Source organism: Manis pentadactyla, chromosome 1, assembly GCF_030020395.1.
Source record: "Manis pentadactyla isolate mManPen7 chromosome 1, mManPen7.hap1, whole genome shotgun sequence".
In the NCBI taxonomy this organism is placed as follows: domain Eukaryota; kingdom Metazoa; phylum Chordata; class Mammalia; order Pholidota; family Manidae; genus Manis; species Manis pentadactyla.
In genome coordinates, this window is record NC_080019.1 from 219,773,495 (window position 1) to 220,022,718 (window position 249,224).

At 38.0% G+C, this 249,224-nt stretch overlaps 1 protein-coding gene across 13 annotated transcripts; it reads right to left on the reverse strand.

Annotated features, from left to right (window-relative positions):
* Positions 1 to 39,950: 39,950 nt before the first annotated feature.
* MITF (melanocyte inducing transcription factor) lies at positions 39,951 to 242,390 on the reverse strand. Of its 13 annotated transcripts, XM_057507455.1 has the most exons (12): positions 242,242 to 242,389; positions 241,895 to 242,021; positions 118,485 to 118,734; positions 70,982 to 71,041; positions 70,814 to 70,906; positions 69,690 to 69,773; positions 67,528 to 67,623; positions 60,123 to 60,240; positions 57,285 to 57,359; positions 51,969 to 52,044; positions 48,508 to 48,655; positions 39,951 to 43,463 (listed from the first exon to the last, which is right to left on the reverse strand). In XM_057507455.1, the coding sequence occupies exons 1-12, from the start codon at positions 242,339 to 242,341 to the stop codon at positions 43,062 to 43,064; spliced, it is 1,629 nt and encodes a 542-aa protein (XP_057363438.1). In that variant the 5' UTR covers positions 242,342 to 242,389; the 3' UTR covers positions 39,951 to 43,061. The 13 variants fall into 13 exon arrangements, with proteins under 13 accessions (XP_057363438.1, XP_057363454.1, XP_057363442.1 ...); XM_057507471.1 differs by lacking the exon at positions 70,814 to 70,906 and having other exon boundaries at positions 57,285 to 57,341; XM_057507459.1 differs by lacking the exon at positions 70,814 to 70,906.
* Between the last annotated feature and the right edge of the window lie 6,834 nt (positions 242,391 to 249,224).

Consider the following 249,224-nt stretch of genomic DNA (forward strand, 5'->3'; position numbering starts at 1 on the left):
TCCAAAGGAGAGAGAGGAGATTAACGTCTAGTATCTTCAAGGGTATTAGAACAAAAATTGAGTCACAATTAATTAGTCCTTACCAAATTCTAGCTTTCTACATGGCTGATGATACATTTTTTCCAAAGCTCAGTTCTCCCATTCCCATTCTTCAAAGTCCTAAATGCTGTCCTCTCCATTACTCTGCCAAAATAGGATGCAAATATTTTAGCTAAGTACTGAAGTACATCATTATGAATTTCTCAAATTTAGAGTTTGAGAATTAATGAATAACCAAGCAATTTCTGGGCATGGTTGTGACATAACTCTGTGGCATACACAGGAATTTGCCATCCACCCACATACCTTTTGCCAGAACAAGAGACTCCCAGCCACAAATCCTGCCAGTTAGTCCATTCCCTCTGGCTGTAATCACAAGAACAACAGTCTTTTTCCTTAAAGAAAATTATGGCAAATTAAAATGTCTCCGTGGCCCAATTCATGGATGCTAGAGAAATCTGCAGGGCCACGGACTTCTCTGTTAAAATGGGTTCCCTGGGCCAATTTTACAAACTTCTCAGCACAGTTTGGGAACTGGCCGTAGTTTCCCATTTCAAACACAGGCTTCCATGAGTCAGTGCTGACATGATGCTCCAGTCCGACTTGCTACCCTACCTCATCATCCCATGGTGCTTCCTTAACCGCAGCTCACCAATATTCCTCAAGCTACGAGAGAAAGAAGATTGAGAGAAGAAAATGCCATGCATAGAGGATCCTGCAGGTAAGTGCAATTAGTGTATTTCCTCCAACTCTGTTGACAGGCTAACCAGTTCAGAATCTTAGTGTGGTGAACTCAGAAGAAAAACACTCTTTTTGCTCCATTCCCACCATATGAATCTCAGAAGAGATTTGCGCTCTCAGCATCTCTCAACCTACTAGAAGATCATCATTTTATCTGACCTTAACAAGCAAACTCCTTTCCTCCCACAGGATGTTGTGGAGGGAGAGAAAACCCTAGTCTAGACCACTTGTCTATGGTGACCGGAGACTTGATATGTTTTCAACACCCCTGCAGTTTGTCATCTTACAGTCTCTGCCAAAGCAATACCCTATGTTATTTGTTACAGATTCACTAAACCACCAAGAAATCTTGCTTTCAGTGGAAAAGAAACATAGAGGCAGAAAGAAATACAGACAAGTCAGAGGAACTGAGAGACAGAGAGGGGTAGAAGGAAGAAGGAATGAAAAAGGAATGGATAAAAGAAATAAATTGCTGAGCTTCAAACCGTTTTATATTTAATGAGTTGAAACTCTTAAGTCAGAAATTCTATTCTCCTAAATTAAAAGGCAACATATTCAGTTTATGGAGAAGAGTATCGAATATCATCTGCCAATGACATTATTTCCTTTCACAAAATACATAGAGAAACTTGGCAAAATAAAATATTTAATTAAGGAACATATTATTGTGTCACTGAATAATTTCCCAAAATTATTTCCTCCTTTTTCACTTTTGTGAATTATTAAACTTTCACTTCTTGTCGTTTCCATTACCCTAGTTTGCTCTGTTTCCTGTTTTCTCTTTTCACATTTCTGAGAATAGGATTTCTGATTTAAGGTGGTTGTTAGCTAATTAAATACAAAAACAACCGGAAGCTCAGTATTAACATAAAATCATTGTATTTATTCCGAGATACCTTTTCCTAGACTCTTTTCAACAAGGATGCCTGAAAACTTTACCACACCCCCAGCCCCCAGACAAAAGGAGGTTAGTGGGTTTTATTTTAAAATAACATGTCCTCCCCTTCTAGTTGGATGTTAGCCTGTGATTGTCTCTCTGGGAAGCTCGAAGCTTCTTCCAGCCCCTTCACCGCTTTCCCGAGAATGGGACAAGCCCACGACTACACAGGCTTCAGGCCGTGTTTCTCTCATCTCTCCCCGCATTTGACTAAATAGACCCAAGGAGTCAAATATTCTTGAATTTTCTGCCTCTCTTACTCCTTTTCCTCTGTGTCTGTCTTTCTTTGCCACCAAGGTTAAGACCCAAGATTTGCATGAGATAAAAGGAAATGGATTACTGGATTTAGGCTCTCATTGCAGGAAAATAAAGCAGCCTTCCATTAGGACCAGCCTAAATGGCAGAGTTCTGCGTTGAGGTGTGGAGTCAAAGAACCATCTGGCCAGCCAAGAACATTCTGATACTTTGCTTGGCCTCTTTCCCACATGGATCTCTCAGGGGCCTTGTGGAGAACAAAAGCTTAGGGCAAAGCAAAATGCAGCTGTGAGGCAGCAGAGTGTATGGCCTGACTGGTCCCCTGGCAGCAATGGCTTTGCTCTTCTCTAGACCAAGCATCTGACTTTCTCCATATGGCATAAGTAAGTTATTGCAAATATTTTATTTGATGGCATATGATAAGTTGTTGCAAATATCAGCTAATTTTACTATTATTCTTAGGATACTGCTCTAATATTGTCTACTAGGTCCGGCTCCAATCAGAAAGGATAGGCAAAGGAAAGTAAAAGTAAAATAAGGGAAAGAAAGTAAAGGGAAAGACAGAAAAAAATTAATTATTTTAAGATTCCTAGCCATGGAGACAGGAAATTATTTGGTAGTTTCCACTGAAAGTAATAATGCTTAAGGAGCCAGCTTCAGAAAAGACTATGCAATGAGTTGAGATTTTGCAGTTCTGACATCATGTTTTAGGATGCGATTGGATGCCACATTTAGAAGGAGTTTGGATTCAATTCCTCTAATCATTTTTTGAATTTAAGGGCAATCACATGAAGATATCAACCCAGGTTTTTCATCACAAGAAACATACTCAGGCAATCTTTTCTCCAGCTCTAGAATAAAAAATAAAACTAAACACTATTTTAAAATGACAGAAGCTATTTCATTTGAAAATGACGGCAGCAGATAGTTTGTTTCAAGGTGAGAAAGTTAAACCAAATTGAACTTAAGGAGTCGTATGAGCCCTTCAGTTGTACACCAAACTTGGACGAATCAGTGAATTCGTTATTGATATTCTTGAGCAACGACGTGGGAAGACAAACTGAAATGGTGAGATGCTTCAGTCTAAAGAGGCCTTGATTCATCTGATCAATTAGAGTTGACTTTGGAATTTATGATGCAAGCCAGAATCTGACACATATTTTGCAATAAGAATTGAAATTAGTCCCATAAATGTTCCCAAATGAAAGCCGAAAAGAACCAAAAAAGAAAACCAACCTCACACACAAGGACTATCAGAAATCCTCAGGTGTTTATTTTTTGTACCAGCTGTGTCACAACACAATTCCTTAATTAAATTAATGAGATCCATGAAAATTTTAAATTATGTACATTTAGGGACTAGTGGGGGACATCCCATTGTCATTTGAATCCTGTGAATTTCTGTAGAGAAGAAATTTTTAGAAATCTCCGTATATCTCAGTCTCAACTCAAGGACAACAGATTACTGGAGGAACAGAATCCTTAGGTTGGCAACAGAAGTCTTGTCTTGTTAATGGACTGCCTTCTGGCAAGTCTACTTCTCAGCAGGTGACATGAGACTGTCACCTACCATGGTGGCTAACCAGGTTTAGATCTTAAAGTCTTTCTTCTCCTTGATAGGGACAACTTCTTTAAAAACGTTGATGAAGATTTCACAGGTTTCTTTGAAAATTATTCTTAAAAAAGAAATGGCTCCCAGGCTTTATCTATGTACAGCAATCAGCCTCAGCTGCGAGCAAGTTTTTTAAGTCAAGATTTCTGCTTCCTAAAAACAGATTTGTATAAATCCATTTAAAAACCTTATTAATTGAAGCAGGCTACAGGCCAATTACTCCACTGGCTTGAAAACAATTCCAAAATAATAAAATGTATAATCGCCGACTTCTTCCCTTGTTAATAGCACCACAATCTGAGAAATCCTTTGAGATGTTGCACTAAAAATGATTTGTATATTTAATGACAATTCATTACAGAAGACTAAGGGGAGGTTTTAAAAAGTAAAAAATATATGATATACATATATATATATACACACACACACACACATATATATATGTTATAAAATCAGGTATAATAGATATACATTTGGTATTATTTAAACAAGCTATGTTTTCTTTGACTGCTCTTTTATCATTTTGCCATTTCCTTATTTTGCTGCAGATGTGTTATTTTGTAGGTGGGTGAACTTCATCATTTTCATAGACTAAAATTTTTTTTAATAGGGTGAATGATTATAAAAACAGCAGAAGGTTACAAGGCTGAACAATAGGCTATATGCCAACTTCTTTCTTAAAAAGTAAACATATCAAACAAAAGTTAAAGCAAATCTAAGAAGAAAAATTATGTACATTTTTAACTGAAAGTGGAAATTCATTTTATTAATTATAATGGCAGGAAATGTATTTTGGTAGCCTCTTACTAAGTTTCCTCACATGCTCCTTCCCTTCCCACTTCAAGTGCACACACACACATCCACACACATACAGGGAAGTCTTTCCATGAACTGATGATGTGGTGAAAAGAGAAAGATCTCTGAAGTCATTTACTATGAAAAATAAAATTATCCTGATACAAACATTGCAACTAAGAGGGTAAAGCATTTCACTCACCATTACCAACTTTTTCAAAACTTGGGTCTGCCATCACGTCGCTCTGCAGAACTGAGAAACTTGCCTAAACGTTCTAAATCTGATCCCTTCACTGGTAAATAACAGCGGGTGCTTGTACAACAATACACATTTCATACAGCTATTGGGGAGATAATGAAATGATGTCTGTAAAGGGCTTACCTTGCATCACGCCTCATGAATTGTATAGGATGCTAAACAACAGCAGCTGCTATGATAATTATTGTTTATTATTACTATTCCCATGAGCTAAGGGGGACAGAATAAGGCCCAACTCAGTTCAACTAGATCATCAGAAGGTGGAGAGAAATGGATGGATGGAAGCGTGGGGGATGGGCAGCTGGAAGGCTCTGCATCCCACGCAGCAGCCGGGAGGGGAACATGGGAGATAAGCACCACCTCCTTGACAAGTCTGCCTGCAGACAGGCCCCACTGTTGACATTTGCACTGCTGCACATGCCACGATCTCCAGATTGGTAGACAAGGGACTCAGTCTGCTTTGGGTGCTGTATCAAAGACATCAAACACCAAATGGCTTATAAGCAATAGAATTTATTTCTCACTGTCCTGGAGAGCAGGGAGCCCAAGACCAAGGTGCTGGACGATTCAGTGTCTGATGAGAACCCACTTCATGGTTCAAAGACAACCTTCTTCTAGACTTCTAGCTGTGTCTTTAAATGGTGGAACGGGCAAGGTTGCTCTCTGGGGTTTCTTATAAGGGCACTAAAGCCAGTCATGAGAGTTTCACCCTCATGGCCTAATCACCTCCTAAAGGCCCCACCTCCTAAAACTATCACCTTGAGAGTTAGGTTTAAACATATGAATTCTGGGAGGACATAGACATCAGTCTGTAGCAGCAGCAATGAGGAGACCTGTGCAGATACAGGGCATTTGGCTAATTTCAACTCCTTTTCCTATTTCCCATGAAATGTTCAAGTTGTACTCTTTCAGCAAGGGTGCTATTGAATCACCCTGTTCCTATTGGATTTTCACTTGCCTTTTTAACTTTTAGATCTTGAGTGGGAAGAAGAGTTGAGGGAAGAGAAATGAATAAAGGGAAGGATAAAAAGGCATAAAGATAGCTTTCAACCCCAAATTTATTATGCTTAATCTACATTTTTCTGAGATTCACCCAGGGATTGCCTAATCACAGACACAGTCATGAAGGGTACATTGCAGAAATGCCAGCTTTTGGCACAGATGTATGGTGTACTTTTTAACTCTTCCCTTAAAATCTTTGGAGACTCTTAGCCTATAATTGAGAAGCCAAGCAGGAGTTTTCTGAGCTTCCAGTTCCTGGACTTGAGGCAGCATTTCGTCACCGAGAGTGCCCAAGTATTAGTAGTTGTTACACAAGCTGTTCATCAGTGTTCATCAACAAAGCCAAACAGGGGACCTCATTGCAAGACTTCTGAGGGCCTTCAGCATGCTAATGTGAGACCTACATTCTCCAAAGAGGCACTTCCTTGATCATCCAAGACTTTTTTTCACAGAGCATTTCATGGGATCAGTGGTCTCCCAAACACAAGAAAATGCTTGGGGAAGTCCCAAGATGGTTTTTCACTTTGATTTAATATTTTTGTCTTAACTTACTTAGATATGGTAACCCAAGTCCATATTATCTACTTCAGGGAAGAACTTAGAAGCCTTGTAATCATTCTTAGTAATGCTGGTATGACATTCAAGGACAGAGATCTTTAACTGAATCCGCAAGTTTGAGAGAGAGATGTGAACAACCCATGAAAACCTCATGTTTGACTTTTATGAAAAAGCCTTTTTCTCAAACTCCAGTGGACACCCTTGAGAATTAAGGCCAGAGGTTACATTGGAGGTCGGAGGAAAGTCTGGGCAATTGAATCTGCCGCTGAACATATTCTCCGTAAGCGGTACCTTTTCAGAGTCTGGAGAAGGTAGTCACAGGCGGGTGCCTCTGATGAATGCTCATCCCCATTCCTGGCCCACAGAGCAGAACCAAAGCTTCTGGATTTGACTGGAATGTGTGGGCTTCAGAGAAAGGTAGTTACTTTGCCTAGCTTGTAGGCAAATATGTCCAAGGATAGAATGCATTTATGTCCCAAGGAATCAGGGAGCATAGTCCCCAAAGGCAAGCAATTTCTCTGAAGTCTCCTCATGGTGGACAAGGGTTAATTGTGTTTGCAATCTCTTCCTCTTTATTCAGTTACCAAATGTGTTTTATTTTCCTTTTAGGCACTTCCATATCTTGGGGGTATGACCAGGGAAGAGCCCAGGAATTCTAACGTCATCAGAAAGCAAGTTACTTTAGCCAATTAGCTTTCCTCTGTCCTATGGATAAAAACCTGTGTCACAGGCCAACGTGTGACACTCAGAGTGGGAAGCTCTCTCTCCCAGTAGAAATAGTAGAGGCCAAGGGTCATCAGCTTGGAGGAAAGACCATCATTGCCATGAGAGCAGAGATGGATTTCCTGAATGAAGCCAACACAGAGGAAAACAGACTAGAAAGTTGGGAAAGGAAAGATTGCTGATGAAGTTACCCGTTGGCACTTTATCTGAAATACAGCCCTCCAAAGTTTCAAATTACAGGAGCAGGAATGTCTTTTCTGCTTAAGCTAATTGAAGCTGGGTTCGTAAAGCCTCAATAAGAAAGTGGCTGAATAATCCACTTCTATTCTTAAAAATTCATGCAAAATTTGCATTCTCCTTCATAATACATCCAGGTTTGTTTTAAAAGAAAACTATGTTAAATTATTTACCTTTGAGTAAAGTTGACTTTCCAGGAAGATGTGCCATGTTTATATAGTGTCTTCTCAGCCCCTCGGCTCTGCTGAGGACCCCGTTTTGAGTTGCATGGTGGTAGCATAAGAATTACATAGTGCATTTCTCAGTCCTTTCAATCTTTCTATCCTGAAGTCAAGGCAAGGAAAAGCTAAAGAAGATCAAAAAGAACGACACCCCAAGTAGGCTTAGGCATCGACTCCTGGCCTCCTTTGCCTGGAGCCCTGCTAACTGCAATACAGCTAAAGTTTATTGACCACTTACTTTGCATCATATGCTTTATCTGTATGATCTCAGTTCTCATAATAGAATTTGAAGTGGTTACTATTATTAGCTTTAGTTAATAGATGAAAAAAACTGAAATTCACTCAGGTTTAAACTCATGGTACTCTAAGATTACAAACCTAAAAGAGAACCTAAATCAAAACTTAGACACTAATCATAATCATCATCATAATTATTGTGTTTCAAGCACTGTTCAAGTATTTTACATAAACAATTCATCAGATAGATATTATTAATTTTTACTCAAAAGTGGGAGGCCAACTTAAAAAATAACTGATTAGCCTAAAATCTCACAGACCATGTTTCAAAACCAGGTGGTCTTGCTCCAGAACCCGCAGACTTGGCCTATGTACTATCTTCTTTACTTGGCTTTTTAAGGTAGATGAAAAGGACAACAGTGATTGCTTCCAAGACAGAATAGGTCCTGGGACCCTTATACCATTCCATTCCCTGGAAGAAACCAGAATTTCTACGAAACCAAATAAATCCTGACTGCCTACTAAAAATTAAAGATAAGAAGCAGAAACTTGCTACACAAAATCACACCTTTCTCTACATCATACTCAAAGTTGCACCTTCTGAAGTGTGGCCTGATATGTGTCCTCTGATTTGACTGGGGCATACCAAGCCTCTTCTTGTGGGTAGAGTGGAAAGAGGCAGATAGGTATATTCATTTTCTATTGCTGCTGTAACAAGTTACCGCAAACTTAGAGTCTTAAAACAACACAAGTTTATTATCTTAAAGTTCTGGGGGTCTGACATCTAAAATGGGTCAGTAGGACTAGAGGACAATCTGTTTCCTTGCCTTTTCTGGCTTCTGGAAGCTGCCTTTGTCCCTTGGCTTGTGGCCTCTTCCCCCATCTTTAAAGCCAGCATTGTACTATCTTCAAATCTCTCTTACTCTGCCTCTCCTGCCTCTCTTTCGTCTATCAGGACCCTTGTGGCTACATTGGGATTACCCAACTAACCAGCACACCATCTCATGACCCTTAGTCACATCGGCAAAGTCCCTTTTGCCATATAAGGGAACATAGCCACAGGTTCCAGCTTTGAGGAGCCATTATTTGGCCTTCCACAGTAGGTAAAGCTTCCCCAAAGACCAAAAAAAATACTGCTTCTAGAAAAGAATTTCTAGCCTCATTGTCTCAGTGGTAAGTCACATCTCTCTACTCCAGGTCAGGATCTTGGAGTGGAAACAGCAGGGCCTCTGGCTCTGTCTGGGAGGAATATGAAGCAAAGGGGTAGAGACAGTTCACACAATTACCCGTGTCTTCTGGGCCAAAGCCCAATCGCCTTTTAACCCAGAGGACTGCCACTTTTGGCTGCCAGGATGCAGACACCTGACAGAATTAATTTCATCTGCTTCTTCCCACCTAAGTTTCCACAGGTATCTCTTTAGTAATTGTGCTTTAAAACATGATGTGAATAGTGACTATTTCCTTGTTTAGGCCTGAGATCACTGTGCTTTCCACGCTTCATAAGAGCAAGTGGTTTATTTGTCTTGTAGCTTACTTTCTTGGTTTCCTTCCCAGATCAGGTTTGAATGGGCATTATCAGATTTTCCCAATCTTTGTTTTCTTTGCTATTAGAGAAATAGTACTGAACACCCACATGTTTCTTTTCAGACACTTCTTAACCAATTGACTTCACGTCTGTAATAAAAAAAAATTAAGTCTATGTTCATTTCAATCTCACATGCAATCGTGAGATCTCTTTTCTCCCTTGAATTTTAGGTTTAATAAAAGCAGTCATGGCCAATGTAGGCTTTTGTTAAGATTATAGACAAATTATATATGACTAGTAGAAAAAACAAAATTCTCCCCACCGACATACAGGGAGAAGACAACTCCTCAGTTTAAGAATGTCATTGGTCAGACCCTAATTATAATTTCAAAGCTTTGGCCAAATCCTTAGGTATTCCAGGAAGACCCGGAATGGAGTTTAGAGGAACAGCAAGGGGGAAGTGAATTGTTCTATATAAGAAAATGAGACTCTTTTTCTTTTTCATTTCCTTAGACAGTAGTCATAGACAATCCATAAACAAACAAAAGTAACGACATTCTAGTATACTTTATGAAAATAGGCAATGGGCCAGATTTGGCCGTAGTTTGCTAACCCCAGGTCTAGTATTTGAAACCCATAAACTCACCGACTCATGACATGTTTTTCCTTTTTTGCTTGAGCTAAACTAAGTTGGGGTACTAAGTTAAACTGTATTTCAATAAAATTGGTCTCTTTCATACTTTACTGTACACATTTGGAAACATTAACCTGAGGACTCTTCGCCCTAGTACCAAGGGATCTGAGACACACAAAAGGAACCCCTGAGGAACTCCCCAAAGCATGAAAACCAGTGTTCTGTATTACATACACCAATCAGGAGCCAATTATTCCTGAGATATTGTATATGATGAAATTATGAATAGGTTATTAAAAGGAACTGAGGAGGTTTAACAGAAACCATAAGCAATGAGAATGGCATCCCTCCTCTCCTAGATGCTACGCTAAGAGCATCAGCAGCCAAGAGAACAGGACTGGCCCAGGCTGACACTGAGAGGTATTTCTAATGATAAGGTATGATTTCATTTCCTTTGATAGATAGCACCGGAGCAGGAAATCATAGGGACTTTATTAAGCACTAGTCCTGGGTTTGAATTCCACTTCCATCTCTCAGTTGCTGTGGGTCTTTAGACTACTACGTGCTTCATTCCTGAGTCTCAGTTTGTCAGACTTCATAGGGCCCATAAGAACACCAAGAGAAAGGACACAATGAAGAAAAGGCAGGTGCTCCACCCACATTCTCTTGCTCTTTCATTTGCTGTGGTTATTGGTTTCTTTTGGATGACTATTTAAAACAGGAGGGCGAAGCATTCCACAAATGTGTAGGAGCACAGCTACTCATTTAGCATTTCAGGTTTTTATTAAGCAAACTGATAAGATGTATATTCTGTAATCAGTACGTGTTCTTTTTTTTCCTAATGACACTAATCTGTTTTTATCTTAGAAATTTAACTGAGTTTCATGATTAGCACAGGCAAGATTTCAGGGATTTAAATAATTTGTTTGATGTTTTTGCTTTTAGGCATGTTTGATTATTTATTAAAATCGATAAAATCAGCTGTGTCAACTAGTTATTAAAACTATAATTCTTTTATTGGCTAATACCAGGAGGGTTGAAGCAAATGAAAAACTAAAACATTACATGAATTCTTGATTATAAAGCAAGCTTCTATAGGGGTGGCCTACATACTTTGCATTAACTGCAGCCTGTTTAGAACAAGTCTGTTCTATCTTTAGTCAATAAGGAAAGGACCAAGTGGGTAAGCATATGCGCGGCTCCTGTTCTAATTTATGCTTTAAAATAAATACAAGTTTGAAAGAAGCAATGTGTTCTGGTCTTCAGAAAAGAAATACGAAATACTTGCTAAGGGAGAGTGGTAAATAGTATCCAAAGATAGTTTCAGTCAATTCCTTCCCTCCCCACATATGTAAGTCACTCTAACCATCAAGAGGTAGATTCTATTCCTCAACCCCTGAATCTGAGCCTGTCCTGTGATCTGCTTTGACCAGTGAAATATGGTAGAAGTGACATTCTGTCAGCTCTGTTGAAGGTCTTCTAAAGGCCTTTAGGAGCCTCCACTTTCAATGTAGGAAGCCAGATGCTAAACTCTAAAAATGCTTAGGCCAGAATACTAAATGATGAGGCACCACATGGACAGAGAAAAGACACATGGAGAGGCACAGAGATGCAATGTTGTAGACAGGTAAGTACCATCTTCTTCTACTTCCAGCCCAGCCCAGCCCATATGGAAAAGAACTGCTCAGATGAACTCTACCAGAATTCCTGATGCAAATGTTATGAAAGATAATAAATCATAGTTGTTTTAAGCTCCTAAATTTTAGGGTGGTCTGTTACCCCAAAAAAGTAATGTAAGGGAATGACACAACTTTTCATGTAATTGCTCAAAATAAAATATCTGGTTGAATAAGTGAGCTTCTATTGGCCTATGATCATCTCTTCCCTTCAAAACAATGTCAAAAGAAAGAGCTCCGCTGGAGGGAGGAAAAGATGGCAGTGTGAGTAGGGTGGTGGAAATCTCCTCTCAAAACCATATATATTTTGAAAACACAGCAAATACAACTATTCCTAAAAGACTGACCAGAACATACAGTACAACAGCCAGGCTACATCTGTGAGAACCCAACATCTCACAGAAAAGGGTAAGATACAAAGCCATGACCCAGCAGGACCCAAGCAATCCCCCTACCCCAGCTCACTGGTGGGAGGAAAAACATCAGAGTGGGGAGGGAGTGAAAGCACAAAACTTCTAAATCACTAGCCCTAGTAATCTGCCCTGGGAGCACAGACACACATTGCACAGTGCTCTGGATATTAGAGGAGTGGAAAACCAAAATCTGAGACTAAGACTGCGAACAGATGCCCTCGAACAGAAGAAAAGCAAGTACTTTAAAAGTCTTAAAGGGACAAGGCTTAACAGGTGGACAAAATTTTCCTGGCACACTCAGCCCAGCAGGCTGGGAACTTTAAGGAACTTCAGGTGCCCTAACCCCTTGGTTGGCAATGCAGATCCAATGGCCCTCACTGCAATAAGCAGTCTGCCATTCCTTACCCCTGCCAGCACAGCAAGCGAACCGTTGACCCACCATTGCTGCTGACCAGCCAGGGAGCAGCCCCGCCTACAGCAACCACACACAGCTTAACACAGAGGCTTCTCCCTGTACACCGCTAACTGGCCCAGACCTAGAGGCTGCTCACTGCAGGCAGTTGACTGGCACAGACAGTGGAGATGGGCACAGAGTTCCAGAAGCACGAAGGGGCTCAGTCCTCATGGCAGAACACACGCCACTTGCCTGTGACCCTGCCAGCATCTCAGGCCATCCCGAGGGCCACCCTGCCCACAGCAGCCTAGGGGATTAACCCAGATGCTGCTCCCTGTGTGCAGCTACTCGGCATAGACAGTGGAGACAGGAAAGGCAACCAGCAAGCAGGAAGGGACTTTGTTCTCCCAGCTGACACATGTGCCACTCACCGACAACAACTCCCAACACCATGAAAAGGTAGAAGAACCTTGTTCAGTCCAAAAGCCCTCAAACAGCAGAGAGAGGGCTTGGTGAGACTGAAATCACCAATCTCCCTGAGAAAGAATTCAAAATAAAAGTCATAAGCATGCTGATGGAGCTACAGAGAAATATTCAAGAGCTAAGGGATGAATTCAGGAGGGAGATAACAGGAATGAAACAAATAATGGAAAGATTTAAGAGCAGACTGGATGAGGTAGAAGAGACTGTTAATGGAATAGAAATCAGGGAACAGGAATTCAGAGAAGCAGAGACAGAAAGAAATAAAACAATCTCTAGGAATGAAAGAATATTAAGAGAACTGTGTGACCAATCCAAGTGGAACAATATTCGCTTTATAGGGGTACCAGAAGAATAAGAGACAGAAAAGGGGATAGAAATTGTCTTTGAAGAAATAATTGCTGAAAACTTCCCCAAGCTGGGGAACAAAATTGTCTCTCAGACCATGGAAGTCCACAGATCTCGCAACACAAGGGACCCAAGGAGGACAACATCAAGACATACAATAATTAAAATGGAAAAGATCAAAGATAAGGACAGAGTGTTAAAAGCAGCCAGAAAGAGAAAAAAGATCATAAACAAAGGAAAGCCTATTAGGCTATCATTAGACTTCCCAGCAGAAACCTCACAGGCCAGAAGGGAATGGCATGATATATTCAATGCAATGAAACAGAAGGGCCCTGAACCAAGAATACTGTATCCAGCAAGATTATTATTTAAATTTGAAGGAGAGATTAAACAATTCCCAGATAAGCAAAAGTTGAAGTGATTTACCTTCCACAAACCATCTCTACAATGTATTTTAAAGGGACTGCTCCAGATGGAAGTATGCCTAAGGCTAAATAGCTGTCACCAGAGAAAATAAAACCACAGCAAAGAAAGTATACAACCAAATACTAACTAAATGCAAAATAAAATCAGCTATCCACAAAATTAGTCAAGGGAAACACAAAGAGTACAGAATAAAATACCTAACATATAAAGAGTGGAGGAGGAAGAAAAAGAAGAGAGAGAAATAAAGAATTATCAGACTGTGTTTATAATAGCATAATAAGTGAGTTAAATTAGACAGTTAGATGGCACAGAAGCAAACCTTGAACCTTTGGTAACCACAAATCTAAAGCCTGCAATGGCAATAAGTACATATCTTTCAATAATCACCCTAAATGTAAATGGACTGAATGCACCAATCAAAAGACCCAGAGTAATAGAATGGATAAAAAAGCAAGACCCATCTATGTTACCTACAAAAGACTCACTTTAAACTCAAAGACATACCCAGACTAAAAGTGAAGGGACGGAAAAATATATTTCAGGCAAACAATAGGGAGAAAAAAAAAAGGTTTTGCACTACTTGTACCAGACAAAATAGACTTCAAAACAAAGAAAGTAACAAGAGATAAAGAGGGACACTATATAATGATAAAGGACTCAGTCCAACAAGAGGATATAACTATTGTAAATATCTATGCATCCAATACAGGAGCATCTACATATGTGAAACAAATACTAACAGAATTAAAGGAGGAAATAGAATGCAATGCATTCATTATAGGACACTTCAACACACCACTCACTACAAAGGACAGACCCACCAGACAGAAAATAAGTAAGGACATAAAGGCACTGAACAACACACTAGAACAGATGGACCTAACAGACATCTACAGAACTCTACACCCAAAAGCAGCAGGATACACATTATTCTCAAGTGCATTTTTCCAGAATAGACCACATACTATGCCACAAAAAGAGCCTCAGTAAATTCAAAATGATTGAAATTCTACTAACCAACTTCTCAGATCACAAAGGTATTAAACTAAAAATAAATTGTACAAAGAAAACAAAAAGTCTCACAAACACATGGAGGCTTAACAACATGCTCCTAAATAATCAATGGATCAATGACCAAATTAAAACAGAGATCAAGTAATATATGGATACAAATGAAAACAACAGCATAATATCCCAACTTCTGTGGGACACAGTAAAGGCAGTTCTAAGAGGAAAGTATATAGCAATCCAGACCTATTTAAAGAAAGAAGAACAATCCCAAATGAATAGTCTAAATTCACAATCATTGAAACTGGAAAATGAAGAACAAATGAGACTCAAAGTCAGCAGAAGGAGGGACATAATAAAGATCAGAGAAGAAATAAATAAAATTGAGAAGAATAAAACAATAGAAAAAATTAATGAAACCAAGGGCTGGTTCATTGAGAAAAATAAACAAAATAGATAAACCTCTAGCCAGACTTATTAAGAAAAAAAGAGGGTCTACACACATAAAAAGAATCAGAAATGAGAAAGGAAAAATCACTATGGATACCATAGAAACACAAAAAATTATTAGAGAATACTATGAAAAACTATATGCTAACAAACTGGATAACCTACAAGAAATGGAAAACATTCTAGAAAAATACAACCTTCCAAGACTGATCCAGCAAGAAACAGAAAATCTAAACAGACCAATTACCAGCAATGAAAGTGAATCAGTAATCAAAAAACTACCCAAGAACAAAACACCTAGACCAGATGGATTCACCACTGAATTTTATCAGTCACTCACAGAAGACGTAATACCTACTTTCCTTATAGTTTTTTAAAAAATGGAAGAGGAGGGAATACTTCCAAACTCATTCTATGAAGCCAACATCACTCTAATACCAAAACCAGGCAAAGACCCCACCAAAAAAGAAAATTACAGACCAATATCCCTGATGAACATAGATGCAAAAATACTCAATAAAATATCAGCAAACCGAATTCAAAAATACATCAAGAGGATCATACACCATTATTAAGTGGGATTCATCCCAGGGATGCAACGATGGTACAACATTTGAAAATCCATCAATATCATCCACCACATCAACAAAAAGAAGGACAAAAACACATGATCATTTCCATAGATGCTGAAAAAGCATTCGACAAAATTCCATATCCATTCATGATAAAAACTCTTAACAAAATGGGTATAGAGGGCAAGTGCCTCAACATAATAAAGGCCATGTATGACAAACCCACAGCACATCATACTGAACAGAGAGAAGTTGAAAGTTTTTCCTCTAATATCAGGAACAAGACAAGGATGCCCACTCTTCCCACTTTTATTCAACATAGTACTGGAGGTCCTAGCCACGGCAGTCAGACAACACAAAGAAATAAAAGGCATCCAGATCGGTAAGGAAGAAGTCAAACTGTCACTGTTTGCAGATGACATGATATTGTATATAAAAAACCCTAAAGAATCCACTCCAAAACTTCTAGAACTAATAACTGAATTCATCAAAGTTGCAGGATACAAAATTAATACACAGAAATCTGTTGCATTCATATACATTAATGATGAATTAGCAGAAAGAGAAATCACAAAAACGATTCCATTCACAATTGCATCAAAAAGAATAAAATAAATAGGAATACACCTAACCAAGGAAGTGAAAGACCTATACCCTGAAAACTACAAGACACTCTTAAGAGAAATTAAAGAGGACACTAACAATTGGAAACTCATCCCATGCTCTTGGGTAGGAAGAATCAATATTGTCAAAATGCAATCTACAGATTCAATGCAATCCCTATCAAAACACCAACAACATTCTTCAATGAACTGGAACAAATAGTTTTAAAATTCATATGGAACCACAAAAGACCCCGAATAGCCAAAGTAATCCTGAGAAGGAAGAATAAAGCAGTAGGGAATCTCACTTCCCAACTTAAGGCTCTACTACAAAGCCACAGTAATCAAGACAATTTGGTACTGGCACAAGAACAGACCCATAGACCAATGGAAAAGAATAGAGAGCTCACATATTAACCAAAGAGTATATGGTCAGTTAATATATGCTAAAGAATCCATGGACATACAATGGGGAAATGACAGTCTCTTCAACAGATGGTGCTGGCAAAACAGGACAGCTACATGTAAGAGAATGAAACTGGATTACTGTCTAACTCCATACACAGAAGTAAACTCAAAATGGATCAAAGACCTGAAACCATAAAACTCTTACAAGAAAACATAGGCAAAACTCTCTTGAATATAAACATGAACAAGTTCATGAACATATCTCTAGGCAATGGAAAAAAAAGCAAAAATAAACAAGTGGGACTATATCAAGCCAAAAAGCTTCTGTACAGCAAAGGACACCATCAGTAGAACAAAAAGGCATCCTACAATATGGGAGAATATATTCATAAATGACAGATCCGATTAAGGATTGACATCCAAAATATATAAAGAGCTCACACGCCTCAACAAACAAAAAACAAATAAACCAATTAAAAAATGGGCAGAGGTTCTGAACAGATACTTCTTCAAAGAAGAAATTCAGATGGCCAACAGCACATGAAAAGATTCTCCACATCGCTAATCACCAGAGAAATACAAATTAAAACCGCAATGAGATATCAGCTCACACCAGTGAGGATGGCCACCAGTCAAAAGACAAACAACAACAAATGTTAGTGAGGATGTGGAGAAAGAGGAACCCTCCTACACTGCTTGGGGGGATATAAATTAGGTCAGCATTGTGAGAGCAATAAGGAGGTTCCTCGAAAAACTCAAAATAGAAATACCATTTGACCCAGGAATTCCACTCATAGGAATGTACCCTAGAATGCAGGGGCCCAGTTTCAAAAAGACATATGCACCCCTATGTTTATTGCAGCACTATTTATAATAGCCAAGAAATGGAAGCAACCTAAGTGTCCATCAGTAGATGAATGGATAAAGAAGATGTGGTACATATACACAATGGAATATTATTCAGCCATAAGAAGAAAACAAATCCTACCATTTGCAACAACATGGATGAAGCTAGAGGGTATTATGCTTAGTGAAATAAGCCAGGCAGAGAAAGACAAGTATCAAATGATTTCATTCATCTGTGGAGTATAGGAACAAGGCAAAAACTGAAGGACTAAAACAGCAGTAGACTCACAGAACCCAAGAATGGACTAACAGTTACCAAAGGGAAAGGGACTGGGGAGGATGGGTGGGAAGGGAGGGATAAGGGGAGTAAGAGGCATTATGATTAGCAGACATATGTAGTGGGGGGCATGGAGAAGGCAGTATAGCACAGAGAAAACAAGTAGTGACTCTATAGCATCTAACTACGCTGATGGACAGTGACTGTAATGGGCTATATGGTAGGGACTTGATAATGGGGGCAATCTAGTAATCACAATGTTGTTCATGTAATTGTATAAAAAAAAGAAAGAAAGAGCTCCTTTTCTGAAACATTGCAGGGGAGAGAAATGCCCAAAGTGTCTTACAGTGGAAGAACAGATGGTGGTCCAGGAGTTTGTCGTGTGAAATTAGAGAGATGTCAAGAATTGTTTGGAAGTCTTAGTGGCCCTAATAATGTGCTTGTTTATAAAGAGTTAACTTATTTAGCCATAGGCAGCTCTTAAACAAGTCCCTGCATGGACACAGCAGCACAATAAGCAGGTTAAGGCACCAAAAATATATATCATACTTAAACCTGAGTTGTGTCCACAGTTTAGCCTCTGCTCATCTCCTACACACACAGACACAAAAAAAGAAGTTGCTCTTAACTTGTGAGAAATTAAGTACCTAAGAGAAGAAAGAGAATAGGTAACAAATATATAAAACATATGCAAATTAAAGCAGTATAATACCATTATCACCTGTCAAGTGGCAAATTAAAAAAATTAATTCCCAATGAAGACAAAATAAAGACATTTTCATTTAAAAAGACTAAAAGAATTTGTCACCAGCAGATGTTCACTGAAGAATATATTAAAGAGGGTTCTTCAAACAGAAGAAAGGTTATCCCTGGTGAAAGAACATAGGTACAGAAAAGAGTGAAAAGCAACAAAAATGGTAAATAATGTGGATATGTCAAAATGGATATTAAATGTATATAAAACAATTACACCAATGTTTTATTTGCTTTTGCCATAGATAAAACTAAAGTGTATAGTATCATATTAATTATTAGGGGATAAATAGCATTAAACTGGCTAGCATTATCAATAAAGAAGTTAAAAGTACTGATGTTTGACTTTGATAAGTGAAAGAGAGATGTAATAACCATATAAATAACAAAAGACTATGAGTAAAACTTCTAAAATCCTAGAGAAAAATATGAGAAATTAAGAACTCTTCAATTCATCTATAATAATTCCAAAAAAAAAAAAACAGGGAAAAAGAGGGAACAGACTGGATAGAAGACATTCTGTATCAATCATTGATAATATATTAATCATATTATTTTCAGTGATAAAATATCAATTATTATATTAAATATAAATGTACTAAATGCTCCATTTAAATGACAAAGAATATTTGACTGGATTACAAAATAAAATAAAACAAAAGCCACTATAAGCTGTTTCAAGGGATAAGAAAAGTAGGGTGAAAGCCAAAGGTTTTAAGGAGACGAACAATTTATGACATACAAACTAAGAAAAAGGAAGCTGTAAAATAACACAAAATAGATTTTAAGTTAAAAGTACTACAAGAGATAAAGTGAGGTAATTTAAACAATAAATATTTAACTCACTAGAGAAACACAATAATTCTAAATCTGTATGCACCTAACAATTCAGCCTCAAAATATATGAAGGAAAAACAGACAGAATTATAAGAATAGGAAAATCCATAATCATAGTAGGAAATTTTAACATACCTCTCTCTTGTTACTAACAGACCAAGTAAACAAAATCAATAAGGATATAGAAAATTTGAATAACAATTAGCAAACCCAATAAAGCAGACACAGAGAATACTGCTCAAAAGCAGAGAAGACATTCTTCAAAGGCATGCCACAATTGACCATATAGTGGTCCATGAAGCAAATCTCAGCAAATTTCAAAGGGTTGAAATCATACAAAGGATGTTTTCTTACCACTAGCAATTAAATAAAAAATCCAAAACAAAAAGTGAAAAACCACATATACTTGGAATTTAAGTAAACTATATCTGGTGGCATCTACTTCTAGCTATGATGGAATTGCTTGTTGATAACAATCCTCTTTGAAAACATCTAAAAGCTGAATAAAAAAATAATTATGAGTGAATGTAATTCTATCACACTGAAGAGAATTATAAGTGATGGTAGTTGGCGTTCTTTGTGTTTACATTTATTTTTCCAGTTTCCTAAATTCAGTAGGAAATATTTTTTCTGAAGTCAATACAGTTTACCTTTTCACTTGGCAACCATAAAGAGTTATTACAAATAAAGTTCCATTAAATTTTTTCCATTATTATATATTCTCAATCAATAGTTACAATAGCAAAATTATTCTCACGTAAGAGCATTCAACACTGATGCAATTAAAATATACATATTCTTTGGTCCAGCGCTTTCACTTCTAGAGCGTTATCCCCCAAAATATATTCATACATATTCAAAAATGGATATACAAGAATATGTTCTCTATGGATGCACATTCTGAATTATTTGTTAGCACAACCCTAGGAACAACTAAAATGTCCACTAATAGGGGACAGTTAAATAACCATGATACAGTTATCTCCTACTTTTCATAAGTTCACATTATACCACTTCATTTTTATGGAAGATCTACGTCAGTACCTGTTTTCACTAACCAAAAGAAATCCGAAGAGGATTTTTGCTTTTATGAAAAAAAGGTGAAAATAGCGTTCAGCATTTGTTTTGCGACATGCCATTACAGAGGCAGCACGTACCCTGAGCAGCAGGGGTGGCCCCACCAAGCTCCTTCCCTGGGAACCCACTCAGCATCGCAGCATACAGCTGCCAGAGCTTTAACGTGTGTCTCTGAGCATCTGTGTTTTCTCTCGATTTTGCGCTTCCTTTAGCATGCTGTTTCCTAAGGTATCAGAAAAGTGAGAGGTTATATTTTGGGATTAAGAACTCTCAAAATTTTTTTCCATATAAATTAATGGTAATTGCTTCTTTATGCCATTTTGGCTTAGGTGAGATTTCATAGGAACACTCTAGTTTTTGGGAAGTGGGGAAAGCCTGGACAGCGATATGATGGAATACCCTTTTGGTATTAACAGAGAATAAGATTGGTCTCTATATGCTGATATAGTGTATGTCTTTGCTTAAACATAACTGAATACAAGCAGCAAAAACCCTATACTAGAGTACCTGAGCAAAAGTGAAAGGAATTGGAGCCATATGAGCTAGCCCACCAAATGGCCAGGAGGCTAGAGAGGAGAAAGGGTTCCATCATCTTGTCTGGACGCTGGCAGCACCCTTCAAACACTGTTTCAATCCTTGAGTCATTCTGAGATTCACTCCAAAAAAAGAGAAACTTTGGGTCACATACTGAACCTTTGGCTACCAGAGAACAAGGGAGATGATTTACATTCCCAGAAGAAGTATGCAAAGTGAGACAGATGTGATTCACCAAAGTAAAATCAGGGTGCTATCTGGAATATTTGGAAGGAAAAAAGAATGTTATACAGTTTAAAAATAAGTCCTCTATACACTACTACAGGAATAAAACAAAACACAAAGCATATGTATATCACCATTTGTGTGTTTAAAAATGGGAAAATACATATTACGTGGATACATATAGAAGGTATTCTTAAATAAAAAACAAAACACTGGAGACAACATGTGGATCCTCCATGAGACTGTCAGTACCACGAGGGCAAGAACTGTGTGTTTCCGATGACTAACACAGGAGGCTCACAATAACTACTTGCAGACTGAAGGCGAAAACGTAAGTCTAAGGAGGGCAGGGTGAACAAGGAAGACTCACTTTTCATGAATTGATTTTTTTATCAAGTGCCTGTAGTTCTCTGCCAAATAGAAAAGGAGTAAGTAGAATTAGTAAGTACAACTATAAGTATTTTGAAAATTCCCTACTCTAGGTAGTTTGGGAATCATTGTTCTGCCTCTGCCCCACTCCTCTGAACCATCTCAGTGTGATGTGCCCAGATAAATACAGGCAGAAGAGAACTCACTGTCCAATAGAATGAACCAGATTCACCAGGGGAAGCTGCCCCCCTGCACTGCACACACTGCAACTCAGCCACCCTGGGGCCTCGGGAAATAATGACTGTGAAAAGATAAACAATCAAGGGTTATTTGGTCATCACACTGGGGCTCCGGCTCTTTAGAAGTCTGCACGGATAGCAAAAACATTGCTGAGTGTCTAAATAATTTGAATGATATTAGTAGGGAGACCCTGGGAAGAGGGAAACAACAATGGCTTGATGACAGCAAGCTGACAATGGAACAGACTTTCGTGGGCTGTGATGATTGTAAAAGCAAACAATGGTGATATTGTCCTTCTGGTGTTATTGTGTAATGCTGTAATTTATGGATGAAGTGCAATTTCAAACAAAATAAACAGACTTGAATTTGTTAACTAATACAGCAAGCATAGAACATTCTGTTATGTGAAACAAAAAATGGGAATGTTTTATATGCCCCTGCTAAACAGAAATATGTTTATATTTGGCATAAAGGCTTGCTTTCCATTGTTTTCGCTAGCTCTTTCAGAATATCCGTTCTCATTTAATCTTGAAAACAGATAAAAAGTGGGTGAAAGAGGAATACTATCAATATATATGACTATACGATTATTGCTCTAGAAGTTTAAGGAGAGAGAGAATATTTCACCAGCCAGAGAAAACTCTTCTGTGAAAACGTCAATTAGTTTACTCTTCTATTTGACAATGTAATGCCTCTTGGAACCACAGATACCAACAGTGAGGGCACTCACTGCTTCTCTATCACAAGGAGTTTATGAGGACATGTGGAACAATTTAGTTTCGGCTACCCTTATAAAAGAGGAATCACTTCTATCTAAACTATAAAAAAAAGCATGTGTATATCTCAGTAAGCATTGTAATGACAAGTTACTACCATTTATGGAAATCTTGAATTAACCTTAGCGTACTGAACAGAGGGTGAATTACATATCTTGCCCCTCAGTGCTGGCCACCGTGCCTGGCATGTAGTAGGTCATCAGTAGCTATTTGGTGAATGAGGAAATATTTGATTTTTCTGTGGGTAAGACATTGTTCTAAGTTGGGGATACATCTGTCAAAGAGAAAACAGAGTCTGAGACAAGATTAACAAAGACTGTTCGTGCATAAACTTGCAAGGGAACCCAATGGCTGTCACTTTTGTTTCAGGAGGGATTCAAGGGTATTAGGGCAGTAAGTTTTATAGAGTGAAAGGAATGGTAAGACTGTCTCTGACTGGCCAGGGTTCTATTAAGGTGGGGTTTGGGGAAGTCAGAGTGACTTTCTACAGGTATATGTGGCAGTCCTGGATCGGCTATAAAGAGGCAAGCAAGTAATTTGGGTATATTGCTGAAATTAATCTTAGGGGCAAAGGGTTTTCTGTAGCCAGCCATTTCCTAGAACACATGGTATTCACTGGGGTACATTTTTCATATTCAGACTGCCACAATGGTCCTATATGAGAAGCTGCCTGCCACCTGGGTCCTCTTTCTTAAAAAAATGAAGAAAGAAATAAACAAAAAAAAAAAACCCAAATTCTGTCTCTAAAGTGGCAAAAAAAGCGCTCCTAGAAACTCTAAAAATAAGTAAAAAAAGATTTTAAATGAAAACTAAAAAATACCACTATTACCCCCAAATCCTAAATGCAGTAAAAATAAGAGAGTGATAGAACTTCAACTATTCATGAGACTTCAACTGAATAAATTCATTTTTATATTCATGTTTTATTTAATCATAGATATGGTCTCAGAGCAAAGATAAATAAGTTCAAAATTTTACTGAAATTTGGGTGGTATCAATGAAACATTTCCTGAAGAGCAGGACCTTGTTTGTTATAGGTGTTACTATGTTTACTGTGCAAAATAGCCACCTAAAAAAATAAACAAACAAACAAACAAAAAAAGCTTCTAAACATTATTTAGAAGTTAATTGCAAGGATCAACAACCTTTCTAAAGCCTTTGTCTTTATTAATTTATGAAACAGCCTTGGGTTGGGGGGCAGCGGGAGTATTAGAGACCATGGGAAGTTTTGAGAAATTAAATAGACCTTTGGCTTCACGCCCAGAAAAAAAATGTCAGCTCTGTGCAGAAAACCAGGCAAAAGATAAAAAAGATTCCATTATATCTATAACACAATCTTCTTATGGCTTTAGTACAAGTTTCTTCTCTGCTAACAGAAGTCTCTGCAGAAGGTTTAAACAATCTCAACAATTTCATTATGTGAGTGTAGCTAAATCCAATAATGTAAAAGGGCCTAGAGAGCTTTCCCATATGCTCAGTTCCATACCCTTTCCTTCTAGGGGAAGTCAAAGAACTTGGCTCTCTGGAAACTGATTCTTCTCCGATTGCCTGCGGCACAAATCTTGCTTTGTTGACATCAACGCAAGCTCTCCTGAGGACACACAAAGAGAAGACCCTATTAGAATTTCTTGTGACCCTGCCCTGAGCCAAATCCAGCCTCACTTAAATGAATGAAAATGCTTGTTATGTGGCCCAAGAAGCTACTTTGTCCATTTGAAAATTAATTAGACCGTAACAACCATAAGATGCTTTCCCAATGTTCTTAGATGGATGACCCTGGCTGAGTTCCCAATTTTAACAAGTTTACCCTAAAGCAAAGACATGACCTTTTGACTAAGCTAGAGCCTACAATTATACTACTTTCCTGAGTGGTAGCCGATTGCCAAGCACAACCCCATCAAAAAAGGAAGTTAGGAATAGAGTAGTTAAAACTTTTATTACATACAGTTGTAATGACAGATGTTCTTCAAGGAAATTTTTCTCTCAAGGAGCAGATTTAGTGACATAGTAGACTTGGAAAAAATGTTAAAATCTTGTATATGTCATGATCCACGCTAGGTTAAGATTCCTTGATGGTATAGATTCTGTTGCTCCTTGTTGTATTTACGCACAATGGGACTATGTGGTCGGTAGATTGACTAGAAAAATGAAACACAGACCCACATGTAAACCTGTTTTTGAAAGTGTCAGGCTGAGGGTGCTTGTATGACTGCTATGGATAAGAGAGCATATTTGAACATGTAAGGTTATGGGCTGCATAATCTTATACATGAAGACACTAATAGCTACTTTAAGAAGTAATCTGTTCATTGCTACATTGCTACATTAAGAAGGTCCTTCATAAATACTGGGTACAACAATATAAATGATGCTTAACCATCTGTAATGTGGAGATAAGGGCAGAGATAAAAGGACTTGGACCTTTTGTGTGGAAAAAAAAGTCCACAGGCTACCAAAAGTAGAGAAATTTTGGAAAACTTGCCCAACCCACAAGTCCTTTATTAATAAAAAGTCTTGGAAGTTGACTCTGTCCCCATGGTAGCTGATTGAGACAAGGATAGACATCTGACCCCCATGGAGCCAGTTCATTGACATCTTTCTCTCCATTGGGCTCTTTCAGTCTCTTCTGCACATGCTCTTTCTGGGCAGACAACAGAGAGCTTTAGGCACGATGACGAGGCAGAGAACCAACTGGCCTGTGGGAAGGAGAATAGTTCAGGTGTTGAGGGAAGGACAGAGACAAGAAAAGGTCATGTTAGCTTTAATTTCTTGATATGTAGGAAGATTATCAAAGCCTAAAAACAATGGAGGCCACCATAAACCCTCAAGAATTCTTTCCTCTTGCCCATCTCCCACCAGGAATTTATATAGTTTAAGTGCAGAGACATCAGCACATAAAGGAACTTCTTGGGTTTTCCTAATGTAGCTAATTATTTTAGGACAGGTCTTCCTGCCCTCCCTAACTCTAGGTCTTTTGTGTGTTCTTCTATGGCCTTAATAATTATGAATCATCATCCCTACCTACATTCCCCTGGAAATAAAGTTATATAGGTCTGGGCTCTGGAAGATCTAACAGGGTCAGAAATCTCTTGATGGTGTGGTGCCATTGGATGTCAAAGAATGGTGACCCTGAAAAAGATGGACATTAAATTCCTCTGCTCATACTGGACAAGGGAAAGGACTTGTGTTGATCCATGTAAGTCTGGTTGGACAGGTAATTCTCCCTGTAGAGTTAGAGAAGTCACATTGTTCTCTCCTGTGGAGTCACTTGGCTTCTCCAGGATGAAACATTTCTCAAGTCGCACAACAGGACTGGCCAGTTTCAGATTATCTGGACTCCACAGGAGGCCACCCTGCTAACAAGGAGAATAACTTGATTTCCTCAAGACAGCCTGGTTATTCTGGATGTGCTGAGGTGTTGCTCTATAATTCCAGCAAGCTTGCCTTTAATTAGGCTCATTGATGACAGATTTTTGTCACCATGCTTTTATGAATAATTTGGGTGTTTTCACCCTCTTCCCAAACAACTAAAACTTTCACAGAACATCCAAAAAGCATCCAAAACTATAGATGGTGTCAGAACCCTATCTGACAGAAGGGACCTTTTTCCCAGGTGGACTGAGCGAGAGAGGACTATGAAGAGGTGGCACAGAGACCCCCGGGCTAGCTAAGAAGTCCAATAACGAGCATGAAAGATTAAACAGAAAGACTTACCTGACAAATATGCAAACAAGACTCATCACAAATTAAAATGTTGAATATAAAAACACAAATCAATAATAACAGTAATAACAATTTGTATTTTCCACGATGCTTTACCATTTTCAAAGCACTTTCATATACCTTATCACAGATGAGCCTCACAACAAGGTTGAAAGAGACAGTTAAGGTATTATGCTGCCCAGATTGCAGATGTAGAAACTGAACCTATAGGAAGTTAAGACACTTTGCTAGAAGAGGCAGAATTGTGAGGAAGGGCACACACTGGAGAGTCATAGAGACCTGGATTGCCATTTGGGTTCCCACCTTTTAGTGGCCGGAAGGACTGGGACAAGTTGTTAATAATCTATCTGTGCCTCCACTTGTTTATCTATAAAATTTGACCAATACACAACAGCTAAGGACTGTTCTAAAAGCTACAAATGCATTAAATATTCTCCCAACAGCCCTTTAAGATAGGACCCCCATTTTACAGATAAGCAAAGATTAATTAACTTATTGAAGATTATACAACTAACTAGCAGCAGAGGTGGGAACCAGGCCCAGGCAGGGCATCTCATGCCCATGCACTACTGCAACAGATCCTCTAAACCTCATTTGTTAGCTGGTGCAAAGAGTAATGACATCACTAGTCTATACTGTGTCTGGCACAGTGAGAGTTCAGTGCACAGTAACCTAGAGCATAGACTAGTATGTGGCACAAAACAGGGATCAGAAATTATTCATCGGGTGAATGAATGAATGAATGAATAAGGCTCATATTCAGAAGTCTTCTGGTGAGTTGAGGGAGGAAGGGGTCAAAACAGAGCAAGAGTTATGCATTCTTACCAACTGTAAAGAAATACCATTAATATGAAAGTTAAGACTTTGATTAAAAAGGCATGGTTAGAAGCAGATTGAAAAACACAATTGAACCTTCAGGGTTCAGACTGTAAATCAGTTCAAAAGGTGGTAGAGGTCTGTTTGGAGTATGTACGCCCTTGTTCACCTACCGGTGCATCCTCCTCCTTCCTCTGACTCCAGCGTTGCCCACACCCCCAGCCCAGCCACTATCCCTCAGAGTTTAGAAACTGGTTCATCCTTGCAGACACCTAACCAGTTTGGGGGCTGAATGGAACATAAACCTCCTGACTCCTATCTCAATTTTCTATCATCCCTTGTGACCTTAAATGCTCCCAAAAGGATTCCAAAAATGGACTAGGATCCAAATGAAAGAACTAGATTGAACTTAGGCAGAAAAGTGAGAGTGTCCTTTAAATGCCAAACAGCGTTGCCTTTGGCTTAACAAAGGAGTTAAAACATAATTAAGATCTGAAGGCTGATTACAGGAATGTGTATGATTATTTTTATTATTTTTTCTCTTTCTATCTTTGTGATAGGATGTGATCAACCTCTGCCATGCTCCGTTGCTTAGTAGCAGACAGCCAGAGTTTTAATTATATACTAAAATAAGCTAAAGAAAAGAAAACTGCTTTATGTCTAATACGTATATATCAAGAAAGGCATGTGACAGCATCTAAATTGCTTTAGTGCCTGATAAAGAGTGCCTCCGGCAGGGCTGTCATCAAAAGATCACGGATGGAGTAGGAAGTATTATTAATAAAGCTGCTACTCTATTTATATGTCCTCCATTGTTTGTGATTCCTTGTTAGAAGCTAGAAATGAATTTTTATCTACCACTAATTTCATCAGGTCTTTTTTTTTTTGAGTCAGAGGGAAAAAAAAACTTTTGTCATTTGCACTGCCAACCCTAGTCCTCCAAATAGAATTCTTTTCACTCCTCCAGACTGGCAATTCCCAAAATATTATGTCTCACCATAAAAAATTAAAGAATTAGTTCATTCATTCTTTCTACATTGAACAAATTGATGTTCTAGCAGCAAACCCCAGAGGCATTTCTCTGCCCTCATAGAGATTAGATTTTAAGGGAAGGAAAAGATAAATAAGGAAAACAATGGAAAGATAATCTCTGACTATAACAAGGGTTATAAAAGAAATAAACTATATTATACTATTGGGATTAGTCTGAGCTGCAAAGACAGAAAACTCAAGACCATTTCACCTTAACCAAGGTTGTAATCCAGCCAGTATGTATTAGGGTAGCGTCAAACATTTTTGTTAACACTGACATCTATTCTGATTGATTAGGGTCCTCTTCTCTTTGGTTGGTTCAGATTAATATGCTGAGCAAATTGAATATATGTTGAATATTGATTTGGCTTAAAATGTTTATTTTTCTCTTTCTCTCACTTTAATTAAAGAAGGCTATTCAGAATGGATAAAGAAGCTTTATGAATTCACCAATTTCAACATATGGCTTCCACCTCATGGTCAAAGATGACTGTTTCCGTTCCAGTCATTAAACATGATGAACAAAGGTGAGAAGAGCGCCATACTCCTACCCTGGAGGATAACTGAGTCTTTCTCTCAATAGCCAGAATACAGCCCATGGCTGCAAGGCAAGCTGGAATGTGTAGCCTTCATCCTAAGTGGTCATCTGTCCACATGGAAAGCATGCAGTAATTCTATTCCTAAGGAAAAAGGAGAGCCGATAGACAGGTAGTGAACGCTGCCACACAGGATGATATGATAGAGACTAAATGATGCAGAGGGGGCTGCTTTATATAGGACAGTCAAGGCCTTCTCAAAAGGTAACAACTGAGCTGAGGCCAAAAGGATGCAAGTGGGCTTGCTATAGCATCTGGAGGAAGACACTAAGCAGAAAGAATGTCTTAACTTTAAAATTGATGGACTTCTGCTCACAGAATGATGTTGGCCTCATTTTAGAAATAATATTATGCAACTATGCAGTTTCCCTGGGCTGGATGATAATGTTTTAGTCCCTAATTCTTACTTCTCCAAATCTCAAAACATGTTACTTTATGGGAATTCTTGAGTTATTGAAAACAGTCAAACACTGTCACCCTATAATTTTGAATCTGGTAAGAAGATGGTAAAGAATACATTTAGTAGCAAAATAATATTTGATTCCTTATTTAGAGGTGTGTCTATTGGTGGGAGGAGGTAGCCAAGCCAAATAAATGATGCATCTGGCATGTTTTAGAAACCAGGAGTGGTGTAAATAATGCTGGGTTCAGACAAAACTACTCACAAATTAGGGTATTAAATCACAACTCACATTACAATAACATGATTTGGTTTGGTGCTCACTGGAATAGAACCTATCATATGGAACTAATGTGATGTTTTGTGTGACTGTCACATTAGTTATACATTTGTTACGTGACTTTCATGGGTGCTGGAATGTAATTCCCTGGAATAAACAGAAAAGACTAGTGGCATTAAAGGCTAAAGCAAGGGGAATTTGCCTTCATTAAGCCTTCCCATACTGTAATTAAGGTGACATTACATCCAGTGTATTTTCTTAATAAATACCTTACACTGTCATCCAACAAAAGAAGAAATCAGTAACACTATTTATTTCTGAAGATTTCACATGAACAAAGATCATTATGAAGTAGCTTTGGTCTAAATATCATGTAATGGCAACATGCCCTATTCCAATAATACAGAGATGGTGTGTGTGAATATGTATGTATGCACATGTGTGTCAAGCTTTCCTCTTGAGTCTGTTGACCAGATCACAGAAGACAGCTGCTACAGAGATCATTATCATAGGTTTAGAGGAAGAAGCCCTGAGAGTGGACTTTTCCTAAACTAGCCAGTTTCCCACGCACTTGTGCATGTCTAGCAATGAATGTAAGACCTAGGTTATGGGACAAAGAAACCACGTCTATTCTAAAGCTGTGAGAATGTAAGCTTCATTTTTTAGGGCAAAGACTATGTCCTTTTATACCTCTATAGCTCCAACACCTAAAATGATGTTTGACGTATAGATGCTCAGTAAGGTTTAATAAATGAATGGTTACTCTCGTTCACAACAATTTCCACTTACTGAATGCCTCTCTAAGTCCTATCCATGTATTTGACAGAAACCCAATATATAATGTCAAAACAGAAATCAGAATTGATTATAAAGAAACCAATGCATTTAGTATTCAGTTGTATACACCTACCTGTCTCTAGAAAATTACCTCAGTATAAAATGTTAAATATATGTCGTGAATGTGAATTGCGGTAAGTATATTTAGGTGTGCAAAGAAACAGAAATTGTTTTATCTTTCTAAAACTAGACTGGACTTCTAGTATGAGTCTACCACCTCTTACTAAGGGGAGGAAGGTTTATCTTTGTCATTTGGGAGTTCCCTTCTTTTTCCATGGGGCTTTGTCTAAGTTTCACGGGGATGTGTAGACAAGAGGCATTGGGGGAAGAAGGGCACCATGTCTTCCATGTCATTCTTTCTGGTCCTCGGCAATGGGCCATGTGGGTTACTGGGGAGCCTTTTCTCATCCTCCTCTGCAAGGGCCTTCGATGATCGGTTCCTTCCTTCTTTCATTCCAGGTCTTCCTAATGGGTGCTGTGTAAGGCCCCACCTTACCTAAATACTCCAGCCTTTCTCCTGCCTCTCTAGGAATTCATCTGGGGAGAACTTCATGTCTATTCTGTCAGACCTGTACAATTATTTGAGAATTTTGCCACTTCACAGGCTTTGGCCTAAGTCACAGAGCACAGGGCCCAGCTCCTCGGTACCCACCAAGACCTCTGCTCTCATTACTGACCTCCTCTTCACCCCTAACTGGGGAATCTTTCTGGAGTTGGTTAAGGGAATCTTTGTATCCACATATTTGTCCTACGCTGTGAGTTTTTTCTGTTTTCCTATAAACAGCCTTCTCTATTTTCCACTTTCTGAAGAAACATCCCTTTTCAGAGTCCCTGGGCCCAGAAAAATCAAGCTACGTGACACTGTACATAGATCAAGAAGGAAGTTGTTAAATTGAGGGGAATTTTGGTTAGTTTTACAAAGATATTATTCTACCAAATGGCACAGTTTGCTGGATCAAAAAAAAGGAGGGTTAGGTAGGTTTGGGGAGTGGGCAATAACGGGGGACACCGTCTAGGCTGTTGGAGGAGGTACTGAAGAATTACAGAGGGATGCTCTACAGTTCAAGTCCTGGGGGTTAGGAGTAGTCAAAGGTACACAGCAATCAAGGAAAACCAAGGACCAATAACCAGAAGAACCTGAGTGACAAGTCCTACAGGTGGAACAGAGAAAAATTACAGGAGGAATGTTTAAAACAACAAAAAAAGACCTGTAGTCTTTGACATGTTTCCCATTCACAGTGGTGTCTGTGCCCCTCCCCTGGAATCCGAGAGGGCTGGTGATTGCTCTGATCAGAAGCACAGCGGAAGTCACATCTTTTGACTTCCACGGCCAGGTCATAAAAACCACACAGTTTCTGTCTGGGGTTTTTGAAACACTTGCTCGTGGGTTGCTTCTTCTCAGAAACCAGCCACTATGCTGAAAAGCCCAAGCCACATGGAAAGGCCATGTGTGGGCACTTCAGTCAGTGGTCCCAAGTGAGTCAAGCCTTTTAGTCACTACAGCCCATGGGCCAAACATGAGTGACAGAACCTCCAAATGCTTCTATCCCTCAGCTACTGACCCACCACCCACTGCTGGCGTCTTTCTTCCCTGCTGAGGCCCCAGACATCACGGAGCAGAGCAAACACAAGCCACCCCAGCTATGTCCTGTCCAAATTCCTGACCCACAGAATCCGTGAACATAATAAAGTATCTTTTGTTTTATGCCATGATTTTGGGCTGGTCTGTCACGCAGAAATGGGTAAGTGGAGCAGCTGGGAAACAGAAATAAGAAAAACACCAGGAAAGCAATGGGCTGGCTGCCTTGCTAGATTGGAAGTCTAGTCCAAGAAAAAAAAAAAAATCAGCCTCTAATGGCACAGTAAGAGCTAATATTTATTTAATGTTAATCTGTGACAGGCACAAGTCCTTTGACATGTACTAATTCATTTTGCCTCACAACTGTCTGATGTAGAAATATTATTTACCAACATTTCACGTACAAGGAAGAAGAGGTATAGAAAGCTTAGTTATCTTGCTAAGTTTGTAAGGTTATAAATGGAGGGCATTGAATGCAAACCCAGTCTGCCACAGGCATCCACATTCTTGACCACAATATGGAGCCTGGTACAGCCCAGAATGTGTATGGGTCCTGCAGAAAAATCTGTAAACTTAGAGAAGGTCCTATCAGCCTTTTTAATTGAAAAAACAAAAAACAAAAAATGATCAACCCTTTCCTTCAAGGAAATCTATTTTAAATATAAGAAGAAAACTGAAGTTTGCATCTCGCACCATTTCAAGCACTAGGGTCAAAAGCAGTTCCGGCTTCATAGCCACTAAGATACGTTGGCTAGTAATAGAGTTATTGTTTTATAGAGAAAAGGTAACTATTGTTTGAAAGAAAACACTGTAGTATAAACACAACTGGAGAGAAAAAAACAACGGCCATCAAATGTTGCCATATATATGGGCAAAAGAGTTTTTTATATTTTCTTTCATTACTTTTTACACAAGCCTTTTGAGATGGGTAATTTTAACTCCATTTTCTAGTTGAGGAAACTGAGACTCAGAAAGCTAAAAGTATCTGTCCAAGAAGTTATTACATATCCCAAAGCCTTAAAAAATGATGAGAAAACATAGCCCTGTTTTTTTGCAGCAAACCACAACACAGACAATAGATTTGCTTTAGTTGCATTGTTTCTGCTATGATTTTTTATTTTGGGCAATGCCTATAACACTACACTCGGCAGTTCCTCATCTCGAACTAGATACGACTAAAGAAAAAGCTCAACTAACAAAAGAAATAAATATTCAGGGCTATTATCTAATTTTTTATAATAATCTCAATAAACAGATAAAATCTGCCTGCAGGTTTCACAGACCAAAATAAGATACACTACTCTAAGTTGTTATTGCTCTTATTTTTTACTCCTTCTATTATAAAAGAACAAGTACATCTCATTAGCTTTTTTTAGGAAATATACAAAAATCCTTAGATCGCTTTTGAATTCTACTTCAACTATTCTCATCCAAGCTATGAAGGGGAATATAATTTGTTTTTGCATACCTAGAAAAAAAAAGCTCATTGATCTAGATTATTTGACTAGTTAGGCTCATAGGAAATAGTGTTACTGAAGAAAAGAGGAAAAGGAAGAGCAAGAAAAAGAGAAAAAAGAAGAGGAGAAGGAAGAGGAGGAGACATTTCTTCCTTTTAATTGCAAAGCATATAGTATATTTGTGAGCATAGCTGAGCTGTAACAACAAAAGATCTCAAAATGTTGACATGCGCTTTTCACATGGCAGATGAGAGCTGAGAGGTCCTGGGCTGCTGGAGCAGCTCTGCCCTAGGCAACAGGGAGCATCTACCCCTGGGCCCCAGAATGCTGGCTGGTTCAGTTCTTTCCCTTCCCGGCCAGTAAGATGAAGAAAAGGAGAAACTACTTATATCCCATTAGCCAGAATGTAATCCCATGGTCCCACCTAGTTGCTTGGGAGGCTGGAAAAAAAAAAGGAATTCAGCAATGTAGCTATGAGCTGAGCTAAAATTCAGAGCATCCTATTACTGAAAGGAAGAAGAGAAAACAGCTGTTGGGAGACCCGTTATCCTATTATGCCATAGTCCAGGGGTTGAGAAACGATGGCCCAAATCTGGCCTGCCACCTGTTTCTGAATAGCCTGTGAGCTAAAATTGTCTTTTACTAATGAACATTTATAATTAATTTGCTAGAGAAAACTGACTCTGAGCCCCAACTCAGCAAAATGTTATTCTCTCCCCAAAAAGAATTATATTCTTCTCATGAGTGAACATGTCATAAAAAATTGTACTCAATTACTAATTATTTTACTTTGAATCTCATCAATGAAAATCTCACGGAAATTTGTTTTCTCTCTTGTTATACAAGTTCTAACATAATATCCTTGATTTGCCTCTCAGTCCACAAAGCCTATGGTATTTTATTTTCTGGTCCTTTATAGAAGTTTACTGACTCCTGTCATAATCTGAGCTGGACTAAATGAGTGTTTCTGCAAAGTATAGAAAGAGGGATGGCTTACAAGTGGCATAACAAAAATAGAACCCTATGACCCCAAGGGGTCTGTCCTGTGTTTGTAATCATAGTAAAACTTCTTCAACCAAGTCACAAATCCAGAAACTTCTATTAGCCAAGATCCAGTGGAAATAAAAGGAAAGTAGGGGAGAAAAAAGTTTATGCACAACCCAAATCACACCATGAAAGCTTATGCATTACACATAAGGACAATCCCCAGATCTGCACACAGGATGCATTTTCCTTGTGCAAGACACAATTCTGTTAACTGTTAATGACTTAACTGGATCAGCAGTTTGCCCAAACCCACAGCAGAGCTGTAGCAGTAAATTTGAAGGGTTTGGGCCCAAGAAGACAGAGTAAGAGTACTGTCTCTAGGGCTTCTTAATACAGGGACCACAACTCTATTCCACCCTGGAAGCCCTCGAGGTCACCACTACATTACAGCTCAGTGAAAGAATGATCTTAAAGATGACCCTGTGCCATCAAGCACAGGTAAAATTATATTCAAGAGGCAGAGAATAATACACTTGAGAAAGTCTATCATTAAAATAGTGAAGAGAACATTTTGACCATTTGAAGACATAAGTTATGTTATTTAATTCATACAGGACTTTTAGTCTCCCCAAAACTCCTGTAAATAAGATACAATGATGTGCTTGTAAACAGATTATTTCTACAGCCCTAGCAAACTGATTTTTTTAACCTAGTTCTTTTTTCCAATCTTCTTTATGCTTTATGTTTTTTAAAATAAGACTATAGTTTTATTGACAATATTATGGCAAAATGTGCCAGTCCTTGTCTACTGATCACAGGTATGACTACTGAATAAGCAATTGACAGGAAATCAGTTCAAATTAGTTTAAGAAAGGGGGGGGGTGAGGAGGAGGAGGACAAGAATCAACTGGCTATGAAAGAAATGAACATGGTGTGTCACAAACATACATGTGGAGCTTCCTTTCCAAAAGGTGATCAGTGAGTGCCCTCTTCTCTAAGGAGGCAAAAATCTAAAACCTAAATAGAAAAGAGAGAAAACAAATGATTTATGGAGCTGTCCTTGGAGTATCTGAGGTCACCATTCTTAGTTTCAGCCCTGGAGATTTTTGTTTTGTGAACCAGTAAACCCTACTTTGCAGTTAAAGCCAAATGGGAGTTTGGTTTCTGTCCTGGGCTACTGAAAAAATCCTGACAATCCAGTGGGCTATGGACATGACCTAAGTAAGAGTCCATGTGTATTCGGAGAAACTTGTGCTTAGCGAGTCTTCTGAACATTTTATCAAAAAGCTTGGGTCCTTAGTTTTCCACCTGGTAGAGGACTGAGTAGGGGACTAAGGGCCAGAGAACTGTTTATGAAAAGCTAGCCATGAAAGGTGGGAAGGGTGAGACAGCTACAGGGATCAAATACCTTCTTCCCCTCCCTTTGCATCATCCTGCATCAAAGGTAGAGGAAAAAAGAATTCCCGATGGATGCATCTGGGAGCAGCGAGAGATTGGCAAAGGTAGAGCCTGCCCAATCTTCTGGAAAAATCTTCAATGAGTAATAAGTATCTGTTGTTTGGCCTACCCAGAATCTTTTCCCCATTTTAGGGGCAGCATGCCCCTTTGGAGTCTGAACAAATCCCACCTTCCTTTCTCTTGGTCCACATGGTTGAGGAGCTGCTGAGTGAAATTTACTGGAGTGAACCTTGTGGCGAGACCTGACCAGGTAGCGCGTTCCATTCTTCCAGTCATGGTGATTAGACTCAAGTAGGCCTGACTGCAACTCATTCAGGGGCTTTGCCATAGAAATGGGAAAGAGGTTCTGGCTTAAAACTGGACTGCTTATGGGTTCCTCACAGAGGAGACTTGGCTGCAGGGAGGAAATTAGAGACAAAAATTAGAGACAGGAAGATTGTGTGCCTTGTTTGAGCCCTTAAATTCAGGCACACATAAAGTTACATTTGCCATTTGGACTTTGTGGCAATATGAGCCAATAAATTCCTCCATTTCACTGGAGTGAAATTCTTTTGTGTGCCATTTATTCCCAGGCAAAGAGAGAGCCTGAAAATACATATATATTTAAAAAAAGACACTGAAGGAAAGAAATCTGTGATCCTATTTGTAAGTAGTGAGAAGATTGCCAATATGTTTTCCCTCAGACTTTGTAATATAGGGTAGTTCAATTCTAGAACAATCTTAGGACTGTAATATACTTCAGGTACATGATGATCAACATAATTTTTTTGGGTTAGCCTACAACCAATAACTGAACCTATGAGATATGACCTAGTCTATCTGTTAGGATTTGCCTGTATTAAAAAAGGAATCACTGACAAGACTATGTAAATTCTGGAAATTATACAATTCTTCTTAACTTCCTTTCACCAAAAAATAATGAGCAGGACCTAAAATTATAAACCAATTCTAATGTACCAAGGTCTCCACCCTACTTCCCGAACATCAGGTGACTATTTAAAGGGTTAGGAGACATGCAATATAAAAGCTTTTTTTTTCACTCACAGAAAAAGTACACTGAATATGAGCATAAGAAAGCTTGTATTTTCATTGAAAATGAGAACAAATTACTTTTTGAAGTCAGGAATACTAATATTTTAATGGCAATAGTTTCCATAACCAGAATTTTATATTTTCATTGGAAATGAAAACCTAATCCATTCAGGATAATAATATTTTAGTGACAGTTGTTTCTATTTCTATTTACAGAATAATAAACAAATGCAAGCACACTTACCTTAGGAATCAGAAGACATTCTCCTTATCAACTCCATATAATTTCTGTACAAGCTCTGGAATTTCCCAAACTATGTCTTTTGGAACCATTAACAGGTGTTTTACACACACAGACACACAGACACACATACACACACACACACACTACCTTGTAGTCAAATAAGATTGGGAAACATGATATATTATTCCCAATCCTGAAAACTTTCAACACACATTAGCCTATTTTAGCAGGTGAGAAGTCTTGCAGTAGAGGTGACAGCTCAAATTTGTTTAACACAGCACTTCCCAAAGTTAACTTCCTGAAAATTAACCATAGTATTTTGCTTCCTACCCCTACCTCCAACCCCAGTTCCCAAAGCAAATTTTGGAACAGTTTGTACAACTAGTTCTATAGAGCACAGTTTGGGAAACACTAGTTTAGTGGTTTCTGTTTACACAGATTTTACTGTCTGAATAATATGTAAGGAATTTTGAGTGACACTTGCTCCCATTTGCATATAACTTCAACTGACTCCATAATTAGAAATTTTAAATGCAAATTTTTCGAAAGCAAACTGCTTTACCATTTAGAAATTTTGCGGAGATTTATTTGGATTTGGATACAATTATATTGCTTTCCAGTATATCTGACATAGGTAATAGGCTCCAAAGACCTATAAATATCAGACACAAACAAGATCAGCCATATCTTAGATTTATGTATAAACAAAGGCTTTATGGTGCTAATATGGCAAATGTACTCTGTGCTTATTTTTATTTTTTGATACATGCCTCTTGGGAAAACTGGGAATGGGATGGAAACTTCATTTATATTCTGCATAGGATGTATATTACAAATTCATGCTAGTGTGGGCGAGGACATGAAGAAGCCATTGCTCTTGAGCCTCAGATGTGGCAGCAAAGAATTAAGAGATCATCACCATCTCTTTCTAAATATAATGGAAATCTAACTTTACAACACTCCTCTTAAGCTTTCCTCAGCTACTTGGCTATGCATTAAATCTTGGCATACACAAAAAAATAAAAACAGGGTAGTTCTAAAGGTTCACTTATGTTGGCTGGATTATGAAGATTAACTCCTCAGATGGTGTTCCAAAGAAGACATCAAATGTAAGTATAATTGAAAATAAAACCTGAAAAAAACATTTAAATATTGATAGGAAAGTGAGCAGATAGGATATAGTCAAGACATCACTCCTTAGATACATAACATCACTGTATATCATAAGGAATTAAAAAGTATAATTCTCTAGGAAATATAATAGAGATTTCAGCTTTAAGGCATATTTTCTGGAAGTAATATAGTATAATTCTCATGGCAGAGGCACATGCACAGAGTATATACAGATTTAGTACAATTTAAATTTCAGGTCATTTGTGAAGATGTTTTTAAAAAATGTGATAAATTGGGTTTGTTATTAATTCTCTCATAGATTCTAATTTAGAGACAGCAAGGTCTTCTCTAAAGTGGCCTGTGGCTTCTGACACCTTACCAATTCACACAAATAGTAGTTCTATGCTAAAATGCAGCATTTCTCATAGTATTTGCTTTATTTTACATGCACTGTTGACACACATGATGATTTCAGGTGGTCCAGGGAGTCAATTCTATTTTAATAATGAGCGTGAATATGATGATAATTCAGCTACCATTTATCAATCATTTACTATGTGCTGCCAAACAAAAATTCTAGTGTATTAATTTGGTTAGACTTTATAAGAACACCATGTAGTAGCTAGCCACTATTATTATCTCCAATGAACAAAATGGAAAATTGAGGCACACAGAGGTTTAGTAACTTGCTCAATCACACTGCTGGAAATGGGCAGAAATAAAATCCAAACTTAGGAAATTTAGCTGAGAATCCATACTTCATCATTTCATGGATATATTTGTCTTTAAAGTGAGTTTGCTTAATAATAAATTTAAGAAATAAAAGTCTCTGGATATGAAATAGTCATATAAGTTGTAAGTAAATGTTGATGTTCAAGTAACAATACTATAACATAATTATGTGGGGAATTTGAGGCACAGGTAGGGAAGCTAGAGGTCAAGTATCCTTATGGATTGTGAAGTGAATGTTAATAGGTAAGCCTGACAGGTCAGAAATTTGGGTTCAAGACCTGATGCAGGTCTCTCAAGATGAACAGCTCCAACTTCCAACTTACCTGCTTTCAATGTAGCTCAAGAAAATTCTTTTGTTCAGATAGGAAATCTTCCTACTTTTACATATTTTTAAGACATCACATAATCACATTTCTATGGGAAATATAAATAATTCAAACAACTCTGAAAAAGAAAGAGCTCAGTTATTGTATACTGCAATTTAAGAAATAAAAAAAACCAGACTAAAGAAAAAGCTGACAATCACATCAGAAGCATTACAGGAAGTTTCTTACTCATTTTCTCCAGAGGTTAAACCAGAGTATTTTTTTAAGAGGGCAGAAGTTTAAGGTCTAGCTAGGGAATAAAGACATGTTTTGTCTGACACTTCCCAAGTCAAATCCAACATTTATCAAATGATTCTTAAGTGCTATATTTAAAAAAAGAAGAAGAAGAAAAAAAAAAACAGCCAGGAGCTGGCAACCTGGGTATATTAAGCTTTCATTATTATAAAGTTATATTTTTAAAAATCCAATATCCTTTTTGTAAATATGCAAGGGTTTTTCTGCCAATTTGTCTTTTTTGTAAAGCCACCTCTCACTGGAACATTTTAAATAAAACTCCAGTATCTAAAATGAATTCTTGGCATTTGGAAGTTTAAAATCTCCCCAAATTCAGAGGGGGTAAAAGTGCATAATGATAGTTCATCTGAGTGGAAGTCACAAAGTAATAAAACACACTTAAAACCAAGAAGCAGTATCTTAGAATGGCATTTTAAACAAATAAAAAGTACTTACTGGCATCTTTAAATTTTTCATGCAATTTGTTATTCATTAAATCAGAAGACAATATGTGCTACCAAGTTTGATAAGGCAAACAATATTCAAAATTGGCATTAACTGAACACAACTGGCCACCACTATGTGAAAAACCAAATGCTTTAATGAGGCTCTCAAGAACAACAGTTCAGTTATTTCATTGGATACATTAATATCAATCCATAATATACAGTGCTATGGACCATACAGAAATTATTGCTGCATCCAACAGCAGGTGACTATTTAACATTACAGTACCAAGTGTCCGCAAGAGACAGTCATTTGTCATTTTTTTTCAAGAAATAGGGTTTTTTAATATACTGTTATCAACATTAACTTTCCCCCAGTGCATTAAAAAAAAATATTAGTAAGTGCATTCCTTTGTGCTTTATTTTATGTCTTTTAACTTCCTATGTATTTTATTTGTTCTTATTGCTTTATTATTTAAAAACAACCAGAAAGAACTTTGTCATCCTATATATGACCAGGTTGGTTGTATGGTTTTTGGCAAAGTCAGAAGGTTTGGTATTTCCATTGCCTTACCCAGAGGCAGGTGGACAAGTTTGGCATTTTGGTTACTCCATATAGAGACCCAACCCTAAGTCACAATTCTGCACCCAGGGATGGGGGGAGTGGTGTGGATCATTCTGTCATTGTCACAAAATGGTGAATCCAAACCACTACCTCTTGGCTTAACTAGTCCCTAAAGTGAATCCACACTCTATTTGGCAAACAAGAAATAAATAAAACCACCCCCGAGGCTGCAGCATTCTCCTGGGCTTTCTCACCTGCCACTCCCAGAAATTGTCTCTTAAGAAGGGGACGGAGAAGCAGGCAATGGTAAGCTCAGGAGTTGTGGGTCAGGTCAGGGCAGTGGTACAAGATGCCATGCTTTCTCTCAACAAAGCTTTCTATCAGGTTGCTTAACCTGGCCACATTCCCTGGACCATGAGTTAGTCAACCTCACTCTATTTTTAAGAACCCTTGAAATCAGCTAAAGAAAACTAGCATCATACCATCATGATTTTCCACTTTTGCACCCAGCTCCCCCCCCCCATATAAATATGAAGAGAAAAATAGACAATGCTATGATTGTATCAATGAACACTATGGTACACTTTGCTGCTCATGCAGATTTGTATCACTATTCTAGGAAAAGAGCTATACAATTAAGTGGGTTGAAAGAATGGGAACTAATTTTCCCTACCCCCTTAACTAATAAAGCTATAAAACTGATAGCATCATCAATGTTTCCAAGGATTCTCACTGCCCAACATGCATAGGAACGATGCAGTTGATTATATTCACGTAAGCCATCCATTCATACATCTGACAATCACTCCTCTCTGAATCCTCCAACACCCATCACCAGTTCACATTTGACATTTAAACTTGTTTTCTTTTTTAAAAAAAAACCCTCCTGAATAAGGTTTCCTGATGAAAGAAGTTGGCACTGTCACTAAAATATATTTAATATTAAAAATATCTGAAGGAAACTGGAAGCTCTTTACATAGGCACCATGCTACATGTTCCCCTTGACTATGGATACCTTCTTGAAACTTTCTCCTATATTACAGTTCAGTCAGTGCTAGTCCAAAAAAGACTACTGTTATATTTAAGGCACTTCATTCTGAATGGATATGCTTTATGCCACTTCCTATTCAACTGTAGGCTGCTACTGAGAAATTCCATTCCACAGCCTGGCTCTTAACACCACATGTCATCTGCATGAAACATCGAGGCCTGACAGAATACATGTAACACTACTGTTATTGCATAGGACTACATAAGTAGATAATGCACTGAATCTAACTTTACAGAGTTGCTGCTTGTGAAAACATTGTTATCAAGTAACAGTAATTTGCCAATACAGTATTTCTTTCTTTAAAAAACTTCAGCAAGTTTGCTGAAATAAACCCCAATTTAGATGACCATAATGGGCATGTTAACACTATGGTTATCAGTCTCCAAGACTATTGCCACATTTCTATCACTAAAAATAAATATGTAAGTTTATTATTTCTAGGAAACTGATTTTAACCTGTTAATACTACACCTTACATGTGTGGAAAAACAGTTCTGGTGAGACTGGAATATACAAAATATTCACAAAGCTCTCTTGAAACACAAGACCTTGCATGAAAGTTTTCTTTCACGCGTGTGTACAAAGAATGCGGGAAACCACCAGTGAGATGTAAAAATAGTGAAAACTTGCCATTTTAAGATGCATATCCTTACAAATTAAGACAAACATATTGAGAAGAATGATGATAATAAAGAAACTGTACAAATCAAATGAACAATAAAACATAATTTAAAAAATAAAAATAGTAAAGCCGATTAGAAATGTGCACAGTTGGGTTTCCTTATCAAAAGCGAAATGGAAGGAAAAAAAGAGAAATAAAATTTTCAGTGCTCCTCAATATTTTACTTTGAGAGGACATTAACTTCCATTTCAAAATAAAGTATATCTTATGAAAAACTGAGTCACACTCATTGATGAGGAAAGCTAACAGCACACAGTGGCTGAGAGAGCCTTGGTCTGTCTCCCTTGAATTTCAGTTGCACCTAAGTAAGGTACTAGTTACACGTGTTGACCAAACAATCCTTGTGAAAATGGTTGCATTTTTTTTCTTTTACAGAATATAGTATTTATTTAAATAGTTTGCAGTATAAAGAGTAAATGATGCAAGAAAGGTACTGTATCTTTAAGGCAGTACCAATGAATCGATACATTACAAAATGGAAAAGGACTAGTGTGGATTTCTTTCCTTCTTTTCTTTTTTCTCCTCTCTCTCTCTTTTTTTTTTTTTTTGGCTGCTTTACATTCTTTTAATTAAACTTTACATTTCATTTCCAAAGAAGTCACAGGCATAAAAAATCTCAAACCCAGTCTCCTCTTAATAAAAATTGACAGAATTTCTCTGATGCAAAATCCTCTTGCTCAGAAATCTAAATTCTGGGGTGAATTCAGTTCACAGATACTGTACACATACTGTACAATACTTTGGAGGCATTTGTAGTTGTAAAATAGAATATACAAGTCTGTTTCACAAAATTCTAAAAAATAAAATATATCCTGGGCTATTGATAAAGCATGAAAAAAAAGTCATATTAAAGGAAAATTATCAAGAAAACCCCTTCAGGTAAATCGTTAAATCTGCTAATCAAGAAAGGAAGCAGTTTGTGAGGATGCAGAGCAGGAGGATTTGCTAACAAGCATGCTCGGTTTCTTCCATGCTCATACTGCTCCTTCGGCTGCTTGTCTTGGAAGCTCCGGGGGACACTGATGAAAGAAGTGGGTCAGTTACGCCAACAGGAGAAAGAGTGTCATCCATCAGGATGTCTTCCAGTTTGGATCCCATTTTCGCAGGGACACTATAGCCTTGGCTGCTCTCGGTCCCCGTTTGAAGGTTGCTGTTGAAGGTGATGGAGCCATCTGTGAGATCAAGAGTTGTTGTACAGGATAGGTCTGCATGATGCTGAAGGAGGTCTTGGGTGCAGTTCTCAAGAGTAGGTTCCTGCTTGACGATCCGATTCACCAAATCTGGAGAGCAGAGACCCGTGGATGGAATAAGGGAAAGTCCATGAGCTCGAGCCTGCATTTCAAGTTCCTAAAATGAACAGTGAAAATCAGACAGTTCAACAGGTGGAGCACAGAGGACTTTGGAGCAGTGAAACAGCTGTAGATGATACCATAATGATGGATACATACCATTCTGCATTTGTCCACACTCAGAGGATGTATGACTCCAACAGTAAGCCCTGCAGTAGGGTCTTTGGGTGACAATGATGTGTCTGTGGAGGTTCCTCAAGTGTAACAAATGTACTGCTGTGGTGGGGGACGTGGGTAATGGGGAGACTGTGCACATAGGGGGGCTGGGATTATGTGGGAAACTCTGCACCTGCTGTTCAATTTTGGGGCCTAAAATTGCACTAAAAAGTAAAGTATTTAAAAAATCAGACACTAGAGGAAAACAATTATTAAAATTATTTTTGCTCTTTTAAATTAATAAATGCAATATTTCTAGAGTATAGGGACTACTGGTGGAACATGAAATGATTTTTAGGGGGTATATGGATTCTGTTATGTATTAAGTATAGAGACAGTCTCTCACAACTGTTAATATTCACAATGAGAAGCAGTTAAAATATAAAAATAAGATTTGAAAATGTGAGCTGGTTAAAGGGAAATATTCAATAAATAATGTAGTCTCTGTGGTCCCTAGTCCGAGCAGACATATCCAGCAGTGCTGCAATGAGCTTGGAGGGTACTGGGGATATTTTTAAATTCTAAGGGAAATGGCACCCGACAGTGAGAAGCATCCAACTCAAGGTAGCTGGCAGTCTCAGTATCAGATTGTGCCACATTCTTTTCCATCACACCTTAACATTAAGGCTGGGTCTTCGGTGGTTGCTGTGATAAAAATGCAAATACAGCATGAAAATCAACGTGGAATTAAAAATGAGGGTGACAGTGTCCAACCTGATTCCAAGGCTGGGAAAGCTGTGCAGTGTTCCCCAAGTACACACATCCCATTAGTAGTAGTGTGGGTGCTTAAAAGGAAAAAAAAATACCCACTTTCCTTCAATGTATATGTTTTATATATATATTTTTATTTTCAACAAAGTATTTATTTGTTTTTCCTGAGAGACAAAATTTAGTACAATATGTGTTTACATAACATCCAATATTTTCAAGTGGCTGCAAAGTTGTTAGCCAGTATGTGGCTAAGTAATAGGTGCTTTGGACCTAACAAAGAAATAGTAGGTATTGCTTTGGTCTAGGGCACAGTGAAAGAGTTACAAAGATCCTAAGGCACTGTGAACACATACAATTTTGGAAATAATGGCATAAGTTCTGAAGGTTCTACACAAGTAGTTGAAGTTTGAAAAGTATTATTGAGTCCATCTCACCAAGGCTAAGGGAAGTTCTTTTGTTTGTTTTTTTAATTCCACAAGAAAGTTCTCATGTGTAAGATGAGCAATTTCTGCCTACACTTTCTTCACATCCTTCCTATTATGGGCTGAGAGAGAGAGAGAGAGTGAGAGAGAGAGAGAGAGAGAGAGAGAGAGAGAGAGAGAGAGTGTGTGTGTGTGTGTGTGTGTGTGTGTGTGTCCCCACAAAATTCTTATGTTGAAATCCTAACTTCTAGTACCTCAGAATGTGGTTGTTTTTGGAGACAGTCTTTAAAGAGGTAATTAAATTTAAGTGAGATCACTTGAGTAGGCACTAATCCAACATACAGTAGGACTGATGTCTTTATAGGAAGAGATTAGGACACAGAAAGACACATAGGTAAGCCCATGGGTAAGCATAGGGGAAATGGGGCCATAAGAGAGGCCACAAAAAAAAACACACAAAAAACCCTGTCTGCACTTTGATCTTGGATTTATAGCCTCCAGAATTGTGAGAAAATAAATTACTGTTGTTAAAGCCACTCAGTCTGTGGTATTTGTTATGCAGCCTGAACTGCCTAATTCACTGCCTCAGTGTCAGAGAATCCCCTATGCCTCATTTCATAATGCCTTCCAAGCAAGCTCTTTCCCTTTCCCTTTCTGAGGGACCCTCCTAAAATGAAAATTGACTCCTGAAGAGCATTCTGCTCTGACATACTAATGCCATCCTTTTCATGTTTGTGATAGAATAATACAGTAACAATAGAATATACATTTGAAGCAAGTCACCTTGCCTCATGCAAGAGGAAGAAGTACCTTCCAACATGTTAGAGCCTCTCAACTTTTGCCCACAGCCCAGAAATACATGTCCTGAAAAGTAATGTTACATTAAAGGTTGTTTGACCTGAAGATCTTTCTCTGGATACAATACAAGGAAGATATGGAAACCTGAGATGTCACACAGGTATCTATCTGCATATTCCTTTACACAATCTCCAGAAACACAAGTAACTCCACGAATCATTTTAAAGCCTTGGGCCATTTAATAAAATTACAGTTCCAATGATATTAAGGCTTCATGCTCCTTCTTCTGTGAAAATTTTTGCATGCCTCACTTAGAGTGAAAATGAAGGGAAGCCCTTAGGCCGAAGCTGAAAACGTGCACTGTTATAAATTTACCCCAACATACTAATAAGAATAGCACCCCCACATGTGTAGTTTGTCTTTAAAAAAAAAAAAAAGGTTGGATTAAGCGAGGCAAACATCTTACTCTAACCTTTTATGGTTTAATTAAAAAGTTTATCAGCTGATTAAAGCATTAGACTTCTAAATAATGTGAGAAATCTCATCTAGAGAACTCAGGCTCATTGCATTGCAGAGCATTCCCAATTAATGTTTTCCATGATATGCAAAAGTTTTAAAGACTGCCTCACACTGTCACTGGAAGAAACCCAAGACATTTCACTGTGGAATTTCCAATTCACATATTTCACAATATTCATATTTCACATGAATATGTTTGGGACCTTAAAACAAAACCTGGCCTCTCTTTCAAAACAGTTATTATATTTTATATTTATATAAAGAAATTACACATCAGTACAAATATAAATGGGTATACTAAGTTCAAGAGACTAAAGAACCATAGCTACTTACTGAAGAGATGGAGCACAAAAGCAACAACAAAACCAAAAAAAAAAAAAAAAAACGAGGGGAGAGGAAAAGGAGAATTTGCAAATTACATATAATCTCTAGTAACTAGCAGGATTCTATAATGCGCCCCTAGAGGAGAGCTGATTTCTACCTCCTGCCCCATGGCTGAACATCACTGCAGAGAAATGAGAAATGGGACATATAGAAATGTCAACAGTGGGGCATTAAAAAGAATGACTCTATTAGATAAGTTCAGTGTCTGGGATAACACCACTAGATGAAACACTCTGGTCTCAGAAGTGCCACAGTTTGCACTGATATTCTGTAAGTAGTTCCACCACAAACCTGAAAAACAACCATTGCTCTATGGCAAAATCTGGTAAGGGGTTGGTGCATCTCAGGAAGAAGGTACACCATCACTGCCTCTTCCAGCAGAATGAGTTCAAGGTCAGAAAGTAAATTAAAATTACTCATGCAAGCTCGTTTCGTCATTGGCAGAGACACAGTTTTTCTTTCTCTTCTTGAAGACAGTTTCAGAGCAAGTTGTGTCTTTACACTCAGCATGAGAGACTAAGCACCCAAGAGAAGTACCAGGAGCTGATACTAAAGAGGGACCCCATTTCACATTTACGCAGGTCCATAATGCTCACTAAATAGAGTGACAGATGAATTTCACATATTATTAAAATCAGCATTTCTCTCTCTAAAGAGTAGACAGTGCACATTAAAGATACATATGGCATAATTTCATGATATGTAACTTTTTCCAAAATTTTTATCTTGATGATAAGATACTCTGGATGTCTCCAACTTTCCTAAAAACATGGGCTTTGACCATGGCCTAAAAAGACATATAGTCCCCCTGCAAAATACTATAAGGCATCTTTGTCTGGTTCCAGGTAGTTATTGCTATAGACTGAATATCTGTGTGTCCCCTCCTCTTCTAGACTGAATGTCCGTGTGTCCCGTCCTCCCCTAGACTGAATGTCTGTGTGTCCCCTCCTCCCCTAGACTGAATATCTGTGTCCCCTCCTCCTCTAGACTGAATATCTGTGTGTCCGGTCCTCCCCCAAATTCTTATGTTGAAAGCTAACCCCCAGTGTGATGGTATCTGGAGATAGAGTTTAGGGCTGTGATTAAGTCATGAGGGTGGAGAACCCTCATGAATGGGATTGGTATCTTTAGAAAGGGCCCCAAGAGAGATCCCTCACCTTTCTGCCCTGTGAAAATACAGTGAGAAGACAGCCATCTATGAACCAGGAAGTGGCTCAGACACCGAATCTGTCTGCATGTTGATCATGGACTTCCTAGCACCAAAACTTGAGAAATAAATGCTTGCTGTGTAAGCCACCAAGTCGATGGTATCTTTGCTATAGCAGCACAAATGGACTAAGACAGTTATGTCCTATACAGTTGCTATGAACAGTGAATTAGCAAATACTCAACCATTGTTCCTGGAGGAAAAACAGGGTTAGTTTTCGGTGAGTGTCTGGTCACACATTTTCATCAACCAATCAACACATAACCTTGTGTTACGTGTGTTTTGTTTAAGGCACTTAACTTAATAAATAATGTTGAATCATTAACACTGAACTCACAGCCAGCAGCATTATAACTCATGTCTGAATGACACAATCTACCCAAGACACATCACAGCCTTCTTGGGCTTAGGAACAATAAACAGCATTTTAGCACTATGCTTATGGGTCATTCTAAACAGCAAAATCACCCACAAACAAGACAAAAATGTGAAAAATATGGCTCTGAAAGACTACAAAAAGGACAACTGTCTACAGGGTGAGCTGAAATAAGCAAGGAGGGCATGGCCTTGGTCAGCCTCAAGGAGGAACAGCCACGTCTGGCAACTCCAACTTGCTGCTCTGCTCATGCCCACAGACGGCTGTGAAAATGCCACAAATATTGATTTGGGGGTTACAAGTAAATTTTTGTGAGTAGGCAAATTCATAAACAGGAAACTCATGAATAATGAATATCAACTGTATTGGAAGAATGAAAGTCAACTCCCTCATGGCTCGTTATACCCTTTCTTCTCCCTTCTCTGAGTCAGTGACACGGGGTAAACTTCACACATCACATGCCAAGTACCTGTATTCTGAGCAACAAGTGCCGGTTGGCGTGCTCCAGTTTTTTCTGTCGGTTTTCAAGTTCTTTTGCACGTTGCTGTTCACGCTGTAACTTTCGGATATAGTCCACAGATGCTTTTAAGATGGTTCCCTTGTTCCAGCGCATGTCTCTGTAATGAAAACAGAAGCAAACAGATTTCTTCAGGATTTCAGGCTCAAAGAAAATCCAATATTCAGAGCATTCCAGTTCTACAGATTGATAACAATTATAAGTTGATAATAGCTATCATTGAGTGCTTGCCATGTGCTGGACACTGAACCCAGACAAGTACCTTGAAAGAAAGGGCCATTGTGCATGAGTTGAAACAGTGACTATTCCTTACCCCAGGTCACAGAGCTACTACTGTAAGGGGGAAGCAGGGCTTAATTTAGGTTTGTAGATTATAAAGTCAATACTCTTAAATACTATATTAAATAGTTATAGATTTCTAGGACTACCAAAGTTAACTCAGTGAGACAGACAGAATAACCTATGGCAAAAAAAAAAAAAAAATCCATGTGCTCCCACTACTTGATTGTGTGTGACATCAAGGTGCACACTCAAATTTTATCATGAATATTCATGGACAGGTTATCTAATCTCACTCCATCTACGTTTCCTCACCCATAAATCAGGGATACTAAATTTGCATGAGCAGCCTCATAGGTATGCTACTGGAATCAAAGGAGGCACTTTATATGAATGTGCTGCGAAAAGTTTAGAAGTCAATTCAAATAATGGAGCTGGCATGTGTTAAGGGCTCGATATAATAATTGCAATGGTTATCTTTAAAAGGCACTTGCTCTGTGCCAGGTACTTATTAAGGTGTTTCACAGCTCATTTAATTATAACAACATCAATGGGTAGGCACTAATATTATCCTTATTGTACAGATTGGAAAATGAAGGCACAGAGAGGTTAAGTGATTTGCCAATGGTCAATTGCCAACACAGCTTGGAAGAGGCAGAGCCAGGAAACCTGAAGACTGGCTCCAGACTCCATGCCTTTAACTACTACACTATTCTTCCTCTTATGTGACTAAGTCCTCAAAACAACTAGACTAGGTAGGAATATTCTGATTCCACCTTTTTTTTAACAGATGAGAAAAACCAAGTATAAAAATTCAATTATGTTCCTCGAGGTCAGACATCTAGTAAAGGGTTGCTTTGGAATTCAAACCCAGACAGCCTGAGCTTGGTGCTTTTTAGTTTTTTTATCACTATAGCTTCTAATGCACGCATATATGAGAAAAGAACGTCATCAAGGATATCATTAGGTGTAGGTAGAAGTGAGTTGAAAAATTTAGAGCACTCCAGAAAAATAATTAAGAATGAAATTATCATTACATAAGTCCTAGCTTTGTAAGACTTTAATCTGAGCTCCTTTATAGATGATATTTATCATGACAATGACAATGATAAGGATGAAAACAAAACCAATTGACCATACGGCAAGTCTACCGCATTATCTATAGGGGCTCAAAGCAGATCAGAAGTATCAGCTGGGACGTGTGAATGGAGGGCCATTAAAACAAGCCAGCAAGTAATTGATCCTCATAAGGGTTATATGAAGAACAAAACAGAAGTGCTCCCATGAGAGGCAGTTATGGCCCCCAGAGAGCTCCTTGCAGCTGATCTCTGGGGTCTGAGCACCAAAGACGGCAACCCAGGGAGGTGTCCTGAGATACTCAGAGTGAGCACAGAGCAGGTTTGCTCAATGTTCAGCACTGAAATCAAAGTAATGGAAATTTTAGCAGCCAGAGAGAAATGTAACTATAATGAAAGATGTGTTAACTAGGCCAATAAGGTAAGAAACCAGTACTGATACTTCAAAACAGCTACTCAGTTTCTCAGAAGGGACTATTTCAACCAATTATTTTGGGTTTTGCTTCCTTGTGAGACCCAATCAATCAATTATACTTTTAGACTTACAGGTAGGGTTTTCAAACTTTTTCTTTTTTCTTTTATAATGAGAGTGACCCTTTTACCACACAAACATGTACACAGGTCCTCAATATATACTTCATTACAAACAGATCTGCTCTAGGGGAGGAAAGGGTTTAGGGTCAGGACCCTCGTCAGCTAGATTGTGTCTCCATAGCAGCCTGAGAGCCTGTTCTGGAAACCTGGTATGGGAAAAACCCCATAATAGGCTATAGTTCATAGTACCTTAAAACAATGCCTACAATTAAAGATCATTATCAGTTTGGATTATAAACACAGAAGTATTTCTAATATAATAGAGAAAGAAAATATGCAAATAGAGCAGTCCCATAATTTCATAATATGTTGCTAAAGAGATTCACATGCTACAGTTTAAAAGAATACGCTCAAAAGTGAAAGCTGATAAAGAACAGGAAAATGGGAATTCAATTTCAACCATCATGCAAGACTGACTATAGGAAATGAAGGTCACAGCCCCTTCATAGGATAAATTTGTGCAGTAGAACTGAGAATTTTAATGTTTTGAGTTTCAAAATGGCTTTCCTTGAAATCTGGGAAAGCAAAATGTTGGTGATGGAAATTGTGCTTGAACATTCATCAAAACCACCTTACAATGGACAATGGCTTTATTTTATTTTGACACAAATTCCCTGACAATAATGTGAATAGCAAATTTAATAAGCCTTCCATGAATAATGCTTGATTTCATCTTTACATTTTATTAGATAGCTAAAAGGTCATATTCAAAGGCTAATTTCATGGAATGCCTGTGGGAGCCATTAAAATGTATACATCCTCTACTACCTTACTTCAAATGGGCCAATTTCTAATGGATGAAGACTGTGTTTTTGTTGTTCTATTTGCTGACATTGCTGGTAGGAAAATTATCTTAACAACTGTTATCTCTGAAACGAGGAGGGGGTAGGGGACAGAGACTGTGAGCTGAAATCCAAATTAGCTGACCTATACTTATAAAAGGATTAAAAATTACTATTTTTTTCTGGATTGGTAAAACATACAAAGGGCATGCAAATTTTCAAAAAATTGACCTTTTGTCTGTTAAATACGGTTAAACTTCAAGTCTCCCACATCAGCTTCGTGCCTATAGACAGTGTGTGAGTTGAAGAGCAAATAGTCAGCAAATCTTGCATTTCCAGCTACTGAAACTTCTGTCTGGTATGAACTGTTAGAATTTTTTTAGCAAGTCAAGAGTGTTCATTTACCAAGGATTCTCAGATTTCAGAAAGTCATCTCCTCACAACCAAAGCTAAACAATTCATGTCCAATAATCCTTTTGTATAACTTGGTTTACTTCTCTTGACATTTTAGTTTGATGAGATTAACGAAAAGAAAGGTGTAAGAAATATTCAGAAATGGAATCAAAGGGAGAGGGGGGTACTTCTTTACGTAGTTTTTATGACTGCACTTTTTGCAACACATGAAATAACATTAAGGTCTGAAAAAAATAGACAATGCAGATTAACATTGAATTGTACTCACGGATCATTTGACTTCGGAATCAAAGTACCTAGTTCTTTAATGCGATCATTTATGTTAAATCTTCTTCTTCTTTCAACTTCAAAAAAGAGCACATGAAAGGGCTATTATTAGTAATAGTACTGACATACACATTTAGCATATCTCATTAATGGCATGTGCATATTAATTTTGCCAGGCCACAACAATCTGAATCTGTATTTCCCTGTTATTATCATGTTTTTGGTACTGAGGGTAAAGCACTTTTTGAAAAATGAGCTAGCTTTGTACAGAACTTTATCATTTACAAAGCCCTGAAATGGTAATTTCTCATTTGATCCTATAATTACCCTGAAACTGGAATTAGTATCCTCAGTTACAAATGACAAAACTACCTTGGAAATATTAGGGACTTGGTGAGGACACCAACAGTAAGTGAGGACAGGCCCAAACTCAACCCTGATGTGCCAGACCAAGGGTAGCAATCTTTCTACAAAGGACCAGAGAGTGAGTACTTTTGGGACTGTGGGCCAAGCAGCATAACTGATGATATGTAGGTGTTTATATAAGAAAGAAAACAGATTTCCATGAATTTTTAATTGACAGAATTAACAACATAATATTAACCATGACTACTTTTTGCAACTCAAGTCTACCTCCAGGAAGAATTGGTTGCTGAATTTTGGATCTTACATAATTTTCACATATTACATATTATTCCTCTTTCGATTTGTTTAACACCATTTAAAAATGTAAAAAACATTCCTAGCCTACAGGTCATAGAAAAACCCTGCTCTACCCAGTGTTAACCAAAAATATAACGCAAGTTGCAAATGTAATTTTAAATTTTCTAGTAATCATGTTAACAAAGTGAAAAGAAATAGGTGAAATTAATATATTTTAAGCCCAATATATCCAAAAGAGTATAATTTCAACATGTAATTTATATAAAAATTAATAAATCGGATATTTATTCTTTTCTTTGTACCACATCTTTGAAATCCAGTGTATATTTTACACCTACAGCATATCACAATTTGGACTAGCCACATTTCAAGTGCTCAACAAGCAGATGTAGAGTGACTACAGTACTGAATAACACAGCCCTAGAAGTTGAGTCTAGCATGTTAACTATACCATGCATCCTAACAGCATTTCTATTTTATAAATCCAGTTGTATGTTTACCTTCTTAAATTATCATTTTCTTAAGAAAGGGTGAAATAGTAAAGCATATGAGTCAATAAATACTTCTAATTTGAAATGACTTAAGGTCTAATACATTGGATTAAAGATGTTAATATTTTCCTTTAAACATATTATAATCTAATACATATTTATGTTCAACCTAGTAATATTCTGTACACTTAGGTAAATAATATCATTCACAACTTTCCCAATATATATTGCATTTTTTCCTAGCTGAGTGATTATTCCTATGATTAAATCAGTTATACATAGTAGTCTCATCATTAGGCTTTTATTAAATAGAAATATTAAATGATACTCAATGATTCTGTAGAAGGAAATTTTGGACCTCTGACCTTCTAGTGAACCTCCTCCAAAACTTTGAAGCATGACATGTTTTCTTATTTTTCCAAGCATATAATAATCATAAAAATACAAATACTAAAATAAAATACATAAAGTGAAATAGAAGTCTCCTATGATCCAGATACGGCCACTGTTAAGTTTCTTCTATACCTTTTGTGATTATCTTTATGCTCTAAAAATAAGCACACACAGGGTGTAGATACACATCCGGGACACAGTTCCTAAGACTCTTCTTCAATCTTACTCACTTCCTGGTGACCTCATTTAATCTCATACTTTTTAATAACACATACACACTGATGATTCCCATGATTGTGTTCCCAACCAAAACATCTCCCCAAAGCTGTAGACTCAGACGTCTCCACATGGAAGTCTAACAGGCAGCCCAACACTCCAACATGAGCTCCTGGTGTTCCATGCTAAACAGCTAAACCCATAGGCTTTCCCACCTCACTTAATGTAACCCCACCTTTCCAGTTGCTTAGTCCAGAACCTTGAAATCAATTCTGTACCTCTGTTCCCCTCACATCCCACATCTGATCCATCATAAAAATCTGTTTGCTCTACCTTCATAGTATTTCCAAAATCGGTCCACGTCCAACCTTCACAGCTAACTGATAGAAGCCACCATCATCTCTTACCGGGATTACTGCAGTCCCCTAACTGGTATCTCTTCACCCATGCCCACTGTCCCCTAACTACCCTTTGGCTTATCTAGAACATAGCAGCCAGAGGGAGCCTTTTTCAAACAAAAGTCACAGCATGCCAATCCTTTGCTGAAAAGCCTCCAATCATTTCCTACCTCACCTAGACGAAAGCCAATTCCTCAAGGCATCCTAAAAGATCTGGAGGGCTCTACCTCTCTGATCTCATTTTTTACTCCTCTCCTCCTCTGACCACATCTTCTATTGTGACTCACCTGTGTTCCCACTCACAGCCCCATGGGCTTCTTGCCATTCCTCAATCAAGCCAGACACACTCCCTACTTAGGAATTCTTACCGCTGTTCCCTCTGCCTAGAACACTCTTCGCTAGACAGCTAAATGGTTCTGCATCCATGTACATCAGGTGGTGACTCAAATGTATCTGTGAGCCTTCCCTGACTACCCTACTTAGAAACCACCTCCCATTCCTATCCTGATACTCTATCCTCTCAGCTGCATTTTGTCTCCTCATAGAACTTTCAACCACCTAATATCTGCATATGTCATTCATTCATTAATTCAATATTTATGTTTTTTAATGATGGATTCCAAGCACCCACATGAGGCTGGCACAGAGTAGACCTTCAATAATGATGTATTAAAGAAAAAATGATATGGTTAAAGTGGAATTACACTAAAAATAACTCTGCATTTATCTTTGCTCACTTAACAGTATATTGTTGACATCTTTCACTGTCAACATTTAGATGTGCCACATTTTTTTAATTTAGTGACTTCCCTCCCCAATTTACATTTTTATTTTAAAGTGATACATGCTTGCAAAAAATTGCAGAACATACAAAAGTGTAAAAAATAAAAAGTAAAAGCCAATTCTTCACACTATCTAGCATCTACATGCCCAAGGAAACTGTCAATGATAAGGGTGACTTCTAGATGCACACATTCCCCATGCACACATTCATACAAACACACAGACACACACACGCACATGCATGCCTGCAAGCAAAGCCCGATATAGTGTGTTCTTTTTATATAATGGGATATTATATATATATTATCCCGACACTTGCTCTACTCACTCAGTAATATATTTGTAGATATTTGTCTGAGTCGGGTGAAACAGACCAACACCAGTTTTCTTAAAAGCTATGGAGAATTCCTTATATGAATGTGCCATAAGATATTACAAACCCTCTCCTGATGAATATTTAGGCTGTTCTAATTTCTCTTTTTCAATAGCATATGAATATTTTTGTCAGTGCTTGCATGTATGTTTTAGTCCTGCCATAGTACTTATCTTATGCTGAATACACCACCCTCAGGTATTTACTCCCCCATATCTTTTGTCTGCCCTGATTCAAATGTAAGCTCACGAGGCTGGGAAGCTTGTCTGTTCGGTTCACTTCTGTAGAAAAAGTGCCTCATATACAATAGAGCTCAATAAATAGATGTGAGTGAATAAATGAATGTATTATTTTGCACATTTTGGCAAATACTCTTAAAAGACAAATTTCTGGAAGAGGAGAGCTATGCCAATAGGCCATCTAACCTTGAGTATTAATTTCTAATAGTTAGATGAGATTTTAACATTACTTAAGAGCCCTCAGAGTTTGAGCCAATTGCATTTTTTCACTTTACTGACAACCTTACCCTTGAGAGTTTAGGGGCCTAAGTAAAGGTGAATATTGTTTTTGACTATATCCAACTTAGTTTTCCAATTTCAGACAGGTGAAGTTTTGGAAAATGACTAATTATTGTATTTCTAAAGTATTTTAAAAGAAAAATGGTCTTAGAGTAAAATCACTTGGGAGCTACAAGAGATCTTAGAAATATTATCCAAATCTTTTGATTAAAAGATGAGGACAGCTTCTCAAACCTGAAATGGGAAGTAAAAAGGAAAATGTCTATTCAAAGAAAGAACTCACCCCCTTCTGGACCCAGCAGTTCATTGCTTAGCACATAACCTGGAGAAACAAATCCCCCTGTACACAAAGACGCACATGCACATTGTTTGTAAGGGAGTGACTGCAAAAAACATGGACACTTAGCAGTGGGAGGATTACTACATATCACACAGTCACACTGCAGAAGAGTATGCAACTATTTTTGAAAAGTAGACAGAGCTAGATTAGCAACAGCCAAAGGTCTTTAGGACATACTGGTGAGTAAAAAAGCAAACATCAACAGATATTGACAACATGATAATAATGTTTGTGTGAACACATACACAAAATCATGCTATTTATTCAAGGGGTGCATGCATATGTGGGTCTATTCTTAAATACATGGACAGAGGTTGGAAAGACAAACAACAAACTGAGGGGGAAAAAATGACTATTTCTAGGGACCAGAAAATAATTCTGGCCTTATTCTATCATCTTAAGTGCTGGCCTCATTCTATCAGTTTTAGAAGTAAAAAATGTTTACACTTAAGTTATACTCTTAAAAATCAATTTAGGTAAAAAAGGATAGAAGGCCCTGAGATGAAAAATGCACACTTACACAAACTATTCCTTACCTCTAAATCCAATCCTTGTTATTTCCTAACTGTGCAGCCTCTTTTACTTATGAAACAAAACCTTAATTTTCATAGGAAAAAGTTAAAAGATTTGATCAAGAGTAAATCAAACACATAAAAAAATTTACATATTAGAAGACCTTTTTTTATAAGTCACAGGTAAAGTCAGAAATTTGGGAGGCTATCTCACCTGTTGACTCCCCTCCAGATGTTTCTTTTTTTCTTTCTTTCTTTCAAATCTCACTGGAGATGGTGATCCCACATCCCCTTTTGTTAATAAGTTCCAGTGTGAGTAACACTTATAATTGGGTAGTTGGGGATCAAGGCTCCCCCTCACCACACAGACACGCACATTCACACACACACACCCCATTACCATAAGCAAGGAAAATAAATACTTTTCAACATGCTGAAAGAAAAAATTCAATTTGATCTCAGAATATATAGGAAAAATATATACCTTGGTTTCTCTGGAAAATAATTTCATGAAATTGTATCTTTAACAGCTATAGGCATCAATTTCCCTTCAAAATTTCTGGGAAAATTTTCATGTAAGCGGGAACACCAACTCCACTCTCAAATATCACAAATATAAACCCAACTTACTCAAGTTGTGATTGTCCTTTTTTTGCCTCTCTTTAGCCAATGCTCTTGCTTCTGACTCTGTGGGAAAAATACACGCTGTGCACGTGAATGAAGTAATTAGAAATTGGAACTGTTCAAGGCACACAGAAACATAAAACACAAAACATCTAATTTTCTAAACATATAGAAGCTTATTTGACTTGACTCTAAATAAAAATACAGTTTTTAAAATTATGACTTTTAAAAAGCTTGCTTTTTTCAAATGTAATATATAGCCAACAAATGCAAAAACTTGGCTTCTACAAAATGGTAAAATACCAGTAACAAAGATGTCCAACATGCTGTAAACATACTAGGAAAAAATAAGTAACTAGAAAGCTATGGAAATTTGCCATTTGTATCCTATTGTCAGTAATCAACTTTTCTTTTCAGGCAACAGAACTTTTCAGTTTTTGATGCTTTTGTAACACACTGACATGGAAACTGGGTAGAGAAGCTCCCAAATTGGATCTTTAGCTGATTCATGGGAATGGACTGGTTTTTTTAGAACTTGGAGCCAAGTTCCATCAGAACCTGCTAGAGTGAAATCAGGAGTAACTATTTACTGGTATGAGTTTATAGAAACAAAAATAGGAACAGGGTACAAAGGCATTTGGTGACAACTCCATTTGGCCTATTGACAGTATCTCTTGTGAAATTTTTGTGGTAAGGGATTACTTTTTGCCTTTAAAGAGAGAAAAAAAAAACACAGAATAAAACATGTTGTTTGATTAATCTTAGGATCCAGGAACCTTTGTTACTTTCTTTTCAGAAGTGATACCTGAAACATTACACTACCATAATTCAGAATTATACCTCCAAATAGAAATCTTTTTACCAAACTTTAGCCATAGAAACATATGTATGCATATGTTATTACATATGTGTATATATACACATATATAATGTACATATATATGTATTATATTCATAAGTATATATGCATATACATTGAAATAATTCAGCTTCTGAATTTCTATATATTCAGAAGCTGTATTATTTTACTTGCAAAGGTCAACCTAAACCATTTTTTTTTTTTCTCACACACAGGCTAGGCAGCTTTTATTTACACACTCTCCACTTCAGTGTCTTAACTTTTTTCTTGTTGTCTTTTGGTTTGCTTTTGTTTTTTGTTTTTTTGTTTTCAGCTTGCCAACCCTGCCCGGCCCCCCGTGGCTTTGTGCCTGTCACCCTCAGCCCAGCAGCTGTGAAGCAGCTCTGGTCGGCAACCCAGAACACTTGTTGCCACCCAGTGGGCGGCAGCCACCTCCCTGCCAGCAGGGCCTGACCCCTGCCTTGGGGAGGAGGCTCTCTCCTGGGCCAGGTACGTCCCCAGTCTTAGGCTGTTCTTGAGCATTCATCCTCTCTTAGTAGCTAAGTGCCTCTACGTGGTTAACAATTCTTTATTTTAAATCTTCCATGTTCAAATGACTGCATGCTTTCTCCTTCCTGATGGGACCCTGACGCAGGTGGGAAAGCTGGACAATAAAGATGATTTTCCCACCCTCTTAGGTCATATCTGTTGACTCCTAAGCCTGTTCCCTTATTGCTGCATCATCCTGCCTCTCAAGCTATTGGTGGTTAAAACCCTAATTCGTGTCCATTTTCTACTTTTGCTGGCATTTTAACCCTTGTCCTGTCTGGATTAGTCATCTTCTAAAATAGTAGTGACTCCAGAATACATTTATTATATAATAGTCCATTTTATCTGCTTTTTAAAAAATCAATTGATACCCCCTTCACCCACTGCTCCCACCTCATCCCTTGCCTCTGTTGTTTTCTTCTGTTGTTGAATAAACAATCATACACAAAATTCAAAACTTCACTTTGTCCTCAAGTAATAAGAATTTTATTCATGTCAGTCTGACCATACTGTATCATTATTTAATACAGATATTATTTAGCATATTTTCTAACACTTGGTACTTTCCCTTTCTGGTAGGGTACCTATTTGTTTATCAGGTTTTGATGGTTTTTACATACTAATTAATTTTTTTAACCCATCAATGTTTTTTTTTAATGTCTTTCTCCTGCCACAATCTTCCAAAGTATGTTTTTAAAAAGAGACCAGTGAACAGAATAGGAATTTCTGCACAAAATCTAGATTCCATTCCCTCAGTCTGTTCACCCAATCCTGCACGATGCAAGGACCAAATATTTAAAAGGGGGATGAGGTGAGGGCAATAAAATTCGGCATGGTTGAATGTCAGTTCTAACATAGTTTTGTCATGTCCTTATGGCCAAATGCCTTCCCTAAAGCATTAAACAAAATAGTGAAATAGGTAATTCACACTTGCCTCAAAAACATTTTATAATTTTTTTTTTACTCTGTGTAACAAATCTTATCCACATGATACAGCAAAAATATCAGGAAGGTGTATGAAGATATAAGAAATAGAGTCTTGCTTTATCCCAACTGTGGGCTTGAATGTGTGTCAAAGGAAATTCAGACCAGGGTTCTCAAACTCAAATGCCTCTTGGGGCTTGGTGAGTAACATAAACAAACCTAAGATTCTGTGGTAGCATTTTGTAATGCAAAGTGTTGCCTGCTGCCCTCACCCCAAAGGGAAGAGCAGCCATAGACACAATGATGGGTATCATAGAGTAATGGTGCCATGGAATAATGGAAATACTAGAAATAAGAATTTTTAAGTATAAATCCTCTATCTGAAATATTGCTCAATGTTTCAACTGTTGCATAGACCTAAATAAGTATGTCGGTCAGTTAGAAATAGTTGTAGGTCACTACTTGGATAGCTTTGCTTATCAGACAGTTAAAAGATAATCCCCTCTAACAAGCACATGTATGAGGGTATTTACCTGTGAGCTCCCTTTTTATGTTGGGAAGATTGGCTGGACACGAGTTGCTGATGGTGAGGCCTGGGGGTGGCAGGCTTTGATTGCCATAAAGGTCAATCAAATTTCCAGAGACAGGTAACTAGAGAGAGAAAACCAGTAATGGAAATGAATAACTGAACAATTCACAAGTTATTCAGCTAAAACCAATATCCTATTACAGACTTTATTTAAAAGAAGTAGTTTGATGTAAAAAGTCATTTTTAAAATAAGAAAGCATGAAATGTTTACCTTTTCATTCACTCACATATACACTGTCTACCTAACTTTGAGAGAAAAATGGATGCAGAATCTCACCCATAACATGGTGATACTACTTAGTTTATAGGTTTATTCCGAGCATGGAGACAATGGATAATGTGGCAAACCCACTACCTAGCATATATCGTAGCATATAGAAGATGCTTTGTAAATGTTAGCTCTTACTGTAAAATAGGGTTCAATGGAGCTTGACTTTTTCACCAATTGGGTTTTTTGCCTAAGTCAATTTTCTTCCTTCCCTCTCCCCATCTCTCCCTTCTTCTCCCTCCTCCTTTAATAAGGAAAAACAATAAAAAGTGTTTTCCTTTTGGAAAAGAAATCGTTTCCTTATTGCTAGAGAAATTATTTTCCTTGAAACTGAAATCCTTCACAAAGCCACAAGAGGGAGCCCAATGACTTTAATAAAAGAACATAAATTTGCACTTGAAAAAAAAAAGGAAAAGAAGCAGTTAGCTTTCTCAAACTGGCTTCTTTCTCCTCTAGTTCTGAAATGAACATATTGAAAGTAATGAACTTTTTTCCCAGATACTGACTTCCTTCTGTCATAAACACATGTCCCTGTAACTAGGTCACTGGAGGAATCTGAGGTGCCCGTTTGTATAGACATCAGCAGCCCAAGACATACCCTTTTCCCACCTCTTAACTACAGGAACACAGTTTAGTGACCTCACTACTTCCACAGCAGAAACTTCCCATATCCAGTTTAATTCAAACAATTTCTATAACTATTTTCCCTGGGTAAGAATTTATGTCATTTAGCCCTTCTTACCTTTAATTATACTTTTTGAATTCTACTCTGCATCAGAAAAAAGCAAATACAGATAGCATTTAAGTGTGATTAAAATGTGTAGTGACCAAGAGGCATTAGTAAAAATTGTACTGCAATACTCTACTTCTCATTCTTTCAAATGGCCATTAACATACAGATGAAAATATCCCACAAAATAAAAATAGAATCAGATGTGTTTCCCCTCATCAGTATCCACTGGCCTCTATTATCATCATGACTTCTAAATAATTTATGAACTAAACCCCTAGCTAGAGGTGGGAGGGGCTATACCTAGAATAAGGTACTTTCTGATAGGTTAATATGACACTCTTATATGATTGGTTCTGGGGACAGGGAGGACACACAGATCAACAGAGCACATCTCTCTTCTACTCAGTCTTTTTTCCCTTTTGAAGGCAGGATCTAGGTACATAACATGTAACATACATATAGCACAACAAAGATGCATATAAACAATGCATTATGATCATTTAAAATGCCCTTGAACCACATTTCAAGGCCTTCTAGCTAAGAAACTGATAAAATTTGACTTTGCTTACGAGCTGTCATTTCACTAAGTAGTTTTACTTGAAATAAGTCATCATGTTAGGGTCGGGAGTGCCCAGTGAGTGCTCAGTTCTATTCTTGTCCAACTTAACACAGCAGAGTGAAAGGCACTCAAACGTCTCCATACAGCACTATGAAGAGTCAGAGTTGAAACTTAAAAAGCTGCTATGACATCTCGTGACTCCTCTAGATTGCACAGATTTATCCTATCATTCTGGAGTTTCAGGTTTTGGGAGAAGTAATGGGTATTAATACACCAGGAATGTGACTTCAAAAGTCAATGCAACAAACTAAAAAAGAGTTCTTCCCATAGCTCCACAAATACAAATCACGTGTACTGTTTTCAAATTGTAACTAAAACATGCAATTGTGCTATGATGATTTGTTAGGGACAATTAATAGACAAGTGGTATGTGAAGCTAGCTTTAAAGAAAACTCTAATTCATCAAGGATCTACCACGAACAGACATCAAATTACAAACTTCTCCAGGATAAGAAAAGATGTATCAACTACATTCTAAAGGAAGATGATACATTACATATTCTTAATAAGTGCAGAAGCACAGAAAGAGAGAAAGAGGGGGAGAGAGAGAAAAATTAAAAACTGGGAATGAGACAGAGACAAAGACACAAAAGTGGGGTGGAAACAGGTAGAGAGAGATCCATATACAGAGAGAGAGAGAAAGAGGTAGAAAGACAGATAGGTGGGTCGGGGTAGGAGAGACAGACTGGGGAAGACCCAGAAAGAAACTGATTGGGAGGGCAAAAAACTTAAGAAACAGTTGCTGTGACCTGCGTGGATGGACAGCAGTGGCCCCCACAGAGGGAGATGAATTAAATTCACTATACCAAGAAGCCTTACCAGGCACTCTACTGAGGTCAGACATTATTACCTCTAGTTGAAGAAGCAGCTTATAACCCTGTATCTAGTTCTCTAAAAGATTTCCCACTTCAGCTGCTTTTCCAATGCTTGCTGATTAGGAGCTGGCAGCATAGAGCCTGCCAGAATATTTTACTGGGAAAAAAATAATTTTGTGGACACTTACTCTGTGCCAGACACAGAACTAAAAAGGCACCTTCAGGATGTTACTGTACCAATTTTACAGAAGAAAAAAAAGAAAAAGTCACAGTTCTAGCTATGTCTGAATGGAGGTTTTTAGTAAGAAGTCCGTGCATCATATTAATAGCCATATTTGGGGAGCAGTATCAACCTGCCAATATTAACCAATTAGAAGTGGCAGTTTCCAATTAATCTCTAAGTGGACTTAAACAAATAACCCCCATCCCTCCTCCTACACCTGCTGCTTGCCACCAAGTGTGGATATTCAAATTTACAAATGAATAGTACAGCATTTGGCAATCTGGGCTTAGGAGTCAGAGACCCTAGTTTAAAACCTGCTGCTGGTACTAACCTGCTGTGTGACATTAACTTCTCTGAGGGGTGATGTGGCCCTTTGAGGAGTGGTGATCCTATCACCCATTTCACAGGGTTTTATAAGAACTAAAAGAGATAAAGTCGGTGAAACAGTGCCTGCTACTTAAGTGATTGATAAGCTGCTGTGTTTACTAACATTATACTTCCCTAGAAAATTATGTATTTCTAGAAAATTTCTATTCCCATTCTACAGTTTGGACAGTCAAGCTAATTTTCTCTTTGATCAGCAAAACCACCTGCTATGTTAATTACCAAGTATCCAGTTGACCATCACACCAATTTTACTCAACTGCAATACAAATCTAAACACAGCAATCAGGAGATCTGCAGGGCTGGGGTGACGAGTCAGAACCCAAAATCAGTGCTTCCCCATTGTGAGTTTTCCCCTCTTGCAGAAGACACTTGTCAATGTCTAGAGACATTTTTGGTTGTCACAGTTTGGGGGGAGGTGCTATGGCATCAAGTGGCGGGAGGCCAGAGATGCTACTGAACATCCTACAATGGGCAGGCCACCCCCTACAACAAAGAATTATCCATCGCCAATGTTCATAGTGCCAGGGCTGAGAGCCCGTGCCCTAACTGGTGGCTTAGGTTCTTTGTAGTAACAGCTGTTACTCATTGAAGCTACAAAAAAGGAAGCTTGATTAAATTAATACAGCTTTCTAACTAAAGGCCAGTCTCCTCACCATGCATATGAAAGAACAGATTCTATAGTTCTCCTTCTGGGTTAGAAAAACCCCCCCTGAACACAGTTAAGATCATAATCAGTCAAAATAACACCTCTGGAGCTAAGAAAGAGGAAGCGGTTTCTTCTGTTAACATAGATACGTATGTCTTTGCTGGGTTTTTATCCAGTACATTAATCTGATGGACAAGATTTCACTTCCAGCATACAAACTACAGGATGGACAGATCAAAGCCACAGTCTAATTGGGACAAATAAAGAGAAGGTAGATACACATGGTTCTGTGCCTCCAACTTGGTCTAAATTATGTTCTTCAATGTTCTGCTCCACCAAAATGAATATTTTTCCAAGCAAATGATCATTGTAAAATGTTATTATTTTTTTCTCTCTGGACGGTCCCCTTCTCTGAATATCAATTGAGTACTGTTAGCACAAGAAAACTGGGACTTTTATTCTTTGTTTGTGATGGTACAAGAGGGCCCTTGTGCTCTCAGAATGGTTATTTCTAGATTGTAATTCCCTTAGGATAGTTTCCTCTGTAAGTGTTTCTTCCACTTCATGTTTTTTAAGAAGTTGACTTGAAATAAAGCATTTCAAAGAATAAAACAAAAGGGGTAAAATGTCTGACATGAAGAATATTAAGTTTAAACTTCATTATGGGGAAAAAAATTAAAATGTTGGTAAGTTGTAGTTTTGTCATTTAATTGTGACAATCAAAACCCAAATTTATCAAGAGTAAGAGCTAGTAACTAACATCCAGTAAGAGCTTAAGGAGTATTCTAAATGCTTTTTGTGTAACTCTTAGAATTTTCACATGGATTCCATTGTTTTATATGCTATTATTATCCCCATGTTCCAGGCAAGGAAAGTGAGGCAGAGAGGTTAAATAACTCACTCAAGAATATCTATTAAATTCAGATATCTAGCTCAGAGTCTATGTTCTTAACCTATACGTTATATCATCTTTCCCCTAATAGCAAAATGTTGAAATAGTTTGTCATGTGAAGGCTCTTTTAGGACCACATTTAGCCTTTTCCATGGTGGGAATATAAAAGAAAAATGGACACTGGGACAAAGTAAGTGATTTCTAAGGGTGGCTACAGGCTACTCCTCTCCTGGCTGGGAATGAATTCAGCTCTGCCTAGGGGATCTCTCTGATCTGGGAACTCCCCTGATATGGCCCCTCTGCTCCTGAATTAGCCTTCTGCAATTAAGGTCTGAGGTGGTCTCTTCTTTCTAGACTGGTAAGCCCCTGAAAAGAGGAAGCAAACCTTACTCGCCTGAGCCCACAGTACCATGCCCAGTACTGGTGATGTATCAGGCTAAGTCAATCTGAAAATTAGTTCAGAGCAATCAGATAACAAAGGAGTAAGATGACTACTCTAATGCAGACTAACTGAGGAGACATGGATATCGGGTCTAAAGGAGAGACACAAATGGGGGTCATGACAACTGTCTTCAGAAGAGTCATGAAGACAAGTTCTCTATGAGGCAAACTGGGGCCCATGTCTGGAATTCACAAGGACTTATTGTGAGGAGTATCTGAATTGTTAAGTATGATGTTATTTTAACATAGCGCTGGACACATTAGGTGCTCAATGAATACCACCTGAATAAAATACTATCAAAGTTATTTTATATTATAATAAATTACACTTATCAATTTAGACATTTTTGAGCACAACTTATGTTTCCAATGTTAAATGTGATATATACATATAAGATGACCATGTGAAGGTGGTACAATTGTCAGTCCCATTTTACAGATGGGGAAATACAGGGCTTCAAGAAGCTAAGTAATGCAAGGTCACACAGTGAATGGCTGACTTGGAGTCTGAATCCAGATCTGATCACAGATTCTAACTCCTAACCATTGTGCTTTACTGCTTTTCTTATGGTTAGTATCTTTTATTGGAGGATTTTAAGAAGCTGTATTTCTGATATTTTTATGGTGAATGCAGAGGATGGATGTGTGAGTACTAGTTTGGCTCAGATGACTGCAAAGGTCCTCACTACTGGAGAAAAAAAGCAGTAATTTTTTTTTTAACTATATCAATTCTATAGTCCTCCTGAGTGTACCCAACTATGCACTTGACCCCACTGGCAAAATGACCACCCCCATCAGCAAAGTTCTTTTGGGTGACTAGGCCATTGCCAATTAATGCTGCTAGGGAGTTGAACACATTGTAAATAAACCCATGTCTTTGAGTATATTTATAAATTCCCTAGTGCAAGCTCCCCCAAGTGTTTTGCTCATGTTCATCCTAAGATTTTGACTGCTGACAAGTGTAGTCTGCCTCATGGGAAGCACGAAGTTGGAAGCAGAAGAGTTCCACAAAAGTCAACCACGAACTCAAAGAGGGTGGGGAGAGTCTGGCATGGAAACATTTGTCACAATAGAAGAACATTTAGTTCTTTCAAAATCAACGGTAAGAAGTTGGCCAAAACTAAAGATCCTCGGAGAGGTTTCCAGGAGAGTCCTCACCCCTCAAGACTTTAAGTAACTGAACTTAAAGAACTGGACCAAGGTGGAAAAGAAAAGAAACTTCTAGTGATAAAAATTTAGTTTACCAAGAATTTTGGTATAAATAATTAAGGGCAGTCATGTTCCCTGGCTGAGAGAATTATAGGAATTCAGTCTTTTAAAAAATAGATATAGAATTTACCATCTTAAACATTTTTAAGTGTACAGTTCAGTAGTGTGAAATATATTCACACTGCTGTGAAATTGATCTCCAGAATGTTTTCTTGCAAATCTGAAACTCTATACCCATTAAACAACAAGTGCTTGCTGCCCCTCCCCTGTGCAAGTTAGTTTTTAAATTCTAGTTATTAAAGAATGTGACAGTCTCATGGAAAAGCTTACAGAAGAAAGAGAAAAGGATTGGACTTAGCCATTCAAAGATCTACTGAGGGGCCCCAACTCTGACACAGCCAATCTATGAATCTTGTGCAACTAGCTAACCTTTTCTAACCCTAAAACTGGGGGCAGTAATACCACCCCCAACTTGATTCAGAATATTATTTCAAGAATGACACTCACAGAATTATTGCAAGGACTAAGATTTGCATTAAGACTGGCAAAGAGTAAGCATAAGATACCAATGTGAGGAGTAAGAGCAAATAAATACAGGCAAGGCTTCCAATTATAGATGGAAACAGGTAACATATAAGAGCAAATATGACCACTGGTTTATTAACTAAAACTGGAATAAATTTTGCTGTTCAAGAAAGGTAATTCAAATGTCACTCTAGCACCTGTGCTGAGTAAGGTACTGTCTTTATAACCTGCATTAGTTTTTCAGGCCAACTAGAAAACTACTGTATAGAGTACAAACCATAGCATTTCCCTTGGTAGCACTGTACTAAGTGGGGCTTTAGATGTCAAGGGGAAGTGGGAGGCCTAGCACCCTACCACAAGTATACTGGACTCCAGGGAATGTAGAGCTTTGTCATGAGGGTACTGATAGACTCATGAGAAATTCTTAATTTCTGATGTTAAAGTCACCTATTTGTCATCCTGAGATAATTCACTTCTTTATTAATAAGAAATTTCTCAATGAATTACAACGATTAACTAAAGTTCAAGAAAAGGGAGAGAACACTATAAATATCTCAAGATTTTCTTTAAAAAAAAAAAAGTCACCAATACCGTATTTGCCATTTGCAAGGCAGGATCCATCAAGCTCAGGATTTCTTCATTATAACTTGACTCCAGGCTAATGATGTCATCTATTACATCATCCATCTGTAGGAAAAAGGGCAATGGAGGAGATATAAGGAAAAACTGTGCAAAGCAACCCAAGGAGACTTATGGCCTTTTCTTACCCAAAGAAATAATACTCTTTAGTTTGACTCTAAGAAGTTACTTACTCCTAAAATATCAACATTACTGAAGCCCATTAGTACTAAAGGGTGGAAAGGATGACATCTGCAACCAGCAATGAGTGAGTGATTACTGGGTTCTAGGCACTGGGTTCAGGGCTTTTCATGGACTTATTTACCCCTGACAATAATCCTATCAGGGTCGGTCTACTATTGTAACAATTTTCCAGGTGAGATAAATGAGAAACAACTTGCCCAAACACATCAAAGGGCTAGAACCACAATTTGAACCCATGCTCTCAACGGCTATGCTAAACTGCCTGCCAGGATACAAACCAGGAAATCACATCTTAAACGATGGATACCAATTCCCTTTTGTCTCTAAAGACTATTCCCTATCCCTTCTTAGACCCCCCTTGGAGTAGGAAAATACAGGTGGTAATCAGCCCCTGGCTCCCATCAGGGAATGTGGGGCACCGTGGCTATCAGGCCACTGGCTAGTTCAGCACTGTTCTTACAATGATTTGTAAAATAAGTTTCTCCTTGTACAGCTGCCAGTGTGCTCAGTACTCCCCAAGGAGTACGCCAGGACGGGGTTATCATTACAGTCGTGGAGATCACATTCCCACTAGATCAATTTTATTTCTGAAGTACCAAAACATCAGTTATGATAATAAACAACAGTGATTACATGTGCATTGCAGCAGTTGCAAAGACAAGTCTGTGAAAACATTTCTTTGTAAACACCTTATATATTCGAGCCAGTTGGTGTGTCTGCATGTGTGCATGCACACACGTCTGGATCTTAGATAGGGCTTCATAAGTACACAGTGAAATCTCAGCACTCAGAGGGATGCTCCTTGATGTCTTTTTGCCAAGTCCAATTAAATAGGAGGCTCCAAAGTCATGGGGCTTGTTGGAATCTTCATCCTCCCTCTTTCTGTATCAGTGGCAAAGACTAATCTTTAAGAGCCTCACTGGGCCAATCTGTAAAATGGGGTTAATAATACTCATTGCCTTATTGGAGTCTTATGAGATTTCAGGATAAACCATATAAAGTGTTCACAGTGCTAGGAATATAATAAGGATCCAAAAACTTAGTGTTATTCAGTGATCCCTGAGAAGAATAATGGGAAGTTCAGTTTTTAATAACTGCCAGACTATTTATGATAAAGTTCCATTTTTAGTTACACCATTTTATTTGGGGTTTTTTTGTTTGTTTTTAAGAGACAGTTTTCTATTTGAGTCAGTAAAAAGGTAAATGGGCTAGGGGATTTATGTATGACCTCTATTTGTAAATATTTAATTTTACTTTACAGAAATAAAAGTAATAGGCTTGGTGTGATAGAATTTTTTAAATAATTTGTTTCTCTTCTGATACAAGCAATGCAAGGTGAGTTAATAGGAAATACAGAAAAGCAAAAAAATTGTTAGCTTCTTTTTTTAGACACCCATGCACACATTTTAAAACATAAATATACTAACAAATGGCTGTAGCATAATTTATACATCCACTAAATAGGACGTCATATAAGAACCTTAATTACTTGGGAAAATATCCATGGAATATTATTAAATTAATAAAGTTTCCAAATATATATTCCATGAGATTCTATTTTAGAAAACAATATATACACACATGCACCACACACCAACACACACAACTTGGTTTTCCTAATAGCCTATTCAAGTTGCTATCCCACAGATTTGGATAACATACCTTGATGATGGTGTCTAAATGAAGTACAGCATTTAACATTTTGGTTATAAAAATGTATGTACTTTAAGCACTTTTTAATGACTTCAAACAACTTAGGGAAAAAGGCATTTTAAGTTTCATTTCCCTGTTCATAGCTTTCTCTATTAAAAAAAAAATCAATGGAGAGGAGAAAAAAAAAAACCTTAAGTCATCGGGAAGGTGTGATTAGCCACAAATATAGATTCTCATTACAAAGTGTTACATCCTTGGGCTGCCAAGCAGTTCAGTACCTGCATGCACGACGCTCGCGAATGCGTGTTCATACTTGGGCATTCGCTCTCCACCCTGTTTTGCTCTTCAAACTTATAAAATCCCTGCAAAAACACAAGCAAAATCAGCCCATGACTTGGATTTGCAAACGACTTTTCAATGACATGTTTACACGAGGCTGATGGTGTAGCAACAGGATGAACTAAGCTTTCAAAGAGAGTGGAATCTGTCCGAGAAATGAAATAATGAAGGAAGAACTTCCATCAAATTCAGCTTGATAAATGACAAGTATGGACAGAGAAAAATAAGACAATTGGTTTGGGCATGGGGAAAGATTTAGTCTCCCTAGAAATCAAATCAACCAAATTTCAGAAAAGTCACCTTTGAAATCACATAGACATTTCAGAGTCCAGTAAAACTCCATTAAAATGAAGCTCATCACCTCATAATTTGGAAATAACAAGCATTAAATTACAACTCTGCTCTTAGGTATTTTTATGCTTCAAATTTTGACGCAACAATTAGCTCGAGGTGTGTTTGAGTCTTGTCTCCAATCCAGCCTTTACAAAAGCAGATTTAACGGCAGCAACAATTTGATTATGAAAGTGAATTTATCCAGCAATTAAACCTTTGCTTTTCTGTTAAATTCTCCTGTGATATATTGTTCAAATCCATCCACGCACATTCTGTGCTTTTTTTTTTTTCAGACTTGGGGAGAAATAAAAATAATATTCCAGACATTCACAACAAGCGGAACTTCTAAACCGCCTGTCCCACACCTTTTCTATTTTTGCTTTTCCTTTTCCACCTTCCCTTCTCCTCTCTCTGCATTTTTACTGCTTTGTAAATGGAAAGGCATTGAAGAGAAGAGAGCACTCAGATAACATAGCGGAAACAGGCTGGGAGAGAAGGTGTCCTCCCCTCCACGGTCCACACGGGGTGCGCCAGGTCCCCCAGTAGACGCATAACGCAATAACCCAGTGACGGTGAGAAGAGGCTGCACTCTGACAGCCAGGTTGCAAAATCTGGGACAAAGGTCAGTGAATGTGGCCCTGAGGACAGACTAGAGTCAAGTGTGGGGATAATATGCAACAGACAGTCATTTAGTGTAAGAAAACAGGAGAGGGGAGGAGACATGAATTACCTCTTTGTCACAGTTGGAGTTAAGTGTGAGCATGGCCATAGGGCTGTTGGGCGCGCTGCTCCCCGGCACTGGTGGCATGACATGGTCGCCAGGCTGGTTTGGACATGGCAAGCTCAGGACTTGGTTGGCATGTTTATTTGCTAAAGTGGTAGAAAGGTACTGCTTTACCTGCTGCCTTTGGGCTTGCTGTATGTGGTACTTGGTGGGGTTTTCGAGGTGGGTCTGCACCTGAACATAGCCACGGAGGGAAGAGAAGACAGCGCTGTTATTTGTGAGTTTCGGTCAGCTCTTTTTTCCCGGCACAAACATGAGACTGGCCAGTCCACCAACAGAATAAATTATTAAGCCCCTGTTATGTACCAGGCACTGTTCTAATGGATTTTGATATTACTGAAGTTTAAAGTCTAACTCTCAGGATTTGGGGTAATACTTTGCCCTGTGTTGTTTCCTTGCTAATTAGCTGTACATTTTAAAACCTTGTGCCCTTTTTCTCATGTCTAATAATTTAAAGTTTGTAACTATCTGTAGGACAAATATTTCACCTACACACCTGAAAAGGTTTATTAAGATCAGAACAACAATGTAGGGAAAGGGTATAACAATTGATTTCACTTTCCTTGGCAAACAGCACAACTTTCTGTTGGGAGGCAAAAATATTAAGACAACTGTAAAACGGTTGTAGAAAATAAACAGAAACATTCTGATGATTAAATCAGCTAACTGTGGATTAATTCCTCCCACTTTGATTTGTACATGATTATTCAGCATTTTAATTAAAATCCTGAACACAACACAAAAAGCAATTCCACATTAAACAGTTTCTTTCAACAGCATAACACTTACATGTATGTGTTTTTAAGGCATGACTATTAAGCCACCAAGATACTTTTCTCCCTTCCTTATAAATGTTAATACAGAATTAGAAATGTTTTAAAAAAATCAATGATATTCAATTTCAAGTCACTTTTTTCCTTTATAAACACAATTTAATCTTACAAGCTATTTACAGGAGCAGATGGAGAGAGCACAGCCATGCACTAAGGGGGAAAATATCCTACTAATATTTGCTTTGTTCAAAACCACATTGAAATACTTCTTAAGGTATCAAACACTAAACAGCATTAAACCAGTAGACTTGTACTTACTGAAAATATATCTATCACAATAGCGTGAAAACGTGAATTACTCAGTTTATTGCATTTAAGACTCTAAATATGGATAAGAATAAAGCTCACCTGATAGTGATTATATTCTAGCATTTCCAGCATAGCGTTTAGGTGGCCCCAATCCAAGGAGAAACGGTAGACTATCCACTCCCTCTACTTTCTGTAATTCCGATTCAAAGACTGACTGGCATAGAGAAGGCACTACAAACAAGGTATCCTGAGACACCACCGGAAACTCTATCACAGCAGCCCTGCCTATAATAACCTAAGCTAATTAGTTATGCATGTAAAAAAAAAAAACAACCATTCATTCACACAAGGGACTTTCTTTTTTGGAAGCCCTACAAGTTTGCTCTTCAATGTCAATATCAATTTTTCCCCTGGTTTGACGTCATGCTTTTTTCATAAAAATAAAAGAACCTTTTTAAGTGATGAGCTATCAAAGTCAAACTAACTGTCAGATCAAGGCCAATTCACTATTCATCTTTAGTTCCAGTAGTATTAATAGACGATGGTATTTCTCTTTCAGCAATAGGTTAAGAGCTAGATGCCCCCTTTGGAGAAGACATCGCCTAAGCTGCTATTACACAAAACTTTTCTAATAGCTGAATAATTTTGCCACTGCCAACTGCAGGAAATCCATCTTTTAGTATGGAAAAGTCTCTGCTGAATTTTCAAGTTCAAATCTTATCTCATATCCTGGTCTCAATGTGCACCTTTTCTCTTAGCTGTTAAATGTGTAACTTTCATACTGACCTCTTATCAGAAAAAGGGGGAGCCATCCTAAATAGAACAGGAAAGATACACACACATGCGCACACACACACACAAAACTGGATGTATATTTTTGTGGAAAATAAAAAATAAATACCTCCCTAATTTAACCCTGAAATTGGGAAGCATGAAAATTTTCACTAAAAATATTTTATTACAATTATCAGGGCTAGAGAAGAATGAGAGTTATCATATACACAACTGAAACATATTTATCATTCATTCAACCCATTATTTACTGTTTTTATGTGCTAAACACTGTGCAAGGCACAGAATGTACATTGTGAACAAAGAGACATGACTGACAGCTCTATGAGACTTATAGTCTGGAGCAAGGCAAAAAAGAAAAAAAGCAAACAAGCAAATACCTAAAAATTATAATAAATGGTTAATATTCACTGTTGGAATGGGGAGATATTTTAAGTCCAAAAATTTGAAATTCAATAATTCTGTCCAAATGCCCAGGATAATGAAGTTCTTTAGGTTGACAATCTCAAATTGTTTCAAATGACTGATCTAACATGCACACAGAGGTTCACAGAGACATTTTAAGTTTCATAAAGGGTCCAGACACGATAATGATGAGGACAACAGACATTACTAAAATAAACATAAAATGAGGGCAATGGGTGTAATGTGCTTATTTCACTATTACACTTAAAAAAGAAAGGGCTGCACATTTAAAAATAAATGTTAATTCACTGGCAGATCCTTATTCTTTAATGAATTAGAATTTTATGCTTTTGTAAGGAAAGAAACAACTTCCTCTCTATTTGGCATTGTCATTGAGGTCTCTAATATATCTAGGTTGGGTTAATCAAAGTGGGATGTATTTTGTAATTTTACTGTCAATGCCTTTTTAGTTTTCAAGTAAGTTGAGAATAGACTGGCTGTAAATATAATGCAGCAGGCAGAAAATCTCCAATTGTTTCCAATCTAAACACTTAAAACAGGTAACATAAATGAGGGACATGAGTTGTAGGGTAACAGGGAGTCATGAGGTCTGTGGCTAACTAGAGCACACATGTCTCATCTAAAAGAAATAGCTGCTATAAGCTGCAGTTGATGATAGACATTTGGTAATATCAATCCAGTCTAGCTAGACCTTCTGATTTTTAAGTTTCGCTGGCAATCTTACCTTTTTAAAGTGAAATCTCCCACAATAAAAATTTGACACCTAGTCATTTGATTTTTCACATTTGTAAAAGATGAGTCAAACATATCTGTGGGCTGGACTTAGCCCATAAGCTACTAGAGTATGGCCTCTGCTTTCCACTGTCCAGGAGGCTTCTTATCTACATTCCCTGGGGCATGGCCTGGGTTATGAGGAGAAGTTGGTTCCTCTTCTGAAATGTTAGTGTCATATCCAGGCATTTCCTGGTGCTTCTCTGAGAGATAGCATGCCTAACAGCACATTCACAGAATAGTTAAGAATTTGAAACCTGGGTTCAAATGTGACTTTGCAACTTCCTATTTACATGACTTTCTCTGCAAGTCATTACATTTTCTAGGCCTTCATCTCCTCATGTGCCCAGTGGGGATGATAACAGAGGTTGCCTAGCAGAGGTGTTTTCAGCATTAAAGGAAATCTTACCTCTCACAGGCTTAACACATGTCTGAAACAGCAGTTCTCAAACTTTTTTTGTTTTGGAACCTCTTTAAACTCTTCAGTTTTATAATGTCTATATAGGTTATTTATCAATATTTACCATATTATGAATACAAACTGACCAAATTTTTAAAACACAAGATTACACACACTACATTATGTTCCACTGGCCATCAGAATAATGATATTTTAATACTCGGGTAGTCTTTGTAAATGTCTTTATATTGCTGAGATGACCATGGAAAAAGGAAAATAACATCTCTGTATTATTATGAAAATAGTTTTGACCTGGCAGAATCCCCAGGATCCTCTAATGACACTTCAAGAACGACTGGCTGAGAACAGATAGTACTCTAGAATTATTGATGCCCCACCAGCCATGTTGTTCAGCACTGTGTGTGTGACACTGCCTCTATGTGTCTTGCCTCCCTCATCCAAAAGATACTAGAGGAAGATAGTAACTCTGTCCTAACTTCCTCTATAGCATTATTATGAGGCTCTAAAGTCCTTAACAATTTTAAAAGCCATATAAATATAATGTTCTGTCTTCAAGCATACTAAACCATAGCTTTTTAGTTAATGGCTTCCCTTTCATTAATTTTTAAATAGCCAATCAAACAAGCATACAAATGGAATCATACATAAGGGCATTAAATAACTGCATGATTTCCTGATAATTTTTGCATGTTTTTGACCTTCACACTATCCATTAGGAATTCAGATAGCAAAAGTTGGGTATTGCTGAACACTCAAACCATAGACCACAAAATAAAGCTGGTATACTTCATCCTCCCTCAAAACACAGTATATTGCTGATATAATTTATATTCCACATAAATAAAAGTATGTTATTAGCTATCTAGATAAAGTGCAAAAATCCAAAGGCTTTTAAAACTCTTCTTCCTTGTTACAGCTACTTTCTTTTTTAGTTTTTTTCTTTCTTCATTCAGATCTTAAATCGATAGCAAAAGAATTGGAATGGATCACCTTCTAACTATCACATTTTAGCTTCACCACTTCCCAGGTGACACTGACATGTTATTTCTCAACAGTTTCATTCTAAAGAGATTCTGGAGCACATCAGTGTATGATGGGGCCTATCGATACTCCCATCCTGCCTGATAAAAGAATTCACTGGAGGAAAAAAAATGTCCCAAATGATGTCCACTCTTCTATTCCCTCAACTATTTGTAAACCAGAATTTAAGTAAAACTGAGTGAGGAATCCCATAATTCTTTCAGTTCATAATTGATTCTACTTTTTTACTAAGTCAGTAAAGTGTTCATTTTTCTCCTTTTATGTTGAAACAGAACATGCCCTTCTGCTCAGCATATTTAAGGAAAATTAATGGGATTATAATTCAATCAATTGCTATCCACTACCACCACTACACCACCATTCTTTTCATACTGTTTCTTAAGTGACAATTTACAGAGAAGGTCAATTATGTAATCACCATCCCTGAAAAAAATGATGAAGTGGGGAAAGCCAGCTTTCTTAAATAATTTGGGCAGAGTCTTGCCCAGGAACACATCTGATATGCACCAAGGTTCTTTTCAATCCCACAATTATAATGTTACAGAAAATTCAAGCCCAGAATACATGCTCTCAGATGCTAAGTTGCACTTTCTGTACCATCTGTACAAAGGAATCCTTCACAAAAAATAAAGACATCAAGGATATGAATCCTTATGTAAGACAGAGGAATCAAAATCAGGTGCAAACAAAAAAGCAAAAATAGAATCCTTAAATAAAGAAAGGGAGAACGGACTAACATTGATAAGCCAAGTTCTTTTCTCTGTCCCAGGGCTCTGTCTACCAGCTCACCCTGGCCTGCTCCCTATTTTATTTTATTTTATTTTATTTTGGTATCATTAATCTACAATTACATGAAGAACATTATGTTTACTAGGCTCCCCTCTTCACCAAGTCCCCCCCACATACCCCATCACAGTCACTGTCTACCTGCGTAGTAAGATGCTGTAAAATCACTACTTGTCTTCTCTGTGTTGCACAGCCCTCCCTGTGCCCCCCCCACTATACATGCTAATCGTAATGCCTTCTTTCTTTTTCCCCGCCCTTATCCCTCCCTTCCCATCCATCCTCCCCAGTCCTTTCCCTTTGGTAACTGTTAGTCCATTCTTGGTTCTGTGATTCTGCTGCTGTTTTGTTCCTTCAGTTTTCCTTTGTTCTTATTCTCCACATATGAGTGAGATCATTTGGTACTTGTCTTTCTCCACCTGGCTTATTTCACTGAGCATAATACCCTCTAGCTCCATCCATGTTGTTGTGAATGGTAGGATCTGGTTTTTTCTTATGGCTGAGTAGTATTCCCTTGTGTATATGTACCACATCTTCTTTATCCATTCATCTACTGATGGACATTTAAGTTGCTTCCATATCTTGGCTATTGTAAATAGTGCCGCGATAAACATAGGGGTGCATCTGTCTTTTTCAGACTGGAGTGCTGCATTCTTAAGGTAAATTCCTAGAAGTGGAATTCCTGGGTCAAATGGTATTTCTATTTTGAGCATTCTGAGGAACCTCCATACTGCTTTCCACAATGGCTGAACTAATTTACATTCCCACCAGCAGTGTAGGAGGGTTCCCCTTTCTCCACGACCTCGCCAACATTTGTTGTTGTTTGTCTTTTCGATGATGGCGATGCTTACTGGTGTGAGGTGATATCTCATTGTGGTTTTAATTTGCATTTCTCTGATGATTAGCGATGTGGGCCTGCTCCCTAGTTTTTGCAAACATTCTTAAGAATAGATTTTACAGTTTCAAATGGTTGGGAAAAATTCAGAAGAAGACTATTTGATGATACATGAAAATTATATGAAATTCAAATTTCAGTATCCACAAATAGTTTTCTTGAAACAGAGCCATGCCCATTCATTTACTTATTGCCTATGGCTGCTTTCCTACTACAACGGCAGAGATGAGTAGTTGCAACAGAGCCAGCATGGTCCCCAAAACATAAGATACCTAATCTCTGGATTTTTACAGAAAATGCCAATGTCTCTGTAAAAAAGTTCTTCCCAACCAGAACCCAGCGTTCCCACCAAACAGAAGGTTTAGCAAGACTTGGAGGAAAGAATAGGGTGATATTTCTAAAGAGAAATAGTATATGTGTGCATAATTTTATAGTTTTTTTTCTATATTGCCTAAACTGGACAAGCAGCCATGTAAGAATGTAGGTTATCTTTAATTACTTTAAGTATACCATACCACTTTTAAGATAAAAAAATAGGAACTGAAAAGAAAGCGAAAGATTTGCCAGGGTTAGAAATCAAACCAAGGTCTCCATTATTCTGTCCCCAGTAGCAAACTACAGAAACACCCCCCACTATTGACCAGTTTTGATGGAGGGCTTTAACTGAGTAAAGAGGGGAAGACAGAACTGTGTAAATCTAAGGTGTACTCACATACCCTATGTGTGCTGACACAAATATCTGTGAGTTTATATCCCATTTTTATTGGTCTGTATACTTCACATTATTTCCTGTACTAATACTTTGTGGGATCATTTGGCTTCCAAAGTCAAAGAAATGAGTTGTGAACATGTGTGAGGAAAAAAGAGCCGATCTATTTTTCCTACAGTTTTGATACTGTAATAGACTAAACTAGACCAGCCCTACCAAAAATTCCTAACAGGTCTTTCATCCTTAGCTAATGACCCATAAAACAGTGTGCTTATTATAAACTGCAAGGCAGACATGTTTTGGGTTTAGGACAAACAGTATTTACCAGCCTCAGGAAAAAAAAAGGTATTATCATAAGAAAACTCCTACTATATATATATATATATATATATATATATATTATTTTTTCTCCTTCAGATCAAAATAAGCCAAAGGTCACAATATAAAAGAACATCAAGTTTTTCTCTCAGCCAAAAAGAGATCTAAGAGTGGTAGCCATCTGCCTGAAGAATATTTATAATCCCAGAATAAAAACATCACCTTCAGAATCAAATTCCTATAAGAGGAGCAGCAAAACCCAATAATCTTTACTCACTTTAAGAGAAAACTGCATTTAAAGGTTCTGTGCTCTGAGGACTATATCAGTCATTATGCATGGAGATGTCATGTTAAATAGAAACACTTTTTAAAAATATAGGAAACAGAATAAGCATTTATTCACTCAAAATTGCCTACCATGTAGCAAAGACTGCATTTTATATAAACTTCTAGCTTAGGTGAATTCAAAATTAAACTAAGAAATCACTTGGATAATCTCGTCAAACAAACGGTTTTGTTTTTTTTCTTTAATCACATGATGACAACTGATTGAATACAGTAGAAACAACTATGAAATAGACCTGATTTTGATCATTTTAACCTCTTCTTTTAAGTTGTTGCCATCTGAGAGTATACCCAATCGCTCTCTAGCTGTATACATAAAGACCTAAATACAGGGTTGGGTGCGAAATAGTGTGTGCATAAATCACCTGCGATCTTGTTAAATGCAGTGTGATTCTGTAGGTCTGCGGTGGGTCCCAAGATCCTGCATTTCTAGTAAGCTCCCTGGGGATGCCCACCCTGCTGGTCCCAGGACCACAAGACACATTGAGCACAAGGCTTTAATAGTCTCATCTGGACCTCTGCTCCCATCAAAAGAGTTTATGTTCACCATTTAACAACTATTGCTTAAGTACCAGCCAGGCAACAGTCCTAACCTTATATAGGATGTTCAAGGAAGGTCTCACAGAGAAGGTGGTATTTAAGCACATATCTGAAGTTGGGAGGCAATGAGCCCGACAGATTGATGGGAAGAGTATCAGGGCAAACTGCAAAAGTCCTCAGGTGTGAACAAGCCTCCCCTGTTCAAAGAACAGTCAACAGGCTCCTAATATACATTCTTTACTTGGCTTCTGATTTCCCTTACTTGCCAGGTTTTCCCTTTACCTCTTCCATCAGTTCTTCTCAGTCTCCTTGGCTGATTTCCTTGTTCCTTTTAAATGTCAGAGTGCCTCAAGGTTCAGAACTTGGTTTTCTCTATCTACACACATGGCACTGGTGATCTCAGCCTGTCTCATGGATTCACCCTGACTCAAGTCTCTGAACTTCAAATGCATCCCTACCTGCCCACTCTACAGCACAATTTGGAGGCCTGAGGACATCTCAAACTTCACATCCCTTCCAAGTCAACTCCTCCCATGGTCTTGTCCATCTTAGTAAATAGCAACTCCATACTTCTATTAGGTTGAACCATAATGAAATAACCATTTTTCAAAAATGGTCTTCATATGGTTCAACCTACTTGTTCATTCCAAAAACCTTAGTCTTTCACTCCTTTTTTTCCTTCATACCCTATACCCAATCCATCAAGTAGTATTGGTTACTTCTTCAGAATATACCCAGAATTTAAGTAATTTTCACCATCTCTACTGTTACCATCTGATCCAAGCCATCATCATTTCTCACTTGGATTATATAATTTCTCTTGACTTCTATCTGCTTCTGCCTTTGCCCTCTTGGAATCTATTTTCAGTACACTAACTAGAGTGATCCTTGTAAAATATGTCAGATCATGTCACTCCTCTGTAATGGTTCCCAATTTATCTCTGAGAAAAAGCAAAGTACTTACAACGGCCTACAAGTCCCTAAACCAGTGCTATCACAGCACTTGTTAGAAATGCAGTTCTTGGACCCCACCCCAGAGCCAATAAATCACAATCTCTAGGTGTGGGGATCAGAAGTCTATGTTTTGACAAGCTCTCCAGGTAGATTTTTATGTACACCAAGTATGAAGATCCCTGCCCACTTTGCCTACTTCCCACTCTACCCTGGGTTCGTGTCCTTTCTGATCTTGCTTCCCACAAGGACCCTAAGAACTTATTAAAAATCCCAACCTACCCCTGCCAGTGCTTCTGATCCCTGTACCCTGCTCTCCTTTATACTGAACATGGCCTGGTCCATAGTAGGCACTCAGCAAATATTAAGAGTATCAGTGAATGAATGGAGCCAGTGTGGCAGAAGCACATGAGGTGGGGAGAAGAGAAGCTAAGAAAGGACAAGGTGTCAGATTGTCCAGAGCCTTACAGAGGTTGGAGGATAGGATTCTGACAGGCTCTAGAAGTATCCTAAAGCAACGGAGAAGCAACAGATCCTCGCTCTTCCTAATTCAGGAAGCTCTGAAGGAACTAGTCTCTAAGCCAGGCTGGAGATTGCCCCCTACTTGATGAGATAAAGCTTCCCTTTCTCTCAGGGTCTACCCAAAGATCACCAATTCTTATCACTCTCATCTATGAGGCTTAGGGCCCTGAAGGTTTAAGACAAAGGCCAGGGTCTGGGGACCTGGGATTTTGCCTCTGTCTCTAAGCTGCAGACATGTAGATAAATCATATGTATGGCATAGGACCCCAACCATGTGGCCCCTGGGCACAGTGCATAGGTATGGTTTATTGGCCTACCCGGTATTTAATTAAAAATTAGGAGTTTACAGCAGAATTTGGATTTCTGTTTTCTCTGGATAAATCAGAAGATCTAGCAACACTGAACTGCATTCTAGTGGCCCAGCAGTAGAAGAAGTTGAGAAACATCTTTCCTCTTTTGATGGGCCACCTGTTCATTTTGCCACAGTTCCACCACTCCTTCGGACATTGCCAGGTAGCCTGCTTCACTCATTCATCTGCCTGACTCCTGAAGGCATTTCAGTTGGCAACCTCTGCCTGATCCTTGCACACTCCACGTTCCTGCAGGTGCTTTCAAATCTCATGGAATGGTGGTGGCATACATGCTTAGAAAGCGACATCAAATGAACAATCTCATATGAAAAGGGTGAGAAAATAAAATGAATTGGGAGACCTTTAATAAATAAACTACAATACATTGATGTAAACTTTTTAATGGTACACATCCATCCAGCAACTAAACCTGTAAGAACGTTTCAAAGAAAGTCATCAGATAGAGGGGTACAGATTTAAGTCCAGCAACTAAACTTGTAAGAACGTTTCTAAGAAAGTCATCAGATAGAGGGGTACAGATTTAAGTACAAGGGCCTTATCTGTAAAATGCCCCAAATCACTACCCTAGGGCCAAAAGTCTAGTTTTCTTTGTAAGGTGTAATGGGGACACAGTCATGCCCATTCATCTACATACAGTCTTTGACTGCTTTCAAGCTATCATAGCACTAGGGCAGAGTTGAAAAATAGACTATGTCCCCAAAAGCCTAACATATTTAGTATCTGGCCCTTTAGAGAAAGTTTGCCAACATTACTGTCTAATAACAATGACAAAAAAAAACTGGAAACAAATATCTCATAACACGCAATGGATTAAATCAATCATGAGGTAGCCATATAAATGCAGTGCTCCCCCAACCTCAGCACCACTGACCCTGGGGCCAGACACTTTTTTGCTGTGGGGCTGTCCTGTGTGCTGTAGGGGATGTTCGGCAGCATCCTTGGTCTCTACCCAGTAGGTGACAGTAGCACCTTCCCACCAACGCAGTTGGGACAAACCAGAAGTATAACAGGACATAAATGTCCTCTGGGGGGTAAAACAGCACATAGAGGGAAAAATGCAGTCATTAAAGCCCGTTATTGAATAAAACTATTCAATGAGGAGTAAAGTTCATAATGTAAGTAGGAACATAAAGCAGGTTAGAAATTTAGAAATAGAGCATACACTATAATCCTAAATGGGTTTAAAAGTATTGTTTACACATATGCTTAGACAAAAAAGCCCAATTACAAATCATTCAGCAGTCTTAATAATGACTATCTGGGATGATGAAATTATAAGTGATTGCTATTTTATTGGCTACTTTCTATATAATATACATGGAATTATTTTGTAATTTAAAAGAGCCTAGAAATTTGATAAGAATTAAATTCCGCGTATCTTGATAAATAAAAATATATTCAGACAGAATTCCTATATTGAAAATTTGGCAACAACAACAACAAAAAACCATGAATTGTTATATAATGATGAAATTTGACTCATTTCAATTTTTTCTTTAAATTTATCAGACTAAATGTCCCTGTTATGTATGAAATTTTTAGTCTAAAATTAAAGCCCAAAGAATTTGAGTGTGTATATTTGACACATTTTTCTGGCTTTGTAAAGGGCCACGAGTGCATGGTTCAATGGTAGGTACCCTTACAAGAGCCCATTGTAAGGACCTTTCGGCTACCCCCCCACAATGGGACTTGTGAGCACAGCATTCCACGTGCTACAACTGTTCCATGTGCCCCAGTTTAGCACTGCTTCAGAATTGCAGACGCCTTTTTGTTTCAGCAACCCCCCTGCCCAAAAAAGGCCCCCATTGTTTGCAGTTTATAGGGTATTAGAGATCATTATGGCCCAGGCAGCAAAACCTCTTTTCATAAGGGCCGACACTCTGGAGAAACTGACAGTGGTCAAGTTTGTCAGAGATGAAAACATTGCCCTGGGCCTAAGCAAAAGGTCAGTCAGAAATGAGTGCTGCTGGTTTGAAGGTCAAGTCCACATGAGCTGAAAACTGGCAAAAAAAAAAAGCCACTTCATAATAACACAGACGTCAGGATCTCTATCATGGGCCTGGATTTTTGAGGAACTGCATTGTCTTGGGTAATTCCTAAGACTTCTATAGATCATGTGATAATGAAATTCCAGTTTCAGGAATTAACAACCTCGATAAAAACAGCAGCAGCTCGAGAGCGCTTTCTGACCGTGCGAAGCGCTGGGCTGAGAGCTCTACAAGCAGGCACATGCACCAAGCCCCATTTAACAGCTCACCCGTGTGAGCCCCTGGGGAGAGCAGCAACTAAAGCAAAGTCCCTGATGCCACAGAAAAACATATTTAAGTGGGGAAGCAGAGATAAATACAATGGAAACAAATCAACAAAGGAGAATTTCCTTCAGTGTCACAAATGCAATGCAGAAAATAAAGAAAGCCACTGGGTGAGAAGAAAGCTTCTGTGGGGTGGTGCCTTTCCAGCTGAAACCAAATGATGTGCAGAAGCCAGGTATGCAGAGAACCTGAGGCAGGAAGCAGCGTGGCGTGTTGGAGAGACAAGAACACCATTAAAACAGCCATGTGGTGTGGCTGGAGCAGGGACCAGGGCAGCGTGGGAACAAGAGAGGCAGTCAGGGCCAGATGTTAGGGAACTCTGTAGGCCTCTGAAAAGAATTTTTTCTTTTCTGCCATTTATAAGAAGCACTTGGGAGGTTTTATGCAGAGAAGTGACATGATCTGAAGAACATTTTGTAAAACATTACTTTGGGCTTGATGGGACGGGAGGTAAGAGGTGGACACAGATGGAACAAATAGCCTCATGCAGCTACTACATATATGAGAGGTGATGATGCCTTGGACTCAAATATTAAGAGGCAGTTGGGTGTGAGATAGATGCTACCAGTTCTTGTCTCTGGTTTCTTAGCTTGCATTAAATCTATTTAAAAATAGCACATACATTAAAAAGCCATTTTATACAGTGCTCTGAAAGATATCACACCACAATCAAGAAGTTATTATGAATGATGCACACAGTTGTAAAATATCCTGTATATACCTGCTTGGGGTACAGAGGCTAAGTGTTAGCCAACAGTCAAAGGGCAATGGAGAGAGGTAGCCTAAAATTGCTAATATCCGGCTGGAATTTCAGAAACATGAGTTCAAATCATAGGCAAGTTGCTTAAATGCTTTGAATCTCAGTTTTCTGTTGGCAAAATGAGACCATGGATACTACTACCTATTAGTTGCTACGCTTGATTAGTTTAAGTGATAACAATGCATGCAAACTGCTTAGCGTGTAGTAAATACTCAATAAATAAATAATGTCCTCTACTGTTGCTGGTCCTGGAATTTCTGCTCTCATATTCAAGTATTAGATCATTTAGCTCATCTATCTTAAAAAACATAAGGCCACCTTGAAGAAGTGGAGAGGGCAAAAGAGACGAGGTCCACCTTCAATCTCTTCAAGGCACCCTTTTATCTTTTTCTTTGTAACTGATGCAAATACCACAGATGGATGCTAAGGGTAGAAACAAGAATCTGAGCACATGGGATACTTGCTGGACGGTGCATCATACAGAAGGTTTTTGTGAAATCTCTCCTGCTCCCAAATTAGCTAGCTCAGTTATTAATTCTTAAAACTAGATTTTAGGGAATCTAGAAGTTCCTGAAAATTGCATGCAAACTTTGGAGGGTGCATTTTCATTTGCAAAAAAAGACTCATCACATTGTGTAAAGAAAATCCTCAGAGGAATTTAAAATATGCTGTACATCTACACAAGTTTATGAAGGTATGATATACCCATAAAGAACCAATACATGTAGTTGGGGTAGTCTCATTTGGATTTCTTTGTGTGACAAAAATAATGAATGGCAGATGTGAAGAACAAAGGCCAAACTACCTTTTCTGGAAGAGGTAGGAATTTTGAAAGATGTACAAAAATAAGATATATTCTTATATCCCATATATATACTGGCATTCTTCATAATGAGAAGAAAGAATTAAAAAGTGAAAATCAGGTAATTACTGAGTGCTTACTTATTTTGTGCCAGGTAGTTTTTCTAATATTTTTCAATGTATTCACTCATTTAATATTGACTACAACCTTATGAGGGAAGAACTGCTATTATTCCCATTTTAGGAATGAGAATACTGAGGATTGCTCCTAACCACCATACTAAATGCTTCCAAGTTATGAGTCATCTGTAAAATTCCTATTTCCACATATCTGATTTTTGAAACTATCGTGAGAGTCTTTAGGACAATTTTATCTTCTGAGTACTTGTTTTCACACTTTCATTATAAATAAGCCTCTTTTTAACAAGTGATCATCACCTGGTGGACACGGAGCATTTAAACCAAAGCTGTGCCTGATTCCTACAAGAACAGAAGCAGGCACTCAGGCCAGCAGTGGGTAAAAGCAGACAGGACTTCACAACAGAGAAAGTCAAAGTGAACATTTGTTATGGGAAAACTGCCTCAGGACATTGAGTAATTCGAGGGTTGATGCTTTTTCTTTCTTTCCTTTCATTTATTTAATTTTGGTTGGGAAGCGAGTTATGGGAGGGTAAAAGGGGTTAGCGGGCAAACAGATTCTTCCAAACTCAATAGGAATTTTTGTTAACCAAAAGCATCTAAGTATCATGGGATTTTTAAAAGCAAAGGTTAAACTATTGTATGATATAGTAATGTCTTTTATGAGAAAGAAAATAGGCCACTGTATCATTGAAATGCCTGTCACCATATATCTAATTGTAAGTCAGTATCAAAAAAGTTAGGGAAGAAGAGAAATGTCCAGATTACTCTTTTGTAAGAAGGCCCACTGTGCTATGCAGTTTGGGTATAAGCAACAACAAAAAGAGATGGTTTAGTCAGTCTCCAACAGTCTGTATATTATGTGCAGCAGATAGAAAGAGAGACCTCAGTGTGAAAGAGAACATCTCACTCCTCTCCTCAAGGGGCTTGTAACTGAAGAGTTGGGGTAGGGACAGCAGGAAGGGAGAACCACACATAACTTGTATTTAAGGTGCTCCTACCCCTTAAGACAGTAGTTCTCAACCACAGGCAATTTTGCCCTTCAAAGAACATTGGGGAATATCTGGCAGTGGTTTTGGCTGTCACAACTGGGGTTATGTGGGATGGAGGATGCTGCTACTGGTATCTGGGGTGTAGAGACCTCTGAAGATGCTAAACATCCTGCCTCATGGAAGCCAGCTCCGCACAAGAGAGAACCACCTGGCCCCACTATCGAGAATGCAAAAGCCCTGTTGTGTCAAATCCCCACACCAATTCTCTAAGGGGTAGATTTCAGAAAAAAGCAACAAAAAAGCAGTGAAACCAGGAATGGCATAGATACCTCATAAACCACTGATGTGTCTCCGTTGGGCATCTGAGCTGCATAGTCAACAGTCATTTTGTGTCTTGTATTGACATGCAAAGGACCCGTCTTAGTTAATTGGAAGGAGGAGGGAATGTCATCACTACCGTAAATCGCTTAATTCAAAACCCAGAACTTCATATGAGATTGAGTTCTGGACAGCAATGTGGAGGAAAAGCTGTTCTGGTAAATTGATAATTATTAATTCAATACAATAATAATAAACTGTGCTCTAAAACTATACAGAATCAAAGTGACCAATCCTAATTATTCAACAAACACACTGGGAACCTGCTTTGGTGTTTCTGAACATCACCTATGAGTACATTGTTAACATCAGGGGGTTTCACAAGTTCCTTCTGTTTGATAAAACACTAAATAAAAGAAAAATACAGTTTGCAGATTCTTAATATTACAATGTTACACATAAATCCTCCTTATTCGCCCAAAATATCAATAACAAAACAACAAATAGTTTTTCATTTATTTATGTCCTTCATCTTATAAAATGAATTATTTTTTCAATATATTTTATGAGCTTTCAAAAGTATCATTTCATATATGACACAGACTTTTATTTTCTAGCTGATTTTAAAAATATTTTTTAAAAGTGTAGCAAATGTGGATAACTGTTAAAGTTGCATGATGAAGAAGTCCCATTGAGCTAGTCTTACTATTTTTGTATATACTAAAGTTCTCCATAATAAAGAGTTACAAAAAAAGAAAAAACTGAAATTAGTTTTTAGGTGCACACACATAAATGTTGCCTTGGTGTAAAATAGTTTAATTCCGACAATTTCAATAGCAAATTCTTTGTGGTCTTCAAGATTCTAGATCTAGTTTTCTTTTGCAATCTGCCTCCCTACTCCATACATTAATAAAACAAAAACAAAACCCAGCAAACAACTCAGAAAAAGAAGAAAAACAACTGTTTGTATCTATGTATTGCATAGTGACTGAACCAAAGAACAGAAGAGTTGTTTGTTATATAAAAAAGCGAGTTTATTTTAAGAGGTTTACATTTCATTAGTACCTACTAAACTAGGCTTTGTATCTCATCCTATGCTTAGTACATTATTCATAACAGGTATTCAGTAAATACCTTTTCAAATGCTGATATGAACTTGACATAAATTAATATGGACTATCCTGAACTGTTCATTATTTTTACAGGTAAAGTCCCCTCAGAGGAAGTCAAGCTGAGGGTTCTCTTCTAAGTCCCCATTTGACAGCCCGCCAATTATTACCACCCAAGCCCATGCAGAGCTACCAGCCCTCAGCAATCACCCTTTCTCACATACTTACTCACCCAACACTGTACAATGATGGCACTGACCCACTGTTCCAATGGAGCAGGCCAGTGTCACTACCACCTCACAAATAAAGTATTCCTAAGTTAGAGGAAGTTAGATAGACAAAATATACTATGGAGTGTCAAGTTCATCTGCTAATGTGTTCGTGACATGGCCAGATTTAAATACGCTCTTCTGAAATGCAAAATGTTCTTTGAAAATAAAATTATTCAATTCTAATAACAAGTATTGATGCATATGAATTGTGTGTGTGTGTGTGTGTGTGCAGTGTCTACCTGCATACACAAGGGCAAGAGGAGGGCAACCCCAACAGAAACAAATGGAGAAGCCCATGGAAACAACAGCTCCCAAGAACAAGCCTTTCTGTTGATTCACATTTCAAAAAGAGAGAGAATTTTCCTTCTCATTTAAAGTGCCATAATCCGTTGTGTCACAGTTAATAAAAAGCTGAGTATCAAATCTATACTGCATTCACGAAAACCAGTTACAGCTTTATGTCATCCTGAATATGGAAAGGCTGAGCACACACCACCACTAAAACAATTCAAGGGCCTTTGTTTTATCATGCTATTAACACGTTTGTTAGAATGATATAAAATCACTGGCTTAGTTCACACACTGATGACAATCATGGAAGTGCCCAGCTCTACCCTCCCATCCAATGAGCTGTGCTATTATTTATATCTAAAAAGAGTCGACTGCATTATCATAAACGAGATGCAGTCCATCACTGTGCATGATGATCAAGTTTCTCAAGGGCTGAAATCTGAGTCACCTTCATGCAAACTCAACCATGCTCTATTGTCCTGCTCCATTACCTCAGCTTTTTCTTTGGAACTGTAGAAAAATCTACATTACAAATGCAGGGCAAATGAAAGCTCAAGGAAGAATTCATCTCCTAAGGAAAAATAATGGCATACAACAGGAAATGTAACACATGACATGCTTTCTTCACATATTTGGAAAGAAATGTCATTCAAACTTTAGTAATACTACCATGTTGTTCATTAAACAATGATAAAATTAGCTCATTAAAAAATCATAAAACAATAAAGTATAAATCTAGAACAAAAAGCCCTATCTCATTCTTTTCAGTTTCTGCTCTCTATAAGTAATCACATTTAAAGTTTATATGTATGTTTCTATATTTCTAAGCTAACAAATAGAATTAAAAATATAACCACATATGTATAATACAATTTAAAACAAACATTTAGTTATATGATGCATATGTTTCTGCAGTTTTCTTTTTTAAAATAGAAATATAACATAGACAACTTTCCATGTCGACACACTTATATCTACCTCTCCTTTTTAAAGCAGCCACCTACTGTCAAATTCTATTAATAAAAATATTTTTATTCATTCCCAGATTGAAGGGCATTTAGGTGGTTCCCCATTTTCACTATCATAAGTAATGCATAACTGCATGTTCTTGCAGTCATGAACATACTGCACTGTTAAATGAGCTCAGGGGTGTGGAGTCTTTACTGCAGAAGGTAGACGGGCAAACGGGGCCTGTTTTACATTTTGACAGATGCTGCACAAATTCCCTGCAAAAAGGCTACTCCACTTATATTCCCATCAACAGAGCATCTGAGTGCCTATTTACCCATTCCTTCCCCAACACTGACTCTAACAGATTTGAGAAGCTTTCTAACAATTTCTGTGAGCAGCTTTAAGAATGGGTATCACATTTTCTTTAGGAAAATGTATGCAGCTTGACCTCAAAGAAATCACAGGCAAAGTTCCTGCCCTAAATATAACTATAGTGTAAGGGAAAATAACAAGACAAAAGACTACTGAAAAATATCCAAGACAGAATTCAAAGAAGCTAACCAAGCAAAGATAGTGACGACAAGCTTCTGTGATAAAACACTTGGGCCATCTCTTTGGTTGAAAGGTGCCCTCCTTTATGAAAAAAATTTTTTTTTTCATTGAGATATAATTGATGTAATATTATATTAGTTTCAGGAATACAGCATAATGATTTAATGCAAGTATACATTGTAAAGTGATCACCACAATAAATCTAGTTAACATTCATCACCACGCATAGTGACAGTTTTTTTTTAATTTTTGAAATTTGTGCAGAATGATACAATTGCTATCTTCCTGCCCCCCGGAATGAAAGAAATTAAAATATTGCCTGTTTGCTTTGGGTTAAATATTGGAGATAAGAGCAAATCCCTCAGGTTCCCTTATCCAGTCCCATTCCCCATCTTCCTCCCTGAATTCATTGTGTATCCACCCAGTGCAGTCTTAATGTGTTTTCAACATAGCATACATAAAGTACCTATGTTATTTTGTGTGATTTTCTTTTTTAAAAAGTACATACATGTTGACCATCAGTATGGCTTAACCAACATGCCCTTTTTTCACTCAATATTATGTTTCTGAGATCTGTCTATGTTGATACATACACAGCTAATTTAACTGATTTCTTAACATGATGTTCCATGTAATCCACTCCCTTATTGATAGACATTTAGGCTGACTGAAATTTTTTGCAGTTACAAACAATGCTTCAATGAACATCCCTGTGCATGTCTCCTTTATAGTTTCTTTCTAGTATAAACCTTGAAGTGGAATTGCTAGATAGTAGGTTCCACACATTGAGAATTTTATTAAATAATGTTGTCGAAGTGTTTTCAAGGTGTTTGTACAACCTATGTTTCCGCTAGCTATGTATGAGGATCCTGATTTCTCTGTTCTGTCTTAACATGGTATTATCAAGCTTTCTAACTTTTGCCAATCTGATTGTATGTAAAATAGTTATTGCTTTAATTTGCACTTCTCTGATTACAAATCAGGTTGAACTTCTATTAATCATCTATCTATATTCTTTGCCCTTCCTTTTATCCAATTGTTTTCTTATTATTTTTAGGAGTTCTTTATATATTCTTGGTACAAATCCTATGCCAGTTATTTATGTTATCAACATTGTTTTCCTATTTATTGCTTGATTTTTAACTTTGTGTTTCTATTTAACTACATCTACCTTCCTTGAAGAATGGGTGAAGAATAAAAGCCTTAGAAAGAGATCTTTCATTTTCATTTGTCCCATTTGAACTGTGCTTTCCTCAATTTTCTTAACTAAAATTTAAAAAATATAAAGCATACACTATTTGAAAAATTACTTCAAAGGAAATTATTTTTAATAATCTTATTACAGAACTAATCCATAAATATTGTAATAAAATTGTCAATCTATAAAATCTGGCTTCTTAACACTGGAAAATCAGCCTTTCTTTTATTAATGACAACTTTCGAATAGATTCACTATTTAAATACAATCATTAACTATAATATTCAAATTTAATAAATATTAAAAACTTGTGTGAAAAAAAATCAGTTCTGCAGCAACTCAGTTTGTCTTTTATGTTAAAAGTCATGGAATCCTAGCATCAATATCCCAGCTTTTATAATACCTGAAAGTATGGTTAAAACTAAACAGAATTTAGCAGCTGGTAAAGGAAGTCATCATATCCTATAACTATAAGCATCAAAGACATATTTTCTAAGGACTTGTTTCATATTTAACAAGTTTTATCACATAAATAATCTCATCTTGGAAGGAGAACTGATAGTACAAAGGAATTAAATGATACAAATCTACAGAAACTGTGTTTGTTCATGTAGGAACAAATACCATCAGATGGTTCCTTATTCCTTTCTGCAAAAGAGAAAAATAAATCTTAAGAGGAATTGCCAGATAAAAGGATAGCTTTTGGTGTATTTCACCAAATTTCATTCGGAAAAAAGGTACTGGTTTATATTATTATCAGCAGTCTATGGTCCATTTTCCCACAACTTCACAAGGGACTGAATTTCAGTGTTGTAAACAAACTACAAAAATACAAATAACAATGTGGTAAGCAAAGAAAAGGTCTTGCTATTATTTTAGTCTTACATTATTAACATTATTTTACTATGATTTTTATTAAGAACAAAGATTTTGTTATGTTTGTTAAAGTGCAACAATTTTTTTTTGATTGTCAGATTTTTAAAAGATTCTACCACCCAATAATTTTGTGATAGGGTAGTGGTAAAGGGAAACGCTCGTCAGTCGGTAAACTCATGCCAGATAAAGGAGTGACACATGATGCGTAAGAGTTTTGTTTTGTTTTTAATATTTTATTAAGCAAAGCAGAAAAATGGGGAAAAAAATTTTTTTTCCACTATCTACCTGCATTGAACACAGAGAGGATGAGACATCTCTATGATCAAGGAGAGTCATGCTCCTTTGGTTCAAAATGGTATAAAATTGAGCTACACCCCCAGAGTTAACTGAGTACTCCAGCCAACCACTAGGTAGACAGCCTACCTCACATAACTATGTGAGATAGATAACCATGTTCCTCAGTTATTTATCTCAATCCATCCTGGATGCTACAATAAGACCAAAAGGCAAAAGAGTAGGGCAAACATAGCAAGACCTCCTGGAAAAGTTTTAGAGGAAAGAAGAAGACTTGAATGTTTTGATTTACTTTCCTTGCTTTTGAAATAGAGCCATTAAAAGGATAGGTAAGTCACTCCCTCCTTCCATTCAAAATTTATTTTTAATATTTGTTTTTGCATCTCTTGAGTCAGCTTTGGGAAACTCTCTTTGAGCTCAGCAGAAATATTTTTTCTTGTGTTCATGCAGATATTATTTATTCTCAAGAGCAATGACTAACTAAACAGGGTGTTTGCTCTCATTCATTTACATGGTTCCTGGAGAGGTGAGTGGATAAAAATACCAGAAAGGAGAGCAAGTGACATAAGCTAAGGTAAAGCAGATGGTCTACTCAAACTAATCAGAGCATTCAAACTGCCAAGGAAAGACAGGTCAGGATTGCGTTGCCTGTCTGAAAACAAAAGTAATTTTAAGAACAAGTTTTGTCATTGTGATATAGGCCATTAGTTTGGTATCAAAGGAGGATACTACATCCAGCTCATGGACTAATCCATCTGTATTATTGCAAAGTTGTTCATCATATGCTTGCCTCAATAAAACATAACCTTCCTAAAAGAAGAATCTTTGTGTTTGTTCATTTATCTGTTTGGCTATTCTCTTCTTATTATCTGTACACGCCTGGCACATAGATACTCAATAAACTTGTATTGAATTACTCAGTGAATAAATGATCCATTTATTTATTCAAGCACTTTGACCCACAGGGCCCCATCTCTAAATTCCACAAGACTTTTTCATCCAATGGTTCAAAAGAGATCATATACAGGAAAGTTTTGGACATAGAAAGTAAGACTTCCAGAGATCAATGGTCTATTTAAGTTATATTTCAAGTTTTGAATCCCATTCATTCTTTTGTATGAAGGACATTATAGAATAGCGGTCAGGAACACAAGATTACTTGGGGAAACAAGGATCAAATACAGGCTCCATCACTTCTAACTCATTAGCCTCAGACAGTGGTTTAACCCTCTCCAAACAAAAGAGGCAATAACAGCACCTTCCTCACACTGACAATGTAAGTACCAAATGGATTAATTTATGTAAAGTATGTAGCACAGCAACCAGAATATATTAAGTAGCCAGTAAATAAATGCTGCTTTTATTGTGTACATGTGGTCAAAGAAGTAGAAAAGGAAGTATGCTGACAGCTCCTATTATAAATCACACCCAACAGGCTATAGGTTGCCAGTCTCCATTCTAGACTCTTCCCACTTGGGCATCTTATAAAATAAGCAAACAAAAACCTAGCCACAGTCCTCCTGGACAGATTCTACAATCTATTTCAGAATCTACCAGGGTTTAATTAACCTTGTGACAAATATTCTGAAGTTACTTCCTAAGTGATAAATAACTATATCATTTAAAGACTATGTAAATTAAGATTTAGAGAAAAGTAAACATTAAACAAATGGGCTTGTACGTAATTCATCCCTCTGCTATTTGGGAAAATTCTAACATATCTTAGATCAATTATCTTAAGAGAAAGACATGTAGCAGAATGCCAAATCATGGCATTTATTAACCAGAGTGATAAAACAAAGTTTCAGTTTTATTTCTCTAAAGATTGACATTATATACATAATTATTAATCATTAACTTAACCAAAATTAAAAGAAAACAAAAACAGAAGAACAAATTTTAGTGCAAACCTGACTTCAAGATGTACAGAATGCTTAAATCGAAACAGTTTGGTATTGGTATCAAGACAGATTAGTGGAACAGAAGAGTACAGAAATAGACCTGCACATACGTGATCAACTGATTTTTGACCAAAGGCAAAGGCAGTGCAATGGAGAAAGGACAGTCTTTTCAACAAATGATGATGGGACAATTGATATCATATGTAAAAAAATTATTTTGACCCCTATCTTGCAACATATTAAAAAATTAACTCAAAATGAATCATAAAACTTGAAGCTATGAAACTTCTAGAAGAAAACACAGGAGAAAATCTCTATGATCTGGATTAGACAAAAACTTCTTACATAAGACACCAAAAGCATTATTTATAAAGAGTAAGTTGATAAAATGGGCTTTGTCAAATTAAAAACTTCTGCTCTTCAACAGATGCTACTAATAGAATGAAAAGACAAACTACAAACTCGGAGAAAAGATTTGCAAAATATACATCTGAGAAAGGACTTCTCAATCCGGAATAGAGAATTCTCAAAATACAATGACAACAACCTAATTAAAAAATAGGCAAGTGATTTGCACAGACATTTCACCAAAAGAAGATATATAGACAGCAAATAGGTAAATGAGAAGATGCTCTATATCATCAGTCATTAGGGAAATGTAAATAAAAACCACAGTGAAATAGTATTACATACCTATTGGTATATACATAATGCCTCTCAGAAAATTAAAAAGACTGACCATACAAAGTGTTGTAGAGTATGTAAAGAAACAGAGCTCTCATACATTGCTGATGAGAATAGCAAGTGCTACAACTGCTTTGGAAAAATGTTTGGCAGATTTTTAAAAGGTTAAATATATGACTAGTGTAGGATTCAGCTATTCCATTCTCATGTGTTAACCCAACAGAAAAGAAAGAATGTATTCATACAAAGACCTGCACAGCCATGTTTATAGCAGCTTTATTTGTACATTATAGCAGCTTTATTTGAATATTCAAAGACTGGAAACAACTCCAAATATCCACCAACAGGTAAATGGAAGAATAAATGGTGGAATACCCATATAAAGGCAATACCGAGGAATGAGTTACTCATGCATTCTACAACACTGCTGAATCTTAAATTAATCATGCCTGAGGGGAAGAAGTCAGATGCCTTCCCTGCCAAAAAAAAAAAAATACAAAAGTATAAACCCATATTTATTAAACTCCGTCTATAATGACAGAAATCCAATTAGTAGTTAACTGGAGGTGAGGGAAGAAGGGCCGAGCTGGGTAGAAGCATGATAGAGGGGCACAATGAAATCTGAGAGGTGAGGGTATGTTCATATCTTGACTGCTGCAAGCATTTCACAAGTATACAATATATCAGAGTTTATCAAACTATACACTTTAACAATATGTGCAGTTTATTGTTTTGTAAACCATGCCTCAACAAAGCTGTTTTAAAAAATAAAAATCAGTTGTTACTGACACTGTACAATGAATGTGCTGTGCTAACACTCCTAAATAATATATTGTCTCACATATTCTTACCTGCCTATGAGGTAAGTATGATTTACTCCCATTTTACAGAGGAGTGAAGGGAGGAAATTATCACTTATCGACTGAGATTTATTCCTCTCAATTCAATGTGCATCATACTGACAATTAATATTTCCTAGGACTATCCTAAAAACCATGGGGCATTGAAAGATATAGCAACCATGTGGTCCTGCTGTCACATTGCTTATGCTTAGAAAGGTGAAAATAACTACCGGCAGTAGAGAGATGGAGGTGGGAAAAGGAAAAGGCAAGGAATTTTTCACCAAGAAGGCAGTGTTTGCACTGGACCTTAATGGGTAGACAGAATTTGGCCAAGATGGATGGAGACAGAAGGACAGACCCAAAGAAGACATAACAAGCAAGTTCTCAACATTTCTATTGCTGTTTTTCCCGCTGGCCAGTGCCTGGTTTGGGCAAATAGAGAAATCCTGAAAATGATCAAACACCTCAGCTCTTCTCCCAGTCTTCAGTAGGGCTAAATAGTGGGGCGGTTAAAAGACAAGAAGTGCCATTTTTTAACCTATCATATATGTTTTGTTTGTTTTGTTCACTATGGTATCCCAGTGCCTAGTACCCTGCTTGGCATATAGTCAGAACTAACTCAGCATTTGTGAAATGAATAAAAATTCCAGACAGGACAAAAAGAGACAATAAATAATGAGCAATTATGGGCAACACTGCTTCAAACAACCATGGCAAAATCTAGAGATTTTACTCAAAATTTGCAGTAATGATAGCAGTAATATTACCAGCCATTAACAGTTACCGAGCACTTACTTTTTTGCATGCATAGGCGTTATGTCATACTGCCAACAAACTTACACCATTATGTCCCACAGCCTCACATAGTTATTACTGCCTTTTGCCAGTGGGAAAACAGACAGATACGTAATTTTGCTGCCAAAAGCAAACACCTGGCACTCTAGAGAAGCAGAATCAGAAACCAGGAGATTTGATTCCAGTGCCTCTTGCTCACACACTCCCGAAAAACCTTCCACACCATGGCAGAATTAGAATCTATGACTTCTAGAAGGGAGTTGAGTTTCTAAATTCCAGCTCCACTGGATATTAGAAAGGATCACTGAGTGTCAATTAGTGGTAACTCAAAAACACCCCTCTGATGACCAATGATTCAAAACCAAAATTAACAAAGAAGCTCCCAGAGACGAGGCTGCTCCTTGGCATAGTTAACAAAAGGAGCTGCCTGCAGAGATGATTCTCGCTGCCTCACCATGCAAGTCCTGGTGAGGCTCAGAAGCAGGTCTCAGGTCACCGAACAGAGCACAACCAACAGGCCAACAGACAAGACCCACCCATGACCAGTGGTCTAAACCAGGCTTTGCTTATCATCAAAACCAGTAGGGAGATTTGTTTGTTTGTTTTTTAATTAAGATTGAAAGGGCAATTCCACACTCTAGGTTTGTGATTTTTTTAAACAATCTTTATTTTTAAAAACTCTCTGGAGTATCCCAATGATTAGCTAGTGTGGAAATCATTCTCAACCACAAACTAGACCCTCCTCCTAGGAAAAAACTTTTCTTATGATGCACATTGAAGTTTCATCTACATGGTTTCATAATAATTGAAGCCAAAACCCATTAAATGGAGTCAACTTAAAAGGGAAATCTAGTCCCAAAACTCTTTGAAGACGCAGAGATCACAGCTTATAATTATAAACTCTGCAAACAAAATCGGAAATGATGAAACATGATAAAAAATATCACTACTGCATTATTTTCATTATTCTCTGTTTTTGTAAAACAAAAACAAATCAGTGGTTTATTTTAAAAATCTGAAACAAACCCAGCCGGATTTTTTTGTTTGTTTTTCTACCTTAAAAAATTAAGTATATATTAAAAAGTTCCAGAGGCAATTCCAACTAAGAATCATGCATTGCTAATAACCAAGTCAAAAGGCAAGATTTCTAAAGACAAAGAAGTAAATGTGTTACCATCTCAGTGTTTCAGAGTTTCTGAATTTAACTAGAGACTCCACAGTAATTAAAAGTAGTATTTTTGTCAGAAGATCAAACTAACGTCACATATTTCAGGAAAAAAAAAAAGCCTCAGGCTGGTTTTCAAAGGGGTCTGTTTATACCAGAATAACCTATGAGCTCTCTGTTTAACCCTTCATTTGGAGGAAAATATAAATCTTCCACATAAGTCCACTGGACAGCTAGATCACTCAAACATAAAAATCAAGGGTAAAAAAGTGAGCCATGAATTAAAGTGCAACCTGGTTCAGTTAATATTTACTGAACCTGTAGTATATATCCCACTATCTTCTAAGCGCCAAAGCCCCAGCAGTAAGCCAAGTCAGTGAGATCCATGTTCTCATGAAGTTGTAATTGAGCTTAAACATGTATTAAGTATGGAATAGTTATGAATTTATATAAATGGAAAGAAGATGGAACAGAAAAAAATTATCCATCACTAGAGAAAAGAAAAACTAAAGAAGGGAACAACCACACAAAATGAATGTGTTTCTTTCCAGTAGATATTATGACTCAAATGTAAAAGGTGATTTTTTAAAAGTCAGATATATGTATAATAAGATGTTACCTCTTTCTATGTCAACATTAGTGGTATTTAGCTTCATTTAGAGCCTTTTTTTCTAGATCTGAATCTAATAATGCAAGTATTCTGGCTCTTTTTTAAAAATAGTGGGTTTTTTTATATCAGTTCCAATGATGGCCACCTCTCCAGTTTTATTTTCACCAAGCACAGGGGACAGGACACAATCCAGAAGGAAGGTCCCCTCTACACAAGCAGATGGCATGGGGCCACATGTCAATTTCTAGTGCAAAACAAATCTTACTGCCACCCCTTGCTCCCACCTTGCCAGACAAGGCCAGGGCAACATCCCCCTCCACTAGCCCCACATAGGCACAGATGGAACAACTCCAAGTTTGTAATACTTGTCCTTGCAAGGGCGACACAAGCTGGGTAAATGGGTCAGTCCATTGCCTATACAATGTGAGCTCTTGATGACATAAGGATGGAGCTACACTCATCAGACCCCACATCTTAGAGGCTCAAAGCACTTCCCAAGTCTTTCTACAAATCTCTGATTTACATAGGTGGTCACATGTTAAATGCCTGATTTCAGAATTTACCGTAATACTGATTAGTTTCTTCATCTGGTTATAGCCTGTGCAGAAGTGTGGAGCTACGCAGGACAGAACCAGTTGTCCTGTCTCAAATGGGCCATCGGGGGAAAAACGGTTCAGCGAAGCTGACCTCCATGGGTTCACACACTACTCATTCTAAGTGCATTCTGACAGAGATAATCTTAAGGAAATTTAAACTATGGGGGTTGGGAGAGATACAGAGGATGAAAAGAAGAGCTGAGTCAGTGGCATAATGGCTAAAATCTTGGGTTCTTACACTGAAAAGGCTGTAATTTTTTACAAACCCATGAAGTTTATCTAAACCTTGGCAAAATAAAAATGTTAAAATCTGCTATTAAAAAACACACTTTTATTATTTTTTAAAAAAAGAGCCAGAACACTTGCTTTATTAGTAACACAATATTCAGATTTAGAAAAAGGCTCTAAATGAAGCTAAACACTACTAACTTTAACACAGAAAGAGGTAATGTTTTATTACACATATATCGGACTTTTTAAAAATCACATTGGTTCATATCACTGCTTATTTGGTCAAAGAACAATTCCATTTATCTAGGAATTTGATCTAGGAAGTTTCAAATTATAACCAAAACCCAAGTCATAGAAATATAAAAGTTATACACTAGCAACTTCATTCAAAGAGCTCAAAGTACTTCACACATATCTCATTCCATTCTCACAATCCTTTTTTTTTTTAACTGAAACAACTTTTCTGGGGAGATTTAAAAAAGGGGGGCTTCTTATACTGAACATATTTTAAGCCCACTTTTCCTCTGCAGATACTACTTTTCCAGGCAAATTCTTCTAATTTTAATAGGTATCAAATTCAGGACTTTCGCAAATACTCTCTCTAAAATAGACATTGAACAGTCATTTTTCGCTCTAGCCACCCATGGTATTTTCCCTTAGTGAGCGCTCCCCCTCATCCTTTACTTGCCTCAATTATGTTACTTTATGTTTCAACACAGTACCTAGTCAAATATTCAAAACACAAAGTCCTCTTCATACATTCACCTAAGCTGCTGCTTCTTTACTGAAGAAAGGGCTGACTGCAGGCTTCCCTCTACTCGTCACCCTGTTCTATCAGCTTTTGTCAACTCTAGCTCAAAAAGAAGGTCACTGGTTTGCCAAGCGCCAGCCAGTGTCACCTCATGAGTCAATCAGGATGAGCACAAAGAACAAAGATGTGGGAGGTGTGTGGTTAAACAGCACCTGGAAGGATGAGAAGACATTCAGGTAATTGTACCACACGTTTTATGCAAAACTAATTAAAAAGACACTCTTGGGAAAAAGATGGGGGCGGGTTAGAAACAGAAGAGTGTAGGCAAGAACAAGACAAGGAAGTATCACAATTTTTTAATTCTGTGGAGAAGGTTATCATCGATGCAAAAATAAACTGGCTGCAACAGGGCTGGGTAAGGTGAGACTTAAACAGAGCACAGGAAAGGGCCCCACACCCACTGTGTGATGGGAAGTGTGACACAGAGAGCCCCCACCAGCGCCCACTGTTACCTTCTCTAAAAACTGAACAATTCTCCCTCTCTATCCAGGCTGGCAGTAACCAAGTTCCCTTAATATACAGACTTCTTGGGAGAAATCACATAAGTTACTCTCAGCAGCTTTCCTGATTCATCAAATCTCAGAGCACGAGTACAGAAGGTGAGTAAACAGGTTTTTAAGAGGGAAGTCTCTAAAAACACTTGTCTGCTTCTCAGTCATTTCTCCAGGCCAACTCCATGGACAGACATCACCCAGAGTTAACTCAAAGCTAAAGCCAGGGGCCCTTAAGACCATTCCTATCAGAAGTCACTGCATTTTTTTCTTTTTCCCTAAAATTGGTTGATCCAGAAATCCAGGTGTCTTGAAATAACAGCATATACACTTGACAAGGACATTATTCTCAGGAAAATTTTCTCCAGGTGATTTCAGGAGAAAACTTCCATGTTGTTTGCCAAGACAGGCATAAGTTGTATATGAGCTGGCGCTTCCCTGAGGAGCTTCAGTGCAGCCACTCTCAGACAGGGGAAGGACACTCCCCTGCTATGGGAATCCTTCTCAGGATGTCTGCCCACATTGGTTCAGAAAGGTATAACAGGCTCACACTTTCTCTACAATAGTAAGCTCACTTCCTAAAACTTAAGTCTGGTTTCTCTGGCCCATACCTTTCCATGGCTTCCCACTGCTCTTGGGATATAGACAAAACTTCTTAAGACGGTCCACAAGGCTGGTGCCCTGGACCATGCCCACCTGTTGGCCTTTCACCGCACAGTTTCCATTCTTGCTCTCTGCACACAACCACCTGGACTTCACTTCTTGTGCCCTGGAGCCTCTTGTTCCTTTACACTCTCAAATGTGTCTCACTGCAGACTGCACAGAGCTAACACCTCCTCTTCCTTGAGCTCCGGACTCACTTAGAGAATTCTTCCCTGCCCAGCTCTCCCCTCTCCTTTGCTTTCTATTCTCACAAACCTTCTTTCTTTCCTCCACAGTCCTTGCCTTGGTTTTTTTTTTTAATTTATTTTTTATTTTTTAATTAATTATTTGTTTTAGTTGTTGCTGTTTCTTGCCTTAGTTTTTAAATGTCCAATTACCTTTCTGGCTGGTGCTGGGGACCTTGGCTGACTAAATGTCCATTTCCCTCACTTAACTGCAAGCCCTGAGAGAACAAGGACCCTGTCTGGTTTTGCTCAACATTGGATCCCTAATGCATAGATGCCCAATAACTGTTTGTCAGGTAAATAAATGAATATATACTTGTTTCCATTTCCTATCTGCTCACTGACTCAATAGACTGGCATCTCTATTTTTCCCTTCCACTTTTCCAAATCTACTCTTTCAAAGGCCACAGCAGTCTTCCCAATAAAACAGTACAAGGGACACTTACACTTTTCAATCCTCAAATTCTTGGGCATACCTGCCATATTTACAAGACTGGTTGTTTTTCTACCTCAAAACTTTTCTGCCACACGAAGTTTTTCAAGTTGTTCTTTTTTTTTAAGGTTCTCCAAGTTTTGTTCCTAGTCTTTGCATCTCTTCATTTCTCCGTGTTATGTTCTTCCCTCTATCACTGTATTCCAGAGTTCTTCTTGAGTCCGACATCTTCTCTCATAACACTCTGCTGGTGACTTCATACTCTCCCAGGATTAAATACTATACTACTGAGTTCCGAACTTATTCAGTCTTGGCTCTAGAAACTGATGGATTCTCCTATCCTGATCACATGACCCCTGCCTGTCTCCAGTCTCCCCACAAAGCACAGGCAGCCTTCTCTTTCTTCTTTGCCTGCTCTCACTTGCCACAGAAGGCCTTTGCACATGCAGTTCCCTCTGCCTGAAATACTCTTCCCTTGTATTTTGTACCAAATTAAAGTCTACACCCTCTTCAGACTGTAAGACAGATAAATAAAGAAAGCCTTCTCTCTTTATTTCAAATCCTCCCATCTAGCTCCCACAGAGGTGTGCCCTTCTCCTTTCTGGTACCACTGACACTGCAACTATACATTCATATCTGTGATTATTTGATTAACATTTGTCTCCTCTATTATCAGTAACTTCACAAGGACACCTAAAAAATCCTCAAACTAAGAACAATGCCTTGTACACTGTATTTACTGTGGGCACTCAGTAAATACCAGTTTTATATTTTAACTCCCAGTGGACATCTTTATAAGAATTAGCACAGAATAATTGTGAACAGTACTGGCTATGAATCAAATAGACTTTTAGTTGTGTTACTTTGTTCATCAATTCATTCACATTCACTATTAATTCAATAAGAACTTATTTATTAGGACTTAGTAGACATTGGACACAATGTAAAATGCTCATGTTCAAAGGTGAACAAAAGAGACAGGATCTTAACTCTTACAGATTTGATTCTTAGATCTACACTTAACCCTGTGGCTAGACCAGCAGTCAGCAAACATTTTATATAAAGATCCAGAGAGTAATTATTTTTAGCTTCGTGGGCCATAAGTTCTCTGTTGTACTACTCAGTCCTCCACTGTAGTAAAATAGCCATTGGCCATATGAAATTGAATGAACATGGTTATGTTCCAATAAAACTTTGCAAAAGCAAGTGGTTGGCAGAATCTGGCCGATAACATTGTTTGCCAACCCCTGGTATAGACCAATTTCATAATCTCTACTATGTTCAGTTTTTCTCTATGGAAAAAATATATAGTATCATGCTGCCAGCCTTCTCCTTTCTATCAAACAAGGTTCCATTCACTTTACCCCCTTAATTCTCTTTTATTAAATAGTGCTTTCTTCCTATGTCTCCTGAGACTTCTGGAGTCAATGCTTTAATAATCTATTCCCCAAGTTGTTTTTATAACCTCCCACCCCATCTATTGCATTTCCCTGAAGGTAATCCCACCAATTCCACCAGCTCCCAGAGGCTTCTCCCTGAACATCCCACTCCTCTAAAATGAAAATAAATAAACAAACACAAGCACAGGCTATCAGTGGCTACCCACCACCTACTGCATCAGATTCACGCTCCTAGGGGTCACATGAAGGGGTCTTTTAGTACATGGCCCTGCTCACCTGTCCAGCTTCACCTCCAACACACTTTCAGTCCTATCTTCTACTTTCTTGCATTTAACTGTTTCACACCAAAATCCAGGATTTATATTGCTGATTCACTCCTCTCCTCATGCCATGCTCCCTTCTCCTAGTGGTTCTGGTGTGACCTCACTTGTTCTTCAAGGTTCCATTTAACATTAACCGCTCCAGAAATCATCCAGGGCTGAACCACAGTCCCTCTGGATGCTCACAGCACTCCCCCACCCAGTAAACTGACTGCCTTCATCGCTGGAGAAGTTTCAATGTCAGAAGGCTTAATAGTACTGGCTAATATTTATTGAGTGCTTTCCCACCTGTCCTTCAAGACTCCACTCAGAGGCAACCACCTCAGGATATGTACTACATACTTCACACGCATTAATGCATTAAATTAACATAACTCTGAAATTGATGAAGATTTTTCAGATCTAATTCCATCTATACAGTCCTGAAAATATCACATTCTGCAAAATCACACACTCTGAATAAACAGCACATATAGGAAAAAAGGTTAGGGGAGGACCTCTCAAACTCTCTGGACCTTTGTAACCAGAGCATGAATAACAACAATCAGTAACCCCTACTTCAACACCAGCTGGTTAAATTTCTACTGGTATTTGCAGCCAGCTTCACAGTTTCAAGCCCTGAGACTCCTGATCCCTCCCTTCAAAAGGTAGATCATGGATGGTAAGTGCTTCAGTAGAGACAACTTCTTTACAAATTAGAATCTGACCCTGAATATAGTCTTCTCTGTGAGCGCACTGTGTTAACACAGGGGGGATGTCTTTGCAGCTGCTTCCTCCACACTCTGATTTTCTCCAAAGAGCAGAGCATGGTGGGAAGGCGAACAGTTCTCAGAGCCCAAATTCCACAAAACCTGCAGTCGGGGCAAGTGCTTTGTAGCAGCTATTCAGCTTATTTTAAAGTCTTATTCTGTGGCCAAGGCTTTCTCCTTAAATATGATTAAGTTTGCCCTTGACTGCTTCAAGCATTTGCATGCTGTAGAAAATGAACCAAAAGGAATTCCACTGTACACTAGCATGAGTTCTTCATTTACCAACAACACTTGAGGTACTCATATTATAGAAATGTGTGACACTATAACAGAATGGGGTATACCGACACTATACCCATTTTACAGGTGAGGAAAGCAAGGTTTAGACTACAAACTACATCACCTACCCACCCAAGATTACCTAATGATAGAAGTAGGATTCATGGGAAGGCTGCTTAATTTCAGATTTGTGCATTTAAGGAAGAAAAAAAGAAGAAGAAAGTAAAGAAAGGAAGAAGTGGGGAAGGAGGGAGAAAGGGAAGGCAGGAAGATTAACATCTATAAAGGTGCCCCCCAAGTGAAAAAAAGAGAAAAAATTGAAAGATCACTGAAAAAGGAAAGTCTTTGTGAAAAAAAACTAGTCAACACACATACATACACATATACACACAATCTCTCTTAGTATTAATCAGTATTAATATGGAAACTAAAGAAAAATCAATAAAAAATACATAGGACATGAATCGTATGCTCCTGCTCTCATATTCAATGACCGATTTTAAATAAACATCCTTAGCCACGACTTGTTTTCTGCTTAATAAAGGAAAGAAAATAAAAGCTATGAATATTCTGTGACCACAGATTTTGTCAGAAATGAATTTTCATGTTAGAGATGTAGGAAGCCTGAGACTTACATATTTAATATGGATTTTATGACATTGGTGTAAATATACTCTGCAGTTTGTCAACTCCCTGATGATCTATTCCTATTAAGTCTGTTCTCTGCTTAAAAGACCTTCAGGAAAGTCTAAGAGATGCAGTGGTAGCCATATTATAATTATATTCAGTAAAAGACACAGAGACAAATTAATAGAACATCTAAGTAACAATAAGAGGTTTTCAAACTCACTTTTTGCCACTCTCAAGGAGAAAATGGTCACTTAAACTACACTGGAACTGGAAACATTATATACATTGAGGTTCTTTATCCTGACAACTGCTCTGTGTATCTAATACTTAAAACCAACCTAATGTTTCTTTCAAGGGCTTTTAAAGTCCTCTATCATCTTCATCCTATCATAAATGAAATTTCAGGGATCTAGGTGGGCACCTCTCAAGGAAAAAGAACAGACAGTTGGTTGAATGTCAGAGTTAGGAGGCAAGTCTGAGACCAGCTAACCAAATGGGGAGACTGAGGCCCAGAAAGGCAACTTCCCCAAGGTCACTCTGCAGGTCCAGGCATGGACACTATGCATACATGTTTGCATATATGGGCTGTAGTATCAATTGCAAAGTAGTGAATATTACAAGATCTGTTGAAGGAAGCCTTTGGTCTTATCTCAAGACAGTACATATCATGGAAATAAGATAAATGGCTTAATAGCAAAAATAAAGGTCAAAGAGTAGTTAACACTGAGTACAAAATACTCAAGGTGACACGTTTCTAAAAGGAAAGAATGAAGAGGAAAGATTAAAATTTTATACAAATTATAAGAGGAGTGAGACAGCAGGATCTTAGGCCAGAAAAACAAATGTACATATGTGAGGAAGAAGTAAGGCAATCCTAAAGCATATGATTCAAAACACTTGGAGACTAGATAAAAATAATTATGCAACTTGGTTAGCGATGAAAACTTTCTGAACACAGACAATGGCTTCCCTCTGGCTCTGTAAAGTGGGCCTTGGGGCTTGAGGATGAGAGGCTGTTATTAAATGTATTTTGAATCTCAACTTGCCTAAAAATAATAATGCTTGCAAAAGTGGATTGTTAATAAAATCATACAGAGTCACTTACATTCAACCAAAGTTCTAGAACCAAAATTGTTGATTTTTCAGCTAATACTTGAAAGTTTAATTTCAGAATCAGGGAGCATTTTGACAACCTGACACCTGTTAATTTTTCTTGAAAATTTAGTTCCAATTCTTTTTACCACTTTCCCCAGAACTTTCTATAAGTGAGGATTTAACAGTTGCTTAATATAGCTGTCAATCATCAAAACAATATTTAAGTATTTTAAGTAATTGGTGTAATTTGGGGTAAGGTAAAAACAATACCCCTCCCCGCTACAAAAAAATGAACAGTATTAAGGGAACCTACATAGCCAGAGATTTTTAAGAATAAAACTTTCTTGCTGCTGACATGTAACTCAATAACTACCAGTTAAAAGAATCTTTATACATCTTACATATCCTCTAGAGAAATCAACTCCAGATTATATGTAGAATTAACTTTCCTCACCTTTGCCAAAATTAACCTTTTAATTATTTCTCCAGAACCCGTTACATGGTTCAATCATTGTGGATTTGGGTGTATGTCTCTGATTGAAATGCTTATGACAGTGATCAGCATTAATAAGTATTGTGCCAGGCACAGTGCTAAGTCCTTTGAAGTATTATGTCACTTACTTCTCACATTAACTCTATAAGCTAGGGATGTTTATGATCCCTGTCATACAGACAAGGGAATGAAGGTTCAGAAAGTATCTGGACACAGCCCATCTAACTCTGGAGCCCATGCCCCTAAACATGTGTGCTGCAACTGGAGAGCAGGGATAGCACATAATGAAACCCTTTGGGCAAGAGTTCCTTAAATGAATTTGTATTGAAAAGTGGAAATTCTAACAGAAAAGCAAAGTAACTCTAGGGAACAAGGTTCATGATCAGGGCAGTTCACAAGGGTCATTTTAGGATTATTTCTGACTTTCTCCTCTTAGTAAGAGGGTGGTAAGAAGATAATCTGTGTCTTCTGGTGGAAGAGAAGTATACCTCATGGCTCCTTCATGAGCTATGCCTCTTCTAAGGCTCGACTTGGGTCCGCATGCTGGGTGTGCAAGTTAAGGACTCCAGCACCAGGGAAAGCTGGTCTTTTCCGTGGAGCTTCCAAAAATGAGCAATTGTTTTATTCCAACTAGGGAGCAAGCTGGCCACGTGCACTGGATATACTGCCTTCAGGCAAAAAACTAATACTAAAAAAAGGAAAAAGAAAGAAAAACACTTTCTGTTGATGTCAATGCTTCAGTGTAACAGGCAAAGCCAAGACTATGGACACGTCGCTGAAGACCTTTGATGTCAGAGAATGACCATGAGGGGCCTTCTGCTGTGAAATGACAGATGTTAGGGTCCCTCAGACACTTCAAAAAGGCCATTTTCTGTTACCATTTAACTAATCCAATTTGAAAAAAAAGAAAGTAGTTTCCAAAAGTAGAATTTAAATAACACTTGATAGTTTAAAGAAAGATTTCTTAAAGGAATGAAGTAGCTCTTAACCTTTTTAAAAAGTCAAATATTTCAAGGCCCTATGTGAATAAGGAGTTGGCCTTTCGTTTTCATTAAAATGTGTAAAAATGAAAAAATGAAATACATGGCTTTGGTATCAGTTTGTACTTTGCTCATCACAGCAGAATCACCATTTATTTGAAGAGGAGATATGCAGGATATACGTATTTAAATGAGGTATGCATTTAATTTTAAAGTGTTATGGATAAATGGATTCACTGACCCCTCAGAGTGCCTTCAAAGGCACAATGGTTTCTGTAGCATAAAGTGGGAACCACTGTGTAATTTTAGAGTTTCTTATTTATGTTGTATCTCCAATCATCTCCCTAAGATTTGACAGGATTAAATGACTTACCAACTTTGTATAAATAATGCATATAATGGGATGTACCCCCTGTACAAAAGACTCTTTAGAGCTAATGGGTATTTTGCAACTTCCACTGATAAATTTTACCTAAAGGCAACATTTCCTTGGCTTGTCTTCCTCCTCCCCTCTTTCTCAAAGTGTCTACCTATTGTACTACTGTTGGAGATCTGCCCTAACTCTTTATATGCTTACTGTAAGTCTAAGAAGCCCTACAGTAAAGAAACTTGGCTGACCTTATTTGCACTAGCATTTCCCAATTTTTCTTATTGATTTACAATTTCCAGGTTTCTACAGCAGTGATTCTCAAACACGAGTATGCATTAGAATCTTCCAGAGGGCGGACTCAGATTAATGGCCCCATCTCCAAGTTTCTGGCTCAATAGGTTTGGGATGGACTCAGGGAATTTGTACTTTTAGAGCTCCCAGGTGGAGCTGCAGGGCCTGCACACTTTGAGAGCCACATTCCCAAAAACATTATTTAGGGTTAGTTCCACAAACCTTAGTGTCATTTCAAACTGAATGAGGATTTTACATCAAAATTAAATGTCCTTTCATAATATTCTGGTTTTTCTCTCCTGTCTATGAGATATTGGTAATTCTAAGTGTCAATAAACTTGTGTCAATGAACATAATGATCCATACTCTTAATACTGAATTATGAATACAATCAAGATAATGCCAACTAATGAGTTAAAAAATTCTTGAGGTATATGATTTTAATGTAAACCTGGAAAGCTACTAGGAAAACTGAATCAATTTTACAATGGCCTACATGTTTATTAACTTATAGTAAGATGATAAATTAAGTAACAAATATGAGAAAGCATGTAATTATAAACTAAGGAAATCATAAAACCTGACAACAATGTGGATTTTTCTTTCTGGAGGTCATTGCATAATTAATATTTTTTGTTCTTTCCTGACTTTCTTGCTTATTGTAATTGAACAGAATGCAACTTTGTAGGCTTTTAGTATAGTATGAAGAATGCATTAAATCTCTCTAACAGTTTTTATCCAATGTGATCAGCTCATTGATTGTATTAGGAACCTAATAAATAACAATGTTATATAAATATAATAATAAATAAATAAATAACAATGTACCTAATAAAATACGAATTATCATTTTAGGGGTATTATTTCTAGTTTAATCAATGGTCAATAACTAAGATCAAAACAGAAAACTTGGGTAACTGGTGAATAAGAAAAGGAGGAAAAACTGTTTCAGTGAATTATCAGCTGTGCTGCAAATTTCTAAAAATACACTGCAAGTTAACTGAGAAAGGAAATTGTCTTAGCAACATTAGTGCAAATAAAAATCACATCTAAAACTCCACCAAAGAAACTAGTTTTCAATACTCCCAATGTTAATTTAGTTAATGTACAGTTAAAAGAATAAACTAGGATTAACTAATCGCCTTTTTCTTCAGTGTCTCTTTTGCACCAAAAACACTGATGAGATGCTTACATAGTCCTAAGATTTTAGACATCTTTAACATGCTGGACAGGCGCTATGTAAGTGTGATGTGTGTAGGTTTGAAAAGAAACTGTATTAAGACGTGTGATTAATAAGTCAATAGCTGCTACCTTCATTTCACAGATGAGGACACTGAGGCCCAGAGAGAATAGGAAACTTGCCTCAGATTACCCAGTTAAGTATTGGAGCTGGGCTAATTCTAGATTTTCAGTGGCAATGCTGATTATGGTTTTAATCTCAAAGCATAAAGAAACACATAAGTTGGCATTAATGGGAATGTGGCATCCAACCTATAATGTACGGCAGTGTTTGATACCAAGGCTACAAGGCTCAAGTCATAAGATTCTGTACTTTTCATAAATTCAATCTTTTAAGAGTAACCTGGCTGTCATAAATATCACCAAATACTTAACAATGCTGGAGGACCAAAGGCCATTACTATAGCCTGTCTTACCAGATAAAGGATTCAAATTAAATTCCATCAAACCACAGTGAGCCAACACACTTTGACAAGCACCTCACATCCAAAACCTCCAAGAGCCTGGAAATTTTTCTTTTTCTAATTTGTTCCCCTTTTCTCTTTACCAAGAGACAAAAGAAAGCCCAGCAAAATGCTGAACGGGGTATAAGAAAACACAACAAAGTTAATAGGGGACTACAAATGGCCCTTCAGAATTTGTAAAAACACAAAAACAAGAGGGCGCATTTCCATTGCTGCACAATACTGCTTTTGTTTAAGAGCCAAGTCTCAGTCTTCAAACGTGTTGGTAATAAATCAGCAGGCATTATTTTAAATCAACTGGTTTTATGAAATAAGCCAAGAGTTGAAAGAGGCAGGACTAATTACCAACATTCCTTGATGAATTACTTAGCGGCCTGTGCTAAGTCAATGTGCTTCTACTTCTTGATCCCCAGTTTTATCCCATACTTATTTCCCAGGAGGTAAAAAGAACATGTGGCTAATTAAGGCACCAATCTCCACACCAGAAGCACTCAGGGTAAGATTTCTTTCGAAAAAAAGAAAAGGTTCTTTGCTTGGTACTTATTAATCTAATTTTTACTACTTCACTAGCAAAACAGCTCTAATCTTGTCACCTTCAGGCAGTCTGAACCACCATGCAAGTGTTCAGAAAAAAAAGTTACATATTTGTAATTTAGCCAATAAGAATTTCTTAAGCCTTTCCTAACCAGCAGGAATGTCTCTGGTTTGTCGCTTCTAATTAAGTCTCAACAAAATTTCTAGCTTCTAAATTTTAATTATACAAAACTCAGGGCCAACGGGAGATTATGACAAAGCTGTGCCTGGTGATAACATAGTAGAAATCTGAACTTTGCTTTTCATGTTGGGCCTCATAACTAGTTTTCAAAATTATTCACAACCTAGTGATTCAAATCCTTTTGTTCATTTTTAATTTTTAGGACCCTTATGCTTTGCTATCTTTACTGTAGTAAGGGCCATTTGAGTTACATAATGTGCATAAATCTAGTAAACTCCCGACAGAGGAACTGTGCTGCTTAAAAAAATTGTGGATAAAAAGAAGTTTGCTGAGACTCCTAAGTAAAATGCATTAGAAACACTCATTTTAATTACATTAGGAATGAATGCATATACTCTCCTACTAAAATAGTAATAATAATAATAATAATGATGATGATAATAATAATAATAATAACGACAAAGCCTTTGACTACCACATCTTCCAATCTCAAAACCCATTTCAGAGTTAAACAGTAGAAACAATTTGTTATAGATTTATTTTGATCCTTGTCTGGGACATTCTCTATTTTTTAAAAGAGTGACTAAAACAATTCTTTTTGAAGGACCATCCTCTACTTAAAAGCCTCCTACTTCATATGCTCCAATTTTGATTCATCTTATTTTCATAAAGTTACAAATGAATACACAAAACTAACTTTATAAACAAATTATGAAAAGCTAGTGTATTGTCAGGAGCTAAATTTTTCATAAAGTTCAGACTGATCCTCAAAGAAGTCAATAAACAGAGACATATCCAGGGCAAGAGCCAATATTCTAGTACTGACTGCAGCTATAACCTTGGGCAAAGCCACTGCACTGATTTACATATTTTTAAACAGATCCCACCCACTTATTTTAGTAGGGCAATGTTAAAATTAGATTTTGCTTACACATAGCCATAATCTCTATTGTTCAAGAGCATACCTATAAAAGACTGTCTTTCAAATATAGGTCCTTCCTTTAATTGATGGGATGAAGTTAAGCACGTGTGAAGAAGACCCATGACCTTTTCATATAATAATAAAAGATTTATATATTATTATTTTATAATGTTAACATATAATAATAATATAAGCTGACATTCATTTAAAAGCAAACAAAAGTTTTTACTTTTAACTTAAATTCCAATTTTAACTGCTAAAATATAACAGAAGCTGTAATACTGCAAGGAGTACAGGGGAAGAAAGACTATAAATGTAACCATAATCTCATATTAAAATTCATATTAAAAGATGTGTATGACTATCAGATTGATTTTTTAAATATTTTTAAATCATTATTAAAATATTTAATATTTTATTCTATAATATTAATTTTATTTTAATATTTAATAATATAAAGATATTTATATTATTAAATATAATATAAATACAATGTTTATATTAATAAATTTTAAAATATTTTATATTATTAAATGTATTTTAAAATATTTTATATTATTAAATTTATTAAAATAAAAATACTTTTAAAAGTATTTTAAAAATCATTTACAACAATACAAATGTATTATTAAAGTATACAGAACTATAAAGCATATGAATTGTGTTAGCCTGGGCCAACAGAATCTTTAGAACATAAGTGATCTTGAATTATGATTTTTGGAGGTTGTTATAGAAACTCTCACTTGGGGTGCTTTTTGACCAATAATGACTATAAACCATAAGCTACCACTACAGTCAACTTGGCCAGGTGGTCTTATTATACAGTAAGAACACATCCAGGTTTTTCATCTGGCATATCCTGGACATTCAGGGATATACTTGAATTATTCAAATGGATGGCCCCTTACCAATTCCGAATGCTTAAGAGCATGCACCCTTCTGTTAAACCTGTGGGACTCCTCTTTAGTTTCTCTCCGAGCTCCCCTTTGCTCTAACACATTGTTACTCTGCTGATTCTTTAGAAACATTAGGGTATGTCCTTGAGGACTGTAGGAAACACAGAGGCAGCAGGGTATGTGGTTGTAAGTAAATAAGTTCGGCTGTGGAGTCTGTGTGAGCACTGACGCTCTCTCTATGCCTCAGGCTCCCCATCTGAAGATGGAGCTCATCCTGCCTATCTCATGGGGCTGCATATCTGTGTATGTACTATCTTTTAGAGGGTCGCAAACCACTGTAACATCTAAGATTTGCTGCCTTCCAAGAGGCAATTTTTGCACCCCTCTTCCTTCACTGGGATAGGGGCATGGCCAGTCTTACCCATTGAGGATGAACGCTCTACAGGTCTTATCACATTAAGAAATGACCTTTCAGAGCCAGATTTTTAAAAAAGAGGCCTCTTCCATTTTCAGTCCTCATTCCAAGGCCCCAGACCTTCATATCATCCTTAAGATGCTGCCCTGCCCTCCAAAAGTATAGAATTTTGAGAGTTGTTAAATGAAAAGAGACTGCGCCTATTAGTATGCCTTCACTTAACAGCAGGAAAAGGGAAGGAGCTGAGCAGGTGCCCCCTCATGTTAACCCACAAGATGACCTGAGTAATTGCAGAGTGGCTCACTGTGAAGGTGATAAAGACCCTCCTGCCTCAAGAGAAGATGCCCCTCCCAAACCTGCATGGTGCAGGGGTCCACTGAGCACAGCTGACCTAATTACAACCTGAGGAAGTCAAACTACCCAGATACTATTGTAACCCTAGGCCACATAAAAATGGCCCTGAATGGTCATAGGGGGAGAAATTATTGCCATTTTGAGCCAATATTACCAAGGGAACATGTGATTAGAGCTGAAGTTTCAATGTTTATAGGAAAGTGGAATTAACTCATAGGCTTAGCTGTGTCAAGGCTGAGTATTTTGTTTTAGGCAGTTGCTCCCATAGGTCTGCCCTTTCCAGTGGACCAGGCCTAAAAATCTAAGCAAAGATGACTTTTGTCAGCCAGCATTTCATTACTAATAACTGGTCACTAAAAGCAGGGCAGACAGAAAAATAACATCTAAAGTTAATTAATGCACATTTACTGAGATTCTTGTGCTACTTGGGCTGTGTTAAGCTTGATTTTACCAATGTAAGACAACTCTAGGGCACTCTTCTTGTGCCAGCCCTGAGATTAAGTCCTCACTCACCCCCAAGCATTTGTAAGGAAGCATGGTAAGCAAATGGGCCACCAGGCAGTGCCCAAGCAAGCTGGTGCAGATCTGTAACACTGGAATGGTCTAACGCCTGTCAAAACACAGAGGAGAGAGTCCCCATTCTCCCTAAGGAAGAACAGAGTTTGAAGCAATATTCTCAAAAGCAGAGACAACTCAGAAGACAAAATTCTATTTCTTTTGTTCTATTTGAAAATGTGAACAAAGACAAAGGTAGGGTTTATGTCTATTTGATCAAAACTGTCTACTATATTTCTTCAGACCTTGCTCCACAAAAGGCGACCACAGGGCTGGAAGGCAGCAGCAGTTAGGAAGCAGAACACTGAACTAACAGCAGCCCCCTCCAGGGAGATCAATGGAGAGAAGAGGAAGGAAGGAGGGTTTCCTGTTGGACATTTCTTCTGCATTGCTAAAATCTGTCCCAAGTTAACAAGAACTGTCTGTCACTTTTTTTTTTAAATCAGTAAAAATGAGTTTTAAAGAAAAAGAAAATTACCTCATGTATGACACTCAACTCATCAAAATAATATGACCATGAAATTCAAAGACCTAATGGGAAATGGGGTGTCTGGGGGGATCAAGAGCTGTTTGTGGACTTGGAAACTGAGTTCCTTTGTCCCCGTAAGCAGCATGTGGCCTTACAGCCACCAAGTTTATTCCAAAAACAAAAGGACATTGAAATCTATAAACAGTTGTGAAATCGAGGCTAACAGAATGTTGTGGTCACACTGACTGGTGACAAAAATACATGATGGCGCACAGATAAACATGAATGAATACATGATGGCCCAGGGTATGGCACTGGAAGAACTGTTGGATGTCCTTTCTTATGGGGACAGCACCTCTAGCAACAGATTCCCTAACTAAGCAGACCAAAGCAAGTCAATCTGAGACGTGCTGAATCTGTTCCTGTTTCTTTTATAAGGTGCTGCACCCTGGGCTAGATAAATCAGGAACAAAATCTAAATGCATAGTGGGGTTTGGAAATAACTTCTGCTAATCTGTCACTGAGCAACCTACTTGCAACTCCACACACCCTTTTTTCCAATTTCTGTATTATACTTAAATCATAAGAAATACCTTGAAAATTTTACACCAGGTAGATTTCAAGTTACAGAGAAAAGCCAGCAATTTGGTCATTTACCCTTTCTCTCTCACTAGTAAAATCACAAAGACTGTCAGGTGTGAAACAGGGTGACAAGGAAGCAGGACTTCGTCCCAACTAGCTGAAATAACTAAGCAAATGGGATGCCACATTATGAGACAACCACAAAATAAATGCCAAGTAAATTTAGTTTACAATGTAGATGGCCCTGGCAAAATGTTTCTGTATTTGATAAACAGCAAGCACCATAATTTCTAATTCTACAGCAATCTACCCAACTTCTAGCATTACCTGAGATGACTTGGAAAAAAGAAAAAAGAAAAAATATATGCTTTCAAACTAAAAATTTCTGAAAGCTATACAAAAAGCTTTTTAAAGTCATGCAACTTTTCTCCTAAGCAGAACAGAAAGTTTCAGTGTACAATCTATTCTAGAGAAGACCTTGCCTTGAAATTTTTAATTCCAAGGTGAAAGAAAGGAAGGAAGGGAAGTAGAGGGGAAGATCCTTGGCAATTCTCTAAAAATTTCTGAACAGAGAAATGTTTTCAAACTATAAACTAATGTTTTCAAGCAATAAACTGGCAGAGTACATGTTGTGGGAGGAAGTGGGTAGAGAAATTCTGATGAACTTGCCAGTCCATTATCAGAGCAACCAGATGAGAAAGTGAAAACATATGCTTGATGAGTGCGTGGACAAGAGCACAGTGGTTTGGACCATGATGCTTCTCCAGCTATGAGATCTGATACTGTCCACAAGGTCTACCCCAAGTTCCTCTGCTTTTGTTTAAAAGAAGCAACATCAAATTTCAAACAGCAGGTTTGTATGACTCACATGAGAACAAAACTCACCTGCAGAAGAAACTGCCTCCATTAATGGTTCTTAATAACTTTTTTATTAATTCATAATTTGAAATACAAAGTGTGTTCACTACAACAAAAAAAATGCATTATAAACTCCAAAGTATTGGTTAATTTATGATAAAGAAGCATCCATAAATTACCAAATCCAACTGAGTATGACTGTTCCTAAACCCAGAGGGTATCTCTAATACTTAAATATATAGCAATTATATAGCAGTAAGACTAATCATTCAGTGTCACCCGACATGAAGTCCAGTAATAGGAATAAAAGCCAAAATTAACTAAATTCAATGCAGAAACCAGAGGCTAATCTTGCAAACCTTCATGAACTTACAAGACTGAACAATAAGTAGTAATGCAAATTACCAACCTCTAATCTGAATCCCAAAGACTAGACCTTAGTTTACCACATGCTGTATGTTTTAGACATGCTTTATAAAGGTTCATATTTTAAGTATAACTCTGCCAAAGAAAAGGATTAACCTGAAAACACTAATTTAACTTTTTGAAATCAGTCATTCATCCCACTGATAGTAAAAAGTTGGTAACTGGATTTGGTGTGTTTGATATTCTCTCAAGTTTTCTTGCCAACCAGTGGGAGATGGAGAGATTTAACCAGGATGCTCAAACACATGCTAGAACAGTCTGACTGTACATAACTGACACCACTGAGAAACAGGTATGTTCTGTTTCAGCAATTTAAATCTTTAAAAATTCAATGAAAAATACTCAGGCTACACTATCAGAAACATCTATTCAATATAATCTATATCGTACTGCACTCAGTTGGTATACTCAGTACTACTCATTTCATGAAAATGTATATTCATAGAAAAATAGTCAAGATTAAGCAAATTATCTGATTTTGCTATTAACCATTTACTTTATAAAATTATGCTTACAATTTAAAAACTATAAAAGGAAAAAGAAAAAATGTTTTTCTCAATGACCTTTCTATAATAAATATTTCATAATATTATTATACAAAAAACTTTTATGAATATATAAAACATTTTTATACCATACCAAGTCTTTTAGGACCTGAAAGAAGCACTTACAAGGTTATTTTCTTAAAAAATGCTGTTTGAATTTCTTAGAATGTCATCTTACATAAAATCATATATTTTTACTTGGGCTTTCTTTTAAAGGCACTAAAATATTTAAGGGTCTAAATAGCTATCAAAACCATCTGCATTGCTAGGCCAATGATTCTTACTTTTCATTTATATGACACACTTTACTATTTTATATAACTGAAGTATAAAAATGTACAAGTTAAAGAAACATAAACTATATTCAGTATTCAACAGATATTAACCAATTGCTTATTTTTAGTTAGATAAGGTCTCCCAGTTCTAATACTTTATTTGTGCTTGAACTTGGGACATGTTCCTGGCATAACTAAATTGAGGATTGTAGTTCAAGCCAGCATTATCAACGCAACAACATATAAAGAAAAATGGGTGTATTATTCAAACCATTTAGCATAGATTTTAATTTTAATTATTTTCAAAAGTAACATTTTAAGTAATAAAAACATGTAGGAATAATGTCCATTTTTAAGATTATTTAGAAATTATGTTTCAACACATTTGTATTTGGGTAATTTTCCCAACATCAGAGGCAACTGCCTTAATAAGAATACTGATTTCAATTAGCATAATTTAATATAATATCATACATTACCTTCTAATTGGACATAAACCACTACTAGCACAAATCCATGTCATCTCTCCTAAAATTAGTCTTTCAGATTTAAAAAGTAGACTACTATGGCAAATCAGATAGGCATATTTCTCCACATTTTATTGTTTTTTAATTCATACAAAACTTCAAATAATCTAAGGTACAGACAAAACAAATATGATTCTTGTGAACACCAGACAACTTAAATCTTAAATAAATATTAAATCTATAAAAGCTTAGTGATCGTCAATTTTCACCCAAGCAGAACAGAAATACTTAATATATAATCTATTTCCAAGAGAAAACCTTGCCTTTACTTGGAGGGTGGAGTGGGGGAACAGGACAGAACATCCATTAATTGTGACAATGTCCAGAACTGCAAACATTTTAAAGTTTTATGCTAAACTCTTTGGATCTTTTTGCCCTAACAGAATTTCAGTTGGTTTTTCCATTAAAGATTTCCATGATCTCATCATTACATTGAAGAGTTTTTGCAAATAAAAACCAGTGACTTCCAATTTGTTTTTAAAGAATTTCTTTCCTACTTACTGGTAAGGATCATATATTACTTCCCAAATGTAACACATCATCCCCTCTATTTGCTTTAAAAGTAAACTTTAAATAGTGGGAGATGGTTTTATCTGAGCACACAAATGAATGCAAAGACCAACAATAAACTACCAGTGTGTAAAGTTCACATTGTTTAATGAACAATTACACTTGGGACTCTTCAGAATGAATCAATTATGTGAATGGGTTAATTTTTTTTTTTAAGTTCCTTACTTTCCTTTTAACTTTCCTTGCATCAGTCATATTTAAGAGTTAGAACATTTAACTCTAAACAAGGAGTATCTCCCAATGTGTTGTGGAGGACACATGTGTGAGATAGAATTCTATTCTTAGACTTGTTACAATTTTCCCTAGTAATTAGGAAGCTATATGTCCTTGATAGAATGAGGTTAACAAGCTCCTGCAGTTTCTACTCTTACAAGAAATCAAAGAAACCCAAAACAGACAACTCACATCAGTTAAAGGATTATGAAGTCTGGTTATTAAAGTGTAGAAAGCTCTTCTACAGTTTCATATCTGCAAAGACTTTCTAGAAGAGTCAGATTCTACAGCCAATATTATTTACTAAATAAAAGAGGAAAATTAAAGAATAGCCATGGGAAGTTTTGAGGAAAAAAATATAAGTTATTACAAGAGGCACATTTCAGCTAACTTGTACATTTTAAAATTTTACCAAAGAAGGATGAAAAGATATTATTACAACAGACAACTATTCCTACTTGTAATTTCTCATGGAACAGCAACATTTCTCCTCCATTTAGTGTGGGTTACTGTCAAATTTACAGTTAGTTTCCATCCTTCTTTTAAAATATAAGGCCATGTAGGAATCAATGAAGTCAGCATTTACAAATATTATTCAGATGGGCCCATATGACCAAATACACATTCAGACAAATAAAACACCTAAAAAGTGGAAAATGCTGGTCTGAAGAGGGCTCAGCCCAACCAGAGAGAGTGACACTCACATACCTTAAGGACTTCCATTGGCACCTGGGTGGCAGAGGGAAGGGTGGTGGGCACACTGACGTTTATGGCTGGTGTCTGACTCACAGGCACTCTCTGCTGCATGAACTGGGCCGCCTGCAGCTTCTGCTGTTGCTCCCTGCGCTCCTGCTCCTGCATCTGCTCACGCATGAGTTGCTGGCGTAGCAAGATGCGTGATGTCATACTGGAGGAGCTTATTGGAGGCTTGGAGGCCCCAGGATGCTCCTCGGAACTGCTGTGGGAAAACCAAAACACACGTAACATTTAGTTCCTAATGAGACCCTTCGTTTGTATTTTGGTTATCCTAAATTGCACCAAACCATGAAATGAACCTGTGCAAATATAATCAAGTTGCAGAATAGTAGTATTCCACATAACTGAAAATCAAGAGGTGACAGGATTTAAGTCATTAGCAATTGAATTAAAATGAGTCAGCTTGATTGCATCTAGGCATTTTTATCATGTGGCCTAATTTTTTTCTGACATTTTATACTGCATACTACTCATACCGCCAAATATAGTGCCGCCATATGAAGTTCCAAGAAGCGAGGAGTCTTTATGGCACCCAGATTTCCACATTTAAAAATGAATCGCTTGATTTGCTTTTTTATAACTGAATCTAACCAAACTACTGGTCCTACATGTTATCTAAATTCCTTAAAGATGTCTAAAACGTTTACTAACACAAAACAGTTTAAAGGAAGGTGAATTTTTGTCATGGGGAAGTTTTTCTAAGATATGGAAAGTAAAAATCATTAATGAAAGAAGCATTTGGACTGGAATGTTGACACTGAACTCGACCTTAGTCTTTGGGAATGGGGGCAGAAGACAAGCTGGTTTGACAACCCAATTCTTCTCTGCCTCGTTTTCATTGTACTGCCTTTTCTTCAGATTCATCTTGGCATGCCCTCTCCTATATGTGCTCAGCAAGTTCCCCATGAAGCCTGAATTTAAGGGTTTGGTACTTAACTGTATCCAAAATTACTAAAAATGCTTAAACACTAGTCAAAAGTTAAGAAGGAAGGACTTACTAATTTTCCTAAATGTGGGTATCCATGGATTATCTCACCACTTCAAGAACATGAACAAGTCTTCAAACGTTTTTCTGCCTTAGTTTCCATGCCCAGAAAAGAAGGCTAACAATAGTTGTTTACCCACATACTCATTTAACAAAGTGGTAGGTGTTTCTAAAAATTCTATTGCACCATTTATATTTTAAAGCCATACCTCTAAGGGTTTTTTGAGGATTAAATAAAATAATAAAAGAAAGCACATAAATCCCCTAGAACAATGAATGCCATGTAGTACTGCCTCAAAAAAATGTTTGTTGTCCCTATATTACCTGGAAATTTTAATTATTTATATATTTCCAGCAATATAATTTTCTTTAAAGAAAAAAAAAAGATTTCTGCTTAGAGCAAATAGTACAAAGTTTTAGTACCTAAACAGAAAGTACCACTTGAGAAATTATTCACTCCTGAGTAAGTCATTCTTCATGGGGAGTATTTGCACCTTTACCGTCCTTTGAGTATAAACCCAGTATTGTCTTTACCTTCTAACAAAAGGCCAAACAGAGCCTTTAAATCATTGGCCACCCTTATGAGCTCCTTAAAGATAGGAATCATCAAACTCTACAGGTAACAAAACATTCTAAAGGATGAAAAAGAGTTTCTGTTTCATTCTCACACAGTTCTGGAAAACTACATAATAAAAATTTTACTAGCAGTTAACTTATTCACCATGGGAAATTAGTTCCATAAATTGTGATAGGTCCATATAATGTAATACTATGCAGCCATTAAAAATGATGTAGAAATATGTTTATTTTTGGAATAAAAACTACACAGTAATCTTAGAAAGCCATTTTTTACAAAAATGTTCACTGAAAGGAAAGTAATGATAATGTTATTCTGAGCCATTACTATTATTATTAAATATTTGAAGAAAACAATATTATCAAACACCTATAATTTGTTCATATAATTTGACTCAAAATTTTCATTTTCATTGGACAATTTTCTTAATCTCTTAAGAAAATAATTCAAAATGTGGGAAAAAAAGATACTTACAAATTGCAAAATATTCTGAACCACCTAAATTTACCCTCTAATATGAAAATGGTTAAGTAAATTAGCAGGGAAGATGTTGGTCAAAAAGTATAATCTTTTAATTATAAGATCAAGTTCTGGGAATCTACAGCACAGTGACTATGGCTAATAGTACCACACTGTATGCTTGAAATCTGCTAAGAGAGTAGATCTTAAGTACTGTCACCACAAAAAAGAAAATAAATAGTAATGTGAGCTGGTGGATTTTTTAATTAGCTTGACTGTAATCATTTCACAATGTATATGAATATCAAATCATGTTATACATCTCAAATATATACAATTTTTGTCAGTTATACCTCAATAAAGCTAGCAAAAAAATAAAACTAAAAGATCTAAGCATAAAATAGGTAAAAAAGAAGTAAATTATGATACATGAATTTGGTAATATATTGTTTTCTAAGTGCACAACTACAGAACAAAGTGAGAAATGCGTGCAATTAGAATAAATTTAAAAGTAGGATTTGAAAGTGTATTTACATTCTAATTTAAAATAAGATGTATATATGTACACAAATGCATACACATGACGAGCAGGGACTGTATAAAGATTATCTTAATTACCAGATTAGGAATGGAAATATAGGTAAATTTATTTTTTTTTCTAGTTCTCCTAAACTGCTATAAAGCCATACTGTATTTTTTTCAATGCAGAATATATGCCACAAATTTAAGACATGAAGAAAAGACTGCAGTGATCAAAGTCACCATTTGGCTAGAAGAAGGGAGCCTGGATCCATCAGGAACACTATTTTGACAACAGCATGGGGAAGCAGTGACTGAATCCAGCACCCTGGTTCCCCTGAAAGTCTGCAGCATCACGAAGACTTAAACCCTCCTTCCTTTATAGCTTCTTACCAATGCACAAAGACTGAACAATGTTAATACCTGCCTCATAATTTTAAGAGCATACACTCATCCACATTAATGAAAACCAAGCCATTACTCAAAATAGTCTATTCACCAAGTAAGAGTCTACTAAAAGAGCATCAAAAGAAAATGTATTTTCCCACTATTGAGTATGTGTTCAAAGCACAAGTATACTTTCCTAAACCAAGAAAAGTGGGGGTGGGCTATTTAAAAATAAATAAATAAATGGTCTTACTATTCAAAGCCTGTCAGGTTAAAACATTCTCAGAGAGACTGATCCTTTTGATAAAAACAGGAGCAAACCTTTGTGCTGTAGCAAATGCAGCTGTGGAATAATCGCACTAATTAGCTGCTCAAGACAAGCCATTGGCTGTGATAGTGGGAGAAAAAATCCTTCCAATTAACAGTAAAGCATTCTTGACACATTAAATTAAAATTACCAGTCATCAACACACCAAGACTTCAGACTTCAAGTCGACAACAATATCATTTAAAGCATTTACTGAAATATCCTAAAAGAAAAAAAATTCATATTTATACAGTAGACCTGCATAAATAAATTGAAACCCCACTGAAGAAAATCTAGCAGAGCTCAGACATTATTTTAATAAATCTTCTAAAAAAAATACATGCACAGGAAGATACAGTCACTTCACACACTCACTGTGGGACATTTCCACGATGTTAAAGATGATTCCCAGATTCTCAGCTTTACTCTCCATCTTTTAAACATCCCTATCTCTTAGAAATAATTGAATCTGCAATTATCACCTTATAGACAAAAATGAAGTTATCTTCACTTCAAAATATTATCAGGACAAATGAACATTATGTTTAAAATCAAAATCAAGGATTATTTGAGAACATTTAAAGTCGCTAAAAGCTTATTTTTAAAATGAGGATCTGATCCTTAAACCACTAATGATAAGGAGAGTTGTCCAAACGTATTTCATTTTAAAAGCTAGCTGAACTCTTCCAGGGCCCGTGAAGCTCAGCATGCATTAGATAATCCTAATTCTGGGAGTCTGATTCCTTTTAATCAGATTATATATAGGTCATTTATTCAACAAATAGTTGAGTGTTTCCTCTATGCCAGGTGCTGGGAATACCTGTTTCTAATCTCATAGAGGTTAAAGCCATGGTCACATAATTTTTCTGAGATGCCTTAAAATTAAGTCAATTATCTAAGTTACTTGACTCTTTTAATTCCACATGGTGAGGTGTACATCTCACAGTAAGAAGTCACCCTTTGAAAGCCAAATGAAGGAGAAGCAAATTCCTTTACTGGCACTTATCTCAATCACTGAAGCCAAATACACAACTTCCCTGACTGCTGGGAATTGCTCAATGGTGACTCAAGGAGGACAGCAATCCACTGGACTTAAACTCTAGTTCAGTCACTGCTGAGCTGCCTGATCTTTAATGAGCCACTCAACCTCTCTGAGCCTCTGCAAATCCCACGCCCGTAATGTGCTACAGTGACTGAGTGAGCTAACGTTAGTTAAGTTAAAGTGCTCATCTCAGCGGCTGGAATACAGACACCAGGCGGCCATAAATGTGACTTCAGTCCCTATCCTGATAGCTGCATTTACATTTTCAACCTTCAAAGTCTCCCCTTTCTCTTTGACAATCTATGTATGTGTACATGTACTCTGGTTTATCAGGTATATTCCTAAATTTAAATAGTTAATTCCACTGCTTTCACCAACCATTTAAAGATAGCAGACATTCCATGAAACCCAGTACCCTGCCATCCTAATGACATCTGCCTGGTCACCCCTCACCTTTGACAGTGATGCCACTATGCCTCTGCTAGACCTTGCAAATCAGTCTCTGCTCTCCCCCCGTCATGATCACTCAAGGCAGGAATCTGATTGTGAGTTGAAACTTAGTCTCTAAGCAGAAGGAGCTGATAGACTTTTCCCTACATTTCTTCTCTTCAATTCCTCCAGCAGAGTCCAACTCTGCCACTTACTAACCTGTGACTGCAGCCTAGTCCATCTCTTTGAGCTTTGGTTTTCCTTATTTACAAAGAGTAAATACATCTGCCTCTCAGTGCTGTCATGAGGATTAAAAGTTGTAATAGATGTAGAAAGCTTAGCACAATGACTAGAACATAGTCCAGTAAACTGGAAGAGTTAAAAAATTAGTAGTAAAAAAATAATATAACATGCTACTTCTTATTTGATGCGAGGAACCAATTTTGTGTAAGCCTATATGCAAAGACTGGAGCAGATCTGTCTTTTAAAGTTCAGGCAATCCCCATTTAATTCAGAGAACTTGCCAAGTTTGGCAGAAGTGGAGAGAAAAAATAATTTATCTTGTATTTCTCTCATGAGCAATAAAGTAAAAATCCAAGAACTTTTCTCCAGGAAAAATGAATCTTTATTATAATCATTCAGTTGATAGAGCTCAAAGCCTAGCATTTGCCTGCACTGAGGTAATGTAATTATGTCCAGGAGAGCACAAGAATGGCTGATGGTCACACACACAGTAGAAACACAGAAAGGCACAACAGTATTAACTTCCTGTACAGGTGAGAAGCTATGTCACAGATAAGTTAAGCTACAGGGGTTTCCAAATACACAAGACTGGCTGCCACAAAATCAGCTGAGAACTCTTATCTAAAATCCAAACGCCCAGTTACCATCCTGGAAATTCCAATTTCAGGTTAGGTAATGCCCAGGAATCAATATGTCTACAAAACTTGTGCAGCTGATTCTGATGCCTGGCCATGTTCAGAAGCAAATAGTAAAACACCCAAGATCACCAATCTGTTTAATAGGAGACCTGGGACATGAATCCTCATCTCTGATTCTTAGACCAGAATACCTTCTTCCCTATCTGAGGAAATTCACATTCCATTCCCCACCTCCAGGAAGCCTGACAAGAGCTCTGAAAGGTCCTTCTGATACTGAATTCAACACATTGAATGGAATGGGCAGGACTACTCACTCCTGCTAAATGGGCATTAAAACCAAACAGAAACATCTGTCTGAAAGCCACTTTTAAATGACAGTCTGGGCACCTAACATTTCAGAATGATAAGCACATCCATTATCGTAATCTTTCCATTACTTCCAGAGTAATCATTTTGTAAGTTCAATGATGACATGACGTTTCCACCACGTATAGCAGAAACAAGTACCAGTAAGAAAATGCATTGCCACTTATACTTAAAATAGCTGAGAATATGGCCCATGTAAATGTGAAAGTACCAGATTTCACAGTTTGGCTTCAAAACTTGAGATCTTCTGGACTTCTGTCATCATCAACCTTGGGTTTTGGTGGTCAAGAAAAAAAAAAAATGAAAACCTGTCAAAATCCCAGCTTTTTCTGGTAACATTACCAGCTCCAACAATAAATACTACAGGTTTCTGGCAGAGAAAATTTAACGGCTTGCAAAGTGCAGCTTGTCTTTCTCCTCTTCTTTCCTTCAACGAATAGTTGAATGCTTTCCAAAGGCCAGGTTCTGCTAGACATGAGGGTATCGTGGTGTCCAAAGTGGGCAATAATCTTGTCCTCTGGAGCTCTGATACTGACTCAACTTTGATTGTACAAAAGGAGGAAAACATTCTAAAAAGTAAGCACCACCATCATATGTAAGTTAAATCTGAAATCTTTACTTTTCAACACTTAGATCTCAATTAGATGATAAAAATTAGAGACTCTCCATATCTATTCTGGATTAATGCTCTTTAATCTAGACCTTCAGCAGGTACCAGTAAGAGTAACCTTAATACTGATTAGATCAAAACCAAAGAGAATTCAACTAAGATTTCCAATATATCAATATTCTTCAAAAGAGGATAACAAAAATATGATACCTATATCCTAGAGTCTAGGAAGGAGAGAATAGAATTTCTATATATATATTTTACCCATAACTTTTATTTTCTGTTTTTTACATGCTACATAATGTAATACAACACTAGTACAGAGTACATATATATATATAATTATAAATAAGATAAAAATAAGTTGAGAGAGTTTGCTTGAAAAAGTATTTCTTTTACTAGGACAGATGACCAAAAATGTGTAAGAGACCTTTGTAATGATATGACCAATATTCCTCCAGGCAATTTTCATCATCAGATTTTTTTTTAGTTATTTATTTTCATCACTCCCAAAGAGTTTCTCATTTCTATATACTTCAACTAAGGAGAATGTCAATCTCTTACTGAAAGATATTTCCACCAAGGATATAAGAATGTCATTTCCTCATTTTATGACCATGACTCCATTTTTCACAGATGCCACTATGGGTTAGCACACTTTAAACACTCAATTCCCTTCAGGAAATTGCTTGTGAGAGCCACACCATCGAAAGGTTAGCCATACCATAAAATGAACATGCCCCAACTCAAGCTTTCTGTTTTTCCTATCAAGCTTCCTTCTACTCGACCACACTCTAGTAATCTTGCTAACCCTCTGCCCAATTATGGAATTCCATTCACATCTAGCTGCCATGTTTTTAAAAGGCTCTGAAAAACTCATCCCCTACAAGGTGTATGTAATTGATATGGCATGACATTATACCCCACCTAGAGCTTTTTAAAAGGAAGAACTGTTTTTATTCAAAACCATGACAATGTTACAACAGAATTGAGACATAAGTGAGAAAGTAATTAGAAGGATCTTTTTAAAGATAGAAAGCCTTTCTATCCTTACTCAAATAATTGCTCAGTCACAGGGCATGATCTGCTTGTCCAGACAACATCGTAACAGGTCAGAGAAGATTCAAAAGCCTTTGACTGCCATCACTTAACAATTACTGCATGTCTAGGATATATCTACCAAGATACAAAATTTGCAATACTGTGTGGAAATGAAGACAAAAGTACAAATTATGGTCTCAAGAGCACTGAATGAGTGCATATGCCATGGTTTAGGAGGCAGCCTTACAAAGTGGTGGTCACATGTTATTTATGCCTTCCCAGCATTCTGTCCCACTTCTTTGGTAAAGTTCCCTGATTTCACCTTGAATAACCAGCCTCCACACTTTCAGTTCATGAGGTTATGGTGGTGTTAGTAACTCCACACAAAGGCACACAACCTGGGCGTGGCCAATCAGCATAACCATTAAATGAGCTTATGCTCCAAGATGGTCCAATAAGAGTCAGACCTATGCCTTTGACTAGAAATTATTGGGGACAAAGAATTCTCTTTCTACTAAGGTTTGGGAAAATATTAGGATGTAAATCTGAAACCTCCTGAGCCTCTCTGAAAAAAAAAAAGCCGAACTAGATCAAACAATGATGTGAATTGAAAGAAGAAACAGAGAATTGAGAAGAAGGAAGAGCCGGTATTTGGAAAACATTCAGCATCTGATCAAACCTTTCCTGAAGCCTTCATAACTCTGGACATTGGATACTGATTTGCAAAGGTCAGTCAATCTTCATTTTACTTAAGCCAGTTTGATGTGCTCTGGAATACTATAGCCAGTTTTTGTGACATTTTAGAAAATATCAGTTATTTTCAAAAAAAAATCAAAGTTTCAGCCTAAGATCTATAAATCAATGTAGTATCCATTCTCCTATTTTCTCTTCATTTTAGCCAGTACAGTACCACTTGCATTTCCCAGCTTTTCAGGAGCTTATGTTGGCTTCATGCCTGTTTTGCAAATGAAATTTAAGTAGAAATGTCATGTGGTACTTCCAGGAATTCTCCCTAAAGAAATACCCATCTTGTACTTTCTGCCATCATCTCTCCTAGAATTTGGCTGTAATGGCTACAGCCCCAGCAGCCACTTTGTACCACCAGGATAAGACCCAGACTTAAGGATGGAGCCAGAATGTATTTACCCCTTCATGACCAGGTGCAGCCAGCTCCATGAGGGCAGAGATTTTTTTTTTAATGTTTTATTAACATATGGATTCTTCAGCACCTAGAATACTACTTGGCCCATAGCAAGATGACCTGCTATGGTCATTTATTGTTTCTATCCTAACAAATACCCCACCTGTTAAAATCAAATAATACTAATTAGTATTGAAAGACCTTTAGTTAAACATTGCTTGAATGATCCAGTGACAGAGAATACATTTTTCCAAGGAGCCCAAAGCTCTAGGGACCTACTATTTTTTTTCTTTTTTTTTTGTATTTATTTATTTTTTATTAAGGTATGATTGATATACACTCTTATGAAGGTTTCACATGAAAAAACAATGTGGTTACTACATTTACCCACATTATCAAGTCCCCACCCATACCCCAATGCAGTTCACTGTCCATCAGTGTAGTAAGATGCTACAGATCCACTTTGTGCTTTCTCTGTGCTACACATTCTCCCCGTGATCCCTCACACCATGTGTACTAAACATAATATCCCTCGATCCCCTTCTCCCTCCCTCCCCATGTGCCCTTCCACACCCCTCCCCTTTGGTAACCACTAGCTCATTCTTGGAGTAGAGACTTACTATTTTTCCTTAATTCTAAAACAAACTCTTCACTACAAGTCAAAATAGATCTTACAGTCAATGTGTATATTTAGTAGTTTTCTCCTCCTCCAAATCAATAGTGAACTGGAGACACACAAATACATTTGTTAGACAAATACTGTGGAATTAAACTAATTGTGGCTGCTCAAAAGTTTAAAGAGTTAAAGTTTGGGTAATTCAGAAATCTGGGCATTGGAGAAACCCACTCGATAAAAGGCAGAGGGAGAAACATCAATTCAGTCACTATCTTAAATGAAAATCCATAGAACATAACAGAGAATAGCATAAGCCCTGGGGCCAGAATAACTAGGTTGAAATCCTGAGTCTATCATTTCTCGGTTATACAAGTTGGGCAGGATTTCTCACAAAATGGAGGTAGAAAAAAAAGTACCCTTGTCATAGAGCAATAATGAAAATTAAATGTGTTAATACAGGCAAGATACTTAGAATGGTGGCCAGCACACAATATGGACAATTAGTAAGAAAAGCAATGAATTCTTCTATAACATTTTAGTTCCTGAATTGGTTTTTCTCTGAGCATCTTGATATCTCAAAAGTAGTGAAAACCTGACAAGTTATTTTCTAGAAAGCCAAAACTCTCAAAATGTTGCCTTCTGCTATGGTGTTCCTTTGCTTTCCTAAAGGGAAATACAAAATAAATTTGCAGTGTGTGCCCTCCCTAAAAGAACAGACACAAAGAAGTTAATGGGCAACAGCTCAGTAAACAAGTTGTGTCAAACATGTATGCTAAGAATTTCATTCTGAGAGTCTATAAGGGAAGCGTACTTCTATGGTGAGAGTTATAGTCACCCAGAAAAATTAATTCAAAGCCAATCAAGCAAAAATAGTTGCAATTAAGAATTAATTTGGGTATGAATTCAAGGGTTACATCACCACTGTCCTTATGCTACATCAGGATGGCATGTTTCATCCATCCATGCCATCTATTACTTTGCCTAAAGTTAATATTAAAAAAAATTAGTAAGTCAGAGTACATTCCTGTGGGGTATGACTCACAAATAGCAGCCATCACCTCCATAACTACCATCTGATTTACAAAGCAGAAATTTGTAACATTTCTAGCATAATGATGCTTTAAATACAGTACATATACTCTCTTCATAAAGCACTCTACCATTTCAGAGAGATAAGTAATTAAGCTGTTTCAATGACATAGAGAATGAAAAAATATCTAAAAAAGCAAACTAAAGACAGCAAAAACAGCACAAGAAAGTACAAATTATTTTAAAAGCTACTCTAAGAACATTTAAAGATGTATCTGCTGAACCTTATAACATTAACCACACTTAAATTTGGGGGGGCGGATTTTTTTAAGAATCAATTTCTAAAAATAGTTCTGCTGCTTTGAGTATTTTTCCATTATTCTTGCCATCTTTAAGCACACCTTCACAAGCTGCTGGACATAATGCTTTTCTGACTTAATCGGAGCCTTTCTCATGACCCGGGAATGTTCAGTAAATAATTATTAAACTCCAGAGGTGGCTTTTGCATAAGTTGATTTGCTTGAATGCCTATTCACTTAGGAACACAGCTTTTAGTATTGTTTTCAAATCTTATCACCTAACACAGAAAGTAAATGTTAAAGGAAGGGAGTGTGGTAGCTATCATCCAGTTAGTATTTGTCCATGTTAGTATTTTTGAAACTGCCAATTTCAAACTTGTTCTACATTTATATGCCAGGCAGATGATGTTTGGATGTTTTGTTCTATTTTCCTCTAAAAGAGAAAAAAAAAGTGTGTGTGTGTGTGTGTGTGTGTATATACACACACACACACACACACACAGAAATGCAAACAAGATCTTTATTAATGTAACTGTCACTATCCCACAGTCAGGAAAAAAAAAGAGAGAAAGCAAAAAGCCAAAGTGTTTGTAATGGACAGTTTTGACAAATCTTACTGCTAAGCATACTAGTTTTCCTGAAGAAAATCCTTTTTTATTCATAACAAAGCTGTGCTGCAGTCTGCCCTGTGATCATAAATCAAGCTCTGTTCTAACTCGGATTTTTCAAGCAGTCATTTTTTTTGGCATTATTAATTTAAGACCAACATTCAATTTTAAACAAGAAGGCAAAGCTAATGGGCTAGCATTTAGATGCCAACCCCCCACCAAATGAAGGGTGTTACCCTTGTCAAATCCACCTACTAGGCTAACAGCTGAAGCTGATGAAAGCCACAGTCACAAAGTAACAGTTCTAGTATTTTTAACTCCCAGTAAAACCTTCCCTTTCTCTGTCCTCCCCCTTTAAAAAAAAAAATGCTCCTGCCAAGCGGTCCCGGGATTATTTCCAGAATAAAACTTCACTTACAGATACAAGCTTTCAAAGGAGCAAGGCATGAACATCTGAACTCTAAGCGCCTCCATCTTTTTTCCTTTAAGGTGTTCTGCAAGCCCTTGGCGAAGAGTGAAAGTCAAAGTTAGTCCTGGCACTGGCTGTGTCACTAGGGGTGGCTCCTGATAAGGCCCTGGAAACTCCAATCCAAACACAGCTCATGCTACAACGGTGCCTGGTGTCTGTCTGCAATAGCAGACCTGTTTAATCCAGTACCTACTGTACCTGCAGGACAAACAGCTGCCTCACACTGCAGAGGGGCCCTGCAAAGACCCAGGCACGGCCTGAAACCCTACCCAGCAGCCAGCAGAGCACCTTGGGATGCTTACTTAGCCTTCCCGGGCTCAGGTGCCGGTTGAGGCTTGCAGTGGCTGCGCGTTATTAGAGAACTTGAAGGGAAAGGTAATTTCACATACTGGTGAATTTTTAATACTTAATAGAGTCACGCAATCTAGGAGGGTTGTGGGATTGCTCGTGTCCCTTCTCATTTGGGGGAGCTCAGGCATCAGCTCATCACACACCGCTAGCTGTTTTGCATCCATGCACAGGCATTTTTGGAACAGGAGCTTGATAACTGAACATTCTCTCCTGCTGGCAGGCTAGAGATCCAGACATTCCTTACCCTCAGCCCCCAAGAATATATGAAGGCTTTCCTTGCCCATACCTGGTAGCTGCTTCTAATTACGGGTATCATCTTTCAGGACAAACACATCTTTAGGCCATTTATCTGTGTATTCTTGGACTGTCATCCAATTAAATTCTGAACACACAGGTATACAAGAAGAAAAAAAAAAGACATGCTCTTGAAAGACAGTTTAAAATTCTAACATGACAACATGAATATTATCAAATATTGATGTAGCTCCTACAGACTCAGCACACCAAACATGTCCTGCTGAGTTATGAAAATATGTGTTTTCCCTATACACAATTCAAAGGTAAGAACAAACACATCTGACATCGACAGCTGAGTAGCCTGGGCAACTTACTTCACCTCTCTGTGCCTAAGACTTTAATCTCCAACTTAAATAGTGGGAAAAACAATGCAGTCTCCATACGCCATAATCAAACTACAATTCTAGAGTATAATGAAATTATCTTTGTTTTTCAACTTTCCTTTAATAATAGGAAATATCCTGCCAGGAGTCTGAGACAAGCTATTTCTGGCTTTTTATTCTTTGTTCATTTGTTCACTCATTCATTCATTTCTTTGTTTAATAAATATTTATGGAGCCCCTACTATGCCCCAGGGACTGTGTAAAGTCTGAGTTTCCAGTCTAGTGGGATACACATGTTAAATAAGCACTCCAATATATAATGATACATGTACTAACTGCTACAGGGAGCTGGAAAGACTTAAAATGTAAAGATCAGAAGAGGCTTCTCTTAGGCAGGGACCTCTACGCCAAGATGAGCTGGGGATAAAGGGGAGTCTTCCAAGCAGTGGTAACAAGATATATATGTGTATGTATATATATGCACACACATGCGCGCACACACACATACATGCAAGAACCCTGAGGTAGGAAGTTAGAAGGAAGATCCATTGTGGCTGAAGGACAGAGAGTGAGGGAAAAGTGTGGCATCCATGAGCCCAAAGCAATGACCAGGGCCAGACCATTCAGAATCTAATGGGCAAGGAAAGCTCATTGATTCTGATCCGAGATGAACAGGAAATCACAAAGAGGTTGTAAGCAGGGGAGCAGTGGGCTCATATTTGAATTTTTAGGAAGGTCCCTGTAGCTGCTATATTGACAACCAACTGAAAGAGGGGGAAACACTGGCTGCTGTACCAGTAGGAGGTAATGATAGCCCATAGCAGGGGATGGGGATTGCAAAAGGAGAAAGGGTGGAGTGCAGTGGAAAAAAGTGAGCAAATTACCAGTAAAACTAAAGACCAATAAATTGAAAGAACAGGGGTGGGATAGGGAATCCAGGTCCCTGATGCAATGATTGCATTCATTAACAATAGTTACTGAGCACTTCCAATACATTAGGTATTGTGCTGGCTATGGAGGTAAACAGATGACTAAGATGCTACACTATTACCCTTCCTAACCTACCCCACCTCTGTCTCCTGCCCCTAGCACAGTATGCCATAAAAATGAAGACACAGGTTCTGGACTCCAGTTATCTGGGTTGAAATCCCACTTCTTACTAATTCTCTGACTTTGTGCAAATTAACTGAACTTTCTTTTGTCACCTGAGAAAGGGGAAATAAGTGGCTATCCTATATGTTATTGTCAGAATTGAGGGAGATAATTCATGTGATGTGTTTGGCATAGTCTCTGACATAGTAAGCTCTCAATTAAAAAACTAACTCTTATGATTACAATTATGGTTAGGGCTGTCATCCTGGATTCAGAATGACTGATCCAAAGAACCAAAGGAAATAGAACAGAGTGAAAAAAATAAGAAAAAGCCATAGAAAAAGTAGAAGAACAAGGAAAAGAGAGAAGGTAGAAAATTATCATAAGAGGACCTTTAAGGGATTATTTTTTTAAAAGACTGAGCTGGACTCTCTCCAACCCTGGGCACTATCTGAAACTGCGTTACGTTAGAAGGTACCCGGGTAAGTTTTAGAACTGCAACCTGATTTATTACATGCTTACACACAGGGAAAATCTGTACCCTCCATGGGCTCTCAAATGTTGACCATGAAACCAATGGTATCAGTTCCAGCCATTCCAGCAGGGACACAATGTGATGCCAATGCTCCCCTGGCATGTTCAGCCAATGACACTGCCTGACTTTTTACCCTGGACAATCCACCACCCCAGGAAAGCTGTCCATTGACTGTTCATATAAGTGCTTAAATAAAATTACTCTTAAGGAGTGTATGTTCAACTTACTCACGGTACTTTAGAAAGATCTAGATATTATACCTGAGTTCTCAGATAATCTTCTTGGACACAGCAATGAAATACCTACCAGCAAATTCACTAAAGTTTGACTTAAATGTGCACATCTGCCATTATCTACAAAATTCATGAAATATTACAAAAATTTTCCCAGTACTAAAATACTGGTTTTAATGTAGTCACAGAATTATTCAGCAAATTGTCTCCTAAGCAGCAGGAGCCATGTCTGTTTTGGCTTACTGTTAATCCCCAGGGCCTAGTGGAACAGAGTCCATAGTTTATAGGTATAAGTTATCTTTAAAATGAATCACTCTGTAATACGTAAGCAATTATTTTGTGTGTATCTTTACTATTCAGATGAGTATGGTAGGTACCTTTACATACATATGCATACACACACATACACACATACCTAAATATGCACACACCCTAAATTTAAACAGAAACTAAGAAACAGTAGTGGAGTAAAAGGAAAAATTCTACTTTTAAAATGAAACACTGAATGCACATTGAAAAAAAATCCATACTCTAATACATTTCAAATCTTAACTATTACTTCTTGTCCCCAACTCCAGCAAATCAACTAGAGTCATCAGAATTTGTACTGACCTTTTCAATGATGACCTTAGCCAAAATGGAACTTAAAACTATCAACTATCCAGTGACAACCAACATTTCTTTGGATGCTAAATTTGGGCCTCAAAATCTTTTTGGAAGGAAAAATTCAATCACTATGTTGAATGAGGTAGAGAAGAGATAAGAGGCTTTACTTGTTACCCTGTCTAAAACTTAGCTGAAGAAAAGTAGGACCACTGTTATACCACAACCAGAATTCTTCTTACTTTATGTGGGTGTCCAATGTTTCATTGCCCCCAAAGCTTGCCACATTCTTGTATCTTTTCTTTTGATAGTCATCGCTCTTTCCCGTATACTCATACTTCTACTCCCCAGCCTCAGGACAGTTAACACTGAAGGCTTATTATGTGCCCAGCACTATAGTGACCCATCAGCTACGTCCTACACACAATTCAGGAAACATCTACTCAGTCTTCAAATCTTCCGATACAGCCAATGGTTCCCAAACCTGTATTACTATCAGGTAAGTAGCTGGGAACCCTTCTCCCACCTCACTGCCTTAAAATCAACTCAGGAGCACTTAAAAGTACAAATATTGAGGATCTTTCCCCAAAGAATTTAATGAGACTCTCCAGGGGCTTTGGAATTTGGCATTTTTTAAAAAACGTTCTTATAAAAGCCTAATATGAAGTCAGACCTGGGAACCGCTAATACAGAATATAGCATATTATAATATATATAATTCTATGTAATACATTCTATGTGAATAATATAAGAGTGGCAGGAAAATACCCAAGAATGTAAGCTCTCTTTAGTTGTTAAATAAAGGTTTCTACTTGCACAGTTAAATTCTTTTAAGTATCCACTTGCCATTACTATGGATATACTTTGAATGCTCAGTCAAAGTCTGATTATGAGGTAAAAGGAGCATGAAAGCGGTTCTGAAACCCTAACAGTACTCTCAACAGTTACACACTCAGCCTCTCTCCTCCCCACATAACATGAGGTTCCATTCTGAGGGAGTCAGATGCCACTGAACGGCCCTGTAACTCCAGCATGCACTGGGTGGCCCAGCACTTGAGAAGCACTATGCTCAGAGATGAATGGACATAGAAGAAGCCAGAGGCTCCGTGTTTCAGGGCCTCACATCAGAAAAACCCAAAACTCACAAACACATGCCTATCCTAAGCCTGGGCAGAGAGGACAATGCCCAGAGGCTTCCTCTCCCTCTTCCAAGGACTCCTCCCCATGGCCAGCCCCTTCTCATCTTTCAGAGGACACAGCTTAGAGGTTTTACTTCTTCCTCAGAGAGGTCTTCCCTTCCCATCCTATCCAAAGCAAAAACACCTACTTCTGTGTTCTGCTCTCTCTGCAGATGTTTGTTTCTTTCTTTTACAGCACTTAATCCAACTTGTCATCATTTTATTTAATTGCCTCTTGTCCTCGAGGGCAGGCTCCTTTGAGTTTACTTTATTCTCAGTGTCTGGCATATAGTAAATGCTCAATAAATATTTGTGGGCTGGCTGGCTGACTGAAAGAAAAGAAGGAAGAATAGACAGATGAGTGAGAAAAAGAAAAAGATTTCAGGAAGGGAAGGTCTTATGACATAGAATTTGAAGGTGGCATTAAATTAATTAGGAAGGAAGTCAACAGGCATGAATAGGATCCACAATTGTACTCTCTTTGGAGGCTTTTAGTTGCTGAACACATGGAAAAAATAGTGGGACATAAAGTTAAAAGAAATTGGCCCAACAGTTCTAAATCTGAAACCCTCACAGTCAGACTGAAGGATATTTTTAATGACTACTTATCTGCAGAAATAACTGTTCAGTACCGCTCAATCACGTTTATCTCTTTCATCCTGTTTCTATTTTTTTTCTACCAAGAACAGATCTCCCTGAAACAATGATGGTACAGCACCTTCTGAAAGACTGCTCTTTGTATCTGACACACAAAGAAGCCCTTTAAGGGTGAAAAGGAAAATGCAGAAGAGACCAAGATGGCCCAGGTAAACTGGATTTGGGGTCATGCTGACATTATTAAAAGAACAGTTTGGATGCTTATACAAACATCCAGAGAGAAAAATCAATGGTTTTTAAAACTGTTTAGAAAAATCTGTTCTGAGAATAAAAATATAATCTACCAAGAGGCATCTCAAATGCTTTCAAGGTAAATCTTTGAGCCATTAACGGAGAAATACATGAAATCACAGCTTGGTCTTTAATGTAATAATCAATACAACAGAGATTAATTCCTTATCTTGAGCTATCTGATATTCCATTAGAATTCACTTCAAAAGAAATACTTGTTCCTGAATTAAAGGGACTCAGAGGCTGTTCCTTTGTTACCCGGAGTATTCACAATGAGAAGACCACAATATACAACAGAAGCCAGCTCATGGAATGACACAAAGTTGGGAAGGAAATGCTGATAAGATTATGTACTTTTGATAGCATGTCTTCAAAACCAGAAATTTAGAGAAATGCAATTTAGTTTCCTTACCCAGGTAAGTAAGCAGAAAAAGATAACATTATTGCCATTGTGTGTGGCAGGAGGCGGGGAGGGGGGCAAAGCTACTCACAATAAATAAAATCTTCCACTTCAGGACTTTAAAGTCATGGTGTTTTTTCTCTCAATTTAGTGGTTAACTCCTAACTCACTTAAAAAGGAAAACTTGGACTTCTCTTTTACTGTAGTAACTTTTTAAAAAGTAGTTAAAGACTAAAGTTAAAAGTAAATAAGCCCACCGGATGTCCCTGCCATCCTCTTAAAGGATTGAAACAGGAGCACGTACCACTGCTGTCAACATTAAGACTTCACAGTTTCTTTGTTCTTCCAAGCAAGAGTCCAGACATTAAAATATTTTAAAGCAACATAATATTCAGGTATTAGAAGTGTCCTGTACAAACAGCTTTGCTGAGGTCCTGGCTGCTGAGGTAGGTGAATCTACCCTTCCCAAGATTCCATGTCTCAGTGCGATACCAGGGCATCAAAAGCTCAACAAAAATCCTTTATGGTCCACGGAGGATCTGGAAAAGCGGATGAAGATAAAGAAGAAAGGGGTGATTTGTCAGCCAGGCTTTCTAGTCTATTCACGTAAATTCAATATTTGTGATCTAACTGTATGGAAAGGTAGAGATAGACTGTTTTTTGTAGACAGTCATGCTATGGTAGAAGGTGGTTTGGAGGTCAACAGATCAAGGTGAGAAAACTCCAATTTGTATAAGGGGTAAGGATCCAGGGAAGTGGTTTCAACCTGTCAGCAGGAAATCTCTGAGGAGTCCACTGTTTTATAAGTAAATGAATAGTTTATATATCTCTTCTACATATATAACCTTACCACCATTTTTCAGCTGGAGACAACAATGTGGTGGGGCAATGGAGACACACATACATGCACATACCCACACACTGGGTTTATCTCGTAGCTTTATCTTGGGCAAGTCATTTAATTTCTGAATCTCAAGATTTGCATCTTTAAAACAGTGATATTTACCTATTTAACAGATTAAGGTGATGATTAAATGAGGTAAGTTATGAAAAGTACTTGTCACAGTGCCTGAAAAAAATAGCTCTCAAATGCTATGCAAGGAACAAGGACTCTATTTCAGAATATGCAAGAAAATGAAAGGTCAGCCCTAAGAGCTGCAAAGAACTTCAAGTTTTAAGGCAAATAAAAGTTATTATTTGGAGGCAACAATGAAGACACTTTTGAAATATGATATATTTTTGAAGAAGATGCACAAATTCAAACTACATGTAAGCTCAGGAAAGGTCCAGAGAAATTTCTGAACAGTACATTCATAATGAATAACTCAAAACTAAGATGTTGCAGGTGATATATAACTTCTTCTGATAGTAGACAACGACTTAGACCTTTTCAATAGTTATTTTAGCTACAGACAAAAAAATATTCTGCTCTGTGTGCCGATTATGTTTTTAACTTGTGTTTTTGCTATATAAACATACCCAGAAGTCAAGCAGGACATTATATAAATAAGCAAAACTAAAACAAACTGAACCTGTGTTCAATAAATAGGTCACTTTGTGTTAAGTTGGTGTTACTAGTCAAATTTCCCAAATGTCTAAACCATCTCAATACTCACGCTCTTACACTAATGACATCCTGTTTTAGTTATGCTGAACAAACGGGAGTTAGAATGAAAAAAATAATATTTGCACAGAAATCCTTCCTGTCTGTTGATTAAATCCAATCAATCATAATAAACTCAATAGGCATTAGCATTCTGTACCTAATTTACACTCTAAGGAGTTTGCCTATAATCAAAGTATGAATTTATGTTGATAGTAAAATGTTAAAATAACTAACATTTTAAATTAATAGTCTCTGTAATTTCAAGTAATACTGCCATGAAGTGACAGAAAGGAAAAATAAAATCTTTGCTTAAAAAAATTAAGAAGTCACATGTCCTTAAGAAAAAAAAGTTACCTAACAAAGCTACCTAATTCTCACTTTAACATTTAATGAGCATTAATTATCTTCCAGGTATTATAGGCAACAGTGGTGACAAAGATGAAGATAGTAATAACCACTCCCAATCAGACTTACCTAGGTCCTAACATCAAACAACACTGGTTCACTTTTAAGAGCTATGGACAAAATCATGAATAAAAGATAGAAAAATCAGTATATTCTTATGAAAACTCATCCACTCAACAAATATTTACTGAGCACCTACTATGTCCTGGTTGCTGTTCAATATTCTTGACAAACATCACTGATATCAGGAACCTTAGATTCCAAAGAAAGAATTATTTTGGAGCAATCTGAATGCTCAAATCATTTATTAATATAAACAGTTTGGAAATTGGGTAGATGTGATTCTAACAATCACAAACGCTAATTCTAAAATGAGAACCTCGCACTGGAGTTGCCTCTTCAGTTTTAGTCTGTGCCCCACTCCCCACCTACATTATGAATTCCATGAAGGCATAAACCATGTCTGTTCAGTTCGCCTCTTCATTCTTGAAACCCGCACAATTCCAGACCCAGAGGTGTCCAATAACTATTTGTCAATGGGTTAAATGATTAATTAATTGACCAGGTGCTTCTTCTGGCTACATTTGACCATGATTTACCTTAAAAAAAATTAGGGAATGAAACACGCTTCCCTAAATTTACCAAGCATGATTTTAATTAATGGCATTCACTAGAAAAAAACATAAAGAAACAATGTTTGTCCTCAAATAACTTAATCTAATTGGACAAAAGAGTGAGAAACTGTGAAATATCAGCATAATTTATATTCATTAATGGGAGAAGAAGAAATAAGGAAGTGCTCAGCATAGAATTATTCAAAAAAGGCTCTCTAGGTGAAAGAAGGCCTTTGAAAATTTGGGGGAAAATGATCAACTTCTTTCCTTTGGTGAAGATAGTAAATCTTGAGCAGTTTCTCAGAGTGTGAGATAAAAAATGAGCTCAAATTGAGACACACAGACTCCACATTAAATAACCATGGAATTACACAGTGAGAAAGCCCTTTCAAATTTCTTTCATCCCAGGAAAAGTCTCTGTTTGATGCTAGTATGTCTTAAATCTCTCAACACTTGCTCTTTGTAACAAAAAAAGCTCAGATCTCAGGCTCAGGCCCTTCCACACAATATATACCTTGTAAGAATCTAACAAATTTCTTCCAGTTTCATTATAACATTGTTACACATACTTCCATTTGTGATTTCCATTTATTACACCACTTCCTTAAAATATTTATATTTTATATATATATATAAAGTTCCCATATAGTAGAAGACGGCAAAAGTCATGAAGTTGGCATGAGAATGGCTAGAATCTGGGAAACACTGAAATGAAGAATGTGCCAGAATCCTTCAGTGGAAACAGGAATAAACACAGCCTAGAAATAGTGGCCTATTCTATTGTAGTGAGAAGCTAACAGCTACAAAGAATTTCAGTCTGATAAAGAAAACCATGTTGGGCTCTGCAATCATGGTAAGTGGACCTGGCCCTAATCACTCCCTAACTGTGGAAAAGGAGCATGACTTTCCGATAAGAATCCATATAGGAAAAACAGGCACCTGGCCAAGTAGCACTGAGAATATCACAATGGAAGTAACACTTCACACTTGTTGGTAATGCCTGTAAACAAGACCTCATCCAGCAAAAAAAAAAGACAAGGCTGTTAGAACAGAATGTAGGGCATGCTCAATGTTGATGCTTCAGTATATAACGATCTTTCTTCTCATGCTGTGAAGGTCACTTCTGCCTGTGTTATCTCCTAGGGCACAAATAGAGCTTACAGTCCAGTTTTATTTGGGTTTGTTTTCTTTCTAATTTCATAATGAAGTATCAAAAGAGACGCCTAAGTACAGATCTTTTTTTCCTTCTGGATGTATAATACTTTCATACACTAGATGGAGCCAATTTTATAATGCTTTGGGGTTCATGTACAGATTCGTGTTGCACTTGAAAAAATTCATACATAAAGTTTTGGGAAAACAGTGTACCACCTAAATGTTCTTTAATTTAAATTTCTTAAGGCTTAATTTTAAAGATCAAGAGGTCCCAACATTTTAGCACTCTGTACATTTTCTATATCAATATCAAAATATCAATAATTATATAAATATGTGTTTAAAATATATACATCTTTTAGTTTATTTGCATTTTTAGTTTTGATTTATTAACTTGTATTTATAATAACTTTTAAAATGACAACTTCAAAAAATAAATTTTTTTTTCTTTTGCTTTGAGAGAAATGGTAGCAATTTAATTTTTAAATGCAATAAGCATGTTCCTTTCATCTGACCCATAAAGTAAAGACTACCTCTAGGATAGGAGGAATTAGGAAAAAAAGAGTCACAGGTGGGTAGAATGTGGACTGGCAGTTCATGAGAAGATAGAAAATAGTCACTGCCATTGGGCAAAACTGCTAACACACTTGCAAAGAGAAAACAGCTGATCTCCAGGACGAGGAAAGGTCTACTGCCATAAGACAAGACTATACCACTGGTCCACAGTCACTAACCTGGGGCTGGGATGGGACAGCAGGGAAGAAAGAGGAAAGTTATGATTTTCTCTTGTCAGTCATAGTAACTCAAGGCTGTTCATTGAGTCCTAGTACTTCAGAGCAGTGGTTCTCAAGTGGGGATAGTTTTGTCCCCAGGGAACATTTGACAAAGTCTGGAGACACCTTGGTTACTGCAGATGGGGAGGTGGGTGTTACCAGCATGCAATAAGCAAAGGCCATGGAGGCCGCTAAACATCCTTCAGTGCACAGAGTGGCCCCCCCATGGCAGAGCTCACCCAGCCCCAGATATTAGCTGTGACAAGGTTGAGAAGCTCCATTTTAGAGTAAGCACTGCTCCATACAGGAGGTGAAGTCGTTTCAACTCACTGTAAGCATTAAATAACTATGCAAAAATCTATGCTTTATAAAAAGCAGTCTTTAAAGTCTGTGGGACACAGTACATTGATATACTTGATCTTTCACATATGCCCCAGTATTTGGGTCAATGCAAACAATTATTTTGAGCGATTAAAGCCATCACAACTGGGATTAAAGATTAAGGGGGAACAGGTTAATAAATTAAGGACTATGGACACAATTGACTACTACACAGCAGTGAAAATGAGTGAACCACAACTACATGCCTCTATATAAATAAAATAAAAACTAGTTGAATGAAAAAAAATTAGTCACATAGAATACCGCCATAAAATTTCATGTGTTTAAAATTCAAAGTACAGTTTAGACATGTATTAATAGACAGTAAAACTATAATGAAAAGCAATAGAGTGACCAGCCTAAAATTCAGGGAGGCAGTTAACCCAGAGTAGGAAAGAGAAGAGGATGTAATCAAAGATGAGTTTCTAGAGTGTTCTACATCTTAAGATATAATGGGTATGTGGTTATTCATTTTATTGTTCTTTATTAAACTGATAGGTTTTACACACTTTTCATATGTATTATATATTTAATTTTTTAAAACATTAAAAAGTAAGGAGTGCAACATTTTGCTATGCTGATGGACAGTGACTGTAAAGGGCTTTATAGGGGGGACCTGGTATAGGGGAGAGCCTAGTAAACATAATATTCGTCATGTAAGTGTAGATTAGTGATACCAAAAAAAAAAGGCACTTCCTGTGTGGTAACCTCCAATGAGTTCAACACAAGGGTATAAAGGGCATATATAAAAGTGTAGGCAAAGGGTCTGTTTGTGTTTATATAGAAGATCAAAGCCTAATTGGGCTACCCTAAAAATGAACTAAGATACGATATGAAAAAGAACTTCCAACATCAGCACTCTCAGGAAGACTCATGCCAGAAGATGATCATCAAAAAACCCCAACAAAGATCCACGTACTGCTACAGCTGTAGATGCACTCATCCCACCAGTTCCTGCACTTGCCATGGGAATGAAGAAGGAGATATCTAAGCTGGCCTGTGCATACAGTAAAACAACAAATTTGACTGGATCTATACTGTTGGAACTCAATCAAGAATTAGGAGAAGTGCAAATTTTAGTGCTCCAAAATCTTACAACTACTGACTATTTACTGTTAAAAGAACATAAGAGATGTGAACATTCCCCAGGAATGGGTTGTTTTAATTTGTCTGATTTCTCTCAGACTGTTCAAGTTCAGTTGGACAATATCCACCATATCATAGATAAGTTTTCACAAATGCCTAAGGTGCCTAACTGGTTTTCTTGGTTTCACTGGAGATGGCTGGTAATTACAGGTATGCTTTGGTTATATAACTATACTCCTATTATGTTAATGTGTGTGCACAATTTAAGTAGTAGCTTAAAACCTATACATGCTGAAGTTACTCTACAAGAAGATATGTCAAAGAAATAATCAATCTTCCCATGTTTTCGTCCGCCTGCTACTTCTATAGCTTTTCTTCTTCCTTCCTAATTACAACCCTTAAATAGAATTCGTGCCTCATATCAAATTTACCGAGTATCATAATTCTTCCAAGTGGTAAAGATACCTCAAGACAAATGCTGGGCATAGAAGCTACAGGGCATAAATATGCAAAAAAATAAAAAGCTAACCATTTCAAACAATAAGGCTTTTCTCTCACTTACCAACTTTACATTTCCCTGTATGGCCCCAGAAGATGACTGGTTAGCCAGAGATGGGTAAGATTCCTCAAGGGAGGAACAACCTAAGACAGGCACAGTCACAGGGGGGTCATCAGGTGAGAAATTGGGGATCAACAGAGGTGAGGCTAAGAACCTCACCTCCCCTGTTCTGAGAGAAATCTTCTGCATACGTGGATGTTTTATTGCCCTTGTCTAGCTTGGATTAACACATAGTCTACAGGCACACACCTGATCATCTACATTTGCTCTCTTACAACACTAAACTATGTTTTCGATCTTTATCTTGTATCTACCTACCACTTCAGCATTTTATTAAAAATAATAATAATTAAGAGAGAAATGTGGTATTCACATATAAATCAAGGATAAAAATCAAATGAGTATTCATATTTGAACTGACTGTTTATAGTTCATAATGCATGAGCAAAACCAAAAGTTTCTGTGATGACTTCCCTTGCACTGTTCACTATGTAACTTATTCACTATGTAAGAATTTGTTCTCCATGTAAGAACTTGTTTGTTTAGCCTCAGAAGATTGGAGACTGATGAAAATTAGGCTTGGGGTGGATTAATGATTGTGCATTGAGCATTGACTCCCCTATACAGAATTTTATTGTTGTTAACAACCATTTGATCAATAAATATGAGAGATGCCCTCACAAACAAAAAAAAGTACACACTTCCAATTGTAAAATAAATAAGTAACTGGGATGTAATGTATAGCATAAGGAATATAGTCAAAATATTGTAACAACTTGGTATGGTGATAGCTGGTACCTAGAATTATCATGTATATAAATGTTGAATCACTATATTTTACACCTGAAACTAATGTAATGTAATACTGTGTGTCAACTACCCTTCAATAAAAAATAATTATCTACAAAAAAAAAAAGTAAGGAGTGTAAGGGAAGTGAAGAAAGAGAGATAGTAAGTATAGGTTATTCACCAAGAAGGATAATAGTGAATTTTAACCTACCTGGCTAAGGTACTACCAGGTTAGAGGACCCACTCTTCTTTCTGATTAACCGTGCACAATTCAGTTACTCATATACCTTATCCATCAACCACCAAACTGCCTCTCCTCTGTCCTCACTGCTATTCTGCCATGATTCAGCTCTGGCCTGGACTGCTAAACATTCTCCCCACTACCCTCAATATACCCACATCTCTTACCAAATAACTATTCCTAAAGCACGGCTTTGTTGTTCTCATGCAACTACTTAAATACAATTAATGATTCATCATGGCAGAATGAATGAATTTCAAATGTCTTATTTAGATGGGTAATAAAGATGAACTTACCTTTCTAGTCTTAACTATTATAAACATTCCAGACAATATAAACAGCACACTATATGTATATGGTTTTTGGTAAACAGCAATAATGGTCATAGCAGTACTGCTTATAATAATGCAAAACTGTGGGCAACCGAAATCCCTGCAGCAGGAGAAGAAATAAATAGTAATATACTCATATAACGGAATATTCCATGGCAATGAACTACTGCCACATATAACAGGGATGAATCTCACATATATAATGTTGAACAGAAGAATCCAGACATGATAGTACATGCTGTACAATTCCATTTGTGTGAAGTTCAGCAGCACCCAGACATTGTTAATCTGAGGTGCTGGACATCAGGACTGTGGTTACACTTGGGGAAGAGGTTGACTAGCAGAAGGCACATGGGTGCTGGAAATGGTCTGCCTCATCAACTGGGTGTTGATTACTTGGTGAAAATTCATCAGGCAGTATTCATTAAGGTTTGTATACTTTTCTGCAGGAATGTTATACTTTTGATTAAAAGTTTACTAAAAAACATTTATCCAACAGCAGCAGACTCACAGAACCCAAGAAGGGACTAACACTTACCAAAGGGAAAGGGACTGGGGAGGATGGGTGGAAAGGAAGGGATAAGGGGGAAAAGGGGGCATTACAATTAGCACACATAATGTGCAGGGAGGGGGGCACAGGGAAGGTAGTACCACACAGAGAAGACAAGTAGTGACTCTATAGCATCTTACTATGTTGATGGACAGTGACTGTAATGGGTTATATGGTGGGGACTTGACAATGGAGGGAGTCTAGTAACCATAATGTTGCTCATGTAAATTGTACATTAATGATACCAAAATAAAAACATAAAAAACATAAAAAATAAAACATCTACACATTCCTTAGGATTATTCCTTGACAAAACCTTTCTCATTTTCTTAAAAAAAAAAAAGTCATCCATGATCCCAACTAGCTGTCTCTTCCTTCTCTACGTTCCTATTACAACCTTAAAATTACCTTATAGTGTTTTGTGCATGTTTACCAGTCTGCTACACCACTGAATATTTCCTTTACAATTTTCCATAGAGCACTGCATTATAGTAGCTCATCAATAAATATTTATTGAATTTAAATGACTTTTATTGCCCCTTTCAAAGCAAGTCCACATTTCTGAGGGTGTTGGGTCAAGGCCATCAGTCCATTTTTGTTTCTTTGTTTCATGTATATACCTCAGAACTCACCTTTCTTTGGTATACAGTTCTATAAATTTTGAAATACATAGCTTAATATAACTGCCACTATAATCAACATACAAAACAGTACCTTCACCTCAATATACTCACCTCAGCTGACCCTCTGAAGTCAAAACATACCCAACCCCAAGAAGCCACCTATTTCTGTTCCTATAGCCTTGTCTTTCCCTATAGAATGTCATATAAATGGAATCATTTAATACCTGGCTTCCTGAGTCAAGTTGCTTTCCCTTAGCAAGTGAATTTCAGATTGATTCATGTCACCGCAGGCACCAGCAGCTGGTTCCTCTGCGTGGCTAATTAATATCCTATTGAGTGAATGAACCAGGGCTCGTATATCCTTTCACCAGTGAAAGGACATTGGGGCTGTTTCTAGTTATTGGTTATTGTAAACAAAACTGCTACTCACTTTTAAGAGTAAAAAAAAAAAAGGACAGTTGGAAGTAATTTATCCAAGGTCATTTAGTTACTAGTGACAAAAAGAAATGGTAATATACTTAAGAAAAAAAAAACTGACTTTGGAAAAGTAGGAGTCAACAATTTTCGTCTATGCCAATGAATCCAGCTCACAATATATTTTCTATAGAGAGATTTCAAGTTCCATTTTCTATATTTAGTGCACATTAATGGTCCAGGGCTCATAAGTGTCCAACTAAAGCACTTTTCTAAAGGCTGCTTCTTGTCAATGTGACCCTATGGCTGCACTATTATGAATCAAGTGTACGTCTTGCTCTATGTACAGCTATTCATCAGTGCTATGCAAATAAGTGATTATGCCCTGCTGGCCTCTGCCTTTCATCTGACCTACTGGACTCACCTGCGATGCACACAGGGGACGGAAAGTGACAGGCCTGGCACTCAGGGGCTCCAAGAACATGTGAGGAAAAGGGCTACTGCAATGATTATGTGGAGGGGTGGCTACAGCTGCACTTTTTTGTTGATTTAAACACAAAAAGCATATGTCCAAGTTCTCAGGGGCAGAGTGCCCACATCACAAAATTTCCATTAGCTGGCATTTTGGGGTGTCCGTCTGTGGAGCCTGAGCCACTGCATGGCCAGGGTCGAGGCCACAGGGAAAGGAAATGTCCAAGAACAACATGTCAGGAAGATATATAAGCTGCACTTGCCCCCGAGGCTAGTATAAGCACGTTGGTTCTAAGCCTTTAAAACATAACCGTGGCATGATGACTCTTTTTGTAATATTTCCATGAGAAACACTAGAAAAATCATGAGAACTTCATCCTTCGGCCCCTTTCAAAAGTTCTTAAGTAATAATAATAATTGCAGCTAATTATGGAAGGAACGCTATGACTCCCATGCTAAATAAGCATTTCACATGTAGTACCTTGTTTTAATCCCCAAAAATAACCCTCTAACTTGACTATCATAATGTCCCTTTTACCAATGACGAGAGTAAGGCTTTGAGAGATTATATCACTTGCTGAAGGGTTTACAGAGAAGGAATTCAGTCCAATGCACAGCCTGAATCTGACCCCAAGCTCTTAACCCAGAAGCTATACCACCCCACAGCCCTACCTGTAAATACATACATTTACCCTGATACCCCAGAAATATTATATTATTATATCCACCCAAGGAAATAAATACAAATAAGAAAAGTTCCTCTCCTCTAGGTCCTCATTAGTTGGGGATGGGTGGAGAATCCTATAAACAATAATATCTTAACCTTTTTGGTCAAATACTTTTCTGAGACACATATGAAAACAGACTGTCTCCAGAAAATTCATACAGGCACAGACACACAAAACTCAACCAAATGCTTGGGCCATAGCCTAGGAATCCCTGGAATACTTAGGTTGCTGACTATTAGCTGCAAAGGGTTGTGCTTAAGATAGCAAGGTATTGTGAGAGCTCAAAGGAGAAAGCCCAGGGTAGGGAAGTCGTGAAGATTGAGAGGAATTCACCAGGCAAAGAAGGAGGAGACTTGGATGGAGAGAAACTATATGCTTCAGAAAGCTGTTGGCAAGAAAAAGATCTAAAGAGGAAAGAGGAGGGAAGAGGGCAGATAGGCATAAGGTCACTGAAATATTCCAGGCATGAGTTTCCTCTTTCTAGAAAGGATGTGGTGAAAATGAGCTATGAGCCCAGGCTCTGGATCAAAAAGAGCTGGGTTCAAATCCAAGCTCTTCCCTCTCTTATTAGCTGTGCACCTAGGGGAAAATTATTCAACCCCCCCTAAGCTTCAGTTTCCTTATCTGTAAAATGGGGATAAGAAGAGTGCCAATCATTGAATCGTTGTTCATCTGGAAAATGGGTTGTTAGAAGGATGAAATGAAATAGCTATCTAGCACGGTGTTTGGACAAGAGAAGTCATTACTAAAAGTTAGTCCCCCTCTGCTTCCTCCTGAGAGGGTAAGTGAAAAAAAAAAAGAAAAGAGTGCCAATGTCACAGGCTATTGTGAGATAACCCATGGAATAATGTATTACAGGTACTTGGCACAGAGAACCTGCAATGGTGTGAATACTCAATACACTGCAGCCATTATGATTAACAACATCACCACCACCATCACTGTCACCACAGCCTGACACTAACATGGCCCAACAAAAGGAGCTCCTCCATAATAACAGAAATGAACTCCTTGATGGATGGTTGGGTCAACCTGCCACATTCTCAGACACATGAGGTACTGCAGAAGGATCTCTGTCCAAATAAAATTCCAGTGGCAAAAAGCCACCTCTCAAAACACTCCCCTTGTAAACTCCTTGTAAACTCACACGTTATTACTTATTCTCATTAACCACATAAAAATGTGAGAGGTGTACTCTAGAGAAGAGGGAAAAACAAATTGTAATGATTGTTGGTATATTGATGGTGGGTTTCAGTTTTTACTATTATCAATGTCTGCTCTATTCCTAAGTACTAAGTGAAAATAGAGATCATTTGCAGGAGCTAAAGAAATGTTACATATTATTGCCATTACTCTTGTATCCATACCAAGAGTCTGAAAACAAATTCTTACAAAGCCTTTCTGTACTCAGTTCATCTATATCACCATTCCTGGCATAGCATTACTATGCAGAAAGTGGAAAATGGCACAAAATGATCTACCTAAGTCTTCTTAATCATTGTTTTCAGTAATACTTTATTTTAAATTCTTCATGTGGTCTAGGAGCTAACATAAAAGGCTAAATACTGGAACCCACCCATGAATGCTCGAGGAAATGTGTAGAGAATATTTTGTTTTGATTCCTCAGCCATGGTAATAGACAGAACATTCATGAAACTCTTGCTCTTAAAAATGTTCCACGGCCAGCCACTATTTGCCAGAATGATGTTGCCATACAGTCAGTGCTGGAAAAAGAAAGTCATCAGAAATACAACCATCCCTACCTCCCTGAGAAAGCTGGCCAGGATCTCTGCTTCTATCTGCCATCTAGGCTGACTACAAAAATCACAATGTTCCCCTCACTTTAAATCACTCAAATGAAAGGAAAATGCAGAGATTCCAAAGGGCCCCCTTAACCCAACAGACTGTTAACAAATTTCCCAAGCTTCCTTTCAGCTTTAAATTTGTTCTCCTGCAAAAGCATAACAATAAATGAGTTTGTTCCATGGAAAATGAAAATAAGCAGAAAAACCAATTGTCCTAGAACAAGAGGTAGAAAAGATTCATTCCTGGGTTGGAGACAGAAGGAAAGAAGTGAAGCTAACAAGAGGATAATGCTGTAAGCCCATCATTAAACGTGAATGTGATGGAAAGAGCTGACAGGCTGTGAATCATGTGTACTGTTAGAAATGCAGTTAGAATATAGCCACATCTTGCAGTATCAAAAGAGAGATTCATGTTAGGAAGGAGTTCCTAATGACTTTCAGAAAATCTGATGAATTCTCAAGAAATTGAACCAAAGGAATCTTTGAGGCATACAGAAGAAAACTAGAGAAATGTGACATATGAAGTAGACCTTTCCCTCCATCTAAAGCCCATCCTATGTAAAAGAAATTTCCATCCACAGAAGAGATCATCAGTCACTAATGCCACTACCACAGTCCAGTTAGCCTCAGTGCATTCTTTCCAAATTTCTGATTCTATACTTGCTAGTTATTCCTTCCTGTAAGCAACACACTCTAAGGATTAAGAACACAACCCCTGGACACAAACTACCTGGCTTTGCCACTTACTAGCTCTATACCTCCACTTCCCCATCTCTAAATGAAGACAGCAACTAAAGGAATTAAAGCAAATAAGACAGTCACACTATGTCTGGTTTTGACACTATTTCTGCCTTTTTAATCTTCTCTAGTTCTAGTGGGTCTTTCTTGGGAAGAAAATAGGAAGAATGTCTGATACCTTTCCAGTGTGACTCCAACACTGCTCTATGAAAGAGCTGAAAACGTAAACTTGCTTTAACATTATCCACTCTGTAACACATATTTATTAAGCTCCTACTATGAGCCCAAAGGTCCTAGTTAGAAGTTGAGACATACAAATGAACAATGGAAACAACAAAGACATAGTCCCAGCTTCAGTTTACCTCCCAGTCTCCTCGGGGGTGCCCAATATTTAGTTAAATTTGGGAAACTGCCTACCAATCAGTTAGACTTGCGCTTTCATGGGGAAACCTTGGAATGGCCCCAGGTCCTTTTCCTGGGTCACAGTTGCCTCCAGTGGTGCTTTATAGATGTGTCTTGCTAAGCAGAGATCAATATGGAGCCACCATTGAAGAAAGATTCTCTGTGTACGTGCTTCAGAGCTGGCCACATTCACTGCCATTAATCTGTAGGATTCTGATATACTCTTAGCTAAGGCCCTGCTTTTCAAATGCTTTATATGCTTTTAAAAATTAACCGTGTGTCTATTAAGTATACATATATTTAGTTCACACTTACCAAAAGCCAAACACCAGACTTGACTTTGGGTAGACACTGGTAAGAAAGACATGGTTCTTCTCCAATGGAGAGTCTTATCTAAAAGAGATGAGCTCACAGACATGGTCCAGATGACAAAAGCAACTAATCCCAATTCCCACCATTAGAAGGTAGCACTGAAATAAAGGCCGTGTCTAATGCCACATGCAAGCATGTTCCCTCCTCCAGGATTTTACTCTTGCTGCTATTCCCTCAGCCTACAATACTCTTCCCCAGACAGCTGCATGGCTCACTCTTCAGTTAGTTAATTAACATTTCTGTTCAGAAAGCACCTCAGAAACAAAGTCTAACCTATCAGCCCCAATAAACAGGAACTCTTCCTGGGTTTATCCTTCATAGCACTTAGCACCCGCTAGCAGAATGTGAACTCCAGTAGGACACGTATTTTTTCCTGTTTTAGTCAATGCTCTATCCCCAGCACAGAACAGTGCCTGGCACCAAGGAGGTGCTTGTAAATATTTGTTGGATGAATGAGCCCAGAGTTCTTTATACCTGCACATACACACACCCATGACATGCCTGCTGAGGAAGCTTACAACCTTGAGTTGGGGAGAAAAGGGACACTGAGGAAAATCCAATTCATTAAATGCAAATGTATTTTATGAAATAGAAAGTGCTGAGAGGCTGCAAAGCATGTGGAATGTGACTATGACAGTTAGAAAATATGCCGAAGTATGGAATATGCTTAACCAGCAAAATGTGTTAGGATTGTTCAACAACATGTATTAAATAACAACAGTTTTCCTACCGAGAAGATGGAGGGGTACAGGACAAGTGGCATTCAGCCTTAGTGTCATGGACATGACAGAGGGGGGAGGAAGTGGTGAATTAAACATAAACCCATCCAAGGGCAGATGTGGGCCCATTCATGTTGGTCTTCATATTTCTAAAAGGAATATGGAAATCATGAAGAGAATGTGAAAATTAACATTTCTATATTTTGATCAATTCAGAGTTGTTTTCAACACTAGTTGGGTTACACTAACATACAAAAGCAAGACTCATAACAGCATGTCTCCAGACTAGCAGCCCCTATTGTGTCCCCCAGTCACTTTGCCAGGAGCCACAGCAGTCCACAGGCAGGGGCTGAATGATGCCTTCTCAGGCTTTTTGCAGTTGCAAATAACCTCTAAGGAGGTTCATGGTGTCCTAATGCTTCCTCTTAGGACCAAATGAACAACTACTCTAACTTAGCTTTTCACTTCTTAATGCAAGACCATGGGAAGTCAACCAATGTTACGCACAAACAACATTTTCTCAGAGTCTCTACCAAGAATTACAAAAATAAACAAAACCACCAAGGATTACAGATCTCTGAATGGAATGAAATCAAGTAGACGCTAACACAGGTCAGAGAAAGAGCTGAAATCATTTAAAACTCTTGCCAGGAAAAAATAAAAAATAAAATGATCAGAGAAGGAAAAATGTCACTCTCTTACTTTTATTTATTTTACCTCATTTCTTCCCAAAAGCACTTGAAGCAGCTTAGGTAAAAGCACACAACATCCCAAGATGAAACAACAGAAAATTAACATGTGTGAGTGAAAGTAATAAAATGAAGGAAAGAGATTTCAAGAAAGAAATAAAACGACCTAAAGAATAACATCAGTATACAAAATGCAACTAAGAGTCTGTACATTTTCTGAAGGTGGCTACATATTGCCTTCTAAGCCAGGGGCACAGAGTACAACAGCTACAGGGACCAGACAGTTATAACAAATTAGTAAAACAAACTGAAGAGTGTCTGTTCTATTTTAGGAAAAATGGCATTGCTTTACTGGATCCCATGGTTGCCATGTGAGCCGAGATCTGATTTTTCAATAGATGCTGGAAATTCAAACATACTTGTGTAAAATCTTCTCATTTTCCAATGTTAGCAAACTAGTTTTTCATTTGGTTAAAAAAAAATTGTGGGTTAAAGAAAACATGCCTGTGACCATAAAGAGGAAGAAGAAATGATCAATTACATGACTAACTATATCCATAAATAAAAGCCCAAAATTTTGTAGAAGTACAGTCATTTGTGGTACCAAAACCAGAGAGACACTTCTTGTCTTTATGAAAGTAACACCCCCAAGACAACACCCCATACAGTCAAGATTCCCAGGGTTCTGTCTTATAATGACCTTCAACAGAGGCTATGGCATAACACTAGGTATAACTGAGTGAACATAATTGTGGAGGCAGGGGTGGGGACAAATTCTCAGGTATAGATATTTCTGCTGGTCTGGATTATTTCAGGTATAGATTCTACAGATTTCCCTTAACTATTTTTTTTAACCAATTAATCATTTTGATGGATGTAAAATTCTCACACCTTTATTTAATGTTATTTCACAAATCAAAGCAAAAGCCACTTTGGAAAATAATGTTGCAAATGACGGATTTTCATAACAGCAATTGGTAAGTCTTGAGTAGCACCATGTTCAAGGTTACATTCCCTAACAAGGACCTTGAGTGAGGTATTTTATTGGGTTGTTGAGTTCAAGGCTGTTCAGTTTAATGGACAGTACATCTGACAGTGGGACTGAACTCTGCAAATGCTGAAGAACCTGTCCTGCCTCCAGTCATAGGCCAAGGAAGGAAACACAAGTAGGACCAAATGTCTCTACAAAAGGACACTGTTCTGTGCCTATTCCAGGTCACAGACAAAAGGGAGATCAAGTTCTACACCACACAGCAATGCTCTATGGAATCCCTATGGTAGTGAGAGGGAGGGTGGATTCCAAACAGGCTTTTGACATACCTAGAACTAGTGCCACTTTCTTTCACCTATCTCATGGACACTTAGTTCTGCTATTATGCCTGTTTTGAAAATGTAAATTTGCTCAAACATGACTGATACATTAGAGAAAAATTTGAGCATAACCCAAATTAGTTTTGGTTTGTTTATGCATGATTTTGTACACAAGGAACACTAGGAGAATATAGAAAAATACACCCAACTCAATCAAACAGTGTAGGGATAAAATGCACACACCTCAAACATCTACCAGCTACATCAGTTTACCATGCATATTATGTGCCACACCCATTCACGTCTGGTGCTACAACTTTCCATCCATTTCACGTAAGCCTCCTTCTACCACTTCATTATAATTTACAAGCTGCAATCCTTCCAACACCAACTTCCACAAACACCAGGTCTTTTCAAGGCAAACTACCAAGCTGATTGTTGTATTTACGTATTGCTTAACCATTTAACAAATATAAAACTGTCTATTGCTTTTATTAAGTTACTATATTTTCTTTTTTAATATGTCACCGATGAAGTTTCTGAGTTTTACAAACCATCCCCATTATTCCTATAGTATCTATAGTGTCTACTACATGATTTTGCATAGCTGGTGATTTTTTAGAAATGCACGTGTTGTGTTACATCTGAACTGACTCTACTGAGATTCTACATAAGATATTATTTGAAAAAATTACTTCAGCTAGAATGTAAGTTCTGTTCAAAGCTACCCAACTTGAGGGGACATCATTCACATCATATTTGATGTATACGATTTTTATTGTAAATTAACCCAGCATTTAACAAATAATTATGTGAAACCTAATATGCATCATGAAAGAATTACGTACCAAAGAATATATTTGCACACTTTGGAAAATTAAAGGAAAGCAAAAATACATAAAAAATAAAAATCATTCATTCTCTCAATGTGCAAACATTGTTATGTTTTTCCTTTCAGTCTTTTTTCTTTGTACATATAACACCATTATCCCTGCTATGGGCACAATTCTGCCTGCCACTTCTAAATCAAATGTGCTTATTATTCTAAAGAAAAAAAATGTTGCCAAATTGAATTAATCTTGTAGCATTAACTAAGTGCACACTACCTGCTCAGCACTCTGCTCTGTGACATACAAATTAGAATACTCAACAAACTATGCTTAACCACAAGCAGAATTTCTTAAAGTTACCAAATTTGGCAGAGTTGCAACATGTCTTCCCCTTAAGATTAATTACTATTTTCATTCTAGTTCTAAGATTTGTTAAAAATATAAATTATATAAATAGCACATTTGGAAAAGAAAATGGACTAGCATTATTAGTCCCCTGCAAATTAGAGTTTCCAGAATTGTATTCTGCCCTTGTATCTGTCACCTTTTCAAACATTGTATGACCAAAATTAACTACACAAAATAAAGCTGTATTTGAATATCTCTATGTAGTAAATACAAAATGCATACATTATAGTGTTGTGGAGACTGCCTACTAATTTTCCCTCTTTATTACTTGCAGCAAAGTTATTTTAAGATGATTTTGTTGTGAATATGATTTAAGGAGTTTAGTAAATTACAGGGAAGATACAGATAGCTGTAGATACAAATGTAGATGTATATGTATCAAAGACTGGGCTCAAATATATATATATTCTTGAATTTTCTCTCCTAAAAAATGTGAACTATATCTGTCATTCTACTGTTTAAGTTAAATTCCCCAACTAGCAACAAGCGACTGGGAGCAAAAAGGTGTTAAGGGTTTCATCCTATCTTATTCTTTGATGTGATGCTAAGGTACACTGAGAAATGAGGGCACTAAGACAAAATCAAAAGAGGCTAGATAATCTGCTCGGAAACCACAGACAATTGGCTTTACTCTTAAAAAAAAAAAAATTTGCTCCTGGGCTAAGTCGTCACAAGTTACATCTTCAGGTGCCATTCAGGTGCTAATCTCCACCACAGTTTACTACCCTCTCACTGAAAAAAGACGATTAATTATCTTATTATAACAATTTCTGGGTGGTAGTTGAGCTGTCAGTCAAAATCCCTGTCTCTTTCAAAATACCTCTGTATGTGTGTCATGATGGATTAAGCATTTCAGCTCTCTCCAGGAAATCAGTTCTCAAACCTCACAGCAATTCACCTTGTTTTACCCATAGAAGGGTTCCTGGAAGGGCCATGTTTGAGAAGGAGTGAAAGTGAACCCCCTAAGTTTTCCACCAAAGCATGTCTCCCAGCAGAGGAGACTCACATGCTTGCAAGGAGGACTGGAAGCAAGGTCTCGCTTGAATTCATCATCAGCAGTGGAGATGTCACTTTGCAGCCCCTCTTACTTCATCGCCCATTCTGTTCTATCACATACCCTTGCTTATACTACCAGGAAAAAGTTCCTAAATTACTGACCAGCTGGATTATTGAAACTTTTGACCCTTTCCCAAATATTCAAGAACTACTGAAGCTCTAGGAAGATGGGCCACATTAACCTTCAGCTCCATACAGCTTCAGACTCCAGGGGGTTCAAATATTTCTAGGTGACACACACAGCACTGAGGACCTGCATGCTTTAATTTTTAAAAGCCCTACTGTGAATATTTTCATTTAAAAAAATCAACTGAAATTCCCTTACTCATTTTTATTTATCAGTCTTTCTTGAGGTAGGGCTGCATTTAGAGTAGATCAATGTTCTCTTTTGTGGGTAATGAATATCAAGGAACAGAAATCTTGAATCAGGGACCCTTCTGAGCCTGCAGAGATGTCACTGCCACTGGGAAAAGCTATCGGCCACAACCTGCTCCAACCTCACATCACAGTGACCACCTTCAGCCTGAGAGCTGGGGGAAGGGGAGAAGAGCAGTACAGCCAACCCACGGCTGCCAGGATGCAACTGGGCTCTTCCAGACCCTCCGGCCCATTTTCCTCTGTACCCTCTTTTGTTTAGAGAACTACTCAGACCCCATTATTCATTAGAGAGTCCTAAAAAGGTACAGGAAGATAAAGTCCTCAACTGCCCTAGACACCGGAAAGAAAAAAGCAGCCACAAAATGAAAACTGTCTTTTAAAAGCAGCTATGATTAAACATAAAAAAAAAAAAAAAATCACATGATTCCGCCTCCCCCCACTATAGCTAATGAAAAGGGGCATTTAATATCCAGTGGGAAAACCAGTGTTTTTATAATTTCATCAGCTATTACTACAAAGCTCATTTGTAAGAGCTTGGCAAATCCTTTTTCTGACCTCGAGAATCAACATTATCTGGAGTCAGAATCCACGGATTATTCTAATGTTGAATGTTCTCCTGAGTTCCTTTAAAAGAAGAAAAAAAAAATGAACTTCACATTGACTGATGCATGACACTGTTTTAATCCCCACCCCCGAAAAAAATGTGCAGGTTGAAACCACTGTAACATGTCATAAAGCATCAGTAATGGCCACTCAGCAGAAGCTCAACCATTTTTAAGGTCATAAACAAGCATATAAATTGTGCTACACTAATTTATTGGAAACATCCTCTTTAAAAGAAAGGGTCACAAAGGGCTACGGTTCAATCACATAGCTTTCCACATGCCAGCCACAGAACTTACACATGACCTTTACAATTCTGGTTGCAAATCCTTTCAGCACTTGGGCATTCAACTTTAAAAATTAAGGGGAGATGTGGCAGAGCTGTAAAAATCAGTAACAAGAACACCAGACTATGCTGGAACAAGATAAATGCCTTTCTCAGAGAAGAAATGCAGATACTGTTAATTTAAAGAATCCAGTGCAAAAGGCAACAAGTCAGATCTCCTTTACTACTTATACTTCAAACCCAGAAAAGCAAAATCAGACTTACCCTGGGAAGCCATCCTATAGGCTGACTCAGAAAAGTAGCCTGTTGACACACCAAAAACAGCTACAAACCAAAGCTCCAAAAACTCTCTGGGTTTACTCCTCTCATCCACCAACTAACCCCTGCTACTATGTATGCATCTGGCTTTTGTTAAAGAACTTCTGCAAACGTACAAGGGATGAGTAATTGTTCAGACTTCGTAAAACATGCCAAACCCATCACTAATCACAGTAGTTTCATTTACTCATCACGTTTTTGAGTACCTTTAGTTTATTTTTTAAGAGAAATTAATGTTTTCACCAATGCACATTCCCTGCACATGCTGTCCAAACGGCAGTAAGCTGCCTGGTGTGTGTGTGTATAACTTTCTCTGGGTCCCTGTCAAGCAGTTAGTAATGCTGAATTAATAAATAGAGGCATAGCCGGCTTAACAAACTATCTTTTAAAATTAATATTACCAATATTTTCCTAAATAAAATAAAACCTCCAAATTCTACTTTGCCCTCTTTCATTGAAAAAAAGCAGTTATTTTATTATAATTATCATTAGAAATACTGATGCATATGAAGCATAAACTCCTCCCTGTGCCTCCACATTCAATTCCTTCTCATAGAGATAATCACTGTTGATGTATCATTCCAGAAATTTCTATATATGTATTATGCATGTGTATTATCTTTCTTACACACACACACACTCTCTCTCTCACTTAAAAAAAACTCTTGGGTACTGAGATGGGTCTTGGATCTTAGAATTTTCCAGATTTCATAAAGATAATACAGTATATGCATAGTATAATATCCCCAGTGTGATCAAAGCAAGAGCTCCTAATCAAGTACATTAATATTTCTGCCAGGAAACATATGAATATTCAACTAAGTGGGATAATAAAGACTATAAATAGACTCCTGTCATTTCAGGTCAGGTAATTCTGCCAAATGAGGATTTAAAAAAAAAAGAAATCCTTCAATGTTCAGAGAATTGAGTTTCAGAATTGTATCTAGATAAGGGACTTCAGACCTATAGTTTTTCTCCCAGTCACTTACCAAATTTTGAGAACTTTATTTTTATTACAAATGTTCATCATAGGAAATTTAAAAAAATATACATGAATAAAATTAAAGTCACCTATAAAATCTCACTACCCAGAGAATTGAGCTTTTATTCACTAATGTACTGAGTGCCTCCAGGGGAGTATAGGCTCAGTATTCTGTGGACAGATTTAAAAAAACAAAGCAAATATAATTCCTATTTTCAGTCAAGGTAGACTGTAATACCAATTTTAAGTAATTAGAAGGCACTGTGCTACCAAAGTTCAAAGGCGGTGTTGGGTGGACACATATTATCTTTTCAGACTAACATCTTTTAAGATATTTCCTGTGTTTGGAGAATTCCCCTTATGAGTTTAGAGGGAGACAGATACCACTTTAATTTTGGAAGTCATATGTTCACTTTCCCAGAGTCCCTTGTATCTAAGATGAAAAAAATGTGCCTTCAGTTCTACCAATCATATGTACCCAGGCCAGAATGCACACAACTGTATACTGGCAAGGAAAGGAGCAACTACATCTAGGAAGGTCTAAGGGTCTGCGCTGGCTGGATCTCGGGTGCATGCTGCGCTATCTGCGCCCAGCAGCAGAAACATCAGTATCTTAGTTGGATCCATTCTACAGTGTGCTTGGGGTACAGCTCCTTGCTTCTCAGCCTCAGGCCTGCTTCTCTAGCCTCCCAGGGCTCCTGGGCTCCTAGGAATTCTATAATAAACTCTCTCTCTGCTTAAACTAGAGTTTAGTTTTTCTGTTGATAACAGCAAAGAAATTTGACTGCTACAAGGAGAAAGTTTCTTTATACAAGGCAAGGCAGCATGATGGAGTGAAAAGAATGAAAGATAACTGAAAGCCAAGGAGAGCAGCTTTCAAAATTTGACTCTTATCCCCATCCTATATCAATTGTCTCTGGACCATGGGAAGATTAATAGATTGAACATCAATTTCTATCTGTAAAATAATAATATCCACCTTGCAAAACTGTTCATGAGAAAAAGATGAGCTCTCTCATTTATTCACTCACTCGTTCATTTAAACATTTTATTGAGTTTCTATTATGTGTACATGCTGTGCTAAATACCAGGTAATAGGGTGGCCAAATGTAGCAAAGAAAGCTATCAGTCATTATATTAAATTTGAGTTTTAAATAAACCACAAATAATATTTCAATATAAGCATGTCCCACATTTGGGATATACTTATACTTTTAAAATATCCCACATTTGTGACACACTTACATTAACTATTATCCATTAGGATCTAAAACCAAATTTTTCTCTGTGTCCCATATATTCATCTGGCAATCCTACAAGGTACAAAGGGGTGCTCAAAAAGAGAAAAAGCCCTTGTCAAAGATTCTCAGTCTAGTGTTGGGGATGGGGGAAGGCATGTGGATGGGTAATAAATAGGCAAACAATACACTCCCAGTGTAAACAGAGAACAGAGCTACGAAGCTGATAAACTGAGCAGAAAGATGGAAATGAGAAAAGTGTATTTAAATATAGGATTGTTAAGGCAAGGCTTGTCTAGGAAGTTAACTATGAGGAAAAGATCATGCTGAAGGATATAAAACCTCATAAAATAGTAGAGCATCTTTCATAAGGTCTAGTACACCACTAGCATCTCAAGAAATGTTCATTTCATTTTTTGGCAGAGCCAAGACTTTACCTCTCTTGGCTCACCCTAGATGGACCTCTGGGATGGAGAAAGAGGGTAAGAAGAGATATAAATTGACCATGGAAGGCTTCTTCCTTCACAATGAGAAGCAGCCACTATATGTTTACCTCAGGAGAGGCCCAAGGCCAGAACTCCAACCCAGCTCTCCTGAATACCTGACCCACAGAAACATGGCAGATAATGAAATAATAATAATTGTTTTCAATCACTGTATCTTAGCATGATTTTTTATGCAGCAATGGTGACCAAGTATTGGCAAGACTGGGAAGCACCCAGAACTCTCAGACACAGCAAGTGGAGGTATAAACTGGGACAAGCACTTTGGGAGACAGTTTGGCAGTACCTAGGAAAGTTGGACTTACATGTGCCCCATGCACCACTCCACCAGCACAGCTGCATTTCTAGCTCTTCACAATTCCCACAGCACACTCCCTCCCACCTTTCTCTGATGGATTTGCAATACTCCCACCCACACACCAATCACCCATGTAGAACTCAGGGTAATCATTCTAGAGCTCACCTTTCATCATGCCATTTTGCTGCTCAAAAAGCCCCCCAAATATACTTAATAAACATTTGCTGATTGATCCGTTGTTAAGATTCAAATCTGGGAGTTTTACTAAACTGGCACAGAGGAAAAAAGACAGAAAGAAAGTAACCCAGGCACTCAGAGATTTACAAGGCAGCTCCTTGAAATGCCCTCCAAAAAACTAAAACCTTTGCCAGAAACCATGACTGCTGTGAAATACATATGTGGAAATACCTCTCAAGGTTCCAGTTGAGTTACCTATTGCTATCTGTTCAAACAGAATGTTCCCAAAAAAGACTGAGTACTGTGACAATGGTGACAACCAACAACACATCATACAGCAAAGAATGAACTTCAAACTGAGAGGGTTTCCACTGCACAGCAGGGGGAGGAAAACAGTTTATTTTTACCTTGGAAAAGGAAGAGGAAGAGGAAGGGTCCTGAGAAGGGCAAGGAAAACAACACTTATCTTCTCTAGAATTTTCTGCTAATGGCCTATTCTCTGATGATCGTTAGGGACAATATCATTAATGGTGGTAATAATTAGTGGGAAAAAACATAATTCCAACTGCCAATTAATCTGTGCCTGTCACATGCCAGACATTCTGCTGAGCCATAAGACACTTATATCATCATCTGCACTACTGAAAACAGTATTTATGCCAGGCACTGTGCTATGCACTTTACAAGCATCATCTCCTATCACCCTGATAGCAGCCTTGCAAAGTTATATATTAGCATTCCCATTTTACAGATGAGGAAACCAGGGGATGGAGAGGTCCACTAAATTGCTGCAAGTCTTATTCATAAATGCCTTGAGGGTTGAGGGTAAAGTAAGATTAAACATACAGCAAAAATCAGTAAGAATAAAAGAAGAAAATTGCTCATGGGAATATCTGAAACTTAGAAAGAAAAACAAAGAGATTCACCAAAAGCCAATTTATAGAAACACAGAACTAAGATTCATGAAACCATAATCAATGAGATATACATAGAGCAATATGAGGAATCTCAGCCAAACTGGCCAAACTTATATTCAATGTTGTATACTGTGTAAAGCAGTCAGACCTCATATTCATTCATTCATTCATTCATTCATTCATCAAATATGTACTGAACACCTACTATGTGCCAGACACTGTTCAAGGTGCTGAGGATACAGCAGTGGACAAAGAGTCAAAAAAACCCACTTCTGTGGAGTGTCAGGGTGGGGAGGGGAAAGTGTACAATAACCTCAGTAAGTAACTAAGCCATATAAGATGTTAAAGGTAGCAAATGCTATGGGTAAAAATAAAGAAGAGCAAGAATCCAAAGGACCATGACAGGGGCAGGAGAGGGATGCAATTTTAAATACTGTAGTCAGGGTAAGCCCAGAGGGTGATATCTGAGCAATGCCTTAAAGGAGGAGAGGAAATGTCTCTGGATAGTTGGAGGTCAAACATTCCAGGCGAGACTACCTGATGCGCTGGACTAACAGTAACAAGGCCAGTCTAGCTACTGCAGGGAAGCCCAAGGGAGGAAATGGAGGGAGATAAACTCAGATTAAATAACAGGAGCTAAACTACAAAAACCTCTTCAGGCCATTGCACATCAATGATTCTTCAGCTCTGGGGGTCACAAACCACTTACAGAAGCTAATGAAAGTTAGGGATGCTCACCACAGAAAACCCCACATACACAAACGCTGCCCTAATTCCAAAGGGTTAACACCTCCCAATGCTCCATCCTGGACTTTCAGGATTGGAATGTCTTCCCACAAGAGATCACAGTCCCTCATGCTGAACCAAGAAATATACTGAATCAAACTCTGAATTTAATGGCATACCAAACAGGGACAGTAATTCAGGATGGTAAATACCAAGGCTCTTCCAGTCTCTTAAGCTTCATTTGTTCCACTGTCCTCCCCAATATGAGGAGGCTGTGCTCGAGCATCAATGGCCCTAAGGGAAGCAACTTCCATTTGTCACCCAGGAACTCTTACTTTGTCAGCAATAGCATGCAGACACAAAACCACAACCATATCAATAGTGATGTTAACATCTGTGATGTGGAGGAATGCATGCGTTAGTGCCCAAATGGAACTGGATAATACTTGGAGCTAATCTACCATCTCATAGTTCATACATGTGTGTTTTTATGCATATACATGTGTGTATATATGTTTATATATTTTAATTTTTTCATATAAGATAAAAGAGAACGGGAGCATTTATCTGTTTTGTTACTGCAGAACTCCCAGTGCTTAGAACAGTAGCTGGCACACAGTAGATGCTCAATAAATGATGAATGACTAGATAAATCCAAAGAACTGCCTCTGCAAATCATTCTAGGAAATATGGATCTAAATGTCACAGTTAAATAGACGTAACAGTTACACTGGAAAGGTTAGGGAATATGGCTCAACTAAAGATTAGGAAAGCTCAATGCACCATGAGCCACGGTAGTCCATGTCATAAATCATGTCTGTAGAATATTATAAATTATAGCACCTTCTGCCACAGTAATTTGGTTTCTCACCAATGCTTCTCAAACTATTTGTGGCACCAGTTTGTCTGGTTGTTTTTCTTTTTTATCTCAAATCCATTATAGACCAATACATTTGTAAGCTATAATAAAAATGAATTGTTAGATAAACAAGAAAAAAAACCTGACACTCTAAATAAATATACAAGCCCAAATTTATGTTAGATTCATCAGACCTAAAATCACTCTATCCAACTGCTAGAAAGGTTTCTGAACACTCTCAATTTCTGTTTTCATCTCACTGTCAACAGCAACACACAGTTCGTGAACCATTCCAGGCTGTGAGTCCACACTTGGAGTAGCATGACTCTTACATCATACACACAAATGTATGTATGTTGGAGAGCATTCAGTTCAGATGCCAAAGTTTTTGTTGTCCACCTGATGATGAAAAAAATATTTTGCTTCCTATTAAATTTCTGTCAGATATTTATTTCAACTATCAAGGAATAAAATTAGCAAGTCAACAATGCTCATATCAGATATCTAAGAATACGCTTACATTGATTATGACTTACTTCAAAGCACCCCAAGATGTAAACATAAAAATTACGATCCAAATGTTCACTTTATAACATATCCTACAATTAGTAAAATAATTATAATGAGATTTATTTTATATACTTAAATACCATAGTGATTTTATATTAATACATTTTTTAAATGCAATCTTTAAATATTTATCTTCTATATTTATATATCTGCAGCTTTATAGAAACATTTATCATATAGACTTGTGTGATAAGGTTTTTAAAAATTCCATTAAAATGATACACACTTGGACTATGGTATGCTAATCTTCTTAAATTATCCTTCATCTTAAAATACCTTTGAAACTATATAAGCATAATCCTGAAAGCTCTAGTCATCTGCAAAGCTTCCTTAAATTGAGATGAGTTAATGATTTTCCTCAAAGTTCAACTAAACATGCATTCCAGAGGAAATGCACACTTGAGGCTGAACACAGACTCAATACTGACTGATTTACTTATTAGCTGGCACCCATGCAAGTAATCCTAGCTTTAGGCCAATTGTAAATAAAGGCAAGGATATTCTTGATTATGTTTAAAACATGAATTTTCTGAAGGCAAGACCACTGCCTTTAAGCTCCATAGAGCTTCTATCACATCATCTGACAGGAGTAAATATTTATTGTATTACAGGGTGAAACTTGATTATTCACTTCTTACAGACTACCAAGGTCACTGATGCTCAGGTACACTTTTTTTTTTTTTTGAGAGGGCATCTCTCATATTTATTGATCAAAAGGTTGTTAACAACAATAAAATTCTGTATAGGGGACTCAATGCACAATCATTAATCAACCCCAAGCCTAATTCTCAACAGTCTCCAATCTTCTGAAGCATAACGAACAAGTTCTTACATGGTGAACAAATTCTTACATAGTGAATAAGTTATTACATGGTGAACAGTGCAAGGGCAGTCATCACAGAAACTTTCGGTTTTGATCATGCTTTATGAACTATAAACAATCAGGTCAAATATGAATATTCATTTGATTTTTATACTTGATTTATATGTGAATCCCACATTTCTCCCTTATTATTATTATTATTTTTTTTAATAAAATGCTGAAGTGGTAGGTAGATGCAAGATAAAGGTAGAAAACATAGTTTATGTAGATGATCAGGTGTGTGCCTATAGACTAAGTATTAATCCAAGCTAGACAAGGGCAACAAAACATCCACGGATCCATAAGATTTCTCTCAAAACAGGGGGGTGAGGTTCTAAGCCTCACCTCTGTTGATCCCCAATTTCTCACCTGATAGCCCCCCTGCGACTGTGCCTGTCTTAGGTTGTTCCTCCCTTGAGGAATCTTACCCGTCTCTGGCTAACCAGTCATCTTCCGGGGCCATACAGGGAAATATAAAGTTGGCAAGTGAGAGAGAAGCAATATTGTTTGAAAAGGTTAGCTTTTTACTTCTTTGCAGATTTATGCCCTGTGGCTTTTATGCCCAGCATTTGTCTTGAGGTATCTTTACCACTTGTAAGAATTATGATACTTGGTAATTTTGTTATGAGGCACGAATTCTACTTAACGGTTGTAATTAGGAAGGAAGAAGAAAAGCTAAAGAAGTAGCAGACGGAAGAACACATGGGAAGATTGATTATTTCTTTGACATATCTTCTCAGGTACACTTTTGTGGGAAAAGGGAAGTCATTAGGGTGCCTGGGCCACTGACATGCAGCCTAGGTCTTCTGTCTACCTTGTGTATTGCTTGTTAGCTCGTTTGGCAGTAAATTGACGTAAAGGTCAAAAAAAAAAAGAACATTGGGAGTTATATCCCAGAGATCATATCTCTAATTCAATGAAAATGTTTAAAACATGACTATGCTGCCCTTCCTTGCTAAATACTTTCCTACTAACTGCCCCCCTCCCCTGGGAGGTTTTTATTTCCCTCCCACTGATAACAGCCTTGGTCAGTGAAATGCTCTGTGGCCAATGAAATGTATGTGCAAGTGGAATGTGCCACTTCCCAGGAACGTTCTAAAAGCCCTATTTCCCTTTTCCTTCTGTTCAAGACATAGATATCTCAAATGGGTGCTGCTCCTTAAGCCTTAGTTTCAGAAAGAGACATGCAAAAGAGCACTGCCTATCTGAGATTTCTATGAGTCACTAAAAGTTTGGAATCTTTTCTTAAAGCAGCAAAAGTTGGCTGATATAAGGACCTCCTCTCACTGTGTATCCATGTCTTTAGAGGAAAAGTCCAGACAACAGAGTTTGTTGAAGACTTAACAATAAAGCTGATTCTTAAGTTCTTATGATAGGAGTAACTGGCAGTGGCAATCCTGGAGGACTATCTCACCAACCCCAGGTAGCAAGGATTATACTAGTGAGAAGCTGAAGAGGAGCAATATTAGCATTCGGTGGCTGGTGTGAGGTGAGGAGGATGTGAACAGCAGCAATAAGGATGAACACCAGCAAAATCACACAACATGGGGTTATGTGCTCAATGGTCCACCTCTATTCACAGATGACAGGTTCCAATAAGCAGGGCCCAGGCTTAGTTTCCAAAGTGTGATATGCATTATCAATGATGGTATGTGAAATGTTTTGATGGTAAAAAGTAAATTCTTTTAAAATATTGCTACAAACTCCTTATTTCAAGTATTTACATATTTGGGCAAAGCAAAATAAATAAGGTGAGCTGATTAAGGGAAAAACAATAAACAAAGAGTATCATAATGGGAGCATATGGCAAAAACTGACAAGATAACTCAAGGATAAAAGAAGTTTGGTAAAAATTGTCTTCTTCGATCTCTGTCCCCAAACCTGGATTATAGCAGGCAAGTAATACACATGCCATAGAGGAAGGGAGAGGGAAGACAGACAGCATTCAAAGCATGTGCAAGCTTTGAAGAAAAAAAAATGGGAACACTGTGTACAAGCAACAGAAAGCAAACAATAAACTATGGGGATGCTTTGCTATGATTTATAAAAGTTTAATTTAAACAACAGTAGAAACTTCCATCCTTTAAGTATTTATTATGAGCCAATTACTATGCAGAGCATTCAATATTCCATTCATTTTTTTTTTTACAAAACCCTGGAAGACTGGAATTAGTATGCCCATTACAAATAAGGAGACAGGCTCAAGGATGTAAAAACCTTGACAAGGTTAACACACAGTTAATGTGTTTGTCCAGTTCCAAGCATGTGCTTTTAACCCCACACTATGCTGTCTTCCAATGCCCAAATGTTCATTAGTAGCACTATTCATAAATATCTCAATCTAGAAAACCCTAAATTCCCAGTAACATTGGACAGAATAAACATACCCCAAAAGATTCATACAATGAAATATTTTACAGCAATGGGAATGAATGAACTACAACTACTCCCAGCAATGCAGGTAAGTTTTTGAAACATAACCATGATCAATAAATACCAGGCAAGGCAAGTACTACTGTACTGTTGATTCCACAAAACAAGCAAAATTAATCGATGCTGTAAGAGTCAAGATGGTGACACTGCTTGGGAGAGGTAGCCACTAAAGGGCACAGGGAGAGAGCAGCTGGGGTGCAGGTGACATTGGATTAATTGATCTGAATGCTGCTTAACAGGAGTCCAACTTATAAAAACTTCATCATGCTAAATACTTAGAATAAGCACACTTTTCACTATATATACTTTAATAAAATATTTTTAAAGTCAAAAAGTTATGCACCTACTCAAAGCATTTTCTGCTTTAGCCTTTTAGTGTTTTTAGACTCGAATATTATTTAATAAGGTATGTGGTTTCCCAAGCTTTATAAATCTGAAGTATAAATGTAAGAAAACCAATCATTAAGGATTTAAAAGTTAATATGTTGGAGTCAGGGAAAAAGAACTGACTAGGAATCAAAAAATCTGTCATGGTGTATCCTGTTCCCTAACTAGGTACATATCTTGACAGCAAGGCACTTAACCTCACCTATGGTTAGCTTCCCCATCCCAATATTGAACGGATTAGACCAGATAATCCTCAATGCACCCCATTCAGGTCTTTTCTTACTTTTCTGAGCCTTACTTATACTTGCCCATATCACATTGCTGCAGGATTCACACAGAAAAGGGGAACAAAAGAGCAACTGCTCACAACTCTCACACGATACAGGGTAGACGGAAACAAATTTGACATGTACATTTAATCAACTTTTGATTATCAATATAGATATGACAGCTCTGCAGACATCTCCAGAAAATGAATTACCACTCACCAACTGGGGCCCGTCTGCCTTGCTCACATATCCTGAAGCTTCCCCACAAAGCAGAATGGTCGATTTGTCAGACAAAATCTTTTGTGGATTTTTTACTCTAGTATCATCAGAACCACTAACCTCCTCCCTTACTACAGATTTCCAGATTTTCCTAAAATTTTTTCATCTGATTAGAAGAATGCAGAGAAATATATAACAGCATATACATTCTTACTTCATGCTCCTTTGTTCAAATCCATCAGACCCTCTCATCTACTTACATCTTGCAAAGCTAGCACAAAACCTAATTCTATTGATGGGACCCTGTACTAACCAGGGTCCAATCAGGTGAGAGAAACCACACAGTAATTTGAAATGGGGTAAGTTTTTCCTAATGATTTATTAACTATAACAAGGGATTATTAGTAAGAAGTAAATAAAGACCTAAAGTGGAATGGCAGCTTTACAGAGCAGCCACTACCCAAGGGCTGAGACACAGCACTCAAGGGAAAGCCTTCCTCCCAGGGATGCGATCCAGGTCCTGTGGGCTCATAACATGTCAGGGAATTCACTGTGGTGTTGCACTACTGGGACTCACTGGACTCCATCCTCTAGGGTGCCAAGGAAAGCTGGTCACAGAGAGCCTGCTCACCAGAGTCTCTCTACTCCAAAACTGCCCAAGTAGGAATGCCACAGGAAGCTTCCAGCTACTAGATGCCACTCTGGCCAACATGTGCTATAGGAGCCTGGCACTGGAGTAGCACCAGTGCTACAGGAGCTGGGTGATGGAAAGGCCATGTGCACTGCAATGAACAAGCACTGGAGATGTCTGCCATGCTGCCGGAGCCAGGAATGCTGCCAAAGGCAGGTAAGCACACACCCCAGATCCAGGAAGGAAAACTTCCTCCTGCAATGTCACACCAGCCTCCTCTCCAGACAAAGCTTAACATCCTGCCAGCCGGCAAAGGAAAAGCATTCAGAGTCCAGACCCATTTTCACAGAACAGGCTATAGTGGGTGAATATGACCTGAGAGGCAATACATTCACAACCAACACAGACCCTAAGGCAAGCAACTGCAATAAGTCCTAATAACCCAACACCCCACATGGATGCCCCAGATATTAACTTGATTCTGTAAGTTCTACCCTGGTTACAGATGACAAAACTGATTTAGAAGAAGGAAAATTCTCTTGTCAAGAGGCAAACAAGTATGACAGCACAAATAATAGAACAACTGCTGAGTTAGGTACAGGGTTCTTGTTTCCTGGGATACACCTAAATTATCTTCTTTTTATTGCATACTAAATTTATACCACAACACTTTTTAGATGGACCTTAGGCTGGCACAGATGTTGATAATATCAGTCTTCTGACAACTAATGATACTTTGAATATCAAGTCGCTCACAGAGCCATAAAGAATATTGCTCATATTTTGACCTTTGCTTAGCCATTTATACAAACGTAGTAACTGTTTTGTAACAGGATAATTTCATGACTGGATATGTGTCAGTCATACCTTTTGTCCAAGCTCTGGTCATTCAGCTAGCCAAAATGAAGGCAAGGGGGCATGTTTTAAACCAGAAAAAAAAAACACCATTAATGATCCACATGCTCAGGAGAGCAGGATTAATAATCAGGAAAGGATTACAACAAAAGGGAAGGTCTAAAATAAAAGAAACAAACAGCTGTCAATAACTCACTTTGGTGCAAATCACAAAATGCAGGCTTTTTAGAGAACATCAGATCTGAGGGAAGACCCTGATGCTAAAAGAAATAGAACTATCATAATCCATATTCCCAGAAGGGGAGAGGGGAGAGGGCATAAAAGACTAAGATTCGAAACCCAACTACATGCTGCATACAAGCAACAGCCCTTAAATAGAAGGTCACAGAAAAGTTGACTGAAAAAAGGATGGAAATAAACACACCTTGTGAAAGCCAACCTAAAGGACTCAGTAAGCCTGGGCTGAATAATGAATTTCAGTAGGAGAGAAGAGACGCTTTAGGAAAGAAAGAGAACAGAAAATAAGGAAATTACAGGGAAAAGCAAACAAGTGTTTTGTGCTAGTGTGTGGGTGGGTGGTGGGGTGAATTCAAAATCTGGGAAATAACTTAGTCACCATTTCACAGCACAGTCCAGGGAAAGAATAGAGGGTGAGCCACACAGAAGTCCCTGTTATTCTCTATTTCACAACTCAGCTGCTTTGTCTTCCCAGGACTTAATTTTTCAGTTTCTTTTTTTCCTTTTGATTTGGTTAGGTTTGGTCTTTTTTTTTTTCCACCGGAAGGTAAGCTCTGTGAAGGTAGAGATGTGTCTCTTTTTTAAAGTTTATTTCCCCCTTATCTAATGACAGTGCTGGAACAGAACAAATACTCAAGAAATATTTGTTGGGTGAATTAACAAAATCTAAGAAAGGAACTTATTATTTGATGATGTATCTAATATCAAGTGTTGCACAGCAAGCACATTCTAAACCAAAGGTCAGCAAACATTTTAGGTAAAGGGCCAGTAAATACTTTAGGCTTGGGTGCCTACATGTAGTTTCTATTGCATGCTTTTAATTTTATTTTGTTTTAACCTTAAGCTACTATTGAGTGTAAAAACTTTTCTTAGTTCTATGGCTCTACATGAACAGGTAGCATTCTGTATACGGATTACAGTTTGCTAATCCCTACTGCCACTACCATATACAAATGTAGAATATAAGAGCAAAATATTCTTAATATACACATACTACCAAGAAAACGTGGCTTATACTTTTGCTTTCATGGATAGATTTTTTTTTCCCATTCTAAATGGAGAATGTAGGACCTAATATTAGCCTTGATGGCTATCCACTTATATTTTAATTTTTCAATCTAAGTCTGATTTGATGTTTTTGAAATGTATATTCAAGGGCCTGAAACAATAAAATGCAAAGTGAGCAACTTGCAGGCCTGCAACCGAGAAGTCACCATGAATTCCAGCTTATGGTTTCTGCCATCTCTCATCGTTTCCCATACATCCTACCAATTAGATTTTAAGTTTCAGCAACCTCATTAGTTTTTCAGGCTTTATGACTCAAGCTTAGGGGGTGGGGGAGAGGGCAGCGACCCACAAAACAAAGACTTCAATGTCTCCAGAAGCTGAGAAAATTCCAGCATTGTCAGGGTAGATATACTATTTATAACCCATTTAATGTGTACACTGTTGAATGCATTTTCAAGTGGAGAATATCCAACCTACACTTCAGAATTCCTGGCTTTGGGAATGGTGAAGTCTGGTAGCATTTTTTGAAGGAAAAAAATAATGAACTCCTTGCTATTACTATTTTATAACATGCAGCATCATGTGACAGAATTAAAAGGTTCCTGTTTTTGACTCACCTTTGACAAGAAAGTGCCTCACTGCTATGAGTTTTGAGCTTAAGTTACTGGAAAAATGTGGGGTCGGAAAATATCCTACAACTAGGCTGAAACAAAAAAGTTGCGGAAAACCCCATTTAAGTTTTTTCCAGAAACACACACACATACACACACACACACACACACACACACACACACACACACACACACACACACACAGCAGTTATCAAATGTGTGTATATGCGGCCTATAATTATACACATATTCTATTTCTATGTTTGTGCTTTTCTCTTATTGCACAAGAGTAGGGTTCTCCAGGAAAGTATCTTGATACACTGCTGCCCAAGGTACATGGTGTTTGTTGGGCAACCCAGCATCAGAGCAAACTTTCTGCCGTGACTGATTACAATTGAGTCTGTAAGTCCTGCACATGACCTCCATTCCATCCATGGAACCCAACCAAATTAATTTTCTCCTGTGCCAATTCTATCACATCCTCTGGCTTTACAAAGAAGTTTTACCAGGCCATCAGAACCCAGAAGGGACTGAACATTTTTGTCCTGACAGAAACTTAAAATAGAGCTTAAAAATAAAACAATGAGAATTAATTTTTAGCTCTTCAAAGCTCTTAGAGTCTAGAATTATCTTTTATAACTGAAAAAAATTCTATTCTTGCTTTTATTGCTACATTTAAACTGCAAGTTACTAAGAAACTGAGAAATTCTAAGATTTCAATTCCATATCTGACCTGACATATTTCAGAATAAATAGGACTGTCAAAGTATAAGTTGGACAAAGTTCCCTGCACATCCCTGGTAAAGATTCTCCCTGAAACAGTACTTTTCAATAGAAATATAAAGCAAGCCATATACATAAGTTCAAATTTCCTAGTAGTCACATTAAAAAGAAAAACAAAATGCAATAGGTGAACTTAATTTTATTTCATTTAACCCAGTGTGCAAAAATAATATTTCAACATTAACCAGTATTAAAAATTACTAATGACATATTTTATAATTTTTTTCATACTAAATTTTATGAAGCCTGGTATGCATTTTACACTTAAACACATCTCAGTTTGGACTAGTCACATTTCAAGCACTCACGAGCCACATGTGGCTAGTGCTACCATATTGGACAATATAGCTCTAGGGACTTCTTTTATGTTACTTTGAGTTTGCTCTTCAGATCCAGAAAGTTCTACTTGCATTTACATGGCTGTCATCGGGAGAAGATGTTTGGAAAAATGTTTGAATTTCTTGGACAAGTTCACACTTGGGCCTCACTCACCGGCATGCCCACACTTTGGGCCATCTGTTATAATGCAATAATGCCCACCCAAAAGAAGGTGCCTGTTTCAGAATCAGACATGCAACCTCAGCAAAGAGATTCTCCTACTTAAGCAGTTTCAAATTCTGAACTTCTGAACTTCTTTGTTCCCAGGTGCTGCATCTGGATATTTAGCAGTGCTTAAATTAGTACCATTTTTGAGATACTGTCTTTGAAAGAGGGAGAAAAAGCAAGGCTGAACTTTTTTAGGCTGGGCCTTTGAGAAAGAAGGTTACAGAAGCACGAGTTAAAATTGGAGGACACACTGCACGCTTTAGATGGCATTTTTTTAAAAATTACGACTTAAAAAGTCCATTTAGTTGTGAGCCTTTGTTCCCATTCTACCCTCACCTCAACAATTGTAGTTGCTCTTCTCAAACCCTTATAGCATTCTCATGTTCACATGTATGTATTTTTTTCTTCTTAAAGGTGACTCTTACTGAAATTTTACTCTAGTAATCAGATAGTATTGCAGAACAGTGGGCCTGACAACTGCCACTTTTTATTTGAAACATTCACTCTTTTTAATTATTTTTCCAAACCATGTGCAACTTGGAAGAAAATTTTAAACTAATATATTTAAAGAAAATTAACCTAATAATGCCCATGGGCTCTAACATTGCTTCTCTTGTGAATAAACACTTTACATCTGAGTTTAAAATATACCTTTGACCCCAAATTCTCTTCGTGTTTTATGAAAATACTCATTAAAATATTCATAAATATTTCATCTAAAGGCAGTATTTTCCATTTAAAAATTGAAATATCTAGTGACAATATTAAGTCAAAAGCCCAAACTATAGTTGATTCATGTATTCACTCAGCAAATATTTACTTAGTGCCTGTTATACCAGACACTATACTGGTGCTACATAGATGCTGGGGAGATGGGCACAAACATGGTCTCTCCTTCATGGAGTTTAAAATCCAAACTGGAAAGATGAATAAACAAATACTAACAGTAAGGATATGAGCATTACTATTGAGGAACTGCAGAAAGTAGGTAGATGATAGGTGTATGAGTGGATGGATGGACAGATGGTTGGATGAGATACTGAAGCTAAGATCTGAAGGATGTATAGGAGTTGGCCAGTAAAAATGAAGGAAGAGGGGAGGGGTTACAGATGAAGGGAGAAATCAAGTGCTAATGCCTGGTATAAAGGCAAGGGAGTGCACAGGAAGCCTAAAGAGGAAAATATCAAGTATGGCTGGATGAAAGTGGGGGCTCCATAATTCCCTTTAAGTTGCATGGACCTTGTCCTAGCAATGAGAAGCCATCTCAGGGTTTTAAGATTTATGGCTCAAAAGTGAGCAAATTAGATTAAGACCACAGACTAGCTCAGAAAAAAGTCCTTCCATTGTGATGTCCAATTTCAAACTTAGGTAGACCAGCCACCAGGTTTTAGCCTAACAAAAGTTATTGCAAAAATATAGAGAGACAGAGAGGTGTTTTTGACCCCAAAGCATAACTTCATATTCTGGAATTGTCCCAAGGTAAGACACAATGCAGGACATTGTAATTGCAAAACATCTCTAAAAGGATTACTATAACATGAACTAAGGTAAAAGATTTTAGTTCCAACTTGAACATCATTTTTATTATATTTGTTTTTAAAATATTTATTAGGCACCATCCAGATCTTTAGGTGTTATTCCAAATATTTGGCTGAATTAATTTTTTCAGAAATAAAATATCTTGGATTCAATTTAAGACCTTTTTGTAGTCTTGCCTTTCTCCCTTTTGTCCACTTCTCTTCTCAGAAAAGAATTGCTTTCCTTTACTTGATATTTATTTCCAAACCAAGTTTTTCATGCATACATCAATACCACACACACATTCATTATGAGTATGTGGTAATTTTCTATATATGTTTTTTAAAACTTTACCTAAGTGGGATCTATCCTACCCATCATACTACAACTTGTATGTTTAATTTAATTTTTTAAACATATAAGCCAGGATTCTTTGAGAGGATAAGACAGGTTTTTTAAAACTTTGAAAAATTTTGTTGGTACTAAAAGAATAAACACAAACGTAACATACCCATCACACAGCTTAAGAAATAAAATATTAAAGACACAATCAGGTTGATTTTTAAAGGCATTTTGCACACAGTCTTCAGGAATTTTGTATCCCTAAAGTCTACGTGAGAAGTTTCAGAACAAGCATCAACTTCTCTGGCTACCATGCCTGGAAGTCATCAGTAAATTTTTCTATAACTTCTCTGATGGTTCTGCAGATGGAGAAAAAGAAAATCACCTACTTCCCCTTGATCCTGTCACACTTTGGTGACAATTAACTGCCACAGACCTTGCAAGCACCTTGGCTTTCTAACATAAGAATAGCATTTTATTTGTAATATTCCCAATTTATGGTGCAAATATAGTCAAATAGCACCACCCCCACCATGACTATCATCATCATCATCATCATCAACATCAAAGAATGAGCCTTAATATGTGTCAGGAGCTATACTAAGCATTTTACTTACACTAGCACATATAATGCTTATAAAATCAAAAGAAGGGTTTCTATAGATAAAGCAACTGAGTCAGATACTAAAAAACTGCCAAAGATTAAAAGATAGTAAATACTGCAGACTAAATTTGAACTTCATGTGTCTGCTTCGCAAGCCCTGATCTTAACCATTACATAAAAATAATATTAGAAAAAAATTCCACTTCCAACCATGTAGAGTAACTAGTTCCAGAATTACCTCTCCCACTGTAATTAACTGAAAAATTAGACACAATACATAAAACAACAGTTTTCAGTCATTAAATAACAGGCTGTGATCCCCGAAGGAAGAGAAACAAATGAGATGAGCAGTACAACTACCCAAGCTTTCTGCTGAGAAGTACTTTCCAGATTATAAGGCAGAGAAGGTGAATCTGAGCAGAGCAGAGCAGAACAATCTCACTGAGTTGAGAAGAAAAAAAGTTGGGAATTCAGGGGGGATGAGGTGGTTAGAGTAAAGTAGGCCAGAGTACAAGAAAGAAACTGCATATAACAAAATCTAGCAATCTTCACAGGGGTTGCCTGGAGTCTGTAGCTAAATAGCAATATGCATATGTAGAAGGTGAGCCTCTGCAAGGTTGGGCAAAGAACAACTACTAGAGAAAGAACAACCACCAGGAAAACAACGTCTATCAAGAAGCTGTAAAATGAACAACTTTCTGAGCTCACCAAAAGTTCAAAGCCATTCAAAGTTCAACTCACCAAAATGAAGACACTCCATTAATCACTTGCAGCATTGTAGAGATTCCAGAAAAGCCACACCTTGGATGTAGGGATAAACAAGGACTACAGTTAGGCTACATTAGAACAACCTCAAAAGAATCAAGCTGATCCTCAGATAAATTAACTGTCTTTCAGGACAAAATTCAATACTTTTGAAAGGAAGACAACAAAATCCAGAAACATTCACAATGACTAGCATCCAATAAAATATTACTAGACATGTAGGCAGGAAAGACTTAATACTGCAGGTCCTTGGTTGCTCAAACCCTGTACATTCCAAAGAAAGGCCTGTCTTCAGGACTGGGCTTCTTGATTCCTAGGATTTAACCTCTGAGCCCTTGGATTATTCTGCTTGATAGGAGTGTTTTTGTATGCCTGAGGCCTTGGACCATGCTATACCAGTTTACCAGAAAAGTGCAGTGCATCCTAGAAAAGTTTTTTTAACAGCATGACTTAGGATGAACAACTGTTTGTGCTGGCAGTGGTGTGAGTAACTTGAAATCTGAGTAGCTGACATAAGTTACACAGGCACTACATGGTCTCCAAGAACAATCCTGAATACCGAGGCTCAAGTGAACTTCCTTGGTTGGCAACCCTCTGCACATGTTATCAAACATTGTTGCTGGAAGAATTAAGTGAATCCCAATGTGACTCCACTGGGAAAGAATACCTGGGAAGTATGAGCCTTGCTTCTTTATGCACCCATAGATTAATAGCTGGCATATATCTTTGGTATACAAAGATACCAAAATTTCAAACTACACACACACACACACACACACACACACACAAATGGCAGTAAAACCGACAGGTTAAAATCAATGAAGAATGGGAAAGGACTTATTGAATTAATCAATAAATCAATACTTCAGTTGTACCTTAGGAAAAAAAACCCACAAGATTAGGTCATCAGACACTGGAAATGTATCAGAGACATTGGGAAGATGATCAAAGCCTATGGAGAATTGATTTTTTGAAAGGGAAATCAAGAAGCTGATGAGTCACACAATGACCTGAGCAGCAGTATGTAACTCTCTTCCTAGTTTCCATGAACCAATCATACACCATTTACCCCATGAATAGAAGGTCAGATGAAACAATAATCAATCATAATGCTGATAAGCATCAAATATCTTCCAGGGACACTTAAACTAAACACCTTGACTCTCCACTCCTCCAGTAGTTCTTAATGTGTCCCTAGAAAATAATGGATGAGCAATTCTCTTTCGGGGCCCTATTCCAGAATTATACCTACGATCTTTAAATATTTTCATTTTTTATTCACTATACCAATCAAAACAAAAACAAAAGTACCCTCTGAAAATTAATGATATGAAACTGAGCTGAATTCTAAAACCCTAATCAACTTGTCAGAAATTTTTTAAAAAGAACAGAATTACATGCTCTATTCATACCTCACTGGAAATAATATACTTTACACCTTTTCAAGAAATCTTAAATAACTGGCAGTTAAGTAACTCCATAAAAGCTGCTAATGAGTCAAGAAACCTGTGGTCCAGAGTCAGATTTACAAGCAGCATTTCATGCTCTTCCTTTCCCACTATAAAAAAAGAAAATCATTTGGAATGCAAAGAAAAATGGCCTATGTCTTTCCAGCATTAAAATCTATCAAAAATCCCTGTACTTTTGCCTCTGACATAAACTGAATTTGTAATTGGTTCACAGAAATGGAATGATATTAATGTCCAAGTATATTGGAAAGTGTAACAGTAATTCCCAGAAGGAAAATTATTCCAATTTGTACAAATAAATGCATCAATAAGAGCAAAATATTTTGTGAACGTTCTACTTACTGATTGATCCAATCTTCCTTTTATTTTACTTTATCTTTCCTAATTACCTGACTGTGTCAGTGAAAAGTTACCTTTAAGAGTAATGTGGAAGGATAAGAACATCTTGTCTGAGGCTTAATGGTGTCCACATGCTAAGCATGTTCACTGCAGGGTCAATTTCATTCAGTCCTGAACTCGTGACAACCTTACTATTCCAATCATAAACCTTTCCTACTGTCTGCCCAACCCACTGAATGGGGACAACAAAACAATTTTGGCATGTGCCAAGTGAGGACAAGAAGGAACCAGCCAGATCATTTGCATGTGTGACCCACTTCTTGCTCTTCACTGAACCCTGAGAAAGGAAAACAATAACTTCATCATTGCCTCCTGACACACAGATTCTGTTACCCGTATTTTCAGCAGAACTTCGTGAAACAAATTGAACTATACCTGAAAATATTTATTAGAAGAACTCTCTGAGGAAATTTGGGAAAGAAATAATTAGAAATTCTGAGAATGAAATAATAAACCTTGGCAGAAAAATCAAGCTTTGAACATTAAAAATTGACAGTAGTAAAGTATTCCATTTAGAGTTAAATTGATACTTAAAAATTTGGTCCTTCAGGCATATTTTGTAACTCAGTCTTTCTTCTCTATCTCTGTCTCTAAAAGCAAACATCTCAAAACTCACATTCTCCAAATTCTCCTGTTAACAAGGTGATCCCCTCACTGACCTTTTCAAAGGCGTTCTCCTTTACCTTTTCAAAGCATTTCTACAACTGTAATCTAATTTTTCATTAGACCATCCCTGTGAGATTGCACCATTCCCATTTTAGACAAACCCAGTAGTGTCAAGCACCTTGGATAAGGGCACTGAGCTATTCTGGGACAGAGCTAAGACTACAACTTACTATCCTCATTCTTTCCACAACATTGCACTATTTTGTTTATTCTCCTTACCCCATTGCTATTTTTATGATTGCCACCATTTGTTTCTCCGAAGTTTCTACTCAAAGCAATTGGGGTTGCAAAGGACAGAAACCCACTGAGGGAATACAAGTAAGGAGAAATGGTAAGCAAACAGCAGGTGACAGCACACTTGCCCAAGGACAAAATTAAACACAGCTGGGGCTCTGGGACTGGAACCGGGTGAGGTCTGAGACAAAGTTCTCCTTGCCATCTCTCTCATGGGTCATCTAGTTGCTTTCCCATGGTCTGTGCCTCGTCATGCACACCTAATCTATTTAGTCTCTCTTTGCATGGTTACCCATGGCTCACACATGGTCCAAGTTGATCATCAAGCTCCTACATCCCATCCTCATCCTTCTGTGTTTCACAAACTATATAATGTTTGTATCTTAGTTGTCTGATGGCCATCTGATGGATTGAATATTCATCACTGGTTTGATTAGCTATGGAGAAGGGAGGCAACAAGGCAGCAGGCGAGGAAACCATCTGGGCGCAGCTAATTCATGCACTGGGGCATTAAATCAGTACATTACAGCACAGCAAAATGCTAGCACTGGTGCCCTTGCTGTAGTTAGCCAAACCCTTCATTTTAAAGATGGGAATACTGAGGTCTACATGGTGAAGTAACTTACCAAAGGTGACACAAATGCACTGTGGCATTAATGCCTACAGTCTTATATATTCTGGTTCTCTCAAGCCAAGTATTTTATTCTAAAACCTATCTCTGAAATTGTTTAATCCATAGCTAATGGCATAGCTCCCTGTCTCATCAAGCTATATGTCTTGATATGGAAATAGAAATTTATCATTAACCATAATGTGTAAGTACTTATAAAATATTCTTATCTTTAAAGCAGTAAGTCAACCATAGCTGCCCAATAGAATCACCTCAAGAGCTTACTACCAGTGCCCATGAACCACCCTAGACCAATTAATTATATCAGAAACTCTGAGGGTAGCCTCCTGACACTGGTATTTTAGTTTTTAAAAGCTCCCCAGGTCATTCCATGTGAAGTGGAATTGAAAATCACTGCTTTGGAAACTTAAAATCAATGTGCAAACATATCTACAGAAATTCTTCAACATCTCTAACTCACTTCAAAATAAGGAAAGGTCTCAAATAGTTTAACAACATATTTTAGATCACAAGTTTTAGACAAACTTTGGATAACAATGGCTAGAGATGTCATTTATTGATCACCTACAATGTGTTTTACAAACATTAAGTAGGCTATTAGCTCCATGAGGGCAAGGACTTGGTTTTGTTCTCTGTCACATTCACAATGTACAGTGCCTTGTACATTGCAGATCCCTAATAAATATTTGTTGCATGAAAAAAAATGAATGAATGATCTTATTTATCCCTCAGAGTGGCCTGTGAAGGTAGGGCATTATTATTACCTTGTCACTAATAAGAATTTTTAATTGACTTAATGGACTTAAAGCAACACATGTGCTCCACTTAATATGCTGATAATGTTGAAATTACATGTGTTTTCAGGGAGTCAATCAAAACTGATCTTTTGATCAAAGATCAAAACTTGTATATTTAAAAAGTTATCATAAATACTGGCTCAATTATTTAATTTCAAATGAGCACACTGCCAACAAATAAATCTCTGGACTGACAAGTTCATTCTCGTCAATAATCCAGGAACCCCACTTAGGGCAAGCACAGTTTAAACTTTAGCCACATATCTAATTCAGTGTGCAAGGTTTTAAGAATTGGATGGAAAAAAGTTATCCACATTCAATCTAGAATATGACTCCATGCTTAGTAATGAGTTGTCAGGCAGTAGTCAGAGCCACCTGAACTATCCCTGAACACCGGCTTTGGGCAATCTCAGGGCTAAACCCTGCAACAGGATACCAAAATCTGTATTAAGCTGTGAAAAATAGCATCCAGTTCTTCTGGCCAGCCAACGTTGGGCTCAGGATGAAGGACCAAAGGTAGATGAGCCTGCTTAAAATACTCAGCTCAGAAGAAAAAACAAACAAAAAACAAGGGAACAGACAGTAGATGACAATGACAATTTCTAACAACATCCTTCCTCTCCTCTGGCCAAGCAAAAAAGACTGCTAGAGGAAACTGAATCTCTATGTAGGAACTGGAGTAAAAATGTCATAATTTGCCAAGATAAAAGAGCTAAGCAAAAAAAGAGAAACCTGTAAAAGACCCTCTGCTTCTTACTTAGTAGAAGCAATATTTCTGGAAGAACATTTCAGATACCATTTAAGAATCTCAGAATGCCATAAAATTAATATTAATATCTAGGGAGTAAATGGAATTTTGCTTATGTTAAATAAATTCTGCTGTTCTGAGTACAGTATCTGAACTAAGATTACAAGATGGTCCCAGAGATAGTACTGGTTCAACTGTTACTTAAAAAGTGTGCACACCATGTCAGCAATACAGACATAAAGAATACAGTAAGAATCCAGAGTCTAGGAAAGAAGCAAACTACAATATTTCATCATTTGGCAAACTATTTAATTCTCAAGTTTAGCCTAATGTTCTGCCATGTACAAAGAAAAAGTATTCTACCCACAACATTATGTTCTACAGAGAAAGATATACTTAGTCCACTGGTGTTTATACACATTCACGTGACCCTGTGGGTTTTTATTTTTAATTCATAAGCTCTATTACATCACACTTCAGTATGAGCAACAGCCTTATTAAAGAACCACATGATAAACCAGTTAGGCCCAATGTCTAAGATGCACTCTGGCAATACATGAAGCATCTGGAATCCTTACCTTAACCCCTTTGATTCAACAGGGTATTATTTATAAAATTATTATTCTGGCATTCTAAATGATACCTTAGTCACACTGCCCTACAGACTAATTAAGGAGAGATCAGGGTAAAAAATCAGTGGCATAGCAATACTAGTTGGGATCATGCTACAGTTCAACTCTTGCCTAAGAATGTAAAAGGCTGTCCTCTCCCACATCCAATTTATTCCTTACACTGTTCTTCTGACACACACTACATGATACCATGGTGACACCAAAGAGTTAAGATATTTTCTGAGTTTCTGACTTCTCAGAAACTATCACCAATCACTTAAGGACTATCTCAGAAGTCAGTGAAGCTGGCTCTATCTGTTCTGTGGTTTCTGTCAGTGCTTCCATTTGTAATACACAAAACAGGCTGGCTGGACACACTAGAACTGTGTATCATTTAAGGTGGACACAGAAGATGTCTAAACACCCTTCATTTCCCATAACACTCTGTTACCAAGTACTTTTGAGTTTTGCTCCAAAATACTGCTCATACCCATCCATTTGCTCCAACTTCCCTAGTTAAAGTCTAGTTACCATTCTAGTTAAAGTCACCATAGTCTGTTGGTTGAACTAACACCACGGCTACCTGACCAGTTGGTCCCAACCCTGCCTCATCCACCCATCCCTCCTCAATTTCTTCTTCACACTGCAGCCCAAATGATCTTTTCAAAAAATTAATCTAATCATGTAACCCACTCAACTACTTTTTCCCTATCTCCTTTAAATTCCATAATGTCTTCTCCTTTTGGTTAGCGTAAAGACCTAAATCCTTTCCAGGGTAGTCAAGGCCCTGTGTGGTGTGGGCTCTACCAAGCCTCTTAGCTTCACCTTGACCATGCTCTGCACTGAGGTCTATGCTTGAATTACCCTGGTCTTGCCTTTCCCTGGGCATACCACACTCCCTTCCCAGCCAAAGCTTTCTGCACAGGGTTTTTCTTTCTGAAATATCCCACCCATCTTCTTCTACTCTACTTCCAGATCTCAACATAAAATTTACTCCCCTAGAGAAGCCTTCCCTAGCTCCAAGACCAGGTCAAATTCCCTTATTATGTGGTCTTTTAACATTCTTTACAGCTGTAAATTGATATTTGTTGTCTGATTGTTGAATTAATCTGTCTCCTCTATAGGTTGCAAACTCCATGAGGACAGCCCCCATGCCTGTTGTAATGAAGGTGACCATTCATCCTAGTTTTCCTGAACAGTCCCAGTTTATTCTTGTTCCACAATAATTATTAAGAGTGCCATATTTGCCTCTCAAAGATATCCAATTGGACTAAAACTTACATGGTTATCTTAGTTTTAGTTCATCACTGAATCCCCAGTAACTACAGCTGTAGCAAGTATATAAAGTAGTCAGAAAATATTGACTGAATTATTAATGAGTATAAAATTTAATTATGTAATTCTTATAAAACAAAAAAGATATCTGCCAAATGGCTTTCCAAATACCAAATTGTTAAAAAGAGAAAACCATCAAATACATAGCCAACTCTTAATAGTCTCTAGCATTTAGAATAATTAAGGTTAGATCAACTAAGATCAACTCTACAGAAGCAACTTTGTGTCCATGTTATTCCAAAATGGGTCACTGGAAGATTAACTGCTTGAGGAGGTCAGTACCTCAAAGACTACAAAGAATACTTTGACCCAAATAAAAGTATTGAAGTGGTTTATCCACCACAGAAGTGCAATAAAAAGTATGATGCCTTAATTTCTGCACCTAGTAAACAAAGTATTGCCTATATATATGTCCTTGTAGACAAACGAGACTCATCAAATGCAATCACAGGTGCAGAAGAAACTAAATTATATTTCCATTTATTAACTGGCTTTAATAATATAAAAGGTCTTTGTTGAACAACCACCTTTGAAAATGGAAATGCAAAATTAAGCACAGTTCATGTATCTGCTTTGGGCACCAGCCCATATTTGATCATTAATTCCATCAAAGCAGTAATAGTTCAGGTAAAATATCTCCTAACTATAGTTGTGAATTCCCCATGAATCACACTGAGAAGTAAGAGATCCACAGACTGCCAAAGGCAATAAAATAACATCCAAGCGCTCCTCAAGGCTGAGGTATACTATGTCATCCCTAACATATCTCCAGAGAGCTATAATGTACCAGAGGAATTTTAAATAAAAGAGAAGTCAGGCAAAAAGACCATCAACCAACATGCTGATGGAGATCTTCTAATTTAGGAGATAATCTGGCCCAAGCAGAAATCTTTTCTCGGGGGCCTTTCCCTAGAAAAGGCAGACCCCTTAATTGTTTTCCTTTATGTTGAAAATTCTGAACAATCTATGAAGCCAAGATAAGAATCTTTAACAAGAGAACTAGACAGGGATGAGTGTGTAAAACCCTCTTCAAAAGGAAGCTGTGCATCAGAATTTCCTTGCATTACTCATTTTACTGGCTTGTATTTTTTCCTTTCTTAATTACACATGGAACCAACTAACAATAATTGTGGTTTTGATTACAAGTTAATAGGCTTTCAGAGTTTTAAGTAAAAGAGTTCCATCTTCATATTACCTGAATTTTTCCTTTAATACAAAGCTTCAGAGAAAACAGCCTGAGTTCTGAGCATATGGGCTTAAGGATCCACATATAATGGTCCATAAATCTTACTGTTATATGCACGACTTTATAATGGGCTAAAGATATTTTTCCGGGGAAAGTACCCTTAGCTTCAAATTGTAAACTGGTTGATTCTCAAAGTTAAGAACCTTTTTATTATCAAACGAATTCCTCATTAAAAATAAAAATCTCTGTTAAAAAAACAGTGAAATGACACCCTCAGTTTAAAAAAAACAAAAAACAAAAAAAGTGTAGAATTGTAAACAGATACCCTGCACTCAAAATTTGATCTGCAAGGTAGATTTTCACATAACTAGTTTACATTAAATGGACTACATTATGATAGCTGTATATGCCATGTTTCCAAAAGTGCATTTATTCCCTCACCAAATAGTTATGTCTATTATATATAATTTAAGCATTAAGATATAGTGAACAAAATTAACATTTTTCTTGCTCTTATAACATGTATAGTCTAGTGAAAGTGATGACAATAAAAAAAGCAAATAAGTTATTGATTTAAATACATGATCACAGATGTTCCTAAACACTATGAAAGAAACCAATGGGACAAGTCTTTAATGGGAGCAAGAGGGGACTGTAACAGTCTTCTTGTTTTTAGCTGAGAGTAATTTTAAAACGTACCGTTAGAATTATAGTTAAGATAGTGAGTGGTTGTTAGGATATTAGTTACTTTAAAAGTGTAGTTTCTAACCAAGAACAAAAAATTACAAATGGGGAATAAATGGAGAGGAGGTTAAGAAACATGTGGCAAAGGATGAATTATTTTTCTAATTTGAAGTGGTTAGCTAAGAAGGCAAAAGGAAATTATAAAGTCATAAAATGTTACAAGACAAAATTATGTCATATTATAGACCCAGTTTCTTGTTAGTTTAAATAGAACAAGCATGAAAAGTCCAAGAATGATTCCTATAACATCTGTCTCTATACACATTCAGAAAAATGACAAGCTTTATTTTAAAAACTAGAGTTAGGATCATTAGCAGTGCACGTGCACTAGAGATGTGTGAACCTCTGTGTATACACAAATGTGGCTTCAATGTTCTAGTACCAAAACAAAGCTGTTTCACAGCTTTTCAAATTCCAGGGACAAGATCCCACATGGTGAAATGTTAGGGCTGGATCAGACTGGCCTTCCACAAGATAGCCAACACTCCATGTCTTCCTTGCCCTCAGGGCTCTCTTGCTAAGGATAGTTTCTACCCCTCTGGTACCCTTCAGAAGCTCTTGAAAAGCAGAGCAAAAAGAAGTTCAAAGTATATAGGTCAGGGCCAAATAAAAAATCTTGCCTTCATATATCACAAAAGCAAATCACATTTTGAAGCTATCAACTCTTAATTGCACTTGTGTGAACAAACTTTCCAAAATTCCCACAGAAAGAATAAACACAAAGTGCCAGCATATACTGTTTTAAAGAGATTTAACCATAAAAACATATTAAATGTTGGGCATGGAAGAATCATAGGGAAAAAAAATATATAAGTGGTAAAGAATGGGGAAGTGATGAGGGAAGCCAGAATAAAAACGAGGCTTCAACCCCAAAAGTGTGCAGAGAGTTCAAACAGATTAAATATTAATGGAAGGAGAGGAGAGGGGAGAGAAGGCAAATCAAACTGGCAAAAATTGATTAAGAAAAAAAATATTGCATTATTTGTCATTTTATGTATTTTTAGAACTTAACAAAGAGTTGGCTGTCCCATAGTGAAAAAACTAAACTGTTCAGACAACGTAAAAACATTTAAACTGTTTAAAAGGGTTCGATGACAGAGGAGTGACCAATGAAACTGTGCTCTGTGGTGCTGAGTTCTTCCTTATGTATAGCACAGCATACATCTGCCTCACAGATTCTTTCTTCTATTTAGACAAGAACAGAAATACAGATATATAGATATATAGATAACACACACACACACACACACACACACGCACACACACACACACACACACACACACATGCCTAGCTCATTCATGATGAACAAACACTTCTAAGATAGGGACTTCCCAGCATCAAGGAAACTGTTTACCTCTTACTCACTATGGGAAAAGCTGTGGTTGATTAAAACTTAATAAATAAACTGAGTTGTTGGGTCATTGGAGTTCATAATAATAACAGTAGCAATTCTTGCTTTTTCATGGGATCAAAGCCAAAGTGTTGACAATCAAGGTTTCAATTAATCTTTTTGAGGTGTGTTTGTGCACACTTGCTTTCTAACAGTAAAGCAATTTGTCAGAATAAACACATTTAAAATAAACACTGCTTTATTCCAATTCGAGTCTTTTTTTATGTCAAACATTTATTTTTTTGAGGGAAATTAGATGTTTTATAATACTTCCTACCAAATTCAGCAAACTATCTCATACTAAATAATTATTTAAAGTGAACCACATGGCTCAGTAAATATCCAAGGAAGATTCTTCTTTCCTGAAGCATTAACCTCAATTCTGAAAGTCATATGAGACACAGATCAATGTATCTACTGTTTCTGAAAAGATTTTTATCGGTAGTGAGAATGATATAATTGCAAGTTCTTTCTGAGGGGTATATAAGCGTTCCTGGGAAGAAAAGCAGAAGGACCCATTTCCTTGAGTATGAAGTGCTAGGACCTAACACGTTCCTAGCAAGAGGATGGTAGGTAAGCATATTTGAGTTATCAACAAATAAATGAAAGAAGATTACTGTGAGGGTTCCAATAGACAACCTCATAAACTACACTGTCGTATACTGAGTCATCTTTTTTCTCTTCTTAGGTTACATTTCAAACCTGTTCTCTTTCGTTTCTGAGTGATGTTTGCCTTGCAGAATAGAAGTTGCAGGAGAACACAGACTGTTAACTATCACAGAGTTGGTGCTAAGGGTTTGGAGAATTAATGATCAACATGAGTCAATACTTAAATATCAAATCAATACATAAATGAAAGGGGAAAGCCACATCCCCTTGGTTTCTCTGGACTCGGTTTATCACCCTCCCCACGAAACCATATTTGAGCTTCAAGCCGTGAGACTACTTTAAAGGGACTTTGTAAAAACTCACTTCATTTCATTCTGTGGATTCTCATTAAGAAATGGAATGGTTTCAAGGGGAAAGTATAAATATATGACTCAGAAAAGTCGGTTCAAATTCTGTTTCTCTACATAGAACATACATGACTCTTGGCCAGAGTTTCTCAACGTTGGCACTACTGACTTTTCAGGCTGCATAATTCTCTGGCATGGGGGCTGTCCTGTGCATTGTAGAATGTTCAGCAAGCATATGTGGCCTCTACTTACTAGATGCCAGTATCACCCCACAATGGAATATAATTTGGTCATAAAAAGGAATGAAGTACTGATACATGCTACAAGGAGGAACCTTGAAAACATGCTAAGTGAAGGAAACCAAGCATAAAAGGTACATGCCACACATGCCATTTATATAAAATGTCCAGAAAACAAATCCATAGGCAAAAAACAGATTAATGGTTGTCAGGGTATGGGGGAACGGGAAGTCAGGGCTAACTTTTAATAAATACAGGGCTTCTACTGGGGGTGATGGAAACATTCTGGAATTAGTGTTGGTGGTTGCACAAGATAGTGAAAACACTAAAAGCCATTTAAATGGACATTTTAAAATGGTGAATTGTATGTCATGTGAATTCTACCTTAATTTAACATAATGCTAAAAGGGAATGGTAAAGACTAAAAAACAGAAACACTGAACTTGCAGATGTGCACTTAGTTCCTCAGCCCCTGCAGCCACACAGCACCTGACAGTGTCCTCAGAACAAGTTTCTTCCCTGAAAAATCTCCCCACTCATGTCAGTGACGTGAGCAACAGAAATGAGAAGCCAATGCTGAAGCTTTAAACAATGAGAAATGGTTAGGGGACCTAAACCCATTTCAGAGTAGGGAACCACATGAAAATAAAGTCTATTTTTGGCAGAAGAAATAGTAAGACAGTGACAGATACTGGTAAAGGGAGGAGAGCTTGTCCTAGGAAGGGAGGACATCATAAAGGCGAGATTGCCATTGTTTCTTTGATCATTTTTGGTATGTAAGTTTGTCTGTGTAAACAAACACAGCATCCTAGGTGAAAAAAAGAGAATGCTGTTAATCAGACCCCAAAAAAGAAAAGGAGCAAAGATAAAAAATGCTTAAACCAGAAAAATAAGAACTACAGCAGAGGAAATAAATGCACCATTTTCTATCAGGTCACTTCTCAGCTATTTCCTCTTTCCAATACTCAACAAATATTTCCTGCTAAGCTTCTTCCTTCCTCCCTGCATTTCTTCATTTGCAGTTCTTCCTCCTACATAAACAACACTTGTCCTCCATGGAAATGCCATGACCATTAGCTAATCTGCTTTCTTTCTATGCATTCTCCCAGGGATGAACTTCACACCCCACAACCTTCTCTATTTCCTTAAATGTTTCCCAGATAGTTTCTCTCACTATCTCAGTTATTCATCCATTATTCACTCCCTCCCACAACAAATGAGTGTGGCAGAGAACTCAATGAAGATACAATGGTAATCCAAATCTGACATTATCTGTGCTTTTTCATAACTTACAGTCTCGGGTGGGACAGAGAATTCTTTCAATGAGCAAACAAAAAATGACAAGTGACTTAAATAATTAAGTACAAGGTAAAGTAAGGGGAAGTACACAAATCTATAAGGATATTTAATAAAGGGATGAGAAGGAAAGTAAAAAGGTAAAAGGGGAAGTGAAAAGAAGTCAGGATTATTCCAAGGAGAATAAACAGCATATGCAAAGGCTCTATGCAGTGATGCAGAAAAACACATTTGAGAAATAAATGAAGTGCACGGTGGCTGAAACATGGAACTGTGGAGAAGCAATGTGGGAGAACAGGGGGTAGGCAAAAGCCAGGTCATGTAAGGTCTTCATACCAACACAGTGCAAAGGGTTAGAAGGCTATTGCAATGATTCAGGGAGAGGTGATAGTAGTTGGGCAAAAGAAATGCAGCAAAAATGTTGTGATGTAGATACATAGTCAAATAATTCAAAACATGAGAATAGTAAGAGCAACCATAACAGCAGCAGCAGCTGTCATTTCCTGAATGCTTATTACATGCCAAGACCCATGCTATATATTTTGAACAGATAATCTTTCTTCCTCACAACTTTGAAGGTAAATACTGTGACCATTTTGCAATCGAGGAAACATAGACTCAGAGGCAGTTAAGTGACTTAAATCACCTGGTAGAGCCCTCATGCAGCTGGAAAGTGAGTAAAGTCTATCTGCCTGGCTTCCATGAATACAACATAATTTCCTTATCATAAAAATAGTAAAAGCATCAACTGTTGTGAAGCCAGGAACTATGAGAGCATGTTTAAAATCAGCTGGGCATTTAATTCTCCCAACAGCTATATCACACGGGTGGCACTGGCCCCAGTTCACAGATGGGGAAACTGAGGCAGAGCCAGGCCAGTTGAAGGCATAAATTGGCTACATGAATGACCCCAGTCCAGAAATTCAAAGAACTGAGATTTATACTCACTGAAGATCAGAAAGCTCTGAAGGTTTTTCCATTTTCAATTAGAGTGCTGGTTAATTAAAAACTAAAACTATGAGTCACCACTTTATCTGTAATCAGTTTAAAGCCCTCTGTAAAATCTAAAATGTATGCTGCTTCTGAAATCAGCAGTCATATTTTTATTGTAATCTCTGACCCACAGCATTGGGAGTCCCAGATTTGTATCACTACGTGTCATCACTTCAGTGACAGCTCATAAAGATAACCTTGGTTATAGATGAAAAACACTGTGCATTTCTACCAAAATGGGCAGAAATGACTTTGACAATCAAATTATCTATGGGGAATCATATTATTTTTCATTAAGTATATTTTGAAAGTGATCAGCATTGTGAAACCTAGGCTGCAAGTAAATATTACTTACAAGGAAGAAGATATTAAACTATAAGAATTCAAGAAAATTTCTAGAAGAGAGTGAGACACCCTGAATTCCTAAATATTCCAATGTTGTAATCTGTCTCCCTTCAAAATGATCATGCTGCAATAGGATCTCTTTTTTTTTTCCTCCCATTGAGTCCAACAAAATAGAAAATCCTTCCTATTTGGCCAAAAGAATCATTTTTTTTTCCTATAAACTGTTCAATCTCAAAAAATATTTAGTGAATGGCCTTTAATATAATACTAGATGCTATAACAAATGTTCTATATGATTTGAAGATATCGCCATCCAGGTCACAAATACCTCTGTGAATATGTGCAATGTGAAGACACGGGGTTAAAAAACTACGTAGACACAGATTTTCATGTTTCTCTGTATCACCCTAATCTTCAGCTACTGCGACAAGTGTAATCCAGTTTTCCATTCACATATGTCATTAAACTGGTTTGACAAAAAGCCAAATAATCAGAGGCATACCCTTTGAACTAAAATACAGTGCAAATTACTGTATTTGCTATTTTAAAATAACTTGTAAACTTAGAGTAGAAGACTTTCTCTTTATTAGTGAATTGAGCTTATATTAGAGCCAGAAACCCTACAAAAAAATAGATCTTATGAAGAAGGAATGGTTTCTGAGGCCTTTATCATCTAAATGTAGTCTTTGTGCTTCTGCTTTAACAACATAACCCCTAGGCATCCCCTGTTTGTGGAGTTTGCCACAAGTATTTTGAAGTGTTTAGTTTGTTGTCAAGGCAACAGATGTGGACTAAGTAACAAGTCAGTCTGTCCCAGGGTTTGTTTCACAACTATCCTAAAGAGATGTTACTTTTCAGCTTCACAAACGACAGTGAATCACGGCATTAAAGTTTTTACTACCTGGAAAATTATTTCGAAAGATTCCTCACAGGCACTGAAAAAAAAAATACTATCATTTCAGATCTCTTTTTCCACCAAAAAGGATCATTGCCACAACTCTCAAAGGACTAACAACTAAGCCCAATACTAAAAAATAACAACAAATAAATAAATAAATAAATAAATAACAACAGAAAATTTTGTTTCAACAATGGATTTTATATAATCTATGATGTTCTATATACTGGTATGATGTGAACATGAACAAAATAAAAAGTAGTCACAGATTACCTTAAAATGTAAGTTGTATAACTTAAAAATATCTTAATTTAAAATGCGTAAGATTGGTTTAATGTATTAGCTATGTATACATGCATTCAAATTTTATGAATAGATTTTTTTAAATGATCTAAGAAAATTATTTTTTAAAACCAAAGGTAATCTGTCTGTTATAGGAAGAGTGATACAAAATTTCTGTTTTTATAATCGGAAGTGTTCTATATGAGGCTTTCTTAAGAAGATGCAAAGGAACAAATACTGGTTGATTTCATATTCATAAAGTTCAAGAAGAGGTAAAAACTAAGAGTGATAGAGGTCAGACTAATGGAATTTCTTTGCTGGGGGCATAAGGAGGGATGGTTACTGGCTGAGAGGGGCCAGGAGAACATTCTGTAAATATAGAAAGTAAACATTCTAACTATCTGGGTAGTAGCTACATGGGTGCGTGGTTATGAGGGTGTAAATAAATCACAAATACAAAGCAGCCTAGATGACATTACCATTTTTTTTAATGCCTGTAAATTCTAATGTTTGCCTATTTCCTTGACAACAAAACTATCACAGCAAAGATGCCAACACAGAGCGTGACAACTGAGTCTCAACCATCTTAACTCACCATCAAGGGAAAAGAAGGGAGATGCACACGGCTTACTCCCCAGCCCACAGAAACATGAGTATGTTTATAGTCACTAATTTAAAAAAGGCACTAAGTCAAACCAACGCAAGGCCATCTGTCTTTTTGTAAAACAAAACAAAATAAAAACAAACAAAAAACATGCTTTGATATGGGGTCATGGTTCTAATTAAGGGCCTGATGCCCAGCTTTGTTCAGATACAGGAACACACATCCTGTTAATTAAACAAATCAACCACAAACTGTTGTAAAATGTGAAGCTACTGAAATCATTATACAATGCATTTTTTTGCAGGAAAAGAAAAACATAGAATATGTAGAGAATGGGGAGCCAGCCCCCTAATGTTAGCCCTAAGTGGGACTGATGTTGCCCAAGGCCAGAATCTGGGAGACCTAGTAAGAAGAGAGAGAAGAAGGGGCAGCAGGTGGTCAGCTTACCTGCATGCCACACCTCCTACCCACCTGGAACACCCAGAGCACTGTGGGCAGGACTATCACACCCTGGGGAGTGCCGGAGTCTCATTCGAATAAAACAATGTACGACTCAAATAGCCTTCCCCTCCCATTCCCATGCTTCTCTAATTTGAGTAGGTGTTACCCCAAACACAGCCAAAAAATACTCAAACTATTTAATTAAGATAGCATAGCACGGCTTATAAGGGAGGACCCTGCTCTATGCATTATACATTACAACAGTGGTTCTCAACCGGGGTGATTCTGTGACAGGGAACAACAGAGTCTCTGGAGAAATTTTTGGTTGTCACAACATGAGCAGGGGTTGGCATGCTGCTGGAATCTAGTGGGTAGAGGCCAGGGATGCTGTCAAATATCCTACTAGTGCACAGGATGGCCCCACAACAAAGAACGATCTAGCCCAAAGTGACAACAGCGCTCAGCTGAGAAACCCTGCATTTTAGCATAGATAGCCAAAGTGCAAAGAGTCCAAGAGGTAAATTAACAAATTAGCAAAACTCATAAAACTAGATGAAATCATAAAGCAATAAATAAAAGCAAAATGAAAAATAAGAAGCTCTTTACCTTTCTTCTTCAAAATCATACAGGGTAAAAAAGCCTTTTCAAAAAAAATGCAGTTAAAATATGCAGAGCTATTTGTTTTAGTGGAGAGGGAAAATCTGTGAACCATCTGAATCAATCAATTTGGATTATGTTGACTTTGTTATAATAAAATCATACTAGGAAATATTCTACAGCCATTAAAAATAATTACTCTTAGCTCAATGTACTGATTTGGAGAGATGCCCATGAAATAGTGTCAGAAGAGTAAGAAAGTTACAGGATGCCATATACAGCATGAGTCTACTTTGGTAAAATTTTAAACAAATAAATGTTTCTATATACATATAGTTTTTTGCCTGAACAGGGGAAAGATTGCTGACACAAACCAAACCGTGAGTATCAATCTCTTTAGAAGTTCAGCATTGAGGATGTTAAGGAGGAAGATTAATAAGACTCCTCATGTGTTGTTATTCTTTTGGAATTAAAAAGATTTATAAGGTCAACTGAGTTAGGAAGAGAGAAAGAGCAAGTAAAGGAAGGAGGAGGAGAAGGAAGGGGACAGATAAAAAGAGAACATCCTGTAATAGCTGATAGGAAAACTTGAATCTGTTGTTCCTGTTTTTACCAGTGAGTGCTGCTGTTGTCCAATTTAATGGATAAAAAGCAGTGAAATAACATTTCAGAAAGCAACAGCAAACATCTGACACTGTTCACTATCACACTCCTGCAGCCAGTAGTGCACGATTTGGTTCAAGTGGCTTGTTTGGTTTGGTTTCTGTGATCCACTGCTCATCTTCAAATATCCTGTACCACACAGTGATGGGATCAACGACAGTCATATCTGTTTTCAAAAACAGAGATACCAACTGCACTGGATGACAGCCTCACTTCTGGTAAGCATAGATAAGGATTCAGCCCATTAGTATCCCCACTTTGAGGAGTAACTTCAGGGCACAGGAACCTAATTACCCAAGTCTCATTACCAGAAAGTTCCCTGAATACCTCCATTCTACCAGTACTGGAAACTAAGTCCTCCTCTACTGTTGGTCACTATTATTCAAAGCATCAAACTGCATTGTCTGAGTTCTCCTGAACAAATGAAACAGATATGGCATGAATTTACAGAGGCATTTGTAATAATGCCTCATGCACACATACTTACAGGCACACATGAATGCCATGCAATGTGTAGCTTTGAATAATGTACAACTGATGCTTTTCCAGTACTTTGTTCTCACTTGTGATGGACAACACTGCCCCTATCTTGAAAGACAATATTTAAGACACAAGATTTTAAAAATTGGGCCAGTTTGAAATTTTAACTAGCCAAGATTTTTATATTTTGCACAAGCAACCATTCTTCCTAATTACCCATGAAGAGGTATAGGCCCTTGGGTCTCCAGATTGCTTTTTACAGACGGACATTTACTAACAGATTGAACATAAAAAATTATAAAACATAATGTGTTTTTGCTTGCAAGAAATTATTTATTACTGTACTATTAATCCAGTACTAGTAAAACGAACTTAGGAACATGCATTTATCTCTTCAAAGTTATGGCACTCAAAGAACTACCACACTGTTAGAAGAAAAACAACTTGGAGAACTTCAGCAGTTCCTGAGCTTTCTTTCAACCCCAGAGTTGAATCACAGTTGCGAGGCTAGATTTCACAATCCCCCTAAGGTCTGTAAAGATGCTGGCGCCAATCATAGCATTTCCCCTGATTAGCAAACTGGCTTTAGACCCATCAAAAACTTTCACATTTGAAATTTAACACATCTATATTTAGAACATGACTTGTAGGGCAGCATGTGCTGCAAGCAAAGCAGCAAAGGAGAAAAAAAGCACTGAGGCTATATTCGTTCCTATAGAAAAACAGAGATCATAACTGCTGGACCTAAAACAGGAAAGGCTGCTTAGATATTGTGACCCTATGTACTCAGTGCAGGACCAGCAGAGCATCCATAATGCATTATTATGGGAAGCATTTGAATTGAGAACTTTAATGTGTTAAACCTATAAATACCATGGCCAGGCAGCTAGGATATACACATGAGCCCTTGGGCCTGGCATAAGGCATTAGGGAAGGAGAGAAATGCAGTCTGAATTTCATGCCCAGTCTAAAAGATGCTGGCTACTCCTCAACTCCAGCCATTTGGTGATTGGACAGAATGTGGGCACAGAGTTTCCAGATTTTTCCAGTTTTCCAAGAGAAGCAACTTTTATGTGAAATGTCCTAATTTTTATAAATGTTGACCATTAATTCATATTTTGTCAAAAACAGATTGTGGATCCCTCTGAATGTCTGTAGACTCAGGGTATGCAACTTTGAGTAAGATGTTCAAATAACTCAGTTAGTAGTTAAATGAGCATCAGGAGACAAACAATTTAATTTTAAAAATCTAGTTAAATAAACCACTTATCATAAAATTTACCATCTTTTAAGTGTACAGTTCACTGGTGCTAATTGCATTTACATTGCTGTGCAACTAGTATCTAAAACTTTTTCATCTTGCAAAACTGAAACTCAATACCCAATAGAAAACTACACTTTTTCCCCTCCCCCAGCCCCTGGCAACCACCATTCTATTTCTGGTTTCTATAAATTTGTTATCTAGATGTTTCATATAAATGGAATCACAGAATATTTATCTTTTTGTAACTGGCTTATTTCATATACCATATAATGTCTTCAAGGTTCACCCAAGTTATAGCATAGCACAGATTTTCTTCCTTTTTAAGGCTAAGTAGTACTCCACTGTGTGTGTATATATATATATTACATTTTGTTTATGTGTTCATCTGCTAATAGGCATCTCAGTTGTTTCCACCTCTTGGTTATTATGAATAGTGCTGCTGTGAACAAGGGTGTAAAAAATCTCTTCAAGGCCCTGCTTATTGTTCTTTTGGATAAATAACACCCAGAAATGGGATTGCTGGACCATACGGTAGTTCTATTTTTAATTTTTGGAGAAACTACCGTATTTTTTTCCCTAGCATTTATACCATCTTACTATTCTAACAGTGTTCAAGTTTTCCAGTTTCTCCACATCCTTACCAATACTTGTTAGTTTCTGTTTGTTTGGTTTTTTTTTTAGTAACAGCCATCCTAATAGTGGCAAGGTGGTATTTTCTTGCAGTTTTCATTTGCATTTCTCTTATTCTCTTATGATTAATGATGTTGAGCATCTGTCCATATCCTCATCAGTCATCTGTCTGTCATCTTTGGAGAAATGTCCATTCAAGTTCTTTGCACATTTTTTTTTATTGGGTTACTTGATTATTTTGTTGTTGTTGAGTTGTAGGAGTTCTTTATATATTCTGGATATTAACCTCATCATATATATGGTTTGCAAGTATTTTCTATCATTGCATAGGCTGCCTTTTCATTCTGTTGATTATGTCTCTTGACACAGAAAAGTTTTTAAGTTTGATGTAACCCTACTTGTCTATTATTCCTTCTGCTGCCATTTCATTTGCTGTACATCCAAAGAATCAATGCCAAGTCCAATGTCATGAAATTTTTCATGTTTTTCTTTAGGAGTTTTATAGTTTGGGATCTTATGTTTAGATCTTCAATCTATTTTGAGTTAATTTTTATATAGTATAAGACAACAGTTCAACTTCATTCTTTTATATGTGGATATCCAGCTTTACCAACACCAAGGATTGAAGAGACTACTCTTTCTCCATTTTGTGGTTTTGGCACCCCTATCAAAGATTACTTGACAATGTATTTAAGTCAAGCTTATTTCTGAGCTCTTTATTCTATTCCATTGGTCTATTTGTGTGCCTTTATGCCAGTGACACAGTTTTGATACTGTAGCTTTGTAAAATGCTTTGAAATCAGGAAGTATGAGTCCTCCAACTTTGTACTTCTTTCAGAATTGTTTTGACTACTGGAACTAATGCGATTTTTCATTAAAGAATCTTGGGTCATGTTTTTCCAAGACCAGCAGTGATAAATGCTCTCCTTCAATCCTCTACCACTGCTTATATACAGAGGCACAAACTTCAGATGAACTTAAAGGTGTAATGCAACTCCCCAGGAATTCCAAGCTTAACAATTGATGAAGTAGACTTGAAGTATCCTCGCTTTGCTACTGAGGAGAATAGTGGTTAAGAGCACAGGGCCCAGAGTCAAAAACAGCTGTGTTTTGGCTCCCCCATTTCCTATCTATGCAACCTTGTGCATATTATTTAATCTCAGTTTCCCCATCTGTAAAACGGAGGTAATGATAGCACCTCCTTCCCAGCGCTGTTGTGATGAAGAAACAGAACAATGTAGATAAAGCACTTAGCACAGTGCTTTCCTGGCATACAGCACTCAGTCCACTTCTGGATACTACCACATTCTTGTAATTTATGCCTCTTAATAATAACTGTTTTACTTTTATCCATGGTGTAATCTGTATAGAATAAAATATAATGTATGGCATCAAGGAGATCCACGTGGAAAGAGATACCTTTAATTTTTGAAGTATGAACTGCAGTGTCAAAAGCAAGGAGCAGTAATATTGAGATCAATATGAAAGAAAAAACACAGTCAGGGTGATTTATACTGCCTTAATGAAACCTCAGATACACTCATCCAAAAGGCATTTGGTATAAAAGAACCACTGGCCAGATACAGACCCATTTTATGCTTTATAAATTCAAAACCAAAACACCAACACTTTTCATCAAGCTAAAGAAGAGGATTACTCAATTTGGTCTGGTGTAGCCTGTTCTTCTAACAAATGAAGAGGAACTTGAAACTAAATAATTTAGAAGTTAAACCTTCATCTAGTCATTTGATCATTAATAGGCAGTTTCACAAGTAACTGTTAACATGAATGTATAAGAGAAAACTATCAGGTAAATTGTGTCCTTAGTACCAACTGTTACAATCTGCTTCCATTCTTAATTACTTAGGAGAGTACCCTGATTTACCTCTAGGATCCACACTGCTTTGGCAAAGTTCACTCCACCTTGGAATCTAGGAGTGGAATGTGGCACCATTGCTATAATAATCAATCTGAACCCATCACTAAAGGCATTGGCTCATAAATGGGGACATGACTTAAGTCTGGCCCATAGAAAGGTTTGGTTGTCTTCCTTGCTATTCTCAAAAAGCTTCCAGAAATGTGTTTGTCTTTCCCCCCCTCAATCGGCCTCTCTCCCTCTTTCTCTCTCTCTCTGGATTTCGAGGAGAAATAAGTAAGTAGTCACAGGAGTATTTGGTGAACATACTGACATGAAGCACAACCAACAATATACTAAAGATAACATGACACGTGGAGGTAGAGTGGACTAGATCAGAAACCAGCTGCCTAACAGTCGCTCTAGGCCTCTGAGTCAAACAACCCCTGAAGTTCAAAGCAACTCTGAAAGGACCTGGAGTCTTCACCTAAATTAATCAATAAATCTTTTTTGCTTGCATTGAATTTTATGTCATTCACAGCTGAATGGATTTTTACCTAACACAATGATCAAACTCTAAATCTAAAATAAAACTTAAAACTTCAAAGGATATGTGTCTCAGATGTATGTATCTAGGTCTCTGGCCTGAAATATCTAGACACCAAAAGGATAAGGCCACACAAACAAATATATGGCTCCCACAGTCTCAGAGGAAACTCAGTGTTACCCAACTGATGGTCACTTATCATCTCAATCTACCTATAAAAATCTGAAGACTTGACTCCTGGAAACAATACGTACTTTTTAGGTCTATTTCCTTTCCTCCCTGAGTAAGATAAGGTTATTTAATCTGTCCTGCTAGGCTATACATTCATTTTTCAATGTTAACCAAAACGTAGGAACTCTGGATATTTGACATGACATTTGGAAGACCCTGGACTTCAAGAGCTTCTTTCTTCTAAGAAGCCCAAAGAGTTTACACTCATTTACTGTCAATATTCCCATAAAGTAGGAGCAGGTCTTAGCGTCCCTGGGGGCAGCACAATGAAGCTCTGATGAAGGTCACCAGGCACTGGGCAGCTGCAGAGTGAAGCCAGTTCCTGCTCTGTTTTGACAGTAAATCATGCCTCAAACCTGTGTTGGAGGGGGAGCAAAAGCAGAATAAAATGATTCACATGTTTGGGGTTTCCCAAAGTGCACATTAGCAAATATTCCCCCTTTGACTCTCCTCCAGAGCCAAAAAAAAGCAGCAGAATTCTGTAGTCAAGTAAGTCTGAAAAAAGGAAGAACTAGACAAAGATAATCTCAACTGGACAAAGATAAACAAGTGTGTTGATAGCTGGGCATTTCATAGCCTTTAATATGCTGGTGCACATTATACTTGAGAAAACTAGCTGATTAAACATAGATACATATAAGAACTGAGAAAAGAGCCTGGCAAATATACATTCGCTCAACAGATGTCACCAAAAGAGGCAACAGTAGACAAAAGTCTAGTGACTAGACCAATTGCATTGGTTAGAACCCCGGTTCTGCCACACAGTAGCAGGATGACCTTTCTGCATCTGTCAAATTGGGATTAAAATAATACCTGCCTTAGAGAGTTGGTTCATATAAAGTGCTTAAAGGGCACACAGGAAGCACTCAATAAATGTTAGGTGCTGAGGTGCTTTGTAGCTGTTGGTGTCCAAATGCACATTAGAATGTAGTTTTCCAGATTTATTTGATCACAGAACTTCTCATTTTCTTTTTCATATGACTTCCAATGCTTTAATTATTACCTCAGTGACCTCTGAACTCTAGTTCTTAAATTATATTTAGTATCCTTCCTTTTTCCGTAAGAAGGCAGAAATCACCATGGATGTGTCTAACCTATCCAGCTCTTACTGTCTTAACCCACCCTCCCAACTTTTCATACTCCAAGATTCCTTTCTCCCTTTGACCATTTAGTAGATGGGCATAGTCTCAGGCTGAAGGTCATGCTCCATTTCCCAAGGCTGAAGTTTCTTATGCCATATTTCCCCCTTAGTCAAAACCCAAACTCATGAAAAATAAGAAAAGAGAGTCTCAGGTCCTAGGATTACGAAGTAAAAATTGATGATAATGTGATTTAAGGAAGAAAACAAACCAGTGACAATGTGTACTTTGGCCAAAGAGAGTACAGTGCTGTAGTCAACTGCACAGATTCAGGCATCAGAGAGATCAGAGTTCAAGCCCTACTTCTACTTCTTAATAGTCAACTGACTTTGAGCTGATTATCTATTCATGGACATGAAAGACGGTACCTAGCTCATGGGGTTGTTGCCAATTTAAATAAGATAATGCATGTGAGGCACTTTGCCGAGTGCCTAGCACGTGGGAAGCATCAATAAATGTTGGGCTGGCTACTGCTATTAAATTGCTGCTGCCGTCATTTGAGGACACAACTGCCCCAGCACGCTGTGACTCACTGCTCTACTCTGCTTCTCCTGCCTCAGCCCTCTGGAGGAATGTGCAAGCCCCTCACAGCACAACCTGAATTATACTCGGCACCGTGTCCATCAGCTTGGCTCTGCAGCCAAGGGTTCTCTGCCAGTACAAAGCTTTCATAGAAGAGACACAATAGGAAGATAATAGATTTGTACCATTAAAAAAAAAATTCAACTGTAACACTTCAACAAAGATAAAAAGCTTGCATTAACCAGCCCAAATAGAAGCCAAACAGTTAGGTGCTGGAGCCCACAGGCTGGACCAGTCTTTCCAGACTGGGATACAGGACCCTTGAGATTTACCTGCTGGTCTCCAGTGGAAAACATACTTTTGATCTGACACTTCAGAGAAATCACAAGAGTTTCTTAACTTTACAACACTTAAATTATGACTTTCTTATGTTAACAAGTCTTTCATGAAGAAGATTGCCTCTAAAATCATTATCTGGATCAATATACCTTCAAGAGTACCCATCCAAATCACCTGGAAACGTCCTAATCTCTAGTAATCCAACTTGTTATTTACTATGGACTAAAATGGAGACTAGCTTGCTAGTTCAGTTTCTCAACAAAGGAATTTCTCTTATATGGGAGGTGGGGTTCACCTGTCAGGAATGCTTTTAATTTAAAACATCCTATTTTTAAAAATCCATTAAAACCTCTAGTTTGCACTGTACTTAAGATATCTCAAAATCCTTGACACTAAAAACTGAGGGAGTCATTACTACCTATCCTGAGATCCCAGAAAATCCTCAAAATGATTTCTCAAAGAATTCTAACTTTCACCCCAAAATGCAGCCTCTATAAACCTTAGAAACATCTACTTTAAATTCTGGGATTTACAGAAAGGACTCATAAATTGCTGAAAAGCATTGATTACAACATCCACTAGCAAAGAAAGCCATGGTTCATCCTGAGAAAAGAACAAACAGCATGTTGTTTCTTCTTGGAGATTTGTTATGGAGAACAGTTGAGTGTTGGGAAAAAAAAAAAATTATTCCCCAATGGCTCCTTTTATACACACCACAAAGGAAAAGATGAAATTGTGATAACTGCTAAAATTAACAAAGGCCTTTCATTAACAATAAAAAACATAAGCAATTAAGAATAACCTTTAAAATACTTTTCTTTAATGTAGCTGAGGGATGAGGAGGAGAAGGAGAGACAGGCAAGAGAAAAAAGGAACCAAAAAAGACAAAATTAAATTGAATCTTTATTCTCAGGCTGACATACTTCAGAGCATGGATCTCAAATGACGGTGTGGCAAAGAATCACACAGAAGCTGAGCAAAATGTAGTTCCCTAGAACACTCGAATCAGTAGGACTGTAGTCCCAGGAACCAAGAATTCATATTTTTAAGGCTTTCCCAAATGATTTTGACACAGGTGACCCTCAAAATACACTTTCTGAAACACTGCTTTTAGATACACAGGGAAAAAAAAACACATATCCTGGATAATGTAAAATATCCTTTATCAGAACCTTGCAAATAAGTATAATAGAGTATCCCATAACCCTTGGCAAAAACTTCAACTGGAGTAGGTAAGTCCTCAATCAATATTTGTGGAACTGAAAGAAACTTAACCTGACTTAGCAGTTTAACAAAGGATATATCTATTTTTTTCAACATATCCACACACACACATATATATATATATCAACATATATGTACATATTTGACCTAGTATACTGTAGTAAAAGAAAGCATCTTATCTTTTTTTCTGCTTATCCAACATAAACCAATAGTCAAGAATAATTGGGATTTTTAGACAGATGACTCTACCATATTGTTTGCAATTTAATACTGCACAGATGTGCAAGGGAGACAAGAAGCATCCAAGCAAAGTGTAATTTCTGGCATCTGAACTTCCCCATAATCCATCAGAGGATACCGAGGTCTGTTCTTCCAAACCAGCATTGTTCTCACACCTGGAAATGAACCTATCTATTCATATGCATGAATTTAATTGGACAATCACTAGTGGAGAAAGAGAACTCTAGCTGCTAGCTGCTACCTAGGAAAGAAGGAACAAAGCAAAAAGGTGTTTATCAAGGGAATCGTCTTCCTCTTTCACCACACAGCGCATTATACTGAAAGCAGTATAAATTAGATAAGAGTAATTTTCCTTATCACTAGTAGGAAATCCTCTGGGGATGTTTAGGGCTCTATTCTCATCTCTGTCAAGGAAATGAGTAGATTTTTATATTCTCTTAAGATACACAGCTTGAATATAATCTCACTCACTATTTATTATTTGTAATTTCAATGAATTCAGATTGACTATTCCTAGATTTACTGAAGTAGATAGGAGAAAAACCAGAGGGGCCCACTGAAAAGGGTTAAGAATCCTGCTAGAAATAAATGTAGGTGGAAAATATTTAACCAGGGAATGATCTGAAAAAAAAATTAGGCCCATGATGGAACAGGCTTCAAATGGTGAATTGTCATACGCAAAAATGTAGTGCACAACCTATGTAATGTTGTTTGGGTTTGGAAGTTAGAACTAGGTTCGAATCACAGCTTGTCACTTAATTAGCTATAAGACTATGGGCAAGTCACACAATCTACACTTAACCTCAGTGTCCTCATCTGTTAAGTATAAGAATAACAGTAACTAATAGAGCTGTTGTGAAGATAAAATTAGATAATGTATGGGGAGTTCTTGGCACACAATAAGCATTCAATAAATGTTAGTTTGTTATCATTCTAAGGGTCAAGGCATGTGGGTGTGAGGGGAATTTTACCCTGGCATCCACTGATTGACAGGGATGATAAAAAGAATTTAAGAGCTTGTGATGCTACAAGTCAGGGGCTGAAACAATTAATCCAAAGTGGCTCATTATAAAAATTCAGCTCCACAAACAACTCTAAACTACTATAGCAGACTGAGACTCGTACAAGGAGAGCCATGTGGACTGTGCACTACACCAATGCCAGGGGCTGCCTTTCCTAGACCATAATCTGAACACACCTCCATTATGGGGGGTTGAACCATGTGCTCCAAAAATTCGTATGTTCAAGCCCCAAACCCCAGAACCTCAGAATGTGACCTTATTTGGAAATAGGGTTGCTGCAGATATAATTTGTTAAGATGAAGTCCCACTGGAGTAGAGTGAGCCCCTAATCCAATGTGACTGATGTCCTTACAAAAAGGAGAAATTGGGACACAGATGCACACACACACACAAAGAGAAGCATGTGAAGACTTGGAGTTATATTACCACAGGCTAAGGAACCACCAGAAGGTAGGACACAGGCCAAGAACATCTCTCTCTCTAACGCTTTCAGAAGGAACATGACCCTCTTGATTCCCTGATTTCGGACTTGCAGCCTCTAGAACTGAGACTAGAATAAATTTCTGTTGTTTAAGCCACTCAACATGTGGTACTTTGTTACAGCAGCCCTACCAGCTATCTCCCAGAGCTGTTGACCCCTAAATCCCTAGTATAATGGACTATGCTAGCGTGAATTCCTAATGAATTTAAGTGCCCGTCAATTAGACAGGCAATCTATTCTGAATGCTTCAGAAACAGCGCTCAGTACCAAAGGGGAAAGCACATTCAGGACACAGCCTGTCAGACACTCAACATCGTATGCTGCCCCTACTGCACTGGTGCCTGCGGAATTCAGTAAGGCTGAGTGACAGGAAGCTCAGCCTGCTGCCTGCCCAGGCCACTTGCTATGGACAAAGGTATTACTGCCTGCTTTTCAAACACAAAGCTTCCCCCTGTTCTGATTTGTCTAAGCAATGCTTCGAAAACTTTTTTGGTGTCAAAAATCAAATGCAAATTTGATTAATGCCAGTGGCCCTGCATCAGAAAAATATACTTTACCCCAACATTTGCACACATTTTCAAGGGTCTAAGCAGGGCCAGCTTGATGGTCAGTGACTTGTACAGTTGCATAAGGCCCAGGCTCAGTTTAATGTTCTGCTCTCACTGTCTAGAAATTCTTCATTTTTAAATAAGGCATCCCACATTTTCATTTGACACTGGGCCCCACAAATTATGTAGCTGGTTCTAGGTTTTAGGAATACAAAGTGCCATGATAATGGACCTTTTAGCCACACCTATTCAGGGCCAGTAAAGATTTGTAATTCTTATTCAACAGACATTATTTGAGGACCTCTTTTCTGAAAGGACAAATGATTAGGGATGCAACATTAACAAGCTGGTCACATATTTTAAAAACACACACACACTAAAATCAGAATAAATCTGTCTAATCACTTAATAATTTTTAAGGTACTAGGAACCAAATTGCTATGAATGATTTATGCTTCCAAAAAAGCTATTAACCACCAGATTTCTCCAGAATCACAGTTACCACAAAAAAACTTAACATTATTTACTTTAAAAACATCCGAATTACATGGGCTGATAAGCAGGAAAATTTGCCCTATCTTCCCAACTTATCTTAATAAACAATGTCACCAACATCTGGACATGTTGATTTCAGTTGTACATAGTCTCCAAAGATGGCCATCAATCAACAAAACCAGGCCCCCCAAGAATCCATACCCTTGTGTAGTCCCCTCCCCTGCATCTGGGCTGGCCTCTGACTTGTGTTAACTAAGCAATGTGACAAGAGTGATGCTCTGGCACTTATGGACCCAGCCTTAAGGAGACTGAGAGCTTCCCCCTATTCCCTTGTGGAACATTTACTCTGGGGAGCTCTGAGCCATTGTGTAAGAAATTCAGTTACCTGCTAGAGAGATTACATGGAGAGGCCACGAGACGCCCTGGAACTACATGAGGAAGAAAATGTTCCAACTGCCTCAGGGCCCAAAGTAAGTCTCCAGATTTCTCCAGCCCTGGCCCTCATCTTAACTACAGCTGTATGAAGGACCTTAAGCAAGACCAACAGAAGAACTGCCCAGTTGACCCCGGTCAACCCTCAAAATTGTAAGAGATAAAAAAAAAAATGGTTGTTATTTTGAGCACCTAATTTGGGAGTGATCTGTTACACAACAGTAGATAATTGAAATAAGCTCTAAATATTCTGTGGAAGAAAAAAGGGTAGGAACTGGTAATTCGTGAGGTGTATCTATCCCACAGATGAGTGCTAGTTAATGTACCTCTTTCTCTTTTATTAAGTTATATTACATAATAACATTTAAAAAGTGGGAGATCTCACAAAAAAAGTCTAGATTTCTGACTTTTGAGAAGTCACAATACCAGCCACACTGGACCTACACTCCCATCCGGCAATAACCAATGGAAGCAGAATAGCACACCCCCTCTCCCATGGCTCACTGCCTTGTGCAGTCTGGCAGTTTTCACCTGGCCCACCTCCCCTCAGTCGCATCGCCTGGTCTCTGGCAAATCATCTTTTAACCCCTACAGGGCTTAGCAGAAAGACTGGCACACAGCTGGTCCTCTATATCTACTTGTTGAACAACTGCACAAAGCACCAACTACTCTTACCACCGCCACACGATTGCTAAGTTCCTACTTCACGTAGGTCCTCCTCTCCCATCCTATCACTGTGTCTTCCTGTCCTCTCTTAAATCACGGTGAGAACCACCTGAGAGCCTCCTGGCGGCATGTGCACCTCCAATCCATTCCAGCAAAGCTGTCCCCGGATCACACACTTACAAGACTCAGGCATGTCATGGACTCCCTTCAGAAGACTTCAGCTGAGCTTCTGGTCTTGCTATTGTACCAGATTTTACCTGGGGGAATGTGGGCAAGAGCATGGGACCTTCCAGCATTACTTCCTAAGCCTATGTTTTAGGAACCTACAAGTATCTTAAAATAAAGTTTACTTCTTAAAATCTATGAACATTTTAAATGTACATATTCTTTGACCCATAAATTCTACTTATATCAAAATTCAACTGGGTTCAATTTTTTAAATGTCTTCAGTTGCTCCCCATCAGAACAAAGTCTAAACTCACTCAGCCAGACTTTTCAAAGCTCCCATTTTTGTCCTTTCTTGAAAACAATAAATCCCCTGAATCTTCAAACACAACCTGCACACTGTGTGCATCTGTTCAGCCTGGGGCCCTCCTATATTATCCTGTACACCCGCTGCATTCTCCAGCATGGAGTTCAAACCCCACTTCCACAAAGGCTTTTTAAAGTCTCCCAGCAGCGATTAATCTCTCCTTGTCATACATGCTGATGGTATTTTACCTGCTGCTTCAGTGAGCCCCAGCTACCCTTGTTTCAGATGTATTCTTATATATGTATGTGGTGGGCACAATAAACCTATGTCCTGCTTTCATCCCAATTTCATAGAATAAACCAGTTCAGAGAGATTAGACAATATTCTCAAGATCACACAGCATAGTAGTAGGCTTGAGATGCCTCTCTCCAAAATCTCTGCTCCTTCTGCTAGACCTTGGGGCCCAGAAAATTATTTCTCTTCAGAACCACTGTTAGCGAAAAAAGTCACTAACAGAATTCTGCAAATATTAGGTGGTGAGACTCTTGAATTAAGCTGGAATAGAGAACAAATATATTTGCATCTTATGTTATCCTGAATAATCCTTCAAAAAGAATGAACAAACATTTCCCCTCACTAGTTTTAAATGCAGAATAATTATATCCTTCACAGATACAGAAGTCATAGTACGGGGTACGACATTTTCCACCATGCAGTCCCTACTTTTCCTTGCACATCAGTAACTGATGCCAAATGGAATTTTCCACATTTGCTCTAATACCAAAGAGGTTCACTGAGAGCTTCAGGATAAGGAAAATTTGGACTGAATTTGAGAAAAAATGTCTTTTCTCAAGGGTGACAAATTTAGTCAGGTAAGGGAAAAGATGTGTTTAATATGTTTTAAAGATAATTCAGAGTTGTATGTGTTTAAAGACAGCTAACAAAAATATACTCAAACTTTAAACACACTTTATAATTTATATGTTAATGAGAAATTATAGCTTGGGGCTGACTGCAGACTTGAGAGAAAATGTGCCCATTGAAATTTTTCATCCATGCTAGTAAACTCCTCTGCATCCTCAAACATTTCATACCCTCCATCCCTTACCAGAAACCTGGCTGAGGCAAACTAGGCAACTAGCTGCAAATGACCAGATGTTGCCATTTGTCACAGTTCTGGCCAGTGAGATGCAAGGAGACAATTACAAGGGGTTCCTGGGGAAGCCTGCATTTTTCTGGTACACATGCAACCTTTTTTACTTTCACTTCTTCTTAAAGCAGATATGATGCCTGGAGAAAAGCAGCCATTCTGCACCCACAACGTGAAACACATAAGGAAAAAGCCAAGACAAATCACTGTAAGGCTATTTCTCACAACTGGAGCCCCTAAAAGAATGATAGACCCCTGAACCTCTTTTATGGGAGATAAATGAATCCCTATTTGTTTAGGGAACTGTTAATTGGCTATTGACTTCGTGCATGAAAATGTAAACCTAAATGAAACACAAACCCTGCGCACTGAACAGTGCCTGCCCTCGAGCTCCTCAACTGACAGCTGTTCCATCCTTACACCCCACGCACAAGGAATCCACCCTCCTCAACCTGTGTTGCTCCCAAGAGCTCCATCTCCGTGAACAGCACCATTGTGCTACCCACCTGCTCCCGTGAGAAATCTGGACGCCAGCCTTCCTCCCTCACTCTCTCTCGAAATTCAAGTCCAACCAATCACCCAGGGCTGTGCTTCTTCATCCCCCTGCATCTTTCCATTCCACCTCCTTATCGCCATCTCTACAACAACCATGCAAGTCCAGGAGAGCATCACCTCCTGCCTGCACTGCCCCTCACTAGGGTTCCTGTCACCACCCTCTGCAGTCCATTCTCTGTGGCACTGTCACAATGATCTTTCAGAAGCACAAATAGCACCTGTAGCTCCTAAAAACTTTTCCATGTCTCTCTACTGGCCTTCAAATAAAGCCTACTCTCCTAATCATGACTTAAAAAGTCCTCCATTCTATGCCCCAATGATGATGACCTTGAAATAACTTTCTCTCCATGTTCCAACCTTCAAACCATCCCATCTTCTCAGCAGATATTTGCACATGACTGGAGAAAGACTGCCCACATATTTTCGATGGAATGACTTTACTCATCCTTCCAAAACATAAGATCTAGGAATTTCATCAGCACTTTTGACTTGAGAGTATCTGGTACAACCATTTGCACTTCTCTGAACCTCCTACTGCTCAGTGCAGGCTCCCATCTTCCATTAAAACACAGGGACTTACAGGTCAAACACTAGTCAAAGCCCTGCTTTTCTCAAACACCACTTATAGTTCTGTACTATAATCACTCTTTCCTTACCTACCTTCAAAAAAAAAAGAAAAGAAAAAAAGGAAGTTGAACTTAAAGACATATTGCAAAACAACACAAAAGTTTAAAAATGGATATTGTAGAAACAGTGGCCCAAATGATTAAAGTGGAAAATGTTACCAACACTGGAATCAATGCTCAGCCATTTCCGGTGACACATGGTTATGATGCATGGTTATCAGTCATAAGTGAGATTTAACATCAGAAATTTAAACGATGTCAAAACTTTATGAACACAATCTCAGCTAAGATACAAAACAGGTACAGATTTGACTTAAAACATGGTTTATGTAATGGCTTTTTAAAATTATTTTGGATGTTTTATTATTTTTGATGCTTTCTGTGAGTCATTTTCCATGAATATACAACTGTCCACTTAACACTGACCCTGACTAACTTTGATCTTTTATGACCTATAAAATTGAAAGTGCATGACTACAAGACAGTTATTAAATATGTTCAAATTGTTGAAATAATTTTGTTTATGTAAATAAACTAACAGTTACAGTAGACCTCAACATTATTTTCCATACAAAAATCATGTTGATTTCCACAGAGAGCTTATGGAATTCATTTTAGAGGATAAGTGCTACGTAAACCAGAGATATTAGCAATAGCACTTAAAATAATGGAAACAATAATAACAATGGTAGTAACAATTACATGAAAAGTCTTCCCTTTAGCTCTGACTTAGTATTTTCCATGTTCCAGGCCCTAGATAAATGCCTTACATATGCATTATCTCATTGATTTTGCATAAAATGTGGCACTACAACTAGAATCATTCTCATATTACAAAAAAAGGAAACAAAGGCACAAAGAAGTTAGCACCTTCTTCATCATACATCTGGTGCATGATGGAAACTGACTTATGACCCCAGACCACCTATTCATAGGACCCAGTCTTCTTAATCACAACTGCAAACATTTACAAAGCCCTTAGCAGGTACAAGGAATTGACAAATACTCAGTTAATCTTTGTAACAACTGTATGTCACAGACATTGTTACTATTTTCATTTTACATATAAGAAGACTCAAACATGGAAAGATTCAAGTTACTAGGACAAGATGGCCCAGCCGATGAGGAACATGTCCAGGATTCAAATACAAGCCAGGGCCTATCTTCACAATAACTCTGAGGTAAATGGCATTTTTATGTCCACTTTACAGATGGAGATTCTGGGGCTCAGAGAAGTTAGTTCAGCTGTCCAGGGTCACATAGCCAGCAAGCACCACCTTGGAGAATATAAAGGAGAAGCACTGGAGTATCACTCCCCACCTCAATTTTTTTTCCTGAGGCATGAGTGCCTGGGAAACACGCATCAGATTTTCCACCTCTTTAAAACTATTCAGTTCGTGTAATTTAGGGTGTGACTATTCAGAGATACCTTTAAGGTAATCTTCTGGGAGCCAGTACAACCACAACACACACTGCAGAACAATGCCTGCTTTCTCTACAAATTAAAGATGCCAACCTAGCCTGAGAAAAGCCCATCTTTGTGATATGAACACTTAGGACAGTTTAGAAATAAAGAAAATCCACTCTTGTTTCTTTTTTTATATACAGGAAGAGGCTTTGGTCTTTCTTCTAGAGAAAGTACCATTCAGTTTTCTATACCTGCCCACTTTAAAGTCCCATTATGTAAGCCAAAACAAACCTCTCTAAAAAAGCATTATGAATCTTATTAAGAAAAAGCAATCGTTTCTCTATTCATTTTTAACAAATAGAATGGATGAGAATCTAAACAGAATTAAAGCTCATTTCTGGAAACAGAATTAAGGAATAAAAATGCAACTACAGCAAAATAAATTGATAAATCATAGCCCAACATGTCAAGCTTACACCAATTAAAGAACGCTGATTTGTGTGTGTCATCGAGTTTTGGGTTTTACAGAGACAACTTCAATAAAATTCCAGAAAACCACAGAGTTATGCTGGAGACAAAAATCACATCTTCAGCATCCTGAATAAGATACAAAGTCAGTAAAGTTATTACCCTTAGCCTGAGTAGGCAAAGACATTTAGAATGAATAGGTAAGTGAAAATGCAGAGTTGGCCTCCTAATCATTTATTTTTTCTTTTATGGACTCATTTACTCAATAAATATTTATACAGTGCCTATCAGTGTCAGGCCCTGAGCTAACCTCTGGGATGACAATGGTGAACAAAATAGCTGTGCTCCTTAGCCTCATGGAGCTGGGAGCCAGGCACTGATCACATAGATAAACACAGGCATACCTTGGAGGTACTGCAGGTTCAGTTCCAGAGCACTATAATGAAATCAGTCAAATGAATTTTTTTGGTTTCCCAGTGCATATAAAACTTATGTTTACACTATAATATGGTCTATTAAGTATGTAGTAGCATTATGGGGGGAAAAAATTATATACCTTAATTTAAAATACTTTATTGTTAAAAATTGCTAACCATCTTCTGAGCTTTCGGCAAGTCATAAGCTTTTTGATGTTAGAGGATCTTGCCTCGATGTTGATGGCGCTACCTGATCAGGGTGGCAGCTGCTGAAGGCTGGGAAGGCTGCGTCGATTTCTTAAGACAACAGTGAAGTTTGCCACATCGATAGACTCCTTCTTTCATGAACAATTTCTCTGTAGCATGTGATGCTGTTTGATAGCATTTTACCCACAGTAGAACTTCTTTCAAAATTGCAGTCAATCCTCTCAAACCCTGCAGCTACTTTATCAATTAAGCTTATGAAATATTCCAAATACTTGGTTGTCATTTCAACAATCTCCACAGCATCTTCACCGGCAGTAGATTCTATCTCAAGAAACCACTTTTTTGGCTCATCCATAAGAAGCAACTCCTTCTTAAAAATTCAAGTTTTATTGAGAGATGGAGCAATTCAGGCACATCTTCAGGCGCCACTTCTAATTCTAGTTTTCGCTGTTTCCACCACATCTGCATGGACCTCCTCCAATGAAGTCTTGAAGCCCTCAAAGTCATTCAAGAAGGTTGAAATCAACTTCTTCCAAACTGCTGTTCATGTTGATATTTTGATCTCTTCCCACAAATCATGAACATTCTCAATGGCATTTAAGTGGTGAATCCCTTCCAGAAAGTTTTCAATTTACTTTGCCCAGATCCATCAGAAGAATCACTGTCTATGGCAGCTCTAGCCTTACAAAGTGTATTTCTTCAATAAGACTTGAAAGTCAGAAGGACCTGATCATGGCTGCAGAACGGATGCTGTCAGCAGGCATGAAAACATTCATCTTGTTGTCCATCTTCATCAGAGCTCTTGGGTGACCAAATGCATTGTCAATAAGCAGTAATATTTTGAAACACATCTCTTTTTCTGAACAGTAGGTTAAGAATGGGTTTTAAATACTTGTAAAAATGTTGTAAATAGATGTTCTGTCATCTAGGCTTCTTTGTTCCATATATACAGCACAGGCAGAGTAGACTTGGCATATTTTTTAAAATAAGGGTCCTAGGATTTTCAATATGGAAAATGAGTACTGGCTTCAACTTCAAGTCCCCAGCTGCACTAGCCCCTAACAAGAGAATCATCCTGTCCTTTATAGCTTTGAAGCCAGGCATTGACTTCTCTCTAGTTACAAAAGTCCTAGATGACATCTTCTTCCAATATAAGGCTGTTTTGTCTACATTGAAAAATCTGTTGTTTAGTGTAGCCACCTTCATTAATTATCTCTGCTAGATAATCTGGATAATTTGCTTCAGCTTCTACATTAGCACGTGTTGCTCACCTTCCATTTTTATGGAATGGAGATGTCTTCTCTCCTTAAACTTCATGAACTAACCTCTGCTGGCTTCAAACTTTTCGTATGCAGCTTCCTTACCTCTCAGCCTTCACAGAATTAAGGAGAGTTAAGGTGCTCTGGGCTAGGCTTTGTCTTAAAGGAAGGAAGGAATATTATGGCTGGTTTGATCTTCTATCCAGATCACTAAAACTTCCTCCGTATCAGCAATAAGACTGTTTTGCTTTCTTATCACTCTTGTGTTCATCATAGTAGCACTTTTAATTTCCTCCTAGAGCTTGTTTGTATTCACAAGTTGGCTGTTTGGCATAGCTTTCACCCTGCTGGGCTTTTGACATGCCTTCCTCACTAAGATTAATCATTTCTAGCTTTTGATTTAAAGTGAGGGATACACAACTCTTCCTTTCACATGAACAATTAGAGGCCATTGTAGGGTTATTAACTGACCTAATCTCAATATTCTTGTGCCTCAGGGAATAGAGAGGCCTGAGAAGAGGGTGAGAGATGGGCAATGACCAGTTGGTGGAGCAGTCAGAACACACACAAAATTCATTAATTAAGTTTGCCATCCTTTATGGGTGCAGTTCACAGCACCCCAAAACACAATGATAACGTCAAAGATCACTGATCACAGATACCCATAACAAATAGAATAATAATTGGAAAGTTTGAAATATTACAATAATTACCAAAATGTGACACAGAGACACAAAGTAAGCAAATGCTGTTGGAAAAATTGCACTGATAGACTTGCTTGATTCAGGGTTGCCACAAACCTTCAATTTTTAAAAAATGTACAATCTGCACAGCACAGTAAAGTGAAACACCATAAAACAAGGTATGCCTGCATAGGATAACTACCTAAGTAATCAAGTATGTAAGTAAATAGAATGAAGAGAAAGATCAGGAAACCATAAAAGAATAGCACAGCAAGCTAACTCAGATGAGGGGGTAAGGAAGTGGGTGAGGAAGCAACCTTTAATCTGAGACTGAAAGATGGAGTACCAAATAGTCAGAAGAGTGGTAGGAAATGGTTTAGGATGGAAAGAAGAATGTGTCTAAAGGCCTGAGACAGAATAGAATGAAAAGGAGGCAGTGTGACATGGGAGCCAAGAATTCTTAGCTCTATTTTCAGCTTAGGTGTTAAAGGGCTGGCCTCATCCTTCTGAGAGTCATGGCACTTGTAACCATGGCAACTCCCCTTGGCAGCCAGGCCCTCAGCACCCCAGTGTATGTGAGGAGCCCCAGCTGAAAGGCTGAGGTGAGCAGCAGTACTCCTATCTTCTGGGAAGTTTTTCCCAGAACCCTCAACCTGGAAACTTAAAATTTTTCTAGGCTGCCCAAGATAATGCCAGTTAATGGAACATGAGGAATGGATTATGTCAGTAGGTTAAATGACTGAGGCCCCACCTTACTCCTGAGAGAGTCCTCACGGGCAACTGGAAGATAATGCAAGGTTAGGACAATACTTCTCCACAGGGGAGATAAAAGAAAGGACCAGTCACGTGTCTATCTGGGGCACCAGTCTATAAGGGACACTAAGATATCACAGGAAGTAGAAGAAATATTCTGATGCAACAGAGAGAGGGTTGAGATGCCCAGAGAATATTCTTGATTAATAAACATGGTCCCTTAACTGCCTTTAAAGAGTTAACTGCAGAACCTTGATGTGCTTAACAACTTGATGCAAGTTAGGGTAGAGCCAAATTGATAAGACTGTAGAACAGAAGCTACAGGGCCCCTGGCACTTCCTACCCTTCATGGCACTAAGTCTAACTGGATGACAAAAACAAACTTAAAGAATACTGGTGAAGGTACACCTGAAGATTAGTCTACCTGGGACTCCCACGGGCCTCAGGCTGGCCAAGGCATCCTGTCCTATTGTGTACCATGAAGAATCCTTTGTGGGGTACTCTTTCACCCAGGACTGTCTCCCCCTACTCAACTCCTTGAGGTAGAAGTTGGGCCTTCTTTATCATTCTATCCCAACTGATAACTCACTATAAACCTCAAAAAATCAGCTCTATTTTCTGTAACAACAACAAAAACATAGTATCAAGGCTACATAATAAATCTTATAATCTGTGTTTTCACCCATACCATTTAGTCTGTGAGCAACCTTTAACCTCATTATATAAAATTACTTCCTAGTTTGTAAGGTTTTCAATGTAGGATATTTATGGAAATTTTCAGGAAATTAAATAAAGTACAGTAAGATAACTGACACATCTAGGATCCAGCTCTCCATACTCAGAGAGAAATGTAATCAGTCACAAAATTGAAATACTCAAATTCACTGAGACGGGAGGAGGCAAGGCAGGATATCAGTCAATGCTTATAGGCAGTATCAAAACCTGGGAGGTCAATGAAAATTACCTAGTCCACTAGTTGTGTTTTATAAGAGGGAAAAAAATTGAAGCTGATAATGCTCAACTAATATGCCAAAACCATGACTTAAATAATCTCCAAATTCTCAGAACACTTTTCATCACCAACCTGGGCTGCCACCTGAACTGGGCAGATCATGTTTCTCCTCTAGCTGGGTATCTGCAATGGCTCCCCATTTTTGTTAAGTGAAAGGCAAAGGTCTTGACAAACCCCTATAAGGCCTGTTTCCACTCAGATCCCACCTCTCCCCCGACCTCATCTCCTGCCATTCCACCACTCTCCCCCTTTGCTGAGCCTGTCTCAGCCATGGCGGCCGTCATGCTATTACTGACTCAGGTACACTTCTGTCCAAGCCCTGTGTACCTCTCTTGGTCTGCTGAGTTTTTCCCCAAAAATACTGGCATGATTCACTCTCTTACTTCCTTCTGATCTTTCCTCAAATGTCATTTTTTTCCAGTGAGGCCTTCCTTGACCACTCAGTTTTAAACTACAAGTCTCCCCAAACCCATCCCTGCTTTATCTTCTCTCTAGCATTTATCACCATTTAACATATTACATATTTTATTTATGTATGTGTTTTTCACAGCCCTCCCCTCTGCCACATGGAAGCTCCATGAGTACACAGATTTTCAAAAGTCTGGCTCACCACTCTACTCCTCCAACCTAGATGAGTGCCTGGCACACAATAAAACCTCAGTAAATATTAGTTGAATAACTGGTTATATGGATTGATGGCTGGAGTTCAAATGTGGCCCAAATCCAGAGAATCCAAGAGCTGTGAAATGTCTGATGTGTCTGGCAGCTGCTGGGATGCAGCCTGTGGCCTGGGTGTCATCTACTATCACTATGTGCCCACTCTAGAACTGGCATTCACTGATGCCCTGTGTGAAAGTCAGTCAACTAAGGAATGAAGTGACATAAAGACTTGTCAAAACAAATCCCCTTTGAGGCTGTGTGACTCTAGGCTGAAAAGTGAAATAGCAAGCCAACATTTTTTTTTTATCAGAAACAGGATGCTCTTACATGTACAGATGCAGAAATCACTTCTGAATTGCTTCCCTTTGCCCTTCAGCTTAAGAGGAGAAGGGGATGATTTGCTTAGATTGGATACCCCAAAAAAGAGACTAGATTTCGAAGACTTTCTGGCATGAACCAAGATTTGCCATTAAGCCTGAATGGCTGGCACTGCTGAACCTCCATGCATCATTCTAAATATAAAACACCAAGCTTCAATTATAACTTAATGACAGATATATAAAGGGAAATATTAATAGCAGACAGAAACAAGACTGTAGGAACCAAGAGCAGATATTAAAAATACATAATATTTGGTCCAGCCATCAAGAAAAAAAAAAGTAACAATTCAGACAGACCCAAAGTAACATAAGCAGTGTATGCTCTTTTATGTTTAAGTACTCAAAAAAGGTTTGTATCCAGGCTTTATTTCATCTCACGAGTACCTGAAATAGTAAAAACATCCACAAACAAACAACCTGTCTGAACTTGACAGACATGGGCTAACCCTAATTTGCAATAATTAAATACCAGGGATCACGAATGCCTTGCTGATTTCCAGTCTGATTTATACTCTATCACGCAACACACATACAAACAGTAAACTGGGGAAGTTTTCCATTTGCAGGCTCAGCAGTCCTTGTCATGCACTGGGCATGCAACCTAATCCAATGCTTTTCATGGTGTGTCTAACCTCTTTACCAACATGAACCCCCTCTCTTTTTTTAATTCATTTGCTGGAGAAGTTGGGGTTTTATCTGAATAAGTTCCAAATGCTGGGACCATTTTTAAATGGCATTAATGTCACAAAGAATCATTTTCCAAAAGAAAGCAGAAGTACTAGAAAAGAACTAATTGAAAGTAAGTATGAAATATACTGAAAATATTTATAAGTATTTCAGCGTTTGCTACAATAGTAACTCCTTTAATTTCCAGGAATCCAGATTTCTACCATTAAATCTAAGATGGGTTCAGCTCCTTTCTTAAGGCCATGATGACTGAAGCAGGTATGTGTGTGGAAAGCCATCTGTGGAAGCCTCCTCACTTGCTAATGGCACACTGCAGGGGAATCATTTAGGACCATTCCAAATTATTAAGGCTATTAACTCTGTCTTGGGCCAAGTCTAATATACAAGTGTTATCCCAACAGGAAATGAGTTAAACTAGCCTTCAAAGACATTTAGGCAACTCAGAGTGTCTTGCAGAAGCTTCTCATGAAATTCTCTTGCTGTTGATTTTGCCCAACTTAAGTCAGAGATCACTGGAAATGTTCATTGCAAACAAAAACCCATATTCAAATGAGTGACTTCAGTTAGTTTTAAGGGACTCACTGGGAAAATCACTAACCATTGCCCAAGTCTCTCTGGCTGCCTCATCCACACCAACAACAGGTGCATGATAAATATTTAAGTAACCAACATGGAACAAGTCCAGCTCCACCTACATAAAGTCAAATCTCTGATCTGGAAATTCTAGACCATAAACAAGGACACATGAGAGAAGAGGATACAGCCAGTTACAATGCTGTATATAATTTTTGTCAAGTTTAAATAACACATTCATTTCAAAATGTGGCCACCTCCAGGTCAGTGTTAATGCTAAGTCTACACCTAAAACAATTCATTTCCCAAATAAAATTGTTCTCATCTTAGAAGAGTTTCTCTCAGATATGACCATTCCTAATATGTTCCCTACTCCACTGGTTCCTCATATTGAATCACTTCCTACGTTCAACAGTCTGGGACCTGGCTTTACTTGCCTTAGACTCTGACCTTATTTATTCTTTTATCATCTGTGTCTTGCATTGCTGCTCCATTTAACACTAGGGTTTTTGAGAGCCAGATCTACACTTTTAATTCCTCTCTACCCCTTTGTAGTTTCTTTATGCCTGGTAGATACTCAGCAAATACTAGTTGAACTGAAAGGATCACAGTCTTGGATTTAATTCTCTTCAAGTCTCCAACTAGTCTAATAGCTTAAGGACCAAACCTACTTAAAAATTAACTTAAATTGTAAGTGCAATGAAATCACTCCAAATTATTAACCTAACCACTCATTTATTTTCCTACTTGGAAAACCAAGCCAGCCATAGGGAATGACCTTCTCTGGATAGGTGACTCTAAGAGTAATGAGGTAATTTCCTTCAAAGATGATGAGGTTTTCAGGATTCTCCGGAATGCATACCTACCCATTAATGTGTCATTATTAATAGTTCCCTCTGGATAGAAGCAACCCTAAAACATTTCAGAATATTCAAGCAACTTCACACTGTATACACAAGTAATCAACGTAATCTCAATTTGACAGTCCCACTGCCTACACAGGTATAACCAATTAGGAGACTGATTTACTACAAATACTAGGAAAAGTGCCATCAAGTTTGCATAACTATTTCTATGCTCATGTCCCAAGGGTCACATTCACTGTTTTTGCGTAAGCAACCATACACATCTGAGTAAAAAAAAAGGATGAGAAGGTAAAGCAGCAAGTTTTGTGTCAAAACTAGGGTTGCCAGACCTAACAAATAAAAATATAGGATGTCAGTTAAATCTGTATTCAGATGAACAAAGAGTAATTTTTTTAGTGTACGTATCCTAGGGAATCTTTGGGACATACTTTTACTAAAAAAAATTATTCTTTATTCATGTGAAATTCAAATTTACCTAGACATCCAGTATTTTAACTGTACTCCAAATGCAGAAATTGTATTATTCAGTCTTCACTTTAAAAAAAGAAAAAGGAAAGCACATTGTAATGAATGTATTTTGTGATGCCTTAACTTTCAGAAAGAACACAGTTTTTTAGAAAGCTCAATGTAATGATGGTAAGAAAAATAGCTGAGTAAGGTATATGGAGTGCTATGTGCCAGGTAATGCCAAACCCTCCAAGTGCATTATCTCATTTAATTCTCAACACATCCTCATGAGGTAGGAATTATTATTATTATCATTATCATTGTTATTGCTTTACAGATAAGGAAAGCAAATACAAAGAGAACAAGTCGCCCAATGTCGTAGAGTAGTAGAGCAGAAAAAAAGCCAGGCACATTTAACAAAAGGGCTTACATACCCAACCAGTACCTCATTTTACAGGTAAAAAAGAAAATCTCAGTCATTTTCCCAAACTCACAGAGCTGCTAATCAGTATAGCTAGAGACTCAAACCTAGGACAGTCTGATTCCAGAGTTTTAGTCCCAACTACATACCACCTAGCCAAGTCACAAAAAATGGGCAAAGTGCACTTGCCACCTAAGCCAGCTGCAATTACCACGGTAATAAGCCAGAAGACCTCGTCTTCAAAAAACAGTGCTTGAGCCTGTTCCCTAGGAATTTTTATCAGATCCACCCAGCTGAATTTTGACTCCTTATAATCTAAAGATTATCATGTGTTGGATAGAGAATGTGGAAAAGATTTCTCTTTGGGGAAGAATTTGTTGTTACTGCCATTACTGTACGTAAACAGCTCTTTAAAATGAGCCACTTATCTAACGTCTTGGTGCCTTAAGGCAAATTCTTGCTCCCACACATGAATCCCTAACACCAACAATAACCTGGAGCCCAGACGTAAAGGCCAGTTTGAAGGAGCCACCAAAGCCAGCCTCACGATCTAATTATGTGTGAAAGACCCACAAGAACCAAGATCTTTCTTCTTGGATCTAGCAATACACAGTTGAGATTATTCAACACAAAACATCAGAGTTCAGAAAATATCGGAAGATATCTGGAATTTTTTCCTGGAGCAGATTTACCTCATATGCTTTTTCTAGGTGTTTGTTTACCTCTGGAATGAAGAGAGATGTCTTTAAATTGGGGTGTGTGTGTGTGGAATACAAGGCACATACAGTGTAATACTTTTCTAACTTTACCCTCAAAACTTACTATAAGGAGCAGAGAGCATGTTGGTCAGAGTATGAGTTAGCTGAAGGAAAAGGAGGGCTTCTGTGGATAGGATGGGCACTTAGAATTTTGCTCATGTAAGTTATAAAGAATACATAGTATCTATAATTGTCCATGTAATTGACCATCTCCTGTTTAGAATATAGGCTTCTTGAGGGCAGGGGCCATGTCCATTTTATTCACCACTGTGTTTCCTAGGTACATGGTAAAGAACAGGGACCCAACTATGTGATGAATGAACAATCACTAGTGTCACCAGTAAGCAGTGTACACACAGTCTTAGTTTTGCCCACACTGCCCTTGAAATCTGGGATCAAGGTTGCATCCCCTTGCAATCACAAGTTCTCTTCAAGGCTGAACAGTGCACGTGTATTATCATTTCTCACAAAGACTGTGAAACTGGAACCATTCTAACTGGCCTCCATGACACCGGATCTGGCCATCCTTCAACCTGTTCTTCATTTGGCAGCCAGAGTGCTATTCCTCTGCTTAAATCTGGCCATGCTCCCTGGTGTTTCTGCCATGATCACACTGTCCCAAAGGCCCCATACTGTGCTGTCTCCTATTGACCTGGAATGCCCTCTGCTCATCTGCTTGGCAGTCATCTGTCAACAGTGACCTCAAACTTCATTTCTTTTATGATACGTTACTCTTTTCTTCTCCCCTCAAAGGAACTGACTCCTCCATCTTTTGTCCCCAAAGGTACAGTTATGGACCTAGCCTCATATTCATGTCACTGTGAGTTCTAAGAAGGTAGAGCTCATGTCTTATGGGACAGCCACTGTACCAACCAGCACAGTGTCTGGCATGCAGTAGGTGTTCAACAATCACATTCTAGATGGATAAATGGGCTCTGGGGATTAAAAATGAAAGGCTTTGTCAATCTAATTGTTTCTTGGTACCTGACTCCACCAAAGGAATATTGTCTAGGCCCATTCATTAAGTTCTATCTAAATCTCCTAAATCTACATGAAAAATTAATGAAAGAAATGACAATGGTGTGTGCTGCTGTCATTGTTATTGTTTAAGTGAACACCTGCTGACCAAGGAACTTCATAGAATATTGCCTACTTTTAAGTAGGTTTGCAGCACCTAAACTGTAATGACCCAAAACCAAGGAACCATATTAAGGGATCTCAGAGAGAAGGTACTTCTGAGACAGCAAATCAGGTTCACTTCTAGTATCCATGGGGGGTTGTGAAAGCTTGGGACACTGAATTCAGAAGGGCCCTTGGCTCCTCCTGGGTTCACAGGACAGAGCGAGGTGATCATTGGCAACATGTCACTACAGTGTAGCTAAGGAAAAGAACAGCAGAATACCACACAATCACTCCAATCCAGTCCCTACCCTTCACTGTAAAAAAGAGGAGACAGAGTCCTCTTTAACGGTTAGCTCAGGGTCACACAGATCACTTGGTGGCACAGCCAGACCTGGAATCAGGCCTCCCAATACATTCATTCATTCAACATTTATTGAGTAACCATTAGGTCCTGCACGGTGCCATTTGCTGGGATAAAATGATAAACAAAAACCTTCAAGAAAGTTAAAAACAAGTGAAATTTAGTTTATTTGATGCCTAATCCTTAGGTCCTCTGAATACCTCATATGTTTCCAATTCCTACTTCCTGTCAGCTATTAAACTCCCATTATTATATTTAGTGACATCCCCTACATAAATGTAAAAGCTTTTTTTAAAAATACCTCATTCCAAACAATTCAACCAATTCATAACTATTCTTTCTTTCCCTCCTTTATTCTATTACCTGAACTTTTAAAAACTCACATTTAACCAAAAACTCTACATATTTGAAATGTTTTTCAGCTAGCTATACAATTTCCAAATCTCAATTCAAAGAATGTATCATCACCAATTTAGAAGGAAGTGTTGACTAAGGGTATACAGATCCTAAAGTGGCTACTTTCCGGGGGTTGAGCAATCCTAGCTTATATTCAGGAACTCAAATCGGTGCTTAATAGTTGTTACAGTAAAGAAATTCTATTTTTTTCCTAATCCAAATCTTACCACTCAAAGCTAAACTAAATCCATTCCACCACAAAGACAACAAAAAAGAACAAGTCAAGTTACCATCTTACATCAAATAGTATACACATATGATTTTAGTCTTCAATTCTTCTTTTTAATATCTTTTTTCTCTTTTAAAATCTGAAAAATTAATTAGTAGGAAAATTAACCAGGAAAAAGGACTGCTCTGAAATTTTAAATAATTTGGCCAAAAAAAAATCTTTTTTCAAAGAAAGTAATTGACCCAAAATGGAAATATATCTGTATTTATAATTTTCACTAAAGAGTTTCCATTTTGACTGAGTAAACATAGGATTTTCCAAATTCAAGTTGGTTTGCAAAATCCTGAGACACCTAGTAGCACTTATTTCCATAAAGTAAAAGGACACATTCTGGTCTTACTCTAAATAGGACACCAGAAAACAAAACTAATACTGTGAACAAACAAATCTTAGCTAAAACTCATTGAAATAATCCAAATGGTTTCCATTCCAGGGAAAATAGTAAGTCAGCAGTTTGCATACGGCTGCCTTTTCCAAATACACAAAATAAGCAAAACCACCAGCAGAGGAAAGTGCAAATGCTGAACCTTTTTCTATTTCTGTTTCCACAGAACTGCAATTTGATCAATACCACTGCCAAGCAGTGCTCAGCCACCATTTATATGCACACGTCCAGGTGGCCTCTGACATCCCATCCAGAAGACCAGAGAACTCCAGGGCAAGGTTCAGGAAGCCATCACTTACACCACAAAGACTGATAAGAAAACCTGGGCCTTAGACTGGAACTGCTAGATCAAGAACTAGAAAGCCCAAAAAATAAATGTCTGAGGGTGTCAAACAATCAGAACTGCCACAAAAAACACTCAGATTCTAAACAAGAAAACAACAGGGACAGAGCTAGGCATCCTTAAAGAACAAAAGGCTCTGGAAAAAAATAATAAATGAATCGCAACCCTTCCCCTAATACCAGTAACAAGAGTTGGCAAAATACTGTTGGGTAAAAATATTCTACTTAAGGGAAGTATTCAAAACCCTTCACCCAGGATAGAAGACAACCCAAGGTTCAAAATCTTGAGTGGGGAAGGTCTGTCCAAGGTTATGAAAGGACACATTAGAGTAGCATCCTGAGCACTAAGTTATTTTTGAAGAATAACATTAACAGAAAAAGGAAAATGAAAATTGTTTTAACTTCAAAACAGAGAACTTACTTCCAAATCCCCATCCTCCTACAGGACTTAGAAGGACAATAATTAGTCAAGAAAATAGCAAAATGAGGAAGTGGTATTCTCTTACAATTTCTGTTAATCCCCGCCAGCTGTAATTTAAGAAATTCAGTGACATCAGCATTTATATTGAATCCAGCAAGAATGACAGAACTACGACTGCAGAATGAGATGAGAGGGGGAAGAAATATGGGACGACTGAAAAACACATTTGAAAACGTGGAAAATGAATTCACTTTGCAGTGAATCACTCCAACAGCTTCAAACACCAACACTAACAAAAATCACATAGAAAATAGAAAAGGAAGCATAAGCACTCCAAACCTAATCAAATGATCCCGTGGAACTTCTGGAAAAAAGGTCCATTCAAACAAGGAAACTGAACATTTCCAAAAACAAACAGAAAGCGACCTGGCCATTTATGAACAGTAAGAACCAAAGATTCAAAATTATATAAAGATGGTCACTCTTTGAAAAAATCAGCTATACAAGAACCTGTAAATTGAGTTGGCATAGAGTCAATGCCATGGTCTCCTTTTCCCAGGTAGAGAAAATAGCTCATGGGAAAACCACGGAAATATTTCAAGGCGGCCCATTTAATTTCAGAGATGGACCAGAACAGGTCTGAATTCCCAACATAAATGCCAACCATTAACTTTTACTCAGCTCAGAGTCAAAGGGAGAAGAAAACCACACTAAACTTGACCCCCAACTACCCAACAGAAGAAAGCTGAAAACACTCACCAGGGCCGTGTTGGCCCTTTGGCTGAACATTGAGTCCGGTGAACTGTCTCAGAAAGGAGATTATTATGAAGATGTGAATGCAGCTGCTCTGCCACACACTTACATGCACCTTCTCTCAACACTAGGAAGGCTAAATTAGAGATAGAGTGATAATTAATAGGATCCTTGGCAGCAGGAGACGGCTTCTTTAGCAAACCAGTAATTGCTGCCTACTTAAAATGACAGGGAATTCAGCCAGGAAGGAGGAGGTGCTAATGATGGGCATCATAAAAGTAAAACAGACTTTACATCAACAGGTAGCTTGGCTCCCATTCAAAACTACCTCCTTATCTAAAGATGTGGTTAATGATGATACCAATTAAATCCCAAATAGTACATAGGAGGATTAGAGATCAATACTCCTTCCAGAAATATCACCAGATGCAAAAACAGCTGGTGAAAATAGATCTCCCCTCCACCCACTCAATCCCCTCCACCCTGTAAATGTCAGAAATCCCTTATTTGATCACAAAAACAATTATCAATTTTGACAACATGTCATAATGGAAAAGAAATTTTTTCCTAAGTGCTAAATTTTGACTTGGACATCCCATAAATGGCCACTCCTCCTGTTTCAGCTTCTTGAAAATATCCAGGCTGTTGAGAAATTTTTAACAGTGGCCATAGATACAGTTTATGCCCTCTATTCTGACACTAAAGCAATTTCCTTGTTTGTAACCTCTCTAGAAAAAAAAAGGTGTTTAGTTCAGAAGTTGTTTATAAGAACAACTGAACATTGTTGGCGAGGTACAGGAGAGTTAGCACACAATGCTCCAATTTGAACCACCAATTCTAGGAAATAAGACAGTACATCAACCTGCTAAACTGACTATCAAACATTCACCTAGACAATATTCCATCCAAGAAGAACAGTACCTACTACACACTCCCCAGCAAGAAGCAAATAAATGTACCTCTGACATCTTTAGATGCCGGAGAGACAAGGAGAGATGAGGATTCTATCTTCTGCCACAGGGAGATGTCTATAGAGATAAACCAGGGCAGGAGGCACATAGTTTCACAATGACTAACGCTGACCAAAACTCTTCATAAAATCAGCATCACAGGTAAAGACCCACCTTGTTCACTCAGGAAATCCCTGGCTTTCTGACGGTGCTGCAAAAGATGCCCTGGTGGCTCTCCAAAAAAGAAGATTACAAGGCTAAGGACTTTCCAACAAGACACAGCCCAAGAGTCCCTATTGATAATACCTCATGAAAATCTTCAAAATTTCTCACAATAATTAAATATACATGCAAGGTAGTGGATTGGGAGCAAAAGCATTGGAGATTCAGATGATTTACACTTTTCTTAGTACGACTGAGAAGTAAGTAGTTTTTATTTGGGGGTCTTTCACCTCTCCCACTAATAAAGAGGAAGAATGCTTTTACATTCATTCTGTGAATCTTTAGCCCATCACTGATGGAACCCACTAAGTATATGGCTCACCATTAAAGCCATCAACTAGTATTTTTATAACTTCTTCCTCTCTATTAGATCATTATATCCTTTTATTGAAAATATTTAATTCAATCATTTGCAATGACTAATGCTCTTAATACCCACATGTCAAGGCAGAAGTTATGTTCATTACACAACATTATGATGTTTCAAGTCCTTTGGCATTCAAAGATAAACAGTCCAGAATGGAACAGACTGGCTACAACTTTATGAAGACACACAAGAAAAGCAATTAACAAGTCAGGCTGGGAGGGGTTGGAGAGAGAGAGAAAGAGAGATGAGTGAAAAACATCAAGATGTTAGGAGCTACATATTCAGTGGTGGACCGTAGGTTGGCTATATAGACAAGACTTCTTGATGTCATCAACTAGGAACAATGGAAGATCTTTAATGAGGAAAATCTGTAACTTATACATCGTACCCTTGTGCATAATTAAGAATCCACCATCCCATCTTTTGCTACCTTTTTTGGAGCTTTCACAGCCTAAAGTCTTTCATTCTTTAGAAACAGCTTTGAAAACAAAGGACTATGCAGTCAAGCATGTTGTGAGCACCTTTAATACACAGATCTATTTATCTTGGATTCAGATGTTCAGCCACACCCAGAGTCTCTTGTCTTTACTTGATCAGACACCTAGTCCTCTTTCTACTCTAAAATCAACATGAGTTGTCACCCCTGATCACTTCCTATTCTGCCTCCCACCCTGGACCCCAATATACACAGAAAGAACTGCGGAAGGGTGGATAAGTTTGAAGCTTTCAAGTCAAATGGTCCTCAGTTTAAGTCTTGGTTCTATCCTTATTTGAATGACTTTGGGCAAGTGACATAAGATGGCAAAACCTCAGTTTCTTCATCTATAAAATGGGATCCTGCCTACCTCATATTATAATTGAATTATAAAAAGAATCTGAAATGTTAAACACAGTACCTGGTAGACAGTAGGTACCTTAATATGTATTTAATACAACTAGATCTGAATTATTCACTCCTCTTGTTTCAACTTTTTGACTTTTCTAACACAGGAAAACTCTGGAAAAAAAAATACACAGGTACCACCTTTCTTATCCCAGGACTAAGACAGACATGCACACACAAGCACATGTGTACACACATACAAACTAAACAAGCCATTCTTTTTATAATACACCAGGATATAGCACAAAAATGCAAAAGGCAGACTTCAGATGCAAGCAGAACAACACGCAACTTTCATTACTATAACCCTAGTGAGTTTCCATTTCCTAAAGGCAGAGGACAGGAAAGCACTAACATAAGGCACAGCCTGTAGCAAGGGCTTTGAATATGTTAGGTGCTGCTGTTATAGTTATTTGTGTTCTCTGTTGTTATTAAAACGTGTAATCTATTGGCTATGCAACTCAAAACGACTAGACCTACTAAAACAATTATTTGCTTCCCTTCTTAAAAGAATTCCAAGAACTCCCAACAAGTACCATTATAAACATTAATGGCAACTATGCTGATAATTACAATATGCTAATTTTCAATACACTGAGAAGACTCATCACCTTTATCTTCTAGACCATGCTTAAATAAGCCTGACCTCAAAAACTGCCTACACCAGAATTTCTAGTGCATCCTACTGCTTTCTGCTGGACTCAACAATGGTCCCCACAGTATCTTTGTGCTCTTTTCCCAGGTGCCCACTCTCACACTCCACCTTCCTAAAGAATGGTAGAAATTGTATCAAAATAAAGAATAATAAAATTGAATAGTCCTACTCAACTTTAAAGATCTAGAAGTAATTAGTCATTATTATCAGCAAATAAACTGTTAAAAATGGAAGATCAGGGTCCTGGAAAAGCTTTATTAATGTGGATTCATGTATAATCCACAACAATGTTAGAGCAGTGTTTTAAAACATTCTCCCCAGTGAGCATTTAAGCTCAAATAAAGAACTGCGAATGAAAGATTCAGGAAAACAATTTTTAATACCATCAACCCTCATTATCCATGGTTTCCCCATTTGCAAATTTGCCTACTCACTAAAATTTATCTGTAACCCCAAAATCAGTATTTGCAATGTTTCTGCAGTCATTTGCAGACACAGCCAAGAGGTGAAATATTTGAGCAGCCCAACAAGTACATTCCCAACTGAGGTCAAACAAGGTGACACTCTGTCTTCTTGTTTCAGCTCTCATAAGGTAAAAAAAAGTGCCTTTCTGAGGTCTATTTTGTGCCATGATTTTTGCATTTTTATATTTTTGTGTGTGTGATTTCACTGACCAAGAGGGCCCCCCAAACTAGCTGGATTACTGTCTAGCATTGCTAAGCACAAGAAGGCTGTGATGTGACTTTCAGAGAAAATACAGCTTTTAAATAAGCTTCACTCAGGCATGCTGTTGGCCCTGACTTCAATGTTAATCAAGAATATATATTAAATAAAATGTCTTTAAACAGAAACACACATAAAACAAGGATATATACCAATAAGCTAACAAAAATGTTGTAACCAGAGGCTCATAGGAACCTAACCCTGTGCATCCCCTAGGAGCCATGGTGCAGTATTCCCTAGTAAAATGTTTGTGGTGAGTTTATAGAACATAAACACCACAAATAACAAGAATTGGCTGTAATTTATTTCATCTCTGAGGACCAACAGTAGTGACAACTAACTCAGTGTGTTGAGTATTTATATACACTAGCCATGTTACACATTAACTTCTATAATCTTCACAACTGTTCCAATAGGTAATGCTATAAACCCCATATTTTACATGAGAAAACTGAGGCTCAAAAAAACTTAACAAGGGCCTATAGCTAGTAAGAAAAAGGTCAAGATAATTTCTCACACATTTTCCCAAAATAATTTAACAGAGTTCTCAAAAGTTACTGATGCCTTCCACCACCCTAAAGCACTTAACTGTATGTTCTTTTGCTTCAGGGTATGTGTGTTTCAATCACATGGAAAGAGGAAAATTCATTTTCCCTGCTTATAAGAGTCAGGACAGGAACTATTTAAGCACAAGTCAAGTTTCGATTAGTCATGACAATACCGGAGAAAAACTGCCAATACTGAGAAGCACTGCTTTGAGAATCCTATATGGGCTTGTATCACTGTGTGTATGAATTCTCATGAAGATGGCTCCCATTAAATGGTAATCAAATTAGTTCCCACCCCTCTGCACGTAATAGTTGATAGCTGAGGGAACTGGCCTAACAGACTCTTGAGCAACAACAAACCTGGGACAGGTCTGAAAACTTGCTGCATAAATCCAAAACATTTGAGAATTGACTATATGTTGGGGGTTTTTAAGATATGAAGAGCCAAATTATTTATTTACTTAGCAGCAGTGACAAAACAATGGTAGAACCAGCAGGACCTCACAGATTAACCACTTCTTCAATCCTTATATAAACCACTAAATGACACCAGTAGTAGCACACAGGTGCAGAGCAGGCCCAGAGGGGCAGTACTGAGGTACAGCAGTAAGAGCAGCAGTAATGGGGCAGTAGCTGGCATCTACTGCACCCCATCTACAGACAATACTCTGCTTACCTTGCTGAATTTTCACAGCAATCTGATAAGGCAGGTGACCTCAGTATCCATTAACATGTCTAAGCTGTAACTGATGAAGGCATCCACTTATGTGTGCAATATAATGGGAAAGATGGTTACTATTAGGGCTAAACCCCCTTTTTGCTTTCTAGTGGCCAGGTTAGCCACAGGTGTTGGAGAAAAACTATGAGGATCAAGAAAAGCAAGCTGTCTGATTGTGGTGATCTTTTCACAATACATACATATATGAAAATATCAAGTTGCATAACCTCAATATATACAGTTTTTATTTTAATTATATCTTAATTAATAACTAATTCAATTATATGTTAAGCTGGAAAAAAGAAAAGAAAAGAAAAGAAAAGAAAGGTATCAAATCGATATGAATAAAGACATTTAAATTTTACCAACCCAGCAGTATCAGTTTAACCAGTAGATGAAAATTCGCTTGGTTAACTGAAATGGTCTTTACAAATGCAAGGGAATACAGCAAACAAGTTTTCAGAAAGTTCAGCATAAAGGCCAAAGAAAAGCAAGTGTAAATCTAACATTTTACACTTATATATATAGCTTACATATATATATATAGAATTATAGAATTCTAGCTCCTCTAGAAATACATACACTTATATGTATGTATAAGTCCTCTACACTTATAGAATTATAGCTCCTCTAAGAAATAATTCTTTTTTTAATTAGGTTCTCATCTTTAAAATAGCTGTACAATGCTACTAGAAGGAAAAATCCTTGAAGAGGAAAATATATAAAAATTCTGAGGTTTGAGAATACGGGGCAGTATGGATTATATTGGATAAAGATAACTATATAAAGAGGCTGTCATGTTAAATGTGAAAAGGCAAAGTAGGAACTCACTAAAGACAAAACTGAAGCATAACAGTTAGGAATGATAGATACCTGAGTGGTGACAGCAATGGAGCTCAGCTGCTACACTGCCCAGTGTTGTGAAACCTAATGAGTACTTCTTTTTATTTATTCTTCTACCTAGCTATAGTCTATAATTATGATGAACGGAAACATGTTGATAAAGTCAAAGATTGCTCTAGCAAAAAAGTAACACCAGACTTGTAAATAGCATGTGCCATCTTTAAATACCTCCCTGTCAGGCATCCCACAGTTCACCACTCTTGACCTGTATCAACTCTCAAAGATCTTGATGCTGGTTATCAAATTTTAGGGATCATTTAAGTTCCTCTGCTCTTCTATATACCCTCTTCTTCCCCTGCTGCCTTTGAGATATTTTCTCTTCATTAAGGTATCTAAAACTAAAAAGTCATTTCAACAATTCATCGCTGATGCTATGGATACAGAAGGAAATAGGTACTGATTACTAAAAGCCAGGCTTTGAGGCTAAGCAATGTACCCCTCTATTTCTCTTAATGCACACAGTCACCCTATACCTTAGATCATATTATCCAGACACCCCATTTGGCCCTCTGTTGAAATAAGAGTAACTTGCCCAAAGACAAAAAAAAAACAACAAAAACAATAGGTAGTCAAATTGGAATTTAAATTAAAAATGTGTCTTACTCCAAGGGTTAAATCCAGAACTTCAGACCTATTAGACCAGATAGAGCTGTAACCAGTTTACAAGAAAAACAGTAGGGCTTTTTCTTTGGAAAAGGTCAGCATGCAGAAACAGAAAAGAAAAAAAATCAAAATGCTTTTGTCTCAATGGATTAGGGGTAGGTTGAATTTCCTGGTAAAGTAAGGAATCTGGAAATTTTCTATAGGCTCTATTTGTCTGATACAACTTTGGTCTTGCCCTTCCCTCTCACTGTCTGCACCTCTCCATCAGAGAAGGGAGAGACTGAGAACAAGGGGAATGTCTCCAGGATGTCAGGACACCCTTATGTGTGACAAAACAGATGCTGGCTGGTCGCAGTCATTCTGCCCCTCTGTTTTGAAAGCTCCTGCACTCTACAAACTGTCTGGAATTCATTAAGACAGGAAAACAGGCTGACAGTCCGTATTTCAAATTTTATTCAGCAGAAGTTTTGTGAAAAACAATTTGGTCATGTGGACATACTCAAAATCATCATCACCTTGTTTTTCAACCAAATCTTTTAGTCAAGTGACTGCAGTATGCTTTAAGTTTCACTTTTTGAGCCTAGCATCTACAGGGTCCTTTCTGATGTTAGCTTCTGAGATTTGGGCCTGAGCTCCTCATAGTAGTAAAAATTAGGTTAACTCCAAGTCACTCAGAGATCACATTTAGACTCAACCAAAAACCCTACCAGGGGTCAGTAATGTAGATCAGATAGCTAACTTTCTAGAAAGGACTTTTCTTTTTTTTTTAATCAGTGAGTAATTTTCATCAGTGATCATCTCTGGCCTGGCCATAACAAGCAGTGCTGCATTTTTTACTAAATGTATTCTAATTCAAGGAATTTTTCAACCCAAAACAGCAGTACAACTCAATACAGAGACACAGGATGTACAGTAAAAGCATTAGGGTAGTGGTTCTCAAACTGGAGGGTAAATCTGCATCTCCTGGGGGAGTTGTTAAAACACAGATTCCTAGGACCACCATTACAGTTTGATTCAGTATATCTGGGGCAGGGTCTAAGAATTTGCACTTCTAACACATTTCTGATACTGAAACTGCTGGTCTGGGGGCCACATTTTGAAAGCCAATGCACTAAGGTGATGGTGGTGGATGCGTTGTTGGGAAATGGGGTAGTGACTTCGCTCAACAAACTTGGAATAGGAAGCATTGCATAGAGCTGGGACTCAGGCAGTGTATAAGCTTGGGCAGTCCCCATTCAGGTAGCAGAAATCCCAATTAACCATGTCTACTCAGAAAAGGAATTTATTGGTTAAACAGCAGAAAAGTACAAGGCTAGGCCTAACTACGCCTACCAGGAACAGGACATGATATAGAAGTGAAGACACTACTAGGACCATGGCAGTTATGGTTAGCTATCCACCAAAATATGTTCGCCTTTCTAGGACAGAGGTGTTGCTGCCCAGCTGGTATCTATATATGCCCCAACCCTTACATCCAGATGCAGACATGAGACTGGCCCTTGACAACAGAATTTGAGCAAGAGTGATGCCTGTCACTGTTGGACCTTAGTTAATGCCTTCTCTCTTTTCCTTTCCATCACTGAACACCCAGGATTCCAGGGTCATAGGCAATGGCAGAACCAGAAGATGGAAGGACCTTGTGTTCTTGATTTGCTATATGGAGGAAAGCTGCCTACCAACGAGGCTACTACATGTATGACTATGGCATGTCACTTTGTTACAGTAACTAACATCAGCCCAATAGAAGGACTTGTTTTTTTCTTGGCCTCCAAGGTGTAGCTTTATTCTCATGCTCAACACCTTTCCTAGCTCAAGACCAAAGGATATAAAGGAAGAAACTCTGTAAGCACCCAAGCAAAACCCTGAGATTCATTTTCAGTAGTCAACATGCACCCACTGAAACCAATCTCTGTGATGAAGGAATGTGGCTGGCCTGTATCAGTTCTCCACTCCTGGGGCCATAAAACTGAAACACATGGGCTGAACATATGGGAAGGGGATGCTAGAAGAATTTGGAAAAGAGATTGTGGGCAGGCAGAATGCGTGTCCACTAGAGGAAATCTATAAGTACAGGGAAGTTGGCTGCCAGTGAGAACTGACTGGAAAGACATCAGGTACATGACCCCAAGAGTGTGAAAGAGAGGTACAAAAGGCCAGCAGAATGATGTATAGTATAACTGACTTCAAAACTAAACCCCTATGAAGTATCCTTGCCTTCACCCCCTGAAGTTAAGTCATACATTCTAGTGACTATAATACTAAGACCATGTAAGTACCATCAAACCTTCCTACTCATTTCTGCATCCACAAAGATTTACTGCTTCCACATGACATCAGTATCATCAGAATTGCATTCCAGGACTCCATCATTTAGCATTTTCACATCTAGTACTTACCTAAACGAAACATTATTAGCATTCTTCTACCTAAAGAGCAGTGGATGAATGGCCAACGCTAAGATGACGCAAGGTATGGTTCCAAGAAGTTCTGCACACCAATAACCCAATACACCACAGCCAGTGGCCAATCTCCCACAAGTCACTGCCCAAGCATATTTCCCTGCAGCAAACAGGCAAACTTTCATTTCGAATGGCACCAGGAATCATACCAAGTTGCTTACATTTTTAGGGACTGTTTTACGTAAGCTACTTAAAGCTCCTCCTTGAAAAACAAATAAATAGAATTTTCAAGAATTCCTGGCTGGTGTCATCCTCTTCCCTTGAAAGTAAATGACCCTAACTGGCCAATACTATTTTAATGCTTATTCACAGTCATTCTCTGCCAAAATCATTATAAATTAGTTACAAAGGGTTCTACTGGCCAAAGTGCCAATGTTCTAAATTTAAGTGGCACAATTATGCAGGCTCAGTAATACACAAGAGCAAAGATAACCCCAAAGTAATACCTTTCCATCTTTTGCTGATAAACTTTAAAAGCTAAAAAATAAAACAACAATATACCAGTCCTTCTGATGGAGAAGGCACTGTTACGATACTGTGTCCATTCATGGACTCAATTTTAGAGTTTTGGGGACAATCACCAGCAAGCTGAACAGCAAGGCCACATCTTAAGGAGGTCCTCTGGTAATGTCATTAGGATTTCTCTAGGTTCTAAGTTCAACAGGAAATCCATCTTCAGGGTTTCCATGTGCTATTCCTTTCACCAAGTTTCAAATCTCCAGTTATAAAAATAAAATGTATGTTTCGAAAAACATGCTTCTGAGAATGAGTCAGCATTTAGGAACATTTTATAATAAAGGTACCATAGTAAATAGAGCATCTCTATCTGTCTGTCATTTCATAATTTTATATATAACCTCAGCCATCAAGCTAAATGAATCTTCTCTGCTTCAAATTTTCTTCCCACTGAAGCAAGGTAAGCTTCCCAGAAGGAGAACCTGTTCTACAAATATAAGCTACACACATGTTCCCAACAGAGGGGATGACAACTTTTCCCTTGATCACATAGGAAAACAGATGAAGGAGTACGAATGATTCAGCAAGTTGTCCCATCTTGGGGAAGAGGTAGGGGTGGGTAGGGTGAAAGCCACAGATGCCTTCCTCAAATTGCTCAATAACCCACAATTTTCTTTTAGAAGGACAAGATTCTACCAGTGCACTCCACAGACCCATAATTCACTCCATTTAAATTTAAAATATTTGCTCTCACAAGGCTCAGGATTTTTCCTTTTGCAAGTTACCACTTCCATGAGTATTTGAATTAGAGGACACAGCCACTGAAATGCCAATGCTTTTGAGCTTTTATTTAAGTAGCTAAATGAAGAGCCATTGCTTGTGGATGTCCATGTTGATGAAAGCTTGAGTGGTGTGTGGGAGGAGATGCTTCTTCTTTTTCATTTCTGCACCAACACTGATATTTTCACATCAGTGTAGACAGGAAGCGTGATCTAGGGGCTGAAACACAGGACTGGGAGTCAGGAGTTCTACATGGGTTTTTTGTTTGTGGTGTGCGTGCATATTTTGTTAAATCAGTCTCAGGCTTTCCATTTTAATCCTAGGTTACTTGGACCTCTCCTGTACACTGAAAAGTAATTAAAAGTTCAACCAAAAACCATTCCTAGGCTAGGCATTAGGGAAGCACAGTCAAAACATGAAGGATGTCAGTAATAAGATCCATCTCCACTTTTAGTCCAGAGTTAAGTTTATGAAGATAATCATCAATCTGACTCACTCAACATTAGGAAAACACTTAAGATCAAGTCATAAACACAGGGAAGGTTAATGTCTGTATTTATTTCTCCATTATAAATTTATTACCTTAAATAAGTCCCATATGTTTTCGTGAGCATCTACAGGGTCCTTCCTGATATTAGCTGCTTTACATGTGTTGCCTTTTATTTTCACAGAAACCCAGAAAGGTAGCTATGGCCTCATTTTACAGAAGAGGGAACTAGGGTTCAGAGAGGCTGAGTGACCTGCCCAAACTCATACAGCTCATGAGTGGTAGCACTAAGACTTGAACATTTACTTCAGAATTCAGGTCTTGCCTCAAAATCACCTTCTCCATGTGGTCATTCGCAATGACCCAATATAATAAAGCCCCTTCTTTCCCAGTCACACTGTTACTGACACCCTATTTAGCTTTCATAGCACCAAAAATCATCTTGCTCATTTATTTGGTTCATTAACTGTGTCTCCATCTCCAGGATGGAAGCACCATGGTAGCAGGAACCTTGCCTGTCTGGTTCTACACTTCCCTATGGCCAGCACAGAGCCTCATGCACTGCAGGTGTTTAAATAACCATTCGAAGGAGAAAGAGAAGGGAATGTAAAGAAGAAAAATACATCTGGTCCTTCTGACCCCAAAGTTATATTGCCTCTGATTAAAATGATTGAGGGACATTTCAGAAGCACCTTGGGGAGAACAACAGAGTCCTCACAATTCTGAGGTTGTCATTTACCTCCCTCCCCAGACTCTGCTGCTCCCCCAGACACTGCCTTCCATTCAGCCTGCCCTGATTCGACTTCCAACTCAGATGGAAACTAGCCAAAGAGTTACCATCCATAACAAATTCAGCACAGTGCCCAAAGCCTAAGAAGCCCCCAGAAATGTTGGCCATTGAAGAGAAGAACCTCATCGTTCTGAATGTCATCTGAATGTCTGGACAGGTGCCTCGTGTGAACACTCCAAAGGTGGACTTTACTCTCCATGCCATGGATGAAACCCTGCAGTGGGGAGATATGTATCAAAGAAACAAGGGAGCCGTGTTTAAGAAGCAACTTAGAAAAATGAAAAGCCTGATCCTCCTCCCCAGATCATCAGAAACAGGAAAAGGGGTAATTTCAACAGAGACCCCGGACCTGCTTGCAGGGCTTCTGGCCCTCTTCTGCATCAGTAAGGATGCAGACTTCATGACTTGGCATAATTCCTTGTTCCAGAGTACACAGGCTCACTAGGCTCACAAAAACCTTTTTATGAACTGCTAAATTATCTTTACATTATCAAAAACTTGTGATGACTGCACTTAATATATGCCCCATCTTCTTGATTATTTCTCCAAATAACACATATTTGGAGTTGAGTCAAACATATTTTTATGATTTACTTTGCTGAGAAAACCTGACAGCAAAGTACATTTTATACTTAAAACTCACACACAAACACACACACAAAACAAATGGTTGCTTACTGTCCTTGAAAAAAATGACCGAAAAAAAGTCAGCCAAGGATTTTTTTTTTCATATTATTTATCCCAATACTGCCAGTTCTGAAACAAAGCAGTTGAAGGGAGAAATTCAGTAACTTTGATTTGTCCCAAGATACATTTTTTTACACTGAGGTCCTATTCCTGACAGTAAGCACATGTGACCTGTTCTAAAAAAAGGATATTTTCCACTTCTTGCACAACTGGAGCAGATATAAACATCAGCCTGTGCAAACTGCACTGCAGAACTCAAAGGGAATTAAAAACACACACACATACATCCACTTAAATAAATGCTATAAATAGCAGTACTCGGAAAAAGGAAATCTCCAATAGCACACAAAACCAACACTTAGAAGCCCACTTTAATCAAGCTTTCCATCTAATCACATCACAAAACTAATTTGCATAGTAAGATTTGAATGTGTGCCAGGGTAAGGCATCTCAATCTTGCCTATTTTGCTGCAGATACATGATTCCATAGGTGTTTAAGTTATTGTTATGAGAAGGGAAAAATTATCATGGTCAAGTAGGTAAGAAAGAATTGATATTACTAACATGTGTGAGGCACTCTGCAAAGCACTTTTACACGTTTTATCTCAACTTTAACTAACCAACACTAAGAGTATAATGTCCTTCATCCCATTTTACAGGTAAAATGGTAAAGCAACAAAAGCTCCAAGAAACTAAGTGTGTTGAACATAGGCATAATGGTTAAGTGGCAGAGACATGCTTTAGTACAGCTCCTTCTGAACCTGTCCAGTGCACCCAATCTCTTGGCCACCATCAGGTACACACAGAACATGAGGAAGACCTGGGAGTCTGATTAGACATTTCAAAGGCAACTAAAAATGCTGAAAGTCTATTTTAGGCTATATCCTCCAAGGTGCCTAGCATTTTATTTAATTTTACAGACAAATATGTTTAACCTTGAGTACTAAGTGTTCCATGACCTTCACGGACAAACTCAAATACCCCTGTTTGTTCACAAAGCTGACCCCTGACTCCCCTTCTTCTGTTAAATATCAGTTGCTGATGCCCATGTCCCACAGTGACCATGCGTCCTCTTCTACATTTAGCTAGGCCCATGTGTTCTTTCCTTTACCATACTGGGAGTTTCGGAGAAGGTACAGAATGATGCACCTTTGCATATCCCACCGCTGTGTGCACTGCCTCTTTCTTACATGGCCGTACAGACCAGTAGACCAGAGAATGGGGCTACAGCCAGATGGCCTTGATTTAAATCCAGGCCTATCTACTTGCTATGCCTCAGTTTCCTTCTCTGTAAAATAGGAATAATTAAAATACATGCATGCAAGATCAAGTGGGAATTAACTTAGCTCATATAAGTAATATATTCAGAATTGTTCCTGGCATGTAGTAAGAACTGTTTTTAATGTTATAATTAATCTCATTATTGTTTTAATTTATATCACCATCTTGTGCCAGTTTTACAAAGACTAAGTTAACAGATATAAAAACACAACAGGGGCTGGCACACAGTACAGGTTCAATAAATGTTAGCTATGTTTACTGGTATTAATTTGCATGTTCTAGGACTCAATAGATAATGTGTGGAATTGAAATTTTTTGCTTGTGCTGATGCAACAACTGCTTATTTTTTAACCAAAATAATTTCTTAATTTTCATGGGTCAGATTAAAAATATAAAATGCAAAAAATATATCTGAACAACTCATTGGAAGGAAAGCAAAAGAAAAAAAAAAGAAGAGAATTTACTACAATTGAGGTTATTTTATTGCATAACAACACTGGCCTTAGAGAAGAAAGCCAGAGTCAACTACATGCAAACGCTTTCCTAATATCAGGACTCACTGCTAATAAAGAAATAGCAAGAACAACATTTGGTAACATTTGCTGAGCATTTACTATGTGCCAGGCATCATGCTAATACTTTTCCAAAATGAATGTCACAGTTTAATTTTCTTAAGATCCTTAGGAGGCAGGACCCATTTTCCAGATGAGGAAACTGAAGTTAGAGGTCAGCCTGCCCAAGGTCACCAAGCTGGTTAGGGACAGACCGTGATGGCCTAATAATGCTCTTAATTTCCATGTTAGCAGTTCCTTGCAGTGTCCCTGCAGGACAGAGAGAAAAATCAAGAAAACAAACAAAAAGACTGACAGTTTTGTTTTACCAAGAATGAATTATTATTTCATAAGGAAAGTGTATTTTTAATATGAACATAGGTGTAAAAATCTCAGAATTAATCCAAGAAATGGCACTGGCCTCATATCAAAATATGTGTGTGCCAGTGTGTGTCACATTAATAGTCTTGGTCTTTCCAAATGCCAAATGATTTCCCTATTTGTGGAGTATGACAATGAAGCAAAACTGAAGGAACAAAATGGCAGCAGACTCAGAGACTCCAAGAATGAACTAGTGGTTACCAAAGGGGAGGGGTGTGGGAGGGCAGGTGGGAAGGGAGGGAGAAGGGGATTGAGGGGTATTATGTTTAGTACACATGGTGTGGGGGATTACGGGGAAAACAGTGTATCACAGAGAAGGGACATAGTGGATCTCTGGCAACTCACTACACTGATGGACAGTGACTGCATTGGAGTATGGGTGGGGACTTGATAATATGGGTAAATGTAGTAACCACATTGTTTTTTCATGTGAAACCTTCATAAGAGTGTATATCAATCATACCTTAATAAAAAATTTTTAAAAATAGTCTTGGTCTTTCTCATTTCACTGCAAACCTGTGAAACTTCACACACCTATGTATGAAGCAGCATTTGGGAAGCACTACTGTAGCCTGTTCAGCCATTATAAACCTAATATTTGCTTTCATTCCCATTCCCATTTGCAGGAAGTTAAATAACACTTACCTAAAACATTACGAAAAACTTAAGAAGAGAACAAACTGGACTTATATTAGGCCAGTTCTGAAGTCTGTCCAGGAAAAGAGCATTAGTAACAATCAACTACAAAGCCACAGAATTTAGCACCAAGTAAATGAAACCAAAGGATCATGAAAGATGCTACCAAATTTTTAAGTGGTTTTTTCAGGTCCCAAAGACCTACCGAGTTCCTCTGCTGCCAGGAGCTCACTCAACTGCTCCACATCCGTGAATCCTGGGTTCATATTCACCACTTTTCCCCTGCCAACCCACCAATCAGAGCTTATTCCCATGAGAACACACAAAGGTTTCAAAAACCTTGTTGAGGAAAGCAAACTACAATCAGTTCTTCATTAGAACCTTTTCTCAGTGTGTCTTCCTATGACTCAGCTCTGTCAGTCAGTATGAACAAAAGGGGGCTCACAGTATCTAAACCCAGCAGCTTCACAGTTCTAAAGGCCAGGACATTCAGGTTAGGAAAGAAACAGCTTTCCTCATGAAACACTTGCACACCTGAGCTTGGCCCAACTGAAGGATATATAAGCTCCTCTTGGGGGAAACCTTGGTGGATACCTTTTTTAAAAGGAATGCAAGGTTGAATGCAAAAATCAGGACCAAACGCCTCATTCTGAACCCAGTACTAGAAGACAAAGCAACACAGATTCAAACATCGTTATTGTGCCAGGCATTATTCTAGGCCAGTCATTCTGAAACAGGGGTGATTCTGACCCTCAGACCCTGGGCATTGTCACACCCTGGGATTGGGTGTTCCTGGCCTTCAGCAGATGGAGGCCAAGGAGGTGGCTAAACACCCTGCACTGCCCAGAACAGTCCCCACAACAAGGAATGATCCGGCACAAAATGTCAATGGTGCTGAGGTTGAGAAACTGTTCTAGACACCAGAGACACAGCAGTACAGAAGGAACAGAAAGAAACTCCTGCTCCCTCAGGGCTTGCAGTCTAGTGTGGAAAATATATAATAAATGCAACATATTAGAAACATACAGAGTTGGTTACAATATAAGTACTATGAGGAAGAAAAGAGCAGGGCAAGGAAGATTAGAGTTTGGAGGGACAGCAGTTGTAAACAGCACGGTCAAGCCAGCTTGATGGGAATAGTATTTAAAGGAAGGCCTGAAGCTGGTGGGGGAGTGAGCACTGCGGCTCTCTGGGCGAATGATCATCCATGCCCAGAGAGTACAACGCACCAAGGCTCTGTGGTGGAGGGGTCTGGAGTCTTCCAGGAACAGCAAGGAGCAAGGGAGCCAGAAGAGTGGATGCAAAAGATGCTAAAGTTAGAGCTGACAAAGAGCTTGACCATATATACAGGCTGTTTTTTGCCATGTTAAGGATCTTGAGTTTTACTGAAACTAGCAACCATGAGAGGGTTTTGAGTACAGAATGACATGATGTGACATGTTTTAACACAGCATTTCTCAACCTCAGTGGCAACTATTTGAGGCCAGATCATTCTTTGCTGTGGACACTTTTCTAGGCACTACAAAATGTTCAGCCGCATCTGTGGCCTCTGCTGACTAAAGGCCAGTAGCAACCTCCTTTGGTTGTGACAACCAAAGATGTCTCTAGACATTGCTAAATGACTCCCGGGGAATGAAAGGCAAAGTCACCCCCTGATTGTAAACCAGTTTTAACAGAAACACTGTGGTTGCTGTGCAGAAAATCCACTCAGAGCAGGTAAAGGTAGGAAGCAGGGGACCAGCTAAGAGACTAGTAGAAGGACCAGGGCAAGGGCTGGTGGTAGCTTGGACCAAAATGGTAGCAGACAAGTTGGTGAGAAGTGGACAGAATCTGGACATATTTACAACTCCAAGAGACAATCTGGAGAATACAACTGATCTACAGAATGGCTACAGCAGTCTTAACCTGTCAATCTCAACTTCCCCCAACCCAGACTTAGAAGAAGCAAGGTGCCTGGCAGACTTAAGACAAAAAGCCACTAGGAGTCCCTGAACAATGTGTAGCCCTCTTAGAGTCACACAACAGATGCCGGTGACAATACGTTAGACAACTGTGGAAAACAGTATAGAGAAATTTTGCCAACCCCATATATTTATTCACAGATTTTATTTAACTGGTTTATTTCAAAGAGCATGTGTCTGCTCCACAGACAAGTTTTACAACAACTTTTTTAATTTAGCCTTTCTCTCCATACCGGCTCTGTCCTGCACCTGTTTCTAGCTTCAACGTGTGAAAGCCATTGCTTCCCACGTACCCACATTTTTCCTTACATGTGCTGTAGCTACCAAGGACGTTCACCCTTGGAAGTAATTTTCTGCCGACTCTGAAAAAGAGCAGGCCCAGATCCTTCAACATGAGTTTCATGGCATTCATTTGGGTTTTTCCAGATGGTATTTTCCTCACTCTCTCAAACTCATTTAATGTTATGTATCAGCTACCATCAAAAATGTTCCAAACAGTCCAGTTAATTCATTTCTTTCAGGACACACACACACACACACACACACACACACACACACACACACACACACACACACTGCCTCCCTCATTCTGGTCATGTAAGCATTTGCTTATAGAAGCAAAAGCAGAGACTGCTCAGAAAAACACTGGTCCCTTCAGCCGAATTCAGATAAAGCCCCAATGAGCATAACCAACAATACCCTTTACACAATATTACTCAAAACCCCCAACCCCCAACGCACACACTCTATGCTGAAACACAAAATAGCCATTATGAAGGGAAACTACCAACTAAAGGCTGGTTTTAGGCGTCTAATTGCAAAGGAGGTTTCCTTCGAATCTTAAGCATCTGCAAAGAGGCTGCTTCTGCAACCCAGTCAGTGGATATGCTGTTCCCAGATTTTCTTCCCCAACTTGGACTCAGTTTTGACACAGCCCTGAAGGAAACAAACCTGGATCAGATTTCCGTAAGTACCAGCCTCCTGCACTCCAGAAACAAAGATGACACCACCTCACTCCTGATTTAGTTGCCCTTCTTCATTCCTAATTTCTGGACCCCCTCTGCCAGCTGGGTCCATTCTCCCAGGCCCTACCCACAATGAGGGGTCGACAGAAAGGTTTCAGGTGGGTGCAAAGGCGCTGCTGGAACTTCCAGTTAGAGCCTTATCTTATCTCACAACTGCAAGGGGTGAGAATAAAACCTTCTTTATTATCACAACCTCAAATGCCCATCACCCTCTTAGTAAACAATGGAAATGTGCCGAGTGGCCGGCCACAGGACAGAGAAAAAGGAAGCTACCCAACCCATTGCGACAGCCATATGGGAATGGAGGTAGCACAAAAGTGGGCACTAGAGGTGGCGCAGCGCCAGACCAGCGGGTGTCTTCATTCCCCTCCTAAAAAGTTCTTGAAGTCCCCAGCAGACTGCTCGGTAAACGCGTGTCTCCGCCAAGCAGAGGGCAATCCCAACACCATCCAGTCCCGGGGCTTCTTCCCCCGCAGGGAAGGCCTGGATTTGAATGGGGCCAGGAGCCCGGGGATTTACCCGGAGCGGGGAGCCGCCCCCCGCCCCGCCCGGACCCGCGCGCCCAGGTGCCGCGTCGCGAAGTCCGGAGGCGCGGCTCAGGGAAACCTCACCTGCAGGCGGCGGGGGCGGGTTTCCCCACAGAGCCCGACTTCTGTGAGGCGACAGCTGACGAGCTGATTGCTTCCCTCGAACGTCGCGCCTCAGCCCACCCCAAACTTTCCTCGGAGTCCTCAACCCGCTGTATCTCCAGAAGAGGGGCTCACTCAAACTCCCCTTTCCTCCTCACAGCTGGGACAGCGGGCCGGGTCAGCGCTCCCTTCCCCCGCCCCGGCCCCGGGTCGCTCCCCAGCCCCCACCCGGTCTCAGCAGCTGGTGTCCCCGGACGAGTCCCCTCACCCGTAGGGGCCGTCCCGGGCTGCCAGCGGCGCCCCCGAAGTTCGCTCTGCCCGAACCCCCGGGGACGCACTGGCCCTGCGGCACAGCCCCAAGCTGAGGGAGCAGTTCGCCCTGCGCCCCGAGGCAAGGGCACTGGGTCCTTGTCCCAGAGGCCGGGCGCCCGGCTCTCCTCACCCCGATGTGGGAGGCGCGGGGCCCCCCGGCCGCCAGCCGCACCTCCCTCCAGCTGTGTCACCACTCACCTGCTCTTCAGGGGTTGACTTTTGAGTTCGTAATAGGTTTTGGGCTCTTCGTGAAACTCCTCCCCGACTTCGAAATCTGGCACGATCCCCGATTCCGACTGCATGGCTCCCGCTTCTCGTCCTAGCACTGCGCGGCAGAGAGAACTGAGCCGGGGACGGAGGGAAGTGGCGGGGTCTGGGTCCCCCGAGCGGTGCACCCCGGCTCAGTGCCGAGCTCAGCCCACTTGCCCGCGCGCGGCCGCCCGCCCCGGCGCGGTGAGTTTACACTCGCCGCGGGGCGGGAGGGGCGGGAGCCCAGCGCTGCCTGGGATCTGTAGTTCGGTCCGGACGGGACAGCCCCAGCTCACCCCGGAGGCCGCTCCTGGTGAAACTACAACTCCCAGAAGGCCAGGCGGGGGCAGTGGCAACGTGGTGGACACCGCTAGTGCAACTCCTGTTTGGATTCATTGTCAATGTCAGAAGCTCCTCTCCCTCCTCTCTCCCACTTGCTTCAAGGGTACGGACTTGGCTGCTTAATATTAATAAGAACGGATTCAGCCCTCTCTCCTACCGTCACCCTCCCTCTCAGCCCCGACATTTGCGAGGCACGCCAAGGGCAAAGGAGAAGCTGATTATCACAGTGAAGGGTTGGCCCTAGAAACTTTTAGCCTGCCTTAAATAAAAAGATTTCCTGTGAGCCTGCACGCTTCTCAACGCTGCTGCGACATATCAACTTGTCCTCGGAACGGAACAGAGTGGACAAACTCGCCTTCACTTTGTAATTAAAACGTTATTGCAGAAATTGTTCTTCTGCGTTCTTTTTCTATAATGCAGGCTGAGCTCTTACAATACTATTCATCCAGCTGAGTGGCTCTTTCCCTTTTATCCAATTAGTCACTTGTAATCTAAAGCAGCACTTGAAAGGTTCGGTTAATTTAAAAAGAAAGTTACAAAACAGCGTCGTCACTGTCTGCTTTTAATTTCTAGTTGGCTGGGAGTTCAAACGAGATTGTCCTAACATTGCAGGAGTGAAGTGGTGGGGTACAAACACTCTACAAGTGTCAACATCCTACCCCCGTACCCCCACCTCGCCTGAGCTTCCCGGCACTCACTGAGGTAACACAATTACGGACTTGGCTGTGGTTCGTTTGTGCTTCCAATCCCTGCCTCTGATTTGCCCCAGCCAGGATGTGTTCCTTCTTTTAAAAGTGTGTTGAGGCGTCAGGGAGGCAGTAGAGAGTTAGAGGGAGGCGTTTAAAGTTAGAGCACGGTGAAATCCCAAATCCTTCTCTACAGCGCAGTGTAATCTTGGACATGTCAACTTGTTTCCTAGAAACCTCAATTTCCTCAACTGTAAAAAAAAGATTGGCAAACCTGTTTTAGAAGACGTTGCAAGGTCAAAGGCAAAGAAAGTGATGTGTAATCTATAAAAATTCTGTTCAGTGCTCATTCTTTAATTCTCCAGGTCTTGACAATACTCCTTTCAGGCTAACATTTCATCTGTGTTTGTCCTTTCAGAGGTAACAAACTAAATGATCATCCTAGGGGAAAACTCTAAGGGAGAAGAATAACGGTTGGGCATCTCCCAAGGGTTGCAGGTTTACACATTTTGCCTTATGATGCAACATTTTAATTTCACATCAGAAAAATCTCCAGTAGGGTGGGTTGATTTTAGAGTCAAGGATCTCAAGCAGATTTGGGAGAAAGTGCAGAAGGTATACCATTTTATGGTAGCAATTACCAAAATCCCACAATATAAAAATACAAAATCCCAACATTTAGGTCCTTTGCTATACCATTAAAATACAACGAAATATCTGAACACTCCTGAGAAAGTGGGTTTTCATGTTCATGAATGTGGAATCCCAGATTCCTTAATAGATGGACAGCTGGGAATTAGTAATTAAAAGTAAAGAAATGTTACTCTTCTCCCAGAAGGAAGATGAAAGATAACATACAAAGAGAATACTCAATTTAGACTTCTAGTTTTATCTTGATTCTCAGCTAAAGGTGCTTGGATGTGGGAGGAGAAGCTGATTATCATAATAAACTGGGGGTATTACAAGCTTTATTTTTTAAGGTATCATTGATATACAATCCTATGAAGGTTTCACATGAGCAACATTGTGGTTACTACATTCACTCATATTATCAAGTCCCCCCCACACACACCCCATTCACTGTCCATCAGCACAGTAAGATGCTCTAGAGTCACTACTTGTCTGCTCTGTGTTATACTGCCTTCCCGTGACCCCCCTACATTATGTGCCCTAATCAATTTGCCCCTTAATCCATTTCTCCCTCCCTTCCCACTCACCCTCTACACCCCATTTGCCTTGGTAACCACTAGTCCCTTCTTGAAGTCTGTGAGTCTGCTGTTGTTTCATTCCTTCCGTTTTGCTTTGTTCTTATACTCCACAAATGAGTGAAATCATTTGGTACTTGTCTTTCTCCACCTGGTTTATTTCACTGAGCATAGGGTATTACAAGCTTTTAAGGGGTATGGGCCAGAGATGCTATATACCTTGCACAGTGACAAACTTTATTGTTCAAATATTAGTGGTACCCCCATTGAGAAACACTGGAGTCTTCTTAGTCATTTGGTTTAGCAGAAGCTTTTTCATGAGCAACAGTACAGAACCACCTCCCCCAGAAAATACAGATACAAACAAGATTCTCTGTGTAATGTTAGCCCATTGACCCCTTGAAGGCTATCAAGAACTTCATGTAAGAACTGCAGCTTATAACCATTTTAGAACCATAATTAAACAGTCCATTACATCATTGATTATATTAAATAATGACCCGCGAGACATAATGGCCCAAACCTGAAGGGGACAAACTATAATGAAAGCTTAAGAACCCTGAATTTACCTCCAACTACATACACCTTCCAGAGAAATCCCTTGCATGCAGAGCCCTGAACCAAGGTCACCCTGAGGTACAAACAGATAGCTTCTGTATTTCCCCTACACCGTTTCTACTCCAGTAGATCAGGAAAACTTCTCTTCCATTACATGTGGCAGGATTATTGATTCTGATGCCCTCTGCCACCCAACAGGAAAGGGCATGTGACCTAATCCTCCCCAATAAGTGGGCCCCATTTCCTCAGTCACAGTAATTCTTTAAGGGATAGACATAGAGCCCTAACATGACCAGAAATCCTCCTTTAAACCCTTCTGCTGGGGCACAGGGGATTTTTGGAAGCATGGTGCTAGAAACAGGAGACTTGGAGCTAATTATTTGCAGTTACATAGAGAAGGTAATAAAAAATGAGAGAGAATGATATAAGATCAATAATCAGAGAGGTAAGATATTCTTGGACTTCCCAGATAAATCAATCCAAAAAAAGTTTGTTTCTTTGCTTTCTTTGGTTTAGGTTTGTCTCTTGCAACTAAAAGAGCTTTCAAATAATCACCCTAAAATCCTTTCAGTCCTTTAAATGGAAAATTTTCTACGGATGGCCATACCATTAACCCACATAATAGAAAGTTGGCCGGACAAATGACCCCTGGAATGTCTCTTCATTAATGAATTAAATCTTAGGAGTAGATAATTCTTTTTTTAAAAGGTGGTAAAAGTCAATAGTTTCATACAGTTCAACCAAGGAATGTGCATATTAAAAGCACAAAAGCAAGGGCAACAGATTCTACTCTAATTACTGTCACTAATAATATGACCTATATTTATCTAATACTTTACTTTTTGTACCTGCCTGTCATGTGTACCTCATATTTGAGCCAATAAAATCCAGCAAGTATAGATGGGCAAGGGTCCGCATTTTAATATGCAATGGACATGCACTACTTATGGCCATGGCATTGTGTTATGTACCCAGACTGCCAGAATGTATTTGAATTCCTCCCTGCACTCAACTGAGGCAGAGCCCAGGAGCTGAGCTTTTAACCCAGTGAGAAACCACACAGAAGGCAGCAAGTGCTAAGCAGTAGATAATTGGTGTATGATTTGTACTCATATTCATTTGGCTCAACATCTATCTATGGAGCATCTACTCTGGAAATAGCAGTGTTCAGCCATAATGATCCATTTACTCAGGATACGGTCCCTGCCTTATCAGGAATAGGAAAGAATATTATTTAATGGATAGAGTGATAGACAGGAAATGCTACAAGCATTTGAGAAAGGGGAACCACAGAAGGCAGGGATGGAGATGAAGTGAAGGACGGAGATGTGGTTAAGCTACATCTTAAAAAGGAAAAGCCTAGGATATAAAATGTGAAAGCTGACTCTAATCAAGCCCCTAGACCTAACCACCAATTTACAGAAGGATAACAAAATTGAGAGAGGAACATGTTAATAATGCCAAGAGGATGCAATCAGGCAAAACCAAAACTTGAGAAATTCTTCAAAAGATAAACAGCATGAAATAAAGGGGAAGGAATAAATACTATAGATTTTTGAAATGATATTAGAAATGGGAATTATATCTCAATTAAAAATGTACTGGACAACCCACAGCCAGCATTATACTTAACAGCGAGAAGCTGAAAGCTTTTCCTTTAAGATGGGGGAACAAGACAAGGATGCCCACTCTCCCCACTTCTATTCAACATAATACTGGAGGTCCTAGCCACAGCAATCAGACAACACAATGAAATAAAAGGCAACCAGATTGGCAAAGAAGAAGTTAAACTGTCCCTGTTTGCAGATGACATGATACTGTACATAAAAAACCCTAAAGAATCCCCTCCAAAACTACTAGATCTAATATCTGAATTCAGCAAAGTTACAGGATACAAAATTAATATACATAAATCTGTGGCATTCCTATACACTAACAATAAACTAGCAGAGAGAGAAATCAGGAAAACAATTCTATTCACAGTTGCATTAAAAAGAATAAAATACCTAGGAATAAACATAACCAAGGAAGAGAAAGACCTGTACCCTGAAAACTACAAGACACTCTTAAGAGAAATTAAAGAAGATACCAGTAAATGGAAACATATCCCATGCTCATGGATAGGAAGAATTAATACTGTCAAAATGGCCATACTGCCTAAAGCAATCTACAGATTCAATGTAATTCTTTCATAATACCAACAGCATTCTTCAATGAACTAGAGAAAATTGTTCTAAAATTCATATGGAACCACATAAGACCCCAAATAGCCAAAGCAATCCTGAGAAGGAAGAATAAAGCTGGAGGTATTATGCTCCCCAACTTCAAGCTCTACTACAAAGCCACAGTAATCAAGACAATTTGGTACTGGCACAAGAACAGACCCATAGACCAATGGAACAGACTAGAGAGCCCTGATATAAACCCAACCATATATGGTAAATTAATATATGATAAAGGAGCCATGGACATACAATGGGGAAATGACAGCCTATTCAACAACTGGTGTTGGCAAAACTGGACAGCTATATGCAAGAAAATGAAACTGGATTATTGTTTAACCCATACACAAAAGTAAACTTGAAATGGATCAAAGACCTGAATGTAAGTCATGAAACCATAAAACTCTTAGAAGACAACATAGACAAAAATCTCCTGAAAATAAGCATGACCAACTTCTTCCTGAACACATCTCCTTGGGCAAGGGAAACAAAAGCAAAAATGAACTCATGGGACTACATCAAACTAAAAAGTTTCTGTACAGCAATGGACACTATCAACAAAACAAAAAGGCATCCTACAGTATGGGAGAATATATTCGTAAATGATATATCCGACAAGGGGTTAACATACAAAATATATAAAGAACTTACATACCTCTACACCCTAAAAGCAAATAATTGGATTAACAAATGGGCAGAGGATATGAAGAGACAGTTCTCCAAAGAAGAAATTCAGATGGCCAAAGGACACATGAGAAGATGCTCCACATCACTAATCATCAGGGAAATGAAAATTAAAACCACAATGAGATATCACCTCACACCAGTAAGGATGGCCAACATCGAAAAGACTAAGAACAACAAATGCTGGTGAGGATGCGGTGAAAGGGGAACCCTTCTACACTGTTGTTGAGAATGTAAGCTAGTTCAACCATTGTGGAAAGCAATATGGAGGTTCCCAAAAAACTAAAAATAGAAATACCATTTGACCCAGGAATCCCACTCCTTGGAATTTACCCAAAGAACACAACTTTTCAGATTCAAAAAGACATATGCACCCCTATGTTTATTGCAGCACTTTTTACAATAGCCAAGATATGGAAGCAACCTAAGAGTCCATCAGTAGATGAATGGATAAAGAAGATGTGGTACATATACACAATGGAATACTATTCAGCCATAAGAAAGAAACAAGTCCTACCATTTACAACAACATGGATGGAGCTGGAGGACATTGTGCTCAGTGAAATAAGCCAGGCAGAGAAAGACAAGTGCCAAATGATTTCCCTCATTTGTGGAGTATAACAACAAAGCAAAACTGAAGGAACAAAATACCAGATGACTCAGAGACTCCAAGAAGGAACTAGTGATTACCAAAGGGGAGCAGTGTGGGAGGGCAGGTGGGGAGGGAGAAAGAAGGGGATTGAGGGGTATTATGTTTAGTACACAAGGTGTGGGGGATCACGGGGAAAACAGTGTAGCACTGAGAAGGCAAATCTGCGGCATCTTACTACACTGATGGACAGTGACTGCACTGGGGTATGGGTGACTGCAAGTGGGGACTTGATAATATGGGTAAATGTACTAACCACATTGCTTTTTCATGTGAAATCTTCATAAGAGTGTATATCAATAATACCTTAATAAAAAATTTAATTAATTCATTCATTGATTTAAAAAATGTATTGGACAGTGTCTGTAATGGGATATGTGGTGGGGTCTTGATAATAGGGAGAATGTAGTAACCACAATGTTGCTCATGTGAAACCTTCATAAGATTATATAGTATATCAAAGATACCTTAATAAAAATTAAATTAAATTAAAATTTGAAAAAGTATTGGAAAAAAAGATGTGTTACTCAGATACATTGTATAGACTTTATTCAGAACCTGATTCCAACAAATCAATTGTCAAAATTCATTTAGGAGAAAACTGGGAGAGAATGAACAGGGACTAGAATTGGATGATACCAAAGAATTATTGTTACTTTTATGAAGCATGGTAGTGGTACTATGCTTATCTTATTTTCTTACCTATTATTCAAAGATCCATCCATCCACTTATGGGTGACATGATATGATGTCTGGGAGTCTCCATAAAATATTTTATCTCCTCTCCTTCCATCCCCAAACGAAGTGTGGAAAGGAAAGCTGAAACATGAATGATAAAATGTTGAAACTGGGGAATGTGTTATAGGAGTTCACTACACTACTCTCTCTCCTTTTGTGTACATTTGAAATTTTCCATAATAAAAAATAAAACAA

What these genes read in the sequence shown, in the direction of transcription:
- MITF (XM_057507452.1), bottom strand. Translation starts at nt 242,341, where the DNA reads ATGAATCCAAACAGGAGTTGCACTAGCGGTGTCCACCACGTTGCCACT. An exon ending in CACCAGGAGCGGCCTCCGGG is followed by an intron (nt 242,022 to 242,241) that starts GTGAGCTGGGGC and finishes TCTGCCGCGCAG; the next exon opens with TGCTAGGACGAGAAGCGGGA. An exon ending in CGCGAGCGTCGTGCATGCAG is followed by an intron (nt 67,624 to 69,689) that starts GTACTGAACTGC and finishes TTTTTCCTACAG; the next exon opens with ATGGATGATGTAATAGATGA.